General features: G+C 38.3%; 3 protein-coding genes and 1 long non-coding RNA gene across 7 annotated transcripts; all 4 read right to left on the bottom strand.

Moving 5' to 3' along the window:
• Window positions 1-448: 448 nt before the first annotated feature.
• GAS2L3 (growth arrest specific 2 like 3) lies at window positions 449-37,532 on the bottom strand. Its single transcript, XM_033118507.1, has 9 exons — window positions 37,435-37,532; window positions 26,837-26,883; window positions 21,521-21,689; window positions 20,244-20,359; window positions 18,216-18,357; window positions 10,800-10,863; window positions 9,990-10,128; window positions 6,443-6,550; window positions 449-4,927 (listed from the first exon to the last, which is right to left on the bottom strand). The coding sequence occupies exons 1-9, from the start codon at window positions 37,460-37,462 to the stop codon at window positions 3,623-3,625; spliced, it is 2,118 nt and encodes a 705-aa protein (XP_032974398.1). The 5' UTR covers window positions 37,463-37,532; the 3' UTR covers window positions 449-3,622.
• A 6,523-nt stretch (window positions 37,533-44,055) lies between these two features.
• Window positions 44,056-101,187, bottom strand: NR1H4 (nuclear receptor subfamily 1 group H member 4). Of its 4 annotated transcripts, none has more exons than XM_033118095.1 (9): window positions 92,476-92,606; window positions 84,890-85,255; window positions 68,355-68,507; window positions 66,302-66,435; window positions 64,735-64,833; window positions 64,310-64,409; window positions 61,162-61,308; window positions 49,709-49,822; window positions 44,056-48,157 (listed from the first exon to the last, which is right to left on the bottom strand). In XM_033118095.1, exons 1-9 carry the CDS (start codon window positions 92,582-92,584, stop codon window positions 47,919-47,921), a joined length of 1,461 nt encoding a protein of 486 aa, XP_032973986.1. In that variant the 5' UTR covers window positions 92,585-92,606; the 3' UTR covers window positions 44,056-47,918. The 4 variants fall into 4 exon arrangements, with proteins under 4 accessions (XP_032973986.1, XP_032973989.1, XP_032973987.1 ...); XM_033118098.1 differs by lacking the exon at window positions 92,476-92,606 and adding an exon at window positions 101,053-101,187 and having other exon boundaries at window positions 44,057-48,157; window positions 68,367-68,507; XM_033118096.1 differs by having other exon boundaries at window positions 47,540-48,157; window positions 68,367-68,507; window positions 92,476-92,614.
• A 2,998-nt stretch (window positions 101,188-104,185) lies between these two features.
• LOC117029175 (uncharacterized) lies at window positions 104,186-115,011 on the bottom strand. The gene is made up of 3 exons (XR_004424191.1): window positions 114,788-115,011; window positions 114,116-114,245; window positions 104,186-104,345 (listed from the first exon to the last, which is right to left on the bottom strand). It is a non-coding gene; the product is annotated as an uncharacterized LOC117029175 (long non-coding RNA).
• Window positions 115,012-159,790: 44,779 nt separating this feature from the next.
• SLC17A8 (solute carrier family 17 member 8) lies at window positions 159,791-199,187 on the bottom strand. The gene is made up of 12 exons (XM_033117481.1): window positions 198,713-199,187; window positions 188,146-188,398; window positions 182,256-182,374; window positions 180,321-180,435; window positions 178,796-178,883; window positions 174,873-174,959; window positions 174,399-174,538; window positions 174,117-174,266; window positions 173,008-173,140; window positions 167,415-167,525; window positions 163,181-163,308; window positions 159,791-161,530 (listed from the first exon to the last, which is right to left on the bottom strand). Exons 1-12 carry the CDS (start codon window positions 198,811-198,813, stop codon window positions 161,186-161,188), a joined length of 1,770 nt encoding a protein of 589 aa, XP_032973372.1. The 5' UTR covers window positions 198,814-199,187; the 3' UTR covers window positions 159,791-161,185.
• Window positions 199,188-211,900: the final 12,713 nt, after the last annotated feature.

A 211,900-nucleotide genomic window follows, 5' to 3' on the forward strand; every position in this document is an offset into this window, starting at 1 on the left:
AGTCTCTCAAAAAAAACCACTTCATCACCATCCATACTTCATTTAAGATAAATCAATGTCTACATCATTTTTAATGGCTGCCTGGCATTCTATTTTATGTCTATACCAATATAATGATGTGCTATGATTAACATCCTTTTAGCTAAATCTATGCATGTGTTATTTCTTCAAGATCAAGTCTTATTGTGTTTTTCTACAAGAACAACACAGCATATTTGCAGGAAAACAGTTCAAATTTAATATGTCTTTATATCTTCAAATTTACCAGCAAATGTTTCGTTAATATTTTCAGAAAATTAGCCAAAATCTCAAAACATAAATTTAATTTAAAAAATTTTACATTCACAAAGGTTAGGAAAAGTTAGTAAGAATTTTATCTAAGTGGTGCTTTCATGTTTTCTTTTTTTGGGAAACATCACAGGAAGTACATATTGAATTAACTGCTTTTTATAATTGCCCTGATCATGCATATAGGAAAAATAGTTTTTCAAGAATATTCTAACTGTATTTAACTGTGAAATTAAAACAGAGTTAAAGAAAATTCCTACCATCAGTAGCCTTCTGTGAACACAATACTTGTGTGATCTATAGAATTCTGCTTTAATAACTGATAAATTTCTATTATTTGAGATTATTAAATATGAGTCTAGCCATACTAAGACAAATTTCTAGCAGATATAGCAATTTGGGGATCAAATACTGTTACTTAATAGCATAACCTTATAATATCCTGGGTGCAGTGAAATAAATTCCCAAAGTATACAGAATGCAATTTAAATAGTAATAACATTAAAACTATTCTCCAATATGAATGCTGCATATATGCAATTTCTCACATGAACCAAGTGATCAGAACACACAGAAGAAACAAATTGAGAACTTGGTATATATGTTCAAATTTTAATACTTGAGAAAATATAAGTTAAAATCTGATACAAACACTGCTGGTTCAAGAAAATATACACAAATTTGTATTCAGGGAGTCAGTATGTGAACCTGGATGTAAGAATGTATCATAACAGCCTGTTATGGAAGCCTTTTAAAGAAGCAATCGTTTTTTAAAACAGTAGAAATAGATTACAGAAGGAACAGTAACTTTTTTCTCAAAAAATTTCCTTCATCAATAACTACAAACTCGGTGTGGAGAGGGAAGTTAGAGGTCACCTAATTTATCAAGGCATATTGAAGATATAAGCCTTAAACATCTAATGTAAGCCCAAACAATGTAAAAATAATCGGAATTTCATTTTCCTCTGGAGAGTAATTTGACATATTAGTTATGTTAACAATTATAGCAAAAACAAAAAAAACAACCTTATTTCATTCTTTTTTAAAAGTACATACTATTTCCTCTGGTTACTTCAGTAATCTAAGCATAATATTAACTTACTAAATATTAAATGAAAATCTTATATATTCTTGCACTAATATTCAGAAGTGAAAACATCTTTCCATCTTCAATATATTTTTAAAATTGTGAAAATGATTAGAGGCACTAGCTCTTTAACATTTCAAAGTACATGTCTTTCAGCCATTGTTTATTTAAAAAAATGTATATTTTGGAAAGGTAATCTATACACATAATTAAAAATTCATTCGACATGAATGTAATCGGAGAAATTCCCTACAGATGAAGAAATAAGGCTATTTATAAATTAATTTCCAATTTTTCAAAAAAAACAGTTCTTGGAATTTGTGACAGATGTCTATGGGATACTTTTACTCCTGATGACTCTCAACACAAAAGTTATTGATGACATACTGTAAAGTCTACTTGGATTCATAGGTTGGCTGTAGTATCATTTACTTTTAAGTTCTAGAAGTTACTATAAAGAAGTATTGTTTCATCTCACAAGTGAAAAAACACCTTCTTGAAGGTAAAATTCTTTCTCTTTGAAAGATGCATTAAATATTTCTGACCACTAAAAATGTAAAGCTTCTAGCATTTCTCGAACATTGACTTCACTTTCCAAAGATGTTTGTATTATTTCTCTCAATGCCCAGATCAACAGAACTAACCCAAACATTTGGTTCTTTCAAGGGAAGCATCAATTATTCCAAAATCTGGCTTGCATACATCTATATATCTTTGATTTTAACTGTATTGCTCAGACAAAAGATCACTTAGTTTTATATATTTTTCTTACTTTATAATCTATGGAACATTAGTAGTCAGCTTAAGATGGTTGTTCTATGATTGCACATTTGTGTAAACCATTATTTTTCTTTAGAAAACACATTGTAGTTTAAAATAGAGAAACACAAACCTCATTATTGAATATAACAACCTGTGATAACTGATAATACTGTAAAGTTATTAAACATACCCCTAAAACTTCTGAAAGTACATTAGTAATTTTTTAAATAGTCACAACCTCTTAAAAAACAAATTATTTACAAACATCATCTTAGATCAATGGAAGCTATGAAGTCACACATGATCTAGATATAGATATGTTCCTCAGAGAATCTGCCCACAGAGCAGAAAATGCTGCAGATGCACTGTTCGCTTGCCATTGAAAACTTGAAGGCAGCATGATTTTATAAAAGAAAATTACTGTTAGTTGGAAGAATCTAATTAAAACTGGTATTGTGCTATCTAAAGAAAAATAACCACCCGATAGAATTTTTATATAGCACCATTCTCAGCTTCTTTATCACTGTAATTTTAAAATTGTTAAAATGTAATTCTGATTGAAAACATTAATGTAAAAATTCATATCTGCACTCATAGGAAACTGCATTATTAAAAAGTATTTTAATACGCTAAAAGTTTCTAATGTTTCCCCTTTCACATTGCACAACATCCATCCATCTAAAATAGAAGGTGCAAATTCTTATAATTAATATATGAAAAATCTTGTTTACCAAATATGTTTACACTTCAATACTGTTATTTTTTTCTTTCTTTCCTCTTCTTTTTTCCTACCAAAAATGTTGGTAAGAAAATACTACCAAGGTTAATATAAGTCAGTTAAAAAATCAGTTCCTTCTGATTTGGAAAGCTTAAAAAAAAGTAGTAAGAATTTTACCAAACCCAGAATAATGCCAAGCTAATCTTCAGCAGCCACTGGTACTTGGTATTGTATGATCAGCAATCCTGATCAGAAACTTCTATCAGGTGTCGTGTGTAAAACAAGTGCCAAACCATTGCTAAACCGTTTTTACTAAAATGCAATAATTAATATTAAGAGCACCCGCATTGCTATTAGCTGGTATATCACCTACCTATATAAACCTATACTTAATACAGATTCAAAAATATAGCAAATATAGTTATAGCTCTAGTAGTGTTATTTGACTTTACATTTCCCTTAAAGGGCAGATATTAATGAAGATTCTATGGAAGGAAAATCAGATAAACGTCTATAACCTTGTGGTGATTTTACAATTCACCAAGGGCACCTCAAAAGGGTACCTTCTGGCAAATTCAGGTATGTAAACCCTACTGAGCCGTCTCCTCACCCCAACCTCTATCCCCATCCCGACCCCCAACCCCCATACTATTGTACTTAATGTCTGAACTTATTTGGACAAACACAAATAGGAGAACCTTTTAAGGTGTGAAGCTAACACAGTCACTTTCTTCCTTTCCTGTTTTATTAAAATAGCACATTTGTATTTATTTTCTAGGTTTCTTACTTCCAGTCATAACAAAATAATGGTCATCATCTTCCTTTTTCTTTGCAGTAGGTTTTTTGTCTCCACTGACGGCGTCCTTACTAGATGAGGGTGATTTCCTGGTTGAAGCTGGGGCTTTGCCACTTTTGAGAGGCCCTTTGGCTGAATACTGGCTCTTAGTGGCAGTCTGTGCTGCCTTTGGTACAGTTTGTATTTTGGCAGAAGACTGAGGAAGACTCATGATGGACAGTGGGGTACGGCCAGGGGACTTGGAGGAGCTGGGTCCTATATTCTGGGATGTACTTTGACTCTGAGGCTGCTTTCGTGAAACTATATTCTTATCTTTTGATTCCTCTGCAGCTTTTACAAGAGCAACTGAGGATACAGCAAGTGGCTGGTTTAATTTCAAGGCTGACTTGAGTTTCTGTGCTGGCACTGTCCCTGCTGGTGGGGCTCCATCAGATGGCTGAGACCGAGTTCCTAGACCTGTGGTTATGGTTTTGGAACTGGATTGTGTCATTTTTGCAGGGGCCTGGGCAGAAGGAGAAGGTTTAGGTAGCTCTGGACACTTCGATGATGAAGTTAAATGTGCAGTTGAGTGAGATACTGCATTATCCCTGGAAGATATGTAATTGTGTTTCAAGTGCTTTGGTTCCGTTTTCCCAGAACACTTATTTGGCAAAAGTGTAGACTCAGGCACATCTCTTGACTTCTGGGCTGGAATAAACTTGGCCTTCCGAGTATTAGGTGATGAGATATCTTTTCTCAATGACACCGATACACAAGGTGCAGTTCTTGATAAAGCTGGTGAAGAAATGCTTTTACTTACTGGTTTTAAAGAAGCAAGTGAGGATGATGCATTATTTGAAGGAGCTTGTGTTTTCTTTATTATGCCTTTTGAAGACTTGAGTTTGAGATGAGAAGGCACTGCTGGTGAATTTGGCATTTTAGAACGGACTGACACAGAGCCCAGATTACTTCCTTTCAGGGAAGAGGCTGGCAGCAACACACCTGGTGGACGTACCTGCTTTTCTTTGCTCCTTGGAATACCAACTGGCGTGCCAAGTCTTGGTTTTTGTTTCGGAAACATGCTGACTGCTGACAACGGATTCATTTCAGGAGGCTGAGGTGTTCTGGCAGGCGAATCAGGTGTACTTTCATTAGAAACTCCTTTTTGAAATGCTAGAATTTTTTGTTCTAGCGTAGCAAACTGCAATATTCGACAGGGATCATATTTAAGCAAAAATCCTTGGAGAGTATCCCAGCCTCCACCAACACGGACCATGACATGTTTTCCATGAAGCATCTTTCCCCCAAAAGAAAGTAAAAAATAAAGGTGTAAAAATGTAAGGTTCACAGTTACAATTCATTAGCAGTCACAATTTGTGATGTCTGTGATCTGTGAAATTCAGAGTATCTGGCAACAGCTTTACTGTAAATTGACAGTCTCTTCCATGTATTATTAAAATAAATATAATCCATATCGAATCATGCAACTAACAAAACAGTATCCTCCAATTTGTAAGAAAGATATTTACATGTCTTGCATCCTAAAAAATCCAAATTACTAACATACAAAATTGCAATGGCAATATTGTTCAAAAATTTGAATACTGAAGGAATAAGACAGAAAGGAGAAATAGGGACTTACAGAACAAAAAAAATGCCTCATAAAAGCAAATAATTATGAAAGACATAAAAATGACTAAAACTTGTACTTTACAATTTAATAAATTACTTTTATATGTGTTGTATCAATTTAATTTTTCAAAAACTTTGATATAATTTATTGCTAGTTCTTTACAGATAAGAAAATGATGCCTCTGAGAGATTAAGAAAATTGTCCCAAATCACAGAGCTTGGCCTGGCCTTAAATACATCAGGCTGCTCCCACCCAAATGCTTTTGTGCAGGTAAGATACATCCTGGGTCTGCCAGCACAGAACAAGCTGGATTTCAGGCCTCTATCCATTCAGCAGGCAAATCTGCACAATTGGATAAGACTGCCCTGAAAATTTTTATTCTAAATCCCATGTGCTATATACACTATTACTACAACATATTGTCTTAAAAAAAGAAAGCTAATTAAAAGAAAGTACAAGTAGATTTTCTGTGTGAATTGGGTGGAGTGTGGGGAGGTAATCACCGTATATGAAATAAAAGAAAATATGAATGTTGAAATTACATTTTTAAATACTTTCTATTATATTCCTAAATTGGGAATAAAATAGTTCTTGTATCAGAAGTGGACAGAAAGCTGAACAGGTGAAAACTTCAATCTCCTTATCAGCAAAGGAGACAATAAATTGCAAACTGCAGATGGGGCAAAGGAAGGAAATGAGTGTGTATGTATCAGCATGTTGGTATATGTACTGATGCGTGTCGATGAAAAAAGGTTTTATACTTAAAACACAGAGTTTATGTTGTTATAAACTGCAATGTTTCTATTTCCTTTTTTTATTATTGATATTTAATGTTGTTAGGTGTATTTTTTTATTATTCCTTTTTAGAAAACTTGAAAAATGGAATAAGTTACCTGAGGTATATACAGATTTTTTTCCCAATTACATTCAGTGCCTAAATAGTCTTAGCTATCCTGTAGTTAGTTGTTTGTTGTGTAAAAGGTGTTTATCTAAATTTGTTATGTATTCATGAAAGCAAGTATTCTGTATTTTTCCCATACAGTGAAATTCTTTCATTAACAACACCCACTGGTCCATTTCTTTAAAAAAGTAAAAGGAGAGCAAAAGGAGGTTGGTAAAGCAACAACCCATTTTCAAAACAAGATCTGTATGTAAATAGGATGTAAATGGTAGACTTACTCTTATAAAAAGTATTTTATCCCCTAGTCGGTACCGTCCTTCAGATAAGTATTCAATAGAAAATCGATGAGAACAACTACAAGGAGGGTCTTCAGCAATATGTGTAACCTAAGATTAAAAAGAAGTAACAATTAGTGCTGTGACAAAAAGTATTTTGTTTAATGTTAATATGCAAGGTTATTTGATTGCTGGGAAAATCAAACTCAAAGATAAAAATTTCAAGCCAGTTCAATTTTTTATTATCTTTTCTCCCTCACTTGTTGCCAAATATTGAGATATTTTCTAATCTAATGAAACCAGCCGTGATGAAGTCCTGAGTATCTCCCTCTCTCCCCCCATGCAATCAGGCTTGGAGTGAAGATATTCACTGACCACTGGAGAAACTCTGTGCATGTGTGAGGCAGTAAAGTCAATTCAAAACATTCATTAAGTCACAGGAAACATGAGTTCATCATTAGCTTCAATTGTATTAAGCCCTGGATTAATATATCTGTGCCAAATCAAAGACAGGGTGAGTCAGATAAAGCTTACTTGTCCCTTAACGCTGTGCCAACCCAATATTATGGGGGAATATCTAGATTTGTTCCAAAGTTATTGTCAAAATAGGCAGAGACATTTATTCACCCAAGATTGGGTAAAATTCTAAAAAATTCAAGAGGCACTTTTCTAAAACTGCTCACTTTGTTTCAATTGTCTGCTAAGGATTTTCTCCTCAAGAAGCTTACACAATTTTTAATTGCAGCAAATATCTATGAAATGGTAAAAACTAGAACATACAAAGAAATTCAGGAGTTCTATATTGAAAACATAGAAATTAAAATAAATTGGTTAAATGAAAATATCTATTGAGATATATTTGACTGAAAAAAAGGTCACATATCAGCCACTATGAAAAAAAGTATTTTGTTTCCCTAAAATTTTATAAAAAGGACATGAGTATTTTTTCTCAATTACTTGTCACAGAGAGTATATCTAAACAAATTCATTTCACTGAACTTAGGCATGCTGTTAAAGAAAGTCTCTTCAGATGCCCACTTTAGATGAGCACTAATAGAAATTTATGACTGTCTTAGTTATCTACCCAAAATGAATGAACATATATAGATTCACCAGGGCCTGATCAGAAGGATCCAGAATTTATCTCCCCACATCATTCATTTAACAAAACAACATGATCATAAATAGAACTGATTTTCATAAGCCATTCAATCAGATTTGTTCACTACCTGGATATATGTGCACATTCACACTCACTCACACACACACACACACACACACACACAACACACTTCTCACATGCATAAAATGCCTGAAAGTAAACTAAAGTTGGGTAAAGAATTTACTATTATTAGAACCACATACACGTTAAGCAAAGTAATTTGAAAAAAGGTATTTATTTCCGTCACTACTTTCTATCTGTAAAGTTTCATGCACACAGAATTGCAGTGGTGTACTTTTCTAACAATACTCTAAATAATGAATCAGGTAATAACTGTTCCTTATTTTAAACAAAACCCCAAGATCTCTGTAGATCACATATGTATAGGTGAACACTGAATATATTCATATAGCATATATGTAGTTGGAGAAATGTGTTTCTTTTTCATTTTCATAACAAGAATGCAGACATGAGAAGTCACTTATTTTCTTTGTTTAAAATATCCAAATACCACTTATATTCAGCAGTAGAAATCAGCACTATCCCATTATCTAAATAAGGGAGGAGCCTAAAAGAAATAAGTGCTGTAGATAAGAAATGTTCTCTCTGGTTTTATCTATTAACATTATGACACTAAAGGAAGTAGCTAAAGAAATTAAAAGCATCTGCAAAAGTGCTACCCTACTATCGATTATTTCCATTCTCCTTGTTCTTACAGTTTGTCTGTATATACATACTTCACACAAAATAAACATTTTTCTTGTTGCTACACAGTCTTCATAATTATCACATTAAATGATTACTCTGCTAAGATAAGGAATCTTAATTTGCCTACCCGTTGCCCTATTTGAGAGTATTTACATTGCTTCCCATTTTTCACCATTTCACATAATAGTGCAATAAACACTTTCATTCATGCTTTTTTCCCTCTTTAATTACAATAAAAATGAAAGAGGAACATTTTCATGGCCGTTGATATCCATTAGTCAATTTGTTTTTCAAAAGTTTACATCATTTTCCATTGCCAATAGCAATCCCTAAGTATAATTTTACCACAATTTACCAGCACCAGGTTTCATAATTTTAAAAGAATTTGCTAATGGGACAAATTATTATCTGATTTCTTTGAATATCAGCAAGTTTCAACGCTGTATTTTTTTCTTCTGTGAACAATAGTCCTTACCCATTTACCTACTGGAAATGTTTTTCTTATCAAACTGTATATGGTCTTTATATAATGGGGAAATTAACACACTATATTTCCTATTTAATAAAAAATATTTTCCCAATGTTTTCCTTTTTATTTACCATTATTTTAGGTCATGCGAGATTTAAAATAAGTTTTATTTTTTACCTCTATATTATCACTGCATCACATATTGATATTATTGATTTATATGAATCAATAATATAATATAGCTAAATATATTTTAGCCTGATAAAGAGTTGCTTAGGTTGATAATTTTCTTAATTTCTTTCAAGGCTGTCCAAATGTTTTACTATAGATTTTTATTACAAAACAAAGTAACACTTTCTAAATGTTTATGACTAATGACTTATTTGTTATTTCTTAAAGAATTCTGTATATTAAGCACTTTCATAAAATACTACAATCCAAAAAAGACCATGAATTCTAAGTAACAGTCTAAGCAGAAAAAATACTGGATACTCAGTTCACCTCCATCACTTATGATATTAACTTATTATATATTAACTTCCACATAATAATGAACAGTTAAAGTTAAGAAGGCTTTCCAGTTGAGACCCACCATCTAATAAGTCTGTATATATTCTGTTGGGGGAAATGTTCAGAAAAGCCCCATCAATTTGCTGTCACTACTTTTCTTTCTCTTGTATTTTCCAAGCATCAGTGTACCATTTACTTAGAAACCTTATAAATCATCCTAGATTTTCTCCATCTTCACCAGAATTAGTATTCCTGTAATTTCTACCTTCTAAATATGTCATATATTTGTTCCTCTTGCTTCATTCCCACTACTGCTTGAGTTCAGGTTCTCATCATCTTATGCCTGGATTATTACAATAAAACCAACATAACTTCTACATGACTGTGAGAATAATCCTTACAATTTGAAAATCAGATTATAACACTACCACGTTTAAAAAAAGAATCAGTGAAATCTTGTGGCCTAGCCTACGCTTCATGATGGATTCCAGCTTTTTTGCCCCAACACTCCTCAACTACACACCCATTCCTCATTATACACAAGCAACAAAAAGTCACCTTTATCATATAGTGCCTTGAACTCATCAGGGAGTAGAAATTAATATTGGTGTATATTCTAAATAAGAAACATTTTCTTTTAAACATGGCATCACCTGTAGCAAACTATGAAACTTTAACACATCAGGATGGCAACTACTTACAGCTTCATGTAGCTCCTCGTGTTGGCAGCACGACTTTGGAATGCTGATGGAATCTTCAGGCCCAGAAGTATTAAGTAAGGTCTCTTCTAATTCAATTTCTTTCTCAAGTTTTACTAATACTGGTGGCTCAACCCCATATCTGAAAACCAATTAGAAGACCTTATCATTCAAGCTAAGTCTGACCCAAGCACTTCCCTACACATCATAATAAGATATATTTTATTTTTAAATGAAGTCTGTATGACTCTTTTCCACCAGTTGTTCCACTGGAATATCTGGAAATGCTTTTAAATGTCCCACAGATTGCCAACAATTCAGATTATAATCTTCACATCATAGCATATATTTGGGTTACTGGTGCTTCCAGTATTCAACCAAGGATCCTGAAAGGCACTTTCAAAATCAGCTTGTGAGTAAAGACGGGGCTGAGCGAGGTGTGGAGGAAACCAAGCTTCGACCTTCTTATCAAATCCCCTTTGTGTCTGCAGGGCTCGCGTCGTCTTAACCTTCTAACACTACATGCTCTTACTTTATTCTTAACCTAAAAAATTTTAATAACCACTTTTACAGTTTAATATTAAATGAAGGCAAGCTATATGAGCAAGCAGACGCTGACACATGCCATTGCTCATGCAAACAAAGTTAATAAAGAAACAGAAAGAAAGAAAAGGAAAAAACAGAAAATTAAGTTACTCTATTTCAATCAAAAAGTACTTTCTTTTACTTATAGAAAACAGTGTTTTAGCTAAAATAAAGTAGCTTAAAAAATATTTATGACATTGACATTCTGAACTATTGTGAAATACGTACCTTGACACAATTCGACCAATTTCAAGAAGACAAAGATACACCTGTCTTGGATCTTTATGCAAAACTATGAAAAAATAAGACCACATATGTTATAGGGAAAAACAGGGAAATAGATTTCTGGCATGGGAAAAGTAAAAGAATGTTGAAGACAGTGGGTTTACTTGTTTGGAGACTTCAAAAAGACATTTTAGTTTTTTTCTACATATTATCATTTTCCATAAATTAAAAACAAACAACTGGCTAAGAAGAAGATGATGAAAACTTAACATGGACCCTTACTTGTATAGCATTTTCATTCTAAAGCACTAAGGGTTTAAGTAACGTTAACTGACTTATATTTTAATTCTTTCTATCAGAGATACTATATGAAGAGATATATCACATCAATTTTATTCTAAATTATCTTTAGCATAGGAGAATGTGTTAATAGTCTGCTCAAACTCTTCCAAAACTAGAAGAGAAGGGAGCATTTCCTAACTCATTCTATGAGGCCAATATCCCAATACCAAAGCCAGACAATGACATCACGAGAAAACTAACGACCAATATCCTTTTATGAATATAGGTATAAAAATCCTCAAGAAAATACTGGCAAACTGAATCTAGCAGCAAATGGGATTTATCCCAGAATGCAAGGTTGGTTCAACATATGAAAATCAAGCAATACAATACACCATTAATAAAGTAAAGGAAAAGAAACACATAATTACCATATTTTGTTGTGTATAATGCATTCCCATGTATAATGTGCACCCATGTTTTTGTTCCAAATTTATAGGGGAAAAAAACCTTTCATTTCATTTTTTTAATTCAAATTTTTATTTGTTTACATTTAGGTACTTGCTTTTTGTATTATAAAGGAATTTTAGCATTTATTTTTTTAGCATATTATGGTACAAGAAATTTTATGTAACAAGTAATTACAAAGCACAAGAACAAATACAAGGCACAAGAAATGTTATGTACCAGTAACAGATGTACCATATTTACACATCATAGAAGGCCAAGAACTCTTCATCATTGCAAGTTTGTCATAAGTTCAACAAAACCGATTATTGTATTCCAAGGTATTATTTTGCATATGGACATTGTTATTGATTTCTAGAGTTACACTTTTAACTCACAAGCATAAATAAAAGAATTAAAAATATGTATATAGATACGGAATTAGCACTACCCATGTATGATGCACATCCTTATTTTTCCCACAAATTTGGGCAAAAAAGTGAGCATTATACATGGCAAAATACGGTATCTCAGCAGACACGGAAAAAGCATTTGACAAAATCAAAGACCCTTTCATGATAAAAAAGACTCAACAAACTAGAAATAGAAGGGAACTTTATAAATAGAAAAATGGACATCTATGAAAAGTCCACAGCTAACATCATTCTTAATGGTGAGAGACTGAAAGTCTTCCTCCTAAGACCAGAGAAAAGACAAGAATATCCACTTTCACTCCTTCCATTCAACATTGTAGCTGAGGTTCTAGACGGGGAATTTAAGCAAGAAAAATAAGAAATCCAGATCGGAAAAGAGAAGGAAAACTACTTCTATTCACAGTCAACATAGTCTTTTGTATAGAAAACCCCAAAGAATCTAGGAAAAAACGATTAGAGCTAATAGGCAAGTTCAGCAAAGTTGCAGTATACAAGACCAATACACAAAACTCATTGTAATTTATACACTAATAATAAACTATCTGAAAATGCAATGAAGAAATTAATGCCATTTATAATAGCTTTAAGAAGAATAAAGTACGTAGGAATAAATTTAACCAAAGAAGTGTTAGGACTTGCACACTGAAAACTACAGAATGCTGAAGCAATTAAAGAAGATATAAATAAATGGAAAGACATCCTGTGTTCAGGAAATGGAAGACAATATTGTTAAGATGGCTCTCCAAACTGACCTATGGATTCAATCAATACAATCGTATCAAAATGCCAACAATCTTTTCTTCCAGAAATGGACAAGCAGATGATAAAATTCATATGGAATTGCAAGAGACATAGACTAGCCAAAACAATCTTGAAAAAGAACAGCTGAGAGATTCACAATTCCCAATTTCAAAACTTGCTAAAAAGATTCCTGCTTACTCAGAAGATAGTGTGTTATTGGCATAAGGATAGGCCAATGGAATGGAACTGAGCGTCCACAAATAAACCTGTATGTTCATGTTCAATTAATTTTCAACGAAGGTGTCAATAAGGGGAAAGAAAGTAATTTCAACAAATGGTACTAGAACAGCTGGATATTTACATGCAAAAGAATCAAGTTAGACCCCAACTTCACACCATATACAAAAAATAAACTCAAAATGGATCAAAGACCTAAAAGTAAGAGCTAAAACTGTAAAACTCTTAGAAGGAAACATAGGTGAACATCTGTGTGACCTCAGACTAGGCAAATGTTTTTTTTCAGATATGACACCAAAAGCACAACAATCAAAGAAAAGGTAATTTGAACTTCACCACAATTCTATACATCACAGAACACTATCAAGAAAGTGAAAAGACAACCCAAAGACTAGGAGAAAATATTTGCAAATCATACATCAGATAAGGGCCTAGTATCCACAATAAATAAATAACTTTTACAAGTCAACAAAAAGACAAACGACCCCAAAAAATGAATAAAATATTTGAATAGACATTTCTCCAAAGTAGATATACAAATGTACTCAACAAAGTACTCAACATCACTGGTCTTTTAGGGAAATGAAAAATCAAAACGACAATGACATACCACTTGACACTCACTATGATGATGATAATAATAATAATAGAACAATAACAAGTGCTGGAGAAATGTGAAGAAATTGGAACCCATATGCATTGCTAGTGGGAATGTAAAATGGTGTGGCCATTGTGAAAAGTTTGGTAGTTCCTCAAAAAGACAAAAAGACAAACGAAGAATTACTGTATGATTCAATAATTCAACTCCTACGTATATCCCTGAGAGAATTAAAAAGCCAGATTTACTAAAAGAATTGTACGCAAATATTCATAGCAGCATTATTCATAACCCAAAAGTAGAAATATTCAAAATGTCCATCAGCTAATAATGTATTTTAAAAAACGTGTTCTATTCATAAAACGGAATGTCATTCACCACATAAAGGAATGAAGTTACATGCTACAACATAAATGAACCATTACGCTAATTGAAAGAAGCCACACACAAAAGGCCACATATTCTATGATTCCATTTATGTGAAATGTCCAGAATACTCATATGCAAATCCATAGGGAAAGAAAGTAGATTAGTGGTTGGAGGATGCAGGTAGGGAATAGATAACTGGGACTAATTGCCAATAGGTATGGGTTTTTTTTGAGAGTGATGGAAATGTTCTGGAATTAATTAGTGGTGATGGTTGCACAACACAGTGAACAACATAGTAAAAACCACAGAACTGTACATTTTGAAAGGGTGAATTTTATGGTACCTGAATGATAGCTTAATTTTTAAAAATGCTATAAATAAAAAGAAACCTCATATGCTTCAAAATAGTTAAGAGGATACATTTTGTTCTGTAAATTTTACAATTAAATTTTTTTAATTAAAAAGGAACCCAAATGTTAAGCCTAACAATTCAGAGATCCTTAAAAAGAATAAAACAAAGCAAAACAAAAAAACCCCTGACCATTAGAAATTGTGCTAAATGCACCAATACAGTAGTTGTGGATCATCTAACTTTCTTTTCCTGTCCTTAAGAGTTAAAAGTTCTAGAAAACCCCTGAGCCCTAATATAATAATGGTATGCGCGATAAATTGCATATACGCTGCCTCCCCGAATGGAAATGACAGCTGTTCTTGGACTTATGAATAGCATCTATTATACACCCCAAGCACAACATAATAAAGGCTTATGTTTGACTTTAAAATTCATACCAAAAGGCATTTATCCTGAAATTTTTATTAAACTTGTTTCTCTGAATACTTTGACATACCTTTAAATAGTGTATTTGTTTTTTTAATTACTTTGACTTCCTACTAAAATGTAAAAACTGAAGAGGCTCATCTCGGAGACCCTTAGAAAGTGGCCTTTAGAAAACATCAGCTCATCAGTTCAATGCCTATAAATGAATTAATGTTATTGACAGTGCTTTATTTAGTCTTATACGATCAGAACAGTCAGAAGATACCTTTTACTGAGAATGAGAAATATACAACAATCTTATGTCCTTTCAGAAACAATAAACTGGAAAATTCCAAGCATTTCCTCTTCCCTTTGATTTCCAGCAGCTCTACATGCCACTAAGTCAACCACATTGTCAATAATGATCAGCACACCTGGATTAAAGCAGGATGCAAATGGAGGGAGGGGTCAAGGGTCAGTCAATTACATTTTGTTTATTTTATGCTGGATAGGAATATCCAGAGGCAGACTAAACGGGCAGCAGTGGGAGCACCCTACCCTGCACGCAGGCAACAAGGGTGTGTGCAAGGTCAGTAGAGACTTTTTTTTTTTTTTAATTTATTTTTAATTTATTGGGGTGACAATTGTTAGTATAATTACATAGATTTCAGGTGTGCAATTCTGTATCACATCATCCATAAGTCACACTGTGTGTTCACCACCCAGAGTCAGCTCCCCTTCCATCACCATACATTTGATCCCCCTCACCCTCATCCCCCCCCCCCAACCCCCTCACGCTCTGGTAACCACCAAATTACGTTCCCCAGATTAATTTTCAAACCCCGTGGCCATCCTGTGGTCACCGACTGCCCTCCAATCCCCTCACCCTCCCCCCCACCCCCCACCCCTCCCGCCCATCTAGCAACCCTCAGTTTTTCCTCATTGTCTCCCAAACTGTTTCTGATTAGTTCATTCACTTATTCTTTTCTTTAGAGTCCGCAAATAAGTGAGATCATATGGTACTTATCTTTCTCTGTCTGACTTATTTCACTTAACATAATGTTCTCTAGATCCATCCATGTTGTTGCAAATGGTAAGATTTCTTTCTTCTTTATGGCTGCATAATACTCCATTGTATAAATGTACCACAGTTTCTTAATCCACTCATCTACCGATGGGCATTTTGGTTGTTTCCATGTCTTAGCTATTGTGTATAGTGCTGCAATAAACATAGGAGTGCATAAAGATTTTTGAATTGAAGTTCTGGATTTCTCCGGATAGATACCTAGGAGTGGAATTACTGGATCATAAGGTAGTTCCATTTTCAGAATTTTGAGATACCTCCATACTGTTTTCCATAGCAGTTGCACCAGTCTGCAATCCCACCAACAGTGCACAAGCGTTCCCTTTTCTCCACATCCGCGCCAGCACTTGTTGTTTGTTGATTTATTGATGATAGCCATTTTGACTGGGGTGAGGTGGTATCTCATTGTGGTTTTTATTTGCATTTCTCTGATGGTTAGTGAGGTTGAGCATTTCTTCATATGTCTGTTTGCCATCTGTATGTCCTTTTCAGAAAAATGTCTCTTCAAGTCCTCTGCCCATTTTTTAATTGGATCGTTTGTTTTTTTGGAGTTGGGTTGAGTAAGTTTTCCATAGATTTGTGATATTAATCCCTTATCAGATATATCATTGGCAAATATCTTTTCCCATTCAGTAGGATCCCTTCTTGTTTTATTGATGGTTTCCTTTGCTGTGAAAAAACTTTTTAGTTTGATATAATCCCACATGTTTATTTTTTCTCTTAGTTCCCTCGAGCGAGGGTGTATATCAGTAAAAATCTTACTCCGGGTAATGTCTGAGAAGTTTCTTCCTATATTTTCTTCTAGGTATTTTATGGTTTCAGACCTTACATTTAAGTCTTTAAGCCATTTTGAATTTATTTTTGTATATGGTGTAAGGAGGTGGTCCAACTTCATTTTTTTGCATGTGTCTGTCCAGGTTTCCCAGCACCATTTATTGAATAGACTGTCATTACTCCATCGTACATTCTTGCTTCCATTGTCGTAGATTAAATGGCCATATAGGCGTGGATTTATTTCTGAACTCTCTATTCTGTTCCATTGATCTATGTGTCTGTTTTTATGCCAGTACCATGCTGTTTTGATTACTGTAGCCTTGTAGTATAATTTGAAGTCAGGTATTGTTATACCTCCCACTTTGTTCTTATTTCTCAAGATTGCCTTTGCTATTCGGGGTCTTTTATGGTCCCATATAAATTTTAGGATTATATGTTCTATTTCTGTGAAAAACGACGTTGGCAGTTTGATAGGAATTGCATTGAATATGTATATTGCCTTAGGCAGTATGGACATTTTAACTATATTAATTCTTCCTATCCATGAACATGATATGTGTTTCCATCTATTTATATCTTCCTTCATTCCTTTCTTCAGTGTCTTATAATTTTCTGAGTATAGATCTTTTACTTCTTTGGTTAAATTTATTCCCAGGTATTTTATAGTCTTTGGAGCGATTGTAAATGGGATTGTTTTTTTAATTTCTCCTTCTGATGTTTTATTATTGGTATATACAAATGCAACTGATTTCTGAATATTAATTTTGTATCCTGCCACTTTACTAAATTCATCTATCAGCTCTAATAGCTTCTTGGTGGAGTCTTTAGGGTTCTCTATATATAGTATCGAGACTTTTTAAAATAATAAATAAAACCAACCAAAAGTCAGTTTGCTTTTTATTATCACCATGAACCAGCAATTCTAAACAATGTTAGTGATAAATACTTCTCTCCACCTGGGCAGACTACTGCTCCCATGACCCCCACCCTGGGTATGCTATTGCTCCTATCAAAACATTATAAATTCTGTGTGTGTGTACACCACACACACACACACACACACACACACACACACACACGTATACACATACATAAATGCTTTGAGGAAATATATATGTAGTCTAACACTTAGACAGCTTCCACATTAGTCACGGCACAGATGCTTCTGTTAACTTAAAAGATATGAGAAAATATGTCAATATTCTTCAGTAGAGCATGACTTTTTTAAATGAATGGTCAAAAACATTAATCCATTTAGATAATCAAGTTGGCATCTGCTGTTTACAAGGTAAATCAAAACAATGTGAACATATATCATTCAATCTTTTTTTATTTCTACAATTGTCTAGTTAAAGAGGAATTACTAGTAATTTAGACTTGGTAGAGTAATTCCTAATGAAAACATTAATTAGTAAAGCTTTAGTTCACAAACCTCCCGTAGCCAACTCATTTAGGAAGTGAAATATTTCTAGGGCATTCCGGATATGTCAGATCTTTAATTATAAATAAAAAGCTGAATATATTTGATTTAGACTCAGATTCTCCAATTGTGTCACATACATTTAAAGTATTAAATTTTTCAAGGAAAATGAGATGTGATATTTGAGTCCTTATTTGGAAAGAAAAATTAGAAGTGAGGCACAAAAAAATATATATCCTAATAAACATTAAACACAACAATGATGACAACACTTACCTAAACCTTCAGATTCAAAGAGGTAAGTCTCATCAACCCCAACGTGCCTGCACCAGTGAAGGAAGTTCGCGGTATTGTCTCTAGCAAAGAACGAACCTGAGGCAGCATCTTTCTTACAGGGCACTTTTCTCATTGGAAAATTCTGGAAAAGACAGAAGAATAACTTCAAAAATGCATCAAAATATTTTCATTAGATACCCATTTTAATATTACTAAAGAAATGTTCAGTGCATTGAATGTAACTAAAAAGTATACGTGGGGGGGTGGAAGGTATCTTCAAAATTATTTTATGTTACTCTCCTTTATTAAGTATATTTCAGAAAATGATTCCTAGGAAAACAATCTGGTCAAAATAAGCAATAGGATCATGCATTGCTAAGCTCTCTTTGAAATGACACAAGAATCTTTTAAATTTAAATTTAATTTAAATAAAAAAAATGAGTCTACTAATTCCAAAGTATATCTCTATAGCATGGCTCTGCGTATGTAGTTCAAAACAAACACAAAATTTACTGCTATGTTAAAGATTAACACACACTCATGTTTGCTTACTTCCTTATTTGCAGATTCATAAGTGTGGTTCCAAGTTTCCTGAGAAGACTATCAAATAAGGAAGTAGTAACCCACTCCTAGTTCAAGTTCTTTGAAAAATGATGATCTAAGTTTTGTAGAATCTTAATTTCTTGACTATCTGGACCAAGAGTATCTAGACAATCCTGGTGAGGCTGGGAGGTTTTTAGTTTTATTTTAGTTTAAATGTTTTACTTGAATAAGCAATTCATGCATATGATTTTTAAAAATGCAATAGGCACAGCAGAGTATGAGCCCTGCTTTCACCTCTACCCCTCAGTTCCTCTCCCCCTAGAGATAATCACTATTACCCGTTCCTTATATATCTTTCCTGTTGCTATTATTTTCCAAAATTGAAAGAGCTGTGTGAGTTTTTCTAATGTACACAGATTATATGATCATTGCAAAAATTTAAAAAAATAAAAATCAAACAATGTAGCCAAACAAGAAAATGGTTAGTACCAACCGAAATCCTCTCACCCACATTTTAGCAAGACATCTGTAGGCACAAGTACACACTCGGTACATACCTGTACCTACAGCATGCTACATAAACACACTATTCTGAAATCTGATTTGTGTGTGCATGTGCGCATGCATACTTAACAACAAGTTGCAAAACAGTTATTTTTAATGAATGAATGGATAATATTATACTGAGTTAAGTACCATAATTAATTTTTAACAACTTCTCTATTGATGAGCATTTAGGTTGTTCGTAATTTTTTTGCATAATAGTGTTTGTGAGTTTGTGATTTTTTTCTTAGAACAAATTCCTGGAAGTAGAATTGTTACATACCACAGGATGTGCTTTATTTTCAATGTGATATATACCCCTCACTGTCCCCCAGAAAGATGCTACTACTTTATACTTGCACCAACACGGTGTAAATGGCCAGACCCCAGGTGAAAACACCCATGTTTGATGAAAAGAGAAAACCTTATCTACTTTAAATCACAACTTGGGGGTCAACAGAGGAAAACTAGCTAAAAAATGATTATTCATTCAACCAATATTTTTAGAACATACCCACCAAAACAATATATGAAGAACGTAAAGGTGATGGTGATGGTGATGATGATAACGGCTCCTCTGTGCCAGGAACTATCACAAGCTCTTTTCTCATTTAACTCTCACGACAATCCGATATTATTGTTCTCAAGACGAGCTAGCCACTGGATATTTACTATGCACTAGGCATTAAACTAAGCACCATCTATAGATTATCTCATTTAATTTCACTGAATCCTCACAAATAATTCCTACAAGGTAATTGTTAATACTTCCATTTTACAAGTAAGAATATTTTTCTAGATTCTGAAAAAGATTAAGTAAATTATTCAAGGTCTTATAGATAGTTGGGGTGGAAGTTTACACCTTGTAGAGATAGGAAGAAACATACATAAATAAATTGGATGTACCAAGGTATAAAAATTACTAGTCAAATATCTACCTACCTCTGGTTCTTCAGAGTTGCATGTTTTCACCATGTTTTGAAGAACATCAATCAGTTGGCATAATAGTACTCCATTATCAAGTTCTTCCAATAATCTTTCTGCCTTAACTTCAATACCTAAAAACATATTTCAAAGTTAAGATTCCTCTAAAAACTGTAAATTCAAACAATAGTGTTAAAATTTTATTAAATGTAATCAGAGTAGGGCTGCAATACTAGACAAATATTAGATCAAACTGTAATTATTTACTTAGAAGGTACAGTTAAAACAGCAGAGAATTTCAAATTAAAAATAAAAGACAACTGAAACAGAAATATCTGTGATGTAAAAGTGCAGAAAAAAATAAAGAAAATAAATATGTACTTTATTTCATTTTAAAAAGACCAAAGCGTTTTATATGTCAATATTCACTACTGGGGTTAAGTTCTGATTTACTGCACATTACTACTGCTTAAACAAGAAAAATTCTCTATAAATAAAATGGCCTTTGTTTCATTTTAAAAATTAAAGACAGTAACATAACAAACACTCAGGGAATACCAACTTTTCACCTCTAAAATACCTTCTTCTTTGGAGGCTTTATTACATAATAAACATTTAAAATATTTTTTCCAAACCAAACTGATACCAGATATCTAAAGTTAGTGTTTGTTGTGTTTTTAATTGTCTTGGGAAGGCCAAAGATGAGCTTTATGTATTCCTTTTTACAAAAACCTTGCAATGCTACATGAACTTCTGTATTAAAGAGAGAATTTTCTTCTGCAGAGAAAGTTCAGAGCACTTATCATATTCTTCAACTGAGGAAAACGATAAGATGCCAGACATTCTCTAACCTGTCATTTCCTCCTAGGTTTCATATACCTCTACCCATTAATGCCTGAGGACAAGTAATCATTTTAACTGCAGTATAAATTCCACTCAGAATCCCATGCCTCATACAAGAGTAAGGAAAAAGAAATCAGTAAAATATCGATCCCAAAATGAGACCCATATACTTTAAAAAAAGATCTTAACATTAGCAGTGAAAATGTAATTATTCAAAGCTTACTGACCTCTTCCATTAAAATTCAAACTTCCCTACTTTTCAAGCCCTGAGGGAATGACCCGGAATCTCCTCAGCTAGAATATAAGCATTGTAAGAACAAGGACACTGAGTATTTTCATTCACTGGAGTATCACCAGCATCTAGAACAATCACTTCTTGACAAAGAATAAGGTTCTCAATAAGTATTTCCTGAATGAGAGAATACAATTTTGAGTATCTTTTCAAGCCTTACCTAATAAACCAGATAACCAGATGGACAGGTCTTCTTGCATGGGCAACAGGGTGGCTTCGTGCCTCACAGCTATCCACTCATCATACTGACAAACATCAGCCAAACCTGGCCCGTGCCTGGGGGTCAGAGGACTCCGTGGACTTAGAGGCAGGTCTTCTCCAAACCATACCTATAGAAAACCCCAACCAACTGAACGGAGGCAGAAATACATAAACTACAAGCAAACTATTCGTCTAGGATAAAAGTCAACAAATAATATTTTTACTTCACTTGTTAGATGAGTAAATTTAACAGATTACCTGACCAGAGTTTCAGCATCTTGGCTATCAAATGAGTCAATGATATTTGACTTACAAGATACATCTTTGTAACATCTAGTATTGGGACTAGCAACATTTGGTAAATAATGGATAAATGATTGAATGAATGCATAAACGGCATTTCGTAAACTTTAAATCATAATAAGAGTGCTATCTAAAAAAAAAATTCTAAATAATCTGGTCTGTCATCTGATTTTGTATGGCCCACACGCTAAGTACTGTTTTTACATTTTAAAATGAAATCATTCGTTATATAAGTACCTACATACTAGCCTCGATTTTGCCTTTTGACTCACAAGCCAAAAATATTTACTATCTGGTCAACCTTTGGTTTAGAATAAAAACTGACATAAACATATTATCAAACCAATAGTTGAAAATTTTGAAATTTTGCAAAAGCTTAAAGAAGATTATTTAGAGAAAAGACTATCAATTCTCAATTCAGAAAGGGGTAATTAGAGCCCAAGTAAAGTGACGAGGTCGTTTGAAAGGAGGGTCAGAGCCTGAATGAGATGAGAGGACAGCCCTGTGCACAGTGTCAGCCCCTGCGTAGGATAAGGAGGGTTTCCCCTGGGGACGAAGGAGTAATGTCCCAGTGCAGGGTGTCAAAGCTCAAGTGAGCCAGCAAGGGCTTCGTCCGCTCAGGGCGGGGAGGCAACAACAGCGGAAGACTGGTTACATACATGGAGATTTATCTCCATAACATGGGAGCCAGGTTTCTCACTGCCAAAGAAGACAGGTGCAAATATGCAATGAGAGAAAATTAGAATGGAGCCTATGGTGTTAGAATGGAATTTCTTTTACCAGAAAGCAAAGAAATTCTCCAAGAATGATGCGGACATGCTAAAACAACACAGAAACCAGCCTGAAGTGACTTCTATTGGCTAAATCAAGAGCAACATAAGTATCAAAATGATATAAATGGATAACACACTGAATAAAATAGACAACTATAAATCCAAAGATATAAATAAATAAACAAACTGGAATTTTGATCAGGACTGGAATTTTCACATAGTTTCAAAGTACTTCCTCATAAAACACTTATTACAAAGGGAAAAAAAAAGAGTAATTTTACAATAGAGAAACCTGACAGCCTCTTAACCAAGTGACGAAAGTGAACACTCAATAATGACAAATCAAAATCCCATGCCACCTGACAGGATGCAGTGAGAAAACACAGCAGCCCTCTGTGATATTCCTGCCAAAGATGCCCAACCTGAATCTAATCATGAGAAAACATCACGCAAATCCAAATTGAGGGACATTCGACAAAATAACTGATCTGTAATATTATAAAGGGTCATGGTCATTAAAGACAAAACAAAGACTGGATACTGTTTCAGACTGATAATGACAACACAATGAAAACCGTGATTCTGAACTGAACATTATTGGGACAACTGGCAATATTTGAATGTGGTCCGAGTATTACATGGTCGTATTATACCAATGTTAATATCCTGATTCTGATTATTGCATTGTGGTTGTGTAGGAAGATGTCCTCATTTGTGAGAAATACACACTCAAGTATTTGGAGGTGATTACATCCAATAAGTTGGCAACTTATTCTGAAAAGATTCAGACAAATAAGTATCTCTGTACTATACTTAACAATTACTTTGTAGGCTTGTGATTGCTTTAAAACCAAATTTTGAAAAGTTTAAAAAAGAAAAGTGTAAGTACCAAGTAATACCAAGTATCCTTACTTACTTGATTTCTAAAAATAGCTAACTTTCCCCCTAAAACATATTAAACTTACTGAGGTTTACTGAGTTAAGTCTTACAACACCAAATCAAAAGCCATACCACCAACACAGTTGATCCAGAGAAACGCTGGAGAAAACAACAACTGTTTCTAATCTCCCATGAGAAATAAAGTTGCTTAAAAACAAAAATCTTAACATCCATAAATTTAAAAGAAAAAAAAAGGGCAAAGAAAGAACATAAATATGTAACACAAGAGGCAAGGAGGAGTAGCAAAACTAAATAAAAATACCCAAAAAATAAGAGAAACATAAGTCACTTGAGGGACATTATTTCAAGAATTGAGGATAGGAATTGGGAAATGAACTCCCAACTATATGAGAAACCTATAAAGTTTTAGGAAAAAGACAAGATGTTATTTATTTCCCTGAATTCTCTTAAAATTTTTCAAAGGGAGTATAGCAAAGATTTATTATCTAAACCTTTCCTTCATAAGCATGTTGTATTTCTGTTCGTAATCCCAGAACTCAGTATAATACCTAGCACATGGTATTTAGCCAAAAATATTTGTTGGTATAACTGAGGAATAGATATCAGCAAATGATTTTGTACCACCAAAATCAAGATGCATCTTACAATCAATAGTATCTTATAATCAGTGGAATATGTTATTTGTCATTTAACCATTTGGCAGAGCTGAAAAAAGGCAGAGCAAATGTTTGTCAAGGAAAGACGTACATTAGTTAGGAGGGTGGTTTTGAAAAAAATTAAGTGTGAAAATGAAGAAGCTAACATTAATAAAGGTCATTCCAAATTCTTGCCACATGAGGGAGAAGAGTATTTAGATTGTCCTATTATTGGAAGCAGAAGACTATAATAACCTGGGTTAGTCAGGTAGCGTATTAAGTTAGATATTAATAACAAAAAATACATGTATAATGGTTGTTCTAAAACATGCTGAAAGCTGTCGTACTGCAGAAATTCTCAATTTATAGGCAGTCTATATATGAACCTGAGCAGGTACGTAAACTTGTTTATATTTACGGAAAATTTTATGCCTGTGTCCACATGGCCCTTTTCTCAGAGTTCATAGCTTTTGTTAGATTCTCAAAAGATTCTCAAAAGGGGACTACGACCCAAAAGAGGTTAGGAACTATTGTTCATTGGTTTTTAGACTGTATGTTTATATACTAGTCACAATGAAAGACATAAAAAAGGACAAGTAAGATCTTAATGTAATAAATAAGAAACCAATTGATAACACCTATATACTGGATGTCTCCTCTCTGTAAGGTACTTACAAATAACTAGATAACTGTCTAATATAGTTAGCTGAGAAAGAGGAAAAATTCAGGGAAGTTCTCCTAGTCATCAGGTAGAAAAGAAAAACTTCCATGGCAGGTGCTAAGGGTGCTCTTAGAGAAGAATCAATAAAGACAGATCTGTGGAATCTATATTAGGGAAGGTTTCATGGAACTATAAACAACACTATAAAAATAATCACCAAGTTAAAAAAATATGAATGACCATTGTAGAAATGAGAACAACATGGTCAATGTGGCAATGATAAAAAGCACTCTATAACAAATCAAGAAAACATAATCTAATGTCAACACGAAACTGATGACATTTCTGCGACCTGGTTAAAAAGAGAATACAAAGAAATAATCAGACAATGCTTTTGAGTAATAAATAAGTGCTGAGCATATTCAATATGGACTTGAGGAGACCCAAAGGGGAGGAATAAGACCTTCTGGGAAACTGCCATGGACTCCCATGTCCCAAAAGGAAAACAAAATAACAGAACTCTTTATTAGTAGAGTACTAGGACGTAGCAGTATAGCATAGGAGGGAGTACAAGCAAGACCACATTCCGAGTTGTTCTTAACCACTGATAAATTCTCTTCTCTAAGCTATCACCCACTGTTAGCTTCATAAGCGGAAGGAAGGAAGGAAGGGAGGAAGGAAGGAAGGAAAGGGAAGAGAAAAAAGAAAGACTTGCATGACATAGGTATAATCTCCAGTTTACATCTGGAAAATTTTGTTGTATAAATGATACAACCAAATTTGTGAAGTGCCTACTATGCAATATACATTCTAGTAGGCACTTGGTGTGTGTTATCTCACCTAACCGTGTTTCCCCGAAAATAAGACCTAGCCAGACCATCAGTTCTAATGCATCTTTTGGAGATAAAAATTAATATAAGACCCAGTATTATATTATATTATATTACATTATATTATATTATATTATATTAAAATAGGACAGGTCTTATTAATTTTTGCTCCAAAAGATGAATTAGAGCTGATGGTCCGGCTAGGTCATGTTTTCGGGGAAACATGGTAGAAGTATGGAAGCAGAGATTCAGAGAAGTAAAATAACTTGCCAGAATCTCACAATCAGACTGGCAGAACTAGATCAGAAATGCAATCTGATTGATTCTAAAGTTCTCATTTTTCCAAGGCAAATTTTATCATCAGCTGCTTTCATCTTTCTTTCTAGATAGAATTTCAATGTGATTTTTATCTTTAAGTTAATAGTCAATCATGTTCTATTTATAGCAAAGAAAGAAAACTTAAAAGGATATAAGAATAATATAGCAAATACTGTACCAACTCTGAAAATCACTCACATGTAAGATTATTTTGGTTTGTCTCATTCCCATCTTGCCTCCCCCCACCAAAAATCAAAGCAACAGAAAAAGAAAAAAAAACGCTCTTTAAATTTTAATAATTGTTTCTTTACAGGCATTATAGGACACATGTACAATTATCTAAAATAAAAAAATTAGATTTGTTTTCACAGAAAGCTTTTTAACTATAAATATATACTAAATTGTAATGAGGAAAACTACAAAATATTCCAATTCTTTCCCCAGAGTAATATAAATCAGATGGACCCACCAACCTTAGGGTATTTTTGATTCTTACAAATATCCAATATGGTATTTGTGAGTCCTACAAATATTCAACATAGGCCTAAAATTAAAATATTCTCAGAAATAGAAAGTCAAAATATAGTACTCCTGTTATGAAAATTTGATGCTTTAAAAAACTAGTATATATAGTGCAATAAATAGATGTATTACAGAAACGTACACCTGAAACCTACATAATTTTACTTTTACTAACCAAAGTCACACCAATAAATTTAATACAAGTTATAAAAAACTGAAAAAAAACTAGTACAATAAAAACCTTTTGATAATTTTAGTATTTTACTAATTATTACAATTGTATTATATTAATCTCTCAACTTAAAAATATTTTTTCCAAGAAAAACACTTACTTGAATTGCAGGCTGCATGGTCTCAATACTGAAATGAAACTGCTTTTCTGAAAAATAGAACAAAACATTAATATGCACACAATGACAGCTTTCTTATCCTTCTAAACCCTCAGATTACAAGGATTCTGATTTATTTGAACACCTGAAACTTTTTCTTCTAGTTGGAATAATTTGACTATAAAAGAATTCAATAATTACTCCTAGTTTCTTACTTTATAAAAGTACTCCTCATTTGAAACAGGAAAATCTGAAACACATTTTAATATGTAGTTTTTGGCACTAGTATCAAAGTAATTGTTTTTTCTAGGGTAGAGAAGTGATACAATAGAGAGAACAGTCTCCCTCCCTCTCTCTCTCTCTCTCTCTCTCTCTCTCTCTCTCTCTCTCTCTCTGTCTCACTCTCCCTCCCTCCTTCATTCCCTCCCTCCCTCTCTCTGTCTCTCCCCCTCTCTCTCTTCTTTAGCTAATCTACCAAAAATGAAAATGCTGGTGGGACGTTTCACTAATTGTATGATTTCAAGCAAGCCAATTCTTGAAATATCTGGCTTCAAATGAATGCTTGAAGCATTTGCCTAGTAAAGTTAGCAATAAAACTTAGCCATATAAAAATCTCCAAGAAATTTCCCCTATAAACATAATGTAAATGTAATATAAATACAAATATCACAATAACTGATACTAAAAGTCAAGTATCTCTCATCTGATCTTTACATAGTGATCATAAAGTTCATCTGGACTTTGTATAAATTCACAAGCTTAACCATAAGCTTCTTTTACCAGATGATACGGTAACAAACTAAATATCAATTTTAACTGTGAAACAAAACTCAATGGCTTTCTATAATAATTTTTTATAAGTGATTTTCTCCATGAGGTGCTAAAGACAAAAACACAAAAGAAACAGCAGAATTTAGCTCCAAAGTAATATTCTTGAAATCTACAAGGAAAACACCACACAACTTGAATTAAGTTAGGTTAAATAATTCTTTAATGTACTTTCAGAGGGAAAAAAAGTGAAGAGTTTAAAAACACTCAAAATAATTAACATATATACCTAGGATTTTTAATTGCTTATAGCAGCATAATACAGTAGTTATTTTTTATTGTACACCACCACGAAGAGATTCTAAGGAAAAAAAATAAACAGTTTATAACGCTAAAATGCTATCAGTTTCCAAAAGTTATTTTCTCCTCTAAGTTATACCAGACAAACCTCATGCACAGTGCCAACTATATATATTGCCTTCCTTTCAGGAGCATTTCTCCTGGTACCAAAGTTGAACTTGAGCTAAACCCAACTAAAAAATCTAATATTACATCATATTTTCTTTGCAGGAAAGCAAAAGGACAGCAGAATGTCTTTTTTGATGTCATTTTCCCCTCGCTACCACAGCAAAAGGCCAAAGCACAACCGAGCATTACTAATGAGCTTGTTATGCTTCCCACGAGCTAAGTCCGTGGGGAATACATTTTCCTTTAGCATAAATAATCCTTTGTCCCCAACAAAGATCCACAGTAAGGAGCTTCCGAGACCATTTTTTAAAAATGCAGCAAAGAAGCTGCTCCCATTAAAATAAGGCGTCCCACACAATCAGACAAGAGCTGGAACAGTTGGAACTGCCAACCCCAAACAAAAGAAGGCCCAAATTATAAGGCGTGTGTGCAAATCAAGAACAGGGACACTTTCACAAAGAAGCTATCACAAGAATGTTCAGTAGTTGCACTTTTCGTGGAAAATTCAACAAAATTAGTTTTATGAAAGAAATGAAGAATTTGTGTACAACGTTCACTTAAACTTTAGCAGAAAAGTCCTTTTTATGTATATTTCTTGAATCATTCCTTCCTGTGCAATAGACAGAACTTCTTGAAAGATGACAAAAAGAGAACCCAATCTGGATTACCTTTAAAAAGAAATTCTTTAATAACATACTCAGGTAAGTACTCAGGTAAATTACAACGTAACTTCATATGTGATGAAAACCTATCATGTACATAAATATATGATTTGATAGGAAAACTTTTATAAACTGATGAGATTGTCAGTGAATCATCAATTAATTCATGAGTACTCAGTGTCCCAAACACTAAGGGCCAGTTACTGATATTTGCTAGTCATTCACTATTTTCTTTCTAAATCATTTTTGTGTCTCAGACATTTAATCCCAAAAGCAGCATCTTTTCTAGTTAGCCCCAGCCCTCAATCTGCATCACAATTCACAACTCTTGATTGCTTCAAACTCATTTTATTACGTATTTTCCTAGTTCCTATCTTTCCCTGAAAGTCTCATTCTCTATTTTTAACCCCGTAAACCAATTATACTGAATCGGCAACACTTCATTTTTGAAGCTACATCTTAATTAGAAACTTGTTGGCTTTATTTTGTTTCTATTTTCGTCCTTCTCTTTTTGGAGACGTCTACTTCAAGTGTTTGCCTACTAGAGGAAGTCTTTTCCCTTAGATTTGGAGGAAAAAAAGACCTCTCGTGACCACGTCCAGACTATATTCTGACCTAGCTGGGAATCTTGCACAAGACAAGGAGCTGATGCAGAGATCATAAGTGAAGACTGCTCCACTTAATTTTCAAACCTGGGGGAAATGTGAGAAACGCAGAATGTGCTCATCCACCTGAAACTGGAACAGGATCTGGGCCTAACCCACTCATCTTAAAAAGTTTCAGTCATGGGGTCCTCAGGGTTATTTTTGGTAAGGCTCTTCACACCCATGTGACTTCAGATCCCGATGGGAGAAAACGCCAACCTGTTGAACGGACCCTTTGCCCCACAGCTGCAGGCTCTGAAGCTGAGTACGTGTTGACTCCTCATCCACATTACAGGACATGGTGGGGAGGGCAGAAGGTGGCATGGCTCAGTGCTGGTACAAATCGAGGGTCAACTTTGAAAAGAACAGCAAAAGAAGCTAAGAAATTAGGTAAGTTTCTTCAGAAAAATAGTAGCATCAACGGCCACTGCAACACACACACGTGCAGCACGCAGCCGGTACACCATAAATGCCAAAGCGGGGACAGTGGTTACTACTGAGACAGTGGTTACTACTGAGACGGGGAGGAAGATGAGGTTGGGGAGGGATGGACAGAGGTACTAGTAAGACCTGATTCCAAGGTAATTGGTGAGAACACAGGTGTTATTATACTAGTCTCTACCTGCCTTTCTGTATGTCAAAACACATTCGTTTTTTAATAAGCTATGAGAAAACTAGTTGAAGAAGATATTCTCTCTGATTTGTTCAAGGGAAAAAAAACCAACTTTCTCAGCTTTAAATTTTTTGAGTAAAATATTTCCTGATTGCCTAACAGAAATAGGAAAGCTATATCCATACTAAACATATTTCATATTTGTGCTAACGTAACTCACCATAGAAACAGCACTGCGGTAAAAAGTAGCTGCCCCAGCACGTATATTAGCTATAGGCCCTTGAGGTGGTTAACTTCTCTGAGCCTCAGTATTCCCATTTGCAAAATGGGATACCACCAACTCCCTCATACGGTTGTTGTAAAGGCTAAACAGGATGATACAAATAAAGTACCTGACACACAGCTAGCACTTAACAAGTGAGTTGTTGTCAGTAATGAGACATAATTATAGTTCCTTTATTATAATTTATCAGTTTAAAAAGATAAGAAAACAAGGCTAATAATACTCAGAAAATATTAAATATAATTTGGAAAGCTTCTTTTACTATCATAAAAATAAATATGATAGCTATCATATCAATAAAAGTAAAAGCTAAATCAATGAAGGTTTTCAATGAGAGTAAAAGCTTTAAAATACCCACATCATAACTGGGGGGATACTGAGACATGAATTTGTGACGTCCAGTTCTCCTGCTAGAACAGAAGTCTCCGGGAGTTTATCCCACATAGGTGCTCTGCCCCAGTCAGCCTGTCTGTCCCCTCACTGTCCTCAGTTTTGCTCAATTCTGTGGCTCTATCACTGTTCAGGCTACCTGCTTTGTCATGTGGGGGGCACTCATTCATTTATTCAACAGCATTTACACCCTTTACTGAACTAGGCACACAAGCAAGAGACACAGTGATGTACATGACAGACATGTGGCTGCCTGTACGGAGGTAATACATTTATTTGTGTATGTAGGGAATACTCACATGGAACACACAACGTTAAATCATAGTTGTGAAGGAAAGAACAGAGAAACATCAGGGGCTTACTTGACACTTAGATAGAGTGGTGAGAAATGGTTTTGCTGGAGGAAAAACATGAATTTGAAGAATGGTAGGAATTGGCCAGGGAGAGAGAGGAGGAAGAGTTTTATGCATAGAGCATAATTTTTTGTAAAGACTCTGGACACAGAAAGAGTTTGGCACATTCCAAGAACAGAAAGAAGCCGGTATGGCGGAAGCACGGAGAATGTGTGGCTTACGGCAGGGTTGAGAAGGTAGGCAGTGGCCCCCACCACACAGGGCCATGCTGAGGAAATTAGATTTCATTCTACGTGCAGCGGGAAGCTAAGGGAGAGTTTTCACCCAGGGAGAAACATAACCTAATTCATAGAGTTAAAAGAGCTGAGAGGGAGAGAAAAGCATGGGAGTGAAATAGTGAGGGGTTTAACAGAAAGCAGGGGGAAACAGAAGGAAGGGTGAATAGAGATCTGGGGAAAAGCACTAGGGGAAACAGTGAGAAAAGGAGGAATCGTGAGAGCAAAAGAAATGGAGCATGTAGGAAATGAGCTGGACAGTAAGCCTGGCAGAGGAAGAGATAGGAATCCACTGCAGAGTTCAGTGACAACTGATGGTGACTGAGCTTGAATGCTGACATGTCTCCACTGCAGAGAAGCGGAGGGATATGATATCTATTTTGGAGTTAAAAGCAAGACTTGATAATGGTTAGCGATGGAGGGGTGAAAGAGAGGGATGTAAGAGCAGAGTGAAGTGTCAAGAATGATTCCCAGTTTTCTGGCTTAAGCAACTGAGCAAATAGATAGTGGTAGCAGTTACTGAGATAAGGACGATGGCAGTCTGAACAGACTGAAACGGGGCTGGGGTGGCGGGGAGGATAGACAGGTCAGAAGTGCTGTTTGGGTCATGTTTAATTTGAGACATTTTAAAGACACTCAAGTGGCAATATCAGGTTGGCAGTTGGAAATACTAATCTAGAACTAAAAAGAAAGTTAAGGAGATAGAAATTGTCAGCAAATACTTGGGAGGTAAAGCCACTGGAAAGAATGAGATCACCTGAGAAAGAAAAGAAGAAAGCAGTGCTAAGGGTCTAAGAACAAGTCCTGTGCAAATCCAACATTTAGACATGAGTGGAAGAGTCAGCAAAGGAGATAGGGAAGGAATAATTGAAGAGATCCCTCCTCTTCTCAACTAATCCAGGAATATAACTTCTTTGATTTACCTCCTCCCACTAGCCCTCCCTGATCCACCCGAATTCATTGTATCTGTAGCTCTTGAAGTCACATAGCATTTCTCTCAATCACTTGCCTTTACAGTGAGTGTGCTTTATGTTATTTTGAGTTTTTCCTGTACATTGCTTGGCCAAGTACAAGTTTCTGGACTGCTGTTGGACATGGTGTTGATAGAAGTATTCAAGCCTAGGAAGTTTAGGAAACATTTTGGTAAGAGAAATGTGAAAATCTCTAGGAAACACTGGGTGGTCTCCCTTCTCCACAGTGTTTCTGCCATAGAAGAAACATAACAGCAAAGCTTGGAGGCAGCCACGTAGTAGATGAGTGTCTGAAAGGAGACCTTTTTCGGTATTATTATTTTTTATTTTTATTATGCAACCTGAATTGATCAATTGACTTTGCCTCTCACCCAACATGTCCAAGGAGAAACAGGTCAAGCAGGCTGCCTGATATACCAGCAGAATCACTAAGAAAAAATTACTAAGACTGGGGTGGAGGCAGAGGGTCCAAGTACACAGGATAGAATAGCTGTGCCAAGGAGCAAGGATTCTGGGGACAGTGTGCTACTCAGGGATTCATACGATTGCCCCACTGGGCAGCACATTTCTATTACACTTAAATCAACTCCATTTGTGGTAGACAATATAATGGTCCCCCAAGATGTCTGCGTCCTAATCCCCAGGACCTGTGAATATACTGCATTCATGGGCAAAACGGACCTTGCGGATTCAGTCAATTAAGGACCTTAACGTGGGAGATTATCCTATGGGCCCAGTGTAATCACTAGAGTCCTTAGAAGGAGAGATGCGGAAGCGTCAGAGTCAGAAGAGGCCACGTGAGAACAGAAGCAGAGAGAGAGAAGGTGAAAGGTACCATGACGGAAGAGAGACAGAGAAAGAGGGAGAGATTTGAGTGGTTATGCTGCTGGCTTTGAAGATGGAGGAAGGGGCCCAGGAATGCAGGTGCTCTCTGGAAAACGGAAAAGGGAAAGACATGGACTCTCCCCTGGAGCCTCCAGAAGGAACACGGCCCTACCGACATCTTTTTTTTAAAAAAAAAACTCATTTCAGATTTTTGTCCTCCCAAACTATAAGATAATAAATTTGTGTTGTTTTAAACCACTAAGTTGTGGTTATGTGTTATAGCAGTAATAGGAAACTAATAACACTTAAGTGAAGAAAGAAAGATTTGTCCAGGGGGTCAAGACATTTGACCTAACCTAGAGAAAGCAAAACATGATCAGAAGATACAGTGAGCCCAGTATGTTGAAGCAACGAGAAAAGGGCACCAGTTTATAAAAGGAACAGATGCAAAATATACAGGTAAAACCCACTGTGGGTGCTGTGTTTGCTATCATCGCTATCATCACCACCATCACCACCATCACCACCATCAAATGCTCCTGCCTTTGTGTATCTGAGATCACTAGTTCATTCACTCACTCATTTAAATATTTACAAAGGTTTCCTGTGTTTCCCATCTGGGGGAATGACACCAAGACTCACCCAGTTACCAGGGCATCCTTTATTCCTTCCTCTCTCACACCTCTACCTCTTCCTCCAGGGGTCCCTACCTCACCTCAGCCGAAACAGTCAATGACCCTATCTTGTTGCTTCTACTTCTAAATTTTCTCTTCAGTATCTATAACCACTCCTCTAATTCAAGCTGCCATCATCTTCCTCCAGGTTTACTGACACAGCCTCCAACCAGTCACCCTTTCTCCAGCCTTTTAAAAGCCTCCAACCTGTTCTTCATGTACTGCAGCCACAGCGATCCTTCACAAACGCCCATCTGAGGACATGTTACTACTCTTCTGCTTACAGCCCTAAATGCCTCTTCCCTGCCTTTGAGATAAGGCCCACACTCCTTCACAAAGCTAACAAAGCCTTACAGGATCCCCTCCAGCCTCAGCTCTTGACCCTTACACGCCAGCCATATAGAACTGTGCTTAGACCACCAGGCCCTCTCATTTCTGCGTCTTTGCACAAACTGATCCATCTACATGGAACACTCTCTTCCTCCTCTTCCAGACTCGCTCCTATCTGTCCCTCACATTCAATTCCTCTAAAGAGTCCCCCTGAATCCCCTCCCCAATGTAGGTTATATAGTGATATATGCTTCGATTTTACTGTACTCTATACTTCTTAAAATAAGATCCTCAAGGGGTAACAGTCTCCATCCCTTCTACTTCTATGTAGAAATCAGTGCTAAAATTAATATTGGGATTACTCCTAAATACAATAAATATTGTATTTATAACTAAAAGGAATATGAAACAATAATGAAATAAATCTGTAGTGTATTCATTTAAGGGAAAGGCAGCTTCCCAAGCCAGATGAAGACTTTGAAGAGAAAGAAATAAAATTGTTACAGTTTAATAAAACATCACGTATTATTTGTAAAATATAGAGGCTGTTCATTTGCTGGGAGTCTTTGATTTTTTTATTTGAAATTTTCCTCTTGCACCGTTTGGCAGAGATTCAACCTGAATAACTTAATTTTATATTAGACAGAATTATTAATTTGTCATGAAATGTGGGATACAAAAATATTTAAAAGAACTTAAAATCAGTTTTCCTATATATATCATAGACTAAAAGACTCTATGGAAAACACACACACTAATATAAAGAAATGTAAACACAATAGTTAACTATCCATTTGCAGAAAACTGTTCAAATAACTTACAGGACATTCAGACAGTGGATTCAGTTAGCCATTTAAAAAATAAGGTAGAACTACATCTACTAATATTAAAAGACGTTTAGTATATCTTATGCAACAAAAGCAATCAGCAAGGCAGTATATATAATTGTTACTGGGATCACAATGTTTTCTAAAGTGTGTGTGTGTGTGTGTGTGTGTGTGTGTGTGTAAAAAAGAAAAACTTCTGAATATATTTAAACCATTTCTCAACAGCCAATTTTGTTTTGGGAATCAAAAATATTAACAAGTCATCCATCAAGGGAAAACAAATGTTATTAGGTTTAAAACTACATAAAGTGAGCCCTTCACTATAGCTAATATTACACTTTTTTACAGAAGTTTATGTTATGTGATAGTAGGCAGAAGTTTCTATCAGTCAGCACTACAGGAATATCCAGCATATTACTGATGGTTATAATCCGGTAAAATTCCTATGACTCTTGCATCAACAAAGATGAAATTACGTTTAGCATATCTACTCCATTTTATTACATTCTAGTTCTTTGGAAATTAGTAATTCATTTATGAAATACATGGTAACTTTCTGTTAAAACAAGCTACTCTGTAACAATGTAATAATATGAGAAAACTTTTTGAATTTTTAGGAAAAACATGAAAGAAATTATAATTTTGTGGCATTTCTCTATGGCAGTTAAACTTCAATTAAAAATAGGGAAACTCAAAGTGAAACAAGTTTCCTATTCTCACAAATCCCACGTACATCACATGGCTCATTAGGTATGTAAAAATGTATCTGATATCAAAGTATAAAAAGCAACAAACAATAAGTAAAACACACACACCAGAAATACATACACAGACATGTTACTGTAAGAAATAAAATATAATAATACACAGTAACCTTAATCCCTTACTTTCCTCATTAACAGTTGGCTTGAAAAAAATTATTGAAATAACTGAACTTCCTTCTCTTATCTCCACAAACTTAAAATGAGAGTCACAGGGGGAAAAAAGATACTAGAAAAGTGCAGTTTAGTAAAAATATAGTGAATAAGCAAAAACTAAATGGGAAAATATAAATTAGGAAACATTACTTCAGAACTGACCAATTCTCGCCACACCAATTGGACTCATTTAGTTTTTTAGTAATATCATGTATATTGTCGACATTACTCTCTTATCACACACTTTGATTTACCATCACAAGTTATTTCTTATTTTTTCAATTCACAAAATATTCAAAATAAATCCATACCCACAGCAGAAATGAACCTGGGTCCTACAAACAACTCTGTGCAGAGAAGTTGCTTAATGCTGGGAATATAAATGTAAGGACAGAGTGATACAAAAAAGAAGTTGGACGTTGAGTGAGACAGTCTGGGCTGAATTCTGGTGGACCTCAGTAGGTTATTTCCTTTCTCCCAGCTTCAGTTTCCTCACCTATAACATGCAGGTAACACCAACTACGCAGAATTATTAAGAGCTTTAAAAAAAAAAAAAAAAACAGAAGTAAAGCACCTAGAACACAGAACCTGGCACATTCTAGGCAATAATGCATTTGATAAGAGTGTTTAGTATGTGCCGGATACAGTTTTAAGTGCTTGGCATGTATTAACTTGATCAATGAATAATTACTACCACTACCTTTGGCACCACCTTCGCTTCTGCTCCTCTCCATCCTTTGGAGATAACTTGAACATTTTAATCCAAATTAAACAGCACAGAAATAATAAAAGCTATGTTTCAGGCACCGTGCTAAACCCGTTATACGGATTATTCCATTTAATCCTCACGACAACCCTCACATCAATGAGGTAGGAACTATTATTAACCTTCTTTTAGAGATTAGGAAATTTAGGCTTAGAAAGATTAAATAACTTGCTTAAGGTCACACACATAGCAAAGTCTGATTTCAGAGCCTGCATGCTTAGCGACGCTGCTACACTAAAAAGAAATACAATGTTTAATTCAGTAATCTCAAAAGCGCAGACACCTACTATTCATAGTCCATTAATTTTCAATGAGTTTTTGAAACAAGAGTCAGACAGACAATATGTATCATTATCGACACTATCACCAGAATTTCCACTTTTTCATTCAGATCTATTCCAATCTCCTCCCAAAGGGAATCTGAGCTGGCGAGAATTCCAATTCTCGCTCACTTAAGAGCCGAGGGAGGTGATCAGATAGCAGCAGTTCACAAACTGCTTATCTTGAGAGAGTAGTTATTAGCACACAAACGAAGCAAAACCTAAACTTCTGACCTTGACTGAGTCTGCAAAAAACCATCTCTGCACTTAGTAACGACTGAATCAGCTTCTCCACCCATACATACCACAAGTACTCGAAATCGTAAGATTGAATCCCTTGGTTTGAAAAGATTAGTTAGGAACCAGGGGTGACTGCACGGGCAAGCATTCCCTTCAAAACTTTCCTCCCAATTCCAAGGCAATCTACAAGCCTTCCCTTTCTTTCGCAAGCACCCCCCCGCACCCCACGCAGCCCTGCAAACGTTGGAGTGTGGGTAGGAAAGCATCACGCGAACCTCCAGTTACATCTCCTTTTCTGTCCATTTGGGAAATCTGGGCCTCGCAAGGACTGGAGACGACAAATAGGGAAGAAAGGGTAGGAAGAAATGGCTGTGTCGTTCTCTTTCCAAGGTCTGTGACTTCATCAATTCTTCCCGAAGGTTTTTGTTGGAAGAATCCAGTGACCCTAAAGATGCTACGCGCTCGGGGACGAGGGTGCTCCTGGAGGCCCTAAACTAGCTTCAGGCTCTGATCCCGCTTCGGGTTCTAAAGCAAGGACCGTAGCGGCTCAAATGCTCTTCCCCAGCCAAGCACGCCTGCACCTGCGTGCGGTCCGCCACGCCAAGCACACCTGTTGCCCCTCGCACAGCACTTAGAGTGGGCAGGTAAACGCAGGCATAACTTCACCTTGACCGCCCCAGGAACCAATCAGAGCACGCGGCTCCCGCAGCGGCCCAATCGCAGAGCGTCTTGGATTCCGCCGCTTGGGGTCCCAATCTAACTACCACTTCTCCTCCGCCGAGCGCGGGGGTTTCCACAAACCCTCAGGCTGAAGCACGGCAGCCCGGCGTAGGCGAATAGAAATTCGCGGGGGAAAGAGAAGGCAAACGGAAATACTCACGCGCTCTGCCGCAGGAAGGTTACTTCTCCCTGTGGGACATCTCGGCTCAATCTGAGCGGTGCCTGCACGCCCCCGAACAACCGCCACCACCGCCTCAGCCTTAAGGTTTGCAGCAAAATCGCCGCCGCCTGTTTCGAAGGGACCAATCAGAAGGCGGAGAGTGGGCGTGGCTGGAGGCCCCGCCCCCGGGGTCCGCCCGGGAAACACGCGACTTGCGCGCGCGTCTCAGTCAGACGGGGGTGGCCCGCCTTCCGCCGCTTGGCGTCTCACATGTTTGGTGTCCACGCTTCTCTTTTTACTGGGAGACTGAGTGGCTTGGTTACAGAGCAAGTCCTCCCATCTGGCCCCTCAGCGGCAGCCAAGAGTCCGTCCTATTAGTCCCCATAGGGAGGAGAGTTGAATCAACCTCTTATCCTGGAATGTTGCCCTGTAGAGTTCAAGGGCGTTGTCCTGTTTTATCCTGATCCGTTAAGAGCCCCTCCCAACCTTTAATCCACTCGCAATCTGGCTGTACTGAGGTCGCCATGGTTTCCGGAGACAAACTGTCACCCAGCAGGAATGGGAATCCTGAGTAGAAACCTTTCAGAAGAAAGGCCCCTTCTTCTCCTGATGGGTCGGGATGAGGGATGGAGAGGAATCCAGTAACTCCAGGCCACAACTGAAAGCAAAAAAGGGATGTTGGCACTTCCTTAAGAAAACACAGGCGCCAGGGGAGAAAAACTAACTTCAACACAATGAGATATGCTTACCAGCTCAGAGGGTTGAGATTAAAATAGAGACTGGACTTAAATGTAACAACAGATAGGTCTGTAATAACTGTAAAGGTGGCTTGTTAATAGCAAAAAATAAAAATAAAAAATCAATGGCCAAAAGCCTAGATGTCTAGGCCCTTCTCCCATTGTTAGTTTAGTTTTGTCAAATCATGTCACATCACTGGGACTCCGTTTCCCATCTGTAAAGTGTGGGGATTGACCTGGAATGATGGTCTCTCTCTAGCATTTATTCCATCATTCACTCATCAAAAACAGGGAAGAGGTACTGCTGCTTGCTGAAGAGACTAAAATGAAGAAGATGGTCCCTGCCTTCAACATGCTCAGCAGCATGGTAGAGGCTCAATCAATGGAAGTCTGTGAAAGAGGGAACACCTAACAGTCTTGGAGGGTGATGGTCAGAGGTTTGAAGAGAGTTGACTTTTGAAGGATGAACAGGAATTTGCTAAGAGGGAGTATAATTGGGAGTAAGGAGTGCGTTGAAGGCACAGAGAACAAGGTTGCAGAGGTGTGGGAGTACCTGGAATGTTCTGGGAATAATAGTTTTGAATGACTGAAGTTTAGGGATCAGGAGATAGACGAGGCAGAGGAGGACGCACAGATCAAAGGCCTGGTAGGTGCTAAGGAGTTAGATTATTTCTTGCAGACAGTTGGGATTGATTCTAAAGAGGAAATGGTATAAACAGATTTGTGTTTTAGAAAAAATATCATTTTCAAGGATTTTTGAAGAAAGGAGTAAGACTGGCAGCAATTCCAAGACTTAAAAGATGACAATTACCTAAACTATCTCAGAAGGGATGGTGAGGAAGAGGTATCTGGAGATACCTAAGAGGCTGACTTATCGGGACTTGGTTATTATGTGACAATAATACCCATCTAAGGAATACAGAGAGAACAGCTTTGGGAGAAGAATAATGCATTTTGGTTTGGGGTATGTTCAGTTTGAATTGTGAGCGGAATGGGTAGGTAGAGGTATTTTGAAGATATTTAGAAAGTTAGGTCTGAAGATGATTAAATGGGTGCAAGAGATAACAGATTTGAGAAATCAATTCAACAAATACTATCGAGCACTAGCTCTTCACCAGAGTCTACCTTGACACAGGGGTCCATGCTCACCAAGCTTACCTTCTGGGGTGGGTGGGTGAAGCTAGTCATCAAAAGGTTGACATTTAAGTGGTAACTGAACCTGACGCCTGACAGTGACAGTGGTTGTTGCTTTTTCATAGAAGTCGATTCCAGAACACTTTGCTGCCCATGACTACAATAGATGATTTTCACAGGACCTGTTGTTCCAATCAACCTACGTTTTATAGTGTTTATATTTCAGACAAAAGGGCAATTGTCATAACCACTTCATTTAGCCAAATGTCAAGTAGAGTCGTGGCTTTAAATTGGATTTGTTGAGCCCTAATATCAAAATATGTACACTTCTCCACAGAACCTTGAAAATAAGTAAATTGTGTTACATAGATCTTGTTTCATGAATCATTAGTTAACAGTTCTTTTATTCTTTCGTATATGCACACAATGTGCCTAAACATTTGAGTACCACTTATAAAAGTTGAAACTATGCTATATGAATTATGTACACAAACATCTCTCTCTCTCTCTCTCTCTCTCTCTCTCTCTCTCTCTCTCTCTCTCTCTCTCTCCATTCCCTGCTACTTAATATTTCTAAACCACTTACTCTAACTTTGGCAATAGGGTATTTTATGGCTGATTTCTTTTTATTTTCATTGTCTATTTGATTTGTCTTGGTAACTTCTTTATAAAGATACAAGACAGTATGTTGGAAAGTGAACCCAGAGCCAGTCTATGCAAATCACTTCTCTAAGTGCATATTCTTCACTGGTTAAATGTGGGGATTGGGTGAGGAGTTCCCTTCTAGATTCTTAGATTCTTGTTGCTCTTCCCTTCTGTATAAAGAATAAAAAAGTTCTCTTTGTTGCTTTCCCAACCTCATTTTTACATTAATTCATAGTTATACCCTACTCCCAAAGTGCACTCACCATCTTACCTATGTTGGTGTTAACACTGCAATTAGTAATTGAGGGTTCTACCTAATGAGCTACAATATACTTTAATGTGTAGATTTTCTAATTGGTAGTTAGGTTAATAACCATATTTTAGAGATTCTTGCTTTACTTGAAATTGACATGGGTATAACATACAGAGAGAGGCTCATCAGTTCACTTCCATCAGATGACAAAGTCTATTAGTTCTGACTTTCCCAGAATTGTGAAGATGTACCCCACTTTAAGAAAGTACTGTGCTTGTAAATCTAAAATTTAAGTTATTACATTAGGAATAATCATTCATCTAACTAAACATCTCTACAGAACACAGAAGAGTCTCTCATACTTCTAAAACCCGTGGATATTGAAATATGATTTGGCTCTTTCACAGTCCTACAGAAAAGCTCTACTGCTTAAAATATACCATAGCTGGAGGTATTTTATTTTTGCTTTTGATCAGTTTATTAGTTGTTCTGTTCTACATTTTGCGGTTGCTGCTGTTGTTGTTTTTAATGCTTTTACATTATTGTCAATCTATGGATTGTGCCTTGAGAGATATACTGGATAAAATTTTGCGGCAATAGAGATCTTTATTCATCCACAATTAAACTACTCATTCTACAGATAATCTATTGATAGCCAACCATATGAAAAACAATACTAAGCTCTATCTTAAAGGAATGTTACCAATTTATGTTAACAGATATATATGAGGTCTGACAATTAAGTTTGTGACCTCATCCTAGAAAAAGTGCTACATACCTCCTTGCTGAGTATCACTATGGTCACCTTAGAAATACTCCTCTTGGGAAGCTATGCACCAATGTCAGCACCTAGTCCACCCTTCAAAGCAATTTTGGAACTCTTTTTCTGAAATGGCCATCAGAGCTGTCATCATGTTACCCTTGATGTCCTGAATGTCATCGAAATGTCTTCCTTTCAATATTTCCTTTATTTTTGGGTAAAGACAGAAGTCATTGGCGGCCAGATCATGAGTAGGAAGGGTGTTCCAATACAGTTATTTGTTTACTGGCTAAAAACTCCCTCACAGTAATGCCATGTGAGCTGTTGCACTGTCGTGATGCAAGAGGCATGATTTGTTGGCGAAAAGTTCAGGTTGATTTCGTCTTTTTCATGCAGCATTTTCAGTATTTCCAAATAGTAAACTTGGTTAACCATTTGTCCAGTGGTACAAATTCATAATGAATGATCCCTCTGATATCAAAAAAGGCTAGCAACATCATTGCAACAAGTTCAGGAACCTAATTGTCAGACCTCATAAGTAATGCAATGATGTAAAATTTTATTACAGTTGTTATTAATACTAAAATATTAACATATGTACATAGTGGGTTGAATAGTATCCCCTCCAAAATTCATGTTCACCTGAAACCTCAGAACATGACCTTAGTTGGAAATAAGATTTTTGCAGATGTTATTAAGGTAAGGGTCAAGATGAGATCATATTGGAATGGGGTGGGCCCTGAATCTAATGAGAGTGTTCCTGTAAGAGATAAGTTATATGTGATAGAAAAAAAAAATCCTCAAATTGACTTATGAAAAGGGGGAATGATTGGCTCATGTAATTGAAATCCCTGGCTAGAACTACCTAAGCTTTAGGCAAAGCTCAATCTACAATTTCAAATAATGTAACCGGAATCCAGTCTCAAATGGCTCTGCTTTTTATATTGGCTTTATTGAATTCAGATTCCCTCTGGTTACAAGATGGTTTCCAGCAGTTCAAGTTCTACATTCTCTTAGGTTCGAGTCTAACCAAAAAAAGTGAGTACCTGTACAGGTATAGTTAGGCTCAAGTCAGAAAACATAACTCACTGTAGGTACTTCAAAAAGAGGGGATTTAACACAGGAATTTGTTTTCTGAAGAGATGGAAGAACTGAGACATTCAACAGGAGCAGATGAGACAACCTAGAGATGAGCAACAGTAGGAAGCCACTACATCTAGGGCTTAGAGGGTCAAAAGAGGAGTCCAAAAGGCACGGCCACCAGCACTAAGACAGGGTTTGCCCAGTAGGAACTGTAGTCATTACCGGATATGCCATGTGAGGCAGAGAGAGCGAGAGAGAAATACCCCAGCTTTTGCCTTTCTGTCCTCCAATCTTCCACCAATTGCACCTAGCCAGAGCCAGCTGACAGAAGAAACTGCAAAATGCAGGGTTAGCCCTCCCTCCCAATATGAGCAGAGGCAAGGGGAGGAATGATCTGAACACAAATAGGATGTATTATTTAGGTTTTGGCTCTGATAATGCTATATAATAAACAGCTCCCAACTCTCAGTGGCTTACAATAATAAACATTGATTTTTCTTGCTTGTGGATCTGTAAGCTCATAGTCAAGGGAAAGGGCTCTGCTTAAAGCTATATGTTGGGTTTAGGTCTGTTCCTTTTATCTCTCCTTCTGGGACTTGCAGTTATCCAGGGCATCCTCTTAACACGGCAGATGGCAAAGTGTAAGAGCAGCAAGCAGAAAAAAACATGTCATGTCTCTTAAGGACGCAGTTCAGAACTGGCATACTGTCACTTCCACCCACATTCCATGGCCCAAAACAAGTCTCATGGACAAGACCAACATTAATGGGCCTGGACAAATACTCTGTCTACTCTTATGAGAGGCACTAGAAATTCACAGGCAAAGGAGCCCTGGGCATATAATTCAATTACAGGGAGAGAGTGAAGAATTTGGAACAATAATACAACACACATGAGCAACTGACCAGCACTACCTGCCTCCCAATAAGACTCCAAGCATAATATCTCATTTTCTCTAAATGGGTCACGTGCCCAATGCTAACCCATTCACTGTGGCCTAAGATGTGTGATGCTCTGCTTATGTCTGAGTCAGATTTCCAACTCCTAAGCTGGGGTTAGAATCAACTCCATCCAAAACACAAGGACTAGGAAAATGAAAGGGTGTGGTCCCCCTGAGGAAATCAGAGTATTCTTGTCATAAGTAAAGGCCATCAATTCTGGGTGTCAAAAAAGAACAGATAGTCATTACCATAACTAACACCCAAATGTGATATGTGATATTTGACAATTTACTGAATGTATTCTTTTCCACAATAAAGAAAAAGAAAGAATAAATTATAGTTTTCTTGTTAAAAAAAATAGGAAAAAGTAAAAGTAAAATTCTGCTATAGAATGAAATCAGTTGTTCATATCCTGTAGTCAGATTCATTAATAATATGACTGTCCATAATGTTGATACGAACTAGAAAACCATTACCAAGAGAAAAACAATGGTGAAGCTAGATCGAGTCAGAAGGAAGTACAGTGTAGGGGTCATGTCTTCTTGGGAGAGAACAGCAACCTCAGCCCTACTGGTATTTTGGGCTAGATAATTGTTGTCTGAGGCCATTCTGTTCATTATAGGATGTTTAGCAACATCCCTGGCCCCTATTCACTAAATGCCAATAGTATCTCTACCCCCCATTATGAAAACCCAAACTGTATCCAGACATTGCCAATTGTCCCCTGGGAGACAAAATCACCCCTGGTTATAACCCATTGGAATAGAGGGAGAAAAGAAAGGGAGAGAATGAGGAAAACCCTTTGTCTTTTTCCTATCCTTTCTTCCTTTTTCACTGAGTTGAATAGAATATAGCATTCTGGGAAAGGCATTTTATCTGGACCTAGAATTTAGGCAGGGGCAAGAGACAGGCTGGAGTAGGACCTGATGGTGAAGAGACTCAAAAGCTAAATTGCTCTGCCTAGGAGTTAAGAGGTTTTGCTGAAGCTAATGGTAAACCACACTGGCACATAACCAGATTTGCGTTTTAGAAAAACGTTGTTTTAATGGTTCATAAAAGTGTACATCAGAGAAAGGGTGATGCCTTTCTTTCAGAACACTTAGCACAATTTGTACTTATTTCATTTTTATGTACTTATTTCTTGTCTGTCTCCTTTACTATACTGTAGATACCATGAGATTGGAGACTGTTTTCCTGTTTTGTTTACTACCATCCCTCCATTACATCAAAGCTCAAGAGATATTTAGAAACACAACACCAGTAATTGCAGCTTATGGCAGTCAATTTTAACAATAATAATAACAGTAGCTATAATTTCCTGGGTGCTTAGTACTGACATGTTTGTCAAGTAAATTGCTTTGGAGACACTATGGTGCTTAACTTTCAGGTCAACCCTGTGAGGTAGGAATATCATATTGTCCATATTTTACACATAAGGAAACTGAGTCTAAGAGAATTTAAATTTTTCCCCCCAAGGTCACAAGGCTAATTACTAGTAGATCTGCTTCTGTGATACTCTGTGTCAATGATACACATTTTCTGACCTTAAAACTCGACTCTGCCATATTTCTTCATGAATATGAGATCTGATTACAAATTCTTACTGTTCTTTTTCTCTTTATCTTACTCCTTCACTTTTTGTTAAAGTCTCACAAAAATTCTTTCTGAAAAAAAAAAATCCATCAGTGAACTGTTTCTGCTGACAGTTCTGACACCAAATGTATGGGTCTTTTCCACACCAATAATCAGTTCTGACACCAACTGGGTGTCCTACAATCCAATTCAATTCTGACACTAACTACCTGGAGACAGTTCCTGCCCCATAAGTCCCAGGTTATCACCTGTACTTCTGACCAACTGGCTATAATCCAAGGTTTCCCACAACTCCCTTCTCAGGTTCAATAATTTTCTAGTATGGCTTACAGAATACAGGAAAACAGTTTACTTACTATTACAAGTCTATCATGAAGAATATGACTCAGGAAGAGAAATGGAAGGGGCAGATGGTAAGGTATGGGTTGGAGAGATGGGGGCCCGGTAGGAAGAGAGCATGTAGTTTACATGTTCTCTCCATCACACATACCTTTCCCACCAGCACCTCGATGTGTTCACAGACCCAGAAGCTCTTCAAGTCCCATCATGTATGGATTTTATGGGAGTTCCATTACACAGGCATGATTGATGAAATCATCAATCACTGGTGATTGACCTCAATCTCGGGGCTCCTCCCTCTCCCCAGAGGCCTGGGAGGGGGCTGAAAGTTCCAACCCTCTAACCTCTGGCAACCAGTCCACACCTGGAAACATTTAGAAATCCACACAGATTCACCTTATTAGCATAAATACAGGTATGGTTGAAAGGGGCTTGTAATGAATAATGAAAGATGCTCCTATCATTCAGGAAATTCCAAAAGTTTTAGAAACTCTGTGTCAGGAACTGGGGACGAAAACCAAAAAATGTATTTCTTACTGTATCACAATAAGTTTTCCTCATGAGAAATATTATTATTTGCTATTACAAGATCTTAACCAATTGAAAAATCCAGATCTACAGGATTAACTCCTAGCTCTGTCTGTAGTGCCCCATCAGTTCTAGCTCATTTCCCACTACTTTCCCCCTAGATGTCTTGTGATCTGGAGATACCAAACCACACTCAGTTCCCCAAACCAGTTCTACTCCTTCAGGCATTCAGAAATTTACTTCTCTGTCATCTTAAATGTCTTTTCCTCACCATCCCCTCCCTGGTAGGACTACAACTTCCCATTTAACTCTTCATTCATCAGGTAAAACCCATTAGATGGTAGGTGCTGATACCTTCACTTTACAATGGGGAGACTGAAGCTTAGAAAGGGACTGTACATCTTCTCTCTCTCCTCTTACATTACTTGTGGTCTTTTAACATCTGTACAACTCCCTACCTCCCTCCTTTTGCTCCTGCCACCTCTTTCACCTTGAATCACCTTCCCTCTTACCCTGACCCAAGGAAACGGTGGTTATCCTTCCAAGCCCAGGGGCAGTGCCACCTCATCCACTAGCCTTTCCCAGTTGAGCCCTTACAACATTCCTCTGTTCTTTGTAAGCCTCTCCAGGCAATTGCTGTGTCTTAATCATTTTGTATCTCCCATGGAGCTTAGCAAAAGAATCTTGTACTTAGTGGGGACCGAAGTCTTTTTTCGTTGTTGTAGCAGATGGAATCCAACTGATGCTAGCCATAACTCACTCTCTTTTTCACTATCTATTTTTAGGACTTCAGGGTTGCTCTGGTATTTTAATATTAAAAAAAAAAACGCAAAAACATTTCCTTGCTAAGCAAGGTCCACTTTGGCTGACCCCAGGAGGAAGGAAGATATAAGTCCATTACATTTAGGTGTTTTATTGTATTCACCAAAGGATAATGGGGAGAAGAATGCAACAGTATAACAATGAAGGAAGGAAATGAACTAATTCCTGCTTTGGGAGAAGTATACAACAGCTGTGCACCGGGCTGAAGGAGTGTTTTCCAAAAGCAAAACAAAACAAAGAAATGATTAATTATATGCACTGAAGCCAAATTTGAGCACTTTTAACACAGAAAAGGGAACGACCCATCACTGGAGTTATCTCCATGCTCTGAATTTGTAAATGCTACCTCAAGAACCTAACTATGGGAAGTATTTCCCCTAAAAGCATAACTAAATATGCTTGGGAGAATATTTTATGTGAGAATCATTAACTTTTCTGTATGGTATTCTATTCTCTTTGAACTTCGAAGAAAATGAAATGATCAGAGCGCTACTACAAATGACTGAATATTCACCAGGGCTTCTCTAGGGATGAATAAGTACCATTTATGTTGTGAGTGTTTATCTTTTGTGTAAAGTATCCTCTCAGGCTCAATAGGATGTCATTCATCATTTAAAGAAATAAGAGTTTGCATATTTTTAAATTGTGTTCCCAAATAAAGCCTGTTGCCATTATGTTTAGTTTATTGCCAAAATTGCACATAACTAACTCTTTAATAAAATATATACAATAAGGTAAGATGAAGAGCAAAATGAGATTTTTCCCTATTTCAATAGTCAGAATTGAAGTAATGATCAATTTAATTAGGCAAACAGGGCATGCCAATTAGAATAAAAGATTCCCTGAAGTCATGTAAAATACAATGTAGAGAAAGTAATTCTATCTAGCCCCATATGTACAATTGTGGAAGTTAGATAATTACTACATAAATACTCATCAAAATTCTTGTGTGAAACCAGGTCCAAGTGAAATAAAGGAAAGTTATACATCAGATTTATATGCTGAGGCAAAGAGAGAGCTAGACCCTGCCCCCTGGGATGCTCATCACTGCACATCCCAGATCTCACAGAGAAGCGGGGTGAACTTGTGGTCATTCACTCTCCATGACATCAGCATCTCTGCATGGTGATGATTGAATGTCCGCAACTCGGTCAGGCGACCCAGGAGACAGGCAAAATGTTGAGGATTTTCAGGCTGATGAATCTTGCACAACTTTTGTAGCACATCAAGCAGTGGTTCCTGAAGCTTCTCTACTGCCTCTCTATCCTTTATATATTGTCTGTCTGTTTTGAAGTTTAAAATAAAATCACAAAATTAAAAAGTGGAAAAATATGACTTCGGTATAATTGTAACAACGCTAACCTTTTAAAAGTATTACTTACAAATGTTGTGCACTTAAAATGTATAAATGACGTGTTCAACCTGTTGAATTTTTGCACACACATATACTCATGTAATCACAACCAGATTGAGATATAGAATATTTACTGCCTCAGAAGCCTCCCTAAATTCTCCTTCCAATCGGCGTCCCCAGATGTAACTCATTTGGTGGACATAAGCATCATTTCTGATGGGTATATTCCAAGAACTGGAATCGCTGGGTACTAGGGCATATCCATGTGTAACTTTAGCAGGTACTGCCAAAAAGTTATGTTTTTTAATTATAATTTTTAATGGTAAAACAAAGTAACAACTACCTTCTGCCTCAATATCATGTATACAAATGATTTAAGGCTAACATTGTAATTATGTTTTATAAAGCATGCATGTGGCATCACTTACTCCCAAGTAATTAATCAATAAGTATAGAAAAATTTTGTGTATAGAGATATTCATTTCAACATTGTTTAAAACAACAAAAAATTGGAAGCATCCTGAATATCCAAACATATGGTAAAGATTAATTAAATGATTATCAATACAATGGAATATGATATGTGCATTACAAAAACTTTTACGAGTATAATTTTTTGATGACATGGGAAAAGACTTTTGAAGAAAAGTAAACTTAAAAAAAAGAAAAGACAGTATATTCCCAAACCAATGGTTGCCAGATTGGGGGTTGGGAGGCTGGGTGAAAAAGGTGAAGGGACTAAGAAGTACAAATTGGTAGTTACAAAACAGTCATGGAGATGTAAAGCACAGCATAGGGAATATAGTCTATACTATTGTAATAACTATGTATAGTGCCAGGTGGGTACTAGGCTTATCAGGGGGATCACTTCGTAAATTACATAAAGGTCTAACTACTATGCTGTATACCTGAAATTAATATAAAATAATATTGAATATCAACTATAATTGAAAAAAAAAGACAGTATGTTCTCTATTATGTTAAAAAGTATGTAATTTCATATAGGTCCCTGCTCGTTGGAAAAGTCGATCCTGACCACTAATTAAAATAGCATTCTGCTGAGACTTTCTTTCCTTCTGTTCTCATCTTATGTTTTGCAGCGTTTACCACCTCCTGAAAATTATTTTTGTTTCTTCATTTGTTGTCTTTCTCACCCTAGTAGAATATGAGCTGCATGTAGCTGTATCCTGCCTGTTTCTTTACTGTTATATCCCCCAATGTTTAGAACCATGATTATCGCATAGTAGGTGTTCAAAATTCATTTATTGAATGAATAATGAGTGTGAGGTTTAGAAAAAAGGCTGAGAATAAATACACTGAAATGTTAACATGAATCAAGTTGAGTGGTGGGATTATAGGCTATTTTACTTTTTCTTTATGTTTCTGTGTTTTTCAGATTTTCTTTAATAAGCATTGTTATGATTATACTGGGGGAAAATGAGCAAATAGCATAAACATAAAAGTGTAACATTGAAATTACCTGGAGAGAGGATAACGATTGCTGTAAGCAGAGCATACTCTTCTTGAGTCATTTTCAATTCTGCCACACTTTTATAAAAACTAAACATTGGAGTTATATATTCATCAGAGATACCTATGGGGGAATGTCGAAAAATTGCAGAGGCACAGTAAATTTTTTGAATGACTGAAAAATGTAAAATTACAAACACATCATATATACACACAGATTAATATTTGCACCCATATGCACACATTCAAATAATGACTATACTCGTATATTATATGTCCTGGCCAAAGGCAAAGCATTGCAGAGGGTCAGCTAACAAAATCCTCAAAATGTAACCTAATCAATGATTTTTGTATGTCTTTGATTGTGGCAGTGTCTTTGTTTTAGTCACTACTGTCTGACAATAAACGACAACATTCTTGAATTGCCAAAGAATCTCCCAACTTCACCATTTTCTAGATCGGATTTGTTAATCATTTTAATGTTAATATCTACAATCGCGGCATAAATAGTATCTTAAACAATCAAAAAAAATTATAGTTCTGCAGCCCAGAAGTATAAACACATCCACTTAATTATGGTTAGGGTTCTTATCAGGGTTCTGATCTCTCTCTGAAGTACCAAACCGGTTTTTCCATCGCCTACTAGGCATTGGTATTTGGATGTTCTCTCCAAACTCAACATGTCCAAAGCTAAAGACACCCCGTCCAGAACTAAACTCTTCATCTTCCTCCACCCCTTCATCTTTCTTCAATCCACCCCTTTCCTAGTGCTACCATTCTCAGTGATGGGTATCCCCACCCACCCAATTTACCCACCTGGACAACTGAGACTCAGCTTCCCTCTCTGTCAGGTGCCAACTCCTGGGATTAGATGGCTACCTCTCACTTGGGGCTCCCTCTCAACTCCACCTGGAATTGACTATTTTATGTCTTTATTTTCTTTCATCTGTAACATTGCAATTGCTTTCTCACTGGTCTTCCTGTCTTCAGTTTGGTCCCCTTCAACCCATCACCTTTCTAAACTTCAAATCACATCCTATCCTGACTCCCCACTTCTTACAAACTTGAAAAACTCTCCATGGCTTTTGGCATAAATGTTCTTTCTTTTTACTTTGCAAACTCCAGGACCTTTCCCCTACCTACCTTATCACCCATTACTCACCCACATGGTAATAACAGGAGCTCACTTTTATTGAGTACTCATTGTATATCAGGCACAATTCTAAACACTTCTTATGCTATAATACATTTAGTCTTTCTAACACCCCATGAGACAGGTACAGAGCGGTCATATAACAGGCCCAAAGACACACAGCTGGTGAGAGGTGGAACCAGGAAACCAATATTCAAACCAAACTGGCAGGTTCCAGCGTGCTGGCTCTTAGCTGTGACTAAGCTGCATGACCTTTCTTTTACACAGCCTTTACTCCAGCCGTGTTCAGCCATTACAGGTCCCTAAACAATTTCCATTGTCCAGTTTTTGTACATATTGTTCTCTCTACTTGGAATATCCTCTTCCTTATCTAGCTTATTCCTCTTTATAAGTTAAGACTCCTTTGTGTCACTTCCAACACTCATTCAGCAAATATTACTTTAGTGCCTGTTCTGCTCATGGATCCATGCCAGAGGGGCTTTGACTGGGGAATGTGGAGACAGAGAAAAAAAAAAAGAGAGAGAGAGAGAGTCTGTGATGTGACTTATGGATAAGGTAAGATGAGCATGAGTTCCTAGGATTGGTTCAGGCTACAGTAGACCGCTCTATTCCATTCCAAACCAGACCTAGAGCCATAGACTGAACCAAGTAAGGATAAAATTGGCTTCCAGATTCTAGAAAGTATAAGTATCATCTAATATTACACTTCACAGAGTCAGAAAGTCTAAATCCTCACCTTTAGAAAGAACCTAAAGAATTGTCCCCAACTGAATCGTTGGCCTTTCTCTCGTTAGTCAAAATACCACACTTTTCTCCTCTTTGACTTTTGATTCTTTTAGTGACTCCAGTGGGCTCTCTAACAACAGTGTCTTTGCTGAGCACCTTGGGGATTAATTACATCACGTGGGATACTGCCCTCTATCCAGCGGTGACAGACTCAACTGAACACCCACAACCAAACTAGATACAACTTTAAAATGCAGAGGTTGGAGTGTGAGCCTGGGAGTACCAGTCCTGGTTTCCGGCAAACATAGTGGTTAGGAGGCAGTAAGCCGGCTCTGATTTTGAAATCTGACCTATGACTTGCTCTGGGCACATAATAAACTCTTTATGCCTCAGTTTCCTCCTCTGTGAAATGTGAATTATAACGATGGTATTACATGAGATAATACTTGTAGGGTGCTTAGCACCACGCCTGCCGCACAGGAAACACTTCATAAATGTTAGAGCAAATATCATAATAAGAGCTATTATTATTGTTATTCAGGAGAATTGGATCAACACATTAGGTCTGTCTTAATCTCAGTTCATCTAATCTTAGATTAAGCTCATGTACTTTTGTGTTTTCAAAACAATGTTTCATGTTTGTTTTGCTTTTACATTCTGCAGTTTCCTAGAGATGAATACCAATGGGCTGATCAGGGATTTGCCTCAGAATTTTCTGGGTTTTAAGGCTAAGCTAAGATCTATATTTTCTTGGTGAGGTTGTTCTTTTTCACCTTCAAACAGTGGCAGTCTTCAGCATTTGGAGACTACACCAATCAGTTGTGCTTACCTAAAATAATAATTCACGACTGTGCCATTTTATTTTATTTATTTTTTTAAGGAGGGCACAGCTCACAGTGGCCCATGCAGGGATCGAACTGGCAACCTTAGCGTTATCAGCACCATGCTCTACCCAATAAGCTAACCAGCCACTCCAGAACCATTATTTTAAATAGTACATGAGGATTTGGGTCCAACATTAAAGGCAGATGATCTGAAAATATTTAATTTTTAGAAATTTCTTTGACTACCTAATTTCCTATTGTATTTGTCTTTCTAAATCCCCACTCTCCCTCCAAAGATGTTACCTCCACTAGCGATCTAATTGTAGTCGATAATTGAGGGGGGGAAATAGGTAAATAGATAGAAATTTTTATTATGATTGTTTACCTTGTGCATGTTGTAAAGGCCAAACGTGAATATAGAGAAAACGCAGAAAACAAATAATAGGAAAGTTTTTGAAAAATAATTTTCTTAAAGGGTAGACCAAATATAAATCTGCTTTTGGAATTAGAGTCAATAATCAGAATTAACCACACCAGCATAAACAAAGGGGTGTGTGAAGTGTTTATGAATCAGTAATTTCTAACATAAAAAATATAACAATAACATCATCCTGAAGGGGCAGTCTTTTCCTGTTTTCCTGCTTCCTCCTCGCCAAAGGTTTGCTTCATTTTGACTCTTACTATGCCCAATTAGCTGATTTTTGGTCACAAGAGGGAGCTATTTTCTAATTTAATCACAAAGACTACCCTGGCAAAGTCCAATGTAGTAAAAAAAAAAAAAAAAAAAAAAATTTATGTTATTACTACTCTGTTTCATTTCTTTATAAGAGGTATGATTGATAAATTGTTTAATGGCCAGAAATATTCTCTCAAAGAATATAAATAATGAGTATTTGATAGAATCCACACTATATTATGTTAAGTTTTATTTTAAAAGTGTCTTTTATTTAACTTCCTAGTTTTAATTGAGGACAAAGATAAACTAGAGGCCTGTGTGTGTGTGTGGAGGGGTGTATTATATACAAGTCTTCATATTATACAAAGGATCCTTGTTAAGCTAGGACACCCAACCCATGTTTCAAAGCCAAGTTCAAATTGCTTTCTCTCTGGAGCTTTCCCTGTCACAGTGTAGCAGAATTAGTTGCTCCCTTCTTTATGTTCAATTCTATTGTGTCAGCCACAGTTCTCTCCCTCCCATCAGAGTGTGAAATACCATATAAATTTTATGAGAACAGGAACCAACTGCTGTATTCCAAGTACCTGACACACTGTCTGACCAATAAAAGGTACTCCATAGATGCTTTTTATTCATCTCTATATCCTTAGTAACTAGCATTCTGCTGGAGACATGGTAGGAGATTAATAAAATGTGTTTTAAATTAGTCAATATTACATTTTGCTAGTTCCTTGTGATGAAGGTCACATAGTTATGAGATGTGATAGGGAAAGTATGCCATTAAGATGATGGAAACATTCTTGTGGTGCTAAGAGATTGGACCTTGACCTCTATTTCAACTGCTAAACTCTACTCAGCGTCATTTGTGCCATACTGTTTAGCAATTCAAAAATTGCTTTCAATATAAAATATTTATATAATATTTCAATATAAAATTTCAATATAAAATATTGAATACTACTTTCAATATAAAATATATAATTGAAAATATTTAATAAATAACGTATTTCCTGTTAGTCCTAGTGGCTAAAAGTTATCGGGTCAAATTAGATCTCACTAGTGCTTAGGAGTTGCCAGGGTTTGAACTGTCAAATTCCAGATTCATCTCAACAAAATTCACCAATTTTTGAACACCTAGTATGCGCCAGGTACTCTGATAGTGCTGGGAAAAGTCCTCAAGCAGTTGACAGATTAATGGAAGAGGCAGATACATAAATAAACATATAATGTCCAACACTGGACAAGTATAACAGGCTTAGGGAATACAGCTGAGGGCCAATGGAAATATTAACTCTTGTATTACTTTAATACTTTCTCTTATTTTGAAAAAGTTTCTTCCTATGATTTGAGTCCCAAATTTGTCCATGCCCAAAGTATCACGTGGCCACTTTGAAAAGTAAAACAAGATGTGTTAAGAATTCTAAACTTTAACTTAAGCTTTTATCTTTCTTATAAATATTCTATTATTTGTTTCTTTACATGTCTAACGTTTCTTTCAAAGACAGAATTGGAACCGACAGTTAGCTTACATCTGTATAAAGGGCACTCCTGGGATGCTGCTAAACACCCAGCAATGCAGGGGAGCCCTCCCCCAACAGATAATTATGTGGTCCAAATGTCAGTGGTACCAAGGTTGAGAAATCCTGCTCTAGAAGAAGGACAATGAATAGTGTCCTATATGTGATAAATCCGGCAGTAAATGTTTGTGAAAAAGTACAGTAAGGTGGACTTATAGGAAATCTTTCTATTCAACAGATATACATTGAATACTTGCTGTATGCCAAGCACTGTATAGTTGTTGAGGGTATGGAAATGAGAATACATGGTTTTTGGCCTCCAAAACTCACAGACTAGTAAGGAAGGTGTACAAGCAAATGATTCCAAATCAATGGGCAATGTAATAAGGACTATATGAAAGGCAACTGCAAAATGCAATTGGAGCACGAAGAAATGCCTGCCTTCCTGTGTGAGTCTACTAGGTGAGTCAGAAAGGCTTGCAAAGTTGACCATTGAATCATGGAGGATGATTAGAAACTCGTCAAGCCATAAAAGTCTGGGAAAGACATTCCAAGATATACTGGGAGTGCCAAGAAAATGTATACACATGACTTGTGTTCATCTTTTGTTATCGGTGTATATTGAGTATTGTGATTTTAATACAGTTTTTTTCCTTTCTTAAAATGTGTATATATTTTTTTGGCACCCTCTGTATAGCCGTTATAATAATATAGAAATAGAAAGTGCAAAGATGTGAACGAATGAGAGAGTAACCACGTGTAGGACTCACAAGTACCTTAATATTATTAGAAAATAATATTTATGAAATTGAAATTGTAGGAAGTGCTAGATTATTAAGGACATCAAATGCCACAAAAGTGGTTTTCGTTCTTATATAATAGGGTACCTTTGTAACATTCTGAGCAGATATGACATGACCATAGAGAGATATTGCCTAAAGATCTTTCTAGCAGTAATATGAAGGAAGGTTTGGAGGGATTTAGACAAGAAGCAGAGAGAACTGTGAAGACACCAACGCAATAACTACATGAAAAGTGGTGAGGAACTTGAAGATTACAAAGATGTCATCAAAAAGAAAAAATCTTGCTTACAACATAAGGTTCAGAACTTGATTCTACAAGTTTCAGAAAAGTTCAAAACTGAAGTTTTCCACCATGAGATCTGTACAGTTAAATATGCATGCCTCTAGTTCATAATAAGATACTTTACCCAAATATCAACCACATATTGTGAAAATAAAAAGCCTCCAAACTCACATGCTGCTTAGTATTTTATTATCTATAATGATGGTTCCGTTGATTAATATTTATGAATTTGCTTCTCCCAGTAGATTTTTTGGAACATTGCCTTTTTCACACGCCACATTAAAAACCTGATCTTGCAAGATGACCTTTCAAAATAACTTTTCATTCTTATGCAAATATAACACATTCTTATTTCTATTATACTCTTAATTCCACAGTAACATAATGTCTCAGTTACCCTGTTTATGCCTACACAACTCTTTAAAGAATATAATGTGAAATTACTTTTCTTGTTCTTCAAATTCATACTCTTTTGTTTGCTATTATTAAATACCAATTACATGCACAAAGAACTGACTCCTGAAATATAGTTACTTAATGAGGGTTACGGTGTTTACATATGTTAATTAGGCTTTAGAACTTATATCTGACACAACCTATGGTTGAGTTGTTTCTACATAATTTGAGTGCATTTTTGTATTCCTAACATAGTATTATGAAAAGTCGGTTTTTAAGCTTGAGTTTTTATTAAAAATAGGAATAATCATACCAGTACCATAAAATATGACAGGATTGAAAGAGACTTGCCAACACTGAATGAGTTTACATTTTAACATTAAGGATATTAGCAATATATTCTCACAGACCAAGCAAGCTGTTTTGTTAATTTCGAATATAAATAACCTCTGAAATTTATAGTATTTTGTGGCCTTTTTGGATCCCCATAACAGACAGAAATGAAACATTTAATTCAGTGGGTGTTTCTCAGGCTGACAATCTATCTTGTGATTTTTGCAATGGTTTGCTTTCACGTACATTATCTTGTTAGTATTCCCAATGGCCTCTGAAGGTGGGTGCTACACTCCAATTTTATAGAGGGGAAACGGGCTTAGAGAGGCTAGATGACCTGCCCATGGTCATACAGTTAATTACCAGAGTGCCAGGAGGTGAATGCAGCTGTTCTCAAAGCCCAGCACTCTTTCTATATGTTGCAGCTGTCACTCGCTAAGATCTAATAATTGCCCCATATCGGCTGGCAGGGAATATAAAGACCAGTAAGATATGGTTCCTGCCCTTTGGTGGAGAGAGAAAGTACAAGCAGCAGCTAGCAATTTGAAATGGCTTTTAAGTAAATGATAAAATGAATAGAAACAGGTCAGAGAAAGAAGAAATTCTTATTAGAGTGATGAAAAAAACAGATTTCAAAACATGCTGGGGTTCAAGACAATGTGGTGCAGCCCCAGTAGAATGTTAGCCTATTGCTGCCCAGTGGAGGAATCCTCCAGCTGGCAACTTTGATTTGGTTTCTCCCCAGTGGCCTAGCTGAGACTTTCTAAAAACTGGGCTGTGGCTCTTCCTGCCCAATCCTTTCTTGCTTCTCTCCTTTCACAGGTGTTAGATCAGCACGGTGGTATTAAATTATCTTTGCCTCCACCTGCTTTCTGCCCACTTCTTATTTTTCAGAGGCATTTCCCTCAGTCTCTTGCACACACCATCTTGGTGTCTGCTTCATGTAGGACCTATGTTCACACAAACACTTAGGATAGAGCCTCACACATAGTCAATATTGAATAATTGTTAGCTTTTGGTACTATAATTAGCAGATCCATGCATTATGCACATAAACATTCACAATTTTCTCCTTAGTTTTCCAAAAAACTTTTTTTGGGAAAAGTCAGTTTTTCCTCTCAGCTGAACCAGTGTGAAAAGGGATTTCCCCCATTTTAGCCAGGCTAAAGGGACCCTGGTACTGCCCGGGTAATCATCACGGAAACAGCAGCACCTAACTTAGCTCAGGATCCAGGAGATTGATGGAGCCAGGCAAAGAGAAAAGAATAGAAGATGAACAGGAGGGAGGGAGGGAGGGAGGGAGAGAAGGAGAGAGAGAGAGAGAGAGAGAGAGAGAGAGAGAGAGAGAGAGAGAGAGAATGAACAGTTGCTGGATAATTCCCCTTCTCATAGAAACATTTCATTTCATATGGCAGAAATTGCCCCCCCCCTTTTTTTGTCTGGCACTTCAATCAACTTTAAATGATTCATCTTTGAGGAGGAGGAGAAAGATTACAGCAGAGCTTCCCTACTCAAACTGTCTTTCCTTTTCTTACACTCAAATGCAAAAGAAGTGTCTGTCCCCAAAATTAATCACTACAGGCAAGATCTGGAAAAGACTTTTTGTTGATTAGTTGTCAGTGTGATATTCAGGGGAAGAACCATCTGTAAATTAAATAAATGGATGAGACTAATAGCTTCAGACAAACATTCATTCACTCATTCCACAGATGTTTGTTGAGCACCCACTCCAAGCCAGGCATGTGCTAGGAACCTGGGATAAAATACTGAGTCAAAAAGAGGCAGCCCCTGCCTACATTTTTAATATCAAAATCCAGGTGAGACTGTCGAACAAATATTAAAGTTTGACATGATTTCAAAGAGATCAAACTAGTTATGGGGTCCATTTCAACAGCTTTTTACCAAAAAAAATAAATAAATAAAAAATAAAAAATGGACATATGACTAATAGATAGTAGAGCCTAGACTAAAGCCAGATTCTTAATCACCATTGTTCCTTGATGTATAAACCAAGCATACATCAACTAGAGTAGGATCCTTTGATACTTAGAGAGATCTATCTGTAAAATCTAAAGTATTTTATCACATGAGTCATCATCCCTTCTTATTTTATTAGTTCTTTTTTTTTAATTAGATATGACTCATGGATTTTCTTAAACAGAGCACTGTCACAGTCTATGGAAACCAGGACCAAATAGCTGACCAAGTTAACCTGGAGAGGCTTTATCCATCACAGGCTGAAGCCACAACACTCTTCTGCATAGAGAGAATCACCAACTTAACATTCAACAGCCTGAGCAAACAACTAAATTCATACACATGAAAATCCAGTAGCTTGCAAAGAAAAAAAGAAAGAAAAAATTCAATAGTTTGCATCCTTTAACTCTTTCCTAAGTTGAATTGTCAATTAGTAATTGCAATTTTAAAATCAAGATACTTGCCCACTGGTTAGTAACTCCTTATTTCTGCCTCCTAATCAATGGGCATAAAATTTCAGTTAAGCAAGATGAATACGTTTCAGAGATCTGTTGTACAACATTGTACCAATAGACAATGATACCATATTGCATACTTAGACATTTAGTAAGAGGGTAGATTTCATGGTCAACGTTCTCACTACCATAAAATAAAATAAAATTTAAAAATCAGGATATTTAAGTAGCCGACCAAGTGATGGACTAAACCATCAATAAGAAAAACTGATTGAGAAGATTTGACTGAGAAAAATTGATTAAGAAAAGCAGAACTGGATGATGCGTTGGAGGTTACCTGTTTCAACTCTTCTCCCTTACCCCAAGCCTCTTGGACACACACACACACACACACACACACACACACACACGGTATAAATTAAGGGCCAGAACAGGTAAGTGATAAAACCTGTCCAGGACCAGAATCCACATTTCTCGATAACATAATGTCTTTCAAAGGGAGAAAAGCTACAATAATATATTTCTCAGCTCTTTCTCTTCCTCTCCATTTCTCCCAGCACACATCTTGCCTTCTACCAGGTGTCTCCCTTCCTGGTGTATCCTAAGGTGGCTGGCAGATTTGTAAAGCATACTTTGATGTTTTCCCTCCCACGTTCAAAAACTTTCAATGTCTCCCCATTGCATAGGAAATAAAGAATAAAATCTTTAGCCCAGCATTCAAAGCTCTTGATCCTTTGGTTCTGACTCTTTTTTCATTTCTCTTTAATGTAATCTTTAACCCAATCAAACTCAACTATTCCCTCTTCTTTGTGTGCCTAACCTGAGGTTTCTTGCCTCAGTCCTTTGCTCTTGCTTGTCCTTCTTTCCTGCATCTCCACCCTGAATGTTACATCAAATATCACTCAAATGCCAATAGAAACTTTCCAGGCCCCTCCCAACTAGAAGTCATCTCTCTCTCAGTTCTCCTCTTTCACATTTTATTTTAATTATCTCTGTACAGTTCATCTCCCCCTCCCACTAGACTGTAAGCTTTCCTAGGGAAAGGAACATGCCTGATTCCCGTCTTCACGACCATCATAGTACCATTCCTTAAATAGGTGGTAAATTAATAAATCAATGGGTATACAAGAATGTGTTTTTTAAATCTACCAATGATGCTAATTATGCTTTCCATTTTTAACTAAGAGGAGACAACAAAATGACTATGGGAAGGCTGCTTTTAAAAATTAATTTTCACTTTTTCAATTATTTTACTTATATCAACATGAAAAGCTACCTGAAAACTTGTCTTACGATCTCTATTCTAAAATACAGGTTTTATGAGCATTTAAACTTGTTCTAGTCAATTATAGACTAATAATACTTTAGGAAAAAAAGAGCTTCAGGAGTCATCTCATGTTATTCATACCCACTCCCAATCCATATATAAAATCTGTCAGGAAAATAGGAATTTATTCTAAGTATCTCCTAGGATATATCACATAGAATTTCTGGCAATCCATTCTGATGTCTCTCATTTTTTTTTTACCATTATTATATCACAATTTTTCCCATCGCCCCAGCGCCCCACTTCCTTCCCCGCCACCCATGATAACCCTCAGCTTGTTCTCCGTATCCATGGCTCTGTTTCTGTTTCTGTTTTGTTTTGTTGAGACTTTCTGATGTCTCTTGAACCTCCCCGTCGCAGCATTATTAATAATAAGTTAAACTGAGTTACTCATTCTATTATTTCATTTTGTCTCGTGAGAGGCAGTGCAGGATAGTGTTTAAGACACATGGCTTCCTTATCTATACAATGGAAACAATGATAGTATTTATTTCATAGGATATTTTCAAGGATTTGAAGAAATCATATACATAAAGTATTTAGAACAGTGTCTAAAACTTAGTAAATGATGTATAAATGTTGCTATTATTATTGCTTATTTTTCTTTGAATAGAAATTGATGATAGTTTGATACATAGGCATTCATAGCTGAAGGTTTTTAATAAATGTATCTTTTCTGGACTGAATAATCCCAGCCCCTTGATGCTATTTTTTTAATCAAACTAATTTTACAATTCTTCTTGTGGTCCTTCATCTCAGTGCAATGAAGAGGGTTTTTTAAATTTTTTATTCTGCTATTGCAACAAGGATTTTTGAACCAAGCTTCAAAAAAATCCCATCTATTTAACACATATATCTTTTCAGAGCCATTCTCCCTGGTAATCATGATGAGCATATAATGTTGCATAAAATAGGCAGGAGCCCTGCCTTCATGGGGTGTACAAATTCTTACTTGTGGAATCAAACTCTTTTACCATCAACGAAGTTACTTACCACTCTTTCTAATTCTCTCTTCCAATAGGTCAGCATGTCCAGCTGGAAGTTTCTTATTGAAAATCTCGGCTGAACGGAGGAACATAGCTTCAACTGCAGACCCTTTCAGCAAAGCAATCTGATCTTCATGGTCCAATGTCTGAAATCCTAGATGAAGGTGATAATCCAATCAGTATCAAGGAGTTGTAAATGCTGTATAATAATACTTTATCATGCTATCATCCCCATTGATAAAACATTTCCATAAAATGATTGTGTAGTTGTCTTAAGATTGGGTAGTCAAGTTGAGTCAATAAGTATCTATTGTTCTCTGCCAAATAGAAGCTGATATTTATCTTTATTGAGTAGGATTTGTTGAACAAGTTGGGCAAAAGAGGACATCAAATATCACAAACCAGAGAAATCTTTATGTGTATCTAGAAGTTGAAAGTAATATTTGGCAAACTCATGAATCTTTAATCAACCTGGAGAATGGGTAGCATGTCAATAAAAAAAAAAAAACATCAAGGTCTTGTTGAGGTATCTTCTCTGAGCTCAGCACTACACCATGCAGAGCAGGGGAAATCAGAGGAATATGGGGGGAAATTGGCAATTTAAAGGAACATCATCTGGAAAATCCAAAGTCCTTATCCAGGCTTATATGCTTATATGCCTCCAGCAGCCTCTCTAACCCTTTTTCCTCCTCTTCCTTCCCCTCACTTATTGCACTGGAGCCACACTGACCCTTCGCTCTGTTGTGAACACACAAGCCTGCTTTTGCCTCAGAGGTGAATGCTCCTCCCCAGCTAGCACCATGCTGCACTCCATCACTGTATGCCGGCCTCTGCTTCAATGTCACTTTCCCTAAAATAGTACTCCCTAGCACTCACTAGTCCCTACCTGCTTTATTTTTATGCACAGAACTTACCACTACCTGACATGTTATTATAGATTTGCTTATTTGTTAATTGTCTGCCACCTCTACTGGAGGGTAAACTTCTTGGGGGCAGATTTTGCCTGTTATGTTCACTTTTGTATCCCCAGTGCCTAGCACATATTGGTACCCAAGAATTATTTGTTGAATAATTGAGTGATTGAAGGAACAAACGGAAACAAACACAAGCTAGTGTGTACATGCGTATACACACCACAAATAGAGATAACATAATGCCGTCAGAGTCTAAATGGCTTAGAAAAGTATTAAGTAGCAATGGGAGTTTAGAGAAGAGAGTGATGCTAAGAATCAAGAAGTAATGTCACTATTCTAGAGAATCAAAGTACTCTTTTGAGGGCGGGAGACATGCCAGGTCTCCAGCACCCTGGACAGGTCCCAGCACAGGTTATGCGCAATGAACTGCCGCATGGATTGACTCAACCAGGTCCTTCACAAAACACTTTCTCATTATTGGTATTACTGTTATTACTATTAGTAATAATGTCATTTCTATAATTATTCTTCGAGTATTTTTTTTCTTTCTCAAATATTTTTGTTTTGCCTTTTCTTTCTTTATTGAAAAAATGTCTCCTTCTGCTTTACTCCTTAAACACACATTCATTGTAGTCTTTCTCTCCCTTGGGAACCAGGCCAGGCACTAGGAATGAAGAGGTGTGTAAGTACTGCCATTGCTTTCAGATGAGCTATCTTCTTGTGAGCAAGATTTTTTTTTTTAAATTTTCAACAATTTCTTGGTTCAAGACCAACTGACCATTTGAACTGAAAAATCTTTTCCCATAAACAACCCAAAACATCATATTTCTCTCTTTCCAATGTCTCCTCCCACAGTTTTTACTCCTGTGTAATCTTGTTTGTGATCAAGATTGCCTTAAGCTTAATTAGCATATAACAAATTAAGTTCCTCTTTCATTGTTAATAAAGAAATGAGAGAATATTAATGTTTCAGTGATAAGGAGAAATTTCTCCCCACATTTTATGAGTATTATGTAGGCTTATGTTTATCCATGACACATTTAATAAAATACTGGCATAAAGCTTTCAAAAGAAGGCAAATTAACATGTCTAATTAAAATTCTATGTCGGAAGTTACTGTCTATAATTTAATATTACAGTGTTATGCTCCTATACAAGGTATTTATTATACTTTTCTAGACCATAGGATTCTAATGTACTAATATATTTTTGAACCACTGAAACAATTTAAACCTATTGGCTTAGATTACTTTGAAATTGTATCTGAAAGAATTGGGGGCTGGGAGATAAAAATCTTGCATTCCAGTTTCTGTACTGGCACCATATCAGAATAACTGTGGATAAATCCCTCTCTCTCATCCCACATATGATGAACACTTGTTCCTCAAGTCTTATCACTCTTCTCTCTCTCACCGCTACTGTTTTATTTCAAACTCTCTTGCCTGGACTGGTGTGGAAGCACAGTAACTGATCTTCCTTGCCTCTAGCGCCTCCCTGTTCAAATCCATCTTACACAAACCTGATAAAGCCATATCTCTATAACATAAATCTCATCAGTTTCCTGTCAAAAAACAAAAGCCATCAAAAACTCTTTACCATCCAGGGAAGAAGAATTAAATTCCTTCGGTAGGCCTAATCAGTGTGGTACCAGTTTACCTTGTGTCTAACCAAGGAGCCACATGGTTATAGCCACACTGAATTTTTTCTCCCATCTCTAATAATTCTATTCCTGTTCATGCCTCATTATATTTTCACAGGTAGATCTCTTCACTTGGAATGCCCCTTCTCCTCCATGCCACCTAAAAAACTCCTTTTTCTTTTAGACTCAAGTCAAATATGATTCTCTCAGCAGCCTCCCTGTCTCTCTTAGATACAATTAATAATTACTTCCTGTCTATTCAGCACTTTGCGCATCCTTTTTTTATTATAGCCTTTAATCACCCTCCTTGAACATAACAGCTAGATACTTAACAGAGAGTAGGCATCAACAAATACTCATCATTAAAGGAATAAATAGATGAATGGCAACTTTGCAAAGCCTCAGTTTCTTAATCTATCAGTTTGGAAGAATTATTATAAATGATTTTAAATGTCCTATCTGGTTCTAACTTTTCATGTCTATAGTAGACACATTAAATCAGATGTAAGATGATTCCCATTTTGCAATGAACAGACCTGCTTCTCTCAATGTCACAAGAATATTGCACAATGTAGCAGAGAAGTAGCTACATGTATAAATACCTGGCAATTTTTTTGTGAATTCTACGAGAATCTGTACATGACTGGTAGCCATTTCAGTTAAAATGAGAAAATTTTCTTCTGCACTGAATTCTTCTTTTAACTAAATTTTAAGAAAAAAGCAAATGATTAGTATGTAGATAAAAGTATAAAGCCATATAAAATCATTAGACTAAAGAACCAGGTTTAGACAATAACATTTAAAGACCCAGCTCATATTTTTCAGATCCTTGGAGAGCAGTTACCAAGAAAGATATGAGACTTCTTACTCATTAGGTGTTTAATGCTGCTAAAAGTTTAAATGTATGACAAATTCTCGGCTCTAATCATTTCAAAGTAACATATTTATATAAATTCCAGCTCCAAGACAGTAAAAGCTCCAGAAAGTATTAACTTTAAACCCATGTATGTTCATATATTGTACGTACAATTTTATTTGTTATTTCCTGAGGCATCCTCTGTTTGCTATATGAATCCATAATATAATGTAGAAGATTCTGTTGATCTGGGGTGAGTTCAGTTTTCTCCTACACTGGCAAAAAAATAAAAGGTGTCAGGGAGGTTGGTCATAAGGCATTTTTCTTATACGTATGCACATTCATCTGGAGTAAACCAATATTACACATTGTTGAAAAAAGCTGTAAGTACGGCAGGAACTATGCACGGACATAATGCGTAATCATTTTCTATGGGTCCCTTAAACAAGCCACATCATATTTCACTAAATTTGTCCTAAGTCATTCATTTTCCTATCTGTAAAATGGGGAAAACAAAATATTCCTTTCATGTATTTCTTGGCAATAAATAATAGTCTGTATCTGAAGCCTATTGAGCCCACTCAGAGAGATCAGTGAAAGTTCAAAGTTTAATCACAACTAAGGGAAAGCTGCCACATGTAAAATGGAGAATCCATTTAAGGATGTTCATATAGAACAGAGGCCGACAACTGTGGCACATGGACCAAACCCACCTGGTTTTCTAAATCTGTTGGAACACAACCACACTCCTTTGTTTATGTGTTATTGGCGCTGCCTTCACACTGAAATGGCAGAGTCGAGTAGTTGTGATAGAGACCAGGTGGCCAAAACCTAAAATATCTGGCCCTTTAGAGAAGAGAATTTGCTGACCCCTGAAGGATTAGAGTCATCAATCGGGACAATTTAGATTCTAAATATCTCTCTTCTCTTTACTAGTATCTTTGAAGAATGTGAATAATTATCTCAACTCTTTGCTTCCTTATACCAAAGTGGTACTGATGAAGTACTATGGCGAAATAATGCTTTCATATAAAAGTATTGTTCTGAAATGGGTATAAAACCACAATGTGGATGAAGTTTCCTTTGTCACTAATATAATAAATATTGAGAAGGGTGTGGCTTGAACAATCATGGATTATTGGTTTTTCAACTAGGGGCAAATTAAAATTCCTCCAAGTGCCCTGTGCATTATCACAATGTGTTTAGCGAATCATCCAAGATGCTGTTCTTCTACTTTGTCCCAAGTTGCTGAAAGGATTTGTGGAGTTATTTGTGACCTCGGGGAGAAGGGCTTTTCTCTGTCGGTCCACTGATATATGTTCACTGTTTCACCCACGGATAAAGACTAACTCACAAGCCTCTGTTGAATCCACATCCTTCCCAGTTTGAGCCTCCCATTTCAATGACAGGGGGAAAAAATGGTCATAAAACTCAGTTTGAAAAATCTATTTTGTACACGGAACCATTTCTACTGGCAACCTCTGGGTAGTAGAAGTGGAATGGGGCGAGGGAGGAGAACTTTCACTTTTTTACTTTACACATGGCTATGATTTGTTTTTTCACACTGCAGTATGTACTCGCATTACTCTCTTGATTAAAAAGAAGCCCGCCTAATCGACAATGAAATGAAATCCTGCGCATAGAGCTGTGGCTGTCATTTGAAAGCCTCCCGGCCAGACCACTCCGCCTAGACGCTCAGCTGCTACTGGCTCCGGCAGACACCGTCGCCGGTTATTACCCTGCATGACTTAGTTGTCGAGGTCACTTGTCGCAAGTCGCGTCCTTCGCTGTCTTCATTACTGGTCTGATCTGCATGCTGCTTCACGTTTTTTCTCAGTCGTTTCGATTTACACTGAATTTCAGTTAACAAGCCTGAAAAAAATAAACATAGAGACTTAACCAACCATGGAAAGTACTGGTGGGTGCATGGTCACGAGGCAGCTGACAAGCGGGCGGCTCCTCTGAGCTCCTGTGCAACTTGGCACAGAGCCAATTCTCCTGTACTGACGTTTTAAGCCTTGGCCTTGAATAAGAAATTTATTTTCTGTGAGTCTCGTGAGTTTCTGTTTCTACGATTCTAAAACAGGAATAGTATCTACCCTGCAGAGCTTTGTGTCGATTAAAAGTAATCATGTCATTTTTTAAAAATGAGCGTTACACAAAGGATTTGTAACGCCAAAGCGTTGTACAAATGTAAGGTATTCAGTCAGTACAATGGTGAATGAAACTCTCCCCATCGGCTAGGGGATTCTGAAAGCTAGTGGTTCAAAACATAGTATTACTGTTATTTTTCCTTCATGTTTACATAGCTGTACCATAAGAAGTATATTCAGTTTCCCATTAAATACGGAAGTACATTTGTTGAGTAAAACAAATGTCAAAACCCCTCAGAAAAAAATTTTAAATCCAGTTAATTTTCAGAACTGTATAAATTATTAAGAACACAGCTCGGGGGACTTTGAAATTTTCTTTTGAATAATCAGACATCATCATTAATTTACGTTTAAACAGAACTATAAAAAACAATGTAGAACAATCCTCCATATTCCCATTTAACTTCCTTATTCTCTCAATGTTAACGAAACTAAGTTCCAGGAACTTCTTTGTCCTGGGAATGTAGTTTATAGGATTCATGTGAAAGCTTGGCATCTGTCATGGGATGAGTCCACGTTCAGGAATAATGTTATTGACCCTTGTAGGTGGAGTCATGAAAAATGTCCTCAGTGCTTCAGTTGGAACACGTTCATATTTAAGTGATGAGCAACATGAACCACCCAATATCGAAGTAAGTGTTTCCATTGCAAGATTGGATTCCAGCAGCAGCCCCTACTGCAGTCTCGTGTTTCACATATGCTAAGAAGAGATTGTGATCACCCACTATGAAACTTTCATCCACCCAGAGCTGCATTATTTACACTGACCTATCTCTTTTCCCTCCTGCACACATTATTTCTCTTGGTCCATGCCAGTTGCCTGTATAGTTTGGGAATAATAGAACTGGAGTCACCTTCCAAAGGCTTTATTTCATGTGGCATTCCCTCCTTGAATGTTATCACCCCCTGGGTGACATTTGTTTGTCTATTTGTGTTTTGAGGAGGAACAGGACTTATCTCAGAATCTGAGTGGTCGGTAGAATTTGTGGAATAAAAAATTAATATGTTATAGACTAGCATGCCTTCCAAATTTTGATGAAGATTATGGTTCCTCACAAAAGCAGCAGTTAATACAGTGTCTTTTTTATCAGATTGAAGGACCAAATGATATTAAAACTCAGGGTAGTTAATTTCCTGTGTAAACCTATACAAATTGGTTCAGAGCCACACTAGGAGGAGAAAGATTCTTAATAAAATGACTTGGTTTAAAACTCTATTTAGACAATTTAGAGGCAGTTCTACCTTATAAAGCATTTTTAATTTTTCCCACAACTGTAAATTTGTATGCTAATTAAACAATAAATAAAAAGGATATTAAATCAAATTTGGAGGAAACTTTGACTGTCATTCTTTGTAGCTTATTAAAACATGTTATTTTAACTGTATGTGACTGCCATGTCATTCGACATATAATTCATGCAACAAGGAACAACAACACATCCATTTCTTTCAGGTGAATAAAATGCTCTTTAGCTGACAGTTTGGACAATTTCAGTGGCTCATTACCCTTTTCAAGAACTTAAATGGCTTAGTAAATGCCTTCTTTAATATGTGAAGTACCATTCTAATTAAATGAGTTACCTGACATCTGCCTCCTTAAGAGATTGCTAGTGGAATTTAATTGCTTGCTGCGAATACCTGTATACATACATTCAGCCAACATTCCCATCTCTTTGCATTTCCTGAGTCGACACTCTTGGCACTTTCTTCGCATGTACATATCCATCACACAGTTGCCCCCATTTTTGCACTTGTATACAGCATTTTTGGTAATGCTTCTCCTGAAGAAACCTGTGGAGGAAACACAGAAAGGAGTAAAAAGGCTCCTGGCAACATCCACTCAGAGAGACACATTAGGATTGAGATGCCTGAGCATTTCCTCATGAACCCCTGGAGAGCACCTAGGCAATCCTTGACAGTACCTTGTTGACACAGGTACTTTCAACTGTACTGCATCATCCAGAAAGTTGCTGTTTTGAATTTATCTCAAAAATAAAGACGTTTGCCTTGTAGTCTCTCTTAGGAAAAATTTTAGTCCTTTCTTTCAGGATAGATTACTTTCATTATAACTTCATTGGAGGCCAATTATGTGCTGGTGTATTCTAGGTGCTGGCGGTCAAAAGGCCAATAAGTCATCCCTGCCCTCTTAGAGTCTATAGGCTGGTTGAGGGCAAAGCCATGCAAACAAGCAAACAAGGGAAATCAAGCCTTCCTGGGCTGTGCAGAGGAGGCAGGGAGAATGATCAGTTCTGGAGGAAGAGTTCGGATTCGGAAGGGAGTGCTACACTAAGTCTTGGAAAACGAGCTGCTATTTACCAGGCTGACAAGGAGAGGTCACATTCAAGGTTCCAATTCAGTACTTAATATGCCCAGCTGGGTGTAATAATAAAAATGCCAACCTTGATTTAAAAGCAAACATCTCTCCTGAGGTGTAGCCACAGCTGTAGCCTGCTGCAGTTAAGCTGTGTAGAGTTGGGCAGGGGACGTGACTGGCTTCCTTTCTGCTTCTTTGCTCCACTTTCCATTTCTACTCTTTCTCCTCCATCTGGCCAACCTGACACTTTCAGAGTCAAGGTAGAGTGGTGACTAAGGAGAGGATGGTGGGAGGTGAGGGAAGAAATGACAGGAAAAAGTGCTTACTTGCCTTTATTGTGAGAAGCTGGCTTATGCCCAGCAAGTTTCTGAAGTTGACTTTCTTCTTTGGGTTGGGTTCTTTAGAGAACTCCTCCCGTTACTGGGATAGTTTCCTCTGCAATTCCTTAATGAGGGCAAATACTATTCTCGCCTATGGCTTTTATCTCCTTCAGCATCTAGGAATTTGGCAATTCACCTCTATCCTCTTGCGCTGAAGTCCTTCCATGTGGCCCTCTTACCATGGACTTAAGATAACCCCATGCCAGCTTTCTCTGGTCCAACAAACTCTGTGGGGCACAGAAATCTCTCCCACTTCTCCATAAGTAGTCAGCCACCCTTCCTCTTGCCCTTTCAACTTCTCAGATGAAATTCAGATGCCAGTCTCCTTCAGTTTCAGGGGATATGTCAATCTCTTCAAGTGATCCTGTTGAAGGCCCTTCCATTGGGCCTCAGGTAGCAGAGCCTCCTTAGTGTATACAGATTTTACCTGGGGAAGGGGGGACACCTTCTCCTAATTCTCACAAAAGTACCATATGTTCCAGTGGTGGCCCCTAGTGGTAGACACTCACATCTCACACTCACCCCTTTGCAGCGGGGATATGGGATTCACAGCCCACTAGTCGCGTGCTCCAAAATCTTTGGAGCAAGAGTGCTCTATAATTTCCAACGCCTGCCCACTTCATGCCCTCAAAGTAAGTGAAGTATTTAATTAGTTCTTGACGACCCATTGCAAGATGGGTCCCCTTCGGAATGTAGCATCTACTGTCTTCCTGCCTGTGCAGAAACTGACACAGCAAGAATCCTTCCTATTTTAACAGCCTGTTGGAATAACATTTATTGAGCACTCATTAGTTGTTGTTCTAATCACTTTACCTGCATTTAGTTTTTTAATCCTGATATCAACTTTATGATGAAGAAAATGTCCCCATATTACAGATGAAGAAAAAAAGGCACAGAGAGATTAAGTACGAGTACATTGGCCATGATCACGGTTAATAAGTGGACTAGGAGGATTCAAAGCCAGGTGGTCACCAAAGCCCACACTCTTAAGCAATATGTTTACCATAATTGCCTCCCTTGGGTCACAAGAGAGTAGAATAACTTAATATTAAGTACCAACTATCTGAAAGCTGCATTCTCTGACCTGGGAGATACCAAGAGGAGTAAAACATTCCTTGTCCTCAGAGTTTCCATCTTAGTGGGAAGACAGAAATAAATGCCCAGCATAATATAAGATAGAGTAATAGGATAGCCAATTAAATAATAAATCATTGAAATGTAGATGAAACATGATCATTTCAGGGCCACACTGTACACTTGTGAAGGTTGTGCCAAATTTAAGGGGGGAAAGCAGCAATTCCATCACAGACATGGAGATATGCATATTTGTTATGATAGTCTTTCAAGCAGAAGGCAGTAAAAGATTATTCTAGTAAACTACGTATAATGTGACAATTTCCCAATAGCTAGAAGTCAAGCATCTTGAGGAAAAAGAGTTTATAGGCTGAGATTAATTCCAAGTAAAGGGTATCAGGGAAGAGTTCATAAGGGAAGTAGAATTTGAGCTGGACCTTAGAGAATAAGTAGGATTTTGAAACATGGCCTGTGAAGAAGGAAGGATATTCTGGGAAATGAGCAAAGGCAGGGAGTTACAGGAAGTCCAAGGGACGGTAGATAATCTAATCCATCTTGATGGGAAGTTCGAGCATGGATCTGAATTAGTGGGAGAGGAGTGAGGGCATGTAGTGGGACAGAATATGGTTAAATTCCTGTGAATGCCAAGCAAAGGAGTTGAGTCTTTACTGTGTAGACAGAGAAGCCATTAAAGGGTTTTGGGCTTTGGCAGGGGAGAGTATGCCCTAACCTGCATGTTGGGAAGAATCCTTGGTGCAAGCTGAAAAGTGCAACAGGGAGACTGGAGACTGGAGGCAGGAGACTGTTACCAGGCAACAGGTGATGGATGCCTGGACTTGATGTGAGGTGCTGAGAATAGGGAGGGGGAAACAGGAACCTTCAGGACTTGGTTACTAACTAAATATGAAAGCAGAGGCTGAAGGAAAATTTAGAGATCTCAAGGTTAAAAAGTGATAGACTTGCTTGTGAATTTGTTACTTGGCATAACTTGCAGTAGGAACAATCTTCCCGTTTTCTTAAATGTCAAATTCAACCACAGAAAGTCTTAAAAAAAACCACTGTGCTTCAGACGAAAGTTGATATTGGGAGTGCAAATACCAAGCTATGCAGTTTTAAAGAAACTATCGGCAAAAATAATTTTTTGCCAGGTACCAAATGACTGAACTCAACAACCACTTTAGCCTTTCTAAGCCAGTCTTTCTACTCATCTTCAGCCCCTCCCAGGAACAATTCCCTTTCAAACTGTCAGATACTGACAGCGCATTAGTTAACAGAAATAAAACTCCTTATTCCAAGATGAGTCAAAGGATCAGTGTGCAGGAAAATTCTGCAGGTTTTTTTACTCTGGTATAAACTGAGAAAGAAATCATTATCATCTCAATAGCTGAATTAATTAGCTTTCATTCTGAGATGGCAACACAATATTATCATTATATCACTTAACTATGGATACATATACTGTATTTATACTTATGCAAATCTATCCATACACACACCTGTGCCTCCCTATCTTGTGCATATTCAACAATGCCCATATCAGAAAAGTCATTTGAAAATGAATGGAAAGGAAATTCACTGAGGAACAGAGGCTCCCTGGTAACAAAAGATCAGTAGACTGGCCTGGAACTGCCATCTGAAGAATGTGTAGCTCTAGGGGGAATTCCTGGTATGGCAGGATAGTAAAATGGATCCCTCAAAGATGCAGAATATTTCACATCTTGCTTTTCTGCTTCTTTATACTCATGGAATCCACATACCACACTCTACTCTCAACTCATACACATGTGTGTGCATGTGTACAAACACACGTGTATATGTGATACCAGACTCCAGTAACTGACAGTAGGCTATCCATTACTTTGAAATCAATAAAACTGTTGGTTGTTTAAAACTTTAAGGGTCTCTATGCATTTTAAACAAGACACACACAGAGCTGAGCAACTAGTGATCTTCACATCCACTATTGCCCAATAGAGTTAGCCTTTATGTCTGTATCAACACACCTTAGAACAAAAAGCACTCCCCCACCCACTTATATAGGACTTATTTTGTATCAGACACTGTTCTAAACACTTTGCCTATAGTGAGTCATTTAATATTCATAACAATCCTATGAGATAGAGTCTACTATTATCTCCCTATTAAAGATAAGAGACTGAGTGACACGGAGATGATGCAATTTGCTCAAGACTTTACAGATAGTAAGTGGTAGAGCTCAGATCTGAACCTCAACAGGCAAGGTTTCAAACTGTGCTCTTAACCACTACCTTATGCTGTCCTTCTAAGTAAGGAGTTTGCATTCCTAAACATTATCTTCAGACATTAATCTTCCCAAATCCCACACAGCATGTCAAGTGCTCCATGGTTTCTTCTCTTTCGGCAAAACTTCAGAAACATTCTACTCTTTCTTCCCTACCCCTGCCATCTTTTCCACCTCTGTCTCTGTTAGGAAGCTGCAAAGAGGTATAAACTAGAGAGAAGGGAGGCTAAGACTACAAAAGTAAGCTTTGGTCTCGACCACACAATTTCTTAATCTAGGATCTTGGTCTTTCTTCTTGAGCTTCTTGCTGAAATTTTTAGAACTTGGTAATAGACTCCCTATCACTTGGCAAGAGCTGTTTCAGAATATTGTGTTTTGAAAGACAAAACCCTCAAACTTCTGAGATAAAGTTGATGAAAATTATTGTAGACCATTTCATTGTCTAATCGTTGACTTTAAGTTTGTTTTTTTAATATGTAGAGAGCCACCAACAAATGTCTACCTGACTTTGCCAGCACTTACTTAGCTTTTGCCAACTACAATTTCTATTGATTTTTTTTTCTTAAATAGTTTTAAAAGCACTGACTTTGAGTTATGTGTGAAAGTTACCTAACATCATTCATAAGTAGACAAATCTACAAACAACTTAGTAGTCAAAGGGCATTCATCAAACTTTTACACACCCTTCTGTCAAAATATACCATGAAAATACATATTATGTATGTATCACAAAATGAAGGAAAAGTTCATTGAAACAGCATAGTTTAGAAAAGAGTTTGAAAACAACCTCATCCATGTATCAAAAATGTTGATGAATCTTGAAAGACAGAAAACAGAGTAAATGTATAAAGAAACGTGGCACAGTACAGGTGCAGGAGAATGCGGTGGGGGAAGCTCCAAGTTCAGATACAAGGTGAAGCAGAAGCGAAGCGTTCATGGCGGGGCACTGCGCTAAGCCAGGAGTTGGCTAACTATGGCCTGCAGAGCAAATTTGACCCGTGTCTATTCCTGTGTGGCCCACAACAAAAGAATGGTTTTAACATGTTAATGGTTGAAAAATAATCTCAAAAGAAGAATAATATTTTGTGATAGGTACAAACTATATAACATGCAAATTTCAGTATTCCCAAATAAAGTATACCGGAACACAGCCAAGCTCATTCATCAACATGATGTCTGCTTTCCCACTACAAGGGTGGAGTCACACAGTGGTGACAGAGACCTTAATATCCACAGAGCCTAAAATATTACTGACAGGTCCTTTACGGAAAAGGTTTGCCAACCCCTGTACTAAACCATAAATAGCAGTAATATTTGCATTCAGTCTCAACCAACGAATACAAGCCAGAGGAGGAGGGCAATGCCCAGGAGAAAACGGAGAGTCCTCTTGCCCAGAAGACTGGGACCAGAACATTCTATCCAACAGCATACCTTGTCCTCCCTCCTGCTCTCTGAAAGCAGGCTGGTCTAACAAAGAGCATTCTCAGAGCAGGGAATCAGAGGCTATTCAGTGAGATCACCCTCCTTTCTACAGTCATTTGGGAATTGCCTTTGTCAGAGTCTGACTTGCAAGCTGCTCTACGTCTGTTTCTCCTTTTTCCTTAACCTATTAATAAAAAGTGCAGGGCCAAAGTGTAAAACACTGAAAGGTATCGTATTAATAAGTCTACTAACACAAGCTACATGTTAATGGTTTTTAACATCTTTCACATAAGAATTTTTTAAAAGCTTAATTTATTCATCAGCTCAACCATATAACTGAACTGGGAAAGAAAATAAATCTACCTCGTTTTAGTACTGTAAATAAATATAATAAAACCTAACAATTTTTTAAAAGGTCATTTGATTATTTGGCCTAATGATTTTGGATGACCAAAAAATAAATTATCTCTCACTCAAGCTCAGAATAAAAGGCATTGCAATTAGTTGTTAATAATAATAGTAGTAATAATAATAAAGACAGAACCCTCACATTCTTTATGTCAGCTCAAGTATCACCACTTTATCTATAGCAGTATCCTTCATGTGTTCCATCCACCTCTTTTCCATTGTCTTTTTATCACTTATCTTTATTTAAAATTATCCTACCATTTCTTGAAGAGTTCATTCTTTCTATGGTTCAAACATCAGTAGATATGAAAGGAAATAAAGTAAAACACCTCCTTCCCATACTTCTCCCCAAGCTACCCAGTTGTCCTTCCCAGAGACAATCAATCTTATTTGCTTTTTATTTTTGTGTGCATGAGTGTATGTACCCTTACAAAATTATCTCCTTTAATTCTGGGTTGAATTAGATTAAACTCAACTCTCTACCTACTCCATGCCTACACTTGAGTAGCCTCAATGCGTCAGGAAGAAATATACAACCACATTGACAGTTTTATTTACTCCTAAAAATAAATCTGGAGCATCATATGCTCTGTAGTATCCCTAGTCAGTACCTTCTTCCACTGTCATATTTTGCTACAACTTCTCCTCTTTAACCTCCCAACACCACTTCCCTACCTACGACTCTCAGCTAATGACTGAGTTTTTATTTGACTGAGGAAACTCAACCTATCAATAGAGAATTCCCACATGTACCACCATGAAATCTATTAGCTTATCTGTATTTGCACCACTTAATCTTCCTTCCGTCTTTTTATTAAAGTTGGACTGGTTCTGTTCTAAGCCAATCCCACCTTAAAATAAAACACTCTTTGAGCCCCACTCCTCCATCCATCGTCTTGTTTCTCTGCTCAGCTTTATGGCAAACCTTCTTGAAAAAGTAGTCCATATTCCCCTCTAAGCAAAAGCAATACTTAGAGGGGAAATATAGAGCATTGAACACATGTATGAGAAAAGAAGAAAGAACTAAAATCAACAATCTAAGCTACTACCTTAGGAAACCAGAAAAGAAGAGCAAATTAAATCAAAAGTAAGCAGAAGAATTGGGAGTGGAGATAGTGGAAATGGGATGGCTCGGTGCGATGTCAGAGAGATAGTGGATGGGGGGAGGGGGGTCCACAGTGTGAGGAATATAAATGATAAACGTCTAAGAAAAAAACAAAAAACAAAAAAACCTCATAGATACAGACAATAGGTTAGTGGTTACCAGAGGGTAAGGGGGGAGGGGGGTGGGAGATGAGGGTAAGGGGGATCAAACATATGGTGATGGAAGGAGAACTGACTCTGTGTGGTGAACACACAATGGAATATATAGATGATGTAATACAGAATTGCACACCTGAAATCTATGTAATTTTACTAACAATTGTCACCCCAATAAATTTAAAACAAAAACAAAAACAAAAACAAAAAAAAAAAGAAAGAAAAAAGTAAGCAGAAGAAAAGAAATAATAAAAATTCGAGCAGAAATCAGTGAGATTGAAAATAGGAAAACAATAGAGAAAATTAATGAAACAAAAGCTGGTTCTTAAAAAATCAATAAAGTGGATAAATCTCTAGCAAGTCTAACCAATAGAAAGAGAGGCAAATTGCTAATATCAGAAATGAAAGAGAGATCATTAATATTAATCCTATGGACATTACAGGGATAGGAATATTATAAATAACTCTATGCCTTCTCTGTCTTTTCCTCTGTATTCATGGGGAGGGCAGATGGTTCCGTAGAAATAAACAAACTATTTAAATGACTGAAAACCAAAATGCAAAATGCTAAAAGCAAAAGTACAAGTGGTTATCAGTGATTGTCCCTGGGTAGCAGGACTTGGGGTGCAGAGGGTTGGAATGGGCCTTTCCCAATTATATGCCCTTTTAACAAGTTGACTTTTGAATCAGGTATACTCATTGCTTTTTCAGTGATAGAGTCATCTAAAGGAGTTGAAAGCAAAGATCCACTGATGCCCTCACTCCTACTGCATCTTTTGGGAGGATGAAGGGAGAGGTCATGATGCTTTTTAACTGAGCATGTTTTTGACAGCCATTTAGACTCCCAGATAGGTAAACTCCCAGGAGCTGGAGGCTTAATTAATTAATAGAAAGAAAAATCATTGTGAAGATTGTATATGATCCAAATTAGGCAGGCCAGATGAACAGAAGAATAATGAGGATAAATTAATAAAAATTAATCAACAAAGTAACAATAGCTAATGCTTACCGAGCACTTAAGTGTGCCAGATACAGAATAGATGTTTTAAACACAGTGCTTCATTCATTTTTTCCTTCACAAGAACCCAATGACAATAATACTAGAAGACATTGAGGGTTTACCACTGGAAAGTACCATGATAATTGCTTTACACACATTATCTTATTTAATCCTCTTGACATCTCCTAGATACCTTTCTCAAAGCGTTGTCCTGAAGATTACTTGTTAGTACATCTACAGCCTTCAGCTAAAGCCTGCACATAATAATCACTTGATATATGTTTATCTATCAATCTATCTTCATCATCGTCATCATTACCACCATCATCACCAGCATCATCCCACCCTCCTCCTCATTATCTTTATCTTCATTTTGCAGGTGAAGAGTCGGAAGCCCAGAGATGTTAAGTAACTTGGAACAGCTGGAAAGAGAATCAGCTGGGCTTGGAATCTAGGTTGACTGCCTTCAGAATCCTACTTTTCCCATGATTTTTATAACACATTACCAAAGGCTTCCGATGCAGTGAAATAGTTTAAACCCCACCCCTTGCATCCCACTCTAAGATAATTTGACCTATAGAGAGATCATTAGGATGGTTATTAAATTTTACAAAATCATATGCCAAAAGAAAATAAGATGTTAGTATGTGTTTGAGACAGTGCACCTCAGCCCTGACCCATAAACAAAAGGCCCATTGAAAACATTATTCTATACACTAGAATAGTTTCAATCATTCTGAAATCTTTTCTCAAACTTCAGAACTAAATCTAACACTGGTTTACTATCTTCTATAAAAATATATTCAAAGGACAATAGGTCACCCATTGACATATAAAATGTCTTTTACGAATTCTACTATTCTCTCACTGACAGGTGTAGAGTTTCCTGGCCTAGAAAAGAATGTGACTGACACTGACCTATTTGGAAATGTGACCATTTGAAATTTCCAGTCAGATGCAGATCAGATTTGTTAGTTGAGGTTTGAAGTTTGAATCAAAATTCATTCAGACATTAGCATATTTCCATATGCTCTACTGATAACCAAGGGGAAAGACAGCTCTCGATTTAATCTAGTGCTGAGCAAATGGCAGTTCTTGTCATTCTGCGTTATGCTTGTGTTCTGCAGTTACATTTAAAAAAAAATCAAAATTGCTCTCATTGATGCCATAAATGTCTACAAGAAATAAATTATTCAGAAAAATTAAAATATTTCTAACAAAAACAGATAGACCAATGAAATCAGAAAGTTTCACCATGATCAAGTTTCACCATGATCTTTGTTTCAAGTTTTTAAAATTTTTCTTGTGTGTGTGTGTGTGTGTGTGTGTGTGTGTGTGTGTTTAAGTATCAGATCTGTAGTGAAGTCCTAAAGCAAGAGCACTGCCAGGATCTTCACATGTAAAAATCTAACTTGTCCTCACAATGACCCAGTGAAAGAGATATTATCCCTATTTTGCAGATGGGAGGCTCGGAAAAGTCAAACATTTTGCAAATTAAGGATTGGCTAGCTAGATATCCTCTGTACCTCCCTCTATTCTGGTGTGCGTCCTCTACTGTAAAGGCAGGAAAGTTGAACCCAGTCTTTCCCAGACTCTCTTGCAGCTAACATTGTGGATATGATTTAAGCTCTGCCAAGCAAATGCCCTTGAAAAACATTTGGAAGTGGAAGTGAAGCAAGAGCTGTGCCCTTGCTGCTTCTGTTGCTGCTGCTGGCAAGCAGGATCATGGAGTTTTACTGTTGCTAGCTTTGAGGGCATTCAGAGGCAAGACACAGGGCATTCATGGTTTGTATTTATAGATTTAGGAGGCAAGCCTCTGGGCCCAGTAATTGTGGTAAGACAGCTTCCTGATCCCTAGATGGCAGCTTAGGTGGCACTTCCTGGAGCCAACAGTTCTTGTGTTAGCTTCCCGATTTCCCATTTTCTTGAATAGCAACTGCCCTGGCAGACCAGTTGTGGAGTGTGGCTCTCAGAATCTTCCAGGAGGCTCAGCATAGAACCTGCTCCTCTGCCTTTCTAACTTCTGTATTAATTATTTTCTACTTGAAATTTTGGTTTCTGTTTTATTTCACTGAACCCTGACTGATATATTAAGTACCTTGCTCATTTGGTCAAGAAGTACAGAGCCTAGATTCAATGCATGCCTGTCAAACCCCAAAGTCCACACTCCCTTTGATGGAAAGTCATTTTGCATCTGGTAAGCACAAATATCCAAGGGGTATGGGGTAGGGGGACCAAGTTGGTCAAGCTGCTAGGCCTGCCTGGCATGGGGCACTGGTTCCTTCACGTGTTTTTTACCCTATTCTGTGTACCTCCTCCCTACGCAGAAGCTAGGACAATTTTCATTTGTTTTATCAAGAGAATATATACAAAGCACAAAGGAGCCAATTATTGCCTTTTCATTCATCATAGCCTAAGTTCTGAGATCCCAGACACTGAATTTCCCCAAGTTGGGGAGGCAGACAATCAAAGAGGAAATGAAAAGAGCTAAGAAGTTAAGAAGTACCTGAGAAGGTCTTGAGCTCTCTCCCTCTCCACCCTTCCCCCTCATCTCCAGACTAAGTCCTGGGGTGGGTGCACTGAAAGATTATAGAAACTCCATGTCATTCAGGAACCCTAGACCAGAGGGATTCTTGCACCCTTTCTAGGGGAGAGCCTGGAGAGGCCCTCGGGGCTCCCTGCACCACAGTGGTAAAGAAGCAGATGAAATGGCTGCATGGTTTCTCTGGGCAGCCAGATATTCCAAGCGTGCCACTGGGGCAGCATTAGGAACCCACCCACCTGAGCTCCAAGGAAGTAGGTGGGCCACACAGGAAGGAGGAGTGTGCCCAGGACCCCAGCACAGAGCCTCAGAGACCTTTCCCACTGGTGACTGATGACCCGCTAGAACAACATTCTAATGGATACCATTCCAATGCTATGTTAACAGCATTGAGCACCAAAGCCCCACTACCAGCGCCTAGTCCCTCCACAAGGCTGCATAATCCTGGCATTTAGATAAAACCTCAGAACAAGGTTTTTCGTTTTGGGATTTTTTTGAGGGGTGGGGACGGGGGTGGGGGGGAGTAGAATAATCCTGAATTGAATGAAATGAAGTTTCCAACAGGGCTGGAAGTTGAATCAAATCCATTAAATCCATATACAGAGTAAGGTTACATTTCTTGGACACAGGCCGTGAGTGTTGTGTTCTCACTACACAGCTTCCAGTTAATTCTGACACTGACCCTTGAGAGTCATTGATCTAAAACAGAGGTCAGCAAACTACAGCCAGGTGCTTGAGTCAAATTCAGCCATTGCTCGTTTTTTTTTTTTAAGTTTAAAATTTTCTGAGGTTAAGTAAAGCCATAGCCATGCACCTTCTTTGCATGGCTGTGTTTGCAGAGTTGCATAATTGCAACAGAGACTGCTATGGCTTAAAGCCTAAAATATTTACTATCTGTTTCTTCACAGAAAAAATTGCCAACCTCTGGTTTAGAACATGGGCTCAGCCTGGCTCCCTCTCATCTGCTTCCTTGCACTCTGGTCCTTTTGCTGCCGCCACGGAGGCAAAGTGTCGGATCAAAATCAGTGAAAAAGCTCTGTCTTCCTCTGCTCTTAAAAAATATACCTACTTCCAGATTCAGCTTTTCTTTCCTTAACTACAAGTATCGGTTCTCTTTTGACCACTTTTCTGTCTCCTTGTTTCCTGTGACCCTGTATTTCCCTGGGTGCCTCCTATTTCTGACTTCTATTTCATATCCTTTATGGGCTTCTCTTCCCCCGCCTGCTTTTAAAGTTGGTGTTCTTTTTGTTTTGTTTTGTTTTTGTTTTTGGGTTGTCCTTGGCACACTGGTCTTACTCTATTCACTCTGCCGTGCTCTTAATTCTTCTGAGGAAGATCAGCTTTCTCTACAGCCTTCACCTGTGAGAAGATAAGCTGGCCCAGGTGACTGAGTTTAGGGGTTTATTTTATCCCCTTGGTTCGGACAATAGTGATACCTTAACACCCAAATAAGCACTTCATTTTTTCCTTTGGACACCAAAGTAGTCAATATCAGCCTTAAACAAAAAGCTTAAAGAGTAGAATGATCAATTAGTGGGAAGCAATAAAAGGCATCTTAACCTCGTGGTTAATAATAAAGGCTCTGGAATTTGATTTATAAACTGTAGATTTGAAGTTCCACCCCTTATTAGCTGGGAAACCTTGGGTAAGTTGGTTAACCTCGTGGGCCTCACTTTCTTCATCTATGTAATGGGGATAAGGTATGAGAATTAATAAGTTTACTACTGAAAATGTAGTAGCTACATCACATAAGCTACTAGCACTGGCCTCCAAATCTCAGCTCCTTTTTGAAACGATACGCTATTCCCCACCTTTCATATAGGCACAGTAATACCTACTTTTCACAGTTGCTGTAAAGATCTGAAAAAATGTTGTAGCATTGGCATATCATTGGCACTGAAATGTGTGGGTCCAAAAGTATTTATAATGGGATCTTTCTTTCAAATCAGATTTTCAGAATAAACTATGCATGTTCCTTTCTGTTTCTCTCTAAGCAGGAAACGTGACTTAAATGAGACTTTGTGTGTTTCTAGCCCAGGCTTCTAGTCTACATTTCTATCTACTGAATTTTCCTTTTCATGACCTAATTTCATCCGCACCTTTGAGAATTTCCCAATCACAGTGCACAACCAACCTGCCTGGCCAGATGAGTCACCTCAGGTACCTTTTAGATATGATTTATATTCGTAGTTCTCAAACTTGAGCAAGGAGGCCTTGTTAAATCACAGATCCTTGGGCCCCATCCCCAAAAATTCTGATTCAGTAGGTCTGGGACAGGACCTTCAAATTCACATTTCTCACAGCTTCCCACGTGATGCTGAGCTGGTATTCTGGACAAGGGACCACACTTTGAGTAGCACTGGTCTACACAGACAAGTTGGAGAAACTTTTGGTAACAAATGAATACCAGATGGCATAATTCTTGCCAAACAAATGATAATGAGCTGGGCATCAATATTTATCAAGATGAGCAGAAAATAGTCACACTGCTGCTGTACTCTATGTCAATACATTCTAAGATCATAACAATAATAGCGGTAGGCATTTATTAAGTTTTGACTCTGTACCAGACTTTTTTCTAAGTCCTTTGCACATAAATTTATTTCTGTATTTTGATATTATGGATGTATTTAAAAATTAATAATAGCATTCTGCGGATCATTTCCAGGACCATCTTATACTGCCTTTCAAACTAAGTGCCCTCATTTTTGTTTGTGTCTGTGATCTCATTAAAAGTAAGATGTATGATTTATTTGTGAAGAGCTATGAAAACGTGGCCAAGGTTAACATAATATGCAAGGGATGTACTCAGCTCAGGGATGACCAAATGGAGTTCTAAGTAAACCAAAGTTTGGATGAACTGATTGTTTGAACAGAGAAAAGCAGTGGAAACTAAGGCCTCATATGACTGGTGGTATAGATATAAAAACTCTAAAAAAACTGTGCTTTCTAACATTTTGAGCCACAAAACAACATAATCTAAACAGTGTTATTTTATAGATATCATATTTTTGTTTGTATTTACTTTTGTAAATTTGTTTTTGTTCTTTTGTTGTATAGAAATCTTGTATTAAAAACTAACAGAAGGAATTTAATAAAAGCAATTTGAATCAACATTAGAAACATGGCTCACTTCAAGAAAGCTTCACATATAATTTAAGTTTGAGAAACTCTATATTATAATAGTGCTTTTAACTGAAAAAAATAACATAACTGAATAGTCGATCCCAGTGGTCCTCAGTGGGGTGATTTTGCTCCCCAGAGCATATTTAGCAACGTCTGCTGACATTTTTGGTTTTCACGACTAGGGGGCTGCTATTGGCATCTAGTGAGGAGAAGGCAGGGATGCTGCTGAACATCCCATAATGTATATAAGACATGTCCACCTGACAAAGAGTTATCTGGCCCAAAATGTCAATAGCATTGTGCTTCAGAAACCCTGGTCTAACCTTCTCTTTCATCAATTCAAAACAATCAGATGGGTGAGATGAACTATAGATATTTTTTGACTTAGGAGATTTACAAACTAGGCTAGAAGACCAAACAGATATGAAATAATTAGAACATTACAAACTGTGGTACTATAGATTCAGAAGATTTAAAGAAGAACCTCAGAAGCCAAATAATACAATTTACCATGCTATGTAGAAATTTCCTGTATGAGGACTCAAGCCTGACCATCTAACCTCTTTTTGAATTTCTATAATGAAGAGGATTTCATGATCACCTGAGGCATAAAGCCAATCTCATTGTTGGAAGTCTTGTTAGTGTCAGAAAATTATTTCTTGAATTATGCCCCAAATATGCCATTCTGTACACTTATCTTTTGGTCCTCATTTGCCCTCCAGAAGAACAGACCCAGCCACTTTTTAAACTAGAGCTACTATGAAGCTGTTTGTCTTTTCTGTAGGTCAGCAGTTGATTTTTCAAAACTATGTGTAGAATTTTATTTTTATTTAAATCCAACTTTCAGACTGGTCATTTTAAAACTATTTTATTTTTCTAACAAATTAGCAACCCCTCCCTGCTTTAGTTCAACTCTTTTTTTACACTGTAACATAAGCAGATTTCCATCTCCATAACTCTGCCTGCTCAAGAAAAAATTGTCACTAACAATTTTTTAATAAATAACAAGGGGTGGAAGTGTAATATTTAGTTTTATCGTTTGGAGGTACAGAAGAATTAAGTACTATAAAAGACTTTGAATGTATTTTTACAAAATAGAGTTACACATGCCAAGTACCAGCAATGAACATGGATTTTCATTATGTCATTCAAAAAACATTTATTCCATAATGAAGTACCTTTTAATTACCTATTAATTAAAATTAACAGGCACTGTGTTGAACACTATGAAGAGTAACAGAGCTGAAGAAGACATAATCTATGCCTTCAAAGAATTTATAAATTCTTTTTACCTATAAAATCTTGACTACAAAAAAAAAAAAAAAAAAAGAGGATTTTTGGAGGCCAGAAATGAGATCTTATAAATTTTCTTTACAGATCTGTTTTAATTGTAAATTTGGGGCATAAACACCATTAAAAAAAAATCTAATGAAATCACACCAAGTTTTTAAGAGGTGACTAATATAGTTTTACACAATCTGATCATTTGAACTTTCAAAAGGTTTGAAATGTCCTTGAGCCATTATTACGTGACTGTTTATTTTTATGGCAATCATTGGCATCTGGGAACCTGACTTTGGCACACTATTCAACAGATTTTGTCCAAGGGCAGCTCTTATTCAGCTTTCAATGTCGTGAAAGCTAGCACAGCACCTAACACATGGTAAGCATTCCATAAACAAGTATTGAATGAAGAAAGACAAAGATGAATTGTTTAACCTACTAGTCCACTCTGACCTTTCTTCTGAAATTTTACAAACTTATTGTCTGTGCCCTCATTGGGAGAGCAATCACATAGGAAGTGACACTGAGTCATTTTCATATTTTATGTGCTATAGTTTATCCATTCTAAATGGATGGCAACTCCATTGATTCCCCTACAGTATCTCTCACAGATCTATGTTCCTGCTAAATTAAATGGTTGTTGAATATAAGCTACTTCTTTCTTTCTTTCCCTCTGTTTTTCTTCCTGTTTCTTTCTCAATTAACGAAAGTACACAAAAATGTATGTAAAAATACCTACTGAATAAAGTCCTATTCTCCTTGACTTTAATTTTAAGAGATAAGTTCAAGCTTCTTTTACAAAAAAAAAAAAAAAAAAAAAAACAAGAAAAATAAATAAAATCTACAATCATAAATTTCTTTTAACAACACGTAAGGTTGTGAATAGGAAAAAGGTCACTTATATCTAAGCTACATATTCTTACTGGCTTTACCTAGAGATCTATGATATCCCAACAAAGGTGAGGGGATAGGAAGAGGTAGATGCAAAAGAGGAGAAAATGGGAAGTTACCTGGAACAAAAGCAGAATCCATATTAAGAAATTTCAACAACCAATACAGTAAAACCTTAACAAGGAGAAAATTGCCAACCAAAAGATGCTTACCTTTGCACCCCTCACAGGTCAGTGCATTATAATGGTATCCAGATGCTCTGTCTCCACAAACAACACATAGCTCATCCCCTTTTATTCTCCCTGCGGATGCGCCCATTCGGGCCTTCTTTGTTACAGGAATCTCTGTTACCTCAGTCTGTCCTTGGTAGAAAGTCTCAGCTGGCATTCGCCTGAGTTCATATATTCCAGGAGAGTACCACTCTTCAGGCTGCTGGGGGTAGAAACCCAAGTGGGAATAATAGGATGACGAGGAAATCTGTGGTTGAACTTGGGGAAACTGAACATTGTTGTATTGTGAGTATGGTTCCACTTCTAGATTCTGTCCCAGAGTACCTGCTGCTTGTTCTGTTAGTACACCTGGACAAAAGTGACAACAAAACTGTAATTAACGTCATCATTTTATAAATTGGAGAGGCAGTTTAGCATATGGGTAGGAATGTGGGCTCCAAGACAAGACAACTATTTAACTATGTAAAAATTAACAACTGTTTTTACATCATAAAAGTCCCCATAAAGGATTAGATAACTAAATCAAAAGCTCAGAAAAATATCTACAACTTAAAGGACAGACCAAATACACATATCATTAATATGTGAAGAGCTCTTATAAACCGATAAGAAAACATTCATCATGGGGAAAAGGGGGTCAAATATATGGTGATGGAAGGAGAACTGACTCTGGGTGGTGACACACAATGTGATATACAGATGATGTATTACAGAATTGTACATTTGAAACCTATGTAATTTTACTAACCATAGTCATGCCAATAAAATTTTTTAAATTTAAAAAACAAAAGAAAGAAGGAAAATCAAACAGGAATGCTAAAAAAAAAAAAGAAAGGAAAATGAAAAAGTATGTTAAAAGAATTCAACATGGAACACGTTCAACATTCCATGGAGAAAAAGATAAAGAACATAAATAGACAGTTTTTAGAAATACAAATCTTAGTATGTTATAAACATCCAACAATGTGCTCCTGTTGCCAATAATTAAAATTGAAATGACAATAAAAAATATCACAGTTTTCAGCCTTAAATGCATAAAGGTTAAAAAAGTTTGACAATACACATTCTCGGGAAAGGAAAATTCTTGGAGGGCAATTTGTCAATACCTTCAATACACATTCTTGGGAAAGCAAAATTCTTGGAGGTTAATTTCTCAATACCTTTCAGCATTTAAAACTCAAACAGTCTTTTAACCCAACAATCTACTGCTAGAAAATTTATTTTAAAGATATGCTTGCATCTATATGAAAAAAAAAAGGTTGTGTAAAGATGTTTTTTTGCAGCAACATTTGTAAGAACAATAAATTGAAAATAATTTAAATATCCATCAACAGGAGTCTGATTAAACAAATTATATTATATCCATACACTGAAATGCTATGAAGATGGGAAAAAATAATGTAGATCTGTATGTGCTGACATGGAAAGGTTTCTACAAATGTTGCTATTTTTAAAAAACTAAGCTATAGAATAATGTTTATATTTGTGTATTAAAAAAAACTGTGTGTGTGTGTATGTGAGAGAGAGAGAGAGAGAGAGAGAAAGAAAGGCAATTTTTTTACATAATACAAAAAGAACTGGATAATGGTGACTATGGAACGTGAGATTGTTGCATTGTTTTCTGGAGTGGAAGATTAAAGTCTTTTTACTGTTTGTAATTTTTGCCATGTATATATATAATTTTGATCGTTATAAAACAAAGGAGAAGCTTTTTTAAAAATGTAGTGCCTGGAATTAGTCTACCTGGGTTCAAATACCAGCTCTATTATTTATAATCTGTGCATGTTGGTGATTTACTTAACATCTTTTCTTAAATTTTTATTTCGTTTATTGAGATGACATTGGTTAGTAAAATTATATAAGTTTCAAGTGTACAATTCTATAATACATCATCTATATATTGTATTGTGTGTTCAGCACCCAGAGTCAGTTCTCCTTTCATCACCATTTTCTCTTCAGATTGTATAAATCTTTCACTTTTTACTTAACATCTTTAAGTCTCAATTTTGTCTTTATAAAATGGGATATAATACCTACCTCATTAAGTGTGAGGATTAAATGAGGTAATGCATGCAAAATTCAACAACTTTGCTAAATGTGTACACACATGAAATGCTAGATAAATTATAGCTGCCATCAAAATAGTAACAATTATTATTCAACTACTATTATGAAATGAGCCCCTTATCTATGAAACCTCTAGGTAATATTATAGAAAAATCTCAGGTTGTGAAAATGATTCTATTTCCTAGAAAATAAACTATATAGCTCTTTAGAAAATAGCAATATTTAAATTATACAAAACACTAAAATTTTCACAGACATAAATAAGATATAGGAAAGTCTACAAATGTGTCTGACTCTTTAAAGCATAGTCAGATAACCCTAGACCAAAATTCAAACTCCATCTCTATGAACAATGAGACCTGGAGCAAATTCCTTAAACTACTGATAACCCCAGTTTTTACAGCAACAAGCTTGAATTGAAAATATCTGTATCAAGTGCTATGGTGAGGATGGAATGAGATAATACAGATCCACAGTTGTTCATCTGAAACCCTTGGGGTCACTTTGTGTTTTGAAATTCAGAGTCGCTGGGTTTTAGGACGGAATACAGTGCTTTTTCTCCCAGCATGGTCTGGGACAGAACCCAGAATCAAACAGCAGTATTTTCTACAATGCAATGTACGAATATTCACACTAATAGGAATAAATAAAGGCTATAAATATCCTCACATTCCTTCCAGTCAGGTTTTGCCACCAAAGAAGTTTGTGCCAAACTTTTGAAAAAATGCTTAGCTCTCGGAGTTTTGGGAATTCGGAATTGTCAATTTGGGGTGGTGAATCTGTGAATCTAAACATGCCCTTGTCAGTGTTCAGCTGTTTGATACTATTATTATTAGAAAACTTCATTATAGCTATTCCTAGTGCCAGGCCCTTGTATATTCTTACTTCCTTCTCATAAAATCCTATGAGGTTAAGTAACATTATTATCCCCACTTAATGAATAGTCCAAAGCACGGAGAAATTAGGCAACTTTACTCCTACCTCCCTTATAGCTGAGATTTGAAACTTCGGGAGTCTGACTTCAAAGCCTATTGCTGAAATGTTCCTCTCTGGGATAATTTCAGATGTGTGATGCTTTGAAGCATGATAGTGAACCCTTTCTCTTCCTCTCTCTGTACTTGAGTTCCTTAGTCCCTTCAATGCCTCTGCTTGCAGGTAACCTATAACTAGGCCTGCAGTGCTCTGTGTGATTCACCTTTTCTTTATTTTCCAGCCATTTCCCATGTTTTGACTTCTCTATTCCTTGAATGTGCCTTGCTGCTTCCAGACTCAGGACCTTCTCCCTATGGGCTGCTTCCTGAGCCTGGGACTTTCCTCAACATCTCTCTCCCCTCTGAGAGCTTCCTCTCACTAAGAGCTACTTATCTCTAAATTTTTCTTTGAGTATAGTTTCTCTTGGGAAATCTTCCCTGATTCTAAGACCCTGGGAGTTCTGGTTATGAATCTAGTTATATAGTACTTATCTGCCCTGCCTCAGCCAACTTTTGCTCATCTGTAAAGAGAAGATTGCATACTGGATGATCTTATAGGTCCTCTTTGTATTTAAAATATCTATAAATATATGACTAATAATCTATAGGCATTAGAATTCAGGGCTTTTTGACAATGGCAAAATGGGGTGTATGCATATTTAATGTTTGTTGGAAAAAAATGCTTTCTGCATTAACCCAGGAAATGACTGACAGAGTACAAACTATATATCTGCAAATACCAACTTCCTCTCTTTCATGCTCAACTTAACCATATAAAACCAGCATTGAATCAGAATATGTGGCAGACAAAAAGATTTGTTTAATGACCACAAAATGGAAGAATATAAAAATATGGAATTATTAGACAAAAAAGAAAAAGTATAATATAAGTAAAATTTTAATCTATTTAATAACAAAATATGACTAAAATTTCTAGAGTAAATAGGACTGAAAAGAAATAAAAGACATTAAAAGCATTAGTTTCACTTGCATTTATACCTAGATTTTATCTTCCAACCCATATTATCCCCTCTCGACTCCGCATCCCCACCCTCAGCCCCAGTTTTTCTCTGTCTATTGGTCCAATAAGGTTAAACAACTTGTCTGATCAATCAATTAGTGACAGAATCTAGATTCTGTAGAATCCAAGGAAATGTGTTTTTTTCTCCCCACATGACAATTCCAAGATCTCTGAGCATTATTTCAACAACACAAATCTTTTAATAATCAAGAGACACAATGGAGTCCCAACTCGAGTCAGATCATGGTACGGGTATCAATATTATATCACTATCATCTTGGTTCAGATGGAAAGCTTTCACATTCCATTACATGAAAATAACAAAACATGATAAGAATATGAGATCAGTACACAGTATTATTAAATAATGCCTCTATTTCCAAAGCACCTCCGCTTCTAGTATTTCACTGTGTTCCACCAAATCTCTATAGAGTAGAGACAATAAATACACAGGCAACTTAACAGTCAAAACACCAGAATGGCCACTATTCCACAATGGTGGGATAGAACAACTTCTGCCACGAACTGACTGTGAGACCTTGAACAACTGCCTAACATTTTTCTATTTCAATTTCTTCTATAAAATGGGCTTATTAACACTCAGCCTTGCTACCTCATAAAGTAGTTTTGAGTATAAAATACAGTCATTGAGAAAAAGATTTGATAAGTTGAATGCCTTATATGTTTCCTGAAGAACCTAGCAAAATCCTGATGTTAATGACAGTTAATTGATAGTTAATTAGTAATTATTAACACCTATTAGTCTGCTTTGATGACACAAATTATAGGACACTTTTTCACTTATATATACTGAACACTTACTATTTGCCAGACACTGTGCTAAGTTCTGAGGATGAAACAGTGAATAAGACAAATAGAAAACAGATAGAAAAGGCCACAGCCTTTCTCTCGTGTGTGGTTGGTGGGGTAGGGGGGGATGTCAAAGGCTGGAACAAGACCAAGTAAACAAATACAGAATTTGTGATAGAGCATAAGATGTAGAGGGGGCAAAGGCAGGTCAACTTTAGAGTGTGCGTTCTGAAAAGGTAAATTTATTTCTACTTTAATATAATTTAAAGGGAAATATATATATATATATATATATACACACACACGTATATATGTATATATACACACATATGTATATATACGTATATATATGTATATATGTATACACACACACACACACATATTTGAATTGTGAGTGCTTTTTTCGCATCAGTCTATCAAGAAATGGGATTCCTTTATGACAGGAAATTCTCCAGGAGAGTTTAGGGAAGAGTTCTTCAATGGAAACAATTGAATGGATTCCAGGGGAGTGTGAGACCCCCTGCGAAGGAAAGCAAACTTCTTCTAGGTAGAGAATCTCTAGCATTAACAGTTTCTGTTAAAGAGTACCATCTAAGGAACTTTCTGAGATGATGGAAGGGTTCTATACTCACCAACATATTAGCCACTAAACCATAGGAAGTACTGAGCATTTGAAACATGGCTAGTGATAATGAAGAAATGAATTTTTTATTTAATTTTAAATAATTCAAATTTTAAATTAAATAGCTACTTTTGGCTCATGACCACCCTATTAGACAGTGCAGCTCTAAGGAGTTTGTGTGCCCAAATGGGAGAATAAGTTTCGTGTAGTAACAGTGACACTTTCTCCTGATCTCACAGTTTCTAATGAGCCTGATAAAGGCTCCAGGTTTTATCTAGTTTTTCATTCTTGGCACAACGCTGATCACCGTAAATACTTCATGAATATTTTTTGAAACCTTTCATGAATGGAAAATTACCTTCTCTGCCTTCCTTTTTTTCCTAATCCGTGGTGTCTTCACTGGATAATACAGCTTCATTTGGGAAGTTGTTTGCTGTTCCTGGTGCCAGGCTTTTATGATGTTGCTGTGTCTCACTGACTTGTCAGCTGACCACCTCCTCTGTGAGGCCTGCCCCAGCTCGCCTAGGCAGAATTAATTTCTCCTACCTTCTATACACACCTCTACTGTGGCACTTAGAAGCATATTACAATCATTTTTGTTTGTTTACAGGTTTATCTTCCACACTAAACTTGAGGTGGAATGACATACTGGTTGCGAGGGCCGTACTTCATGGACAAACCTGATACTTGCACTTGGGAAGGAAGGACATTGAACTTCTTTAAGCTTATGTTCCTTCCTCTAAAAAGCTGGAGTAATATAGTACCTAGGTAAGAGGTTGTAGTGAAGACAAGCTAAGACAAAGAATATAAATTGTATAGTATCTGACACAGCAGAAATGTTCAATGCATTTTTGCTTATTGTTGTAGTTAGTCTGTGAACTCCTTTGGGAAATATTACATATTATATCATATCATATCATATCATATTCCCTTTTTTTTCAGTCCTGGCATGTTATACAAACTGACACAGTGTTAATGTTTAATAAATGTTAAATTGAAATGATGGAAAATTTGCTTCCTTGGCCTTCAAACTAATTTCCATTTCTAAATACAGTGTCAGTCACTTTTAAACATTACATTTAAACAAATTAGTATGCTGCCAAGTCTGTAATCAAAAATATGTTAAAAATTGTAATTATTGTAAAAACGATTAGAGTTTCTCTTTTATCTGGAAATTTAAAAGGTAGGTAAGATACTGTTTTGAGAAAAATATTAAAACAGGCAGTATATTATACTGTCTTAATTATAATCTATGTTTTAATTTTAATCTGTGTTTTATTTCAGAGAAAACAAATAGATTAGGCCTAAGGCTGAACTCTACTCATCTGATTCTCCATAGACTATTAGGAGAAATCTGCTGTGAACCTAGTTCAGAAAGTAAGCATTTCTCAATCTCTTTTTATTTTTCTCACCACGACCCGCAGTTTGAAATACATCTTATATTGTGACCAATGTATACACTTATACATATATATAAATAATTTGAACAAAATTTCTATGAAATAACTGTCATCTTTACTCCTTGAGATGCACACTGACATTTCTATTCTACTCTACTTTTATTCCATTCCATTCTATTCTATTCTATTCTATTCTATTCTATTCTATTCTATTCTATTCTAATTCTAATTCTTATTCTTATTCTGTTCTACTTTATTCTAGTTTTAAATGCTGGTCACAGCCACAAAATAGATTTCATGACCCACTGGAATCTGAGACTTGCCATTTTTAAAACACTGCATTAAATAATCTACTTTAAAATGTTACATATTTCAAGTGTCCACAGGCATTAATGTTAGAATTGCCTAGTGTTTCACTTGAACGAATGGTGCTAATTTTACATAATATCCGATGAAGAATTTTAGGGAAAACATGCTTAGATTTAATTTCAATGAGACACCCACCTACCTAGAACCCTGTAAAAATCACACCACCCCAACTTCTCACACCGGTCTTTTGGTTCTCGTTGAGCCATTTTTGATAGAGACCTGTTACTATAATCTCAAACAAACGTCCTCCACATTTCCTCAGTCCAGTTGCAGGAGCTCAACCAGAGCACCTGTAAACAGTATCCTACCTTTAGCAGGCCTCATGCTCATCATTTCCATGACCAGTCCTGACGGGGTGCAGCTGTGGCAAGCACTGATTTGAACTGGATTTTCTAACTCCTGAAACTGCATTACCATTCTTAGCTTATTCACAGCAACTGAAAATGAGACTAGGTAAGGAGTGACAGAGGCCAGAGGTTGAGTGGCTTACTGATTAACTTCATTACAGAGCAGAATATTTGTAAATGTTTATGAGAAAAGTGCTCCATGCCAAATTGCCTAGTAAGCTGGAAACCAGACTCTCAGATAAACATTTTGGGGGAGCACTTTCCACCATAAGAACTTTTAGAGGGTAGATTACTGTTCAGTAGCTCTAAAAGGAGCTTCGGTGGTGGGGGGGGGGTGTCAAGGACCATACTCTAGATCTTGACATTTGCTCCTATCAAAAGGCTACAGAATGGTGTAGTTTTGTAATGTCAGGAAGCATTAAAGTCTAATGCTTAAAAGTGTGAGGCCAATTGATCTGGGTTTATATCCAGTGTTATGGATGGAATTGCATCCCCCCATCCCAAAATTACTGTGTTGAAGTTCTAACCCCAGGACCTCAGCATGTGACATCATTTGAAGACAGGGTCTTTATAGAGGTAACCAAGACAAAATGAGGTCATTCGATCAGTTCCTAATCCTATAGGACTGATGTCCTTATATAAATGGGAAATTTGGACACAGGGACAGACACACAAAGAGAGAAGACCACGTGAAGAGACACAGGGAGGGGACAGTCATCTATAAGCCAATGCTTTCCAAGCCTCTCCAAGGCCAGGAGCAGATCCTTCCCACACAGCCTTCCGAAGAAACCAACAGGTAATGTTGGACTTCCAACCTCCTGTCTGGTGAAACAATGCATTTCTATTGTTTAAGCCACCCAGTCTGTGGTACTTCATTGCAGCCACCTTAGCAACCAATACATCCAGGCTCCCTTGGTCCTCATTAGTTTTGTGGACCATGGATAAATTCCTGAACCATTTTCTGCCTCAATTGCCTTATCTGTAAAATGGGGCTGATCATCGCACAACCTCATAGAATTATGAGGAGGATTAAATGAAATAATATTTATAAAATGTTTGGTATAGCGGGTCACTACCCACCTTCATTCTATTGATGTTACGATTATTCAGCTTGGGACTCTGTTGTCGGGTGACATGCTTATTGAGTAGGAATAACTTCTGCAGCATAACTTGTGGATGTCAAGCTTGTGACTATTGGTTATTTTTTTGGAAGAGAAGGCCTTAGATCAGGACTCAGTAGGTCCAGAGTTGAGCTCAGGCATAACGCAGCCAGAAGCACTATATTACCTTAGGTCAGTCTCTCAGTTTCTGTGGGCCTCATTTGTCTACAAGAACAGATGGTAAAACATAGATAATTCCCACCCTACTCCCCTCATAGACCTGTTGCGAAGATAAAATGTCACAATACATATGAAAGCACTTTTCAAAGGTAACTGTGATCTACATAAACATAATAATCATTGCTAAGATGTTTCTACAGGCTTTACAAGTTTACACAATGGTTCAACGTGCATCATCTCACCTGCTCCTTACTTGCACCCTTTGAGGAAGGTGTTATTTATGATGCCCACTATCTTCTACCCTATTTTACAGACTCAAAAGGCAACTCAGTGAAGTTAAGTGATTTGTTTAAAGTCACCTAGTTATTAAGGGATAAAACTAGGACTTTCACCAAGGTCTTGACTCAAAACCCCATAGCTGAAAAATGAAAGCACAGCTGCCCTAATTGCCAAGAAAGAAGAAAAGAGTGATGGTCTGTGGGTATGTTTCAGTGTGGATCGCTCAGGCAAGGGTTACTATTTGTAAAGCTGTTCTTAAGCCTCAGTTTACTTCTGACCTCCTTCTGCTCTCCTTACAACACACACACGCTATCCTGGCCTTGAAAGGATCTTAGGTGTAAGGGTTACCCAAAGGATGTGAACCAAGGCAAACTACCTCTGAAATTTCTCTTTCAGGAATTGCCTACTGAGTTTTTTACTGGTCAAACAAATGGGCCTGGCTGTTTCCCTCCAGAACTTTTGTACTAAAAAGGGAACGGGCAGGATAACTTAGCTGATCTAAGAAACCATCCGTGCTGAGTGACATTCACAAAAGATGTTTTCTTAATAAGACTGATTGGATCCCTTCGCTTCTCTCTTTCAGTGATGACCAACTGCCTCACGTTATTTTTTTTTTTCCTAAAACTACATTGCCCCCCTGCAGGTCTGTGCTATCTGAAACAGCACCCACTAGCCATATATGGTTACTTACATTTAAATTTAAATTAAATTAAATTACAATCAATTCCTTAGTTACACTAGTCACATTTTAAGGGTTCAATAACCCCACGTGGACAGTGGCCACTGCATTGAACAAAGTAGATCTAAAACACTGTCATCATCACAGAAAGTTCTGTCGGGAGCAATGTGAATGATACATCAATCATGACAAGCGGAGGCTTCAGCTGTGAAGCCGTGAAAGAAGAGGTAAGTGTCGGCAATGCTTTTCTGAGAACTCTGCTTGAGACAAGACTTGGCCAACAGACTTGGTGTGATACAATCTCATCGGAAAGACTTTCTCCCCTGAGGTAAACAGAAGCTAATCATTCAATTCTGATTCCTTGTCTGGATTATATTTTGGTTGCCCACTTACTGTTATGGAACCTTAAACAGACTATTTAACATCTTGAAATCTCCATTTTCTCACCAGAAAAAAGGAAATAGTAATGGTATCTACTTATAGGAGTGCTGTGAAAGTTACCATTAATGGCAGCTAGTTATAGAGTACTTATGATGAGCCAGGCATTCTTCTGAGGACTTTATTAAATAAGGCAAATAACTTGCACTAAGTTAAGGAATTTGCCTAAAACCACATACCAGTACATGGCAGAGATGGGACTGAATGCAGGAAGTCTGTGTGCTAACAAATCTCAAATGTACTTAGCATGATGCCTGAAAAGTAGAAAGCACTCGAGAAATGGCAGCTGTTATCATTATCACAATTCTTTTTATCATTGAAAATGTGTAAATTTTTTATCTGATGTTATAGCCAAGCTTTCTCAGTGTGGTTATTCTGAGTGTCCCTGAGCTCTGTTTCCCAGCATGCAAGGTTGAGAGCCCAGCCCTGGATGGCAATGGATTCACCCACCAGCTGGCCAACTTGTCTGTAATTCTTTGTCCAACTGCATGCCTTTTCCAAACTGTGCATTTCCTGTCTAAAACAGGCAGTAATATATTTTATAATAAGGAAAGGCTCTTTTGATATTTCTTTTCTTTCTATCATTTTTAACTCGGCTAACAAGAGTACCAGATCTGAGATTCCTGGGAGAACAAAATCCAAAACCATGGTGAATTAGTACAAATCTTACAGACTGCTTAAATTTGTGGAAGAGATGTGGATGAGAAACGGTAGTAACAAAATATTCAAATTATGCTAAAACAAATTTCCATTTTGTCCGAGCCAATTGTATCTTTCCATCTTCTGGAAACTTTCAGCTTTGATTCACCCATCAACTCAGAACTACATTCACTTGAGTTAAACTCAATGAGATGGAAAAAAGCCTGAAATCAAATGTCAGAAGTATTCCACAAAACTGCATCTCAAGACTTTCAATTGTATTTTAAAACATCTGGCTTCTGTAACATTGGAAAGATTCTTTTAATACAAGCAAAAGACATAGGCAAGAACCAGATTCCAATAAAAATAAACCTACCCAGAGAAAACAGGCATAAAGACCTGACAGGAGCATACAATAACAAAAAATAGCTAAGAGAAATGGAATATGAGTGAGTAGGATTATATGGGATATGCCTCCTGCCACTTGCTGGGCCTCATTTAAAATGAGGCTTTAGAAAGACAGATACAATAATAAAAATATTATAAAACCGTGGATTTAGTAGCTGTCGGTGGCAGTGCTGTAATGCTAACGAGAGACAGAAGATGTGTTTCCTTCCTTAGGGCACCCCGAAATTTATTTCTATAACGTTAGTGTTTGTTGACTCCTTGAAAATTCTTTGCACTCAACAATGTTAAGATAAATAGAACTTCCGTCCTTTAATGAGCAGTGTGGTGTTTATCATTTCAACAATTTAAATCATAACAACTACACATCAAGCCCTGGACTAATTATACTGTTCTATGATGTAGTTTACAGAACACTTTCCCGCACAGCCATTCAGTCCTCCCAATAAGCTGTGAAGTGAATGTCTTTATAGAGGGGAGAAAACTGAAGTTCAGGGAGTCTCAATTGCCTCTGAGACTTTATTTCTTTCCATTTTATTGCTTCTTTCCACTCACTTTCAGTGAACTTCTCCCAGTATCACTGAGCTAAGTGAACCAGACTCATTGCACAGGGTACTTTAGGTAAGGTAGCATAAGACCACATTTTCAATTGCTTATTCCATGCTATTATTAGAATGCTTTTCTATTTACTTAGTCTGAAATTCTGTGATTTTTTTTTTTTTTTTAGTTCTTAAACCACAATTTACTAAAAGAATACATAGATTTTAACTAACATGCCACCTCCTACCCTGTTCACTATGTGAAACCATGGGAAGCTGTGGACTTTGTCGTTATTACTTTTTATTATGCACTAATTGCCTAAAGATCCTGCCTTCTTCATTCATCAGAGAAGCCTTTCTTAACCCACTAAATTAATCTTTGACCAAGTTTCCTGGCTTGCGGGATCTCCCAAAGGAAAGGAGACGTATCTTTCTTTTAGGTCACCATGTCCTTCCATTCCGAGTCCTGTGTATGGATTGAGTTACTGATGAGCTAGATTCCCATCTGGATTTGTCAGGGATGTGTGGCAGCAGGATAAATAAAAGGACCTCATGAGGTGATTCCAGCCCCATTTTTATAATTCCACTCTGTCCAAGCTTCTTTCCTTCTTTTCTATAAGGACCAGCCTAAGAAAACAGAACTATAGAGCAAATTTGTGCCCCCTCCCCCAAATGTTAGCCTTCCTTTGATTATTCCAATTAATTTGGGTTGGGCAATCTACTGTGTGACAGACCCCTCGGGTTTCACATCTTTTAGCACACCTCTCATTTCAGCTGCAGCTGAAGCAGATGATTATATGTGAGTTTAGACTCCCCTCATGCTGACATTTCAAGAGCCCATCACACATCTTTTGGCTTTCTGCCCACAACTTCACCAATACCACTGGAGACCACCTGGCCTGGTTCCACTGGGAGTGGCGGAAACACAGCCCAGAAGCACAGGGGAGTTAATGCCCCTAGCAGTGACCCTCAACCAAGCAGGAGCCAGAGGTCAGAACATGTGTTTCCTTCCGACCCCAGTTCCTGGTCCCTCAGTGGACAATTTCCTATGCTACTCCTAGTGGCATCCAGCTCCCCTTGCCCACAGCAGTGATGTTCATAACTCATCTCATAGTGGTTTTCACTCCTTCCCTGTCTCATAGCCCTGGTCCTCCACTTCTGCTCCCTGGGAAAACCTCCCACATAAACAGCCCGCACACAAGTCCTGGCTTCGGGCTCCGCTTCTCAGGGTAACCATTCATATGGGTGGAGATGCTTCCCTTTCACCTTAAGCAAAGCCCTTGGTGAGAGAAGGGTTCACAGCCCTCTCGAGGAGAGCTGTAAGGTCTCACTCAAAAGGTCATCAGTGTCTCCACTGCCCATTAGTGAGTGCTCATCAGTATTTGTTGAATACTCTTCATGTCACCTTCTTAATGTCTTAAAGTTGGGATTTAATTATAGCTTTTATAGTAACCATGTCCAGCCAGGGCCACTTTAAAAGTCATGCCATGTACCAGGTGTCCTCTGAGTCACCACTTCTTAAAATGACAGGTGTAGCAATTTGTGGACTCCAATGTCAGACAGGGGTTCTAGAATTCCAAGTGTAATAATCTCCTTTGACAAATGCTAGTTAATGGAAATGCAGGGTCCAGTTCTTTAGAGGGGTCCAGGGTCAGTTTCTAGATCCTTTCGACTGCCCTAAATAAAAATGAAAAGACAAGGCCCTTCCAAGTCCATTCTAGATTTTGGGCCTTTGAATTTGCTATTTTCTCCACCTCGAATGTTCTCCTTGGCTCATCTTTTGGTATCAGCTCCACTGTTAACTCCCCAGAGCCCTTCTCTGACCACACATTTACAGCAGCCCCATTCTTCCAATTACTATGACGTCACGCTGGTTTGTTGTTTTCACAGCACTTACCGTTCATGATCTGATATTATCTTGTTTATTTATTTGCATGTTTCCTTCACTAGGAGCTTGCCTCTCTTATTCCTGCTTTATTACAATGCCCAGCATATAATGCTCAGGGTTTAGATGGAAGAAATGATAGCTATCTATAGGCTGTATCATAAACTTCACTTGTCCTTGTTGTAACAACGTGTTTGCTATTTTCGATGACACAGTGAGGCCATTGAGTCCAGCTCTCTGGACAGTTGAGCCCATGAGTTAACACTTCTGAATCTCTGGTATATCTCAAGATCCAGGAGTGGTGGGTAGGCACTGTGGGCTACTCATCCATGAACCAGTCTTTTCCCTGGTGCTCTGTACCCTAAGCTCAGGGTGGGAAGTCCATAGAATTCATTAGTGTCATCAGGACCCAAAAGAAGATGAGCAGGAGTAGTAAAAGAATCAAAGTCTTCATCCCCTACTCTGGCGTACATTTAGCTCAGGTAAGAGACCAAGGCCCTCGGAGAAAGAGATGTGGAAACAATGTTTAGACCTGGCTCTAGAACTTAATGGGGAAAAGAAAAAGCATTCCCGATGGTCACACATGGTTCAGATTAGTTTCCCAGGAGAGGAGACCAGATGAAGATTTGAGAAAACTACTCCAGCCAGGAATGAGAACCACACGTAGCTTATGCGTCTTGTGGTATATATTCTCAGAAACCTTAAAGGAAGTGTTAAGAAGCTAGATATGAATGTAGTACAGCAAAGGAGAGATGAGGGAAAAGCCACACTGAAAGCATGAGTCAGAGTGCTTCCTTAGCAATCACTTTCAGATGCTTCTCCCTCAACAGCACCTTCACAACTGTTTCTCTGTCTACTCACATCTTTTCACCTCATGGCTGCTGAGGTCAACCTTCAACCTCATGTGCTTGCCTGGAGATCTTAACATGCAATCATAAAATTTCAGAGCAGGAAATGAAGTTTTTATGTGAAAAAATAATCTTACATGGAATTTTCCTTAGTCTACGACATGTACCTACTTGCTAATTATCCTGCGCATTCTGATTGGTAGGGCAAAAATTAGAAAGGTGCTTATACACTGATTATTTTAAGGATTTGTAGAAGGGTAGGCCAGAAGCAAATGGTCAAGTAGCTGGACATGAAGGTAGGGCCTGTTGGCCTTGAATGCATCCACAGGATGAAGAAAAGCCAAATGGAAGAAATAAGGTGCAGCAAGTATGTCTGAGAACTGGTATTTCATAAATAATTACTGCTGCCTTTGGTCGCTCTGAGAGTTACTGATAAACATCTCTTGTTTTCCTTAACCTCTTTTCCCCTTCCCTTCTATTATTTATGACTTGATTCTTATTTATCAAGTGCATGCTAGGATTAATAAAATATCATCCCCGCCCTTAAAGGCTCTCATACTGTATGGGGGAAGGTAGACGAGTAAAGAGGTAATACAAATAGTAATTATCAAGAAATGACCTGATACACCTTACAGACTAAGATGCTAATGACTGGTAGGTAATAGCATAAGCTATTAATTAATATCTCCCGGGGATGTCTGCAACCAAATAGGGGATTATACCTTCAAACACTGACTTTGGTGGAATGTCAAGTGTTTGCATTTTCACTGTCATAGTCTATCATGGTTCATATGTCAGTGTAAAGTGAAAAACTGGGAACATTTAACCTTCTCAGCAGAGTTATTATGCAGAAGGAAATTATTTTAAGAGCGGCACAAAGCTTCCCTGCCCCACCCAAAATTTACCCCTGCTGACTCTTTGTTGATGTCCCCAATTGAAACTCTTTATAATGACTTTTTTTTTCATAAATGCATAAAGTGGAGCAATATATATCATTTTATGGTGTCATCTAGTTACACATCTACTGAAAACAACTTAGTACAATTTGTCCGCAATCCAGTTTAAATGACTAATCTTGACACTGTGCCATATGTCCCCCAGCACTGGAAGAATGGTGGACAGCAAACCTACTGCAGAACTATAAACTAAGTAATCTCAGCCTTTTATGGTATAATATTAAACCATAAGAATCATGATTTCATACTTTAGTACGTGCTATAATAACATCAGAATTAGCCCTCGAGCAGGAATCTGTTTCTACTCCCAGCTCTGTTAATTATCTAGCCTCATGGCCTTGGACATGTCACAAAGCTCTCTGAGTCTTGCTGTCCATATATATACATACATATATATGCCATTAGTAGTTTCAATGAATCCAAGCTTTGATCTACCTCTAACCTTGCATAGCAGCTAATGTTTATTAAGTACTTGTAACAAAAATTTTTTTTTTGTACTCACTGTTGCACTCATCATCTAGGAGTTTTTTCTCACGTATTTCCAAATTGTAGTTTGTTTTATTTATATTTAAATGAACTTGACAACTTACCAAATAAATTGTCAGAAAGAGAAAATTCATCCGTGGCAGGTAAGTGGAAGTGTTCAATGAGATTCATTTTTGATCCCATCCAAACTTTTCTATTTGAGAATGTACTTTCGTTATGGTGGTCTTCAAAAAAAATAAAACACCCTGAAAGGCAAATAAATAAATAGAAAGTTTGGGGAGATAGGGGAGATGGTTAAGATAGGGAGAGAACAAGCTAATTTACAAAACAGTAAGTGGTTCCCTTTGTAGACATTTTGCCAAAGCCTTTCTGTACATATCTGTTCTCAATATTTCTCATTTTTACACCTCATTTGGACTTGCAAGTGTCCAGGACATGTACTTTCAGAAAAGATACTCTAATTTATCAGGGAAAACACCATATGTTTTCATTTCAATTCAACACTTGAGAGATTTCAACAAGACATGATGACATTTTGGTTGTCTTTCTTTTATATGTAGAAAAAACAGAAGCAAATATAAAGGCCTTAAAGTAAGATGAATCAATGATTTATTATCTTAAATTTTATTTTAAAGTTGAATAGGTCTTTGCAAAGACATGAAAGTGATTTAAGACCACTCCTGCTGGAATTTTCTTAAGTTCAGTAGGCACTATGTCAGCAAATCAAAACTTCAGAAAATGTTCCCCAGGATCTTTATCTGTGCCTTTTAGAGAGAATTTCATGGGGTTGCATTTTCATTTTCATGGTCTACCTTGGTCATGTACTTATCTAGGATAAAAAAAAGTTATGATAAAAAGAAAAATAATGGTAAATCTCACCAAAGTGTCTGAAGTTTCATCCTAAGATGTCCAGAACTAATCCAAGAACGCAAGAGGCAGTGTTCACTTTTAGTTATATCTCTATGTCCTTTCCTTCCCTCCTTCCTTCCTTCCCTCCCTTCCTTCCTTTTTTCTTTCCTTCCACTATGTCCTCTACCTCCCAGAAGTGATTTGAAAGGTAAAATCATGAAAAGTGTGCTATAAGAACCTCTTTTCCAATGCTGTTTTCTGAGGGTGATTTTCAAAAGTTTTATCCATCTCCACAAAGAAATGACTTTGTTTACAAATAAATATTTATATGTGCTACTCAGGAAGAGAACATAGGGTTTTTGTTGTACTAATATCTATTTCATTAGCACTTTCCTACTATCTGTGTCTCTATTTCTTTCTTCTCTATCACTCAGCAAAACGGCCAGTTCAAGCGGAAGCAAGTGCCAGATCCATTTGGCTGCTGGAAAGGTAATCCACCAGACAGACTTTGCTGCATTTATTCATTTATTCATGCTTTCAAAAAACATTTATTGAGGACTTATTCTGCCCTAAACTCTGGGCTGGATCTTTGGAGAAAAAATGGTGAAGAGAAAAAAGCATCCATGGTCTATGACACCAAGTTTAATGAGGAATAGAGACACTAAAAAATAATCACACCAATGTGCAGATAATTACATATTGCCATGAAAGCTGTTAATGAAGCAAAGTTCAGAATGCTCTAATAGAGAGGTGGGGTGCGAAAAGGAGACAAGATAGGGAAGTAGTTGAGGAAGGATGTGGTTTCAGGGGCAGTTTTTAAATATAGATAATACTAGGGCACATCTGAAGTGATGAGAAGAGACCAGCGAGGTTGAAACATTTAGAAAAAGAGAGAGAGAGCCTCCTGTGAAAGAATACAAACTGTGGGCACTGTGGGAATGCAGACATATCCGGGTCCCTCTGGTGTATCAGTGGCTGTCCAGTAAGCCAAGAGGCTTGTTCTACTGTCCAGTAAGCCAAGAGGCTTGTTGGGAGAAAACTCATTCTAAAGTCGGAGGGAGCCAAGAACTCTGAACTTCACCCTGAAGCAAAGCCACAGTCATTAGGGAAATGGGTAACTCTCAGTGTAGCACAGTGTTTGAGGGACTTGTGCTAGATTCAAGAGGCCTTCCTGCCACCCTGAGTGACAAGAGAGAGGATTATAAATTAAAATGAAGCTTAAACAGGGAAGTATAAGGTAGAAGCTTCTAATAAAATGCAACAGATAGGAGAGAGCTCCTTTCAACTCCACAGGGATGTGAAAGTTCTGTATCACTATGGAGCTTTGACCCCAAGAAGACTCGGGACCTTCTGGGGAAGCTGTGAAATAGCAGTAATAGCCCCTAACCCACGGAGAAGTACCTAGCAGAGGAACTGGGACCACTGGTTGGGCATTGCTCTCTCTAATGGACACAAAAAGTAGTTGAAGAAGTGGCCAGAGCAGACTGGATTATGACAAACATGAGGAGACCCTAAGGTACTCCTGAAACACTTGGGGGAGGGGACTCTGGGAGGGAGCTGGCGGTCCTGAGGAACAAGCCAGTAAAACCTGAGTTGTGCTATTAATGGGGCCTCATTCATATTCACAAGCTATTTGAGGACTTGGGAAATTCAAGTTTCAATATGTGTGTGTGAATTGTACATACATGTATAATTATATATAATTATATATAATCAATGTATATATATATATATAAATTATATATGATAATTGTATATATGTGTCTGAATAGTGTGTAATAAATGACTTGAAAAGTTTCCCCCACCCCCCAATTCAGGCAACTATCATTCTGGATAGAATTTCCCCTATCTTTGGAATAGGAAATTCCACAGTTTTCCATAAAAGTAATTTCTGGAACCCACAATGTGCACAGCCAGGAATTTTTCCTAATATCTAAACACTCTGTAATTTGAGACCCATTTGTTCCGGTCTTTAAAAAGCAGGAGATTTCAGCTCTGTGACTCTTATTTCAGGTTTCCCTCTGTGCTCTCTCTCATAGCCTGTCTTTTTAACTTTCAGCCATGTTAATCCACCTCCCCCATATTTCTGCTGCTCATTACAGCTCTCTGATATTTCCTAGGTATAATATCATCTTCACTGGGGATTCTTACAATATATGTATTTTCCTCTAGAAGTTCATACAAACTTGGCACCTTCAGTTCAAGGGCCTGGCATACAATAGGTGCTCACGAAATGCTGGCTCAGCTAAATGATCAGTATTAACTGTTTCTTCTGCTTAGTTCTGCCAAATTCCCTGACATTTGGCATGCTCTTCCTCGAGAAATGGCGCAAGATAAGGATTTCATGCTCCTATTGGCACCAAGGACAGACTTTATCACTCACCCAAATGAAAGTCCAGTTCCCTTACTTCTGTATCATTTGGGTTATTTCCCCTGGCTGGAGAGCCTCTGTGTGAGTGTCCCTGATCAGCTTGCAGCAGAGCCCTCCAGAATCCAGATAGGGAGCAGAGTTAGCCTGCTCAAATCAGGTTTGCTGGGCTTATGATTCCTGAAGGGGTTTAAAGAAAAGAAAACTTTTTAAAAATCGTAAGCAATTCAAACAGTACTGAAAAATAAGTCTTCCAGCTCTATCACCCATCTCACTTAGCAGAATACAACTATAATGACCGGTTTCTTATGTATCCTTCCAGATATTATGCCCACTCTTAGTATAAAGGGCCCTTAAACACTATACCTTAAACCAGGGTTTGGCAAACTTGCCTACAGGCCAAAGCTGGCCCACCATCTGTTTAGTACATCTGGCGATCAAAGAATGCTTTCACATTTTCATGTGGTTGAAAAAATTAAAAGGATATTTCATGACCCATGAAAATGATAGGAAACTCAAATTTAAGTGTTCATAAATAAAGTTTTATTGGCACACAGACACATCCATTTGTTTATGGAAAAATCTAAGGCTTCTTTCTCCTTAAAATGGCAGAGTTGAGTAGTTGCAACATACCCAATATGGACCAAAGAGACAAAAACATTTACGATCTACCCCTTTGCAGAAAAAGTTTGTTAATCTTTGCCTTAAACAAATAACAGAAGAAATTTTTAAAGTATTTAGTAACATTATAGGTAAACTATGAATAAACGTAATGATTACCTTTGGGGGTATAAATCCACTTAATTATATACATCTCATAATAGTAGGGTCTCCTTTACCTCTTAACAGCTCCTTCTTGGAATTGGCAGCTTTAGTTTTAATTGTCTTGTAATTTAATGAGCACCTACTGTGTCCCAAGCATTTGGTAAATGTTTCCACATACATTATTTCTTTAATTAGGGTTACTTCTGTGTCTTCCTCTCGCTAATACTCTTTACCCCTTGTTGGGGGAAGAACTACAATAGGAAGCCTAACTCTTAGAAGACCCCAGACCTTAGCTCTGGAGCCTTTTTGTTTGTTTGTTTGCCTTCAAATCTTCCCTTTCACATAAAGAGTCATTTTATAGGCTGAGAATAAGCAATGGGAGTTCTCTACATTAGTGGCTTTCGAATAGTTTTTCTCATTTACTCCCTACACGAAGTTTGAAAAACAATATGCACTCTCAACATATTTATGGGTTGACATCTAAAGTTTTTCACTTAAAAAAATACAATAGTTGCAAAAAAATGTAATTTCTGACTTACTGTAAAAATTGAAAATTTTGCTTGTTGTCACATTACTCTCAAATCTATTCAATTAAGTCTAAATACCATAGGAACTTAATATCCTCCCTCATCCCTCTAAGAAATACAAAATGTCTTTTAACACTTGGAAATTTTTTAAATCATTCTTGGTTTTCCTTGAGTTCACATTTCATTCCATTTCACTGCAGCATCTTACCCTCATGTATCACATTTTTGTGCTTAAATTTCTAATATTGATCATCCTATCATACTTTTCTGTAACTAAAATACGTACATAAATTTGAATTTTAAAATAACTTCTAGTGACTTTAAGATTTTAAGTTGTCAAATAAAAAGTTTTCTGGACTGAGTTTATTACTAGTCACTATTAGTGCCTACTAAACTATCAGTACAAATAGGGTCAGCTCATTTTCCTCATGGCAAAGAACACAAGTCGAAAATTCCGTCTGTTGTTGGGGAGAGAGCGTGCAGACAAGAAAGGAAGACACCACTGTCACGTAGCAGCCACAACAAACATTGGCAGGGCACGTGCACAAGAGGAAGAACAGCTCCTTAGAAATACAGTTAAAGGTTCTGTTTAAATAATGAACTTTGAGAAACTGCAGACAGAGAGCCTAAGAATTCTCTGAAGTCAGTAATAAAAGCCCAGATAACAGGAAGCCATCATTTCTATTCAGATGAACTCATGTATGTGTTAATACGCAAAAGATTAAGTTTGGAATCAGAGCAGATAATGAAAAATATCTGAATTGGCCCACAGATGTCCCTGCCTTCATGCACTGTTTTCTTGAAAAGCTGTTAAATTTTATTTTTTAATGAAAGTGTTTTTAAAATAAAAGGGCCATTGCAGAAATTTCAGACAATACAGAAAAGCATTTCCAAAATGCCAAGCTGCATTCTATAACTTTTTTGTTCCATTTACACTCCCCTCAGCAGTGGATGAGAGCTCCTTTCTTACTGTACCTCCTGGCATTACCTACTCTCACTTACAATGATCTTTTCTCGTGTGCTAGGTGACAAATCCTCTCACTGTATTAAATCGCATTTCTTTGATTACTAGTGAAACTGAAATTTTTTTACCTTTCTCTCTCTCTCTCTAATAGTTTCTTTCCATTTTCTGTTTATGTCCTTTTCTATGAAAGGGTTCATGCTTTTTACTAACTTAGAAGAGTTCTTTGTATCCTGAATGTATTAGCATTCTGGGGTATTTGCTACATACCTTTTCATTTGCCTTTTACTTATCTTTATCTGAAAAAGTTTGCATTGTATATAGTTAAATATGTTTGATTTTAAAACTTATTTTTGTTGCTTTTTATTTTTAGTTTATGGTACAAGGTGACTGTTTCTCAGAACTGCTTGTTGAATAGTTTTTTCCTTTCACATTGATTTATGAGCCTTCTTCGATTTAAACTGAATTTAGTTTTCCATTGATCGTGTATCTTGTATCAATATCATCCTTTCCTATTATTGTTCATTCTTTTTCAACACTTCTTAAGATATTCTCACCTTTTCATTCTCTATAATAACCTATCACATCTTGTATCACATTCTTTTAAAAAGCTTCTTTGAGAGTTTGAGATGGTACCAAACCTATATATTTAGGTAGGAAGATTTACATTTATCATTTCCAATTTTGCCTTTCAGGGACAAAGTATATCTCCATTTACTCAAATGTGCCCACATGTCTCTCAGTTTTGTAGATGTTTTTCCATGACTGTCCCTATTTCTCCGTAAATGCTTCCTCTGTCATTTATATTCCTCCCCCTTGTGTGGCAATTACTGATTTAACTTCATTCATCTTGTCTTCTCTACTTTATCACCAGATTGTAAACTGGAAGACAGGAATTATAGTTTATATTTCTTTTGTATTCCCCTTTCACAACTAGCAGTGTTCTGAATACACCTGAATAATAGCTGTAGTCTAGTAGAAATGTCATGGGGACAAAGCATGAGAAAATTAGGATGATGAACCCATTCTGACCTTTCATAGCTTTACGTCTGACTTTGAACTATTCACTTAACATCCTTCCCACCCCACACTATACCTTGAGCCTCAGCTGAATGAGGCTGTAAACATCTAAATAATAAAGCTGCTGTAGAGATTAAAAGGTGAACTGTTCATAAGTTTTCACACATATATATAGGGTGACATGTACAAAAATGTTCAGTGCATTGTTTCCAGTAGTAAAAAAATTGGAAAGAGCATAAATATCCATCAGCAAGAGAATGGAACAATAAAGAAATAGTATATTCACAATTGAATACTATATAGCACTTAAAGTGAATGAATTAGGACTATATGTATTCATATGGGTAAATTGAAAAACATCATATTTAGCAAAAGAATCCGGTTGCAGAATAATATATATAGCTTGATAAGATTTATATATGTTTAAAGTACGCAAAACAATGCTACATATTACCACTGATTATTATAATTCAGGGGTCATATGACTCATGGGGCCAAGTTCAGCCTGCCATGGGCCACATTTGCCCTTTTGTTTACATATTATCTATAGCTGTTTTCATGCAATAGTAGCAGAGTTAAGTAGTTGCAACACAGCCCACATGGTCTGCAAAACCTAAAATACTCAGGAGCTGGCCTTTATAGAAAAAGCTGGCGATTCCTGCCGTAACCCACAGAGACATGCACGAAAGCACTGAACCTACATTCAGAAGAGTGTGCAGAAGGTCTAGGTGGGTACCTGGGGAATTTCCATGGCAACTGAAATGCTCTCCTTCTTAAGCTGGGGGTTAAATACAAGGCAGTTGATTATATTACTTATTTTTTTGCATGTAGGAAATCTTTTGTAATGAAAAAGATTGAATGAAATTATGTATGTGAAAAGCTCCTTCATTTGTAAAGATATGCAAGCTTACTGAGCAATTCTCTCTTTTTTACACACACACATTTTTGAGACTTTGAGGAGAAAGTAATTTCTTCCCAAAATGTTGGGAGACCCTAACTGTGGTCAATGAGGTGCTAACTGAAATTTTGAGTGGCACAATGAAATGCACCTTCAAGATTGCTTAAATGAAAAGGTGGGACAGGGAGGGTAAGCAGTGAAGGGAGGAAGAATATTCAGGCAATTTGTCACTGAAGTGAGGTTATCAGGTGCATATCAGGGTGGTAGCTGTAGAGATGGGAAGGACTTGACTCCAGCACAGAGAAAGGAAAAAGGAGAGGAAGAAGCCTGATGATCCCAAGTTTAAGCAGGGACAAAATGTTTATTTTACTTTATGTTTATTTGTAGGATGTGTAACCTAAGTCTCCATTTAAGGACCCAGGAATAACTTCAGAAACGGTATGTGCTGTTTGTTTTTAATACGATAAGACCCATAGTGACTAGTAGTTTGGACTACCACTTTCTGGTTATCAATTTTTCTTGTTTAGACACTGTGTGTCACAGGAAGTTCATGGGCTAGAGCTCCTCTGATTTAGCATAAAGCATTTGCAAGCAGAGACCTTCGAAACACCCTGCTCCCATTTAATCGCTTTGACTCTGATTTAGAAGAATCTCAGCTCTGAGAAGATAAAGATAAAAACCAGCTACATGTGCTGGGTTACCTAGAAACTCTTCACACCCAAAGACAGCATCCTTGGTGACATTTTTCTTATATGGACCTAGTTGTTGATGGCAAAGCATATGTTTTGTTGGATGTCTATGTAACCCATACTTAAAGGGCAGGAAAAAAGTGAACTTCTAGCCATCAACATTTCATGCCCAAGGGAAGCCCTGGATTCAGCCCAAGGGCAAGAAGAATGTTCTTAAGGAAAAAGAAAAATCATGATCCTTCAAGGAGCTTATTGGAAAAGTCAGGGAAGGAAAACCCCATTAAAATAGTGTGGAGACTGCTGTCATAGAGGTAAAGCGCAAGTTTGGGAACACAAGCAAGGACATTCATTCTCTTAACATGCACTAATTTTCCACTCTGTATTAGGCTTGGATCTTGGTCTTGGAAATACCGAGGAAATACTTGGATGAGGCAGAAGGGAAAAAAGAAAACAATCACTGTCTTCATGGGGCTTACATCCTAGTGGGCAAGATGGAGAATTTGCAAGTAAACAAATGATAAGATTTCCAATAAGGGCTAACGTCCTGTGGTTGGACACTATTTTGGAGAGGGTGATCTGGGAGGAACTCTTGGAAAAGGGGACATTTGAACTGAGATGTGGAGGATAAGAAGGAGTAAGCCATGCCAGGGAAAAATAAATCTAGGCCGAGAAACAAGTGGGCAACAAGTACCAAGGGCCAGGGCTTGGAGTGCTGGAGGAAGAGCAAGAGCCCAGGGAGCCTGGAGATGAGTGAGCAGGTGGGAGGGCAGGTGATGAGGTCTGAGAGGAGGCAGCTCTCCTAGGACCTGTCGACTGTGGTCAGGAGTTTGGATTGTATACTAAATGGAAGCCATTGGTGGGTTTTAAGCAGGGCTGTGACTAGGAGAGTGAGGGGAGTCTTCCTGAGGGTGGAGAGCTGATTCTTGAACTTGGTCTTGAAGGAGTAAGAGTTAGACTAGGCAAAAGTCATGCAGTGGGAATGGCTAAAGGAAGGGAAAATACCATGCTGTGTTCTGAGCTACCAAAAACCGTTCTCTATGCTGAGTTGGTGGATTCAGCTCAAATCGGTGGAGGGGAGATGGTCTGTTCAGGAATGGTGTCAACAAAAGTGGCTATTCCTTTGGCGGGGAAATAAAAATTTCCATCTTGCATCATTCTTGAAAATAAGTCTCAGGTGGATTAAAAACTTTAAAATGATGAAACTATTGGGAGAAGTATAGGGGAATTCATTTATGATCTTTCTTAATGTAGGGATCGAGAAGGACTTACTAAATGAGAAATAAATAGGAAAAGAATTAATTTGAGTACATTAAAATCAAGAAGACAGAAATCAAAACACCACAAACCACGCTAAATATGTGGAACAAACTGGGAGGAAATGTTTACAACATAAATAACAGCCAAAAAATTACTATAAACAATATGCAAATAACTCCTATAAATAAAAAACAGAAAGCATAAACAATCCAGAGTAGAAATTGGCAAAGGATACAAATAGGAAATTTACGAAAAGGGAAATACAAGTGGCCAATAAACATACAAAACATATGAAACTGATTAACAGTTAGAAAAATGTAAATTAATATAACTAGATACCATTTCCACCTACCAGATTGTCGAACCTTGTCAAGTTTGAAAATATTAAAAGTTGGAGTAAGTATAATGAAATACGTGGTCTCATACACTGCTGGTGGGAGCATAGTTTTTAGTCCTTTTGGAAGACTCTTTAGCAGTGTATATTAAAATAAAATAAATTCTAATCTTTATTTAGGTATCTTCCCTGGGAAACTTTTGCCCCTGTGCACAGGGATGTTCATTGCAGCATTGCTTCTTAGGTTAGATGGAAATCACCTAATGACCATCATTAGGGAAATGGCCACATATGCTGTGCTCCATCTATAGCATCAAATATTAGGCTGTGGTTGAAAAGACAGGGGTGTTATAAATATTAACACTGAAAGAGGAAAGTAGAGGAGTATAGGTTTGGGGAAAGGAAAGAGAGATTTTAGACTTAGTTATAAGGTTGCAATTTTTTTATGAGATGAATGCATTGAGGATATCATTCCCATTCTCCATTTGGCCAATTAGATAGTTGGATGTTGTAAGCAGCGACATTTAAATTCTTTTGGAGAAGAGTTGTTGCACAACTGGTGGGTGTGGAGAGTGGGGGAGGTTGTGCATGTGTGGGGACGGGGTACCGTGCTTCCCCGAAAATAAGACCTAGCTGGATAATCAGCTCTAATGCATATTTTGGAGCAAAAATTAATATAAGCCCTGGTCTTATAGTAAAATAAGACCTGGTCTTGTATTATATTATATTATATTAACCCGGTCTTATAGTCAAATAAGTGAAATTATTTTACTATAAGACCCGGTCTTATATAATTTTTGCTCCAAAAGACACATTAGAGCTGATGGTCCGGCGAGGCCTTATTTTCGGGGAAACACGGTACCCCGTCCCCACACATGCACAACCTCCCCCACTCTCCACACCCACCAGTTGTGCATTTGTTACAACTGATAAACCTACAATGACATGTCATCATCACCCAAAGTCCACAATTTACATCCGGGGTCACTCTTGTGGTATATTCTAAGGGTTTGGACAAGTGCATACTGAGAGGTATTCACCATTATAGTATCATACAGAATAGTTTGACAACCCTAAAAATCCTCTGTAAAACGCATATTTTTTTTAAAAGCAGTCTCAAAGGGTTCCTGGCCCCTTGAAGCCCAATCATGGCCTCAGATTCAGAGTCTGGGCTCCAGGAGAATAAGGATCCCCCACACAACCACTTTGGAGTGATGTTACTGTGTCCTGCCCTCTTAACCCTGGACCACAACCAGCGTTTGCTCCTTAAGCTACAGGCTGGTGTGGACTTGGCATCTACATTGAGCATTTCCGTAGCTCTCTAGGAAATGATAGCAGGTAGTTCTCTGCTTGGTAGGGGAGATCTGAGCCCCAGAACAGTGGGTTTTTCTCTGGTCAGCAAGATCCCTCAGCAAGACTATTATCTCCATGGACAAGTAACTTATTTACCATGTCTTCCAGATGACCATGTTAAATACATTTGCCAGGACTTGAAACTGCAAAACTATGCTGTTTCTCCTTTTCCTTGAACTAGTGACATTAATTAAAGTACAAAGGATTCAAGTTATCCCAGGATCATTGGGACCAGGAAAGAGCCTTCTAAATCTTTTGCAAATGGGAACCCAAATCTCAAAGTTCTATTAGGATTTTATCTTTCAAAAAGATTAATAAAAATGTATTTTATATTCATACATATTAATTTGAGTCACCAGTACTCTGTTATAATTCTTAGAACTAACAAAGAGCTGGCCGGGAACGACACTCTCTTGTCCTGGGGGCAAGTATTTTCTCCCAGGCAATACTTTATTTCCTGTGCACTATTTCACTTTGCAATCAAGTTGTGTTATAACAACGTTGTACTGACACAAATTTACAAAGAGGAGAGAAAATAAGAATAGCAGACGTTGCTTTAGTGCCAAAATTGGAAAGGAGAAAACTAAGGGGAAAACATCACTCACAATGGATGGGCAAAGGGGTGAGGGGATTACACAGAGAAGAGCGAGGTGGGAGAGAAAAGAGGAGGGTAGATATATTTCTATTAGGGATGACTTTTGCCTCCTATGAAGCTTAGTGGCTACGGACACTCAGGTAGTGTTGCCTTGTACTACATCTCCACTGAAAGAAAATATAGGGGCAATAAAAAAATACCTGGGAAGAAGAAAATTGTTCCTATTTCTTTTAGCCCCTTCATGATCTATGTTGCCAGAATTTAAGAGGAAAAAATGAGACTGAGCAAACTGAAAACACTCCCTATCAAGAAAAGAACAGATATCTTCATTCCTTCCTATGTTTACCCACCTAATGATATGAGCCTTTTGCATTCTCATGGCATTCATAACCCATAGCCTCTGTGCACAGCAGGAATTCTGAGCTCCTCTCAGACGTCCTTAATCACAACAGCATGGTGGGTTTGTGCAGTCTTTAATTAAGATGCTGATAACTGAACTCTCCAATCAGCTCTCCTAGACTGACCTCTGGGGTAAAGCAAAATATGCTGAAAACTTTCTACTTCCCCTGCTCATGGTGCAGTCATTAGAAAATGCCCTACTAGATTTTACGAATCTTCACAATTGCATTGGGGCTTAACAAATCTCCCCTGTCCAGCTGAAATGTTTGCAGGCTGGTCCACCTGCTCTCCCATCATTCAAGATTTCAAATTTTCTCAGCCTCCAAAAATATCGAGGTTAGCAAGGAAGCCAGAAAACCTGCCCTCATATTTAGGTCCTGCTATGTCCTAACTGTGTGACCATACACAGGTTATTTGTCCTCTTTGAGCCTCAGCTTCCTCATCTGCAAAATGAGTCTAAGAAAAACTTCCATGCAGGGTTATTGTGAGAAGGAAACGGGCCATTTAGGTAAAGCCTGTCTGACATGTTAGTAGACATTCGATCAGCTCCATTTCACATACCCATGCACACACACATTTCTTTTCCTCCCCAAGTTCTCAGGGCCTCACAACTATTGGGTGTTCCATTACAGTCTGGCCTGATTTGGGAGATGTGGAGACAAGAGGAAGGACAAAGATTACATTACTTTCCCTCTCCACCTGGGGGGGGAGGGCAGAGGTGTGTGCTGGAAAACAATGCTGCAAGTCCAGAGGAAGGGTCTCAGGACAAGAGAATGTCATCCCTGGCCAATATTTTATCAGCTAACTCGGAATTGCATCAGCCATGTTGCAACATTCTCAGCAAAACAGAAGAGTCCACGGTGCAAATGGCACAGGTCCAAAATTGGGGGGGAGGGGACTCAAAGACGCAGGTGTGCATCATTGACTAAATCACAGCTGGAAACCCAGTGATGGCTCCCCAATATCTTTCTCTACCCCTTTTGCCAGTAATGCGGAGCGGGCTCTTAGGCCGTACCAGTGGCGACACCAGATTTCTTAAAAGCTAGGGAGTTTCTCAGAGCCAGAATCCAAAGTGAATCGTGCACATGCCTCCCGTCCTCGGCCCCTCCCTCCTAAATAAAAACTCAATTGGGAGAAATGAGCCAGGCTTACCTCCTAGGTGCTGATCCTCTATGGCAGCAAGCAGACCAGGAGATTCCTCAGCTGTAGATTCAGACCTTGGACAATTTTAATCATAAAGTTCTTCCTAACATTTTCCATCTTTTGAAAATATTTCCATCTGCTATTAATAAGAGAAATGGAAAGCAACAGAAGAGCTTAAAACGGAAGTCAAAAGAGAAAGCTTTTTAAACCTACTCTCCTCCCAGGAAAAACTTTCAATGAAGTATACTTGACACATTGTCCTATTCCTGGTTTCCAAGCCATCTGACATGGAACTCACACCAGGGTTTGATAAATGACCAAAATATAGCACACGATATAGGTCAAATTGTCTATGGAATCAGAACAGAGACACTTCCGACATGTACTATCTCCAGTGATTCTCCTGGGTGACGATGTTAAAAAGATAGTCCTAAACAATTTTCCAATAAGGTCAGCAACTTATTTTTCAACAAGGTAAGTCAGACCCATTAACTTTGGCTTCTTTTCATTTGCCTTTGTCTTTTTTTTTTTTTAATTTTCAGGATTTCATCTCCAACACTACTAAGTTAGAATTTATTCTCCCACCAATTCATGATTGAAAGAGAAACTTTACATGACGACTTCCCCTCTGTCGCCTTGAGTTGGAGAGACAGCCCACTCCCAGAGGAATCAGGTACTCACTCCGATTGTCTCAGGTCAGAGATGCACTTTCAAGGACCTGGAAGGTTTCTGAGTCCAGTCTTCCTCTCCAAATCCCAGCGATTTTTCTACAAACGCTCAGAATCCGGGTTTGTTTTGGGGCGACTCCAGGAGGAGGAGGAGAGAGTTCTAGCAAAAGCCGTGGATGATCACAGGCGGCCTTCCGGCCCAGCAGCAGCATGTCTTCCTTGGCTCCGTGCCTCGTGGACACAGATTAGTCATTAACAATCCTTTCCCTGCTAAATGATATAAACATAGACAGGAACCTCGGGAGAGCCTCGAGATTCCCAGGACACACTCCCAGAGCCCCGCAGTAGGGAATGTGACAAAGCAGAGGTGCCCTGAAGCTCATCTTTTAAAACACTTCTCCTCAGGCTGCATTTTGGGGGTTCTGTGTACCCAGATTTCTGTGCACATCATCTAAAAGTGAACTGTCTCTGTCCTTCTCTCTCCCCAATTTCTTTGAATAGTTCCAACCACCTGCCGGGAACTGAAGTTCGAAACTCTGAGCCTTCTAGGCCTTCCCTCTCCCGGGCTTCCTATATCAAGTAATAACAGATTCGTGTGGGTTCTTTTTTTGGAATGACTCTTTCTTCCAACCCACCCTGTTTTTCTGCTAATTTAGGCCTACCACAGCTCCTTTCCGAACAAAAACACTGGCCCTATAACTCTTTTCTCCTTTCTTTTTTTTTCTCCTTTCTTTTTTTTCCTCTTTTCTGTATTGCATAGCGATGTACAGTGTGGGGGTTCTGGTCAGACGCCTCCTCATTTGTCACGATCTTCAGCGAGACACCGCCTCTCTGAGTCTCAGTTTCCTCATCTGTAAGATGGAGTTGGAGTAGCTAGAGCATGGGCTGCAGTGAGAATTCCGTGTGTAGTGAAAAACGTGTAAAAAGTCTAGAAGAGTGCCTGACATATAGCAGGCACCCAATACATTTCAGCCATTATTATTTGTTTCCTTTATCAATTGAGTAAATATTGATTGGTTGTCACAAACTATGTACCCAGCCCCTTGCTAGATAATCTCCTAATAAAAAAATCTCCAAAGGTTCCCATTATCTAAAAACTAAACGGAACATGCTATGTATGGCCTGACGTTTGGAACCCCTTCCACACCCTAACAATAGATCCTTAATCTATCATTCTAGCATTTTCTGACATCCCGTCTCTTCAGAGGCCCAAACCTCTGGCCCACCTGTGCAGAGCTCTCCTGCCTCCATGGACTTGCACAAGCTCTTCCTTTTACCTGAATTACCTTCCTCTCATAGCCGCACGGCTTCCAGACCCATCACAAATGCTGAGTTCTCTCTGAAAGGAACCCTATTCCTCTTCCGCCCCTAGTCTCCTCACCGAACTTCCCTCATCTTTTATTTCTTTCATTGTCCCTTAATTCCTCTGACTTTGTATGTTATAGTTGCAAGAACAAAGTTTCTAGAGGACAAACATGGGAGCAGACTTTCCTTTGTTTCTATCCCTGGACTTGTCAGAGTGCCTCCCACGGGAAAGGTATTGCATAACTCTTTGTTAACTGAATCAATGAGTGAGCTGAGAAAAGAACAATTTTCCAAAGTAAAATGCCTGTGTACACACATGGGTATGTGTGTTTGTGTGTAGGTGTGTGTGTACACAATACTCCCCATTGTAAAGTAAGCTAATGGAAGGCCACACTCAAACATGTCAGGAATGCTGTATTTTATTTCTCTTATTAAATAGCACATGTAGGTCCTATACGCTCACACTTACTACCCCCGTGGGTGCCCGATATACTGAAGCACGCTCCCTTACACATGCTTTACCACAAGGAGGACGGGGCCCCAGCCTTGTAAATTCTCCCTCATCCATTTGAAGAGTCTTTGCAATGACACTCACCGTGCTCTGCAGCTCTGGGCTGCCTGAGGACTCCTGCATGAACGCCCGGTCCAATTCTTCTGTGATGGCAAGAGGCTACGCTGTGATTTCATTCTCTCCAACAGCAGTGGGTGGTGATGGTTAAGGACACAGACTCTGCAGCCTGTCTCCTGGGTTCAGACCCCAGCTCTGCCACATACAAGCTGTGTGACTCTAGGCTTTTGCCACAAGGAGGAATATCTCTGTCTCGGTTTCCTCATCTGAAAAATGGAGATGTAATTACTACCCATTTCATGGTGTTATTGTAAGGATTAAATGAATTAACACATGCAAAGTATTGTACATAGAGAGTGCTTGGTACACAGAAATGCTCTATAAGCATTAGCTGTTCTTTTTTTTTCCCCTCTGGGCATTTCACACCATCATATTTGCCCAGCTGGACTAAGATCCGAAGGATCTCAGGTATGTTGGAAGTGAAAGGTAATGAGGAGGAGAAAAGGGAGGCTTTCAGGGGAAGGTAGAGGGAGCAGCAAAGGCTCTGAGGCAGAAAGAGCTTAGAGAAGCTCCTGAAGTAAAGAGAAGGCCAGTGTTTTTCAACTAAGAATGTGGAGGAGAAATCGGGGTAGGATAGGTGGGGGCAGTGGTGTTCTGGCAAATGTCTAACAACCAGCTATCAGAGAGGGATGTACACACACACACACACACACACACACACATACACACACGTTTATTTTAAATTTTTCTGAGATAACAAATGTATAACTAATGTTTGAGAAATAATAAAGTACGTAATTTTTGTGTATTTCTGTGCCAATTGATTGTCACAGAATTCTTTCATTGAGTTCTGCTGAACTCTTGTATTGGTAACCAACTTACGGTGTCAGCTCAACCTTCATTTGACAAATGGAATTGCATTCCAGACCACTAATTCTTTTTCCAATATGTTTATTATCATGGAATCATAAAGGCGATCAAATGTTAAACTATTACTTGCCTACAAATTATATTCATTAAACTAAACCCTCTTTCAGCTCCAACACTACATATGTTGGAAATTCATTTGTCCATCAGTGACATGAGCAGCTTCTTTGCTGAATCAAATCATGTTTTTGAATACTGGAAGAACATTTCTTCAACTGTCTTTTTGGTGATCTTCACAATGTAACAGCTACTACCATGACACACTTTGAAGTTTAACTTGCATTATTAATATGTTCCCCATTGCATAGACCAGAGCTCAGCAAACTTTTTCTCTAAGGGGTCAAAAAGTATTTTAGGCTTTGAGGGCTGCAAGTGGTGTCTGTCATGTTTTACAACAGTTAAAAAATCTAAAACCTCTTCTTAGCTGGCCGGCTATACAAAAGCATTCATGGCCAAATTTTGTGTGATGGCCCTAGTTTTCCAACTCTAAGGCCCATCGCTGTCTTTGAGGAGAAGAGGGCAATTTTGCCCCCAAGGGATGTTTGGTAATATCTGGAAACAGCTGTGGTTGTCACAACTTGGAGGGAACGCAATTGGCATCTAGTAGGTAGAGAGGCCAGAGATGCTGCGAAACATCGTACAATGCCCAGCACATCCCTCCACAACAAAGAATTACCCAGCCCCAAACGTTAATAGTACTGAGGTTGAGAAACCCTGCCTTAGACGATCGACAAAGCAATAATTTGAGTCTGATTTACAGATTTATTTCCATGGTGTAAATATTCTCATGGCCAAATTCAAACTATCAACGTGATGTCACTTAACAAGAAGTTGGAAGAGACGTACAGGAACACGCCATTACTTAGTATTTCGGCCACACAGAAACCACGTGAGCATAGATAAGTGTTAAGCATAATAAAATAATCAGAATACGATGAGTTTTGAGTGTTTATTACCTTTGTTTTTAAAATGTATTTAACTGTAAGTTTATGTAATTATTCTTTAATAGTGGCTGTGTTTAACAACCAGCTCAGAAGTTTAACACTTGGGTCTCGTGACTCAGAGCAAGTCGACTCAGCACACCATTGTGGGGAGGAGGGCTTCTTATGTGTCATCTTTTCAATTTAGGAGCCAGTTAGGAAGTACTATCTCCACTTTATGAATGAGAAAACTAAGACTTAAGATTCAGTGACTCATCAAAGCAACACAGCTGGGCTTTAAACTTCAGTTCGTTTTCTCCAAAGCTGATATACTTTTACTTTACTCCACTATCAACTCAGGCAAAGTGAGATCAAAATATTTCCTCTATGAAGTGCCTATCAGTCCTGCAATACTGCAATTAATTGCTGAATAGTATAGCGATGAAGGAGGATATCATTCACATATTGTTACTGATCAACTCTGGTGTAGCATTAGGTACATAGCAGAAAAACCATTCTGCCAAAAAATGATCTCCGTCCATAGAGATTATTATTGTTTGATTAATGCTTTGGCTTCTTTATCTTCTCTAGGATCTTCCCCACACACACACATTTTTTTTTTTAATTGAAGAATTTCCCCACCTACCCTAAAGAATGAGTTCATCACAGATCAGAAACTACTATCAAAGACCCTGAAGCAAATGGGAAGCAGAACAGATAAATTTTGAATGTTGCTATAGCGAGGGTACGGCCTCGCCTAGGGTCAGGAGCCGGGGTGCTCAGCTTCACAGGGTGGTGACCATCAGGGGGACATTGAAATGCACAAAGGGAGGAAAGGGGTGAAAGCATGGATAATCGAGCTTGCCTCTTTCCCCATGGGCTCAAGCCTGACTGTGAACGTGAATCTCCGTGCCAGCATTGAATCAGCTGATCAGAAGTGTGTCTGCAATGGTCCTTACACTACAGGTTTAAATAACTTCTTCTCTGTGGTTAGGTACAACTCTCAAGAAGCTGTACTCTGAGAACCAGAAAAAAGTCCAAGACCTAGGGCCACATGGTAGGTGCCCCACCATGGCAGTGCTGGAAGCATAATATTCGAGTCAAGGGTCTGGGTTCGAGTGCTGACTCTGATCCTGCCACATGATCTTGAGCGAGTCCATGTTAGTTTTTTCCTCTCAAAATAATATCATCACGGGAAAAGAATGCCTAGCTCAAAGGGTTATTATGAAAATCAACATGAACTATCACATGAAAATGCATGGTTCAAAAGAAGGAAAGGGAAGGGAAGCACCTGGCAGGTCCCATCAGATGTAAATCTTTCAGAATCTAGAAGCCATATGGCGGCCTGACCCATCTCTCTGCAATCAGCTGTTTTAAGTGACTAATTGAAGTCATTGAGTCTACATTGGAAAGATTGCCCTCCTATAAACAGAGACTACAGCTCAACCTTCATCTGAACATACAGTCAATCCTAGTGATCAGAACCTCCTAAAAAGAAAATATTCACAACCTGTTTTATCGAATATGCAACCCACAAGATAAAACCGTACTATATTTTACTTAGGAAGTCTCAAATTAGTTTCTCCACTGGTCCTGCATCACATACACTTTGCTTCTGTGTCTTCCTTGCCCCTGTCTTTTTCAGAAGAGTCCTTTGTTGTTGTTTTTAATTACACAAGTAGTAATCGTCATTGTAGAAAAGTTAGAAAGTACAGATAATCATAAGAAAATAAAATTCACCTATATTCCCACAACCCATAGATTCATAGAATACATTACTAACACTTCGATATATTTTCTTCCATACTTTTTAATGCTACATAAACACATCCATGTCTTCTCTTTTCATAAAAAAATGATATCATATGGTATATACTGTACTGAATCTGCTTTTCTTATTTAATATTTCATAAATATTTTGATATTACTAAATATTTCATTACATATATAACATGATTTAATAGTGGTATACTATTTCAATTCATAGATCTATGCCCTCATTTGACCAATCCCCTGCTATTGAATCTTTGAATGGTTTTCAGTTTTCCTCCATTATAAATGATATTGCAATGCATCCTTTGTAGCTAAATCTTTGGCTACATCTATGATTATTTCCGTGGCCTGATTTTCTAGAAGTGGAATTATTGGATCAGAGTGAATATATAAGGTGTGATCAAACAACACAGTGAACGTTTAAATAAAAAAATTATTACAGTAAAAGACACATTGCCATTAATCCCCCTCGTAATACCCTCCGCCTCTCTTCGAACACACTTAACCCATCGATCTTGCCACTTTCTGAAGTAGTTCTGGAAGTCTTCTTTCATGAGTGTCCTTAGTTGCACAGAGTGGCTGCCTCGATGTCCTGAATTGATTCAAAACGTTTATCTTTCATGGTCATTTTGACTTTGGGGTAGACCCAGAAGTCGCATGGTGCCAGATCCGGTGAATAAGGTGGATGAGGACACACCGTAATGTTTTTATTTGACAGAAATTGCCGTACCAGAAGGGATGTGTGACACGGAGCGTTCTCATGATAGAAGATAAAGTAAAGACACTCACGAAAGAGGACTTCCAGAACTGCTTCAGAAAGTGACAAGAACGATGGGGAAAGTGTGCTTGAAGCGAGAGGGAATATTTTGAGGGGGATTAATGGTAATGTGTCTTTTCTGTAATAAATTTTTTTATGTAAACATTCACCGTATCTTTTGATCATATTTCGTATTTTTAAGATTCTACAGTAAATTTAGCAAACTGCTTCAAAAAATTGTACCAATTTATATTCCCCCAAAGTATCCAAATGTGTCTATTTCTTTCTCCTTTGCACATGGGGACCTTGATAGTTCTTTTTTCCAGGTAAGTTTTCCCGTGAAACGCCTCCAGTTCTCACTTACCCCTTGTAACAGAGAAGCAACATGGACATTCAAGCAGTGTTTTTTGAATTGTGTGATATGACCCATTAGTATGGTTCACAAAAATTAATTTAGTGGGTTGTGACCAGCACTTGTTTCCAATGAGATAGTATATTTTTTAAAAGCATAGCAAATATTTGCATTGCAAGTAGAAATACAAGTACCAATTAATAGAGCTTTTGTTTTACTTATATATGTGTGTGTTGATGAGACCTAGATTTCAGTATAAGACAGTTGTAAGGTCACAGTTCAGAACGTTTGAAAAGCACTGATCAGTCAAAAGATCATTGAATCAGGGCCCATGAGACTAGGATTCTGGACATAATTTGGTGGAGAAGGAAAACAAGGGAAAGAAAAAGGACACACATCCCATTTAGGTTCTTTACTGGAAAAAAATGTTGATGGAAATGTGATAGAACTCTCAAAGGTACACAATTGACTACTTTAAAAAAAATAGTGTAACATAAGTCATGGTTTAATAATAAGGGAGATTATAAATTTCAGGGTGTGACAAGTAATCTGTACCTGTCTTCCCCACATCTTTCTTCTCCACATTGTGTGTATGGTTACACATCTGGCTTTGCCTCTCCCCAGCTGTGTTTTGGAACTTGATCAATGCATTTAATTCCTATAAGCCTCAGTTTCCCCGCCTGTAAGATGAGGATGTTCAACCAATGATAGCCAAGTATCCTTCCACGTCTGCAGTCCCAGGGCTCTGATGGAGGGACCAGCTGTGCTGTGATCTGTGTAGTTCCCAGCAACCCACTGACAGGGCTGTCTCATGAGTGTGTGATCTGTTTAGTCACACAGGGTCCCTCACTTAGAAGGAAGGCCCTACGCTTGATTTAACGCTCTGCTGTCATTCTTTGGCAATTCTCAATTTTTCAACAAGGGTCCTTGTATTTTCATTTTTCACTGAGCCCCAACAACAATGAACTGGCCCAGTCTATTAACTCAGACAACATGAAGTCTTCCTGATAGGAAAGTAGAATTCTTTTCTTGGGCACTGCTGAGAGCTGAAGCAGTGACTTTCCACCTTGCTGGAAAAAGTACAGCTGCTTAGAGGGCTTTAGACATACACCATTTCTAAAGTCTGCTGTGCACTAGAACACAAAAGGAATGCTGTTTAGAACTTCCATTCTGCCCAAGGCAGGTGTTCAATTGTTTCTGCCCCAGCTGGAGTGGACTGTCCAAACTGCATTCAACTCTTGCAACAAAATAGCCTTAAAATAGGATGACCCGTTTAATGCCCTGTGCTGCTATCTGGGTTAAGTGGATGGAAACAATCACAGCAGGTTCTCGATGAAAGTTATAATAGAAAGATGAAGGTCAGTGTGGGGCGTAAGTGCTATATCATGACCAACCTGCACTGAAAACCCAAAGGTTTCCAAAAAGATTTTTAATAGGTACACAGAGGACCATGTTTGGCGACATGGCCCATTTTATATTTGGAAAGTTCCCCATCTGTTGTGGTAACTTAGCTGATCGCTCAATGGTAAGCTCTCTGTCCTCAATGGAGACAAAGCTACGTATCAGTAAAGTATATGTTTAGTTTTACAGTGGTCGGGATGATGCATCTACACTATTCCTTTTGTGTTTCAGGGGCTGGATATAGGTCATGACCATGGAGCAGAATCAGCTATGATGAAAATCATGATGTTGGTCTCCTTAGAAATGAGTCTGATACAGAGAAGTCAACAAAGTACTTAAAACTTAGGTCTTTACACATAGAACGAGCATGTATTAGGATTCACTATTCAAATGCTTGTAAACCCTTTGCAGAATTACCAAATCAGACATGATTCGCATGAATTTATCTCTCCCCTGAGCCCTCAAAGAACCCATGTTCATCCTTTTCAAAGGACTTGTTAATCTTTATTACAATTGTTTATTTCCTTATCTGTCTCCTTCGCTAGTCTACAAGCCCCTTAAAGACACGTACTATTGTGGTGTTTTTAATTTCTGTATTCCTAACCCCAGCACAGCACCACGCCTGCTGTAGGTGATAAAAAAAAACCTCTACAGTAAAAGAATGAATGGTATATGATATATAAAGAGCTCCTACAAATCAATAAGAAAAGGATCAACAACACAAAAGAAAAATAGGCAAAGCATATGAAAAGATGGTACAGAGAAAAGGAAGTACAAATGACCATTAAACATATAAAAAGACATTCAAACTCAATCACAATAAGAACCCTAATAAAAGACAAAAAATAAAATATAAATGGCTGTTAAACTCATAAAAAAGATATTCAAACACAATCATAATAAGAGAAATGCAGGTTAAAACCACACTCAGACACCATTTTCACCTATCAGACCGGCAAAGATAAAACGAAGTTCGTGAACGTACTGTGCCAGTGAGAAACAAAGAAACAAGCACTTTCAGATATCGTTGGTGGAGACATAGATTGGCACAATGTCGAAGGAGGACAAATTGCAAGGGTGCATAACCTTTTACCTAATTCCACTTCCAGGAATTTATCCTAAAAGATATATGCACATACGTGAGAATTGATGCGTGAACAGAGATAAATTCACCAGATATGCTCCAGAACTGCTGTATTGATTATTAAAATACTGAAATTCTTACTTATTTATTGGTAAATATTGGTGCTCTGAGCCCACCTGGTATCCCACTGCTGCCCTGTCATCCAGCCCCTTCCCCAAATCCCCAGACCTTGCTGCAATCTAGCAACTCAAGAGGTAACGCCTGATACTCAGTACCGTGCTTCAGGGCTATAGCCAGTATCATTCTGATTGGTCAGTGCTTGTGCTGCAAGGGTTGTTAAATATCTGGCCATCACTCCTATGTTTAGAGTTATTCACTGTAGCATAAAATGCAATAGCAAAACTTGGGAAACAACCTAATCAAAAACTAACATTTGAGAACTACCATGTGCCAGGCACTGTTCTGAGTCCTTTACATTGATTAACATATGCAATCCTCACAACATCCCAAGCAAGGAAATACTATTGTAATTCCCATTTTACAGATAAGAAAACTGAGGCACAGAGAAGTTGTCCAAATTTATACATAGTTAATAAGCGATAAGACAAAATTCTATCAAGGTGATCTGATTCTAAAGAAGGGAAAGTTGTGAGGTTATGTGGAGAGTGAGAGCATTCTAAGGGGAGGGACAGGGGGAAGAAGTCCATGACAAATTTTCACACAAAATGAGGTGAAGTTCACTGGAGGTCCCTGTGTCCTCTACAGTTGTTAGCAGAAGCACAGAAAGCTAAGATCTGGGAGTGGAGGGACCTGGGAGGGGACGTAAGGGGCCCCTGAGGCTGAATGCAGATGAGCAGTCAGCCCAGTGGTGCCCATGTTAGAGAATTTCAGAGGCATGTAAACCAGAAGTGCCTGAATCTTGTCCTATCCCACATCCGATGCTGGTAAGGAGTTAAGTCGTGGAGCCATTTTCAAAGGACTGGGCAAGAAACAAAGAACTAATTAAAGAGTTGGGGAAAATAGGGCTAAGGAAAATGGTTCAAGGAGCTGCGATCGTTGGTTCTGAAGGAGGGCAATCACTGTCCCCTGCTTGATGAGGCATCATTGCCAGTGGGATGGTGACCAGCTGTTCTCTGCTGCCACAAAGGAGACAAAGAGGAAAGGGGCTTCAACTACAGCATGAGCAATTTAGATTTAGAGAAAATCTTTTCATCAGAAAAAACGATAAAGTTGTTAAACACTGAGGGAACAGATTCAAAGAGGGTCCCTAAATTGATGCAGTCAACCTGGGTTTGAATCGGTCACCTTTTCTGTATCCCAGTGTTTTCATCTTACACTGTGGGTAATAAAACCAACCTCATAAAGTTGTTTTAAGGGTTAACAATACCCTGTGAGTAAAGTGTCAAGAGCAGGGCCTAACACATGTATAGTAAGTTCTGAATAAGTAGCAGCTATGTTCCTTTAGGGCAAAAGTAGGCAGAGTCTATTAACTACCTGAGTGATTTAGACCATTACTTGGGATGGTCCCTCAAGGTCTCTTGGATTCAAGCAAATATCCCAAGTGCTTCATCAATAGTTTTATGTCTCCATTTTATAATGAAATTCTAACGTTTCTGGAATAAACATTAGACCATTCATCTTAAAGTTCTGGTGTCAGTCATGTTCCCAAAAGTCACATTTTTAACAACCTCACCTTCTGGAGGAGTGCTGTGCAGAGCAGGGTTTTTCAAACATTTTGGACTGTGATTCACAGTGATAAATAAATTTTATATCACAACATAGTACATAAACTTTCATATACATGTAACTGAAATGGAAGTTACCAAAAAAAATACTTAGGCTTTCCATGTGTCATCATCTATTCTGATATTTTCTATTTTATTTTACTCTAATTTTCTAAAACACTGGTCTTGACCCACTAGATTTATATCATGATGACCCACAATGGATGGCGACCCAGATTTTGAAACACTTGTGTAAAGTTTAAGAGCTGTGACTCCTGACTATGCTGGGTGACCCTGGGCAATTTTCTTAACTGTTGTGGGATCAACTTGCACGTCTGTAAAAAGGGGATTGCATAAGTGATCTATCTCTTAGTGTGTCGGGAAGTTTAATTTAGGACACCAAGTACACAGTACCTAACATGTATTTAATAGACCCCCCCGCAATAGAAGTGGATTATGTCACTAAAATGGCTGCGACGAAGTCCCTGCACTGAAGTTGGGCGTAGGTCCCAGTCCCGAGCCTATTCGCTGTTATTTGGGACGAACGTCCCTGGTCCTGATGTTTGGTTTCCCCACTAACAGCACATGCTCACCAGGAAACCAGAAAAGAACTTAAGAGCAAGGTGAGAGGGAGCAGCAATGCAAGAGACCAAAGCACCCCCCCAAATGAGAAGGCCAGGTGAAAAGGAGTGTTCCAGAGCTGCAGGGAGAAGTAAAGTACGTCCTGCATCCTTCATTTGAAAGGCAGCGTGGAACAGAATATATTTTAGGGAAAATATTCCATTCCAAGTGGCAAAAATGCAAAAATAACTAAACATTTTGTTTCTTAAAGGAATACATCTTTTTTTTTTCCACATGGTTATTCTGAGTTGTTGTTTTTTTCCAATTATAGTTGACAGTCAATATTATTTTATGTTAAGAACACATTCTGCGTGCTGAGAAAATCATTGTGAACGAGCTCTTTTTCCAGCTAAGACGAAGGAGAGAAAATATCACCATTGTTTGAAATAAATTGGCAGGAAAAAAACAGGTGGGCACTTCACCCATAAGCATGCATCCCACGGGCTCCCTTTTAACCTGGCGATAAATTCCTTGCCTTGGTCCTGAAAGAACTAAACACAGTTTTCAACTTTTGCTTCTCTCACTTTGAATCATGACCAGAGCAGCAGGATGTTAATGGACGGATCATTACTGTGTGTTATCCCTCTGCTCTCCAGTCTCCCTCCAAAAGAGCCGCCCCTCTAAGCAGGTACATAAATCTTATGTATTTCCCTTGCTTTGCTCTCAGCACCCCCGCCAACCCCTCAACACACACACACACACACACACACACACACACACACACACACACACACCACCTAACTATGAAGAAAGCAGAAGATAGTCCTCTTCAAAGAGATTTTACTGGCAACGAGAGTAGAGAGAGAGAAGAGAAATGCCTTCTGGGCAAGATGAAGATTTTAGAGTCTGAGACTGAGGAAAATGGTGCCAACATCGCATCCTCAAACTTAATTCAAAAGAGAAACAATACTAATCCATAACATCAACAAAAAGAAATCCAATTTCCTTTTGATCAATAAGATGTTTTGTAAGATCAATTCTTTTAAGTTTCTGTGTGTGTGTGTGTGTGCGCATACACATGGGTTTCTGCATTGCTAGTGCCCTAAGTGTTTATTCTGCCGTTGGGTTCATCTAGCACTTAGTGCTTCAGAGGAAAGATATTCCCAAGACTGGAAAGCAGAAAGTTAGTGAGAACTCAGGCCCCGCTCTGCCTTGGGTAGTGGGGAGAATTTCTGAGGGAATGGCTTCCAACGGTTTCTAGAAAGTTCAAGCTCCAGACCCAAGGGTTCCAAGCCTTGCCAAAGATTTGAGTACTCTGAGTGTGGCACAGAAACCACCGAGGAGCAGGGAGGGCTCCTGCAGGCTGAGACAATGGGCAACCCAGTGGGAAACACTGTGGTTGGTGTCCCATGGTTGGTGAAGCTTTGACCCTGTGGAAGAACTGGACATAACACTGGGAAGAGTCCCAATAATAACCAAGACTTCATTTCTTGCCAGCTTGGCAAATGAAAAGAAGACTGTTTTTCACGCATTTGAGTTTCTGGCCTGATGTTTAAACCTGCTCACTGCCGGCCCCATCACCTTGGTGGTACCTCTGCAGTTGTGGTTAAGCTCTTCCTTCTGGGACCATGGAGCCGATGGCCTTTGCAGGCACTGCTTCTACCACAGCAGGCAATTTTCTCCCCTGGTCCAGCCCAGACAACACCCCTTGGGTGTAAGCTGTCAGGTTGGCATCTCACAAGCAGGACTGGAGCAATAGGCAGAAGGTGAGTTGAATCTCTATGCCAATCTCTGAGGCTTTATGTTTCAGAAATAAATTCATATTCCTAACTAAAATGATTCATCATTGTGCATTATATTTGGGAAGATACAAGACAAGGTAACACTTTGGGAAGACACATCTCACTGTAGAAGGATGAATCATTTCAAATTTAAGACGTCAGCCCAGCCCCCTCTTTCCTGTCTCCAGGCAAAGGAAGGGAGTGTGTCCCTATCAGATTTGAGGACTGGATATCATGAATGAGGCTGAAAAGAAGGAATGCTTTGTTATTTTAACAAAGCCCATTTTCAAAGTACTTTCCCTCCCTGCTACTGTACTTATCAAAGAGAATCTGATTATCATCAGAACAAGGCCTGGCATTATTTTATAAAGAAAGCCAGATCATTACTCATTAGGTTTTAATTACTGGGTTTAATTTTGTCAATGACACCTCTTCATTTTCTTTTTCTGAAGAAAATGCTTGGAAATTTCTCCTATCCTTTCTGATTTTATTATTCCCTATCTATGACTACTAAATACCTGGTTTATTAACATTTTTTTCTTAATTGATTTTAAAAATTCAGGTCTAAATATCAGTCTCGATGAATCACTTTGGTAATATCTACTCTGTGAATCCATAGCCAATGATTACTACAACAAATCATGGGCTTTTTCACTAATGGATAGTTTATTCAAGTACTGCTCTTACAGCATAATATTAAACCATGTATCTGCAAATGAGGACTTCCCTGAGCTTAATTGCTGAATGCACTGTATTGAGAAAGCAAAGCTATTATCTACTTGATAAAATGAGCGAAATATGTCTCTAGCAACCACATATAAAGTCTAAAGTTATAATCAGACCTAAAGTTCATCTTCTCCCTCCTGAAATATAAAAGATAGAGAAAGGCACAAAAACCAAACAGATCTTCAGCAATAGCAGAAAAAGGGCCTGTGAATATCAATCAGATCAGTGATGAAGTGACCCCCTGGCCTCTTCAAAAATAGAAGACCTCATGTTCAGGTACAATGTAATATTAGAGGAATATATTATAATGTAATATGACATTGTATCCTCAGGTACAATGCAATCTTTCTACTATTTCCAAATCAGAAAACTTGATGCACGGTGTGATGAGGAACAGTGTAACTATGGGCATTAGCCCTCCCCACTTCACCCTCATTCATTCATTCATTCATTCATTCATTCATTCAATCATTTATTCAATACGTCCTGGGTGTCCTAGGTGTACAACAGTGCATACGACTGCTGCATTTCCTATCTTCACGAAGCATATTATCTAGTAAATTCCAAACCTACTTCACATTAAAAAAAAGAAAATTTATAAAAGCAAAAAGCAACTGAAGAGAACTGAGGTAAATCTTAATTTGGATTCCCATGGATACAAACAGAGGAATCAAAGAAAATTAGATAATAATCATCATATTTGTTTATGTACTGACCTACCATTTGCCTATAATTACTCTAATACTTACAAAAACTTTCCAAAGTAGATCCTGTTCCCTCCTTTACAGCTGAGGAAGCTAAGGAGTTGCCTAAAGCCGAGGGCTAGAAAGTCCAAGTAGTCGGTTTGAACCAGGACCCATCAGTCCTCCAACACCACACTCTTTCCCTTCACAGAGACATCTCTGGGCAGAGGGCTACCCACCCACCCTCCAAGAAAGAACCAGAATCATCATATTAGCATAATAGAAAGGGACGTGCCTAAAGCACATTAACTTAGCTCCTCACAGAAACACTTCATTCATAAGGGTTTGTGATTTCTTTTTGAAAGGCTATTAGAAAAATAACATATATGCTATTTTCACTATATATGTTACTTTTAGTATATATAGTACATATGTTGCTTATAATATACATTATATATATTACATATAATATATAGCATAGACTATATATACCAGGCGTGCCAAAAACAGGTACACATTTTAAGAGATGTTATCTACGTATTACTTTCCGAAGTTGGGTTGAATTATGGTAGTGATGTGTATGTACTATGACGTTCGCTCAAAAGATGGTGTTAATCAACTAAATGCCAGCGTCATTCACTGTATTACAATTTTAATACAGTTGTTTCCTTTCTTAAGATGTGTATACATTTTTTGGCACCGTGTGTGTGTGTGTGTGTGTGTGTGTGTGTGTGTGTGTAGAGAGAGAGATCAGTTCTGCTTCTTCTGAAATATTGCAGTAGATGATATCATCATGTGTTACCCCTGTTATTAAAGTCCACACAATAACTTGTTTTGCTAAGTTTGTATGCTTTCTTCTGTTAGTTATATAACCAATACCATTTCTCTTTTTGCTCTAGCTCCTAGTAGGAACTTCCGAGTTTAAAATTTCTGATTTCTATTGAATTCCTCATTTGTTCATTCTATGAACATTTATGGAAAAATGATTAATTTTGTGTGATTATCTTATCTCTGCCTTAAAGGACTTTTGATTTCCTTTTTATTCTTACTGTAATTGCTTTTTCATTGCATGTTTATTATAATATATTTTAGTATACGTGTATTTTGGAAGGAGTCAGGAGAGTATACAATATAAATGATGGCTAGACAGCTAAAATAGTTTTACTGTAAAAACAGTAGAATCTGGGATACTGTAACATAGGGACTAAGAGTACAGGGTGTAGAATCTCAGACTCTGGGTTCAAATCTCAAGTCTGCCCCAATCACAATGTAAACTGAGATAAATCACACTTTCTGAGCCTCGGTTTCCCCATCTGTGAAATGGATCTAAGAATTCCTACACAAGATGTTTAAAAAGATCAAATAAGATAATGGATATAAAGCATCTAGCACTGGCTGGACATAGTGTTTAATAGTCACTACTTGTGATTAAATCAGGGAAAAATACAACAAATAATTTCACCCATAAATACCCAGTCTCTAAGGTGAGTTGAGCTTAGTTTCCATGGAAAATCAATGGACATTTTTAAAACCTCAAAATTTTAATGAATTTTAAACTGTTTCCCTGTGGTCCTCTCCAAGATTCTCGGCAATGTTCCATCACTTCTGGTTGTTGAGCCCTCTTGTCTAATTATAAACTAAATTCTGGCTTGTTAGCAGGAAAGATTTTCTCAGGCTCTGTTCTGTAAACAATACCAGAGAAATCACAGATGGTTTGAAACCTAGGAGGACTCTCTCAGTCAGCAGTTTTTTGTTGTTTTTTTGTTTTGTTTTAAAGACCCCACAAATGACTCTGGCTTTAAAAGTTGTATATTTGCTTATCAACAAGCACAGCACCTCAAACATTCTTCTTTAATAGCATACATCACACTGTCTTCTAGTTGTTTATTTCCATGCCTGACTCACCCTTAGTAAACTTCTTGAGGGCTGGTAGCATCTCTCATTCCCCATTCATCCTTTGTTCCTAATCCAGTGTTAGGCACATAGTAGATGCTCAATGAATATTTGCTGAACCAATCAATTAGTGTAAAGCCACATGAGGGCAGTGACCATATTTAATGCATGTTATCTTCCCATATCACCTATCATAGTGAATGAATGAATGAATGAATGAATATCATTTAGCTGAGTCTACTTGAGGCACAAAGAACTTTTTCAATAATAACAATGTAAACATATTTTTAGCCACAAAATGCTATTTTCTTTAAATCCCAGAGTCAATTTTTAGAGAACTTTCAAAGCTATGCCCAGCATTTAAAAGTTTGGATTTCTTTGTGACTACTTTCACCAAAATTCTTAAACAAATCTTACTAAGTTCTTATAGTGTTCTGGTGTAGAGTCTTGGTGTTGCACTTACTCTCTTAGAGACAGAGTAAGCTTGGGCAGATAGGTGTGAGTAGACTGACCCCGGAATCAAACTGAGTTTAGCAAGGTCTGCAGTTGGAACCTGGCTTGTATTTTTTCTAGAATTCAGGTGTATTGCATGCCTGATAGCTGTAAAAGAGATCTGTCAGGGATTCATTCATCATGAACACCCAGGAGAGTTAGAAAATAACTCTTTCAAAATTGGGTTCAAGAGGAACAAGCCAGCGGAAAGGTCCCTGTCATGCATGATATTGGCCCGCATATGAAACAGCCCTTTACTGGATTTCCACATACACCCATAAATAAAACCCAACATCACAGAGACTTTCTTTGAGAGGCAGACCGGATAGATGTTTGCGGAGCCCAGACTTCTGCCAAGTAACTTGGTGCTCCTCCTTCTTTCCTCTTTGCAGGAAAAGAAAAATCCAAATACATTTATTTACCTATGCAGAGAAACATCCGAACTACTTTAATTCTACCTTCTCTTTCTCGTGTTTGCTCTGCTGGTTATATTTTCACACCCAAATGACTCATAATGATATTTTCCAAAACAAGGTACTTTCCTCTCTCAGAAGAATCTCATACCTACTGTTAAAAAATGTTTTTGTCTCTTGAGCAGAGATTCCTAATTCTCCCTTTACACACCTAGAACTCTTGATTTTTAGCTGTGTACATGGACACCGAAGACTCCTTGCTGCCATATATAGCCATGGAATATGAGCAGCACTGATGTGAACAACTTACTAGTTATGTCCTAACAAGGAAAGAGCATGCCCTCTACTTTCTTTGTACCTCCTTCCTATTGGATGAAATGTAGTCATGATGGTGAAAGCTGGGGCAGCCATCTTGGACCATAAGAGGAGGACGTGTGTTGAGAATGACAGAGCAACAGGATAGAAGGAGTTTAGGTCCCTGCCACTGTGGCCCTGCTATTTCAGTCCTGAACTACTTATACTTAGACTATCATGTGAGAGAGAAATGGGCTTTTCCCTTGTTTAAGCTACTTTTATTTTGGTTCTTTGTGACAACCATTTAAATGGTTTCCTGCTAAATACCCCTCTTTACCCAGATATTGGCAAATATCAGCAGCATCAACAAATACTGTGACAGGCATTCTAATCAGATTATGCATTAGAGTAAGCCTGCTCATTTCCTTTCTAGTGCTTTTGTGTTTTCCTTTTTCATGTAGAATCATTCTGCAGACTCTTATCCAGTCGGCAGATCTCTATTGTTTTTGGTTATAAATAAAAATGTTAGCATTTTTATATGCAACGGGACTTTTTTTTCCAGCCACTTCCAATACTCCATGCCTCTGAATTTAACTTTAGTCTACATTTAAATTAAATTTAAATTTCCTATTTAAATCGCATTAAGCTTACCATTGTTATTTCAGATTTTTAAAATATTTTTTAGTATGAAGTCTTCAACCATACAGGAAAACAGAATGTTTTTAAAAAACAAAACAAAACAAACAACAACAACAAAAAAAAAACAAGAAATCACTAACCAATCATATTAAAGAAATCTTAAGATTTTGTCATATTTGATCCATTTAAACTTTATGTGTATCATTCAGTAACTTGCTTTTTCATTCAACATTAGGCTGTAGTTCACTTGTTTACATTCTATAATTTTTCTGCAATGTATCCATTCTCCCATTGATGAACATTAAGCTGTTTTCAATTTTTCACTATTTCAATCAATGCTGCAATGAACATTCTTACATCTCTGCAGGGGCACAAGTTCAAATGTTTTCAAGGATATGTGTCTAGAAATGAAACTGGAGTGTTGTAGTAGTGTATGTACACTTTCAACTTTAACAGACTTTGCTAAATTGCTCCCCAAACTTGCTCTACCTATTTATACCCTCATTTCTCTTTATCTTCACTAGTATATATATTGTCAGGTTTTTTTACTTTTTGCCAATATGATGGATATGCAATGGTAACTCATTTTAATTTACATTCTTTACTGACCTGTTACGTTTATTTGCCATTCAGTTTTCTTATACGTACTGTGACTTTCCTCTTTATAGTCTTTGCCCATTTTACTATTGGGTTAATGGGGGGCTTTTGTTGATTTGTGGCTATTCTTTACATATTTGGGATATTAAACCTTTCTGTTTATATGCATTGGAAATGTCTTCTCCCAGTCTATGGGCTGTCATTTCACTTTCATACACAGAATTAAAACATTTTAAGGTCAATTATTCCTTCCTATAAATTGTGCTTTTGTCTTCTGATTGAGAAATCCTTTCTTACCTGAAATCATAAAAATATTCTTCAATATTTTGTTGTAATAATTTTAAAGTTTTGTTTTTCAAATATAGGTCTTTAACTCATGGGGAAGTAAATATAAATTTAAATGTTTTCATTCTGGGAATAACAAAGTGTGGCTTTTATGATGTTTGAGAATTTGGTGAAAGAAAAAAAAGTGATCCCATTTTGAAAACGTAGAAATGACATCCAAAAGTACCCAGAAAAATATCAGCGGTAGCTGAAAGAATTCTGTGATATGTATTTTTTTTCTGTTTTGTCGCTTTTTAAAGTAAGTACTTCCAGGATCCTTTCATCCATTTCTCATGCAGCATATAATCCTTAGTTTATACGTCGAGCTCATTTTATGCACCACTCCAGATCTGCTCATCCTTCACTACTCTCTAGTACTGGCCACTTGCCATTCTTTCCAGGCTGGAGCAATCCCAGAGATGGCTCACATCCCAGCTGCTGCCATCATCGCCTCATATCCTAACATCTCCAATTTTCTCAGCCTCCCATGAGAAAAAGACTGGGCTTAGGCACGGACTCCTCTGTGCCAGCTGTGTGGGAGCTGCAGCAGGTCCAGTGTGCAAGGCCAACCTGACTGAACCCCATGGACACTCTGTTGTTTTTTTTCCTGGCCAGTCATTGCCCAAAAGGACAGGGTAATACTACAGGCAAGTGAGGGAGACTCAATGCCCTGTAGGGCAGGCTTTCACTAATGAGCCAGGAGATGGAAGCAAGCTTGCAGATAAATGTCATGCCCTTATTTTTCTTCCACAGCAGACTATTCTGAGAAGTAGTGGATCACCATGACCCCTCAGGAGATATCCACATTAGCTAGCAATATTTTCTTGAGAGGTATGCCTAAGCTTGGCAACACATCAACTCGTACTGCTTTTCCTCCTTCTCTGCCCTATTCCCTCGATTCCCTCCCTCTTGCTCCTCAGAATTGTATCCTCTTTTCTAATAAGTATTGGCATGTACTTCATACTGTCTTTTCTACAGATCCTACACTGAGTTGCTTAAAATATGAAAATGTGTTATACATTAGTAAATAAAATTTAAAGTTTTAAATAAAACCGGTACACAGTTCCATTATAGATGTTAAAACTATAATTAGTCAGTTTTGTAAATATTGTATAATTAGGTCCTTTGACAGAGCAATCATTTGATGATTTGGCCTTGCTCCTATGGAAGGGAAGACAAAGATAAGTACAAAGATCTGAGCCGTATGTAGAAGATACTTTGGATACAATTTTGTTATTGACTAAGTGTGAGGATTAAGGGATAGGTGATGGTAAGGGTTACACCTTGGTTTATGTTTTAGGCAACTGAATGAATGGCAATGCCCTTCATTTTTTCAAAGCAGAAAGAGGTCTCTATGTATGATGATAGGGCAAGACCCCAGAGTTTAGGCAGAGGACCGTCAGGGAAAAGGATGAGTTCATGAAGTCTGAAAAGCCTGAGATGTTTTATAGGCATTTGTATAAATGGGTTGAAACTTCATGAACTAGATCTGGGTTGAAGACATTGATTTTTGAGTGTGTGATTGACACTGCTGATTAACCATTCACAACTATTCCCCCCATCTTCCTTGCTAACAGAACTCCAATTTTATTCAGGCAGCAAGTTACCCAGTGCAGGACATGAGTAAAAATTGGTTAATTCAACCACGGTAAGCCCATTTCTCTTTGTCCCTGACTGGCTGCAGTTGCCTATGTGACCCATTTCTAAGGCAAGTGAAGTCTACTGGGGAACTTCCAGGAAAGATTTTGTCCCTGATAAAACAGAGAGCAAAATAAGAAGAAATGCCTTCAAAACCCACTTCCTTTCCACTTCAAATGTGCTATGCGAGAACCTGAGGTTTGGAGCTTCAGCTGCCATCTAGAACCTGGTGAGATGGCTCTGCGAATGGCAGCTGAAAGGTGGAAAGAGCCTTGGTTCCTAATGACATGTCTGAACCCCTGAACCAATAGACTATCTCCAGACTTCTTCTGTCACATACTTAAACAGCATCACTGTTAAGCCATTATTGGACACCCTGAAGTTTGCAGCCCAAGTCTCCCTAAATAATACAGATATTGTCAACATACCCTCAGTAACTAGAGCCATGAGTGAATGAGATCAGGAGGAAAGCCCGTGGGAAGAAATCTGAAAAATACCAAGGTTAAAAGGACAGAGGAGAGAGGACTCTGCCAAGGGGTGTGAGAAGGACTATCTCAAGAGATGTTAATAATCTCATATAACAAAAGCAAGATATCATCATCTAGCAGCACCATAAGGAAATAAAGAAATGCAAATCTGTTAAAATATTTGGCCAAAGATAAGATGGAAAACAGGAGCCATCGGTTTTGTCTAAATAAAGGTTTTTTAAAATTCTGGGAGCTTCATCTTTTTTTCAGCCCATTATCACAACCAAGAATTAATTTGGAGTCATTCATAGACAGGTAAAGTGAACACCTTCAAATTCCAAGCGTTAAGAGTTTCCTAATGGTATGGGTCATGAAATTCACTTGGACCTGAGAAATTATTGCTTGTCCGTGTAAAGCTAGGCTGATGAATAATTTTGACAACACCACACACCAAATTAGTGAACTGGCCAACTTCAAATTTCTCCTCTAGCTATTGTTTTTGCCAAGTTTTTAATTGTGAATGGACATGATAAGGTTGTCCCTCTCCCTTCACTTAGAATAAATATTTGTAGACTCTCTGACATGACACTATCCATATAATGTATTTATTCTCTCACTGGGCTCTTCGTGATTTAAGAGGATAATACTCTGCTGGAGCACAGCATAAAAGACAAGGTCAGGGAATACTTCATGTGAGATAATCGTGCAATTTTAGAAATGTTCAAGCACACTAATTTAGCACTAGGAAGAGAAAAGGACATGGGAAAGAGCTCCGAGGTCAGACAGAGTTGGTATTGAATTTTGACCCTACCACTTAGAAACTGTGAGAAATGAAGCAAGTTGCTTACACTTTCTGAATCTCAGTTTCCCCTCTGCCAGATAAGGATAATAATATCAACTCCATAGGGGTGTTCTGAGGACCAAATCACGTCTGCAAAGAGCTAGCACAGAGCCTGGCTTATAGTACATTTTTGATAAATGACTAAAAGTTCTAAGTTTTACAATCTAATATTTATAGATTGTTTTTAATATTAAAAAGGTTATTGAGGTTAAGTATCTGTTAACTATGTTTCAAAAACATTCTCCCAAGTAGTCATACATTTCTTAACTTCATATAAAGTTTCTTTGGAAAAAAAAATTCCATTTAATGCAGTCAAGTCTGTCCATTTTTTTGTCTTTATGGCTTCTGTGTGTATGTCTTGTTTAGGAAAGTCTTTGGCATTTTCAAGATTTAAATATGTTGTCCTGTATGTTTTCTTAATCCTTTCTTAATTAAGTATATGCAATTGCTCTGAGATTTAGTGTTAGATTATGATCGTTATCTTTTTCACATCAGTATCCAATAATCTCTCTTTTCCAACAATCTCTCTTTTCTTTTTTCTACTGGAACAACTTTACCATAAATTCCATAAATATATGCTTCAGTTTCTAAACTTTGTCCTCTGTTTCATTGATCAATTTATCTATTTTGTCATAGGTACCACAGTAATTAATATTGACTTACTATATATTTTAACATCTGGTAAAGCAAGCTCCTCATTCTTCTTTCTTAAAATAGTTTTTCTTCTAGCCCATTTTTTTAGTCAGCTGAACTTTAGAATCAGCTTATTACGTTTCCTTAAGAAAACTCAGCTGTAATAGTTTTTGGAATTGAATTGATATTTTTATGAAATTCAGTCTTTCCATCCAGATCTATTTATTCAAAACATCTTTTGTGTCCTTTAAAAGAGCTTTCTGTACATTTCTTGTTAGGTTTGTTCATTATATATATTATAGTTTTTATTGCTCTGTGCAATTTTTGTTAGGTTTTTTTGATGTACATTTTATAGTTTTATTTCTAAGATAAGATAGGAGTTTTATATATTCTAACTGAGCATCACTGATACATAGGAAAGCTATGGTTTCTAGCTTCTTGTATGATCATGTAGGTGATCCTCTGCATTTTCATATTAGTCTTACTAGTTTTTACATTGTTTTCCTTGGATTTTAAAAAATAGAACATCAGGTTTTTCCCAAAAGTGACAATTTTATCTCTTCCACTCAAGTATTTATACTTCCTTTTTTTTCTTGTTAAATTGTTATTTTTTAAGCCCTCCAATATAATGTTGAATAGTAGCAGTCATAATAGGCATCCTTGTCTTATTTTCTCACATTAGTAGAAATTTTTCCGATGCTTCACCATTAAGTACAATGATTTTTTCTTTTTTCTAACTCTAGTTTTGCTAAGATTTTATCAGGAATAGGCATTTCATCATACGCTTTTTCAGTATCTATCTACTTCCATCTGTTAATAAATAGCTTTCCAAATATTGAAGCATCCTTGTATTCCTGAGATAAACCTGACTATGCTGTGATATATTATTTTCCTATATTGCTAGATTTAATATGCTAATGTTGTATTTAAGGTTTTTTTTTCCATCCATTTATGAATGTGGTGGGTATAAATTTTCCTTTGTGTGTGTGTGCTCTCTGTGCCAGTTGTGAGGTTACTGTCTCAGCTCCAAGTCCACCCTTCCAGACTTTGATTTGTGATGCTGGGGTTGGAACCAGCAAACCACATGTCTGCTTTGCCAGATGACGTCTTGTTAGTCTCTGACTAACAAAGGAGACTGCAAGGCTAGAAGAGGAAGAAGAGCTTTGCTCCTTCCTGACAGCTTGCTATGATCTTCCTGTATGCTTCCTTTTCCTGTGTGTGGTATCCTGGCAACACTCTTCACCCAGGCAGCAGCAGTTTCTTCCCTTAGCAACAGCTGAATCCAGTTTGTGGTTTGTCCAGCACTTGCAGAACCAGCCTCAGCCTGCTCCATACCCACCTAGCAGCACCAATGTAGCAGCCACCCTCTGTTCAGGGGTCTGAGTTTCAGTTCATGGGGATCCTCCTCCAGACCTGTGTGTTCTAAAAAATTCAACTTCTCTTTATTCTCCATGCTTTGGGGTGGAAGCTTCTTTCTGTAGCTGCTATAGTTGTGACATCTTAGAATTCTCTTTTTATCCTTTTGGTTACCTGGGTAACAACATTATATCTAGTTATCAACGCTTTCCATTATTTTATCAATTTCGGTAACTGGCAAGGTTTCTATCTCTTGACTAGACCTCCATTGGTTCACTATCCTTTTCTGGCTTTGGTAACAGGGTCTGGTAGCCTCTTTGAATGAACGAGAAAGCTTTCCAGACTTTTTCATCTGTTTCTTGAAGTTCAATAAAACTCTCCTGTACATACTTCTGAGCCTGGTGCCTTTTCATAGGTTTATATTAAGATTAATGTTCAATTTCTTCTATGAATATTGATCTATTCAATTTTTTCTGTCTTTTTGAGTCAATTGTGGTCATCTACTGTAGTTTCCAAGAAAATCATCCATTCCAACTTTATTTTCAAATTTGTTCCTATTAAGCTGTTCATAGTAATATCTTAAAATTTTACTATCACTCATATTCTAATTTGCCTGATTATACAATTTTAGATTCAAAACAAATTCTTTAAGGCCTCTGAAGATCGGGGGTTGGGGGGGTGGGGGAGGGAAGGCGGGGCGGGGGGAGCGACTTCCAGGCCACAGTGCAAAGAGGATATAGCCAAACAGAACTCGCTTGGCAACCTTGCTGAGTTGAGGAGACAGAAGCCAGCATTTGGGGAGGTGCCATTGCTCAGCTATCGGACTGACAAATATTAAAAATTCAGACCACACTTTCCACTGACAAGACTGTGGGGAAACAGGCATCGCCATACATGCTGGTGGGAGTGCAAACAGGTAAAACTCTTCAGGAAGGAAATTTGGCAAGACATGCTAGAACTACATATGTACTTAACTTTTGAACCAGCAATCCCATTTCTAGAAATCTACCTTGAAGATACATCTGCAACAATAGAAACCATGTACACATATACTTATATGGTTATTCATTGCACCGCTGCTTACAACTGAAAAATATTCAACAACCTCAATACCCAAATATAGGAGATGAGTTAACTGTGATAAACTGTGATGCATCCACACAATGGAGCATCATGCTGCTGACAAAAAACACAAAGGAATAAGACAGATTCCTATAAGTGGATAGGGAGTAGTCGCCAGAAAATACTGCCCACTGAAAAAGAAGTAAAATGCAAAACAGTGTATATAGTATGATATCCTTCCTCTAAGAAAGAAAGGCATATAAGAAAATATACATGTTTCTGTTCATTTGTGAAAAATAAATGTGGGAAAGATAAACCAGAAACTAATGAGATTATTATCTGCAAGGAGTGGGTAGGAAAGAGATGGAAAAAAAGGGGAAAGGAGAATGAAGTAGTAGGGATGAGGTGGGTAGTAACACTTCTCTGAATATACCTGCTTTTTTGACTTTTAGAATCATGGCAACGTTTCATATGCCAAAAAAAATAAATAAATAATCAATTAACATCAACTAAAATGGGTGTATGCATGGTGGGGGAGGGGCAAAATGGAACACAAACAGTAATAAGTGAACCTAACTGTATTACAGGTAAATAACATAGCCACACTTGCTGAAGCCCAGCAAAGCCAAATCAGAGTCCTAACCACACAGCAAGGACTCACTACCCAAGGCCTTGCCTCACTACCTAACTTAGCTCTCATGCTTTTCCATGCCTGCACTTCTGAAGCCCTCCAATTGTTTTACTGGGTTTCAGTTATTTGTCATCATTCTAAGTGACATCCTTAGTTAGCAGCTGGAGAAACCAAAAGTTTAGAAAAATGTGTAATTTTTAGATGTGCTTCTTAGCTTTAGACTATATCTACTAATGGGCCCATGACTGCACCCTGCCACATGGGGCAGAGAATGAAAGAGACTGGCATAGGAAATGGAAAAGGAAATTCTTGTCTTATGAAATCCAGGGCACTGCATTGGATGAAAAGATTTCATAATCATCAGTTTCTACGTGACTTTCAAATGCTCTTCACGCTCATTAACACAAATTAATTATAGTTAGCCTTTTCAGTTTAATTAAAGTTGGAGGAGAAGTAGGCACAGGGTTTAAAAGCCTGGTGAGAAAGTGAGTAAGTGGCTTAAATGACTCGCTGCTGGGGACCTTATGCTCTCAGCTTATCATCCTGTTGTGTGTGTTACGTGTAATGCCTAAGAAATGATCAATAATCAAGGAGGCTTTTTCTTTACCTTTAAAAATATTGACCTGCTGATTTCATGTTCAGCAATTTCTCATGAGGAAATCAGCAGAGATGTACACGAGTATTTACACACAGATTGCAGCATTTTTCATAGCACAAAAATGGAATATATCTAGATATCCACAATAAAGAAATGGCTAAAGACATTATATAACAGCTATTAAAAATGTTTTTCAAAACCAGTTAATGAAATGGGGAAATAATCAGAGTATTAGAAAATAATGTTACAGGGATGTTTGCCTATATTATGTTGCTTGCTAACAGAAAAATGTTGAGTAGTGATATCTCACAGGTATTTGAAATATTTTTTTTTAAAAAAACACAATAATTATGTATTCTGTGCAATTAAAGCAATACATACACATACACATACATATATCTTGCTTTATATATGTATTTATATATTTTTGTATATATATATACATACACACACACACACACACACACACACACAGAAAAAAGCCTAGAACAATTAACAAGGAAGAGAAAAAAAAATGACTAGAGGGAAACACACCAAAATTTTAACAATAATTATCTTTATGTAATAGGAACTGTGGATAATTATCGGGTTTTTTTACTTATATTTTAGATATTTTCTAGATATTCTGCATTAAACATGAGTTGCTTTTACTAAGTCTATTTTTTTTCTTGCTCAAGTCAATAATCTGGGAGCCATCTTGACTTTTCTCTAAAATCTTGTGTGCAATCCTGTTAACTCTACCTTCAAAAAAGTTCTGAATCTATTCATTCACTTACTACGTCTCCTTATTATGGTCCAAGCCACCATCATCGGTTGCCTGGATTTCTGCCACAGCCTTCTTTCTGGTATTTCTGTTTTCACACTTGCCCTCCCATGCCTACCCCAGTTTTTAGAAGGACCAGTAGGAGGAGTTATAAGAGAAAATTATGGGGAGTAAAATAGTCCCACCTAGCAAAAAGCCAAAGTTCAAAGACGAGAGTTTCTAATGGGGAACTTGCAGGAAATGGCTGACACATTTCAAGGAATACTAAAGTCTGACATGGAATATGAAATTGTGTTCCTACTCTGTGCTTAAATCACACACTTCATTTCCCATTATCCACACAAAGCACACAGTGAAAATCTCTTATCCACAGTAACCTTGAATTACGAGTGTTTCGGGTTGCTTGTGGTAAATCCATCCAGATCTAGCACAAAGTAGAAGACAAGATGACAAATGAAGAACTGGAAAGAAACTGGAGCAGGAAGTGACCAACAGGAATCTTGCAAAAGCTTAGAGTGGGGTGCTCAATTTCCCACAGTATATGCGATGGAGGCTTGAGTCATCTTATTCCCATATGAAGAGGAAAGGGGACCTCAAAAGTCTGGGGAACTTAAGGACATCCACTCAGGCATTTATGTTACATTAATGTAATGTCAGGAAAAGGTGAGTTGGACAGGTGTCGTTTCCACATTGTCTTCTACCTGGCTTTGTGTGAACAACTCATCAGCAGGGTCAGCATCTCATTCATCTTCATATGCCTTACACCTGCCATAGGACCTGCCACAAAACAGGTGTCAGAAAACAGTCATAAAATGAATTCATTAGTGAGTTAGGAAGGAAGAAGAGAGGGAGGGAGGAAAAATAAAGGAATGAATGAATTCACAGATAACAATAAGAATGACTTGTGCTTCAGAGCATTTATTATACCAGGTATTGTTCTAAGGGCTTTCATGTATTAACTCTTTGACTTGAGTTTAGAATTCAGTTCCCCTTGGCTTTTTGTATTTTGTATATTTTCATCATTAGCGATTAGATTTATGATGCGAAGAAACTCTTTATGAGACTAATTAAAAAGGCAGATGTCCTTAATTATAATAAAAAGAGGATGCTCATCAAAGCTGTTCTTATATAAGTTGCCCAGGTGCTGTTGGCTTATGAAAATGCATATGAGCACTGGAGGCTAGAGACTCTGAGGGTATGTCCTCAATATTCCATTATATGAACTAGAAATGACAGGCTGAGTCAAAGCAAAGTAATTACCCTGTTAATTCAGGCCTCCCCAAAAGCTGCTTGTCTTGGCAGTTGTCTTAATTCACTAATAATAAACCTAAACTAACAATATATAGACTTATATATTTTTCCCAAAGGTCTTTGAGTGCATTTTCTTTCATTTAGTCACTTGACAAGTATTTATTGAGCACCTAGTATGTGCCAGGCCCCATTCTAAGTTCCTGGGTACAGCAGTAATCCAAAGTCACTGCTCTATAGAGCTTACATTACCTCACAATCACTAAGACAGCAGAACAGTAACCCCCATTTTATAGAAAAAGAAGTTGAGGCTCAGAAAGAGTAAGTGACTCTGTGATCAAATGGAAAGATAATGACACTAGGCTCTGATTCTTGATACTTAGAATTTAAAATACTGTAACATGGAGTGATTGTTTTGATGACATCGTTTTTAGTATTTTGGTTTCTCCTCAGACTGTAAACTATTTGGCCATGAGTCTCACAGACACATTGTAAAGGTCTAAGCCATCATCATCTCTTGTCAAGATCATTAACTAGAGAATCTTATCTAGTGTCACCATGTTCTTCCCTTCACTTTCCTCAACACAATAGACAGAGGGAGCCTTTGAATATGTAAGTCAGATCTTGTAACTCCTCTGCTCAAAACCCTACAAAGACTCTGTGCCCCGTTGCACTGAGACTAAAAGCCAACCAACTGTCTTTACAGTGGTCTATAAGATGCTGCTCAATCTGGCCTCCATTTCACCTTACCTCATCTCCTCCATTCTTCTCTTTCACTCTCACCATTCTAGCCGCACTGACCTTCTCACTGTTTCTCAAACCATAGGGGATGCGTTCACCTCAGGGCCTTTGCACTAGCTCTTCTCTCTGCCTCAAACATTTCATTCCCAAATATCTCCATCTTCAACTTTTTCAAGTCTTTGCTCAAGTATTGCATTTTTAGTGAAGGCTCTGACCACTCTGTTTGAATTTGGCACACTCTCAGATACTTCCCATCCCCCTTACTTGGTTTTACTTATTTTTCTCATCACTTATCACCTTCTAAAAATCTATATAAATTATTTTTATATTATGTTGTCTTTCTTCCTCTACAAGGGCAAAAATTTCTCTTCCTTTTATTTACTTATGTATTTCCAGAAGCTAGGATATCGCCTGGTATATTATAAGCACCCAGCAAATATGTAGTAGTATTATCATCATTATTTGTTACTGTCAAGGGACAGGAACTATGAGACCTTTAGAGAAAAAGATTTTCCTCACTCAAAGACACCAGGCTTTAGAGAAAGAGATCAAAGATCTTCATAGTCCAAGATAACTAGATTTAAATCTTAGCTCACCCATTTACTTGGGCCTTGGGAAAGCTATTCAGGCTCTGTGAATCTCAAGTCTCTTGAATGTAAAAATGGGAAAAAGAAAACCTATCTCACAAGGTTACAGTACTGATGAAGTGATATAATATAGAGATAGTATCTGGTACAATCAGAGGACAATTAGTATTAACTCTCTCAAATTAGTAGTTTTGTTTTACTTTGGCTAGATTCTTTTTTTGTTTTTTAAGATATTTTATTGGGGAAGGGGAACAGGACTTTAATGGGGAACAGTGTGTACTTCCAGGACTTTTTTTCCCCCCAAGTCAAGTTGTCCTTTCAGTCTTAGTTGTGGAGGGCGCAGCTCAGCTCCAGGTCCAGTTGCCATTACTAGTTGCAGGGGGCGCAGCCCACCATCCCTTGTGGAAGTGGAACCGGCAACCTTGTCGATTCTTATTTAACAGTGTAGTTTTGGACATATTACTTCCCCTTTTGGAGGCTCTGTTCACACAGTTATCTCATCAAAGTGTTTGTTGAGATGTTCTCTCTCATAGGAACCCAGGACTCCACTGGCTTGGAGAATTCCAGGGGGGTTGGTGGGAGCCCTGGGCCTCACAAGACATTACTTCACCCTTTCCAACACGTTAGCTAATCTGCCACTGAGCGGCTCTTACTGAGCCCTTTAAAAGTCAATATATAATAACAGGAGATAAATAAAACCTTTGTCACTCACTGATGCCTCAGTTTTATGCAAGTGCTGCCAGAATACGTTGCAACAAGAACCTTTGAACAGAAAACCAGTTAAATGGTATGTGCTGATAAATGTTTGTTTAGAATGTGGTTTTTTCTCTTCCTGGAATTTCTCAGTAGTTAACCAACTACACTAAACAAGATCATTTCAAATAGCTGTTTAGAGAACTTGTTCCCAAACTTCTTACCACCGCTCATCCCTTTTAGTCCCCACAACCTCTCCCACAGAAACCCAGGTTTCCAAAGTTTTTCCTACCAAACTGCAGACATCAAGTGATAATTCTGTATTTTTTACATTAGTCAAACTAATGAATAGAGTCAAAGACTTATGCTCATTAGAACTTCCAGTCAGCCCAAGTTGACATGCTTTCACACTGCATGGCTACTCTTCCAGACAAAAACAAAGAAATTTGATGTTTTGGATAGCCTGAGCAGCCAGATTTGAAATACATTCCTTTATTCATTCAACACATATTGAATGAACTCCTATTACCTGCCAGACACGATTCTAGGTGCTAGAAATATAACAGTGAACAAAACACACAAAAATTCTTACCCTCATGTAGTTTGCATTCTAATGAAGATCGATAAGAAAAATAAAACATAGAGACAGAGTAAGTTCTAAAGGAACCATAAAGCAGGAAGAGAGATGGGATGTGCAAAGCACAGTGCGGGTGCAGGAATGTTCTTTTCAAGAGTGAGGTTAGCAAAGGTCTGACTGAGAAGCTGATGTTTGAGCATAAATCTACAGAAGGTGACAGTGATCTGCTGAGACCCCTGGGAGAAGAGGGAGCAAACACGGGAAACAGGCCCTGACGAAGAAGCATGCCCCGTGGGTTCGGGGAACAACTAGACGGCCAGGGCCACTGAGACAAAGAAAAGAACCAGGAGACACAGTGGAGAAAACAGATTGAACAAAGTTGTGGAGTTTGTACTCAGGATGGGCTTTCACTATGAGTGAGAAGGGAGCCATTGGAGGGTTTTGGGAAACAGAATGGCATGATCTTCCACTTTCATGGCATCATTCTAACAGTTGTGTGAACCAACCAGATGTTTCTGGATTCTTGAAATATTGAAAAGAGCTCATGAAAGTAGTAAAAGTCATCTGAAAAATTCAGGACTTCAGCATTATTCATAAGAGCCCCAAAGTGGAAACTATCCAAATGTCCATCAACTGATGAACAGATAAACAAAATGTGGTACATCCGCACAATGGAATTTATTCTGCCATAACAAGAGATGAAATGCTGACATACGCTTCAACGTGGATGACTTCTGAAAACATTATGCTACATGGAAGAAGCCAGTCACAAAAGGCCATGTATTATGTGATTCCATTTATGAAATGCTCGCAATAGGCAAATCCATACAGACAGAAAAAAGATTAGTGGTTGCCAAGATATGGGGAGAGGGGAAACAAAGAGTGACTGCTGATGGATACAGGGTTCTTTTGGGAGTGATAAAAATGTTCCAGATTAGTGATGTTGGTTGTACAACCTTGTAAATATACTAAAAGCCACAGAATTATACACTTTAAAGTGTGAATTTTATGGTATGTGAATTATATCTCAATTTAAAAAGTAAAGGATTTAGGCTTTTGGAAACTGGTACCAGGAAAATGGCTTCTTCTCTTTGTTCTTTGCCTTGTCATTTTCCTCCCCTCAGGTAACACACAGTACTAAGTGAAGTTAATTCTGTGAAGCTGATTGATATAAATGCACACTCAGAATGCCTTAACACGGAGAGTAAGGCCTCCCTTCTCTTCTGTCTGTAAGTCTACTGACCCATCATCATGGGTTGTGTCTTGCTTCTTTCTTCCAAATGCCTCACATCTTGACTTTATGTCCCCATCACCATGATCCATGACTCATTTCCACTTCACGTGAATAAATGGACCAGTGTGGCTAGTGTACCTACTTCTTTTCTTTTCCTGTCTCTAATCTACAATCTGTTCTAATAGAACAATCATAAAACACCACATTCATCACTCCTGTGCCCCACTTAAGAATCTAAACGGGCTTCTTCGAGGACATAGAATATATTTTCTGGAGAAAAAAAAATTTACCTATGATTATTGTGTTGCTTCTGCCTTAGAAATAGAGTTCAGATGCTGAAATGTTAGCTGTTTTCTTGGTTTATATGGAAGATGGAATAAAATAGTTCAAGTCAGAGGCAGCTTGGGAAATCCAGGAAGAATGGTCAATGTACCAACTGCTTATTGAATCAAGTTTACAAGCCAATTCTTAGCATAACTCATTCTCTAACACTCATTTCCTTTCCACCTTGGTCCTCAATGTCCACTCCAACAGGAAGGTCTTTTTCTTTCTCCAACTTCTCTAAATCTTATCTTCTCTTTAAGACCCAGCCCTGGTTCCAGCTCTTCTAGGAAGTTTTCAGGCTAGGCCAGTGACCCTTCACTTTGGCTGCTCTTCGGGATCCCTTGGCATGATTAACTGTCTAGAGTGCAGCCTGGGCATTACCCCACACCCTCTGGTGGTTCTACAGTGCAGCCAAGGTTGAGAACCATTCTGACAGGCATATTTTCCTCCCTGTACAGATAGGAACAAACAAGATAGACAAAGCCCTAGCTCTCACAGAACTTACATTCTAGTGGGAAAATACACATTTTTTTAAATTAAGGTAATTTCAGAGAGCGATAAATAAAACAGATAAAAGCATATACAGTAATAAAGAGCAGCTAAGAAAGTAGAAGAGGCCGCTTTAAACAGAGCAATGTCAAACATTCTGAGGGTTCTCGCTTATATGTGGAATCTAAAATAGCCCAACTCATAGAAGCAAAGAGTAGAATGGCGGTTACCAAGGGCTGGTGGCGGGGAGAGGGAACTGCGCAGGTGATGGCCAGAGGTGCCAAGTTTCAGTTATGCAAGAGAAATTAAGTGCTGGAGCGTCACTATATATCACAGTGCTTATAGTTCACAATACTATGTTCTGTACTTAAAATTTGGTAAGACGTTAGATCTTATGTTAAGTCCTCTTATCACAGAATAATAATAATAATAATAATAAGGGTGTGAGGAAACTTCGGGAGGTAATAGACACGTCTATGACCTTGATGGGGATGATGGTTTCACAGGTTTATACCTGTCGCCAAAGGCATCAAATTATATACATTAAATATATACAGATTTTAACATGTCAATCATACCTTAAGGAAGTGGTTTAAAAAAAATTCTGTGACATTGAACTGAGCCTTGAATGTCAAGAGGAGCCAAGATATGAGGGAGGAGCACTTTGGACAAGGGGACACCAAAGCAGGGAAGTCTGAGTGACAGAAAGAAGGGCAAAGAACAAAGGGAAGCTTGAACAATACAAGACCGAAAAGGAAGGCAGACGATGTAGGGACTTGCGGACTATGGTAACATTTGATTTTTATTTTGATTGTGATGAGAAACTGTGGTAAATTGTTTGCAAAGATGACCACTACTATTCTTGCAACCTATACGATGTCCCTTGCAATGTGACTTAAGGCTCTTCCTATCACGCGGTGTAGACTATTTTCCCTCTCTTTGAACTGGGGCTGGGCAGGGAACCAAGAGAATGGGGAAGAAGTGACATTGTGGGGTATTTGAGACTTGGCCTCAAGAATCCCTGCAGCTTCCACCCTCTCCTCCTTACAATGCTGCCCTGGGCCCACCATGTAAAGAAGCCCTGGCTAGTCAACTGGAGGATGAGAGGCCATGTGGACGAGAACCACCACACCACAGTCAACAGGCAGCACCAGCTGCTAGAGAAGACATCTAGACCATCCAGATCCCGTCAAGCACAAGGTAACCCCAGGGAAACCAGCAGAAGAACCCCCTTCTGAGCCCCACCCAAATAGATGACACACAGAACTATGAGCCAATAAATAGTTTTCTGTTTAAAAAACATAAAAATTCAGTGGTGGTTTGTTATGCAGTGATAGACAAGTAATGCAGAAATCACTGGAGTTTCACATAAGGAGTAAAATAACATTTTTGTTTTTTAAAGACAAATTTCATCCCAAATACATTAATGAATCTATCCATAAAAGCCATGGTCTGCAATCATTCTAGAAAAGATAAAAACATAATGGCCTTCATCAGAGAGAAAGTGCAGCTCATAGAGCTATGCTGGACTGCAGGGGCCTTACATTCTTCTCTTCAGAATGAGACCTTGTCCTCAGGCATATTAAAACCATGTGGAAGCACAAACACTAGACAAAAAAAGAGCTGAAAGTCATTTGACTCTTTACCCTATTTCAGCTAAAAACAGAATGAAAACCAAGGTCGCATTTTAGACCAGAACTCATTTTGAAATGTGTTCCTAAAGAAGAGTAAAAGGAATTATCTGTGAACTCTGAACTGTGGAATTTCAATTCTATGTTATGCTGAAATCATCAAGGAAGCATTACATCATTTTTAAAAATGTAAAAGACTAGGGGCAGCCAGTTAGCTCAGTTGGTTAGAGTGCAGCGCTATTCACAACAAGCTTGCCAGTTCGATCCCCACATGGGCCACTGTGAGCTGCACCCTCCACAACTAGATTGAAACAACGGCTTGACTTGGAGCTGATGGGTCCTGGGAAAACACACTTAAAATAAATAAAAGTTTAAAAACAAATGTGAAAGACTGAAAGATGATCTTTGAACACACAATCTTGGAAACAACTTGAAAACAACTAGCTCTCTTAAAATATAAAAAGCTATTTGGTGAACAAATTCTGTAATTAGTAAAAGCCAAGATGCTTACTCTTGCTGTGCATAATTATTTGATCTGCAGAGAAATGAGACTCATTTGATTGCATAAATAGCATTATTTTTTTTTAATGGTGCTGTAAGTGATAATATTTAACCAGCCTTTATGGCTATTTTTTCACAGTACATCGTACTATTTTCCATTAATGTCTCAAGGATGTCAGCATTATCTTCCTGGGGTGTTCCTCAGCATGTGTTATTACATATTATGGTTAGATGTTATATGCCTTGAAAGAAAACTACGAAAGTACTTTCAAAATAAATCTATCTGTTTAATTCCTCTTATGGTCACTACTGAGAACAGTGGAAGAAGACGGTAGAGAAATAAATTGGAGAAGTTCTGACCTACTTGACCACCCCACCACTCCAAGCCAACAGCCCCCAGTCAGTCTATTATAGGAGTAAGGAAGAAAGGTGGTATAGAAAAGGACAAGACAAAAGAGAGAAGAATCCAAATGAAGGAAGGAGACGGGGATCATATGGTAGAGAAAAGCAAAGAAAGTTAGATGAGGATAAAAGAAGAAGAGATGAGAAGCCCAGATGCCTGAGCCAGAGAATCAGGCCTCCACAAAGGGCATCTCAGGCAGTGACTACAAAGCTACCACATAATGATTAGGTTTCCTTCAATTTAGTGCACTCTCCGTGGCTCATTCTGAGCACATCGTAGCCTCTTTTGGATCATGGACAACTTTGAGACTATGACAAGAGCAATAAAAGAAGATAGACCTTCTTTCTCTACAGGTAAAAGTCATCACACACACTTATCATTTAGTTCGTATTTTCTGGGGTGTTCCATGGACCTCAACTTCAGAAATCTGATGGTCTCACCTCAAAGCAGTTGGGTAGCTACTCCCACACCAACACTCTCCAGAACAACAGTAGCTTTACCCAGCTTCAGGATCTGATGATAATCGCTTCTTCCCTGTGATAGTCTCCATGTGAAATTTGTGGCAAAGTTAGAACTTCACCAGAAAAAGCTTGGCCTCCTCTCTCCGTTTAGGTAAGGGAGGTTATTTCTGCTCTACCACAAGCCCTGGCTGAAATGTGGTTTTCTCCACCCCCACTGAAGAAAGTTGGGGAGGAAAGGAAAGTGGATCCACCTGGCAGCAACTCTCAAGCCAGTCTGGCACAATTCTATAAATGGCTGAAAGGGTTGAATGTCTGTCATGCAGGGACTCATGCAGGGTCTCTGGTCCCACCCCCCACATAAGAACGCAGGACATAGTGAGGCCAAAAAGGAACACCCACGGAGCCATAGATAGGGGAGTCATACCACTATAGTCTCGCTGGCGGCTGGGTTGGAGACACAGGAAACAGGAGCCACATGATTCTCAACCCTCACTGTGCCGCTTGCAGGCTCAGCCACCATCTTCTTGCTAGCCCCCATTTCCTGCTAGCCTAGCCATGGGAGTTATATTAGTGGCCAATGGCTCACTGGTTACAGCTGACAGCCAACTAGCCACAGCTGATGGCCATTTGATCATAGTCGATGGCCATTTAGTACCTGAGCCAGCACCTTTCTATGTGAGGCCGAGAGCTTGGAAACTGCTTTTTGGGGCTCTCCCCACACCAAGTCAGGTGGCACTTACTGGCAACACCTGTCAAGGAAACCTAACATACCCAACCACAATCCAACAACGCAGCTTTGGCTAGCTTAGCTTACACTAGAAAACAGGACTTGCTTGCTTTATAAGAAAATCCCCGACCTCCTAGCCAATCATGCCCTATTTGCTCGTTTCCTCTTCTAACACTCCATAAACTGGCTCTTGCCCAAAATTCCCAGGGAAGAGTGCTCCACTGCTGGTGAGGCACTGTACTCCCTAATGCATGGACTGTTTCCTCTTGAATAAAGGACATCAACGTCGTTACTAAATTATTTTAGTTTTGTCATTTGACAGGAGAGAGAGAAAGAGGCGAGAGATAAAAGAGATACTAGTACCTTGTGTTATTCCAGTGTTTGAAGTACAGTTGACCTTTGAACAACACTGGTTTGAACTAAGCAGGTCCACTTATAAGCAGATTTTTTTCAATAAATAAAGTAGGCTTTTCTTACCCACAGTTTTCGCATCTGCAGATTCAAACAGCATTTTCGCGTTCCCAGCCACAGATTCCCAACCCCAGATCGAAAATATTGTTTTCATTTACCATTGGTTGAATCCGAGGGTGTGAGCGGCCGAATGTAGTTAACTTTTTGGAGAGTCAGAAGTTATAGTTGGATTTTCCACTGCGTGGGTGGTCAGCACCCTTAACCCCTACCTTGTTCAAGGGTCAACTGTACTTTCAAGCCTTGGAATTTTAGTCATCTATCCAATTCAAATGTAACTTTGAAGAAGTGCATTTCAAAGCCACGTTGAAATTGGTTTTCAGATAGTCATGTTTTTGTATTATCTGTTCTGTTATTGATGCTAATAAACTTAACTAACCAGTTACTTATTGAATGATAATTACTATAGAAATGGAAAGTCAGGTTAATTTTCCCCTTGAAAATATCTCTTAGATATTTATAATCAAGAACTATTATCTATAATAGTGAAAATTTAGAAGCTGCTTAAAACATCTACTTGGTCTAGACACAGAATATGGAATAATACCACTCAGCCATTTAAAAAATCATGTTCTCATCGGCGAGGATGTGGAACAATGGGCATTCATATTTCTAATGGTGGGAAAGTAAAATGGCACCACCGTTGTGGAAAAGTGTTAGACAGCTTCTTACAAAGTTACACATATACAGCTACTCTATGAGCTACAATTCCACTTCTAAAGAAATGAAAATACCTGTCCACAAAACTCAAGAATCCTTATAGCAGCTTTATTCATAAAAGCCTCCACCTCCCCAAATTGGAAACAATCCAAGTGGCCATCCACGGGAGAATGGATAAACAAATTTTGGTATAGCCATCCAATGCAGTAGTATTACACACCAATAAAAAAAAGGAACTACTGATAAACACAATAACATAGATCAATTTTAAAAATAGCATACTGAGGGAAAGAAGTAGAATTCAAAAGAGTCGATTCTGTATGATTCCATGTATATGAGGCTCCAAAATAGGCAAAATTAATCCGCAATAATAGAAATCAGAATAGTGGGTACACTAGGAGTGGTATACAGGTGTATATGTACATAAGCAAAAATTGATCTATAAACCTAAGATTTGTGCTTTTTACTGTATGTAGATTGTATCTTGGTGGTTCTTTTAAAATCATGTCCTTAAAGAATATTTAAAGACATGGGAATTTATTCTATAAGGTTCATGCAAAAAAATCAGGATATAAAACTATATATTGCAGTATGCTCCCAAATTGTTCAAAAATATATATGTGTAAAGACTGGAGGCACATGTGCCTGAATGTTAAGAGGAATTAAATCTGCAGTAATATTAAGGTAATTTTTATTCCTTTCAATCTATTTTTCTATATTTTGAAATTTCTACAAGGAGCATCCATTAAATTTTTTAGAAGAAAAGGCTTTTTTTTAAGTTTTCTATAACTACACTGTCTACCCTATTTCCATTCCTTCAATCCTGGCCTTTGCCCTCATTTCTAGGTTATTATAATAGATTCCTAACTGATTGCCCGGACTCAAGATTCTAGCTACTCCAATATGCTTCTCTGGATATTTCTTCCGAATTAAAAAATAGAATTCTATTTGTGTCACGTACGCAATATCTTTTCTTCTCTTTTAGATTAAATTTTGTTTTACTCTTGTGTCCTCTGGTTTCCTCCGAGTACCTTCCCTCCTGTCTGCGTTGCTCTTTGTCTTTCCTGTTGGAAATTTCCGCTGTCTATGCATGTATAAGAGCAAGACAATTAAAAGCTCACCCCTCATGGAATACATTCCATTCAGACATTGTCATCACCTCTGTGTTGAAACTGCTCTTGTCAAGGTCACCAGTGACCTCCAGGCTGCTAAATGTGAAGTTCCCAACTTACTTGACCTAGTGGTACCTTTGACACAAGTGAACATGACCTAACCCTAACCGGAACTCTAACCCCTCCTCCAAGCCTTTTTTTTTTTTTTCCACTTGGCCACAAGCCACCATTCTCTCTGGGTTCCTTCTTCCCTCCTGCTTCCACCCGTCACTTCTCCATATTTTCTGCTGATTTCTTCTCATCTTCCTGATCTCTCTATGTTGGAGTGCCCCCAGGACTCAGTCGTGTTCAAATGTTGATCTCATCTGGTCTCGTGGCTTAACTACTATCTGGGTGATATGACAATGACTCACTCGTACCGGTCCAGCTCTGACCTCTGCCCGGAATCCCAGCCTGTGTGTCCGCTGTCCACCTGATATGGACACTTAGATATCAATAGACAAGTAAAACCAAAATGAAATGTCCAAAATTCCTGATTCCTTCCCCCATCTCCTGCCTCTCAGTAAATGTGCCATTTTCCTTCAAAATATGTTCAGGACCTGACCACTTTAAGGGACTTAGTGTTCTTTAAGTATGCCAAGTGTGTTCCCACTTTAGGGCCTTAGTATTAGGTGGGTGCAAAAGTAATTGCAGTCTTGGCAATTATTTTTAACCTTTTAAACTGCAATTACTTTTGCACCAAACTAATACCAGTTGCTTTGTCCTATTTTTAGAACTCTTTGCCCAAATGTATTTCTGATTTGATCTCTCACTGCCTTCAGTTCTCTGCTCAAAGTTCACTTTATCCCTGAACACTCAACCCAGCAGCCCACCCCCTACACTCCCTATCCCCTTACCCTGTTTTATATTTGTCCTTAGCATGTATCACCCTCTGACATACTATGTACTGGATTTACTCATCAGCCTGCTCATTTTTTCTGTCTGCCCTCTAGCATGTAAACTCCATTTAAGTAGAGACTTTGTTCATTTATTTGCTATCCCCAGGGCCTGGCCCATTAGAGGTGCTCAATAATTGTAGAATGAATGAATGATGGAATTTCTCTTCCCATGGACAGGGCTTGGTGGGAGGCCTCCGCAGGGAACGATCAGGCAGGGATTCACTTACTTTGATGGGGAAACCTCAAAGGTCAATGGCTCTAAGTCTTTCTCTTAGAGAGTTCCTCCCCTTACCCAATGAATCCTCCAATCTCCTGCCTAGGGACTATGAGCCTGACTGCCAGCATTTTGGAAGCTCAGCCCACGGAGGCAGCTGAAATTTTTCAGTGTTTAGTATGCAAATCTATATTTCCCTGTGTTTAGTAAGATTCATTCATTCATTCAACAAATATTGACCAAGTGGCTATGAATTTCCACTGTCCTAGATATTTGAGATACATCAGTGATCAAAATAGACCAAAATCTCTAACTTTTGGAACATACATTCAGCATTGACAGGTGTTCTTGAATGCAGAGATTCTCCTGTCCAAAAAATAAACTTTCTATTTTCTACTAGGTATGGGGAGGGGCACTTTCTTAGTTGAGCTGGTTGGAAAGACTCTGGGGTTATAACTGCTCCTTATATGCACTTTCTGCAGAGTTACTAAATCTGGCAGCTCTAACTTTCAATCAGTCCTTGTTTCTTCAGCTCCTCTCCTCCAACATCACTCTGCTCACTCACTCTGTCCTTCAGAGAAATCTGGAGCTGGAGCCTTCAATTCTGCAGCTTCCCTGGGTGCAGGGACATGAAACAGCTTCCTTCTTTTCTCCCATATTTCTGTTGAAGTCAGTTAAGACTGATATATCCCCATTCAGCTTCCTAAATGTGATTTGCTCCTCCTTTCTCTTTGTCCTGGAAAGTGTATGCCTTCTTTTATTCCTTTGTTATGATTTTACAATGCAAATATAACTACCTACATTTAACCTGCCATACTTCACCAGCCATCCTGAATGTCATCTCCTGTATAATCTTCCTTAAGCACCACTTCAGATTTTAAAGAATGTATACATTGAGCACCTAGCCTGTGCAGGTCACGTGCTGACCGTCTGGACAGTGTTTGTGCTCCCATACCCAGGGTATCTGGGAGAAATTCAGTCCTCTGGCAACCCCTCCCCAACTCCCCAACACATACACCCAGTATGGGTTCAGCCTTCCTATCTTACCGTCTGTGTAGCCAGAGAAATAGGAAAAACATAGGGGCCCCTGGTTATTGCATCTAACTCCAGTCCCTCATTCAAGAAGACGAGGGATCTCACCTGTTCATCTGGTTTTTCACCAGTCCCTTTACGTGGGTCCGGACTAAACTGCCAAGTCTCATTCCGTCAGTTTGTTCACACTTTATTGAAATAACTAGGACATTTTCCTGACCTCGAGAAATGCATATGTCTGGAATTACTGCAGCCAGGAGAAACGGTGGAGAACAGATTAAAAATTAAGAATTAAGGGTGGCCGGTTAGCTCAGTTGGTTAGAGGGTGATGCTAATAACACCAGGTTCGCCGGTTTGTTTGCCAGTTCACTTCCCGCCTGGGCCACAGTGAGCTGTGCCCCCCTTAAAAAAAAATTAAGAATTAAGATTTAACTAAGAATTAAGATTAAAAATGTCCATGGGAGTCTTGAGTTTAAGTTCTCCTCTGAAACACCATTTATTTATTAATAAATACTTGGGAATAAATAGCTGAACCTTCCTCATTGGGTTGCCAAGAGAATTAAATGAGTTCATGTAGGCAAAGGGCTTAGCATAAGATCTAGGACACAGTAACACATGAAATCTAAAGAAAAGTTCAGCTTTCCTGGCCCTTCAAATTGGTCCACATGGTTATTAACTCAAGTTTGAATCGGCTAGACTCTATTCTACTCTAATGAATTGACATCCTTATGGTCTCTGCTGGATGGGGCGCAAAGCTCCCTCCCATGCAAGATTTGCTCCCTACATCTAATTCAGATCAAGCAGAATGCCACATAACAGAGTCACATCATTTATGGCACTTTGTAAGACCCTGAACCTAGGTTAGAGCTAACTGGCAGATGTAATTAGTGTTTACTCAGTAATCCAGACATTCCCCTTTAATCCCCAGCCACCTCTGAAGTTAGGTTTGGGGGCTACATGGCTAGTAGGTCGTTGGCCTAGTAGCAAAAATGGCAGTGTCATTTCCAAGTGAGGCAGTGAAAAGCCAGAGTGCCTCCTTCTCCCTCCCCCTTTCATGGTGATAGCAAAGGTTATATGGTCCAAATGGTGAACTACAAGATGATGGTGAGTGGAGTCACAAATAAATCCTTCAGTGACTGGAACAAGCCTCCTTTCACCCAATCCAGCCCTCACTCAGCTAGTAAGACAAAAGAGAAATACACATTTGCTGTAGTAAACCACTGAGATTAGGGGTTTAATTAATTACTATATCTAGGAAAATAAATCGGTTTGAGAGAACTTGGTAAGATAAAATTAAAGGAACTTCAGCGTCCATTAATGGCAGACTAGGCAGTTCAAACCAACCTTCACAGTAGAAAACATAGATTTCTTTCAATGTGTGCTCAAAAGCGTTGGAGAGCCAGCACAGAAGTGAAAAATCACTTGGCCACCATCTGGCTGTCTGGGAGAAGATGAAAATCCAGAGAAGGGAGCCTGACATTTGAGGCCACTTTTCTCCTGGGAGCACGTGTTAATTGTAACAAAGGCAGTGTTTGATGACTGAGCAGTTTGAAGGCCTTGTATGGATATATACGTTGGATGCTGATGAAAATACCCACAGTAGTGTGGGTTGGGACCGTGAAGTTCTGTACTCTGGGAATAAGGGTGACTTGAAAGTCAAAGAGCCTTCCCACTGCCTGTAGCTCAGCTTCAAATCATCTGGGTGTTCCAGAATATCTCAGGCCTTGTAACTGGATGAAAGAGATCCCAGATTCCTAATGCCTTCAGGCTCTTGGAAGAAGCAAACAAAAATCCTCTCTGCAGAGAGAAAAAACAACAAAAACAAACAAATAAACATTATTCTAAGCCTAAAATCAATTCTACAAACAATTTTTCAAATATATTTTCAGATATAGTCAAAGAAAATCAGGTACAAACTGAAATAAGATAATATGAACAAGAATCAACAAAACTAATAGACAATAGAAACAGAATTACATGTTTTCCAGATAGGGACAGTGACCAGATTTTAAAATAGTTAGTCTATTACGTTCCAAGGGAAAAAAATAAAGGATTGAAAATTTCAGCAGAGACTAGAAATATTTTTTAAAAGACACAACAAAATTGAAAAAGAACCAATAAAAGTTCTAAAACAGAAAAGATAATAACTAAAACTAAGACCACAATGGGTAGATTTTTACCATATTAGACTTTGCTGAAGAGAGAAATAAAGAATTTAAAAATAAGTCAGAAGAAGACATTCAAAATGACACAGAAAGAAGCAAAGGGCTGGAAAATACAGAAGAGATGGTAAAAGGCCTACAGCTTCCCTTTAACCGGACTCCGGGAAAGAACCTGGAGAGAGAATAATGTAAAAGCAATATCATGAGAGATAATGGCTAAAAAATTTCCAAAACTAATGTAAGACATTGAGCCACAGATTGAAAATAAAGTAAAATGGACTTGGTAGGGAAGAGAGAAAGGGCTACTTTTTTGAAAGCCAAAGATAACTTCAAGAATTCTGACTCCTACAAAAGGGTGATGCAATTAACTGAGTTAAGAAACAGAGAAGGAAGAACAGCTTTGCTGGGGTCGGGGGAAGGCAGTCTGAAATAAAAATAGCAGATTTCAATTTTTACCTGTTGAATTTATCATCCAGGCAGGGATAACAAATGTGCCATTATTTCTTGAATAATTATTTTTTTTCTTGTCATGTTCTCCATATTTTCCAAAATTTTCATTCTTTAAAAAGAACCAGTCAAACCTGAATCCTCATGCCTCCTTCCCTTTGCTAGAATCCATGGTTTGCCTCCAAAGGCTAATCTACAAAGTTGCAGCAAAATGTACAATGACTTGCAAATTACGTATGCCTGGTGTTCAGTTGTAATTATCTGTTCAATGCAACTTTCACAATACGCATCACAAGAAAATAATGTGCTTTTTAGTTTTTAACACCATGATGCAGGGCTCCATTTTTTTTTTTTTAATACTATAAGGGCAAGTTACAGGTACCCTAAATGCTTTGATTTATCAAAATGTGGAATTTATGCATATGACACTGACTTTAAATGTTGGAATAAATACAACTCAGTGTCACAATCTACAATATCACCTTAAGGATTACCATGAGGTTTATTTTTATATATAGTTATTTGACTTTATTAACAGAAGGAAAAAGAAAACACTGGTTACCATAATTTCTCTTTTTTTTTTTACTAAGAAAACAGCACAACTTTCACAATAAATTCTGTGGCTAACGAATGAAAATAACATAGCATGCTTTCTTTTCAACCAAAAAGTTCCCAAAAGGTTAAAAGATGATAATGGTGATGATAGCTAATGTTTACTGAACACTTTCTACATGACAGAAACTGTTCAAAGGGACTCACATGGATTCACTCGTTAAAGAGATTTAAAGATATATAATAACATAAACTATATATTAATGACATATTTAATAGTATTCAATGGAGAATCAGGCAACTCTTTTCTCAAAATTATTATTTTTGTAAAATACACTACAACTCTGATGGTACAATTAGGGAGCAGAAAAAATATATATATATATATATCTTTGAAGTTAGAAAGAAAACATTTTACAATAATAAACTACAAGTAAATCTGTAATTAGCCACAATATTACATCATTCTTCTGAAAGTAGAAATAAAATTTCCAAAACCAATGAACAGGAAAATAATTTTATTTTCAAACAACCCTTTACATACCAACAGTAAATTTTAAAATATCATTAAAATTCAAAATATATCTAAAGAGTATCCATGTTATTGCCTTATGCAATCAAATATGAATTTTTCAACACTATGAGTCTAGTCCCAGAAATTTTCATTCTAGTATTTCTCTGTATAACTACTGCTATATTATTGTGGTGTCCCTGTATATCATTCCAAATAGAGTCATTAAGAATACTTCACTCATAATTTTGTATAATTTAATCAAGTTTCCTAATATCACTAGCAGAAATGGCTAAAGACGTACATTTTGTTTTTAAACACAAGACTCTTTCAAGAGAATTTTGCCTAATAAAGTGCATGAACAAACTTCTTAAATTACTGAATGTCTTAAAGATTCATAAGTAATTTAGGACACTATTTAACAACATTCTTGATACTATGAAGGGTTGAAATTTAATAGCCAAACCCTTGTTTACTTCTCAGCCATTCTGACCATCAGATTCCCAAAAATTTGCTATCTTGCTTAGCTTTTTCTCTTTCTTTAATCTCTTTGAATCTGTCATATAGTCTGTGACCCTTATTATTTAAAAAACTATGGATTTCCAGAGTCATTTGACTCCTCAGATCATATAAGAACCTAATGGTTTTTGAATCTAGCCCCTTGTCCAATGTTTGAATGTTCTCTGCCACATCAACCCAAATGTTTCCCATCCCCGATGCCTGCCAAAATAGAGAACTATCCACAGGACAACCCACTCCATTTTCAGTTTTCATTATTAAAACTGTCTTCTCTACCCTGAAGTGAAACCTTCTTCACCAAAACTGCCACCCATTTTGGACCCCACCCATCTCAGCTCTGGCCTTGGCAGAATGATCTTGAGAAAGTTAATCTCTTGTTTTAGTTTCTTTAGTTGTAAAATGGGGATAAGAAACATATGTCACACGGGTGTGGAAATTAAATGAGAATGTTTATAAAGCACCTGGCACAACACAGGGCCTCCAGGAACAGTAGTCTTTGCTAAGAATAGGAAACCCTCCTCTGCATGGTTGTTCTCAGAAATGTAGTGGCAGTGACTGTTGTCTTTGCTCCAGGACAAATATCCCCCTTTCCTCCCATTTTCTTCAAAAAACATGGCATTGTCTCTCTCATTCCTTTCTGAATCATTGTCTCTCTTATTCCCTTCTGAATAAGTTCAGTGGTTTGAGAGAAGAGTCAATTGCCAATCAAAACTAAAAAAAATATATGTATATATATATATATATATATAATATATATATGTACCCATTTTGTCAACTTAGAATAAGCTCCATACCCGTAAGTGTCATTGCAAGATAATATTTCTCTTTTCTCTACTGCTGATTAAATTCCTCTCCTCCTCCCCCACCTCCAATGTCCCTATATTTGACCCTCTGACAAGCTGAGCTACGGGGAAGGCAACAGGTATGGTTACTTGCTGGTTCTAAGGTGTAGAGAAGACAGAAGTGCCCTTCAGACATTAGGATGTATCTGAAAAGTTTCCCTCTTCATTCTGGTAGGATGTCAGCTCTTCCTCATCAAGGGTCACCCCCCTCTGTCCTTGCCATTCGTTCCTCTGGACTTCACAATTCTGGGTGGTGGCTCCATAGGACATCTTCTTTTGGGGACTAATAAAACTCTGGTGGTTGAGTTCCGTTTCCTCGGCTAATTCATCCTGGTCCATGATTCCGCACTTCTCCTCAGAGAGGTTCTCAGGGTCAGCCCACTCCTGTTTCTCCCCGGAAGCAAAGACCCCATAGAAGATCACACCGCTGTAGTGCACCAGGGCAGCTATGAGAAACACATTCTGCCATTCCTCACGGGTCTAAACAAGGAAACAGCACCAATTAATATTTTAACCCCAAACAGAGATCAACAGCATGTTCAGGGACAAAAGCACCTGGTCACCCCACCGGCACTGCTCTACTTCTTGGGAAGACATGTCAGAAGCATGCCCAGGATCCAAACAGAATTTGAGTGTTTAAAAAAATGAAAGTTAAAACTACAATGAATATGCATTTTTTAATTTATAAAAATGCTTTACAAAATGATTATCATGTAAAATACATGCAGCACCATTTCATAGCTCTTCTAAATACACAAATGGGGTTTCAACTCACCCTATTGGATTAAATTAAACTTGTTTTAGAAACCCATCATTTTAAATACCAGAGGTCTCCTTCTTGCTTGCTGTTGGATACATAACAATTTGAGCCATGAAGATGCTCAGTCTTGACTGTCAATAGCTTATTTATAATCCCATTTTCTGTGTAAAATATATTAATAGTATCACAAAATAATGGGAACTTCTGTTTAAAGTTAAGGGAAGATAGTATCTGAGATGTAATAGTCATGTTACCAATCCTATCATCTCATCAAGAGAGAGGGGGAAAAGGTGGATCCTATGCCTATAAAAACCTCCAAATCCCAACTTTTTTTTATATCAAAAAAAAATGACCCTGTTCGAGAAAAGCATCTGAGGAGGTGGTTTGGGAAACGAGGGTTTTTTGAACACTTGATATGCTAATCATCATTTGAATTTCCCAGCCCCTTCAGGCCTGCTCGCTTCAAACTGGCCAGCCCCCACTAGCCAGATTGACACTGCGTTTCTCACACAGGGATTTGTACAACTGGGATTCTCAATTCAATATACTCTGCAATGGCTAAGAAAAAGTAAAATAAAGTGAAAAGTACCCCCCCAAAAAAAAGAAAAGTTGTCCCACATTCTCTTCTCCAAGAAGCTGAAAGAATTTCTGAAGTCATATTTTTAATAGGCAATCCAACTAAAAAACAATAGTTGGGTAAAAACTCCATATGCATCAAAAAATTCTTATTTGCAGGAAGTGGCATCCTGAAATCTTTTCAATGACAGAGATTAAAAACCAGAGATTAAGTGGTCTATGGTTGAACTCTGGATGGATCTGGAATCCTCCTCTACTATCCACCCTGGTCTAGATACACAAAGGTTCAGTAATGACTAAGTGCCACACCCATGTAGATTCTTATGAAGGGTCATTAATGTCTTCTTTATTTTTTCATAATAAGGAAGTATAACAGCACTAATATTTTTATGCTGGAACATGCTAAGCAATAGATTAAAACGGGTTACAAAGTTTAATTACTTAGAGTTATAAAACAATCTTGAGTAATTTTTTATTTATCCTGAGTTGATTGCCTCAATTTCTTCCTGTATCTCTAAACAGTCTTTATGGTGTTCACCCCCACCACACACATGCACCTTTTATTTCTCAGTTAAGGAAATGTGGAACCAAAATTAATCATCCCTGTTGCCATCAACAAATAATATTTAAAAAAAAAAAAAAAGAAAGAAAGAAAAGAAAAATAGAAGTTCAAATGACTCGGCCGAGGTCAAGGACATACACATTTACACACTGGCCCTTGAGATCTTAAGTTTGCACGGTATTTCAGTCCTTTGATACTGAAAGTAACCCACTGCCCCAAAGGAGACCATTACCTTGTGCTTGGTCATCGCACCGACAATGAGGGGACAGACCATTCCAGAGAGGGTTCCCACTCCATTTGAGATGCCCATGAGAATACTGGCATAGCGGGGGGCAATGTCCAGGTGGTTGACATTAAAACCTACAGTGAAGCCAAAACCTCAAAATGAGAGTCAAGAACAGAATTTCAAATACAGTTTGGAAAATACATAACTTCCCCCCAACTTTCATCAATCTATGTGGTTTCTTCTAGCATATGAATAATGGATACCTCTACCGAGAGGGCTGTCAGGTTGTGTCTGCACAGAGCAGAAAAACGTGCTGGGATTGATTAGCAATGTCTACCATCATCTCTCCCTGGGGAAAATTATGCCACCTGTGCTTTGTAGGTTCAGAACTCCAAAATAATAGTGGTTTGGGCAATACTAAAAAGCGGAAAGCCTGGATCGCGTTTATACAGAGTAAATAATCAGACAGTCACATTCAGTGTGATTAGGACCAAACCCTGCCTTACCATATCCTCCCTGCTAGCCCTCAACTCACTCCCAAAAGGCCACCATAGGTAAGTCTGCTTTTGTGGCCACGTGACATAATGGAAAGGGTGCTTTTTTTGATAATAAACATTTGCACAGACATTAGCAGAATTCTCTGTAATTTACAAAATACTTTCACATACATACTCGATTTAGAGTCTGTAAATCTGGATTTAGATCTTATTTCCAGCTCCTAAGTCATTTTAGGCTTTTGTTTCCTCATCTCTACTATGGGGGCAATATTACTTAAGTCACAAAGATGCTGTCATATTAGACGCAGGGGAAGTATGTATGCAAGAGCTCTTGGCAAATAGCTCAGCTCTACTAACTACCACTACTGCCACTAACTACCATTACTATACTAACTACTATTACTACACTAACTACCATTACCATTACCAGTACTACTTCTGCTGCCTCCGCTGCTGCTAAGCCTCTCCCTCTCTGAGGTCTTCTAACACAAGATAACACGGCTGGGAGCAGTAAAATAATAAGTGACCAACACCTCGCTATTCACCTGTTTATCAGGAGGAAAGAATGAGTGGAATGAAGGGGGAGGAGTGAAGGCAGGGGAAGGGCAAGGCTATGAAAAAAGGCTTCAGGCTCTGAGAACCAATTGTGCCAATATTGCCCAGGGGTGCATTTTAGAGGCAGACAGACCTGCCTCTGGCAGCTTAATTGAGATGCAAACCTGGACAAAGGATTTAAACTTCCTCAACCTCTCCTTCTTCATCTATAAACTGGGATAATCATTCTTATAAAACTGTAAGAATTAAGTTCATTAATGTATGCTCATTACATGGTATATAAGGGTAAAAAAACAACACATATGTTCTTTTTGGGTGGTTATCCATCTGCTTTGGTTACCATTATCTTCCCTGAACTGTCAGAGTGTCTGGCACATAGTAGGCACTCGATAAATAATTGTTTAGTTAATTACCAATTTGAGCTATCAAATTACAGCAGGAGGTTGCAAATTTTATTTATTCATGTATTTGTTTTTCTTTGCCTTCTCTTTAATTCTCTATTCTGTGCAAAGAACCTAAAAATAGGATTTAAAAAAATTTTCCCCCCCTAATTTGGCACATGGTCTGGTTTTGTTTTCCTACCTCCACTCAGGGAGAATTTTAAGAAAAGCTTTTTAGTAATAAACATGTTGTCTCTTTCAGATCAAAGTGGCAGACAATCAGAATATAAAACAGCTGCAAAATTAATTAATCTTACTGTTGATTTGAATGAGATAAACACTTTATTAGAAAAGAACCCAGAGATGAGAAGCAATTAATATGATGGGTTGAGTATTATATTCTGATACAAAGCCCAGGTACCTGTGTTCAGCTAAAGATAATGTGTGGAAAACCACTGAGGCTTCTAGATGCACAATTTTGGTGTTCAAAGGGGGGAAATCATTGAGAAACGGAGGTATTGATGGATTTTTTTTTGGTAGCAGATATAAAAAAATGAAAATTGCACAACAGCAGGGAGAGTCTATCTTCTCTACATAGGACATTGTTCTCAAATAAGCATCACCTAACCCTTGTTATCTTTCAAATCTCACCAGTCTCAGCTCTCTTGTCTGAAATCATTTCCTAGATTGTGCCAGTCTTCCCTGGCAGCCCTATTAACTCCTTATAAAGTTGGCAGATAGCAGATCCAGAGGAATTATTGCCCCCATGGCCACAGTGTCCCCCATTCGAACAGTGATAACTGTTCGGTCAGACAAATCTTTATTCCAGTCCCAGCCACTTAGTTACCTGAGCAAGTGAAGTCACCTTTCCAAAACCTCAGGGTCCTCACTGGTAAAATGGACATAGCAATACCCTTCTCACAGGGTTGCTACAGGAATTAAATGAGATTGTGTCTGAAAAATGGTTGACTTGGAGTATGCACTAAGTAAATAATGTCAGCTGTTCTGATTTGGGGTATTGGGATTCTCTCCTTCTGAGTGTGGCTTACTTGGCAATCTGGGGGCAGTTTGATAACCCGAATAATTCAGTATCTCTGGGGACAGGATATGAATCTCTTTTGCATCACAGAACTATCAAGGGAAGGTATTTTTCAACATCCTACTGGAAAAAAAATCATGATTGCCCTCTCCTTGCTACTCAAAATGTGGACCACTGAGCTGCAGTAACAACGCTGGACAGCTTGTTAGAAATGCAGAATCCCAAGCCCTGCTCTGGACCTGCTAAATCTGAAGCTACACTTTGCAAAATCCTACGGTGGTTTGTATGCACACTGAAGTGTGAGAAGCACTGGGCCAGAGTGAATAGTAATTAAACAAAAATAGTGAATACTTATTAATTTTGTTATGCATCTGACACTAGGCTGAGGGCTTCACACGCTTTATTTCCACTAGAATATAAAATTTATGAAGACAGAATCTCTGATTTTTTTTTCACTGCCATATCCCCAGTGCCAAGAACAGTGCCTGGCTCATGGGAAGTGTGACTATACATGAATGATCTCAGTTCATTGAGATCACCCAACAACCCAGTGAGGTTTCCATTACTACTTTCTCTAGTGGAAGAAATTGAGACTTGAGGATTTAAATCCCGTAACATAGTAATTTCTTTAAATTTTATAAATAGGTCTATGTACCTCCAAACCCAGGTTCTTAGCAGTAAGCTACTTTTAAAGTAGACATTTTCTCCTTTTCATCAGCTCTATGATAAGATCAAGCCCCTATTTTGGGGTTGTTTAAGCCAGAGGTGCCATATTTTTCTGTTCTGAGGTGTAACTTTCGGCAGCCTGGAATGATGGAAAGGGCACAGGCTGAGAGCCAGGCAGAACTGCAATCGTGTGACCATAGGAAAACACCCAATTTTTCTGAGTTTTAGGTTCCTTCATCAGTAAAATAGTGATATTACTTTATAATGTCATCAGATATACGTAAAGTGTTCTTTAAGTGATACTTTGGAGTATTACAGTATGTTTAAAGGTAGAAAAATGACTGGATTTTACTTTTTCACCCAGTTTTGCAAGGGAGCTTCTGAAGACTCTAAGATACAATATGAAGAGAATGGACTTCTGCTCCTATGAAATGGGGATACTGTGAGAATTGCAGGGGCTAATACACACACAGGGCTTTGATCAGCCCCATGGCACAGAGTGTGTGCTTGATCAACATTCGCTCTCACCATCACCATAATTATTCTTACTACCTGTTCTAGCCTGTTCAGAAAGTCACTTCCTCTCTCTGGACCTGCATTTCCTTGTTTGGAAAATGAAGGTCATGGCATAGAAAAAAATCTACAGAAACTTTCCACTCTAAGAAACTGATTCCATGACTACCTGACAAATGAGCTGATACTAGCAGGTGAGGAGGTGATAGTAGGAGGTGAGTGTTGAAAACGTCACAGAATCCTCCCTCTATTAGGTAGGGCGACCTGATGTTGAAGTATGAAAAGTGCCACTTCACCCAGGACACATGCTTGGGACTCTGCCCATGCCTCCAGGGGGTCATCAGCACTTTGTGTCTATTTTCGAGATGGAGGAAGTAGGGACAATTCCGGCTGGACAAGGCTCCTAAGCCCCGTCCTCAGTGATCTTACAAAGTCATCCCCACTAGACGAAATTCTCTAGCCAGTTGTCCAGTTCTTGGGAACGGTCTGGCTACTAAAGGAAGGTGACACGATATCCTTTTCCTTCCTTCTTTCCTCCTAAGACATGCAGGAGCTATAGAAAAGATTTGGAAACCCAGAGGACACTTTACCTGAAATAGCAAAGCCACTAAATCCCACGGCAAGCACCAGAAAGGAGATAGCCATCCCTTTGGTATGGGAAAAGCCAACCACCAGGAGTAAGGTTGCCTCCATGCCAAAACCTGTGAATGGAAACAGCAAGAAAAAAATGTCATTCTCATGTCAGTCAACGCAAGTTTGTGAATTTATCAAATAAGAATCTAGTAGTATTTCCATGGACCTAAGTTTTTAGTACATAAACTCTGGCACAGTGCTTACAATATTATCCAGGTGTTTCTTGACTACAGGACTATGCTACTATTACCCAGGTGTTCTCTGAGCCTTCCGACACTATTTTGGTGCACTCTGAACACAGAATGGTCCCAGTTGGTTCCAATGATGGCCCGGGGGTGAGGGATGTTTATTATCGTTGCTTCATGGATAGGTGCCCCTGTCATTTCTGAATACTAAAACTCTCCTATATACTGTCAGTGAGTCCCCTTTGTTTACATAATTTATGGCCTCTCACAGAAAAATAAAATGACAACACTCTAATATTTATGGCCAAAAGTGACTAGCAAGCGATAGTGAATACCTGAAGTGAAAAGCTGTGCTTACGGCTTATAAATCATAAAGCATAATTCTTCCCTTTCAGAAGTTCACCAAGCTCTCAGGCCTCTGTATAAACGCCATGAGATATCTGCTTAGAAAATACAGCAGGACAAAGTACTTCCTTTATTCAGAATAAGGGACTCAAACCCAACAAAAAAGGATAAGGAAATGATAAAGGTGTTCCTTCACACACACACACACACACACACACACACACACAGAGTCAACAGCAGACAGAACGATGATATAAGTACTATTTCCAGGTGTAAAAGTGCCCTGGGAAATGGAAGACAATGGTGCTTCATTCTGGAGACTGTCTGCTGACTCCACACGACTCTCCTACAGTTACTTCAAAGACAACATGCCCAAATCAAATCTCTATTCTCCTATTTTTCACCCCTAAACACACAAAGCAAATAATCACCTCCATGCTTTCTTCTTCTCTAAATTAATCTTCTGTCCACATGTGTTTAGAACCCAGACTTTAGAGTCAGACAGGCTTGGGTTCAGATTCCACCTTGAAAGCACTAATTGTGTGACCTTGGACAAGTCACCTCTTAGAATTCTCATCCCCCAAGATGGAGCTAATAATACAGCTTCATAGGGCACCGGAAGATTCAATGAAATTGGCTATATAAGGTATTGAGCACAGTTCCTGGCACATGTGCCCAGCTCAATAAATGGTAACCAAAAATCCAATGCAGAAATCTCAAAATCTCCCTCTCTCTCAGCTTTTACATAAGAACCTATGGGTTCAATCTCAGAAATACCTGTCAAAACCAACCCTGTTCTCCCCTCCTCTGCCACTCTCACCTGGAAAACTTCAGTAGACTCTGTATTGGTTTTCCCATCTCTTCTCCATATCACTGCCTTTATATATTACAAAACTGATCACTTGCCCCTTTGCTTAAAATTTTGTCAAGGGTTCCACATTATTAATACAGTGTTATATAATACGTCCCTCCTGCTGTTCCTATGTCATCTTCTGCCAGCCCTCACCTCACTGCCCTTCACCTCTAGCCCCTATAAAGCCTTCTGCTGCAGTCACACAGAGCTATTAGCTATTTCCTAATCACAACACAGTTTCATGCCTGTGTGTATTTTCATGGGCTGTTTCTTCACCTAGGATGCTCTTCTCCCACCATTTATTTCTTTTTTTCTGGAGAAATCTTACTATCATTTAAAATTGAGTTCAAATATTACTTCCTCTAAAAAGCGTTCCTGACAACCCTGCCCCTCACCCACCAGTGAAGCTGACATCTTCTTCTTCTCACTCATCATAGAACTTTTCAACATTGCCTTGTAATTTTTCATTTGTGTTCCTGCCTCCCCCTCAAAACTGTGGTATTCTCCAGGGAAGGTACCATAGGTATAGAACAGAGCATGGCCAGCAAGTAGGTGGCACTCGATGAATAATGAACTAATGCAAAGGAAAATCAAGATAATTAAATTGAAATACAAACTAAAGCACTTTTTGTAAATCTTGGTAAGTTGCCTGCCTTTCTGAGTTCATTTCTTCAAAGCCATCATAGAAACAATGATAATTGTTTTAGATGGTCATCTAAAGAGAATCAATGAGATTATGGACCAGAGATGTTCTTTAAACTGTGAGCTTTATACCATTGCTACCTGTTAGTAATTTTATTTCAACAATTTAAATCATACATAGGGCAAAATTGCTAGTGTTTTAAAGAGCAACTATGCATGCTTTAGAAGTGACCTGTCTTATATAACAAGGCACATGGCTGAAACTTCTTTCTTTGTAACATTCTCAACAAAAGTTATACCAGAAAGTTAATTCCCATGAAGGATTAGAATGAAGACAGTGTGTGAAGAATAAAACTTTAAAATAATACATTAGTTCTTTTATAAGGAAAAAAAAAAAAAGATCTTTACTAAATAGTAGATTTCCAAAGAAAGAAAAAAGTATTTAAGAGCCTAAAGGATTCCTGTCTACAGTGAAAATGCTAGAGAGAGGACTGTATGTTTCAGGAGCTGAAGATAAAATTTGAACTTCAGGAATAATAAAGAGATCCTTGAAAGTGAACCTATTCAGAGCTGACAAGAGAAACAAAACTAGGATTTAAAGACCTAAAAATGTATTTCATTTCATATTAAACATCCTAAAGTCACACAGACAACCAATTAGGCCAGGGTAGAATTTTTGACCCTCATCTCACTTTATATACTGCAGAGAGAGAGGTACGACGATTTGACAACTGTCTTTAAGGATCTTGGAAATGTGCCCTGATTCAGAATGAACTAGAATAGAACATCATGTCTTAAGGTGATCTGTTTACTTTAAATGATTCTAGCAGCAAATATCCCTTGCCTACAGAAAAAAAAGGAGGTGACAGATTCTAAGAAATGTGTAATATTTCTCAGATGAGAAATGTCCTCTATATTTCTTCTTAGAAAATATGAACCCAACTAAAATGCTCTAGACGATCATAGATCATGCAAATGTTTTATCATATCCAAATCAATCTGGCTTATTCAGCAATGGCACCACAAAAGTCTGTCTTCAGATATTTATCTCTAGTCTAGCATCTCTCTATTTAACCAAAATGGGACAACAATGGTCATTTTTTAAATTGTTCTATATAGAGGTCATTGTTTCTGTTATGTCAAAATATAAAATGACATGAAAAGACACATGAAGAGTTTTTTGTTTGTTTTTTTTAAAGATGGCACTGAGGCTGGAGAGAGTCTATATATGTTTTCTAGTTTCTGAAAGAAAAAAAAAGATTTACTCTCAACAGGCACTTTGTTAGCACTTGAAAATCTTTGAGAGTTCTTACCACCAACACCAAACACCAATATTATCAATTATGGAGAAACAATGACCAAAATGATTAGGGCAAAATTAGATATAAACAAGACATTCCTATAAAAATATGTTTAGATTCTTCAAGGTACTTGTCCTTAGAAGAGATTGTGCAAGTAGAGTTTAAATCTAGAATTTTCTTTCAAGTTCCGGTTCAGAGGCTGCATATCTTAGACCATGGGAAATACGATTGAACAGCAGATATTTATTGAATGCCTCCTTTGGAAAACTCCCATTTTTGATAGTGTCTTGAACGCAGGAGAAGAAAAAGGGCACTAATATATGTTGGATCCATGCTAGCTGCATGTATATGGTATCTCATTTAACCTTTATAACAATCATCTGAGGTAAATGTTATAATTCAGATTTCAAATGAGAAGAAAGTTAGTTTCAGAGAACTTACAAATCTATCTACCTCCCCCCACCTCTGTTGATACTACTTTAGTTCAAGCCATCATCTTCTCTTGACAGAAACATTCAAATAGCCTCTTAGCTGGTCTCCCTTCTTCTAGTCTTGTGTTCTATATTCAGTTATTAAGATTTGAAAAACATAAATCAGATCATGTCCATTTCCCTGCTTTAAATCCTCCATTTGCTTCCCAATGCACTTCAAATAAAACCCTAGCTTTGTGTATGTCGGCAAGGCTTCCCAAGATCTGGTTCCAGCTGTACATTTTGATGCCATCTCCTGTCTCTTTCCACTTCACTCTGACTTTCTTTCCTTCCGTTCTCTAGCATGCCACAGTCATGCCTGCCTCGGGGCCATTGCACATGCTATTCCCTCTGCCTAAAACCCTTTCTTGCAAGAGCTGTAATAAGGTAGTACATAATGAGTTGCCAACCAAGTATATGGATAGGAAAGAGCAATCACGGGAGGCTGCCATAGGCTTAACGAAGCACAAGAGGAAAAGACCTGAGCCAATGTGGAAGGATGTGTGGAGAGGCTGTGATGAGAGGTGAAGGTGAGCAGAACTCACAGTGAAAGGAAAGGGAGTGAGCAAAGTCAGAGACAGAAAGATATATCCAGGGCCTAATGTGGAGGGCTATTCAGCGGGAGCAGAATTAGATAACTAGAGGAGTGGGACTTTGGCTACTGTACTAGTTTCCGGTTGCTGCTATAACAAATTACCACAAACTTAAGTGGCTTAAGAACAATACAAATTTATTATTACACAGTCCTGGAGGTTAGAAGTCCAAAATGGGTCCTACAGAGTTAAAACCAGGGTGTCAGCAAAGCTGTGTTCCTTTTGGAGTCTCTTGGGGGGAAATCTGTTCTTGCCTTTTCCAGGATTTTGTATACGATCTGTCACTTGAGCAAGTCACCTTATTACACTCCAGTTTCCTCACTGCAATTGGGTTTAATAATAGCACTTGCTCCACAGAGTGGTTATGAGAAATAAATAGGGTAATATGTATGTGTAAAGAACTTAGCTTCACGCCTGGCACAGAAAGCATTCAATAAATGCTAATTTTAAAAGCAAAAGAAAGGGGATAATAAGAAAGTGTAGAGTTTTTAAAAGGTGAGTACTCATAAACATTGTAGGGGTTCACAATTACCTTTACCTGTCTATTTTGGTAAATCACCCAACTTCCACTTTTCCACTTTGTCTTTTCAAAATCAAAACATAAAGCAGGAACTAAACAAAGCGGGAAAGAGGATGATGTGTGTGTGTGTGAGAGTGTGTGTGTGTGTGTGTGTGAGTATGTACACCCCATGCACAAGCATATGTTGGGAGGAAAGAAGACTACTTAGAGAAAATGTTTTTCTGATATTTCTTCCTGAAACATGCATATATGTAGAAAGGGAAGATAGAGCTAAGGGAATAAACTACATAAACAAAGGTTATGTACCGTATGTGGAAGGATGTATGGGAAACAAGCAATAGATAGATCTGTAACAGAAAATCATATTGCTTTGACTTCAGAGCTGATGAAAGAAGCATTTCGGGAGTGGCAAGTATGTATTGATTTATCAACCGAGTTGTCACATCTCAGGTTGTAGAAGTACAGACTGGATGACTACTTGGCAGGGGTGTGATAGACCCTCAAGGATCTACTGGGGGATGGACATAGGAGCCGTTAAGATCCTTTCTAGTGATTAGCCACAAACTCCAAAATATGCTCTGCAGTTCAACTTCATCTCTTCCTACAAAAGCTACTGAAGCCACCTGTGAAATCCACGGTACCTCCACAGTTCATGATTTTTCTGACAGCAGTTGTGGTCAAAATTTTTCTGCTTCTTAAATAATCAGCCAGTTGTCCTCCAATAGGCACAATGATGGTCATAACCATGTGTGGGAGTGCCGACAGGAGACCCACCTGGACGAAAAGAAACAATGAACTCTTTTTAGCTGCTTCCAAGAAATGTACTTCCCTAATTGCCTGCCCCCACCGCCTACAATGCCAACCACCACCACCACCACATTTAATCATCTAATTATATGGGACTCAGGTAGGCCTGAATTTTGTAATAAATAAAACATGAATTAGTGAATGATTTTAAGGCTAGACCCAACTGTCTCCTCCATCAGATTGGAAGCTCCTTAAGGGCAGAGATGCTTTTTATTCATCTCAGAGGCCCTGCCACCCAGCAAAGGCTTGGTACCTGGTAGCTACACACATGGCACAGAGTGAATGTTCATCGATGGCAGCCACTATAACGTGACTACGTTAGCTCTTCCGTGGCGACTTCGGACAGTATCTGGAGCTATGCAGACATCTACCTCTACTAGGCTTCTGTTCTTTCCATTGTAAGAAGGAGGCTTAATTCTGTTATGATGATGGTTTATATTTCACCATCCACGCCCTTTCTCCCTGAAACACAGTCAACCTAATGACAATGGCTGGGGACATTGAAAAAGGCTCTTATATAAGGCAATGGTCATTATTGTTATAACCACCATTATGGTGAGAGAGATGAGCTGCAAAACAAGCTTTAAGATTCTTACTGCTACTCCCTGAGTAATTTATAGGGGGAAATGCCTCTCACTGTTCAATCTTTTTATCCTTGTCTAATATGCCATCCTTCAGTTAGCTTCAAAAACACTTGGATATCGGGTAGAACATAAATCTTGAAAAGCAGCTTAACATAGCTCTGATCCTTACTAAGAAGAAATTAAATAACTATGTATACTATGCACAGAATGTATGACTTGTCTGACCTCCAGGGTATTAGGTGTCATAGCACTGTTATGAATTATGACCAGCAATTTAATTACTTCATCATGCAAAGATTTTTCTCAGTAGAAGCAAGAGATTTAAAGTTCGAGAACATTCGAAACACCTATGTGTTTACCTTACTTATTGCAAATCCAAAGACCTCTTCAAAATAAGCAGGCTGACTTATTAACAGCAAATAGAACGTCCAGCTTCGGCAAAAATTTGCCACAATGATTGCATAAACTGGCAATGATGTGAAAAATCTTTTCCATGGTGTATTAAATTTCTAGAGAGTAAAAATACCATGAGATTTTTAGTGAATATATTGACATGTTATTTTTCTTAAGAGGACAACACAATCCCTAAGAGAAATACTCATAGAAAAGAGGCAAGTCTTCATCATTCCTTCGATACTTACACTTAGACTAACCAAGTTGGCACCTTCTCCTATACTTGTCTCTATATAGGTCCTCTCCTCATGGGATATTGTTGGGTGAGCTGCTGGGCACTCATAGGCCTGCAACAGCCAAAACATGTACCAAATAATGCCAAACATACCTGCAGTTAAAAAACAAAAGGCTTGATGATACAGTCTCATTTTCTTATACCTGCAAATTTTCCAATTTCCTAAACAGTACTATGTTCAGCTAGGGGAAGGCATTTTGTTGTTATTAACTGGTATTAAAGAAAGATAATGTTCTGCTTATTGAGAAACTCAACTTCAATATAAATGTTAAATGAATCAGAGGCAGACAAGTACTCCATTTATATGACAAACTTGTGTTAGCAATCCCTGTTTTCATATAGTGAACTCTTAGCCTACCGATTATACAGCAAAATGCCATCGCTATGAGTCATCCATGGGTACTCATGAATAATTCAAGTCACTCACCATAAATATAAAAGACGGAGGCCCATCCGATGTACTGTACCAACACCCCCGCCAGGGGCATGGCAAGCACTGCACCGGCATAGGAACCTACAACAAGAAAAGATTGAGGGAAACTTACCAATCGTTATGCCAGCCCTTTCAACTCATTTACAGTTCTCATGGTCGAGTGGAACATGAATCAAACTAAGCAGGAGACAGAATACCTCCATGCAGAGGGACAATGTGCCTTCTAACAGGGCTTCCAGGACAGAAAGGTCACCAGGATGCCCTTTAACTTCATCCAGGTACCATGGAGGGATTAGCCAAGGATTTCTCCGGCACAGCAATTTGAAATTAATGACAGAAGACAATAAAAAAGTAGAAAAATCTGTGAGAACTTTGAACAACTCAACTAGGCACAATATTGTGTGCTGAAGACGGCAAGTGAAGAAATATATGGACCTGTTTTTCAAAGCCACAGTTCATAAGGATGATCACTTAGGTCTTTAGATGAGGGACTTCAAACTAATAAAGGATCAGGCTTGATTAAAAAAAAAAATCAGGAAACGGTTAAAATAACATTGCAACAGTTTAATGTCAAGATGACGAGGATGCCTGCCGTCTCCATCCACTTCCTGAATGGGTACATTTTTAAGTTTATTTCTTACTTTGTAAATACTTAAACTTGGAAATACATACCCACGTGTGGATGTTTATCTTGTCTAGACAAGATAATGAAGGTAGAGGCAGTGACCTGGCCTCCACTATCTCCTGCTGGAGAAACACAAGCCCAAGAGTCCTGTGAACTCCCAATAAATATTAACTGAATAAAAATAAAAATAAATAAATATAAAACAAGTATCTGAAATTCCCTCTGGTCTGTGAATGAAAAAATTCTTGCTTCAGAAAAAGTGAGCAGCAAAAGGAAATTCTGTATCCCAGAATCTAATGTTAAGGAAGACCTTCAGGAAATGGGAGTTTGAAGATCTTCAGAGAAGGAGATTAAACACCATCTTTCCAATCTAGAATCCAAAATCTGAACATCATGACACCTGAGGAAGTCTGGCAATCTCTCCAAACCAGTTTCCTCGGATAGAAGATGGGGATGAAGTCTCTATCTCACAGAGTTGTTTTGATGATCAAATAAACCATGTCTGCGAAGATGTTTTGTAAGCTATCTTTAGTGCTGCACAAAAGCTATAACTGCTACTGTTGTGCGCAGAATGATAGCACATTCTTTCTTTCTTTTTTTTTTTTACCTCAGACTTTCTCAAACCAATAAGGCAAGAATTCCAGGGCATATCATTTAGAAAGAGCGGCACCCAACTCCACTGTGGGTGTGGAGAAGGAGGTCTTCTTCCCCAGGTCAAATATCCTGCTAGTGGGAGGGTGGCAGCTCCCATTTAGGAGATGCCAAGGAATGTCCAGGACAAGGAGGGTCAGGGGATAACCAACAACTAAAATGTATCGGGTGCTTTCTATGTGCCCAGCACTGCGCTGAGTGTTCCAGACGCATGATTTTATTTAACCCTCTTTTCAATCTGATGACGTGAATACCAATATCATCCCTATTTTACAAGGAGGAAACCAAGGCTGGGGGGAAAAGAGGGGAAGTAAATTGCCTGAGGTCACACAGGTGTGAGTGTCAGTAACCCATACCTGTAGGAATCCAAAGATTTTACCCTTAATTTTTAATGATTTAGGCTTGCCCCCTCCACTCAAAACCACCTAATAATTCCTGATAGTAAGAAGCATTCTTTCACAGAGGAAATTTTACAACTTGAAACTGTCTTTCCTCCCTGTCGATTAGATAAACTCTTCCTCACCCTCGGATGTGGTTGATTGTAATCTCCTGTCACACCCACCCACATCCCCTTAGCAGATGCCAACAGGGCACTTCACCCACGTTGCCCTGGGCAGCTGACAGGACCTTGATCCCTCTGTGTGCTCCCCACAGAGGACAGGGGAGGCCCTCTCATGCTTGTTGAATGGCGTGGAGGGTGGAGAATGGCTGAATTGGGCGTACGAGAGTCCCCAGTTCTGTCCTCACTGGCTGTGAGAATTTATATCTTTTTTCCTCCCTCAGCCTCCATTTCCTCTATAAAACAATGACTATAATTAGATGTTTTCTAAAGTCCTTTCCAACTCCATTATTTTTTAAAAACTGATTAGCCCCAAGCCTGGGTTTCCTTCTACTGACAGACTCCTTTGGCTGTTCTTTGAAACCAAGGCCACACCTTAGCCAGTAAATGTAGTAAAAAGCCTGTGACTTTGATCAGGTAGCTTTCCTTGAGAGTCAAACCATTTCTTAAATCAGCCCTTTTAGGGCTATAAAGACACTAAGACACTAAGGGGAGTGGCTGCTAGTCATTCCTGTTTTGCTGGCAAATCAAAATGAAAGGACTTATACATAAACTATCCAAGGATCTGACAATTCACAGGTCAGCTGAGGAAGAATCTTATATTCTTCTACAGTTGGTATAAGGTCAGTAGTGGGGGCGGATATTATCTTGAAATGCAAACAAGAGAACAGAAATGGTTTCTGAGGACAAGAGAGGCTAAAGATGTAAAGACATCTCAGCTGTGCATGCAGTTCCAAACTAGGTACCAAACAGGCACATTGATGAATGTCATATGCCAAATTCCCATGGCTAGCATTATTATTATTATTATTATTATTATTATTATTATTATTACTATTTTTACTATTACTACTATTATTAAAGGAGGTAGAGAGACTGAGAGAGAAATAAAAATATTCGCAGAAATAAAGAGGAAGCTTTATTTCTTCCTTTAGCTAGGAAGTACAGGTTAGCTTCTCATAAGAAAGGCACGCTAGCTTGAAACACTAGACAGATTGTGACTTTTGTGGCCTCATGTACTTTTGTCTTCCTAGGCCCTTTCCCCCATAAAAAATTAGTTTGAAAATAGATTATACACCTGTGTTGATGATGGCAGCATGTGCTGTCCTTGTTCAGTTGCTGATTGATAACTAAGTAGACCGTTCAGAACACTGATTACTCCCAGAAATACACAGGAGTCAGAGCCAAAGGCATGGCTTTGCGTAAGGCAACCTTAGCAAGGTGAGGCTTGGAGACTCGGGAATTAAAATCACATCAGTCCTTAAGGACCACTAATTTACTTTCAGGGAAGGCGGATGGTCTCCATTTCATTTTTAGCTAGAACATAATGGTGGAAATTAATTAAAAGGTCTCTATGATAATATGTGCGTACTAGTAGTGTGTAGCGAGGAAGGAAAGAGCTGAATCAAGAATCAGGTGGTCTAGCGCCAGCTTCGTGATTTAGTAGCTGTGTGACCTTGGGCAAGTTTTTAGATTTTAGTTTCAGTTCAATGAAACTAAACTTTAAACTTTAATTTCAGTTTCTCCTTTTGTAAACAAGAAAAGGAGTGGGGGACTTGAAGATTCTCTGTCTTCCGTTTTTGACTTTGGCAAATATCATTTGTTGGCTACTCCAACAACTATCCACTTCCAACACCTTCTTTCTTACCTTTCTCTCCTAACGATGCTGGAAAACCTAGGCTCTTACTTTACTAGCCTCCTCTCCAGTTAGTAAAGCATATGACACAATTAGGGCCCTAGGGGTTTTGGGAAAGCTTTTCCTTTCCTGATGAAAGGAACAGATGTGGCTAGGACACCCATTCCCATTTCTTCCTGCCTTGAATGTGGACTTGATGCCTGGAGCTGTGACAACCATCTTGTGAGCATGAGGAACAAGCATGAGAGTGAAAAACTATCATTCTAGACAGTGGAGTAGAAAGTCAAAGCACATGTAGGCCTTGTATGGATCATTGAGCAGCAGAACCAACACCAGCAAACACTCACCTTTGAACTTCTGTTATGTAAAAACAATAGATGCTATAGTCTTCACTTGAAGCCAAACACATTCCTAAATAAAGCTTGTTATGATTCTAACACACTTACCACAAAAAGAGGTCGTGGCCAGTCGGCTTCTCTCCAAAGGTGGTGCCCACTTACTCCACATCCCATGGCAGGCTGGGTAGGTCACACCCTGACAAAACAGTTGAAAATAGATTATTTGATTTGACTCCAGTTTCTGTTTGTGTTTAAAACATGGATCCTAATTCTTTAACACAGGCTACCATATCAAAGCCCAATTCAGATACTAAGTACATGTGTCAGCTGTTTTGACTGACAGCACAAATGCTGAAATTTAAATGTCAGTTCAAACGTGAGCCTGGTAGGGAATGGGGAAAGAGGTCTTTATTTCACATTACTATAGAATATCACTGTGGAAAGGGACTTCGAAATCAGCTGGTTCATCCTCTCATTTCAAGATTCAGAACCTGAGACTCAGAGCCACTGAGTAACTAGACTCTAGTCTTCATGGCTGCTGATATCTTGTTTTTCTACCATGTCAGTATTTTTCAAAATGTAGTGTATGCCCCTCTAGAGTTGGATTTGAAGTGCTACAACAACCTCCATTTTTTAATTATAATTGTGACGTATATATTCTAATATGTTTTAGAAAAAAATGTAACTAGCACATCAAACCCATGATTGCAAAGATATTGTTGCTTATGATGAGGTTCTTTGTCTTTTGTTGTTTTTGTTGTTGTTATTGTTGTTGTTTGGGCTTTTTAAAAGTGAATTCATCTAGGAAAAAACTATAGGTAAACAGTAGTATAAATTGTACATGTACATGATAAAAGTGACAAAGGTTAGTGGTGAATGACTGTGTTTGGGAAACAGTTCTCGACATCAGGGGTTGGCAAACTATGGTCTGATTTGGCCTACTATTGACTTTTGTACAGCCCTCGAGCAAAAAATGGTTTTCACTTTTTTAAGTGGCAAGAAAAAAATTGAAAAAAGAATAATATTTTATGGCATGTAAAAATCATATGAAATTTAAATTTCAATATCCAAAAAGTTTTGTTAGATTATGGCCACACCCATTTGTTTACATATTTTCTCTGGCTGCTTTTGTACTGCAATGGCAGAGCTAAATAGTTACATATGGCCAGCAAAGTCCAAAATATTTACCCTCTGGCTCTATATCATACAACCCCCTTCATGGAGTTAAATCGCTGTGTAAGATTACACTCTTGAAAATTGACAGATTTACTAATAAATCCATTTAAATTGTTTCAGTGCACAGAGACCTTGCTACGTGAACTGTAGATTTTGGGCTTTAGTTTCATCATTTATTAAATGAAAGGAGTTGGATTAGATTATCTTCAAGATCATTACTGGTTTATCTGAAATTCTGTGTTCTATGAAATGGTCCTTTATTGTATTTAAATTTGGAATCTCACAAGATTTTTTAATTAAAGTGTTCATAATTGTAGTCATAACCAGAGAGTTGAGATAGCAAGACAAAGGGGAAGATAAGAAAATTGAGTAAAGGAGGCTTTCCTCAGAAGCTGAATTTTCTAAAGGAACATGTTTCCAGCAATAGGGAAAAACTGGTAAGGAAAGAATCTCCTACCTCCACTAGACCTTGTAAAATTCTGACACACATAACACAGCCGTAATGCACTCTGGCTGCAGAAGGAATTAACATGTTCAAGGTCGATGTTAAGAAGATGGCGGCTCCAAAGACCCTGAGAGACCAAAACACTGCGTTATTCGGCAGGCCCACTCATGGATATGGCACTTTAAATATCAGAAATCATCCTAGCAGTTCATGGAAGACCTCTATGGAAATTAATAGAAAGATAAATAGATGTTGTGTTATAGTCTGGTATGTCCCAAGCTGAACTGTTGGGCTGCTTTGATTCCCAAGCTCCAGTCCCTGGGCCCTTTATGGGCAGGTTTTTGGCAGCACAGGGATGTCCTGCCTGGATGAAGTCCTGAAGGTGGAGATTGACTGGCCTGAGGTGAGATTGCTGGAGACCCACCATCCTGCTTGGTTCTACCCGACTCACCCACCTGTGCACGTGTGGGTGGTGTCTCTGCTTGACAATGCTGCTCTCACTTTACCAGAAGGGATGACTGACTACCTGAGAAGCATGCTGTGTCCTGGGACCAGCCACGTGCAAGACAAGCTGTGCACCTGTCTCAGCCCTCAATTCTCTGCCCTCAACTTGCCTTCTCCTTCCTGCCTGGACAGACGTGTCCTGGGAAAAGAGAGCAGGCAGCATTTTCTTTCTTTCTCACACATGTTAATGATGCTTCAACCCATTTTACACACTGGGAAATCATATTATGTGTGATTTCTTTTTAGGGCAGAAGTGTAAGCAATAACCCCAGAGGCCATAGGAGCTAATATTTTATCACTTTTTAAAAAGACTACAATAAGTAAGTGACAATAAATAAAGGACACAAATTAGACAAGAACGTAAGTAAATATCATCATGTTTATACTTATTTAAATCTTATGGAAGTGATTTTCAAACTTTCTTGACCTTGACCCAGGAAACAAAACATATTTTATATTGAAACCCAATAGATACTCACACACACAAATGTAATCAAAACAAGTTTCAAAAACCAATACTTAAATGTGCAATGAACTAAGACATTCTCTATTCTATTTTATTCTATTTGATTGTCTTCCGCTTCTCTCTTGTTTTAGAGAATGCTCATTGGTAAATCATTATATTGATTTCATTACCATCAAATGAGTTGTGTTTTAGAATTTGAAAAACATCACTTTATAAAACGCACACTTCACAAAATCCGTATCTGTAAAGTCACCCAGGACACACAATCGGAAAGGACCTGGAGATATTTAGCACTCTCCTTTTCTGGTACATATACCCTATACGTCTCCTCCAAGTGGCCGTCGGCTTCTGCTTGAGTACCTCTAGTGACAGAGCACTCAGTGCTGTTTGAGGCAGCTCGTTCTGTCTTGGCCACTTTTAATTGTTCAAACACCTCCTAGAGAATATCAAGGGCATTGAAGACATCTTGCAATCTAGAGGCAAGTCCCTACTACTCACATGAGAAAATCTATATGGTACTGGACGATATTAATGTAGTACAAAGGATCACAGAATGTCACTGGTCAAAGGAAGCTCAAACACAATCTGACCCATGCTTCATTTCACAGATGAGGAAACTGAGGCCTAGGGAAGGAAGGAAAGTGACTCAGTAGAGGTCACCAAGTGAGTTCCTTAGGGTTCAGAAGCTGTTTCTCCTGACTCAGAGTCAATTGCTGCTTTATTAATTATTATTATTATTATTATTATATAATCACTTAAAGAATCGCAAGATAAATTAGATTAAACAAAATGGTAACTAAAAAGAGACTCTGAAGAACAGGATCCTATGGGATCGATATCTGTGAATCACACCTATTGGAATGGCTCCTATCTTGCATTCTGTACCCCCAAATCGAGAGCCAGCTGGGTAGACTTGGTAAAAGTACAAAATCATATTATGATCTGTGCAGCATTCATGTCATAGCAGTTTATCTTACCTGTTTGCAGCAAACTTGTTTGAAATGAAACCGCCGGGAATCTGTGTCACAATATAACCCCAGAAGAAAGATCCATGAATGAGGCCCACGGTCTCCGGGTCCCAGTTAAACTGCGCTGTCTGAAAATGAGAAGCAGATACAGTTGTGTTTGTGAGGAAAAAAAAACACTTGACTGCCATTTTTCACTGATGATCCTACCTAATAGCCTATCAAGTCCTTCTTTCCTTCCTTTATTCAAAAATAGTTATGGAGGACCTCTTGTGTGTTTGGAATATTGTAATGAACACAACAAAGTACCTACCTATTCTTAGGGAGCTCACCTAGTGAAAGAAAGGAGAGATTATGCACAAATTTAAACACACACACACACACACACACACACACACACACACACACACACACTCACACACATCCCCCAAATAATGACGAGTGCCAAGAAGAAAATAAACCAACTTGTGAAGAAAACGAAAAATAAGTTCTAAGTTTACTAGGCTATTTATGAGGTTATTCAGATACCAGTTTAGCGAGAGTCTTAAGACTCTCATTTCTTAACAAAGATACTAAAACTTATTCTACCTCCCCACAGGCTGTGTAGGGAAAAACGACCGTGAATATTTTTAATAGGTTAGTCCTCTGCTTAGAGATTTTGCCTTTGACACATTAGGATAGTGCCTGGAACATAGTGGGACTCAGTAAACATTAGCAGCGTTTGTTGTTACGATGAGGATGATGGCAATAAAATAGCCTTCCACAACAGGTCATTGTAAATGTGATTCTCAGGGCTAGAGTCCCTTTCCTCCCCAGGCAAAGTGACTCATTCTTCTCAGACTCCCTGCAAATGTCCCTTCCTCAGAGGAAGTTCCCCAAACCCCCTGGAACTGATGTGGTCACTCTTTCCTGTGCTTGTCCCTCAGACCTCTGCTCTCACAGCCAGGGCCTCCACGCTGCGTTGTTCTCATACTAGCTATTCCATGCCCGTTTCCCACACTGGGTGGCAAGCAACTCTGAGGTAGCAGCCATGTCCTTTTGACTTTATAGCCTCAGTACCTAAAACAAATACCTGGGACATAGAAAATGCAAGTAACTATTTGCCAAATGAATAAATGAACGGCTTTGTAAAGCATTGACATCAAAATGCAAAGTGTTCCTATAACAGAGTAAGGATTCTTAATTCTCAACATACTCTGTCTTACAAACTTTCATCACATTTTCCTGTCGTATTTATTTGCTCATTTATTCAATATTTGCCTAGTGCCTCCTGTGTGCTTGGTCAGGTGCCAGACAGTATAAATACAAACTCAAGTACTAATTGCTTTTGCCTTAAGAGATCACAGATCAGGTAACATTGACCTGTACGCTGTCCTATATTTCCCATTTTGTGGATTAGGAAGTTGAAGCTCAAGAGTAAAATAAAACTAACCATCATTAATTCAAATCAGCTCACCAAATTTTTATGTCATGCTACTAGGTGCCACACATTGTTCTAGGCACTGGAGGTACAGCAGTGAACAACAAGAGTAAATTGCTGTCTTCATGAAGATGTTGGTAGGGATGGCAGACGGTAACCAAGTGCATAGTGTGTTAGATGGTGATCAGTGATAAGAAGAAAAAATAAAGCAGAGAAGGGGACAGAAAGTGTTGAGTAGGAGGGAGGTAGGCTGCGATTTTAGATAGAGTAGCCAAGGAAGTCTTCACTGAGGAGATGATATTTAAGTAAAGCCCTTAAAGGAAGGAAGGAAACAAGTCATGCATTCATTATCTGAGAGGAGAGTTTTTCAGACAGAGATATAGCAAGTGCAAAGGCCCTGAGGTAGGAATGTATCTTGTGTATTAGAGGAGTAGCATGATGTCAGCATAGCTGGAGGGTATTGAGTAAGAGAGAGGAGAGTAAGAGTTAAAGTAAAAGAGGTTCAAAAGATTCTTTAAGTCATTATAAGGACATTGGCTTTTACTCAAAGAAAACTGTTGGAAGCTTTGAGCTGGAAAAGAACATGATTTTGTTAAGGCACTTTCCATATATTTCTTCCTTATAATACCTAGAAGTAATTATTATTAGCTCTTTTGTTGTAGATGAGGAAACGGAGACTTGGAGAAATTAACTTACTCACCCGAGGTCATACTAGTTACATGTTATTAGTTACAACAACTAGTTATAAGGAGAGCCGAGACCGAGACCCCTTACCTGCCTGACCCAAAACACTACATTCTTTCCACTGCTTGTAAAGAGTGGACTTTCTTACAAAGAAGTGGAGACTAGACTTCTTTGCCTTGAGTCACAGAGTGACCCAAAGAACCAAGGATCCAAGGCAGAGGGATCCGCCTCACAAGTGGCTGCTTGTCAATCACACTGTCCTTTGCTCATGTCTTTCTCTCTGAGGGGTTGGTGCTTCTGTCCATTCTCTAAAGGATATCAGATGTGAAGAAAAGCCCTTGGGCCTGCTGAGAACTGGCTTATATCACCACTTGAGCCCCGTTAGAATCGGAATGGCCCCATGTACAAATCATTCCTGAAAGTCGAGCACTGTGTCAGATACTATTAGGCTGAAAAGTGGCCTCCAAAAATATACACCCAAAATCCCTGGAACCTAGGAATGCTGCCTTATTTGGGGAAACGGTTTTGCTGATGTGATAAAGTCAAGGATCTTGAGATAAATTATCCTGAGTTATCCAGCTGGGTCCTAAATCCTATGACAAGTGTCCTTGTAGGAGTAAGGCAGAGAGAGATTTGAGCCAGAGAAGGGAAGGCCATGTGAAGATGAGGCAGAGGTCAGAGTGATGCTGCCACAAGTCACCAGGAGCCACCGGAAGCTGGAAGTGGCAGGAAGGATTCTCCCCGAGGGCCTTTGGCAGGAGTGTGGCCCTGCTGACACCTTGATTTTAGACTTCTGGTCTCCACAACTGTAAGAGAATAAATTCTCTTATTTTAAGCCACGACGTTTGTGGTCATTTGTTATGGCAGCCTTAGGAAACTAATATAAAGACTTAATATGTTATCTCCCTGGCAAGGCAAAGGCTCAAGGAACTTCCGCGTTGGAGGGCAGTGAGAAGCCATGGAAAAGGAAAGAAAACATTCTGTGGAGAGTCCAGGAGAATGAAGCAGAGGACAGACCACAAGGAGCAAGCAAGCTGGGGAGACCTGAGCTGAGGATTTCCTAGTTCCCATGAGGCAGGCTCTGCTCTGCCCTTTCTGGCCTCTGTTCGTGCCTTGGAAACAATCACATAAAGGTTCCTTTTCCTCCTTACGGTGGAGAACAGCCTGCGTTTCAGGCCCACCTCAGGCTGTCCCTCCCCGTCCAGAGCACAGACTGCACAAACTTACACAGATCTTCACTTTCATGAGCTCCCCTACAGCCCTACCATAATTCCTTTTTTAATTTGAATTGTTTCACTAAATTTCTACTCTTTTGCAACCAGCAAACCCTTACCGGGACACGAGGGCAACTTGCTCAAGGTCTCAGAGCTCATAAACAAGAGTCAAGTTTGAAAGCAGGTCTGGCCAGTTCCAAAGCCCACCCTCTTCAACCTACAGGGGGCTCATGACACATGGGAAGGAATCTGGACGTTTCCAGACAGCACTATAAAATCATCGCAAAGTTCTTTAAACTTCAGTCTTTTATTGCTTACCATGTGCCAGGAACTGTTCAAAGCGATTCACATGTTTTAAAACCGAATTATTAAATTACAAATGATTATTCACACATCAGCTAAAACCACTCTTTATACCACTAGTAGAATACATGCCACATATTTGCAAGATCTAACAATTCATACTGCTTACATTTCCCACTATTTAGAAAATGAGGACTTAAAAATTTCTCAGTGCAAAATATCTAGTTTCCTCCCCATAAAATGAAAACTCAAACAAAATTACCAGCTATTCAGAGCCCTTCTTAATACAATTAGTGAAATCTTTGTCATCAGCTTGAACATGTCAGTTGACACCTAAGCTTTGTGCTATCTGGGTAAGAGAGACATGGCCTGCTATAAATTAGAGTTGTGTTAGAGCTTCTGAAATGCTACTCAACTCCTACTTTTGAGACCAGCGAAAATGACGGTAGTTTCTCTAAGACTCCAGAGGGCAAAACCATAGAAACTAAGAGAGCACACACTAGCATTGTTCCTTGGATTTATCAAAATATCTTCTCCATATGCCTCAAGCAGACTCTGTTGACCTAGGCTGATCTTTTCAGGCACCAAACAACTGCAAACCAGCATTTCATTTTGATCTGGGCCTCAGTAGACAACTTTTAATTAGCTGGCCTTGCTCACAAAAGGCTGGAAGAATACAGGTGATACACATCTGAACCTTGCTAGTATACATCATTCTTTATTATTCTTTATTTTAAAAATGCATGACATGCCCCGCTCAGTTGCCTGCCCCCCTGCAAAAAAATAAACAACCAGGATATCCTTTAGAACAGATTCAGCTGTGGCATCAAAAAGAGAGTAGTTTCCCCAACTGTGGGCAGGGACCAGAGAACAATCAGGTTCTTCTCTGCAAGTGGATGGACTTCATTCTAGTGTGTGTGTTCCATACAATGAAACATGTATTTATTGGGTATCTTCTGGGCGTATATTTCCATTTTTTCCCCTATAACCCCAATACTGCTCTAGGCCTACCATTTAATTAACAAACCAGATTTTATCTTTCCAGTGATTCATAAAAACAATACTACTTAAGTCACATCAAAGTGTATTCACTTATAACTTGAACTTGAACTGGACCTCTTGCTTCCACTCACTTCAATCCCAATCCATTGGGAGATCACTGGCTGGACAGTATTCATTCTGGATATGATCATTCTTTTCATATCACCTCTGTCCTTAAAGCCCATCCTCACCTCCCTACGTGGCCTACCAGGCTTTCCATGACCTCATCCCTCTTTTGGCTTTCTCTATCACGTGATGCTCACTCCCATGGTCTACTCTCTTACCGGGATTCTCGACCGGGAGTCTGTGGATGGAATCCTGTGCCTCTGTGAACTTGGATGGGAAAAAAAATCGGCATCTTTATTTCTACTAACGGTTCACTGAAATTTCGCATTTCTGTAATTGTGAATGTAGGCAACAAGCCACAGCTGTATTATCAGTATCTATGGCTGTATTAGTAGGAGAAATTATAAATATATTTAGATCACATGACAGTTGTTGCCATTATCTCAAACTATCGTTTATAGTTCAAAAGTCAAAATTACTGTAATTTTTAGACCCATAGCTAGATTTTGTCATCTGATGTATTCATAAAGAAACTCATATGTTTCTATATCACAGATTTTACTGTTAAATATTTTGGTATCTCAATTTTAATATAATTGGTTTTCTTTATAATCCTATGTAGTTTATGTTAAGAATTAAAAACTATTTTAACAAAGCGTTCATAAGTTTCCACCAGGTTGTCAAAGGGGTCCGTGGCACAGAAAAGATAAAGAACTCCTGTCTCCGTTCCTAAAACATGCATGCTCTCTTGCTCTCTCAAACTCTCTATCTCCTAAAGTCTTCCATACATGATATTCCTTTTTCTTCACTCTTCTTAACTCTGCACCAAAACCTTCTTTGCCTATCAAATTCCTCCTCATCCTTCAGGTCCAGCCATTGTTTGGGGAATTCTTTCACAATATCACATTCTGGCCTACGCTTTCTCCGATGGGACCCCCAAGCATTCTGAATTCCCCCAACGTAGCACCTACAAGAATTGTCATCGCTTGCTTGTATATCTCTGTAAGAACAAGGACCCAGCCTGTGTTATTCAGCATCCATCCCCCTCACCTCCACCTGTAACCACTCTACATTTTTGTCACGTTATATGACTGAGGTACAGTGCTTTCTCTCACATAGCAAAGTATTTGCACGGCTGTGGCCCAAAGAGCTCCCACCACACACCACCTCTGACCTGAACTTCTGGTTTTCCATCAACATAGATAGTGCTGTTGTTGACCATTTCCACGATGGCAACTCCAAGATTGCACCGGATCCCAAAGGAAATGCAGAATCCCAGCCCGCTCATGATGGCAATGATGTAACGCTTGGGGACGCCACAGCAGTGGCAGTCACAGAGTGGGGGGCTCTGCCTGGATGTCTGCACTGGCCTTCCTTCTTCATTCAGCTCAATATTATTTTCTTCCTCATTGGTCCCATCAATTTTTCTACAGTGAAAAAAGAGTGCACAGAGAAGAAAAGCCAGGATTAGAGAAAAAACAAATTGTACTAGTCAAAAAGAAAAAGTATACCAAGAAAGAAAAGGGAAAACACAAAAGAAGATGTAGCCTGCATTTTTTAAATTTATTATTATTACCATTATTATTATTATTATTACTAAAATAAATTAAAATGGCTAAAACTACTATTTTGGATATTGTGTTGCAGTTTCACAGGCATAAAGTAATTTCAACCTCCTAACAACCGCATGTGGTACAGTGCGGTTGCCATTTTATAGATGATTGCCATTTTATAGATGAGGAAACTAAGTCATGTGAAGTGGGATGCAAGTTCAAGACTGGAGGCTATGTCTTCAGTAACGCACTTTACTGAATTTCCTTCTGAAGGGTATCAATAGACCTCATTCACATTGCATGACCTAGGTAACTATTACGTTTGACCTTAATTTTAATGTCACATGAAGCTTGCTAAAACAACATCCAGTAGAGAATTCATTTATTTGTCGATTTTTTTTCTTTCTCTTTTTCTAAGTCTTAATAAAAGCCTAGGTGAAGGTAGGGAGATACATTTTCTATCATAGAACACACCCAGTTGGTTGTGTATCCTTTCTTTCTTCCTTAGGTGGTTCTTCTAAGTCGGTGATTTTCTAGCATCTGTTAACCGGATAGGATTTTCCATTGACTTCTATAGGTTCAGATTATGATATGTCCATTATAGTGAATTTACTTTCCTCTTTAAAAAAAAAAGTAATTGTGCAAACTGAACATTTTGTGTCAATTATAAAAGGAACAGTTTGCATCCTCTCCTATATTGTAACCCTTCTGGCTTATTTTGAAAAATCTGAAGATGTGAAATTATTAGGCCCACATTCTTTCGTGGGTATAATTGGCTCCCCTGTTTACTAAACTCCCCACCACTCCCTGTTGTCACCCCTACACTGAACTCAGTAGCCATTTAACATTACAATTGCACTGTTGCTTTTCGTATAGCTAAACGAAGAGGAAAGGAAAATATCTTTTGTACCCACATCTTTATCAGAAGTCAAAGAACAAAAATTACTAGGAGCAAACATACGTAGTCAACCACCATTTTATGGATGCCCAATATCTTACCTGTATCTTGAAATTTTGAGCCCTGCCTTACCACCAGAGAAAATTACTTTTTCTGTGCTTTCTTGCAGCTATGATGTTGGTATATGGACCAACAGAAGCCTTTGGTATGTGGACCAACAGAAGCCTTTGAGTGAGATGTGGACAAATCAGAAGCCTTTGAGTGAGATTTCACAGCCGAGGGAAGCAACAAGACGAAAATGCAGTTATGAAGGGGAAATGGTGATGCAAAGTTTGGCAGATACAGTGGTGGAGGCGACTGGTCCCTCTGTGACTGCTGTGCCAGAATGACTGGACCAAATCATAATTAATACTTAGAGGCAAGCATTGGTGGTGGCTGTGTTTTAGCTAGAGCAGTCTAGTGATACAGTATGTTCTCTCCTGCCTTTTTTCTGGAGGTAGAACATCCAGACCTGGTCCTCCCAGAGAGTCTGAGAGCTCCCTAACAGGCCTTACTGCATTTCTCCCACTTAAGCTACAGTTCATTCTGTTGATTGCAACTCTGAACTTTGAATGATACCATACGTTTCTTTGTGGAACTGGGGACTTTTTTTGTGTGTTAACATGTAATGAGTGTCTTTGTCAAAAAAATACAATATCGCCTGCTTCACTCTGTAGGTATTGAGCCTATGGTCTTTGCTCTAAGCTTTAATAAACACATAGAGGATTCAGTTGTTTTAAAGATATTTGGGGAGTTTCCAGGTTGGTGAACCAGAACACTTCCACATGCCACCAACCAGGCTCCAAATTCCAAGAGGACAGAAGCTCTTTTGGGCAGGACCTCACCCTAAGTCTCTTCAGCTGGCTGTTGATGTGAATAACAAAATACATGGTTCATGGAAGGCACTCAAATAAATGTATACTGAATGAATAAATAAGAAAATAAAAAATTCAGCTATCAAGGCTTGACTTCCAAAGGAACCCAAACCAAATAATAAGACTGATATCAATGGCTCACAAACAAGATTTAAGAAATGATTTATGAGGAAGTAGGTGAATGAAGCCGTGATCGGTTTATATCAGAGTGACATCAGAAACATGGTGGCATGAGGGGTGTTCCTTCAAGATATTTGGGGAAAGTTGGAGAAAGAGAGAAAATAAATCCTAGATAAGAAAATATACTGCTAGACTAGGAGAAGAAAAGAGGAGAAAGGCGAAGAGTTTCAAAGTTGAGAGGCTCTATACCCTGCTTCTTAGGCAGAACCCCTGGGATGGGACGTCCGTAAGAGATAGTTCTAGGAAGCAGACCCTAAGAATGAGATTGTTGAGTTTGATTTCTTACAAGCTGGCAATGAGGACCTCATCACTTGTGGTAAGAAAAATATCAGACACACCTAAACTGAGGGACATTCTACAAAATACCCTACCAGCATTCCTCAAAACTGTCCAAGTTATGAAAAATAAGAAAAGGCAGAGAAAAGTCACAGATCAGAGGAGACTAAGGAGACATAACAATTTAAGTGCAATGCGGTATCCTGAACTGGAGCCTGGAACAGGAAAAATGACATTAGTGGAAAAAGTAATGAAATTTTAATAGAGGATGGAGTTTAATTAGTAATGGACCAATGTTGCCGTCTTACTTTTGACAAATGTATCACAGTAATCTAAGACGTTAACATTAGAGGAAACTGAGTAATGAGTATATACAAAATCTCTGTACTATATAACTTTTCTGTAAGTCTAAAATTATCACAAAACAAAAGCTTACTTTAAAACACAGGAGAACTCCAGAGAAGGTGGGATTCTGGGCTTAAGTAGGTCTCTTATACCAAAGCTGAGATCCTGATAAGAAATGGGATCCTGAGAATTTCGGGTGGGAGGATATCTGAGACGTGGATTAGGGGATAGCCGCACTTGAACATCTCACACCCTAAACTCCTCAGAACCCTCTGGACCTGCATAAGTGGACACTTCCCGTTGTTGGAAGATGGATGTTCTTCCTCTCACTTGAAAACTATGCAAAAGCCTCCAACGGGGCAGGTGACTTACAAGACAATGCTGACACTCTTCCGGATTTGCTCCTATCTCCCTTTCTGGGCACGAGACCAATAATTAGAACCAAATCCCTGAGTGGGCATGTACTGGATCTGCCAACGGAAGAGAAGGGCTATTCACCAGAGAGGCAGGGTCTGACTAACATGTACCAACAGGAAGCAGGAAAGTGTGCCTGGCAATGGATCCTGAATGTGCTGGATGCGAGGGAGATGGAGGGGTAACAAAGATAAGGGAGAGTTTGTCAATATGAGGGGTAGGTTGCATTGTGTCCCCCAAAAAGATAAGTTCAAGTCCTAACCTCTGACAACTTTGGAAATGGGGTGTGTGCAGATGTAATCAAGTTAAAATGTGGTCACATTGGATTAGTGTAAACCCTAATCCAATGACTGGTGTCCCTAAAGAAAGAGGGAAGTTTGAACATACAGACACAGAAACTCAGGGGAGAAGGCCATGTGACAATAGAGGCAGAGACTGGGGTACCGTGTCTGCAAGGAATACCAAGGACCACCAGCAACCACCGGAAGTGAGGAAAGGCCAAGATGAATCCTCCCTTAGAGCCGTCAGAAAGAGCATGACACTTTGCTTTCAGACTTCTAGCCTCCAGAATTGTGAAAGAATAAATAAATCGATGGTACCCAGTTTGTGGCACTTTGTTACAGCAGCCCCAGGACACTAATACAGGGGGCATTCTCCCAGGACCCAGGATTTACCATCCTGGAAAGGCCGAGGTGGTGCTTCCAATGAGCTGCTTGTGTGCCCTCAGAAACTTAGACACAGAGGAGATACCGAGAGGAGCCTGATGACTTCTTCTTAAAAAAATAATCATTGTGTACCACTTTCTGGTCATTATTGCACTGCGGTCAGATGATGGCCACTATGACTTTTTTTTTTTTTTTAATAACCTGAGAGTTTCTTGTGGTTCAGCAATGGAGTAAAGCACACTTTTGAAGTGGCTTTGACTATCAGTGACCTCTGCCTTTCAATTTAACTGTGAGTGACTTTCCCCTTTGAAGATGGGGACCTGGTGAAGTCAGGTCACGGTTTATTAAGCTTGTCCGGCATCACTGCTCCTGCCTCTCCTGTTCCTTTTGGAGAGAGAATAGCCAAGGATACCACAGAGGCATCTTCGTTTGGGTTCAGTGCTTCACTTCCTCTCCTTTCCTTCATCGTCTAGTAAACCTAAATTACAGGCCTGTTTCATTTTGTCATGCCTGTTGTAACAACTACTGAGTTTGACTGGACCATATAAATGAATTAGTGATTAAATCAGCTGCCTTCTGTTTCTTTAGCTAAAATTTCAATGTCTGTTATTTGGAATATAAAAATTCACAGCATCTTTTCAATGTTGATCACACTCTTCAATAAATAGGCCTCTCTTGAACGGTTTTTGTGTTTTAAGAGCGATGCCGGAACTGTTATGGCAGAGAAGGCAATAAGGAACGCTGTGGTGACGTGGTCACCAGCACCACTGAGCACCTCAGCAGTGGCTGTCCTCTGAAGGTTGAATCTGACAGTAGGGGGCGCTGTTCCAGAACTGGGCTCCCTAGTGACAATTGGAACGATAGAATCCTTGAGGAGCAGAGGCCAGTGGTAGTACTTTAAAGATCAGAGACAAGGGCAGCAAAGTCAGAATGGCAGTGGAGGGACCTGACTCACAGGAACCCACAGACATGTGGGTGAACCTGTGAGAGTGGACACAAAGTGTGAGATCTTTATGTTGCACAGGGACGGACACCAGAGCGCTTCCACCTGGAAGGGGCACTGAACAGCCAATGGACAGGGCGACTTGGCTGGTGGATGTCAGCTGGCAGCTGTTCTCCGGCACCCTGTCCTAAAGCAGTGGACTAGCGGAGTAACCGTGGGAGCAGAGATGAAGGCTACGCTTGGGCTCTCACTCACCAAGACTGATCTAGCTACCATGGTCAGTAACAAACCAACGCTGAGAACCTGAGATGGCACAATCCCTGAGGAGACAGACCAGCCTCTCGGTGGCACATTGTTTATATAAGATTCCTGTCATCCTGAAAAAGGTAGCAATTCATCACGATTGGTGTTGACATATATTCCACATGTGAGTTTGTCTTTTTAACCTGCGGGTCTCAGTCAGCATCTCTATCTGAGGATTTACAAAATCCTGATTAGCCAACGTGGGATCCCTCATCACACTTACCTCAGACCAAGACATCTAATTTATGACAAAGGAGGTACAGTGGGGACACGTGACAATGGGATCCACTGACCCTACCTCCTACCACACCATCCAGAGGCTGGCAGCCTGCCAGACCCAAGGAAGCCTCTTAAAGATGCAGCGGAGGCATCGGCTTAGAGATGAATCCCTGTCAGAATGGGGTACTATCCTTCAGGATGCAGGATATGCCATAAACCAACAGTTTTATATGGTGCTATGTCCCCAAAAGGTAGAACAGGGTCTTGGAAACAAGGAGTAGAAGTTGGGGTGGCCCCACTCACCATCACTCCCAGCAATCCAATGGAAGAATATCTCATTTCTTCAACTTTAGGCTCTATGGGTCCAGAAGTCCTGATTCCCAAGGAAGAATTCTTCAATTTTGTGATACAGTGGAAAACCCATTGAATATACATCTATGACTGTGGCCCCATCACTTTGGGGTCCTCCTGCCAAGACCAAAAGGTAAGGTTGGGGATCACTCGGACGGCAAGAGTAATTGGTCTGATCTTCAGGAGGGGTTGGGACTATTGCTTCATCACGGGAACAGGAAGGCATATGTTTGGACCTCAGGTGATCCACTGGCACATCTGCTGATACTGCCTTATTTAGTTTAACTCAAAAAGAACAACCAGACCTGGTAAGGATTTGTTAACCAGCGGTTCAGACCCCTCAGAGATGAAGGTCTGGGTCAACCCACCAGGAAGGCAATAGAAGTGAGGGGAATAGACAATGGGTAGAGAGGCGGGACCAGCCAGAGCAGTGGGAGCTGGAGTACATCCCACCAACTCTTCTCTTAAAGGTTCCTTGGATTTTATGACGACAGAGTCTTGGAGAAGCTGTACCTGGGTGGGGTGAATTTAATGTGAGAAGCAAGTAGATCTGAGTGGCACAGTGAGTCGGCTGCCAGACACTGTAATGTACTCCCCAGGTCCCTTTTCTCAGGCCAGCACACTTCTGGAGCTAGGAACAGCTTGCAACGGCTCCCTGCTTGGGAGAACTGCCAACGACTAAGTGGCTTCCATTATAAATCCCCAGCGTGGTGTGGCAGCCCAGTCAGTGACTGACTGACACAAAGACACACAGCCCCTTGGCTTAGGGCTGGTAATGTCCCAGAGCCCCCTGCTGTGATCTGTCTCCTGTGCATTACCGAGATTACATCCTTGCTTGATTTTCTCCTTTCCTATACTGCTTAACTGCCTCCCTCCCAATCTTTTCGGGAAGAGCTCTCCCTCAATAAATCACATGCTAGGCTCATTCAAATTCCCATCTCAGGCCTTGCTTTTAGGGCACCCTCCCTAAAATAGAGGTGGAGTAAAATAAAGCAGGGAAGAGGGACAAGGAACAGGTTGGAGGAGAAGGGAAGGTGAGCTTTATCTTTAAATAGGATGGTTAGGAAAGCTCCCCCTGGGAAGGTGACCTTTGAGTAGAGACTTGAAGAAAGTGAGGAAATGAGCCCGCAGGTCCTTTGAGAGAAAAACTTTCCAGGTGCAAAGGCTGGCACAAGAGTGGGCCCAGGGGGTTCCAGTAAGAGTGTAGAGTGTGGCTGGAGTGGGGTGAGCCAGGAAAAGAATGTCAGCAATGAGGTCAGTGAGACTTCTCAAGTTCCTATAGATCATATAGGACCTTGAGAGCCATTGAAAGGACACTGGCTTTAACTCTGAGTGAGGTGGGCAACCATGGGGAGGGTTTGAGCAAGAGATGAGATCCGACTTTCAATAGAATTACTTTGGCCGCAAGGGCGGGAACCAAGTTGCTTGAGGTTGTGCAGGCAGAAAGCATGTGATGTCACGGCGATTGGAACTCCAGGCTCACCTGATCTGAGCCCATTCTCACACCTGCCTTTGTTGATGGAGCAGACAGTGCACATTTGGTGAAGACTAGTTTCATCTGCATGAGGAGATGGGCACAACACAGGGATTGGTTCCATCTCTCTAAACAGAAGATATAAATACTTTTATAGGGAGACCAGATTCCCCCCCCAGTCTTTCTTGGGCAGTTTTCAACACTACAATTGATTAGGAGAAAAGCCCGTACTTGCTTTAAGATCCAGAGATTGCTAGCTACGTTGCAGCCCAAGTAACCCACTAAACCTAAGTGAGTGGGTAAATTTCAAGACAACAAGTGGAAAGAACAAAGACACTTAATTAGAGAGGGAGTAGAGTGTGTAATGATTGAGAATAAGCAGAGAACATCTGGTGTAAAACTCAGCTCAGCCACTTTCAAGTTGTGTGACCTTGGGCAACTTACTTAACCTCTCTGTGCCTCAGCTTCTTCATCTGTAAAACTGTGATTATAATCAGCCCCACCTCATAGGGTTGTTAATAGAATTAAATGAGTTTACAGTACCTGGAACATAGTGTTTGTTATTATAATTTATTACACATAATTAGAGGACGCCCATATTGTCATTGGGCAAATCTGTGATCAATCTCTGGACATGAATTTCCAAATTTAATGCCTTCTGTGTCATCTGTTCCAATACTGGACAATAAGTGAGCGCATTATCTTTCCTCCTAGACTTCTAAAATATTATACTTTTAGCTGATGAAACTGTCCGGCTGCTTCTTATCAATGACTGCTCTCAAGAAAGGCTAATAAAGCCTGACAGTAATCAGCCTCAAGTGCATACTTCAAAGGTGTCCCTGTGCATTTGCCACTCCCCTGCCCATGAGAACACTCCGAGACTAAAAAGCACCTCAAGAATTCCATTTAGATGATGATCTCAGTCTCAAACATTATCAGGCATCTATGACTTACACTGCTTCCTAAGTCAGAAAGTTGGGGTTTCTTACTTCCAGATGTTTTTGTCTTATCCCTTTTACAAAACAGAAAGCAGTGCTTTCTGGGTTTTCTTGTTTTGTTTTGTTTTTTACATTGGATTTTGTCGACTGGCTTAATGTGAAAAATCAAGAAGGGGAGGGGATGTCCATTATATGCCAGGCTCTGGGCAAGGCACTTGATATGTAATTATCTTACAGACCTGAGGTTAAACCAAGTGCGTGGCAGAGCTGGTCTCGCTGCAGAAGACCGACTTCTGGAGCTCTGCATAAAGACCCCTAGAGCTGAGGTTCAACTTGAATCACTGGTCAGTTAATGCCATTTTTTCCTTCCTCTGCCAATAAGTCCCCTCTAGAGATCACTGAAAGAAGGGGTTCGAGTTTGACTTTCTTTACGTTAAAGTCACTCTACAATTGTGACAATGATAATAACATCGAGCATGCATTTACTGCATTCTCTAAGATCTCAAATACTTTTACCCGTTTTGCTATTATTATTGTTCCACAGTTCAATTCTGAGGAAACTGTTCAGAGTCCTAAACACAGAGTTGTGGCTTGAGGTTGCACAACTCAGATGTTACAAATTTTGTTACATCCCTAATAAACCATCTGGTAAACAAAAGGATCTTCAAGTGCATCATCCAATCAAACACAGCAAAACCAGCTCTTAGGATAAGTCTCTTTGTAAAAAAACAAAACAAAACAAAAAAACCCACAAATTTCAAAAACGCAAACTGAAAGTTGGAAAATTCCCAAGTGCTGTTTTGTCAAATATTTTATAAACTAAGGCAGAGTTTGGTGATTATAATGATGACTATGGTTCAAAGCCCTGGTTTTTATTCCCGAATTTTTCAGATTCCTTTGTCATCATTTAAATATGCCAGTGAAGCCATTGCACCTGCCTTTTGCATTTTTAATCAAATAAACACCACCATATTAAGACATTACCCGGGGAGAGCTCAACAGAAGGATAAGACACTCTTAAAATAATAGGTTATTATAATCAAGTCCTATGTTTGGCTACTTTATTCGGCTTTCACTCTTCAGCTAGGTTTTCTTCTATATATTAAAATTCAATGTACGTCTGATTGAAACCCTTTTATTTTTAATCACTAAATTAATAAGGTGCCCAACCCGTTCTCTTACTGTGAAAGCTCATCAAGAGTGATACAATAAAACGTTTCACACTGACAGGGGCTCCTGTGTTATAAAACACAAGAAATGGAATGAATCTCAGTGTGCCTCGAAATTGTCTTTCAAATGTTAAAGCTTTTTATATTTAAGAGCTAACATAGAAAAGTTAAAAGAATATACCAGGTAGCATTTTCACTCATCATGATTAGCAGTAACCATTCAAACACATAAAAATCTTACCAAGAACATTTTTCACATTTATTTATATCAGAAAGATTATGGGAGTCATTTTACCTTGTATATAATGACCACTTATTAATTAATCAATAAAACCTAGGGAGGATTTCACTATGTCTACAAAAAAAAGTCACAAATCAAAATATCACATCAACTCATTCATTTATGGCGAGCTCTCCTTCCAACAACATATTTTACTTTAAAAAAAAGATTCATTTTTTGGTTTGGATAAAAACATTCAATTCAATGATAGTGCTTAACATTTTTCCACTGTAATCATGTTAGATTTTCTGCTTTAAATAACACTAATTTTTTAAGTTATCTTCTTCAAACCATTGTGTAACTACCCTTCTGTTTGAAAACTACACAACCAGGCATCACTTTACATAGTTTGTATAATAAACTCAATAATTTGCAAATATCTAATTTTCATTTATAGTAAAAATGGAGTAAAAAAATTCTTAAAACTCCTTTCAGCTCAAAGCATAACCATCTTTGTCATTCCTATTGAATTAACACAAAATATCATCTCCCTAAATCTTTTCTAACTCGATGCCAAACACACAATATGCGATGTCACTACCTCTAGTAAGTGCTAATCCTGCCGTATCAGCAGAATGCTTGTCTTGGTATTTTCTTAATTCAACCCTATATTTTCTATGCACCTTACCCCCCCCCCACCCCCGCCTCCCCTTCCCCAGGCACTGTCTGTTGGAGCTGGAAGGAGCTCTAGAAGCTATCTCATCTGACCCACCTTGTCCTTATTAAAATATGGCTTTAAAAACATTAAGCAAATTCTCTCAAACACTGGCAATATGAAGCTACCCAGAAATAAACCTAAAGTTTGCATTCAAACTTTACCTTTGTAAAATCCCCAACGAATCTCCCACAGCGTTCTTCACTCCTTCCTTTCCAGGTTTCAGAATTTTTTCTTTGAAAGTATCAAATGCTTTAAAAGGCATTTTGAATGGGGGGGGGGGCACCTCCAAGCCGCTAATAGTCAGTCTCAGAAACTGTCATCCTTTCTCATTTCCAGCGTGGAGAACACTCTGCTTTCCTTGATGAACACCTTGAAGTCAGTTCTCATGGAGGTAACAACTTTAAATCAAAAAGGAGATGACACCCAGCCAAGATCTTTCAATATGAGACTATACTCCCCACCCTGGGGAAAAAAAAAAAGAAGAAGAAGAAGCAGCAGCCAAGGGGCTTCTGGCTGGGAATTCAGCTCCTTAAAAAGCTCCCAGCTCAGCAGCAATGTGTGCTGCTGTCTCAGGCAGCGGCTCTCAGGCTGAGTGCAGCCTCGCTCCCTCCCTGGGGCTGCAGCTGGAGAAGCTGAAGTGGGTTCCAGCCCACAAGGTGCCCTGAGACCAGCGACAGCATCTGTGGCCTACCTCCCCGCCCCTCCTGCTGCTTCTGACCACATCCCCCTCCTGCCTCATTCAGCCAGGCTGTGGCTCTCACTGAGTGATCCTTTCCAAGGTGATGCTATAGTAACCAGCACAATACCTGCCCCTCAGCAGCTGGGGCTTAGCAATGGGCTCTGAGCCAGAGCAGGCACCCAGGATGGAGTGTATGAAACATTTACAAGTCCTCTGCTTTTCTGAGGTCTCGTCCTGCAGACAGGCTCTCAGCCGCCAAATTATGCCTCGTCAGCCCCTCGTGGGAGCCATGAAACAGTTTTTCAGCCAGACACTAGTATGGATGTGGTCCGTGAAGGAACACTTGAACTTGAGGAGGCCACAGACATCTAGGAGGGCATTTGTTTGCTTCCAGTCAACAGAGCAGGATGTCGAGGTGTGGTGCAGAGGTGCCACTGGGACCATCTCATTGAAGATATCTGAGCCGGCCTTGGACCTGATTGGAACTCTTCATGGGTCCTCACTGTCCTCAGGGTAAATCCAAGTTCTTCATGACGGCACACAAGGCCCTCCAGGGCCCCCAGCCTTGTTTCTTGTCACTCTGTTCTTCATATCACGTCACTGAATCCAGTCAGCTCCCTATCGCGTCTGGGGTTTACTCAAGCTGTACCTGGATAACTCCCCTCACCTTTCATCTGGGTAATTCTGAGGGATTCTTAAGTCTCACTGAGACATCACTTCCTCTACAAACCCTCACAGACAAGGTTAGGTGTCCCTCCTCTGTGCCTCCAAATCACCTGTCCCCTGCCCTCTGCTCCACAGGGCCTGGCTTGTAGTGGTGTAACATAAATCATTGGCGACCGGGGTTGAAATATCCCATGTTGCTCCCACATGTATGGACAGCAGGATGACGCCTCCAGAAACGCTGCTGCCATGAAGAAACAGCCTTCTTCGTCTCGAGGCGCCAGTGCTCCCACCCTCCCGCTTCTATGTGACTGACAAACTCCGAGCCTTAAACTCTGGCTCCCCAAGAGTCATTTCCACAGGACCAGTCACTGCTCTCGGCAAGCCGCAGTCCAAATCCTCCTCCAAGATGTGAAGTAAATTGACCTAAATCAGAGCTGGATCCTTGGTCGGTTAAACACTACCAGCACTAATAACTATTATTACTATTATGGCTAACATTTATTGAGCTCTCCGGTTCAAAATCTGTGTGAATCACGCTGTGTATTATCACAACCTTTCCAACACTGCTTTGTGGATAGTAACTTACTATTTTCCTCAACTTTACTGACAGGAAACCGAAGCTAAGAGAGGTTGGACTTGTCAGGTTTCAGATCCAAACAGCCTGGCTCCAGCCAGCCCTGCTGTCTTTCTCACTCTCATATTCTCATTCTCTCTCTCTCTCAACCCCTCCTGTCTTCTCCGCCCCCAGCCCTCCCTCACTACCTCCTCTGACATTCACAAGGTATATTTTGCGTATTATATAGTTCACCCATTTCAAGTGGACAATGATTTTTAGTAAATTTACCAAGTTCTGCAAGCATCACCATGAAGTACAAAGCAGACGAACACTTTTATCACCCAATACTATCCCTCATATTGTGACTCCCTATTTCCCTGCACTGCCCCAGGCAACCACCAGTCTACTCTCTCTGAAGAGTGGCCTTTTCTAGACATTTCATGTAAATGGACTCATACAATATATGGTCTCTTGTGTCTGGCTTCTTTCATTCAGTGTAATGATTTTGAGGTTTGTCTGTGTCACAGATTGTATGAGCAGTTTGTTCCTCCTTTTTCTCTTCTCTGTGGAGTATTTTGTTGTATGGACATACGTACTACATGTGTCTATCCACTGACCTATTGATGGACATTTAGGTTTCCAATTTCTGGCTATTACGAATGAAACTCTGAAGAATATTCACGTGCAAGTCTTTGTGTGAACATATCTTTTCATTTCTCTTGGGTAAATCACACAGCAGTTTAATTGCTGGATCACATGATGAGTGTATGTTGAACTTCTTAACAAACTACCATTTTCCAGAGTGGCTGCACTATTTTCCATTCCCACCAGCATGTATGAGGGCTCCCATTTCCTCACATCTTCACCAATATTTGTTGTCTTTTTTTGTATAACTATTCCAGTGGGTATTAAATGGTATCTCATTGTGACTTTAATTCCTATTTCCCTGATGGCTAATGACACTGACCATCTTTTCATGTGCATATCAGTCATTCATATATCTTTTTTGGTGAAATTTCTATTCAAATATTTTGCCCATCTTTAAATTTTTTTTTTGGTCTTATTATTGAAGTGTCTGAGTATATATTCTCCATACAAATCCTTTATCAGATATGTGATTTGCAAGTATCTTCTCCCAGTCTGCTGCTTGTCTTTTTATTTTCTTCAAACTATACTTTGAAGTGCAAAACCTTTTCATTTTGATGCGGTCCAACTTACCAGTTTTTTACTTTTATAGACTGTACTTTTATTCATATATATAAGAAATCATTGCCTAACCTGAGGTCTTGAATATTTTCTCCTATTTTTTTCTTTTAAAAGTTTTATCGTTTAGCTCTTACCTTTAAGTGTATGATCCATTGTAAGTTCATTTTTATGTATAGTGTGAGGTAAACATGTAAGTTAGTGTTTTTCCATGTGGATAACGAGTTGTTCCAGAACCATTTGTTAGAAATGATATCCTTTCTCCAATGAATTGCCTTGGTACTTTTGTCAAAAAACAATTGAATGTAAAGATTTATTTCTGGACTCTCAGTTCTGTTCCATTGATCTTTATGTCTGTCCTATGCCAATATCACAGTATCCTGACTGTAGCTTGAGAATAAGTTTTAAAATTGGGAAAGGAAACTCCTCCAACTTTGTTCTTTTATTAAAATTGTTTTGGTTCTTCTACGTCTTTTGCGTTTCCATATAAATTTCAGGAGCGCTTTGTCAGTTTCTGCAAAAATCCTCTCCAGCCCCAAGCTCTTTAAAGGATGGTTTCTGACTACACACCTTGCCACCCACAATCCCTCAAGGCTGAGAATGCTAAGACCCCAGGAAATCACACATCTAATCACTCCACCACCAAGTCCTTACCTGTCTCCAACAAAGCTTGCTCATTCATCAACAGCAAATACAATCAAATTAGGATAAATACACTCTCTTGCTATAGAAAGGATCGCCGGTGGACCTCTAACCCTTTCCTCAATCCCAGATACCCTAGTTACTAACCTCTTAGAGCACATGATGGAAGCACTACTACTAGGTGAGGACCACACGAATCTCTTTTAAGAGTAAATCACTGCTAAGAGCACGAACCATTCCTGCACAATGTATCGCTTATGAAACATACCTGAACCTACAAAACGTTTTGGTGGTGACTTAGATGATTGATAATAATAACTAACATTTACGGAGCATTTTCTAGATGCCAGACTTTAAACACTTAATTCATTTCATCCCCCCAAGAACCCCCTGAAGTAGGCACTATCATTATACGATCTACAGATGAGGAAATTATAGCAGAGAGTTGAAGTAAACTTGCTCAAGTTCACACAGCTAGGAAACTAAGCAGAGATAGGATACAGACCCAGGAAGTCTGACATCAGAGCCTGTACTCTTAATGTCTACACTGGAGCTGTTGACAGTAGAGACAAGAAAATATAAAGGCAGATTTTCCAGAACTGAGGGTCATTTTATTTATTATTCATTTGTACTTTTTCTTGAGGGCCTACTAGGTGGCAGGCCCTTTTGAGGTACTAGTGTTAAAGGTTGACTGTGATACTCCCCTTGAAGAAACCAATCACCCAGAAAATGAATGAGTCCATCACATGTAACGAGTGCCGCGTATGGGGTTATAGGAGCACAGATAAGTTCACCTAACTCAGCTTGCTGAAGAGAGTGGGGGAGGGCTTCCTACATGAGGGGATGGTAGTGCAAGCTTTCAGTGGCAAGAGAGACTGAGACAAACAAAAGAAAAAAAAATGTGAGCGGAAAGACTTGTACGAGAGAGCATGGCACCTGGGGGAACCTTGCAGTTTCAGAGAGGTGGGTGCATGCGCCATGTGATAGAAAACAAGGTGAAGCAATGATATAACTTGGTCATTACAGAGAGGCATTAAAACGTGATTCCCATCTCAAAATATCAAATATAACAAACAGAGGGCACATTAGGTATATAGCAGAACCCGCTGAGGGCCATGAAACCAAAGCTTTGGCCTATGCTGGAGATATGTACACTGAATATATATTAGAAAAAAGTCCAGCCATTGACATACGCTAGATGAATTCCCATCATTCTATACAAAAAAGCCTCTTCCCTTAGAGAACAATAATATTAACTAAGACATCCTAAGGGTGCTTAGCAAGCCCAGACCGTAGCAAGTCCTCATTCTCAGGGAACTTCTAGTGTCCCCATTCCTCTCTTCCCTTTATGGTGACGGGCTCCAAAAGTCCTGTGTATACTGTTTCCTATCTCACCGAGAGCACCAAGCTAAAACAGTCAGATGCCAGATTGTCCTGGTAATTTAACTTGGGGATTGACAGACTGCTAGTTAATCCTGCAAGACCCTGGAACTGTAACTGTAGAGTAGCTACATTTAGTTTAGGAATTGGAGATGCATAGGACACTGGTCTGGCAAAGAATGAGAGGAATGAAACTACCAGGATAAAGGTGTCTGTTTCTAGTGGCCGTCCACTTCCTGTCTGTCCAGACCCAGCTGTCCAACCCTTGGGTTTCATGAAATACCATATCTTTATAACATATTGCCCTCTTTCAATTTACTCTGTTCCTCACAGTTAAGAATCTTGACTATTGCAATGGTTTAAAATCCAAATCATGTAATACCAAGACTCCTCTACCTAACACCATGCGAGTAAGCCAACAGTGAAAAAGTGCAGATGGGCATCAGCCAAGTCATTCCAACCTGCTACCTACGCCAAAGGAAAAAGCAAACACATGTTAAACAACCTGAAGAGAATAGTTATTCAAGAAAATAATTTTACCAAATCCAAGTGTTAAATGGACATTTTTTAACCTGGCTTAGAACTAATGATCAAATTAGTCACCTTTTTGAATAAGAAATTTCATAAGAAAACAACGGTAATGAAAAAAAGCGAATCATCTGGAGAGTCTGTCCTGAATTCTGTGGCAGCTTTCCCAGCTAACTCCTTTCTCCACCCCAACTCCATACTCCTATCCATCCCCCATCACATACTGAGACCAACAGAAAACTTTCTGTTTTATCCAGGACTTCTCTCAATCCCTTCAAATTTGAGTATTGTTGGTAACTGTCATCATGCTAATTGGAATGTATATAAAACTTGATTTTTTTCATTGCACTTCTCCTTTACTTAGCATTCATTCTTTCATTGTCAAACATGTATATAAAGCATGTTCAAGTATCTCACTTGATTCTCACAGCAACCCTGTGAAACAAACAGATATTACGACTCAATTTTGCCAAAGGTAATCTGGCCAGTAGAATGTGACGATCTGGGACTAGATCCCTAAACCTATTTCCTGAACTTGTATCACCATGGTACACAGGACACTGAGATCCTACCATCCCACTGTGGGTACTAAAGACTGTCTTTAACATAACTCAGGAAAGATGTACTCAGAATCTTTGTGTCTTTCAAAACATCACTGAATGCCTAACTATTGGTGAGCTATGAAAATTTTAGAAATAAATAAAACAGGGTGTTGTTTTTTAAGATTACATGCTAATCTGTTTGCTTTCACTATAAAGTTCTGCCAAAACATAGGGCAAACCAATAGTAAAATGGAGAGATATTAACGTAAAACACTGATGCACTGACCCCTGGGTTAAGATTGCCACCAACCATCTGTCTTGTAAGACACCCCTTCCAAGGGGAGCTGAATGGGGACCCTTACCCCATTCTATTGTAACTGCATCCTTAACTGCCTTCTGACCTGAGTTTCCTGGTCTCATTTCATTCTCACAAAGTAGAATGAAAAAGTACACATGACCAAGTAGAATGACCAAATAGATATTATCTCCATTTTATGTATCAGAAAACTGAGGCTCCAACTCAAGAGGCTGTAACTCAAAGTTAGTTTTTGGTGGAGTCAGGATTTAAAATCATCTAATTACAAATGCTCACTTTATTATACCATGTTCCTTCTAGTCCACAATAAAACATTGTTAGTCCCATTTTATTTCAGCTTAATGTGAGGTAGGTACTGGAATTGGTTTGGCTTTATGATCCTAAATTATAGGAACATAATTGTATATTATTCTTAAATAAACGTCTCTATACTACTTGGCAAACATGTGGTTGCATACATGGATACCCTAGAAAAATAAAGTTCTGTTTTCAGTCCATCATTGTAACTGTCTAAATATTAGATGTCATTAATTTTTTTCCCAATTAAAAATGTAAAACTCAAATGATCAACATATAGGATGTCTAACACAGCATGGAATAATTTCTAAATATTTTGCAATTTTCACAGAATTTACTTAGAACCTATGAATTCCTTACATTTTTAAATCACTTTTAACTTCATTTTTCATTGCTCCTCTGAGCCTTCTAAGTACCTACCTGGATAGACTACTCCCCTTTACCGTTGAAGCCAAGGTCATGGAGAAGACCAGTATGTACTTACTTCTTGTGAAGTATTGGGCACAGTTGGGCTAGAAATCATACCCTCATCTGCTGGCTGTCACTGGTTGCCTTTAACAAATGATTTATCACTTCATCTTGGAGATCCCACTCCCCAAAGCTCCTGACATAAGACATTCAAATATCAATTTCTTAGTTTCTTTCTGGCTATAAAAACAGTAGAATTTATTTTTTCTTTAACATGTGTGTGTGATTGCCTGGACATTCGGAGTATACAGAGGGTGTCAAAAAACTGTTATTAAAATTGTAATACTTGATATATACCGATAACAAAAGATGAATACAAGTCACATTTGACTTCTGCAATTACAAGAGGTGCTCAAAGTGGTTACCATCAGCATCCAGACACTTCTGATTACCGCAAACTCCTGCTTGAGCAACGTTGACCAAAGTGTTCACCTGTGTACATTTTTTTGGCACCCCCGTATATTGGTTCAGACTTGTCTGAAGTCCCTATTGTGATTAGCTGGGGAACTACCAGTTCATTTCACCCAGTATTATTACAGTGTGGAAATACTTTCCAGTTTTGCTTTACACATTATGAATGGTGACTTGAAAAAAAGATTCAAGGATATCTTAGGTTGTGTCCAAGGCCAAAATATCCTAGAAAATCTGATAATTTAGTAAATAAATGCAATTGCATCATAATAATGCAACCTGAAAATGTGGGAAGAAGTCAAGATCAGAGTATATTTTGGAAAGTTTTTCACCACCTTCACTTTTCTTGAAAGTGCAGATGGAACTCAGTGTCCAGGTAATTTCAACACATAAAGCAGTGAACAGGGTAATATATAGGGCATCAAGAATTAAGATGGAACAAACCTACACACAAGTATTTCTTGCGAGGTCCTACCCTTCTCATAGTTTACTACTAGAAGCCAGATATTCTTATCCATCCGTCGTAGCCTACTGACATTCAAAACATGTACCTGGAAACGGGCCAATGTAATGGATCATTACTTAGGAGACAGTGACATCTTCTGGTAGTTTATAGACTACATTGAAGTCAAAGATTCCACAGTCCCCCCACCCCCAAACCAGCCAGTTTTAAAGGAATAGGTTTATTTGTTCAGTGTACCTTTATTGAGCTCAAAAGTGCATTCTTACATTTCTGAAATTTAAGTATAAATTTCAGAAAATTTAAGTTCAATGAAGTATAAATTATTAGCTAAAAAAACCCCACTACACTTATTTTGCTCCTTACCTTGCTGTCATCCCTGGCTGAATCTAGTAGGAAAGGTTTTAAGCAGCCAACATTAATTCCACTTTTCCTAGTAATCAGCAGTCATTTGACCAGACTTTCCTTAATCAAGCAGTTTTCATAGAATCTCAGAATTCAAAAGGACCTTGGGAGTTACCTGCTCTAACCCCCTCCCATGTGTCTAGTTAAATTTGGGAAAATGTGATTCCTAAGTAAGCATCTGATAGCGTCAGAAACAAGCTTTAAAAGGCTCCAGACGAGGCTGAGGTCAGGCCAGGCTCCTCTGAAGCCTTCCCGACTCCGCTGGCCTAAGTTGGGCATTGCTCTCGTTGATCTGTCTCAGCCTGTATCACACTGTCCTGTAACTGTCTGCTTACTCAGCTACCTTTTTAATATGGTACAAATTCCTCGAGGGCAAGGCCTATATCTCATTAGAATTTGTGTCCCAAGAATATTACAGTGCCAAGCCTAGAATCTATTTTTGTGTCTTGTTTTTTTATGAATACATGAATTCGAATAATGCTAGTTGAGGTATTTCTTCCTCATTCACGCAGATATTATTTTAGAGGTCTATGTCCCTCATAAGGAAGGTGGGGATATCTATTAAGCACCTACCGTATGTGCCAGGAGCCCTGCAGGTGCTTCATGACTTGAAGTCCACTTAACTCTTATGGGCCTGTATAAGGCGTGATCCTCACTTTACAGCTGGAAAAGCTTCATCCGGTCAGTAAGTGAAAGAGACAAGATTTAAACTAATTCACCGCAAATACTTACTTATACTCCAACCTATTCCAAAATGAGTATTTCGAAGAACATGATACAAGACTTGGGGGGCGGGGTGGAGAGGAACTCAGAGCAAAGGAGAAATAAAATCTAAAAATCAGATAAAGCCGGAAGATAAGTACCGAACAATGCATACAATTAAAGTCCTATGCATTCGCTCCAGGTGGCCTGCAAATTTGGCTGAACCTACCAGTGTCAATAAGTGATTTATTATATTATTCAGAGACTTCAACAGGGCAAACCAGTGGCTTCAAAGTACATTTACTCCTGAACTGAAACCTGAAATTTCTCCTCTGGGTCCTCAATGTAGCTATTGTTGTGTGAGAGTGAACCAATGTCATTCCTGACATAAATGTCACAATACAGTCCAAAGCAAGGTGTGCTAAAGGAACGTGATGTGTGTGTGACCCAAAGAAGGAAACCAGACACAAAGGTCTCCATAGTGAGCTTAATTTCACTTGGAATTTCTAGAGAAATGGACGTATTATTTAATTTTGGACCTCCTCCATAAACCTTTCTCAACAATGAGATTTTGAAGGTTGGGCAATAGAGTTAAAGGTTGTTCTCTGACTAGTACTTGGGGTACAGATATCATTGCTAATTAAGGGCAGGTCCACATAATCCCTGGAGCTGGGGACAGAGATGACATCCCCTTCTGAAACTGGAACCATCTAATGAAGATACTGCCTCCATTACAAGCCTTTGCATCTCTTCACAAAAACGACCTTAAGAGACTAGATTTTCTTAACAATTTTGGAACTGTCCCACATGTGAACAGTTGTGTAAAGCATCCCGCTCCTCCATAGAGCATACGTGCTATAATTTTCACCTGAAAATTGTTAAGACCTTACAAACCACCACCACCACCACCACCACCCTGACTTTATCTAGTTCTACAGTTATGCATTCTATGCTTCCAGGGTTGTATGGAATGCCCCGTATTTGACTTAGGTTTGATCACTGCATTTACAGATTGGCAGGCTTTAAGGACACAGACTCGGAAGAGACCTGCATGAATGCTAAGTCCTACGTTCAAATTCTAGACATTGGAGTCTCCATCTCATTTTACTCTTATATGAAAGTCAAACACTGGCTTTCCTAGCAACCTAGCCACCACACAAAGGAACATATCCAAAAATAAAATAAGGATAAAAACTGGAACTGCATCCAATAGGTAAAATTAAAGTAGCTAGACCATATTTCCACTATAGGCACATTTCAAGAGAACTTTTTAGAAAAGAAAGTTCTTAATATAGGCTAGGTATATATAATTCCATATGGCTTTTGCTAGCAGCATAAATATATACCATTTCCCCCATTTTAAAATGGCTTAGTAGATATCAGTGAGGGTGAGGTCAGGAGACAGAAACCACACCAGATAGTTGAACAGGACATTTTTAATAAAACAACTGTTAATTAGTAGGAGGTGGTTAACTATTTAGAGGGATAAAAGAGGAGTCTAAGGAGTCCAGAAATAGCAGTTGCATAAAAAAGCAGCAATCTCTAAGCTGAGACATAGTGAAAAAAATTGAGGAACTAAAGTCTGGGAATGGCTCTCTTCCTCACCCCAACCCAGTAGACTGAGCGCCAGGCTTCTCTGGAAAAGGCGTGGTGTCCACAGGAACCGTCAGCCTGCCAGTGGTGACGAAACTTGTCAAGAGGACACAGGCCACAGCGTGGGAAGACAGTTGCCTGAGGAAATGACCGAGTTGCCATGGAAGCAGCCCACTACTGGAGCTGCTCCAAAGTGGCAGCAGGGCTGGTAGTGTGACCTGAAGCACAGATGGAACTCCTTTGCAGGGCTGCTGGGCTCCTATGGTGAACAGAAATGGAGAACCAGAACGCAGAAGTGAAGTGTCTTCTCACTGACAGTGCTTTCCAGTGCCGCTTCAGGACCCCTCGATCTGTGAAGCCCAACGGTCTGCCAAGCTGGCGAAGGAGACAAGTTTACAGGGTCCAACTCCAAAGCAGGGCAGAGAAGGATGGATTTGGAGTTGGGAGACAGGAAATTGGTAACTGCCAGTTCACTCCTTGGTTACTTAGCTTCCACATATACCTACACTATGAGCAGCTATTGGTCATATGTGGCTGGCTACTGAGTGCTTCAAATATGACTAGCCTGAACTGAGATGTGCTAAGTGTAAAATAGATACTGGATCTCAAAGACTAGGGACAAAAAAGGATGTAAAATATCTTATTAAATTTAATATCAATTCCATGCTGAAATGATATTTTGGCTCTATTCCATTAAATATTAAAATCAATTTCACCTAATTTTCTTTTTAATGTGGTTACTAGAAAATTTTAAATTACATACGAGTGTGGCTTGCACTCCAGGTAGTTAAATCCTCCCTGAGTAGCTGAAGCAACTTGGCTGCTTTGGATAGAAAGTTTCTGGTAGCCAACAAACTCCCTTTTGGTGAAATGGCTTTTTGCAATGCACCCCCCACCTCCAAGGTTATATGCTTTGATTCTGGTACATACTGCAAGCACTGCTAATGTGGCCCCCTCAGAGAAGCAGCCCAGAGGGTGATTTTGACTATAAACATTTGTTCTGTCATCTCCCTCTTCAATGTCAATTTTTCCAGTATAGATATATTTATGGTACCCAATGTATACTTGCTACATAAAAGTCTCAACAAAAGCAACTCCAGAAGAATTCATACAATAAAGGAGATAAAGGATGCAACACGGTAGAGAGCACTGGACTGCAGATTAGAAAACAATCCAGCTTCTGTTCCTGGCTCTGACCTTGGGTTAGGCCATATAAGTCTCTGTACCTGTTTCTACATCTGCTTGGAGAAAGATAGGGCTCAATTATTTCAGTTTTATTCAAACTACAACATGAAATCCTTTTAGAGATTGCAACCAGGTTTTGGGTTTTTTTAAAATAAAAAGGATAGATTATTAGAATCTATTACTAGAATATTAGAATACACTAATTTATTAAAGACATTTTCTGAAACTTTTGTTTCAGGTATATATTTTATACTGGTTTGCATTATAAGATATATTCCTTACTGAGTGTTCCAGTTACAGTTTGAAAGCCACCGACATAGATATCTTTTAAATTCCTATATAGTTGTTTGAATAGTTATAGATTCGTTTTGCTCTAAAATTATTTCAAGACCAGTAAATCACGAAGCATGAAATCGCAACTTCATATGGAAAATTTTATTTATCAAAGCTAAAATTTATTTGGTGCATACTCTGTGCTTACTATTAGGTACTTTCACATATACCTTTTTCCTTTAATATGTAAAGGCAACCCATGTGAGGTATTTTACAGGTTAAAAAAAAAAAACATAACAAAAACCTACTTCCTTCACTTATTTAGGTGAAAAGAAGAGTTATAAGCATTCCAAACTAAAAACAAAAACAAACAAATCAAACCCAACCAAGTACAGTCTGTTTCCATTTCCTTTTATACATCCTCTAAATATGTCAAACACTTAAGCATTCAAAGAACCAATTCAAATAAAAGGGAATCTTTCTTGTAATTTGTGACTACAGGTGCTTTTTAAACTACCAATTTTCTTACTCCTAAGCACAAGGGACTTGAATGCTGTTAATAGCTGAAATAATTTTAAGGTGATTTAGTACTTTCAAAATTTTATTCACATAGAAATACAAGCCTAAAAATAGAACTGTTTTTTAGAGGCAATTTCTCAACAGAAAAAGGCAATGGTAACAGTTCAATTGATGGAAATAAAATACCTTTGAGAAAGTAGAAAAGAAGTATAAGAAAATTACTAAAAATGTAGCACCATTACCTCAATAAATGAGCAAATTTCAAGATGTGAAAATTACCTAAGAATGACATATTTTTCAAATAACCTATTTTTATAGTTAGAAGCTCAAATTATATGGGGTTATATTAAGTTTTCCTTCTAATTAGAAATTCAACACACTGACATCAAGTTGTTTTACAAAATAAAAAGCAATTTCCTCATAAACAGTGACTACTGAATTGTTACAAAGAAAAATTCATGAGCATTAAACAATTTTATTCCCTATGTAAACTTTTCTCAAGAGAAACCATATTGTGTTACAAA

This window comes from Rhinolophus ferrumequinum, chromosome 10 (assembly GCF_004115265.2).
Source record: "Rhinolophus ferrumequinum isolate MPI-CBG mRhiFer1 chromosome 10, mRhiFer1_v1.p, whole genome shotgun sequence".
In the NCBI taxonomy this organism is placed as follows: domain Eukaryota; kingdom Metazoa; phylum Chordata; class Mammalia; order Chiroptera; family Rhinolophidae; genus Rhinolophus; species Rhinolophus ferrumequinum.

Coding starts and splice junctions, on each gene's coding strand:
- SLC17A8 (XM_033117481.1), bottom strand. CDS start 198,813: ATGCCTTTTAAAGCATTTGATACTTTCAAAGAAAAAATTCTGAAACCT. Junction 163,309..167,414: donor TAGTGGCTTTGCTATTTCAG/GTAAAGTGTCCT, acceptor GCTTCACTGTAG/GTTTTAATGTCAACCACCTG. Junction 161,531..163,180: donor GTGCGATGACCAAGCACAAG/GTAATGGTCTCC, acceptor TTCCTTGTTTAG/ACCCGTGAGGAATGGCAGAA.
- GAS2L3 (XM_033118507.1), bottom strand. CDS start 37,462: ATGGACAGAAAAGGAGATGTAACTGGAG. Junction 18,358..20,243: donor GCAACTCTGAAGAACCAGAG/GTAGGTAGATAT, acceptor TGTCTTTTCCAG/AATTTTCCAATGAGAAAAGT. Junction 10,864..18,215: donor CTTTGAATCTGAAGGTTTAG/GTAAGTGTTGTC, acceptor ATTTTTTCATAG/TTTTGCATAAAGATCCAAGA.
- NR1H4 (XM_033118095.1), bottom strand. CDS start 92,584: ATGGTAATGCAGTTTCAGGAGTTAGAAAATCCAGTTCAAATCAGTGCT. Junction 68,508..84,889: donor GACCTGTGAGGGGTGCAAAG/GTAAGCATCTTT, acceptor TTTCCTCCACAG/GTTTCTTCAGGAGAAGCATT. Junction 66,436..68,354: donor GGCTGAATGTATGTATACAG/GTATTCGCAGCA, acceptor TATTTTTTTCAG/GCTTGTTAACTGAAATTCAG.